The sequence below is a fragment of the Danio rerio genome, chromosome 2, assembly GCF_049306965.1.
Source record: "Danio rerio strain Tuebingen ecotype United States chromosome 2, GRCz12tu, whole genome shotgun sequence".
Classification (NCBI taxonomy): Eukaryota; Metazoa; Chordata; class Actinopteri; order Cypriniformes; family Danionidae; genus Danio; species Danio rerio.
The window spans coordinates 53,215,977-53,504,334 of NC_133177.1; the positions used below are offsets into that span (position 1 = coordinate 53,215,977).

At 35.9% G+C, this 288,358-nt stretch overlaps 8 protein-coding genes and 2 long non-coding RNA genes across 22 annotated transcripts in view; 4 read left to right on the forward strand and 6 right to left on the reverse strand.

Annotated features, from left to right (window-relative positions):
• The window catches only part of blvra (biliverdin reductase A), a 16,274-nt gene extending 3,500 nt beyond the window's left edge, over window positions 1-12,774 (reverse strand). Inside the window, 5 exon segments of the mRNA NM_001076601.1 lie at window positions 2,962-3,069; window positions 3,549-3,646; window positions 3,767-3,886; window positions 6,378-6,501; window positions 12,664-12,774. Coding sequence (NP_001070069.1) covers window positions 2,962-3,069; window positions 3,549-3,646; window positions 3,767-3,886; window positions 6,378-6,496 — 445 coding nt within the window. The 5' untranslated portion in view covers window positions 6,497-6,501; window positions 12,664-12,774.
• LOC137487488 (uncharacterized) lies at window positions 7,050-8,976 on the forward strand. The gene is made up of 4 exons (XR_011006091.2): window positions 7,050-7,145; window positions 7,821-7,878; window positions 7,994-8,048; window positions 8,162-8,976. It is a non-coding gene; the product is annotated as an uncharacterized lncRNA (long non-coding RNA).
• A 226-nt stretch (window positions 12,775-13,000) lies between the features above and the next one.
• coa1 (cytochrome C oxidase assembly factor 1) lies at window positions 13,001-18,850 on the forward strand. 3 transcript variants are annotated; one of them, XM_017352366.3, is made up of 5 exons: window positions 13,001-13,074; window positions 16,289-16,406; window positions 16,486-16,637; window positions 18,451-18,527; window positions 18,585-18,850. In XM_017352366.3, exons 2-5 carry the CDS (start codon window positions 16,313-16,315, stop codon window positions 18,625-18,627), a joined length of 366 nt encoding a protein of 121 aa, XP_017207855.1. In that variant the 5' UTR covers window positions 13,001-13,074; window positions 16,289-16,312; the 3' UTR covers window positions 18,628-18,850. The 3 variants fall into 3 exon arrangements, with proteins under 3 accessions (XP_017207855.1, XP_017207845.1, XP_017207846.1); XM_017352356.3 differs by having other exon boundaries at window positions 18,599-18,850; XM_017352357.3 differs by having other exon boundaries at window positions 18,602-18,850.
• A 13,898-nt stretch (window positions 18,851-32,748) lies between these two features.
• Window positions 32,749-130,394, reverse strand: hecw1b (HECT, C2 and WW domain containing E3 ubiquitin protein ligase 1b). 5 transcript variants are annotated; one of them, XM_021480876.2, is made up of 30 exons: window positions 130,228-130,394; window positions 109,524-109,854; window positions 106,909-107,016; window positions 99,648-99,742; window positions 98,446-98,521; window positions 95,684-95,853; window positions 88,628-88,770; window positions 88,151-88,251; window positions 83,440-83,732; window positions 80,788-81,646; window positions 77,550-77,618; window positions 73,917-74,067; window positions 71,638-71,750; window positions 68,065-68,186; window positions 66,796-66,981; window positions 66,585-66,719; window positions 64,515-64,620; window positions 62,819-62,915; window positions 62,640-62,723; window positions 60,577-60,683; window positions 58,310-58,369; window positions 57,758-57,872; window positions 55,287-55,400; window positions 49,065-49,217; window positions 48,814-48,912; window positions 45,109-45,238; window positions 43,528-43,674; window positions 43,319-43,433; window positions 40,918-41,116; window positions 32,749-36,877 (listed from the first exon to the last, which is right to left on the reverse strand). In XM_021480876.2, the coding sequence occupies exons 1-30, from the start codon at window positions 130,270-130,272 to the stop codon at window positions 36,766-36,768; spliced, it is 4,635 nt and encodes a 1,544-aa protein (XP_021336551.1). In that variant the 5' UTR covers window positions 130,273-130,394; the 3' UTR covers window positions 32,749-36,765. The 5 variants fall into 5 exon arrangements, with proteins under 5 accessions (XP_021336551.1, XP_021336549.1, XP_073775571.1 ...); XM_021480874.2 differs by having other exon boundaries at window positions 77,550-77,651; XM_073919470.1 differs by lacking the exon at window positions 58,310-58,369.
• A 3,450-nt stretch (window positions 130,395-133,844) lies between these two features.
• Window positions 133,845-137,485, reverse strand: ccr12a (chemokine (C-C motif) receptor 12a). 2 transcript variants are annotated; one of them, XM_005168425.6, is made up of 2 exons: window positions 137,429-137,485; window positions 133,845-137,345 (listed from the first exon to the last, which is right to left on the reverse strand). In XM_005168425.6, the coding sequence occupies exon 2, from the start codon at window positions 137,326-137,328 to the stop codon at window positions 136,261-136,263; it is 1,068 nt and encodes a 355-aa protein (XP_005168482.1). In that variant the 5' UTR covers window positions 137,329-137,345; window positions 137,429-137,485; the 3' UTR covers window positions 133,845-136,260. The 2 variants fall into 2 exon arrangements, with proteins under 2 accessions (XP_005168482.1, NP_001038492.1); NM_001045027.1 differs by having other exon boundaries at window positions 136,261-137,348; window positions 137,429-137,453.
• Window positions 137,486-139,189: 1,704 nt separating this feature from the next.
• Window positions 139,190-205,102, reverse strand: si:ch211-106n13.3. 2 transcript variants are annotated; one of them, XM_073919404.1, is made up of 27 exons: window positions 204,520-205,102; window positions 201,182-201,347; window positions 200,823-201,048; window positions 198,515-198,688; window positions 198,319-198,396; window positions 197,306-197,416; window positions 196,910-196,963; window positions 196,777-196,830; window positions 195,997-196,050; window positions 195,279-195,332; window positions 195,097-195,150; window positions 194,968-195,021; window positions 194,764-194,808; window positions 182,579-182,632; window positions 170,883-170,927; window positions 169,429-169,482; window positions 158,553-158,606; window positions 158,217-158,270; window positions 156,843-156,914; window positions 152,895-152,930; window positions 152,514-152,558; window positions 149,526-149,558; window positions 149,086-149,232; window positions 148,170-148,224; window positions 142,102-142,293; window positions 141,949-142,026; window positions 139,190-140,887 (listed from the first exon to the last, which is right to left on the reverse strand). In XM_073919404.1, the coding sequence occupies exons 1-27, from the start codon at window positions 205,100-205,102 to the stop codon at window positions 140,697-140,699; spliced, it is 2,817 nt and encodes a 938-aa protein (XP_073775505.1). In that variant the 3' UTR covers window positions 139,190-140,696. The 2 variants fall into 2 exon arrangements, with proteins under 2 accessions (XP_073775505.1, NP_001038479.1); NM_001045014.1 differs by lacking the exons at window positions 148,170-148,224; window positions 169,429-169,482; window positions 195,097-195,150 and having other exon boundaries at window positions 149,082-149,232; window positions 152,529-152,558; window positions 152,900-152,930; window positions 196,926-196,963.
• Window positions 179,048-181,040, forward strand: LOC141378936 (uncharacterized). The gene is made up of 3 exons (XR_012394700.1): window positions 179,048-179,568; window positions 179,756-180,705; window positions 180,765-181,040. It is a non-coding gene; the product is annotated as an uncharacterized lncRNA (long non-coding RNA).
• Window positions 205,103-214,084: 8,982 nt separating the features above from the next.
• On the forward strand, window positions 214,085-253,927 carry zcchc2 (zinc finger, CCHC domain containing 2). Of its 3 annotated transcripts, none has more exons than XM_021471308.3 (14): window positions 214,085-214,824; window positions 220,204-220,312; window positions 220,401-220,471; window positions 229,209-229,280; window positions 233,333-233,433; window positions 238,022-238,116; window positions 238,222-238,305; window positions 238,429-238,465; window positions 241,161-241,245; window positions 243,234-243,301; window positions 243,435-243,526; window positions 243,609-243,701; window positions 246,348-247,395; window positions 251,708-253,927. In XM_021471308.3, the coding sequence occupies exons 1-14, from the start codon at window positions 214,261-214,263 to the stop codon at window positions 251,757-251,759; spliced, it is 2,571 nt and encodes an 856-aa protein (XP_021326983.2). In that variant the 5' UTR covers window positions 214,085-214,260; the 3' UTR covers window positions 251,760-253,927. The 3 variants fall into 3 exon arrangements, with proteins under 3 accessions (XP_021326983.2, XP_021326982.2, XP_073786764.1); XM_021471307.3 differs by having other exon boundaries at window positions 246,348-247,391; XM_073930663.1 differs by lacking the exon at window positions 251,708-253,927 and adding an exon at window positions 247,700-248,894.
• A 3,027-nt stretch (window positions 253,928-256,954) lies between these two features.
• Window positions 256,955-278,410, reverse strand: exoc3 (exocyst complex component 3). The gene is given in 13 exon segments (NM_212715.1): window positions 256,955-257,847; window positions 258,380-258,501; window positions 260,261-260,422; window positions 260,661-260,783; window positions 260,883-261,024; window positions 263,471-263,581; window positions 265,912-266,012; window positions 266,090-266,215; window positions 267,201-267,318; window positions 270,994-271,675; window positions 273,391-273,610; window positions 274,996-275,172; window positions 278,293-278,410. Coding segments are annotated over 12 exon segments (2,247 nt in total). The 5' UTR covers window positions 275,140-275,172; window positions 278,293-278,410; the 3' UTR covers window positions 256,955-257,651.
• A 6,647-nt stretch (window positions 278,411-285,057) lies between these two features.
• Window positions 285,058-288,358, reverse strand: part of ahrrb (aryl-hydrocarbon receptor repressor b) — a 65,697-nt gene continuing 62,396 nt past the window's right edge. For 2 of the 3 annotated variants that reach the window (XM_073919561.1, XM_068224610.2), the window contains exon 9: window positions 285,058-286,610. In XM_073919561.1, coding sequence (XP_073775662.1) covers window positions 285,746-286,610 — 865 coding nt within the window. In that variant the 3' untranslated portion in view covers window positions 285,058-285,745. 3 annotated transcript variants of the gene reach the window in all.

Sequence of the window (288,358 nt, forward strand, 5' to 3'; positions counted from 1 at the left end):
GTGTTGGAAGAAATCTTCTCTCCGTTAAACAGAAATTAGGGGAAAGCATCTACAGGAGGGCTGATGAATCTGACTTCAACTGTAGCAGCCTCATCAATATTGTGACAGATATCTTAGTGAAATAGCTTCTGAAATAATTTAATGCAATTCTTCTTTATTTACAAAGCGCTTTTTACAATGTAGTTTGTGTAAAAGCAGCTTAACATAGATGTAGAAAGGGTAAAAACCAAAATATTTTAACTCGTGGGGAAAAAATCCAGCCAATTAGGCAGGGATGAGGGTAGTGTAGAATGTTGGTGTTGTTCTAGATCAATTAAAACGGCTTCAGTTTAGTTTAGTTTAGTTTATTTTAACTGTTGAAATTCAGTTCAATTTAGTTCAATTCAGCGTTAAAAAAAAAAAAAAAAACTTGACTTCCTCAATGAAAAATTGATAGAAGATAGCATCTTCGTTTCTTCAATACTGTGACAAATATCTTAGTATTAATTTTATAATAATAATAATAATAATAAAAGTTGTGCAGGGCTCAGAGATGGCAAAAGTACACACATCCTTTACTTAAGTAGAAGTACAGATACTCAGGTTTAAAACCAATCTGGTAAAAGTAAAAGTACTGACTACACTTTTGTACTTAAGTAAAAGTAAAGAAGTACGGCCTCAAAAATGTACAAAAGCAAAAAAGTAAAAAGTAGCCATTTCAACCACAGTTCCAAAGACATGCGGTATAGCTGAATAATAATTCAACTAAACTGGCAGTGTAAAAGTGTGTGTGAATGTCAGTGTGTATGGGTGTTTCCTATTTCTGGGTTGCAAAAGGGTACTCGCTGTGTAAAACATATGCTGGAATAATTATATTTTTATTCATAAAATGCCCAGTATACTTACATTTGTTGTTGAAAAATATTTGTTAATAGGCAAATTTAAAAAATCAATTAAAACTGAAAAACATCGTAATTTCTAGATTAGGATATATGAACTTATCAGAAATAAAGGAAGTAACAGCAATGCATACTTTTTTAAAAAGTATTTGATTGTTTTAGTACTAAATGTACAATCTTTAAAAAAAAAAAATAAAAAAAAAATAACACTATTTTTTTCGCTGTATTAGATTGAAAGACCAGAGAAAGCCTGTGCAGTATGATCAGAAGTGGACAAGCCAGTGGTTCTCAAACTGTGGTACCCGAGCTTCCTTTTAGTGGTACGTGGAGGAATCAAATATGTCATATGTACATGCTACATATATTGCAAAATACATAAAAATTATTTATATATAAATATGAAATATAATAATATTTATTACATGACATTAAGCCTATTTCTGAGTTCCAGGCAACATTTTCTGATGTTGATAAATTGACTACTATATATTAATACTTGACATTTAAGTACAGCACTTTTTATACTTTATAAGAATTTAAAAGCACATTTTAATTTAAATGTTGATCTTTTCTGTTTGTTTGTTTGTTTGTTTGTTTGTTTGTGTTTACATTTAGTAGTGTTAACATTCAAACTATTTAAAATGTTTAAAATGGCTGACAATAATATCTATTCTTAATAATAGGAATGAAACTGACACATTTTGAACTGTACAGAGCTTTAGCTGCTTTACTGGGCTTACTATGCTACTGTATTTCAATACTGCTCATTATAGTGGTACTTGAAGAGACCTTTTTTTTCTGAGGTGGTACTTGATGAAAAAAGTTTGAGAGCCACTGGCTTAAGCATTTAAACAGCATGCTTTTAAACTGGAATGTGTCTCTCTTGTTCACCTGTGATCTGAATGAGGAAAAGGTGTCTTATTACAATGTAAACAGGCAGCATCAGTCATGTTAGATTCGCCGTCTCCCTCTGTCACATCTGCATAGTCATGCTAGCCTTTCTCATAGTAATCTTCATAAACTAGTCCACGTACGGTGTGCAATAGCCTTGAAAAGGCCACGCAGTGCAGCACGCAGGCGCGAAATGAGGAAAAATAGACCGACTGCATCAAAACTTTGTTTATATTGTGCAATGACAAGAATTGATAATAATATAGAACGCGCCACCAAACTAAGGAAAACAAAAGTAACGAGCGTGGTTTAAAAAATGGTAGAAGTAGAAAGTACAGATATTTGTGTAAAAATGAAAGAAGTGAAAGTAAAAAGTTGTCCGAAAAATAAGTAGTGGAGTAAAGTACTGATACTAGAAAAATCTACTTAAGTACAGTAACGAAGTACAAATACTTCCCATCTCTGGCAGGGCTTGACAATCCATGAGGAATTGGTTGGTTGAATGCGGTTTGCTATTAGTGGATCTAATATGATTGAAAGGTTGATCCCACTCTTTACACCAGTAAGCACCATATGATTGCACCAGTTAGAGAGGACACGTTGTTAGTACAACTTTTATTACCAAAGGAAGGTATAAACTGCCTTCAAAACCCCAGCGGAGAGCTTGAAGAAGAACTAAACTAGACAGCATTTAAAACCCCAGTGGAAATCTTCAAATCATTCATTCATTTTCCTTCGGCTTAGTCCCTTATTTATTAGGGGTCGCCACAGTGGAATGAACCGCCAATATTCCAGCATATGTTTTACGCAGCGGTGCCCTTCCAGCTGCAACCCAGTACTGGGAAACATCCATACACTCTCACATTCACACACACACACACACACACGCGCACACATGCACACACACGCACACACAGTATGGTCTATTTTTGTTTACCCAATTCACCTATAGCGCATGTCTTTAGACTGTGGGGGAAACCAGAGCACCCGGAGGAAACCCACGTCAACACTGGGAGAACATGCATACTCCAGTCAGAAATGTCAACTGGCACAGCAGGGACTCGAACCAGTGACTTTCTTGATGTGAGACCACAGTGCTAACCGCTGAGCAACCGTGCCACCTAATGGAAATCTTTACAATAAAAATAAAAGCAAGAATGTGCTGAACTAAGCATTATTGTATTGTCATTACCGGTGAAGTGCAGCTTTCCTTCCTCCAGTGTTTTTTCAGAAATGTCTTTTTTCAGCTGTTTGAAGTCAGGAGTGAACAGCTCGATGTGTTCCTCATGAAGCACCAGACCTGAGGATTTAATACAGAAGATAAAACATTCAGTTCATAGTATTTGTTTCAGCCACATCATAATATGAATATAAATAATACATGACATGAACGCTTATGGGTGGCACGGTGGCTCAGTGGATACCACTATTGCCTCACAGCAAGAGGGTTGCTGGTTCAAGTCCCGGCTGGGCCAGTTGGCATTTCTGTGTGGAGTTTGCATGTTCTCCCCGTGTTAGCATGGGTTTCCTCCGGGTGCTCCGGTTGCCTCCACAGTCCAAAGACATGCGCTATTGGCTGTAGTGTATGTGTGTAAATGAGTGTGTATGAATGGGGTTGCAGCAGGAAAGGCAATAGCTGTGTAAAACATTTGCTGGTTATCTGGCGGTTCTTTCCGCTGTGCCAACCCCTGATGAACAAGGGGACTAAGCCGAGGGAAAAGGAATGGATTTCACTAGTTTCACTATGATTTGAAAGCTAAATGTTGATCTTTGTCTCACCCTTCTGTTGAGCCAGATTCCACAGATCCACAGCAGAGGTGTGGCTGAGGGTCATGGGATACTCCACACACACATGCTTTCCTGCCTCCAGAAACTGCCTGAGATCCAGCAGATCAGAGGAGAGACGGTCATTTCAAAGAAAGAGAGAGCGAGAGATGTTCAAACAAGCATGTGAGAGATGATTATGGATATTATGTGTGTGCGCGTGTGTGTGTCACCTGATGTTCTCTTCATGGCTGGTGTTTTCTGTGCATATAAATGCCACATGGATGTCGTCTCTGCTCAGCGCTTCAGTCATGCTGATCTGCTTCACACCCTGCTGATCTTCAAGACTCCTCCTTCAGACACATATAAATAAATGTTTAACACCAGAAAGGTTTGAAAAATATATTTCATCCATTAAAGAAACAAAAACAAACAGAAACAAAACAGGATGTCCTTAGGGGAAAAAACATAGAAAATGAATCACTTTTTGAAATCAGATATAAATTCTTAGCATTTAGTGGAACTGCACTAATCAAAAATTGTAAGTAATTTTATAATATTAATATATATATAATTTTTTCCCAATATTTTGCTTTAATTTAAACATTATATTTCTATTTTTAAAGATGTTCAGTGACAATAATATTATTTCAATAAATATATTCGTTTAATAAATCTAATTTGTTCAAATCCACCAAAATATATGACCCATATTCACTGAGAAATGGAGAAAAATATTCGTTTTTAAAACGGGGTGTCCTCATTTATACTGAGCACCGTGTGTGTGTGTGTGTGTGTGTGTGCATATATATATATGTATGTATGTATGTATGTATGTATATATATATATATATATATATATATATATATATATATATATATATGTATGTATGTATGTATGTGTATATATATATATATATATATATATATATATATATATATATATATATATATATATATATATATACACACATATATACACATATATATATATATATATAAATATATACATATATATATATATATATATATATATATATATATATATATATATATATATATATATATATATATATATATATATATATATATATGTATATATATTATTATTTTTTTTTTTTTAATAGATATTTTTTAAGATACTAGTATTCAGTTTGCAATGACATTTAAAGGCTTAACTGGGTTAAATAGGCAGGTTGGAATAATTAGGCAAGTCATTGTATAATGATGGTTTGTTCTGTAGACAATAGAGATGCGCGGATCAGCTAAAATGACACCCGAATCTGAGGCTTCAAACTAATCATCCACCCGCCTGCACTTATAGTTTTATCTGATATATGTACCCGCACCCGATCGTCACTTTAATAATTGAATTCTTTGTTTTAGGCATGATGATAGGTCACCGTGGATATTAACAGCAGATTCAGTGAGCTATAATCTGCACATCTCTGATAGTAAAATAATACATTAATAATAAACGCTTTTAAACGTTTTTTTTTTTTTTAGAAAAACAAAAGTTTGTCTTTAGATGACATTTTCTTCATTTTCAAATAGATACAGAAAGTAAAAATAAGACTTATAAAACAGAATAGCATCTGCTGTGCCAGGGTTCGGGTGATTCCGCCTCACCTCCAAAACGCAGCCAGCTGCACTGAATGAGGGTTTGCTCGCACTGCGTGTTGTACTGTAGGAATGCACAAGATTCTCCTTGCACGGCGCTGCAATCGCGGAAATAAGCGATCTTGTTTCTCCCAGAACGATAGCAGATTTTCCTCTGATGACTCCTCTAACTGAAACTTTGAACAGTAGGCTACTCTTGCACTTCATCCATTATTTTTGGCGTCTCATCTTGCCATTCTGCAAAGCCAACTCTCTGCTTTTTAGCTGGTCTACTGCCATTTCCGCTACATCCACCCGCAACCCAATTAATCATAATCTATTTTTTATTAACCAACTCGCGGATATAACCGCCATCCGCACATCACTAGTAGACAATGAACAACAACAACTATTGCTTAAGAGGGCTAATAATATTGACCTTAAAATGGTTTTACAAAAAATAAAAACTGCATTTATTCAAGCCCAAATAACTTTCTCCAGAAGAAAAAATATTATAGGAAATACTGTGAAAATGTCCTTGCTCTGTTTAACATAATTTGGGAAATATTTGAAAAAAGAAAATAAAAAAATGACAGGAGGGCGAATCATTCTGACTTCAACGGTACATATATGTTACTGCTGGATGGACATTTTTGACTTTTGGTCTTCGTCATATTTTTTTTTTTAATTGAGATAATGCACAGCAAACTGTCCCTCTCTGAAAGATAATTTAAGTAAAGTACAAAAATACACAAAAGAATAACATTAAAAAAACATGAAGAAATTATGGCTGATTTCGTCTTATAAATAAACACACTAACTGTGTAATTATTATCATTTTTTATTCTGCAAGCATGCATTCACTTGTCAAAAAGGACAGTAAAGACATTTATATTTTAAAAGATACAAATAAATGCTGCTGACTTTTATTAATAGAAAAAATTTAATTAACCAACCACAGTTAAAAAAACTATTCTCAAAATAAACAATATATTATAAAAATGTATTAATACTTTTATGTATAATTAATACAATTATAAATAATAAAATTAAATTTAAAAAATTCCTTTGAGCAAATGATAATACACGGTAAAATTATAAATCCTGAAAAATAATATTTCCATAAAATATGAAGCACGTAAGGACGTATGAAGCATTGCATGCATGAAGCAACTTAAACTGCACACACAGCTGCAGCTGTAATCTACATCATGTTCTATGGGGTCAAAGGACAAAAACACAGACCTGGACACAAAGCCCCTGATGCTGATCTGTTCTGCGGCGCTGGACGAGAGAGGAGCCATTAAATCTCTCATCCTCACAGATCCTGCAATTCCAATTCCAACAACCACTGATCCCAGCATGATTCCTGCATCAACACAACACAGACACACACAAACAGTTGAAGTCTGAATTATGAAACCCCCTGAATATATTTTTCCCCAATTTCTGTTTAATAGAGAGAGGATTTGTTCAACACATTTCTAAACATAACAGTTTTAATAACTAATTTCTAATAACTGATTTGTTTTATCTTTGCCATGATGACAGTAAATAATATATGATTAGATATTTTTCAAGACACCAGTATTCAGCTTAAAGTGACATTTAAAGGCTTAACCAGGTTAATTAGGCACACTCAAAAAAATGAATTATGGCTTTAGTTGGTCCAAAGAATGTAATTATGTTTAAATTAAACAATTTTCTTATGTTTGTGTATTAAAAATAAAAGTGTTGTGTTGGAAAAAATTAGAAAAAGTAAGTTTTCACATTTAAACAGCTTGCTTAATTAACATGAATGAAAGGGAGTTGTGTTGCTTCTGTAGTACTGCATTTTGGTCAATAGGTGGAGTAATATCTGCACATGCGCAGTTTCAAAACAACACAGGAAGTAAGAAGATTCAAACCACAACGATCACTCTCAGTTCGGCGCCATATTATGGGAATCAAAAGATGAAGATTACAGTACAAATTGAGAACGTGCACAAAGCTTTCCCCAATGTGGACACACAGGTGAGTTTTTTTTTTTACTTTTTATGTATTTATACTGAGGCTGTGACAACATTTGAATCATAAATGTACTCTCTTGTAATACTCTGTTGTGTTTGTGTATTGTATTGCTATGAAATTGCCATGTTCCCTGTGTCTTTTCCACATTATAGACAGATAAATGTAGTTTGTTTTGCATTCCTGTGAAATTTTACACTTGGTATATATTAACTCCCTCAAAATAAAGTTGCAAACGTTGGTAGTAAGGAATAATTAGTCAGTTAGAATAGTCTAAGCTTTTCACTCATCATAGCACACGTGCTGCTGATAATGTGACAATAAAAGTGATTTGATTTTTCATTTGATTTGATAGTCTTTATTTTAAATGAGTGTCAAGCAGTTTGTCGAGTTTGAATGCCAGTTTTGATAACTTACATAATATTAATTAAAATGTGGTGTTGGCACAGTGTTATTTATTATTTAATTGTATTCAAGCCTGTTAACTTAAAAAAAATCTGCAAAAAAGCATATGTGACACTTAAATAGTATGGCATCTAGCATGATGACATATTTGATGTAAGCTTATTTGTTTGGTCATCTAACACGTTTTAATTTTTAAGTTTAGTTGTTTGCTATGTATATTATTATATTTTATTATTACAAATCTTTGCTCACTCACATCTATTTTCTCCCTCACAGGTTTACAGCTCAACCTCTAAAGTCCCATATCTGGCTGAGGAGACTGTGGATCATCCAGGTACTATGCCTTTAGATGCCTATACACACATTAAAATGATGTACAGTAAAAGTTACTAGTAATTTTAACTACTAATTACTTAGTAAATTACTAATTGTCATTTCATGTCATTTAGAACATCACCAGTGGTGTGAATGCATCCTCAAAGCCCCTAAGTGAGGGAGTACATGGTAAGCTATTTTATTTTATTTTTTTAAACATTTTGTATTTTCCTCTTAAACCAATTCCTCCTTTCACCTTTGATCTGTTGGTAAATTTTTATTTTTTTACCTGACTTTTTTAGGATGCTGGGCATGATGAAGCGCAAACCTTGATGTGCAACACCACCTTATGAATCTACAGTAGTTACATTAACATTTAGCAGACTCTTTTGTCTAAAGTGACTTACAATTGAGGAGACATTCAGCAAATCAACAAGAAGAGGCGATACACCCAAGATGTGCTAATTATACAAAAAATTTTAAGAATTAAGAATGCTTCTACATGTGGTTTGTCAAGCCCACTTACGTGTGAAGCAGACTTCATGCACAATGTTTTGTTTTTTGTTTTTTAGATATAGGGAGTGGTTGTAAGAAAGTGTCTGGTGCAAATGTGCAGAAATGATGCAAGTGTCAGAGAGGTGAATGTGTGTAGCTATTGCATGTTCTGTGATGGTTGGTCTAATTTATGGTGTAGTGCTGATCGTGTTACTTTGCTTTAAAATGTTAATCTGTCTTTGAACAACTGAAGTGTTATCTGCTTTTTCAGTGTAAAAAAGGTACAGTATAGTTTACAAAAGAAGACTTAATTTTTCTAAGTATATTTTTGATAAATCATTTGAAGGCAGAATATTGTTTTTGAATGTTTTTTGTAATATATGAAAAGTATTATTTTGAAAAGTGTATTTTATGTTTTTCTAAGCATAATTTTAAAATCATTTATTGTTTTCAATTTGCTTCATACTTGTATTACTATTATTTTAATAGTATTAATATGTTAACTTATTGTAATAAGTGAAGATACAGATAAAGACAGTATTTGGATTTTGATAATCATTTTATTGCTGGAAAATGTGTAAAACTGTAAAAATGCTATTGAATAAACTCAATGAAACGGAAACTGTTTTTTTTATTTGGTTAAACATAACAATATCAATTTTACAATAATTGAACTTAAATAACTACATTGATTAAAGCTAAATTATAAATGTTACGTTGATTAAACTAAACAACAATACATTACCTTTATGTAACTAACTTAAGTTCACTAAAATTAATATTCTTTCTTAAAGGTAACTTAACTCGGTTACGTGGAACCAGTGGACAAAAAAAAGTTAATTAACGCCAACATATCATTTTTTTGAGTGCAAGTTAGAGTAATTAGGCAAGTCATTGTATAATGAGGGTTTGTTCTGTAGACAATCAAAAAACAAACATTGCTATTAGGGAGGCTAATAATAATATTGACCTTAAAATGATTTAAAAAAAAATAAAACCTGCTTTTATTTTAGCCAAAGTAAAACAAATAACTAAGACTTTCTCCAGAAGAAAAAATATTATCAGACATACTGTGAACTTTTTTTTGTTGCTCAAATTAAACAATTATTAGGGAAATATTTCAAGAAAAAATATTGAGAAAAATTCACAGGAGGTTGAATTTTGACTTCAACTGTACACATACACATGTAACCAGTGTGCTTACAGAGTTTGCCTCAAACTTATGTAAATGCTGCATGATCATTCAAATGAAGCAACGAATAAAAAGGCTAAACCTAACATGCTGTAGGTCATGTCAGGCAGAACATCTGAAGACCAGTCAATGAAAAGCCAATATCTTGACAGGGCAGCTTAACTGCTTTGAGAGGAAACAGGACGTGTGCTTGTGTCTGATAAAGACTGAAACTTGAGCACAAGTTACATTTCATTTCTAGAGAATATATATATTTTTAGAATTTTTTTTTTTTTTTTTTTTTTTAGATTTTTAGATTCTATTTTTTTTCTCTTTTAAATATTTCCCTAATAATGTTTAACAGAGCAAGGACATTTTCACAGTATGTCTGATAATATTTTTTTCTTCTGGAGAAAGTCCTCTTTGTCCTTAAAATGGTTTAAAAATTAAAAACTGCTTTTATTTTAGCATAAATAAAACAAAGTTATTAGCCCCTTTAGGCTCTTTTTGTTTTCAATAGTCTACAGAACAAACCATCATCATACAATAACTTGCCTAATTAGCCTAACCTGCCTATTTACCCTTATTAGCCCAGTTAAGCCTTTAAATGTCACTTTAAGATGAAAGTGTCTTGAAAAACATCTAGACAAATATTATTTACTGTCATCATGGCAAATATTAAATAAATCAGTTATTAGAAATGAGTTATTAAATCTATTATGATTAGAAATGTGTTGAAAAAATCTGCTCTCCATTAAACAGAAATTGGGGAAAAAATTTAAGAGGTGGGCTAATAATTCTGACTTTAATATATATGAGCAATTCCAGCGTTATGGGTGTTATATTTGCAGTAAAATCTCAAAACATAAATTCACACAGAAAGCATATGTTAACATTTTATTGAAACTTTTGTTTGTATTTTTCAGAAAAACTGACCACAGAGTTATGGGACAAAATGTGACCAAAAAAGGTCTGTGGGTAAACAACATACTTTGAAGAAATTCTGTGAATTAAACTGCACAACCCAAAAGAAACCATGCTAATCAAAATGATAAGAGTTTGGTCACTATAAAACAAAAATGATTGATTTTATTTTATTTAATATTTTCACATTTATGAGGAAAAGGTGTTGTTATAGATGTAACTCTCCATTATGAATGTGACGGATGTGAAACTGTCACTTGTGTGACTTTGTTTTTAAACTATTATATTTGATTTACCATTGACAGATGCATTTTTGAATATTTCTAAAGTATTGTAAAATACCTGCATAAACAAAAAACCCAGAAACAGAATACTTATTTATTTTCATGGCAAGGTTAACATTTGCGCGGAATTGCTCTTATAGTACAAATAAAATAAACCCCACATCATTTACAGCCCTTCTTTCAAACACAAAAGAAGATATTTGTAAGAATGTTGCAATCCGGTAACCATTAACTTCCATAGTGTTTGTTTTGATAGTATGGATGTCACTGTTTAGCAGTTTCCAGCGTTCCTCAAGATATCTTCTTCTGTGTATAACAGAAAACTAAACTTACTAAGTTTTGGAAAATGTTAATTTTTTTTATCATTTTAGCGGAAAACAAAACATGTTTAAGTTAGAAAATGGGAGACATTTTATAAGCTGTTTTTTAATCATTGTTCTTTGTTACTTGATATCTTATCCTTGTATTTTATGTTTCTTGTATTCTAGTTTATGTAAAGCACTTTGAGTTACCGTTGCGTATGAAAAGTGTGCTATATCAATAAATTTGCCTTGCCTTAATCTGATATTATAATATGAAAATGTTTGCCTGAAGCTGTTCACTGTTATTCTGCAATATGTGCGCAGGCTGGATAAAAAATATAATGAATAAATACATTTATTTAAATATTCATTCATTGATTCATTTTCTTTCTGCTTAGTCAATTTATTTATCAGGGGTCATCTCAGTAGAATGAACTGAAAACTATGCCAGCATATGCTTTACACAGCAGATGCCCTTCCAGCTGCAATCCATACACACTCATACACTACGACCAATTTAGTTTATTCAACGCCAACATAGGGAGAATGCAAACTCCACACAGAAATGCCAACTGGCCCAGCTGGCACTTGAACCACTGACCTTCTTGCTGTGAGGCAATAAATATTTATTTATACATTTAAAAATAATAATAATTTAATTATGCATTTAACAATTTGTTTATATATTTATTGTGTGTGTGTGTGTGTGTGTGTGTGTGTGTGTGTGTGTGTGTGTGTGTGTGTGTGTTTAAATAGATCGATTTTTACACCTGCATCCTGCTGAAAATAGAACATCACAAACTACTCCAAATACGTAAATACAATATAAATACACAAATATTTGTAATGTTTTGTAAATAGCAGCACATTATTTAATTTTAAGTAATTTGCCCTCTGATTGTATATTTATTTATTGATTGATTTATTATTAAAGGCATTCCGTTAAAAACAAAAAACGTGACAAACTTCTCAAAATAAATAAATATATAATGGATAAACAAATACTTTTCAACTATATTAGCTTGTTTTGCAACTAGCAGCACATAGAACAACAGGTTATTAAAATTTTAGTTATTAAATACTGCAATACTGCCAATGCATGACTGTTTCATACATTTTCCTTCGGTTTAGTCCCTTTATTCATCAGGAGTCGCCACAGCGGAATGAACCGCTAACTTATGCAGCATGTTTTACACAGCAGATGGTCTTCTAGCTGCAACCCAGTACTGAGAAACACCCATAGAATCATTCAAACAAATACACTACGGCCAATTTAACTTATTCAATTCAGCAATAACAGTTACACGCATGTGTTTGGACTGTGGGGGAAACCCACGCCAACACGGGGAGAACATGCAAACTCCACACAGAAATATTTGTTTATCCATTATGCAGTCGAACCAGCTACCTTCTTGGTGTGAGGCGACAGTGCAAAGCACTGAGCCACCGTGTTGCCCGTGTATGACTGTTGTCCATGGAAATAAATGACCGTGTTCGTGAAATCACCAAAGACGACACATTGAAGACGCGCATCTGCATCGCGCTCAGCGCTTACTAAAGCACGCGCAAATTACACAACCAATAACGCGCTCACTCTTCAACATGCAAACATGTAATACTGTGCTCACCTGTGAATGTCCCCTCACAGCCTTTGATGTGGTTTTCTTACGCAACGTCAGCGAAATGAGAACGATAATGACATTCATCAACTGTGACTCAGGAAACTACTTTCATAACTCTTTTTTCGTAACCGCGCGTGCGTCTGACGTCACGCGTCGCACGTGTTTCTGTTGTCAAAAATGCAGATCCCAAATAAACATGCGATCTTGCTAAATTAATAGTTGGTAACATTACAGAAGATTGTACTGTATCATTTACAATATGATAAATCGCTTGGGGATTTCGCACGTGTGGTGCTCTTTTTTTCTAAAGATTTGATTCATTGACGTTTGAATAAAGTTTTTCAAAGAGGAAAATGGCCGCGTCCATAATGCGCCGCTCGTAGCGTCTTTATAAAAACAATAATAATCCATGTGCGGGTGAGTAATTTTATCTTAGTCAAAAGCCATTAAAGCATGCATTAATCTGTTGAATTTCAAGGCTCAATTCTGTTGAAATTCAGGGGCATCCATTTAAAATAAAAATAATGTTTAAGACCATCGTATATCTGCTAAACACCTTTCACTAGCAAAAAAAAAATACCACAGTATTACATGAATATTAATACGGTAGTAACCATGGGTTTGTGGCGAATTCATTAAATATATACAGTATATAACCAGCTTTACCAGAAATACCATGGTGAAGCTATGGATATTGAATCAAATGCCAAATGCATTTTCAACGTATGTTTGCATGGTTTAAAATATATAAGTATTTCTGGTAAAGCTGGTTATACTGTATGTGTATATATATATATATATATATATATATATATATATATATATATATATATATATATATATATATATGTGTGTGTAACCAGCTTTACCAGAACTACCATGGTGAAGCTATGGATGCATTTCCAAGTTATGTTTGGAATATTTGTATCGTTTAAATATAACAGCCAGATATTTTATGTATTATAATTACTTATAGGAAGGCAAATTTTTTGTCAGGAACAGTTAAGATGATAGCCGATTTAACAATATTAACACTTTAGTAATAGCTTTTTTTGTATCTATGATCGTCTTTGACGTTATTTATTATTAAACAAATCTGAGCCCTATAGCTATAATGGCCATCGCTAATTTGTGTCAGAGACGTTATTATTACGTCTTTTAAACACATTTCTGAGTCCTATGACTGTAGTTTTCCAAGGTCATTATGGTATATACACACATCCACAAATCTGAATAACTAAGAAATAAACAAATATTATTAAGCGGGTGAAGAAAATAATTTCGAGGATGTTCAGGCTTTACCATCGGCCTGTTGTTGTTTATTTAAAACAGTAACACTAAACAGCAAAATGGAGTCAAATGCAAGAATTTATGCAAGAATCTAATTAGTTTTTTATTTCTGGATATTTATCAGGGTACCCGTAGGGTCTTAAAAAGTCTTAAATCTACTGAAATATTGTGTTGTTTTTTTAAGAGGTCTTAATTTTCCTTTGTTCATGTGTAGCTACCCAATCTGGCCATTAACACCAATACAGTCAACGACAATCCATCTCAATAAAACTTTTAAGCTTTTATTTAAAAATAGCATTTAATTACTTTCCTTACAGTAACATTTGCTTACACGATATTTACTGCTGTGGATACTGACCTGACCTATATATTTTATTTTATTATTATTATTATTATTGTTGACTGAAATAATTGACAGCTATGTTTTTTTCTATTCTTCATAAGGGTTATAGGGTTTGTAAATAGATATATTTGGAAGTTAATAAAGCGAAATTCTAACAAAATATTTTATTATTGTATTATTAAATGTCTTAAATTTTTATATTTTTTGTGAAAATCAAAGTGAAAATCTTTTCTAACTGGAATATTTAAAAAAAAAGTCCTGTATAAGTCTAATATTTAATTAATAATGGAACGTAGTTTAACTTGTGGACATTATTTCTGGACATTTTCGGATGTTTACACTGAAAACTGGTTCAGAAACTGCTTCAGGTTTATTAGTGTTATTCAGACACAAGTGAATTGCATACACTGATAAAAATGTTAAAAGCACGTGCTGTTTCAGCCCATTGTAGATATTTGCTAAAGACCTTTTACTAACCAAAATGTCTTTAAAACTCTTAAATTTAACTTTTCGGACATTATTTCAGGACATTTCTGGATATTTACACTAAAATATATTTAAGAAAAATGCTTCAGTTTTATTTAGTTTTATTCAGACACAAGTGAATGCATACATTCCTAATATTTTAAAGGCATATGCTGTTGAAAAAAGAAAAATCACTTTTTAGATTATTTTTACACTTTAGGGATTAATATACTACACAAACACAGACAGAGAGAACTGAAAAGAATAAGTGACCTCTTGTAAATTCTGATATTCTCTGTATTGATGATTTCTACTTATGTGTTTCAGTAAAACAGGATTAAATCGAGTGATGACATTTATTCCATTTAAAATGAAAACATTGCTATTTAGAGCATTTATTTTGCTTGAAATAACAAAAGGATGCCATGTTTCAGAATTTTTTTGGACAACACAGCATCAATGTTTTTACTTAAAATCAAGAAATCAATATTTGGTGGAACATTCCTGATTTTTATCTTAAGAAGAAATGCTCTAAATGACAATATTTCATTAAAATACTCCCATATAAAATTAGCAGAAAAAAGTCTTATCAGACTTTTATAAAAATGAAACACATATTAACATTTGACTGAAACATAACAAACAAACCCAAAACGTCCAGAGAAACTAAGAATTTCCAAGTGGTCTCTTCATATAGTTTTATATACATTACCTGACAAAAGTCTTGTTGTTGATCTCAGTTGTAAGAGCAGCAAGTAATAACTTGATTTCTAGTTGATCATTTTGAAAAAGTGGCAGAAGGTAGATTTTTCTGATGAATCATCTGTTGATCTGCATCTCAGTGATCACAAATACTGAGAGACCTATTGGAAGACACCAGATTCTCAGAGAAATTAGTCAAGTTTGGTGAAGGAAAAATCATGGTTTGGTGTTAAATTCAGTATGGGGGCATGCGAGAGATCTGCAGAGTGGATGGCAACATCAACAGCCTGAGCTATCAATAAATTTGTGCTGCCTATTACATTACAAACCACAGGAGAGGGCAAATTCTTTAGCAGAACAGCACTCCTTCTCATACTACAGCTTCCACATCAAACCAAAGAAGGTCAAGGTTCTCCAGGATTGGCCAGCCCAGTCACCAGAAATGAACATTATTGAGCATGTCTGGGGTAAGATGGAGGAGGCATTGAAGATGAATTCAAAGAATCTTGATGAAGTCTGGGAGTCATTGCAGAGATGTGTGGATGCAGTCCTCCAAGCTCATGGGAGTCAAACACAATATTAATTCTTTTATTAATTAAAAATCAAGGCATGATAATATTTTTTGGGTAAAATAAGCGTAATCTAAAGGCCTTTGCCTTTCATATAAGACACTTCTAATTCCAAATGATCAACTAGAAGTCAAGTTTTTATTTATTGTTTCTAAAACTTGGATAGGTGACAAGAGTTTTTCTCAGGTAGTGTATAATGCAGCTCAATATATATTTATCAATTTTGGTTGATTTTTTTGTCATTATTATCATTGTTTTCCAGGGTTGTCCAGCAGCTAAAGTAAGGATGAGCCGCTCAACCAGCCTCTTGCAGCAGATGACCATCTTCATGACCGTAGTGACTGGCGGTGGTTGTGCTACCATGTACTACCTCATGCAGAGTCAGTCACGCTTCAATAAACCTTATGAAATGTGATATATAAATTAGCTTGGCTTAAACCGCTGTCTTGTTTCTCTTAGAAAACTTTGCTAAATCAGAGTACTACCGTCAGGCTCTTGAGCAGCTGAACAGTAACTCCACAGCCATGGCCAGTCTGGGAGCTCCTCCTCTGAAAATACACAACATCCATCTGTCGGACCGACACAACCGCATTGACCACAGCAGCGCTCAGGTCAGCAGATCAGACTAAACTGAACTAAATAAACCAAACTAATCTAAACTGAGGGCGTCACGGTGGTGCAGTGGGTAGCACCTCACAGCAAGAAGGTCACTGGTTTGAGTCTCGGCTGGATCAGTTGGCATTTCTGTGTGGAGTTTGCATGTTCTCCCTGTGTTTGATGTCGGTTTTCATCCGGGTGCTCCGGTTTCCCCCACAGTCCAAAGACATGCGGTATAGGTGAACTGGGTGAGCTAAATTGACCGTAGTGTATGTGTGCGAATGAATGAGAGTGTATGGGTGTTTCCCAGTGATAGGTTGCAGCTGGAAGGGCATCTGCTGCATAAAACGTGCTGGATAAGTTGGTGTTCATTCTGCAGTGGCAACCCCTGATTAATAAAGGGACTAAGCCGAAAATAAAATGAATGAATGAATGTTTCATATAAGACAGATTTTACAGATGTGAAATCCAAATCAGGGCTGCTGCATGATACGGGAAGAATATGCAATGTTGTTGTTGAGTACTGCGATACCGATATTTCTTACAATATAACATTTCCCTAGAAAATTTTTATTAGCTATGTTTTTAAATCATTTATTTATTTAATGGTATTAAAATAAACAGGTAAAAGATAATTTTGAGATGTAATTAATTCTGATTCAGCATAAAAAAACTGCCTCAAGATGCGAAAAGTTAGTGTTTAAAACACTATGAATGAGTGAAAACCTGCACATATATTCTGACTCTGATTGGCTGTTGACATTTCCCATCATTAGTGTTTATTATTATTATCAGCTCTGGGTTCATCTTTGGGCCGCTCCAGCCAATAGCAGAACAGCAACTACTGAGGATAAAGATAGTAAATCCCCATCAGATTGGTCAAATTAAAAAAACAATACATTAAATAAATCAACCTTATCACATGCCTGCCATACATATACTGCATATACTATTATCGCAATAATAATAATTTTGCAGGCGGCACGGTGGCTCAGTGGTTAGCACTGTCACCTCACAGTAAGAAGGTCACTGGTTCGAGTCTCGGCTGGGTCAGTTGGCATTTCTGTGGAGTTTGAATGTTCTCCCCGTGTTCGCGTAGGTTTCCTACACAGTCTAAAGACATGCGCTATAGGTGAACTAAATAAACTAAATAGGCCATAGTGTATGAGTGTGGAGGAGTGTTTATGGATGTTTCCCAGTACTAGGTTGCAGCTGGAAGGGCCTTTACTGCGTAAAAAACATATGCTGGAATAGTAAGAGGTTCATTTCACTGTTGCAACCCCTTATAAATAAAGGACTAAGCTGAAGAAAAATTAATGAATGATAATTATGCGATATATTGCACAGCGCTTATTCAAATATAAACGTTTGTCATATATGTAATTTGCATAAATAGCCATGCATCAGATTTCTGCATTCAGTTTCCAATTGCTAAAGTTGTCAATTAAATTCACTCTTTAGTGTCCTGCCTTAATCAAGATAACTCATTCATTCATTTTCCTTCGGATTAGTCTCTTTGTTCATCCGGGGTCGCCACATCGGAATGAACCACCAACTTACCCAGCAAATATTTTACACAGTAGATGTTCTTACAGCTGCAACCCAGCACTGGGAAAAATCTAGATAACTTCCTCTTTAAAATCATCTCTGTTTGGTTTGTGAGTCTGTAACTTACACGCGCTCCACCAATAGCAAAGCACTCAGTTCTCCATTGACGAAATCGAGTCCCATCCTAGATTTGTTCTCGTCCAAGCTGTTTCACACAGATCTAGGTGAAGAAAATACATATTAAATATTGACTTTAATCACCATATAAATCCATTTCAGCTCAAGATTCCAGTCACCGGGTCCAAGACTGGAGGTTACCTTTACACAACATCCACCAGAGACTCTCTGACGAACAGGTAAAATCCTAAAACAGCTCTATAATGTTACTTATGTTAGATTATATAAAGATTCAGTCCTCTTTTGTCAGTAGATGGCACCTGCAGCAGGTCGTCCTGAAGCTCAGAAAAGGAGACACCGTTGAGATTTTCAACAACACACAATCTGAAGAGTGACTTCAGAAACAACATGATACAGGGAAAACAAATGCTAATGGACTCTTCCTGATATGTTTTTCTTTTTAGTTTTTATTGCGAATTGGGAAGAAATGTTAACAGCCCTTCATAGAATAAAAACAATATTGACATTTTGTTCAAAGACACCTAATAAATCCAGAGAGACTTATCCAGAGAGTGGTCTCTTTTTTCCCATGGCTGTATGTATGAAGACAAAATGTATAGGCCTCCTGTAAAAATGATTATTTTTGAAAGATTTCCCAAATAATATTTATTTCAACACATTATTAAACAGTATATTTCTAATAACTAATTACTTTTTGATGAAAGTATGTTATGGCTAAGAGAGAGAGAGAAAGAGAGAGAGTTTTAATTTTATTGCCATTTCAGCTTCTATGGCTATGTCATGGCAAAAAAAAAAAATCAAGGTTACCACATTTTATAAATACCACTTTACTATATTTTAAAAAAAAGTCCTAATAATTAAAAGTCATTACCAGAAATAAATAATACACAAGGTAAAATACATAAATAATAATGATAATATATTAGATAAAAATCTAAAACAGTTTTTTAAGGTTTCCATTTGATAAAAATTCTACAATTTTAGATGGATTCACATTTTTAAAAATTTCACTTAAAGTCTCTTAAGATAAAAATTGTTTGAGAACATTAAAAATGGAGCTTTCCACAAGACAATACTTTACAGTTTATGTTACGGCTAAAGTTTATTTATTTATTTTTATTGCTCTGGCTGACGACCAACATTCAAACTTGTTACCAAGTTTCATACGTTCAACTTCTTTCGAGAGTTTGAGCTTGTAGGGGTGGCCTGCCTATTGATTTGATTACTTTTGACTATGTTTATGTTTAGGGGGAAATACAAGCTTCCTGTATTTTTCTTTAATTATTTATTGGTAATTTAGTTCATTTACTTTATAGATTCTTTTGTTTGTTATTTTGGCCTGTGGCCACCCTGAAGAGATGCTCCTTTAAAATTACTACTTTTTTCCATAATAAATTTATTCAATTACTCACAACAGTGTCCGAGTTTGGTTGTCGACCGAAAGGGATCTTTTGCATTAAGTTTTGTTTTGTTTGGGAAATCCACCACCCCAGCACATTTGTTTTTCCATTTATTATGCCCATGTTGTTTTCCCCTAGACTTGGGGAGTAATATTTTTGTTGTTATTTTGCAAGATGCGAGTATTCAGATCAAAGTGCAATACATATATATTGTTGAAGTCAAAATTATTAGCCCTCACGTGACACTCGTTTTCAAATATTTCCCAAATGATGTTTAACAGTGCAAGGAATTTTTCACAGTATGTTCTATAATATTTAATCTTCTGAAAAAAAGTCCTATTTGTTTTATTTTGCCTAGAATAAAAGCAGTTTTAAAAAAATTATAATAATTTTAAGGTCAATATTATTAGCCCCCTTAAGCAATATGTTTTAATGAATAAAACTTTCTCCAAAAGAAAAACATAATAGGAAATACAGTGAAATAATTCCTTGCTCTGTTAAACATCATTTGGGAAATATTAAAAGAATTTAAATTTCTAACAATTTTACTCACAGATAAGCAATAGTATGATTAATTCAGGCAGAGTAGAATAGACCATTTCGAGGGATGTAAACAAAAACAATGGTCTCAACATATTTCCTGTTTTACATTTTTAATTTCTATTCCTTCCGAGAATACAAAAAGAGCCACATATTGATAATGTTATGATAGCTGTTTTAACATTAAGTTATGATTAAATTGTCTTTTTTGCTACATTATTAAATAGTTTGATAAGCAGGAAATGTTCATGGGCCAACGACATGACCACATTTAAATGGTCAATAACAGTGGTGTCCAAACTCAGGCCTGGACGGCCGGTGTCCTGCATATTTTAGTTCTAACCTCAATTAAACACACCTGAACTAGCTAATCAAGCTCTTTCTAGGTATACTAGAAACTTTCAGGGAGGTGTGTTGAAGGAAGTTGGAGCTAAACTATGCAGGACACCGGCCCTCCAGGACCAGGTTTGGACACCCCTGGTCTATAACATTCATTCATTCATTTCCTTTTCGGCCTAGTCCCTTTTTTAATCAGGGATCGCCACAGTGGAATGAACTGCCAATTTTCTCAGCATATGTTTTACACTGCGGATGAAATTAGAAAAAGTAGAACACTGTTTAGCGGTACTAAAATAAACAATGCTAGTCTTGGACCATGTGATTAGTGCGGTATCTTTGTAGTTACTAAACCCTACCAGCGGGTGTCAGTAAAACATTATCACTCAATAACCTCAGAAAACTGCAATCCCTTGTTTGTCATTACTAAAATAAATACAAATAATTTGTTTTTGTAAGAAATGTTAAGAGATGCGATAAAAAAAATATTTTAAAACAAGTGCATTTTCAGAGATCTTCATGAGAAAACAGATTTACAGACAGGTTTCCATGCAAAATTTGGTAACGCTTTCTTTTACAACCCGCAAAGTACCGCGTAAGTACAGTGAAATTACACTGTACTTTTCTGTACGTACTGTGTAAGTATAATGAACGTATGTGTAGGTATAAGGGAACAAACCGTAATGCTTGGGTAAAAAGGGGGTAACAACCAGATGTTCATCACGAAAATTACCGCGTAAGTACAGTGAAATAACGGTGTACTTTTCTGTACCTATAGTGTAAGTATAAATAACGTTTACGTAAGTATAAGGGAACAAACTGTAATGCTCGGGTAATAAGGGGATAACAACCAGATATTTAGCATAAAAGGTACCGCGTAAGTACAGTGAAATAAGGTTGTACTTTTCTTTAAATTGCAAAAGAACAAACCATAATGTTTGCGTAAAAGGGGAGTAACAATAAGATATCCATCACGCAAAGAAGTATATTAAGTTTACGATGTACATTTCTTCAAGTATTGTATACATATAAAGAATTATGCAAGGATGGTGACAACCTATTGCTATCTGCAAATGTACTGTATATGCACCTGCGTGAGTACATTAGTACTCTTATTCAGTGCTTGGGTTTTATATGGGGTGTTTAATGAATAAAAGGTTTACAACCTGTGAAATTATGAACCCTTATTGTATACTGTATGTATTTTAAATCTTCAATTCAATATAAAATATATTTCCATACACTACTTACCTTATGTTTACTCGTCGATCTCACCAAAGCCATCAATGTCTCCATAACTCACTATCAACAAATAACTTTGCATGACATAGGCCTACCGTCAGGGTTCAATGCAGATTAAAACAGGCTCGCATCTTTACTGCTGTTGCACAGGGGGGCTAACTGTTGCATTTCAGTAAATGTATAGCTGATGCTTTATAGAAAAATCTAGTAATTTGGTCTTCAATCAATAAAAACTGCTGCTGTAGTTTACTCTGTTCTTAGTGTTCAAGTATACACTAGTATGTTAAAGTTCAGCTTCTTCCCTCTTTGTTCCCTGTAGTTAAAGGGTAAATACAGTATTTGTTCCCTCCTTGTTCCCTGTACTTACAGGGTAAATACCACATTTGAGGGTTGTAAATTAAAGTGAAGCTTTGTTCCTCCCTTGTTACCTGTACTTACAGGGTAAATACCACATTTGAGGGTTGTAAATTAAAGTGAAGCTTTGTTCCTCTCTTGTTACCTCCTTGTTCCCTGTACTTACAGGGTAAATACCACATTTGAGGGTTGTAAATTAAAGTGAAGCTTTGTTCCTCCCTTGTTACCTGTACTTACAGGGTAAATACCACATTTGAGGGTTGTAAATTAAAGTGAAGCTTTGTTCCTCTCTTGTTACCTGTACTTACAGGGTAAATACCACATTTGAGGGTTGTAAATTAAAGTGAAGCTTTGTTCCTCCCTTGTTACCTGTACTTACAGGGTAAATACCACATTTGAGGGTTGTAAATTAAAGTGAAGCTTTGTTCCTCCCTTGTTACCTGTACTTACAGGGTAAATACCACATTTGAGGGTTGTAAATTAAAGTGAAGCTTTGTTCCTCTCTTGTTACCTCCTTGTTCCCTGTACTTACAGGGTAAATACCACATTTGAGGGTTGTAAATTAAAGTGAAGCTTTGTTCCTCTCTTGTTACCTCCTTGTTCCCTGTACTTACAGGGTAAATACCACATTTGAGGGTTGTAAATTAAAGTGAAGCTTTGTTCCTCTCTTGTTACCTGTAGTTAAAGGGTAAATACAACATTTGTTCCCCCCTTGTTCCCTTTAGTTTACAATGTAAAATCTTAAAGGCAGTGAAATAAATATACAAACACACAATATATTTCTTCTTTACTTTGTAACCTTTATTTTAATAAATAAGCATTTTAAAAGACTTCATATTAATCAAACATTGTCTTGTCTATCATTGCCTATACTCATTCATTTTCTCTTCGGCTTTGTCCTTTTGTTAATCTGGGGTCGCCACAGTGGAATAAACCACCATCTTATCCAGCATATGTTTTACGCAGTGGATGCCCTTCCAGCTGCAACCCATCTCTGGGAAACATCCATACACACTCACTCACACGCATTCACTACGGACAATTTAGTCTACCCAATTCACCTGTACCGCATGTCTTTGGACTGTGAGGGAAACCGGAGCACCCGGAGGAATCCCACGCGAACGCAGGGAGAACTCCATGCAGAAACCTTCTTGATGTGAGGAAACAGCACTACCTACTGTGCCACCGTGTTGCCACCCAGCTGCAACCCATCACTGGGTAACATCCATACATACTCATTCACACACATACACTACGGACAATTTTAGCTTACCCAATGTCACCACATATTTTTGGACTTGTGGGAGCACCCGGAGGAAACCCACGCTAACATGGGGAGAACATGCAAACTCCACACAGAAATGCCAACTGACCCAGCCGAGGCTCGAACCAGCGACCTTCTTGCTGTGAGGCGATTGTGCTACCCACTGCGCCTGCCTATACTCAAACAGCAAAATAACACATTATTTCCTTCCCCCTTTTTTTCTGGCATCTCTTGCTTGGCTTCCTCTTCTGCTCTTCTCAGCTTCCACTGAGGACTCTGATGGTGAGTGGCTGATGAAATCCCATGGGTCTTGCTGCTCTGCATTTATATAAAATATATAAACAGACAGAAAGGCTTTTAGTAAGCTATAGACATGTTTATTTTCCTGTTTAATGTGTGTGTAGTGGTTGTCCAACAATTTCACACACTAAAAATTTACAGATACCATACAGACACTATACATTACTATCAAACAAAAGTACTATCATCAGATCATATGGGAGATTGTGATCATTTATAGTAATAATAATTAAAGCGCAGAGGGGAAAAGGCTTAAATATATGTGCAGGCAGTATAGACTTTGAAGTAAAGATTATTTGCAGTTCAGTGTACATATTTAAATTCTGTGTCACTCATTAAATGGTAAGTAAATGTAACGTTTGGGTTAACTACCCCTAAGGTTAGTTTTTGATTAAAGTACATGTCTTAACCCATCATTAGTCCTAAATAAAGTGAAAGATAACATAATATGGTTGATGTACTGTTATAGACCTTTTTTACATTTCAGCACAGTGAATGGGAAAGTACAACACATTTTTTTTACAATCTTCTTTGCTCAAATAAAATGAAAACTTTACGATGGTGTTGTCTCGACAATTAGAAAAATAAAAATATAGTGTGAAACTGATAACGCCAGCAAGAAGAGAGAATAACTTCTAATTTACTCATGACCATAGACACTGTTTGAAACACCTCGCACATGTAATCATATTATATAATGCATACGTAGATACAAATAAATGTTATTTTATAAAAAATCTTATAAAAAACTCAAGGATTTTAGATCCTGATGATCGTTAAACGCGTCATAACAGTGTTGTGAAAAGGGTGTAATTGTTAAAAATAGGTACAAACATCAGATATAAACAAAAACCTAAACAAACACTTCTATGTACATAACGTCATAAAAATACTTGTTTTATTTACCTCGCGCTGCCGTCCTTGTACTGCCGTGAACAGGAACTTCTGGGAATGGAGGACGGAGAGTTGAATCGATTCGTCTTCAACAAACCGATCAGTGTGACATCAAAACATCGCGAGAACAACAGACAGCTCCGTGTGCATTTGAATCCATCTCGCGAGATTGTATCACTTCAGGTACGCGCCTACTGATTCGTTGATTCAAACGAGTTGTGAATCAAGAAGCCTCTAAAGATCCGAATCAAACTGCAGCAGCACGCCACGAGGTTTTGCTCTGACTTTTGGGACGTTTGGAATTGCTCCGTCTTGTCACCATGTAACACATGTGAGTAAATCGTTGTCAGTAAATAAGGCTATTGTTACGATTAGAAAGTGTGCATTAACCAGATTATATTTATTTTGTTTCATTTGTTTTTAGCGTAACATTAACGTTAGTTCATGGCCGAATCTAAACGGCCAGCAGCGAATATTTACCAATGTTTACTGTCGTTTAACGTTACTTTGCACATCTTAGAAATGTTGCCAAAGTTCCTATGGATTTAGTTTCTTCATGTCATTCCAGAAAGACTGGATGATGATCAGGTCAGATCTCTGTGGCTGTTGTCATACTGACTGTGCAGACGATTTTCTCCCTTTATACGTTAATTACAGCAAAGTTAATGACAAAATTAATGTTTGGAAATGTAAATTGATATTTTCTGTAGCATGCCAGTTTGATATATCAATAGCCCCCCCCCCCCCACCCAATTACTAGTAACGTTTGCCTAGGACTTTAGCACAGTAGCCTACTATTTAAGCCTTTTCCCCTCTGCGCTTTAATTATTATCACTATAAATGATCACAATCTCCCATATGATCTGATGATAGTACTTTTGTTTGATAGTAATGTATAGTGTCTGTATGGTATCTGTAAATTTTTAGTGTGTGAAATTGTTGGACAACCACTACACACACATTAAACAGGAAAATAAACATGTCTATAGCTTACTAAAAGCCTTTCTGTCTGTTTATATATTTTATATAAATGCAGAGCAGCAAGACCCATGGGATTTCATCAGCCACTCACCATCAGAGTCCTCAGTGGAAGCTGAGAAGAGCAGAAGAGGAAGCCAAGCAAGAGATGCCAGAAAAAAAGGGGGAAGGAAATAATGTGTTATTTTGCTGTTTGAGTATAGGCAGGCGCAGTGGGTAGCACAATCGCCTCACAGCAAGAAGGTCGCTGGTTCGAGCCTCGGCTGGGTCAGTTGGCATTTCTGTGTGGAGTTTGCATGTTCTCCCCATGTTAGCGTGGGTTTCCTCCGGGTGCTCCCACAAGTCCAAAAATATGTGGTGACATTGGGTAAGCTAAAATTGTCCGTAGTGTATGTGTGTGAATGAGTATGTATGGATGTTACCCAGTGATGGGTTGCAGCTGGGTGGCAACACGGTGGCACAGTAGGTAGTGCTGTTTCCTCACATCAAGAAGGTTTCTGCATGGAGTTCTCCCTGCGTTCGCGTGGGATTCCTCCGGGTGCTCCGGTTTCCCTCACAGTCCAAAGACATGCGGTACAGGTGAATTGGGTAGACCAAATTGTCCGTAGTGAATGCGTGTGAGTGAGTGTGTATGGATGTTTCCCAGAGATGGGTTGCAGCTGGAAGGGCATCCACTGCGTAAAACATATGCTGGATAAGATGGTGGTTTATTCCACTGTGGCGACCCCAGATTAACAAAAGGACAAAGCCGAAGAGAAAATGAATGAGTATAGGCAATGATAGACAAGACAATGTTTGATTAATATGAAGTCTTTTAAAATGCTTATTTATTAAAATAAAGGTTACAAAGTAAAGAAGAAATATATTGTGTGTTTGTATATTTATTTCACTGCCTTTAAGATTTTACATTGTAAACTAAAGGGAACAAGGGGGGAACAAATGTTGTATTTACCCTTTAACTACAGGTAACAAGAGAGGAACAAAGCTTCACTTTAATTTACAACCCTCAAATGTGGTATTTACCCTGTAAGTACAGGGAACAAGGAGGTAACAAGAGAGGAACAAAGCTTCACTTTAATTTACAACCCTCAAATGTGGTATTTACCCTGTAAGTACAGGGAACAAGGAGGTAACAAGAGAGGAACAAAGCTTCACTTTAATTTACAACCCTCAAATGTGGTATTTACCCTGTAAGTACAGGTAACAAGGGAGGAACAAAGCTTCACTTTAATTTACAACCCTCAAATGTGGTATTTACCCTGTAAGTACAGGGAACAAGGAGGTAACAAGAGAGGAACAAAGCTTCACTTTAATTTACAACCCTCAAATGTGGTATTTACCCTGTAAGTACAGGTAACAAGGGAGGAACAAAGCTTCACTTTAATTTACAACCCTCAAATGTGGTATTTACCCTGTAAGTACAGGGAACAAGGAGGGAACAAATACTGTATTTACCCTTTAACTACAGGGAACAAAGAGGGAAGAAGCTGAACTTTAACATACTAGTGTATACTTGAACACTAAGAACAGAGTAAACTACAGCAGCAGTTTTTATTGATTGAAGACCAAATTACTAGATTTTTCTATAAAGCATCAGCTATACATTTACTGAAATGCAACAGTTAGCCCCCCTGTGCAACAGCAGTAAAGATGCGAGCCTGTTTTAATCTGCATTGAACCCTGACGGTAGGCCTATGTCATGCAAAGTTATTTGTTGATAGTGAGTTATGGAGACATTGATGGCTTTGGTGAGATCGACGAGTAAACATAAGGTAAGTAGTGTATGGAAATATATTTTATATTGAATTGAAGATTTAAAATACATACAGTATACAATAAGGGTTCATAATTTCACAGGTTGTAAACCTTTTATTCATTAAACACCCCATATAAAACCCAAGCACTGAATAAGAGTACTAATGTACTCACGCAGGTGCATATACAGTACATTTGCAGATAGCAATAGGTTGTCACCATCCTTGCATAATTCTTTATATGTATACAATACTTGAAGAAATGTACATCGTAAACTTAATATACTTCTTTGCGTGATGGATATCTTATTGTTACTCCCCTTTTACGCAAACATTATGGTTTGTTCTTTTGCAATTTAAAGAAAAGTACAACCTTATTTCACTGTACTTACGCGGTACCTTTTATGCTAAATATCTGGTTGTTATCCCCTTATTACCCGAGCATTACAGTTTGTTCCCTTATACTTACGTAAACGTTATTTATACTTACACTATAGGTACAGAAAAGTACACCGTTATTTCACTGTACTTACGCGGTAATTTTCGTGATGAACATCTGGTTGTTACCCCCTTTTTACCCAAGCATTACGGTTTGTTCCCTTATACCTACACATACGTTCATTATACTTACACAGTACGTACAGAAAAGTACACTGTAATTTCACTGTACTTACGCGGTACTTTGCGGGTTGTAAAAGAAAGCGTTACCCAAAATTTCTGCAGATAAATCTGCATGAAGATTTTGCCTGAGGCATGATTGATTTTTCAGGCCACGTTCTGAAAGATTTCCCCAGATACCTCCGTCAGTCTAAGGCTTTTTCATTTGACAAATTTAGATCATACTCTGCTCATAACAACCATTAGATATGAACAGGAGTAAACAGACTTCGTCCACAACAGTGACCCAGTTCAGCGTCTCCAAATCTCCAAACTCCCACTGACTCCAAATGCGGAACATAGCGGAAAGATTGAGGAAAGAGAACCAAAGGAACACCAAATATAATATAAGTGATAATATTAATATAAATCATTTGTGTTTATAAATTTTGATAACACTTTGAATAGCAGTTTCCGGTATTTACTACAGGCTTATTACCAAACCATATTGGCTGATTATGAGTACTTATAAAGTATAATCTAATTCTATATGCCTAATCATTTACAATACTTAAACCCAACCATAATAACTATTAATAAGGAGCTAATAAGTTGTTTATTGAGCTAAAAGCCACATTTAATGATTAAATGTGAGAATTGTACTTTAAAATACAGTGTGAGCATAATTTTGTTTATATGTTTTGCATATTTTGCTCTACGTTTATTTAATTAATTTATTTCACCATTTCCATGCATTATTTTCATTAGAATAATAAAATGATAAGCATACTAGGTCTACTATGTATAGAGCAGTTATGAGCAGGGCCAGACGGAATCTGCGGACATTTTTTGCTATTTCTGCTCAGAATTTTAGTAAAAATCTGCGGATTTCTGCAGAATTATTTTGGGAGTATCCAGTGGAGTATCATATCTAAAACCTTAATATATTAAATAAAAAGTAATAAATTACTGAATAAATTCAGATTTACACATTTACCAATTAAATGTAAGTAAATAAACAGAATTAATAATGGGCTAAAAATTGGCAGAAATCTGCGGAATTCTGCGAAAAATCTGCGGAATTCTGCGCGCGCAGATTCCGTGTGGGCCTATGGGCAGGATACTTCTCACAAACAGTAACCGAGTTAGATCATTATAAATGTTACCAGGGAAAGTATTTATTGTGTTACTTTTTTATTATTATTTTAAAGAGCATACTCAGATAAAAACCGCTTTAGTGACCTCAATTACAGAAAAATGATATTCATCATGATTTGACAAACACTTACCGGCCACTTTATTAGGTACACCAGTCTAACTGCTCGTTAACGCAAATTTCTAATCAACCAATCACATGGCAGCAACTCAATGCATTTAGGCATGATGTGCTGCAGTTCAAACTGAGCATCAGAATGAGGAGGAAAGGTGATTTAAGTCACTTTGAACGTGGCATGGTTGTTGGTGCCCAACAGGCTAGTCTGAGTATTTCAGAAACAGCTGATTTACTGGCATTTTCACGCACAACCATCTCAAGGGATTACAGAGAATGTTCAGAAAAAGAGAAAATATCCAGCGAGCGGCAGTTCTGTGGGTGCAAATGCCTTGTTGATGCCAGAGGTCAGAGGAGAATGGCCAGACTGTATCCAGCAGATAGAAAGGCAACAGTAACTTAACCACTCGTTACAACCAAGGTATGCAGAAGAGCATCTCTGAACACACAACACATCCAACCTTGAGGCAGATGGGCTACAGCAGCAGAAGACCACACCGGGTGCCACTCCTGTCAGCTAAGAACAGGAAACTGAGGATACAACTTGCACAGGCTCACCAAAATTGGACAATAGAAGATTGGAAAAATGTTGCCTGGTTTGAATAGTCTCGATTTCTGCTGCGACATTCGGACAGTTGGGTCAGAATTTGGCCTCAACATGAAAGCATGGATCTGTCTTGCCTTTTATCAACAGTTCAGGCAGCTGGTGGTGGTGTAATGGCGTGGGGCATATTTTCTTGGCACACTTTGGGCCAATAAGTGCCAATTGAGCATCGTGTCAACGCCACAGCCTACCTGAGTATTGTTGCTGACCATGTCCATCCCTTTATGACATGTCATGACAATTGACAATGAGTTGACTGCTTTTAAATGGCCTCCACAGTCACCAGAATTCAGTCCAATAGAGCACCTTTGGGAAGTGGTGGAACAGGAGATTCGCATCATGGATGTGCAGCCGAGAAATCTAGCAACTGAGTGATGCTATCATGTCAATATGGACCAAAATCTCTGAGGAATATTTCCAGTTCCTTGTTGAATATATGCCACGAAGGATTAAGGCAGTTCTGAAGGCAAAAGGAGATCCAACCCGGTATTAGTAAGGTGTACCTAATAAAGTGGCCGGTGAGTATATAACTGCATGTTATTGTAAGTAACTGTAATGGTGTTTTTACAGGGGAAAACAGTAATAAAATTACTTGTTACTGACAAAAAAAAAAAAAAACTTAGTAAATACTTAGTAGCCATTTTTTTTTAAAGCTTAAAAATACCATTATCAGTATGGAGTATGTACTGTACAGAATGCAATTATAACAAAATGCATATTGCACAATGCAACATTAATTTGTTATTCAGAATATTGAGGAATTTTTAAATTAATGTTGCGTTCTCATATGCATGTTTAATTATGCATGTATAATATAAATAAAATGGTATGTGAGAAATTATTAGGACTGCATTCTGTGCCGTGCATTAGAAATCTGTTCTTCAGTTCTCTCTGAATTACTTTTGAATCAATTTTTTTTTTTAAACCTGCTTTCACAGCGAGTTGGGTCTTCATTTCTCAAACTTCCCTCCTCTTCCTCTCTCTCCAGTTCTTCAAAACTACCACTGTTCTCCCCCAAAACCACGTGCCCCTGCTCCAGAAATATCCATCCTCATATTCCACAGAGCTCTGGAGACCATCTGTCCTCGCCTTCATCTGCCAACACAGAAATACCTCCTCCAATCATATCTGATCTGATTTATGACAAATATATTTATATTACATCACAGGGAAGCCAACGAAATGTACAAATCCCTAAATGCCACGACGGTTTAATACATTGCTTTTATATTCATTCATTTTTTACAGATTACTGTGGTCAAAGAGCGTCTGCTGGCTGGTTACAGCACATTTCTGTTGGCTCCATACGTTTCCTTAAATATTAGGACTAAACAGATGTATGAGAAGGACTGTGAAGACAGGATTAAATGACTATATTAATTTTATATTTACTAAACACACCATATTCTTAAATTAATGTTCAGTTTGTAATATTTTTAAATATCATATGCATTCTATAAATAGGCAAAAGCCATTTAAATACATGCTTAATATCACTGTATTAGTGTTAAAGACCATTTTGAGGGATGTAAACAAAAACAAGGGTCCCAACGTATTTCCTGTTTTACATTTTTCATTTCTATAGCCTTTGCGACTCCAAAAAGAGCCACATATTGATAAAAAATGTCATGACAGCTGTTTTAACATGAAGTTATGATTGAATTGCCTCTTGTTACAATCATGAAATAGTTTGATAATAAACAGGAAATGTTCACGGGCCAATGACATGACCACATTGAAATGGTCTATAACAAATTAAAGCATGACGGATAGAAAAATAGATGGACGGATGCTAAAAAGAATGATGAACTGAAACTATGACCTCTAATAATAAAATGTTAGATATGTGGATTGAGGGATGACAAAACATGATATGAAAAGACAAACGAACGACACAATAATATCAGATTGATAGAATGAAGGACTGACAGAACAATAGAAAGAACCGGAGAAATAAATACTGAAATAAGAATAGTAAGTACTGTAATAGTAAGATGGCCAGAGCAGTACGATGGATTGATATGATTGATGGATTGAAAATGACAAAGAAGAAACCACAGAATATTAAACAAGTTAGACAGATGGAAAGAATGAATGATGGACATGAACGACCTATGTACAGACCAATGACTGTAAAAAGTACAGACTGATCAATGAAATAAAACACAACCCTGCCGAAAAAACAGCTCAAACCAGCCTAGGCTGGTTTTAGTTGGTTGACCAGCCTGGTTTTAGAGGGGTTTTGGCCATTTACAGGCTGGTTTCCAGCCATTTCCAGTCTGGTCAGGCTTTAAAATGACCAGCTAAAACCAGCTTGACCAGCCTGGTTTAAGCTGTACATACTGTGTAGCTAGTTTTGACTTGGCTCCCAAGCCTGGCTGGTCAAGCTGGTCATTTAAAACCAGCTAAGACCAGTTAAAACCAGGCTGGAAATGGCCAAAACCCCTCTAAAAGCAGGATGGTCAACCAGGTAAAACCAGCCTAGACTGGTTTAAGCTGTTTTTTGTTCTGTCTTTTCAGAAGTAACGATAGATGGAGCAATTATATGATGGATGGATGGATGACAAACTATAAAAGAGCAACGGAGCAGTAGAACAAAGGAAATGAATGAACAAATAATACAATGATGGATGAAACAGAATGAAAGGTGGATAGTACGATAAAAACAAAAAAGAATGAAGGACTATATGAAAGTAGACCATATTAGCTTGTTGCCTGCATGATTTTAACATGCTGTTAGCATAATTCTAGAATGAATTAGCATGTTGTTAGCATGTTATGGCTTTATCAAGCCGTCAAATAATGGAGCAGTAGATGGACGCATGTTAAAATTAATTTATCATAGATTTGATAAAACAACGGACAAACAGACAAATGTTTACTAAAATTGATTTCCTGCCAGTCAGTTGTGCAATAGAAAGTGATTGTTTATTGACATTCGTTAAGTGTTTATTATGTTGTAGTTACAGAGCTCAGCCTGAGAGAGGCGCTATAAGTTACCTCAGACACGATTCAAAACATTTGTACATTTGCGCTCGTCTTCTCTTCTTCCATACATATAGATTAAAGTGTAAAAAGACATAAGCAGGCCAAGGGGTTGTGTCCGAGGTGGAAGCAGGAGCCAAATATTTCTGTTTTTTGTTTTTGTTTCCATAGGGAGGCAGTGAGGCATTGCTGACTGATCCAGAACCTTCTCCTCATTTCTCTCACACATTTCCCGCCAGCTGCGAGTGCCTCCACAAATGAAGAAACAAGCTTCACAAACATCCGTCAAAGAGAAGCATTTCCTATAACTCCAACCAAATATGCATAGTAATATACACTTGAGAAACCCAACATTACGCAAATAGTAAGTATGAAGATGTGTTTCTTAAAAAAAGATGAGCTGTTGAATTGATTCATCACATTTTAAAATCTGTGTTTTACATAGACCGTTCAAGCAAATATGTACACGTTTGATATACAGACATTTTATAATTTCTTCATTGGGATAAATAATACAAATGCACTTTTTCTACATTCCTAATATCTTAAGCAGAGTGGAGGTGTGGTTCGTTTTAATGCTGCGATTATTTATTTATTTTAGGTTTACGTTTCAGACAATATGGAGGGTGAATGGTGCCAAAACGTCTTTAAACTAATTGAAAGTCGACATATCAAGCGTAACAGCCATTAAATCTTCTGTAACAGATAAAATTTGATTATGTGCATCGATGGAACATTAGGATATACATATACAAATATCAAATGACAAGTTTATTCATGAAGGATATTGTAACGGTATACTGGCACATACGTATGCACTTTATATGTTATATCCCTTTACATAAAAATGTCTACTATCAAAATGGTCAGACGGTGTATGAAAACATTGTTCAAATTTAACACACTTATTGGACAAGATCAAATTGAATGCATTTTGTTTAAAGACTTTTGGCCAATCACCTTCCATAACATTTTTTTGTGTGTGTGTGAACAATCCCTTTAGGAAAATATTTGGAGATAAAACTAAGAGTGATGGACGAGGTGTGGATTAGACACAGAAACACATGCCCCTTTGAAGGCATCATGTTAAGACAATTATGACGATTCATGTATAATAAACATTCACATCATTTTAAAAATGTAAACATGAACAATGATAAAAACTTCAGCACAGGAATATAGTCGTCAATAACCCAGCCCACACCATTAAACCACTCTGACATTAAACTTCCTCTTTTGAATAAATAAATCACTTTGAGAAGATCTGACTGCTCTTCACCTTTAAACACACAAACAGCTGAAACTCTAAAGGTCGCAACGTTTGGTGCACAAATCCTATTTGGTCATTTCTTACAGTCCTTTTAATAATTGTACTCATAAAAAGACATATAAGTAAGAGAAAAAATAAAAGCACATTTTTATAAACATTGGGAGAGCGTAGCGTGGCATCAGTGAAAGCTAGTGATGCGACAACAACGTTTATGCAAATGAGCAGCAAATATGATGCAGCAGCTGCCAAGGGGAATGCAGACGGTTATAAAAATTCTGGGCTTAAAAACGGAAATAAATAAATAACAAACGAATATGTTTTTCTGAAAAAGCAAATGCAGTTTTGTTTTAAGTCTTGACGTATACAGTTTTTACAGTAGGTCCAAGCTGCTACTCGGTTGAACGGAGAAAATATTCGTTTATGGCCACTTTTTAGTCCTACCACACATTAATGTGAATTTTATATGAAATGGTGTGCACAACAGTCTCTAGACGTGCTGCATCACAGACATCAATATTTGAACAATTTATAAAAAGTTTATCCCTTTCTGGCCATTGGATATTAGGCATGGATATATATATTGAGATTGTGATTTTCGAAACTATTAAATCGCTATGTAAATGTTTATTATTACTATTTGTTGAGTCTGATTCACACGGGACTTTAGCGTCAACACTTGAAAGAGGGCGTGTCTGAAGTTGGGGCTGACGCGATCGTCAAAGCAGCGTCAGCCAATGAAATTAGTCAGCAATCTGCTACTGTCTGAGCTGGTGTATTTGCATACAGTGTTCTGATTGGCTGACGCTTCCATCCGCGCTTGAAAAGTTAAAAAACTCCCAACTTCTGCAGCGAGCACTGCCACTGAAGCGGCGCCAATGGATCCACAATGCAGCACGGCAATGCCTGACGTCACCCATTCAAATTGAATGGGAAGCATTGATGCTGACACACAATGTGAATGGGGCGTTAACAAGCGGATATATTTCAGACTCTAGAAATTGGCACGCTAAAAAAAAATTATGCAGCAGTGCATAAATAATCTCAATGAACAATATTAATTTCCATTGGCTGTGCACTGCATTACTTATTTGCATAAAGTACACACCCACATCGCGCCATTATTTGTTCATTCAAATCGCTTAAAATCGTCGTCACAATGAATTCAACTTTACACAGTGTCTTAAGACGTTTACATTTTCAACTCATTGCTGGGAGGCTCCATCCACAGTGCAGTCTCATTGGTTCAAAATCAACCAATCACTGATGTTCCATAGTTGTTTAATAGGGAGCAACTGTCAAGTTCTGAAAGTTAAAAACTCCATTTATTTTCTCCACAAGAACTTACTGTAAAGAAACTTTTAAAGTCGGATCTCTTTTAATCTCTGAGGTTGTTAAATATTTGTATATGCTTTTTCTAAACACAACAGTTTACATTAATTACATACATAATAATCTATTTAAAAAAACTGCTTAGTAATAGTATTTGTGGAGAAAAACTACATTAACCATAATGCAGTACAGAATTTCCACCAATCAGAAAGGTGCAGCAAAACTGGTCTTTAAAAATGCTCCCTTCAAAATGCTTACTGCATACGTATTTATATTTTGCTATAAACCTGAAATATATTAGATCCAACCAACAATTAAATAAATATTTTTATATTTCTGTCTTTTCTGTTGATTTTGATTTTTTGCAGTGCTTCATGGGGTTGTAGTTCTTTCCTTCATTAAAGCCATTAAGAACAGAGTCTTGTACTTCTGTTTTTTTTTTTTGTCAAACTTTCACATATTTTGTTTTAAATCTTGCTTCAAATGAAGTTTTATGTTGCGATTCTCCTCGTAGATGGCTCAAAATGTACTAACAAAGACTTTCCTATGGAAAAAATGAATGTAAAACTGTACTTTCAGAACCAGCTTTGTGAATCCCTATAAACATTAAATATATTCTGATCGAATTTGTTCCGTTGATTAGCATTAAAGTACATTAAAGAACATATCTTACATCCTTAAGACCGTGGTATACGTCACACAAAGTTCTTTTTCGGCAAAATTAGTTTGAATTTCATTACAGACGAAACATGAAACGGCATGAAGCCTTGAACATCCATCTTTCAATGTACATTACTGATGCTTTGAATACATCCCATTATTATAACTATAATAATAATAATAACCCAAAACTATCAAAGCAAGGTTTGGACATCCATAATCCCACTTCTTTGACTCCTGCAAAATGACGTCACTTCCTGTGATGATGTGGTGTGGGGTGAGATTATGTGAACTCAGCACTAGTGCACACATGTACAGTAATCACGGCACCTTCGTTCAATATTTTCTGTGAGCGTATTTGGTTTTTCATTTTACAATTCTCATCGATGTGAAAATGTGAAGGACGCCGGCCGTGGCGGTTTTGCGTTGAAATGATGATGGTGTGTGTGAACTGAGAGCGACTCCAGCGGAGGTCGAGGCCCTGAGTGTTAAAGCAGGTTGAAGGCTTCTCTTTTTTTTGATCACTATTGTGTACCCGTTACTCACCGTCCACCTGCGCAGGCGACAGAAGCATGCAGTGGTGTCCTGAACAAACCAAAGAAACGATCCACGCTAGTAGAGAAATACATACAGTGTACAAGTGGAGCTCTCCCAGAGGACGGTGTTTCATGTGAAGCCCTCACTCAAGGCCAAAAGTGCTGGTCTCTTCCACAGCGATCAGGAGTTTCTCGTATAACATCGTGTAGGATGGATATGGTGGAAGATCCAGACGGTTAAAGCATGTGTGCGCCCTGAGAAACATGAGAGACATACATCAGCAAGACTGAACACAATTCTGTGTCCTATTTGGACTACTACAGGGTTCATAGACTTTTTTATGACTAAAATTCCTCTGAGGCAGCCTTTTTGTCATGTGGTGTTCCTCAGGGATCTATTTTAGCCCCTATTCTCTTTTCCTCATATATGCTTCTCCTGGGTTCTGTTTTTAGAAAACATAGTCTGTCTTTCCAGTGTTATGCAGATGACACTCAAATTTACCTGCCTTTAAAACCGAGTTCAAGTGGACTGGAGACTCTTATGCCTGTCGGATGTGAAAGCCTGGTTGTCTTTGAACTTTCTAGATTTTAATGAGAGTAAAATTGAAATAATTGTGTTCGGCTCATCAAATTATTCTAGGACACCACCAGCAGGTCTTGGGGAATTGGGTTTTTCTGTGAAGCGTTTTGTAAAAAATCTGGGTGTTATCTTTGACGATGGCTTAAGATTTGATAAACAGATTAGCGCAGTGGTCAAGACCTGCTTTTTTCAGCTTCGACTTTTAAAAACAGTCAAACCTATTTTATCTAGAAAAATTTTTGAAAAAATAATTCATGCTTTTATTACTTCGAGATTGGACTACTGTAATGCGCTATATTTTAGGATCAGTCAGACAACTCTATCCCGCCTACAGTTAGTTCTAAATGCTGCTGCAAGGCTTTTAACCAGTACCAAAAAATTTGACCACATTACACCAGTTTTGCGCTCTTTGCACTGGTTGCCTGTGCACTATCGTGTCACTTATAAAATTCTTCTCCTGGTTTTTAAATCTCTAAATGGCCTAGCTCCTTCCTACCTGTCAGACCTGTTGACTGAACATCAGCTTAGTCGGTTTCTTCGGTCATCTAACCAGAGACTATTTTACATTCAAAAGTCGAGGCTGAAATGCAGGGGTGACCGGTCTTTCGCAATAGCTGGTCCTACCTTGTGGAATGCTCTGCCTCTCTGTATTAGGTTTATATCATCTCTGTCTGTTTTTCAATCTAGGTTGAAAACTTACCTTTTTAATTTGGCATTTTATCAGTGAGAATTGTTTATTTTTAGCTATAATAAATATCAGTAAGATTTGTTTGTTTTTAGCTATAATAACTATTAGTGAGAATTGTTTGTTTTAGCTATAATTTTATATTTGTTCTATGTGATTTGTATTTTTCAGCACATTGGTCAACCTTTTGTTGTGTATAATAGTGCTATATAAATAAAATTGACATTGACATTGACAAAAATTTCAGTACTTTCTAGTTAACTTTTTTATGACTTAATGTGTCATGTGATGTCTACATATATGTGGTAAATAATAAGAAAAACAATGCACGTTTAAAATTATAACAGCATATCATAAAACATGCAACAATTATCTAGTTAAGTAAATTAATAAGTAAATAAGTAAATTAATGTTAGTTTTAATAGTTTTTAGATCTATTTAAAATTTATTTAGATGATGCTTAGACACACTGTAAAACCCCAAAAGTTAAGGCAACTCAAACCATTTCAGTTAAAAAAAAAACTACTCCTAATGAGTACTGTGAACTTGATCTATTTGAGTAAACAAAGCAATTTGAGCACAGTAAAATCCAATAAATGAAGAGAACTCAAACCAACTGAGTACTGTAAAACTCAATAAGTTAAGGCAACTCAAACCATTTGAGGAAAACGATTGCTACAAACCATTTGAGTTAAAAAACTAATCTATATGAGAACTGTGAACCTAATTCATTAAAGTAATGAGGTATTTAATTAACTCTTTACCTTCAACACTGAGTTCAAAACTTTTCAAATGAGTAGAGTTAACTTTCTGTCAATTTTGAGTTAACTACACTCATTTCATTTGATAAAGTTGACTGTTGGGTTTTACAGTGCAGCACTAATAATGTGAGAGCATGTGTTTGGCCAAGGACAGAAAATAAGTAAAGACAACTAACTAATATTCAAGTGTACAGATATTTGTTAATGTAATATCCAGGACTTTTCCAAAACTGTTTGGGTTTTTCCAAAACTTTTCCAGGCCTGGAAAATGCCATGTAAAAATGCCACCACTTTTTCAGGTTTTCCATGACCTTATGAACCCTGCTACCTGTATGAACCTTGCTATCAATTTTTTTATGTCAGGTTATGTGTAATATTGGTGAGAGCAGTGAAAAAATGAAAGCAAAATCAAGATTAATTTAATTCATAAGAATTTGAAAGGATTTTTAAAGTAATTTAATGATTTTCATTAATAATTACTGAAAAATGTAAAAGATTTTTATGATTGGATTTCAAATTATATCTATCAAATAATTTAATGTTAGTTTTACATCATAATATTAAATCTTGCAATTTTTAATTACTATAACTCATTACTGTTCATTTAACATTATACTGTTAAACACATAATTTGTATTATTAACTACAATAAAAATGAATTATTAGACTAAAATGTATATTGTAAACATAGAAAATGAATTTGGATTGGTTAGATCATGTATGCAGTGATACTTAACACAGAAAACTAAATTTAAATAATAAATTAAATAAATAATTACCACAGAAGAGACACTGTGGACAAATCATACAATTGACAAATAAAAAAAAAATCTAACCATTTTATTTAAAAAAAATTATATTTAATGTGGATTAAAATAAAAGGACATTAAAATGTTGATCTTTTTAAAAATGTTTAACTTTTAAAAAAAAACATCTATTATCTGTTTATTTTAGCATGAGCATAACATAAATAAATGAACTTATTTTTAAATAGCTGATAAAGCAGCTTTTTGCAAGTTATATCGTAAGAAATATCACTATCGCAATAACATTCCATATCGCATATTTTTTCCAGTATCAAATTTTCCACTAAAGTTTTTAGTCATTCGAGGGATTTTTAAGTCTAAATGTTAACCCCTTGACATAGTTTTTTTTATTTTTTATTTAATATCGTTAGTTAGATTGAAAGTTAGTTATATCGTAAGTTAGTTATATTGTAAGAAATATCACTATCGCAACAACATTCCATATCGCATATTTTCCCTGTATCTAAATTTCCTTTGAGGTTTTTAGTCATTCGAGGGATTTTAAAGTATAAATATTTGCACCTTGACATAGTTTTTTAATTTAATATTGTTAGTTAGTTAGTTAGATCGTAAGTTAGTTATATTGTAAGAAATATCACTATCCAGCCAGCGGAGAAATTAAAATGGTCGTGCCCAACTGACTCTGGTTCTCTCAAGGTTTTTTTTCTTCACTTTCCTATTGGTGAAGTTTTTTTTCCCTCTCCGCTGTCGCCACTGGCTCGCATGGTTCAGGATTGGTTGAGCTACGCATCGATGAATTTGCTCTTCAGTGTTTGAACTGTCAGTAATGATTTTAAATCACACAGAACTGAGCTAAACTGAACTGAACTTAAACACTAAAAACTGAACTACACTGTTCCAGTTACTATGACCATTTATGTGAAGATGCTTTGACACAATCTACATTGTAAAAGCGCTATACAAATAAAGCTGAATTGAATTGAACTATCGCAACAACATTCCTATCGCATATTTTTCCAGTATCAAAATTTCCACTATGGTTTTTAGTCATTCGAGAGATTTTAAAGTATAAATGTTTGCACCTCGAAATAGTTTTTTAATTTAATATCGTTAGTTAGTTAGTTAGTTAGTTAGTTAGTTAGTTAGTTAGATAGTTAGTTAGATAGTTAGTTAGTTATATCGTAAGTTATTTTTATCGTAAGAAATATCACTATTGCAACAACATTCCATATCGCATATTTTCACAGTATCAAAATTTCCACTGAGGTTTTTAGTCATTCGAGGGATTTTAAAGTATAATTCTTTGCAGCTAGACATACTTTTTTGATTTAATAACGTTAGTTAATTATTTAGTTAGATCGTAAGCTAGTTAAAATGTAAGAAATATCACTATCAAAACAATATTCCATATTGCATATTTTCCCAGTATCGTGCAGCCCTAACCTACACCTTTGAGATGATTCTCCACCTCAGCTGGATTGTGCAGGGCTGTATGACTGTACCTTGGGAGTGATGTGATCTTTCCCCATTTCTCAATGCAGAAGCGTCTCAGTCCATTGCTGCCACGTAGGGCGGTAAAGCCCTCATACGGCACGCTGGAGGTGCCCGTCACAAACTGCAGCAGACGCAGCCGCTGCTCATTATTGAAGCGCTCCACTGCTCCCCAGAACCAGCGGATCACAATGTGCCCGTCATGATAACCTGATACACAGCAGAAATACAAGATATACAAAAAAAAATCGGAAGAAATATCTCTTCCTGAAACAAATACATTACTTGTTCCTTAATATCTCTGGGGAGTTAATTACAGAATAATGGCCGTATTTTTCTTTCCAGCATTTCACACTTCTTCATCACAATATATGATGTTCATTTTAGGATTAGTATGTCTTAAAGGGCCATGAGACCCCCTCGTTTCAGCAGGGTGTTTTCACACCTCTACTTTGGAAAAAGTCTGAAAAGTGGGCGTGTCCAGCTCTGTTTAGGGGGGAGTGTCGGAGAAAGAAAAGAGGCTTGGTGTGGGAGTGTCTATTTGGGCGCGCTGACTTTCAGAGTCAAAACACACACCCACACAGGGGAGAAAGGGACTGTGTTTACATGGACATCTGTAGTCGAATTATTTGCCAAATTATTAAATAGTGGACTTTAACTGCAGTTTGGCTCTTTCATTCAGGGAATTCATTCATGTCCCTCGCGACAAACAAGATATTTGATTCGAGGAGCTGCTCTAAGAATGTATTTTTCATGCAATGTTTGATACCGCACGGCGAATGAGAGAAAAAAACCTCAGCATGTCCCGCAAACTTAGATGCACACGGCAGGTAGCGTCAGAAAGCTGCGTGTGTTATTCCGGTCACAAAATGCGGCGAAAATCCTACACGAGGTTAAAGTTTGGTTGTGGTGCTAACATGTTTACATTCGGTGCAATAGTTAACTTAGTTCGATACGAACAAACTGAATAAACAAAGAGCACTGGTCGCTCACTTACCAAATCTGTAGAGACAGGACAATCCACAGCAACTAGAGCCGCGTCTTTATTAAGAGGAGACTAAAGCGAATATGGATCTCAGCGTTTGCAGATGAGAACAGCTCTCAGGTAAACAATAATCCTCATTAGACACGTAAGTTATTGTTGTCGAGCGTCGCATACACTGTAATCCACGCGTGACTCCAGCTGCGCTCTCACAGAGAGAAAATGAAAACAAAACTTAACGGCAGCAAATTATAAAAGCAACACTTCACGGTTGTTTTGCCAACACAACGTGGCGTCTCTGTCGTCTAAAGACTATGACAGTAATGAATATTAATGAAGTTGCACAATAGAGCGCGCTGATTGGTTTGAACCAAGCCTTACTCATGCATTAATGCATCACACTGTAAGACGTAATAAGACACACTCTGGCACAGACGCCCAGTCTGCACGCTGGAATACAACGCTATTATGTCATGGCCGTGACGCAGCTTCTAAAATTAGTTTCAAACCGGAAGTACGAATTTGCTTAAAATAATGAAAAAACAACCAATTTACACTTTTTAGTGAAATATAGGTGTCCTAATAGTGTTTTTAGCAGTGGGGGACACATATACGACTGTCAACAGCTCAAAAAATGTGTTTTGGTGTTTCGTGACCCTTTAAATTATGCCTTTTTATCCTAACATGAAGCAAATCTTTTTAAAGTTCGCAAAAAAAGTAATACTCATCCAGCATGTTTTATGCAGCGGACACCCTTCCAGCCACAACCCAACACTGGGAAACAGCCACACACTCTTCGCATACACTATGGCCAATTTAGCCTCAATTTACCTACAGCGCATGTCTTTGGACTGCAAAGGAAACCCATGCGAACAAGGTGAGAACAGACAAACTCCATATAGAAATGCCAACTGACCCAGCCAGGGCTCGAACCAGCGACTTTCTTGCTTTGAAGCGATTGTGCAACCCACTGCGCCACCGTGCTGCCCCGTGTTATTATTATAAATCCTGTTATTAATTGCTCACCCTCATGTTATTCTTGTTGAAGTGTTCTTGGGGATTTGAATCATTGCAGTTGAACCACTGAAGTCACAAATGTAAGATTTTGACAATGTTTTTGGGTGCTTTTCTAGACTTTGAAAGTCTTAGGGCCGTTGCTGTGTATGGAGGGTTGAATTTCATCTAAAATATCTTCATTTGTATTCCAAACAAAGGTCACATTAAATTGAAATGACATGAGGGTGAGTAATTATTAACAGAATCTTCAATTTATTGTAAACTAACAATTTAATTGTTTGAAAAAAACCCATTAAAGAGTGTTTTAATAGCTTTTGTGATGATACAAAAGTTTGCTGATGCTCCAATCACAGTAACAGTGTATTGGTGTATTTTTTGAACGCATTTATATATATTTGTGAGTGTGCTCTGACCTCCTCTGTACTCTGTGTTGTTTCTCCAGTCGTTCAAATCGATCTCTGCTGTTCCTGCGATGACCAGCTCCAGCTCTCTGGCATCAAACACAGACACCAGACGAGAGTCCACCACCTGCACACATGCATGCACAGGTCAGAGGTTAAATGATGGCACTTGGACTTAATAGTACACAGCAGAGAGTAAATTGGATGTTAAGCATGTTTACCTCATAAAATCCTCGCACCAGAGCCTGTGTCTGCTGGACAACGCCTCGCTCCACCCTCCACTTCACCATCCGCTCAATGTACTCCTTCTTATTTTTCTCCGTCACCTGCACATTCGTCCCGCCAGACTTCAGCTCCCGCTCTGTCACCTGACATACAAACAACACAGAAAAAGAGGATTATTGTTTAATTTATAACAAAATACTTTGCCCCATGTTTTATTAAAGTAGCTGCTTCATATAAAGACATATGAAAACAGTTTTAATGAACTATAGCAGTGGTTCTTAAACTTTTTGACTTAATGATCAGTATTGAAATACAGTAGTGTAGTAGGCCTAATTAAGCAGCTACAACTCTGCACTGTTCAAAAACCAGGCAGATTAATTCCTATTATCCTAAATATGTATTATTGTCAGCCACGTTCATTCATTTATTCATTTTCTTGTCGGCTTAGTCCCTTTATTAATCCGGGGTTGCCACAGCGGAATGAACCGCCAACTTATCCAGCAAGTTTTCAAGCAGCGGATGCCCTTCCAGCCGCAACCGATCTCTGGGAAACATCCACACACACACTCCTTCACTACAGACAATTTTACCCTACCCAATTCACCTGTACCGCATGTCTCTGGACTGTAGGGGGAACCAGAGCACCCGGAGGAAAAAACCCACGTGAAAGCAAGGAGAAGATGCAAACTCCACACAAAAATGGCAACTGACCCAGCCGAGGCTTGAACCAGCGACCTTATTGCTGTGAGGCAACAGCACTCCCTACTGCGCCACTGCGTTGCCGGTCAGGCACTTTAAGCATTATAAATAGTTTAAACATTACCTGAACTTACAGACAATTTTTTTAATTAATCGTTCAAATTAGAATGTGCTTTTAAATGTTAATTAAAAATGGCAATGTTCTTAAAAAGCAAAAAGAAAACTGCTGTACTTTTAAAGTATTGATGTATATGTCATCAAAACCTGGAAATGTTGCTTGGACCGAATAAATATATGTAAATTAATATATATATATAAAAATAATAATAAAATATATATAATATAATATTATATATATACACACAATATTATATATATATATATATATATATATATATATATATATACATACACACACACACACACACACAATATATATACACACACACACACACGCGCACACAATTAATGATTAATGAGGGTGGAGCTACAAATGTCTGTATGTCAGCATAGTGGCAGATTAAAATACAAGACTATCATCTTATGCTAACAAGGGAGAGATTGTCACTAATGGGCGGGGCTTTCCTTCTTTGATGACACGTTCAAAGGGAGAATGTCAATCAAAGTGTTTCTGCAGACTGTTTTTATCAAGTGTGATCATAAAAAGTAATCTTCAGCATTAGAAGCTGGCTATATTTTTGCCACACAACTGTGTTTAAACCACTTATAAAAGTGATTTTTGCATAATAGGTCCCATAGTCCTAATTGAAGCTAAAAATTTACCCAATAAAAATAAACAAAGTTTTTAACACATAAACTGACATTTTGGAAGTATTTTCAGAATTTGAAGGCAGGATTTGCATCCATGCTTTTCCCACCTGTCCGAACACTTCCTCATTGACAGTGAAGGTGAGGTCCAGCACATCAGTGATGTCATTTTCCTTCATCCACTGCAAGCTCTGGTGAAACTCCTCATCCAGATACTCCAGATCGCTGAGATCAGTGGGTCTGCAAAGAGAGAGCGCATCACAAAACAACACAATTTATGATGGCATGTAGTATTCCGATAAATCCTAGACTAATAAATTAGTCAGACCTACTAATTAACTGACATATGAATTTATTTAGAGATTACATGGGTGCTTAAATGTGTTTGAGTCTGTAAAATGTTTTAAATACATTTTCTCAGTTTTGTGAATTGAAATAAAATAATCATGTAAAAAACAATGTATGTTACTTATTATTATATGTAAAATGTTTTAAACATCTAACAGTTTTTTAACACATTTTGTATGATTATAATATCTATTCCCATTATTGAAAATTAGGTCAGCAACAAATTTAGGTCGGTAAAAAACTTTATTTTAAGTAACAATTCACACTGTTTACTACTGGCTTTTTACCTGCCTATTATTAAGATATTAACTGTTTTTAGTATAAGATTTTAATTCTTCATACCTAATCCTACCCAATACCTAAACCCAACTACTACCTTACAAACTATTAAAGGTTCAAGACACCCTGGAGTACTTTTTTTTAGATTTTTACAGATTTGTGTTTGCTGAGCATCAGTTAAGACAATGTTAGCACCTGTTAGCTTTAATTTTGAGGAAACCTAGATAATTTTGAGCTTTTGTCAGCTAATTTCATTTTCCGGGTTTCAAATAATTTTTGGGGGTAGGATTAAAATCTGTGACATAACGCAAATCTGCTAGTGAAGTGATGACGCGTTGGTTTCTCATTAATATTCATAGCTGAGTTTTCTTATCCTATGAGAAGAGCCTGCTTCTTAATTATTCATGAGAGCACGTGCTTTCTGATGGCAAGGCAGACCTAACGATTAGGTGAGACTGCACACGGCACAGCACATGCACGGCACATGTCGTATTTGTTTGTTTCCATGATCCATGGGGTTTGTTGCATATTTTTCCCCGCCATTTTGTCAAGGCCGACACAGAAAAGCTGTTGGTTTGTACAGTAGCAAGCATATTTGTCAGGAGAGCTGTATGAGAAGTGTAGAATGGCAGACTTTGTCTTTTATCAGCAATTTTGATACCATTCAGACACATCGCCTATATCCGTGTTGCTGTGTTCACCTATGTTTAAAATCCTCCAGATTGCCGGCAGGGCTAATGGTTGAAATAGACATGGCAGGAGATCTGCTGCACTGCTATCCACTGTGTCTGCATTCAGACCAGGGGATAAGAAGGAGAAAAGTCGCCATAATTTATGGTGTTTATATAAACATGATTATCTTTCTAATGATGTAAGAAATTGTGGTAATGTTTATATGAAATTACGAATATCAAATGTAGCAGGACATTCAATTACTTACTGTTTATTTCTTTGCATTTTAACTTTGTAAACTATAAAATCATGGGTCTCCTCACGGTTTGTCTCATTTTGTGAGCTGACTGGCAACAGTTACTTCTCTCTTTTCCCCTGCTCTGTGGTAGACTTGAACTGAAAGAGGGGGGTTTCATGCCCCTTTAATAAGCATCAAAGTAGTAGATTATTCAGCTAATCGTCATAGTTAACAGTGTGAATTGTACATTAAAATAAAGTGCGATCCAAATTTCAATGCACATATTGAAGTTACAAAAATTGCAGTTAATAACATTTTAATCAAAAAGATATTTTAAGATATAATTATTTTCCCAACTGATTAAACATGACAGTAAAGACATTTATTGTTACTAAATATTCATTTATTCATTCATTTTCCTTCGGCTTAGTCTCTTATTTATCAGGGGTCGCCACAGTAGAATGAAATGCTAACTATTTCGGCAAATGTTTTACGCAATAGATGCCCATTCGAGCCAAAACCCAGCCCTGGGAAACATTCATACACTCTCACATTCACACACACTCATACACTGTGGCCAATTTAATTTTATCCAATACGCCTATAGCGCATGTCTTTGGACTGTGGGGGAAACCGGAACACCCGGAGGAAACCCACACCAACATGGGGACAGACTCCACACAGAAATGCCAACTGGCCCATCCGGGACTCAAATCAATGACCTTCTAGTTGTGAGGTGACAGTGCTAAGAATTGAGCCACTGTGCTACCTATTACTGGCGCAAACTTCTAAACAAACCATAACCTTCCAGTTACTGAAGAATCATGTGACCGTGATAACTGGATTAATGATGCTACAAATTTGCTACATTAATGATATTGTGTTTTCAACTAAGATACTTGTTTATTTGGAAATATAAATGTATATAATCTAGTTTCAAATTAACAATAATTTGCAAGTAACTGAAAAATTATATTCTTTGGTTTTTAATTATATAATTTCATTAACAGCCCAGCCATGAGAGACATTAACCTTTGTCTTTTTGACTACAGGCCGAGGCAAAGTGATGCAAATCACTTGCGATCAGATGCGAGTCGCTTTCTGTATGTTCAAAACCAAAAGCTTCAGTAAAAGCAGAATGACCGCGATGTGCGGAAGTCTTTCCATTTCTGCGCTTGCTTTCGTGACCGTCACCTAGCAACGGCTGTAAACAAAACAGCAGCTGGATGACGCAAGCGTACCGGGGTTCAGGAGGAAAAAAGACAGTATGAACACAAACCAACTGAGGAGGTGGAAGGGGGAGACAATTGAACTTGGGTACGGTCCAGGCAAATAAACCAAGTGTGAAAGCACCCTCTAACACCTATATGCAGGTTATCATGCTGACTCCAATACTGAATTTGCATGTTTTGTTTAGCCATCTCCCCTCCTCCTAAGAAGACATTATAGACAGGACAATTGTCTTAATTCCGACTTGTGATAAAACTCGCAGACTGCAGACCTCCAGTAGGCTCTGCAGACACATTGACTTCTTAAAGATGCTGTACGACTGCAGATTAACCAACATGTCTCAATAAAAGAATGTCACGGTTGCAGGTTGGTGCACCTTCCGGAGTGTCTGTTTGGTCACGTGTATTTGTTATGTTCACGTGCTATGACGATACTCAGCTGTTTTGATTAGCTCGCCAGCTGAGGATCATTATCGTGGCTATATCTGGGCGACGCTTCTATGTTTCTTTTTCTGTCACAATCAAATAAAAATTCAGAGAAGGATCCAAATGCAAGTAATGAGTTTATTTGACGCAGTCAAAATGAACCAACAGGGTAGAATGTGTGTGCAAGGACAAAAGGGGAAAACAAGGCAGGAAACAGACAGACGAACGGGGTCCAGTGGTCCCTCCTCACAGTTTTGAGTACAGACACGCATGAGCAAACACAACCAACTGACAAAGAAACATAGAAGCGTCGCCCAGATATAGGCATGATAATGAGCCTCAGCTGGCGAGCTAATCAAAACAGCTGAGCATCTCCATAGCATGTGACCATAACAAATACACGTGGACAACCAAAACAAAACAAACCCACGTGACTAAACAGACACTCTGGAAGGCGCACAAACCTGCAACTGTGACAAGAAATTCTGCTTGTTTTCAGTCTCCTGGACTGGGTTCTCTTCTCTTTCCATCATTTATTTTTACAACATTTACAACAACAACATCAAAAAATCTGTTTTTTTTTTAACCTCTACATAGAGCTAAACGATTTCTAGTCCACTTACAGTCTGAGAAGAGCTTTATAAAATGGCCGAGTGAAGAAAGCGTCCAACAAATACTGATGAATCAAAGCCAGGCCGAGAATTCGACCACTGAAGCGGAACCTGAAAGCACAAGTCAAATCATGCGGTCCGTGAATTAAGCTCAAAAACAGACATACTGGCAATAACAACACTGTTTATTTCTCTGTCAATGCCAATTTAGTCATGCCACACAGGAAGTGGAATTCACTGGGAGGAAGTGGAAAAAACCTTACCATTCCAAGTGGTTCTCCACAAAAGCAGACATGGGGCTGATCTGGACTGTGTATGTGTCGTTGGCGGAGTATTCAAACAGGCCATAGTAAGGGTTAAACAGCTCCTGAGACAGCAGGAAGAAGAACTCTCGCGATGGGCCACTGTAGTCCAGACTGGGAAAAACAAGCAGAATTCAGAAAGAACTACACAGAACCACTGCATTCACTGTGTGTTCAAGCTAACTGGAGAAATATAAAGTCCAACATTGGCATTTGAAGCTAGTAACAGATTGCATACAGTTGAAGTCAGAATTATTAGCACCCCTCTATATTTTTCCCCCCAATTTCTGTTTAACGTAGAGCAGATTTTTTTCAACACAATTCTTAACTTAATAGTTTTGATAACTCATTTCTAATAACTGATTTATTTTATCTTTGCCATGATGACATTTTCAAGACACTAGTATTCAGCTTCAAGTGACATTTAAAGGTGTAACTGCTGTAGGTTAATTAGGCAAGTCATTGTATAACGATGGTTTGTTCTGTAGACAATCGAAAACAAATATGTTTTTTTATTAAAAACTGCTAGCAGAAATAAAACAAATAAGACTTTCTCCAGAAGAAAAAAATATTATAGGAAATACTGTGAAAAAATCTTTGCTCTGTTAAACATCATTTGGGAAATATTTGAAAAAGAATAAAAAATCCCAGTAGAGCTAATCATTTTGACTTCAGCTGTACATTAGCATGGGTGGTAACCAGGCCATCTGAGAGAATGAGTTTGATAACAAGCTAATTAATACAAATATTTCCGTATCATTCAAGATGTAACATGAAGCTGAAATAATACATTGATAATTACATAATTTATTTTCCAAATTACTTTAATTTTCTGCAAGCCTGTGCCAGCTCTAGAAGCTTTACTTCTTTTCAATTGCTGTTTTTATTAGATACAGTTGAAGTCAGAATTGTTAGCCCCCCTAAATTGTTACCCCTGTTTATTTTTTCCCCAATTTCTGTTTAACAGAGAGATCATTTTTTCAACCCATTTTTAAACATAATAGTTTTAATAACTCACTTCTATTAACTTATTTCTTTAATCTTTGCTATGATGACAGTAAATAATATTTGACTAGATATTTTTCAAGACTCTTCTATACAGCTTAAAGTGACATTTAAAGGCTTAACTAGGTTAATTAGGATAACTAGGCAGGTTAGGGTAATTAGGCAAGTTATTGTATATTGATGGTTGTAAAAAAAGCTGAAAGGAGCTAAAAATATTGACCATAAATGGCTTTAAAAAAATTAAAACTGCTTTTATTCTAGCCGAAATTAAACAAATAAGAATTTTTCCAGAAGAAAAAATATTATCAGACATACTGTGAGCATTTTTTATTTATTTTTTTGCTCTGTTAAACATAATTTGGGAAATATTTTAAAAAGAAAACAAATTCAAAGGGGGGCTTAATAATTCTGACATAAATGAGTAAAATGTTGACATTCATTTTATCAGGGTTTTCCACCAAACATTGATTTTGTAACCCTTCTGAAGTTCAAATACTAGTATTGTGTTGACTACAACCGAATAAACTTATTTCTGTAAACATGCCATGTTTTGTTTTATTCAAATACATCTCTGAAAGACTTAACTTTTATTTTTAATTTAGAAAAAAAAACATCAGCAATTTACTCAAATGTGTAGCTACTAATCAATCATTTTTAAGTGCTCTTTATTTACTTTCGATACTTGTAAAATAAAAAAAAACACAGGTCATCCAAGATGTAAAGAATGAAACTAAAATGATTTTAACTGTTTGACAGTGAATTAGATGTGTCTCATTAGATGTGAATTAGATGTGTCTCATTAGATGTGAATTAGATGTGTCTCATTAGATGTGAATTAGATGTGTCTCATTAGATGTGAATTAGATGTGTCTCATTAGATGTGAATTAGATGTGTCTCATTAGATGTGAATTAGATGTGAATTAGATGTGTCTCATTAGATGTGAATTAGATGTGTCTCATTAGATGTGAATTAGATGTGTCTCATTAGACGTGAATTAGATGTGTCTCATTAGATGTGAATTAGATGTGAATTAGATGTGTCTCATTAGATGTGAATTAGATGTGTCTCATTAGATGTGAATTAGATGTGTCTCATTAGATGTGAATTAGATGTGAATTAGATGTGTCTCATTAGATGTGAATTAGATGTGTCTCATTAGATGTGAATTAGATGTGTCTTATTAGATGTGAATTAGATGTGTCTCATTAGATGTGAATTAGATGTGTCTCATTAGATGTGAATTAGATGTGTCTCATTAGATGTGAATTAGATGTGTCTCATTAGATGTGAATTAGATGTGTCTCATTAGATGTGAATTAGATGTGTCTCATTAGATGTGAATTAGATGTGTCTCATTAGATGTGAATTAGATGTGTCTCATTAGATGTGAATTAGATGTGTCTCATTAGATGTGAATTAGATGTGAATTAGATGTGTCTCATTAGAAGTGAATTAGATGTGTTGCATTAGATGTGAATTAGATGTGTCTCATTAGATGTGAATTAGATGTGTCTCATTAGATGTGAATTAGAGGTGTCTCATTAGATGTGAATTAGATGTGAATTAGATGTGTCTCATTAGATGTGAATTAGATGTTTCTCATTAGATGTGAATTAGATGTGTCTTATTAGATGTGAATTAGATGTGTCTCATTAGATGTGAATTAGATGTGTCTCATTAGATGTGAATTAGATGTGTCTCATTAGATGTGAATTAGATGTGTCTCATTAGATGTGAATTAGATGTGTCTCATTAGATGTGAATTAGATGTGAATTAGATGTGTCTCATTAGATGTGAATTAGATGTGTCTCATTAGATGTGAATTAGATGTGTCTCATTAGATGTGAATTAGATGTGAATTAGATGTGTATTATTAGATGTGAATTAGATGTGTCTCATTTGATGTGAATTAGATGTGTCTCATTAGATGTGAATTAGATGTGTCTCATTAGATGTGAATTAGATGTGAATTAGATGTGTCTCATTAGATGTGTCTCATTAGATGTGAATTAGATGTGTCTCATTAGATGTGAATTAGATGTGTCTCATTAGATGTGAATTAGATGTGAATTAGATGTGTCTCATTAGATGTGAATTAGATGTGTCTCATTAGATGTGAATTAGATGTGTCTCATTAGATGTGAATTAGATGTGTCTCATTAGATGTGAATTAGATGTGAATTAGATGTGTCTCATTAGATGTGAATTAGATGTGTCTCATTAGATGTGAATTAGATGTGTCTCATTAGATGTGAATTAGATGTGAATTAGATGTGTCTCATTAGATGTGAATTAGATGTGTCTCATTAGATGTGAATTAGATGTGAATTAGATGTGTCTCATTAGATGTGAATTAGATGTGAATTAGATGTGTCTCATTAGATGTGAATTAGATGTTTCTCATTAGATGTGAATTAGATGTGTCTCAGTGTGTCGTCAGGATTCACAGCTAGGCCCACACAGAATCTGCATGCGCAGAATTCCGCAGATTTTTAGCCCATCATCGAGTCTATGAATTAACTTGTGTAAATGTGTGTAAATTTATATTTATTCAGTTTTTAAATTAATTTCACTATTATTATTGTGATATGATAATAGTAATAATAAAATGTTCATATGATTTATTTACAATACAGATTGTAAATAATACTTTCTGTATTTTAGCAGATATATCATATGACAGACTTGCTTTGTTTACCAAATAAGTGGATATTATTAGATTTACATTGTAAACATTAAATGAAACAAAAAAAAAAAAATTCATATATTAGGCCCAATCCCAATTCTATTTTTGCACCCCTTGGCCCTTGAAACAGTATATAAAGGGGAAGGGCTTCAAAATTCACCTCTAAGAATACGGACAGCACTACAACACCTGCACACGTCATCATATGTCATCGCGATCTCATGCTTTATATGAGATTGTGACTGCTGGAGTTATTCCAGTTCTGTTATTTTTTAGTGTTTATCTTCAGGAAATCACTGAAGGCATATATTAAGTTAACATAACGGTATAATGTGGCAATAAGCTCATAACTGTACTGTGCATTTACACAGTGGCCATATTCATCTCCGTAAACACACCAAAAACAACATTAACATTATAGCAGACACTGTAAAAAGATAATTCTCAGCCACTAGACCAGGGCTATTCAATTAGTTTGTCATGGGGGCCCGTTCATGAAAAAGGATCCCAAACGAAGGGCCGGAGAGATATAACTTGCAATATGAGTGATGACACAACAGCATATAACAGCCCATATGCTGTATATTTTTGCTCCTTAAGACACCCATGTTGGCTTTTTCTACATTAAAATATTAATAGATTGTATTTTGAAACTACATAATATGAGTGCACTGTGCAATAGACGTTTTTTTTTTTTTTTTTTTTTGTATTTCAGAGCACAGCAAAAGCAGTGCATTGCTGAAGTGTTTTGAACTGCATAACAATTAGGCAGGCAACAATTATAGATTTTGGTTGTACGATTATATAGTCTGAAGAATAATCATGCTTTCACTGTTATCACGTCTAATGTAAATTCAAGCTTTATATTAGGTAAGTAGCTATTTAGATTAACTGTTGTTGCCATCTGCATTCATGCATACATAATCATTTTAATAATAATTTGTCTAACATATCTTTTGTTTACATTGCACTGAAAGGCACGCACAACTCTCACCGTGGGATGTTTTCTACTGCGTGCACCCAGAAAGACGCAAGTGCGTCGCTCCGCTGGCGCCCACATATTGTCATATATTCTTCCATTAGAAATAACAAACCTGCAAGCGGAAAAGCTGTGATATGGGAACAGCCGCTGCTGTAGTTAATCCTGTGTGCGTGCGTATTAGCCTCGGTGTACTTCAAACTTCAAACTAGCGCACAGGCAACTTGGCATTTTGCAGCGGTTTCGTTTCGTTCCGTGCAACAGAAATGCGGCTTAGAGAAGACTTTATGATTAATAAACTGTCACAAATTAAAGCGCAGTTAATAGTGAAATCGGTTAATCGTTGCATTCCTATTAACGATATTAGTGCATTGTACAAAAACCTTTACTACAAACATGTTTTGGGCTGCCCGCACCACTCGCTGATGATGACTCACACTCTGTGCAGCCTTTAACTGCAGCTTGTGTTGTTATTGAACAGACACATGTAACTTCATAATTATAGTGGCCGCTTGTCGACTGAACTAAATTTATTTTTGATGTCTTGGTCACAGTTTTTGGAGGGCTGGAACACAGTGCCTCGGGGGCCGGATTTGGCCCGCAAGCCGCCAATTGAATAGCCCTGCACTAGACATTTCTGACAGGGTATTTTAGTGTGAGAATGTTGTGGGACTGCTATACAGGAGTTTTTATTATGATTTATAGATAGCAAATTTTGCGTTTTTTATTTTATCATTTTTTTAAAAGCATGATGGTAAAACACGAACGCAGTTTTGAGTGTATTAAAACATGTGCTTGTTTGTTGTAAAATTTCGTAATAATGACAAAAAATACAAATTTGTGGATCTCATTACTTCCGTGTGCAGCCATGCTGTCGTTGTGGCTGGTGTATTCTGAGAAATTTTCTTACCCGTTAGTTTCAAGTGTGGTCCTTAAAAATCTCTGTTTCAAGGGGTATCTAGTCCTTCCTCTTAGCCCTACGCCTTCAAGCTAAAGAGAACTGGGACACACCTACCCCTTCCTGTGAATGCACAAAATGAGGGGTAGGGGTAAGGACTAAGGGACAGAACTGGGATTGGACCTAAGTTTGTAGTTGTGATACTCCTGAAATTATTCCGCATAAATCTTCAAAGATTTTACAAAGATCTCAGCAGAAATAGCAAATAATGTCTGCAGATTCTGTCTGGCCCTACCCTGGGCCATTGATTTGGACACATTTGTGTGTGTTTATTTTTAATTGAAAAAAAAAAAAACATTCCCTGCAATTTTATGAATCCCCAAGGATGAGGAGTTCAGCTCAAAATCATCTTTTTTTAATGTTCCACAGATGAAAAAAGTCAGCTACATATTAGATAACCTGAGGATGAGTAAACTAACAAAACAGTTTCAGTTTTGGGTAAACTATGCCTTTAATATACATCATCAACAAGACATCAGAGTTTTTTTCTTCGAATAATGCAATCTTCTCCTATGGCTGGTTTATATTTGAGCATTGTGTGGTCTATCTCACCCTTCCTCTCCCACAAAGGTAATGTACAGCTTGTTTCTCTGCAGCTCTTTACGTGAGTAGGCCATGACCTGGTTAAACGTTCCTTCTAAAAGATGATCTCTTCTGACGATCAATCTGAAAAAAAAAATAAATTAAATACAATCAAGCAACATAGTTTTCAACATTGACAATAACAATAAATATTCATTGAGCAGCAACACATTCCTGTTTGTGCTTCTTTGCATTATTGTCAATTAAATGCACAGGGTTTAATTTTCGCCACTAGAGGGTGAGTATTCACAACAAACAAAGGTGTAATTTGATGATGGTGTGACTGAGTGTGGAGGCAAACAGCATGTGGACCAAACATGGCCCTGATTTGGCAGAGGTGACAGTCTTTAAGGTGGCACACAATAACTGGGCCAGATATAAATTGTAGTATTTTGCCCAGATGTTAATAATTGATATTTGGCCCATTTAAGTTTGGCCCATCTTGATCCAAACTTTAAAAACCTTGTTAAAACCTTGTTATTATTTTCAAATAAAAATAAATCAATTCTTCCAATCAGGTCACTTCAAGACAAATCACGCCTATAGTGTGCCTAAAGCACAATGATTCATTGGTTTATCAACTTCAATTGCAGTTGTGACACACCGACATTTCTGGCCCAGTTCATGCTCAGTTATTGCTTATTAACTTGGCTAAGACTTGGCCCAGATATGGTCCATGTTTGGCCCTTGCCTGGAAGCCAGACTTGGTCCAGTCATGTACTGTTATTCACTGCAGCATGTGGCCCAAGCAAAAGCTGATTGTGTGGGCCAGCGATATTCTGCTATGTGGGTTACTACCTTTACACTTAATACTAGTATGAAGAAGAGTAAAGCTGAAAGCAGAAGTAAAACGAGAGAAACGCTGAAGCAATTGCTGATGAGAGACGAGTGACAGGAAAGCAGCAGAGCTTTTATTGTGCCAAAGTTCTCTCTTCCTATTCTTCTGCTCATGATCATGTGGATAAAAATAACACTGTTTATCAGACTGAATACATTTTAGGCTTCTGTCATAATGCTGCTCTGTGCAGTCTATTAACACACACAACATATTAAAGTGTTTCCCTCTTCTTTATAAAAACAAACCATAAATGGAGGGTGTGTGGCGTCGTTAGCATGAACACACAGCACACACTCCGTCTCACTAATTAAAATAGCTTATTCCTCTGGAATTTAACATTCTTAGAAACATTTAAAGTACACATGTTAGCAAAATGTCTACTACTGTTCCTCCAGGAACTGGCTTTGACACTTGTGCTGTAGATTCTACAGGAAATGGCTAACATTGGACTTGCTTCACCCTGAAGGGGTTTATTTTGCTATCAAACAACAAGCTGGATGTAAAATATTCCAAGACAATCTTCCACGATTAAATAATTAGACATTACTTTATATTAGTTTACTTTGCATTTATAGCATCAACATTTGCTAATCTAGACTCAAATCTACAAGATCCAATGTGATTTTGTGCTGGAATCTTGGCTGCTTTAGGGCTCTCAAAATATAACATCAAAACCACCAGTAGATGGCAGTATCTCCCAGTCTAAATGTGTGATTCTTCTCCTTTATAAAATCAAACCATAAATGGAAGGTGTGTGGCGTCGTTAGCATGAACACACAGCACACACTCCGTCTCACTAAGTGAAGTTTATGTATAAACAAATTTCGAGAGGATCACGTGCTTATGATTGCTAGCGGCTGGATCCGCATTATCTAATTAACTACGCTCCAATCAGATGACTCCTAAACTACTATAAATACCCTGGGGTTCATTCCACTGCTATTTTCGTTTTGAAGAGTCCCCCCTTCCTCCCCTACTCCTCCTTCTTAGACGGGTGACACGGTGGCCCAGTGCGTAGCACTGTCGCCTCACAGCAAGAATGTCTCTGGTTCCTGGCTTTACCAAACTAGCAGACATTTCTGTGTAGAGTTTGCACTTCTCCCTGTGCTCACGTGGGTTTCCCCCGGGTTCCCCGGTTTCCTCCCACCACCTAAAAACTTAAGTCAATTGAACAATCCAAATTGGCAACATAGACACGTTTCTAGTACGTAGTTAATTTCAAGAGCATTCACTTGCTACAGCAGGGGAGTTCTCTAGATCTACCTGAGCTCAAACTCCCTCCCGCCTTGCAACGGGAGGGAGCCCTGGGCTCGAGGATGTCATGAGCTCAGGGCTCTCTCCCGGGACAGCATGTCAAGCAAGCTTTTACAATTAATCATCAGCTAAGTGTGAACTCTTGAATTAAAATAGCTTATTCCTCTGGAATTTAACATTCTTAGAAACATTTAAAGTACACATGTTAGCAAAATGTATACTACTGTTCTAGTGGTTTTTAGATATTTTAATAAAAAAAAAATCCTTTAATTGATGATTGTGCCTTCAATTAATCATTAATTAATTGTTTGGATTTCTATTTTGCAAGTATAAGTCAGTGTTAACATACTTTATCTTCCCAGGCCCTTGCCCGTAGCCCTTTGCCTCAAGCTTCCTGTAGAAGTTGCGCAATTTGGCCTCAAAGTCTCTTCTGTACGGCGCTGGAGCCCGAGCCCTCTGGGTCCCTGAAGAGAAGAGAAATAACCATAAATCATCAACACGTGTGAAGTCCAGCATACTGCAAACACCAATCATCAGGGAATGACTGTTGAGGATCAGCTGACCATAAGAGCACTCCAAAGGGAAGTGAAGTTTGTTCTCCTTCAGAACAAACACGTGAATGGAGAGATGATCATTCTTCTCATTGTATAAAACAATAGGGATCTTTGATAATGCAGTTCTGTCTTTCATCAATTTAGGTTTCGTTTTTGATTGTGTCCAAACATGCACATTGGTTTTACAACATGAGAGGATACACTTCATGGACGTGTAAGGAAACGCTTTAGGCGGAGGTTTGAATGTTCACACACACACACAACAGGCTCGGGGTGTGTAAATGTCTGTCATGACACAGAAAGGGGCAGCTGGGTGGGACAGTTTTTGAGGTTTGAGAGCGGCTGACCTGGAGAGCTCTCACCAGACAGACAGCAGGCTGGAACGAGAGGAGTTCGCTCCAGAAAGCCTTTAGAGCAGATCAGAGTGTGTGTGAATGAACCATCACTGAACCTTGCTTTATGTCAGGTTCTTTACGTAAATAAAGCACTGAGACCAGTTTAAGTATAATGCACATCCAGAAGGTTTTTACATTGTTAACTGTTAATTACACAGTATTTAACTGTAATATGAACTGTATTTTACTGGAGGACAGTTATGCGGTGTTACTTTATTTTAAAGTCACATTGTGAAACTTACTGTACCATTACAGTAAAGACACACATACATTACTGTAAATGAATATACAGCAAGATAAATGGTGCTGTAAATGTAAATACAGTGTTTTTGCTGTAATTGATGTACAGTAAGTTACTGTAGATCAGGGGTGTCAAAGTCAATTCCTGGAGGGTTGGAGCCCTGCAGAGTTTAGTTCCAACCCTGCTTCAACACACCTATCTGTAGGTATCAAACAAGCCTGAAGGACTCAATTAGTTCAATCAGGTGTGTTTAATTAGGGTTGATACTAAACTGTGCAGAGCTGCGGCCCTCCAGGAACTGGCTTTGACACTTGTGCTGTAGATTCTACAGGAAATGGCTAACAGTGGACTTGCTTTTGGACTTACAAGCTAGTTGTAAAATTCCAAGACAATCTTCCACGATTAAATAATTAGACATTACTTTATATTAGTTTACTTTGCATTTATAGCATCAACATTTGCTAATCTAGACTCAAATCTACAAGATCCAATGTGATTTTGTGCTGGAATCTTGGCTGCTTTAGGGCTTTCATTGATTAACAAAGTATAACATCAAAACCACCAGTAGATGGCAGTATCTCCCAGTCTAAATGAGTGATTCTTCATTCAAATGATTCGTTCAAAATGGCCGATTCATTCAAAAACAAAATCAGTTCCTCTTTCTAAGGCTCTGTCCACACATACACAGGTATTTTTACAAATGGATTAATAGTTTTCCCCACTTTTTAAATTTATTTCCATTCACATGAAAACACATAAGAGCTGAACCAACAGGCGGCAATAAAAGCCTTTTTTTGCTGGGTTCATTTCAAACGGGGTATGAAGTATTTTCATCAATGCAAACATGAGAACAGAGCTGGATTACTGTCCTGCTGTGTGACAGAATACGCAATGTGTTTGCTGTGAATGTTTTGTATTTGCCTAATTCATGTCTTACGAGTTTGGTGTGAACCATGGCTTAATTTGTGCCGAAACACGCCAGATCCAAGTCCGGCATCTCTGAAATCTCATCCAGCACCTCATTTTACTGCAGTTTGCTGTTCACTTTCACTTTCTTCCGCGACTCCCAAACCCTCTTCACTTTCGTCTGCGACAACCCCTCGTTCTTCCCTTTCACCCGCGACACTTCTCTACCATCCAACGACAACCCCAAAACACCTCTCCATCCTCGGGTAACATGCCGGATGCATTACCCTGATCTGTTCCGGAACCTCGCAATTCACAAATTAAGCAGTGGTGTGAATGCAGGGATTTTGGCCAATCAGAAAGGAGAAAGCAGCATGCACACTGACATCATGAGACAAGAACTGCACCCAGAGTTTCTGAAAGTTTTCACCTTGGCTGGAGTTTTCAGAAAGTTTCAGTCACCTGATACTCGGCTTTTGTATGGACAAACTGCGAAACCACATAGAAGAAAAGTAGGCTTTTGAAAATACCCATGTTTGTGTGGACAGGGCCTGACAAGATAATCAACAAAACACTGCAGTGTTGTGCAGAGACGCACCAATGTTCTGCTCAAGTGTTTATATTCATTGAACAAAAAAACAGTTTGTAGAACTTTTGCACTTAAATGAATATCACATTTGTGTAAACAGCACTCTTCCTCGTGTGAAATTACTTTACTATGTTACACCATTTTAACAAAAAAGTCAGACGGATTTTTTTAACGGTAATTATAAGGTTGTTTTCACTGCATTCAAAAAGACGTGCTCACACAGTGCCTTCAGACTCTCAAGACATCTTTTTATTTGTTTGTTATTTTGCAAAGACTGATATAATTGATATTGTAAGCTCACACATTGTAGATCATAAATATTACATACACACCAGTTCCCATTACGTTCTGCATGCTGGTGACTTTGATTTAGAATGTTTACACCACATGCAAATAAGACATGAACTTGAAATTATCACATAACGTTGTCTTGAATAAAACATAAATAAAAGAGTGTCCGATTAAAGCTCTTGGTCGACTCACCTGGAGAGTTCTGGGGAGAAGAACCAGGAGAGCAGCGAGGTGAAAAGTTGAACCCGGGGTGAAATGATGCGAGAGGAACGTAAGACATGATGTCCTCCTCAAACAAACTGAAAAACAAATCAAAACACATTCAGGGAAAAAAAAACATGTAACTAATTGTTTTTAGTCACATGACCTGTGCAAATACCTGGCGGCGAAAAAAACAAACAATGAGCCAAAATGGCAGCTACACTGGGATTTCCATAGAAATGCAGCACAAACCGGTCATATTTCCATCTGTTTCAAGATATGGATTTGGATCACAAATCAACAGAACAATGTAAATTGTGAGCACTTGCGATCCATATACTGCACCAGCAGCCATTAGATATCCCTCAGCAGTTTAATCATTAGTGATGCCGTTATAGCACATAAGTGTAGTGTCGGTTTTATTTACTAATATTTGCTATTAATATTATCTATTAGTTAATTTCTGCTATTTATACTTTTAAATTTTGCATTTTAATTTAAACTTTAGTTTATAGGTGGGCATAAATTAATTTTTAAATCTAGATTAATCTCACTGTAATCTTGGAATTAATCTAGATTAAAATGGCTCATTTGAATTCTGCCGAATAGAATATGAATTCAGAATATGTGTGCTAGCCGAATAATGACTAAAAGTAAGTCTTTAAGAACGGGTTTCCCAAGCCAGGTGGCGCATTAGACCAGGGGTTCATCTCCTGTTTTCAAAATGCATCACAAACTGCTTGAGAAACTGTTCTACTATGATAATTGGGGATGAAAATAAATGATGTTCAATAAGATGTACTTGTGTTTACTAACTGCCTTTTCAGTTAATGATTGAATTAAAACATGAATTTTGAACTGTTGGCCTACATAAGCTCCAAACAGCAATTTTTGATCACCTTAATCCGACTAAAGTCATAACTGAACTAAAAATAGAAATGAAATTAAGACATGTGGAGTATGCAGATATTAGTGGCATTATTGAAGTAAACACCGCAGTCAAACTATTACCGTCATGTAGGACTTTTTACCATATTTTCCCACAAGATCCACACACGCAGCTGTCAGTAAAGAACTGCACACGCACACACATAAACATTGCGAAATGTGGAAGTTTTTTCTTTCCATTTAGCGTGCGTTAATAAATTTCATAACACTCTCACCAGTCCTTACTCCTTATTTGCGTCTAATACCCCAGTTTGTCACGGGGGCATGAATGAAATGTTCATGAGTTAAAGTGAAACTTCAGTTAAAGTCACCCAAAATTACAGGAAACTCTAACATGAAAGCACTTCACGTAAACACCTTAATTAAATTATTGTCTATTAAGACAAATAACTAGATTACAGATGTACATGTAAGCGTAGTCAGTAGTGTGTTAGAACAAAGTGAACGATCCAGAAGGGCATGCTGCTGACTTGGGCACTTTTTTAGTCATACGGCTCACCGGGCAGGTATACATCTGCGCTAAAATATCAAAGTGAAAGTCATCATAGCTTGATAGAATAGACTCAGCTCCCAACCCAACTTTGAGAATAGATTAACATCGATATTTTTTTTTTATCGCGCGATAAAAGTCTCGCGTTAACGCCAATAACGGCCCACCACTACTTTAATTGCATTTGACCTGCAAATAAGGTATAGAAACTGTATAAAAAGCACACATAAATGCACTGACAGTTATAGGTAGCATAGATTGTTATAGGTCAGTGATGCTAACATGCAGTACAAATCCATAAATTTCTCCTTTCTGGTTGTTCTTTTTCTGAAGGAAGTCTGCCAAAGCACAGCTCAGTTGTGTCTCCTTGTCGGATAGTAATGCTATATCTTATTGGACAACAATTATCAATTTTTTGGGCAAAAAAAAGATAAATTACTCAGCCTGTGACTTGGCAGTCAACTTGAAATAGTAATGTTTTGCCCGCCAGGGAGGAGTATTCCCCCAATGGTGTGACGACATGTGAAAACGATCAATAGAATATACTTTTCCCCTTCTCACCAATGCAATTTTAATACAGTGTGGTTTGTTTTTCGAGTAAATCTGGATGTTTTACCTTAACAGCATGACCAGGTCAGCATCACATGACAGCTTCTCCAGTCTCTGTGTGCCTTCGGTTCGGATGTGATGCACTTTATCCCTTAAGAAATAAACAGTGCCGAAAAATCTCAGACTTGTTTGAAGGTGCCAATGATGTATTTGATAATCGTAACAGATGAATTCGTATGGTCATACTTGAGTGAGTGATTCCTGGCAAAGCTGGGCTGACGCTCCTGTAGCACCTCGAAGATGTTTGGTTGCCGTAAAAATGCTACAATTTTATCATTGTACGCTGGAACGAAGAAAACACTCATATTAAATCAACAATCATCTGAAATCCATGAGCTTCTTTTGATGGTTATTCAGGAAATTGACAACAGCATGAATATTATGTTTTTTTAACAATTAATCAAAAAATGACAACAACATTTCAATTGTAATCCTAAAGAATAATTCAACACTTTTCAGCTGTCTCATGACTTTAGATTTTTGTATAAAGTCTGTTTAATCTTCAAAACAACAATAGATCAGCAAAGTCCTGTTTTAAACAATGTTTCTGTCAATTATTTATCACTAAAGTGACTAAATGTTTTAATAAAATGATGTTTGGTAAATATTGATATCTGTAACCTTGCATTCATGTATTAGTACTTTTATGTTAAATAATCAATGAAATATTGCATTCCAAGATTTATTGAAAACACAGATTATTAACAAGTATTTTTTTACTGTATTATACATGAAATATTTGAATTAAACCTTTAAAAGAGCAAATTAAGCATTGTTAAAAAGTGAATATTAGATACTGTATATACTACTATTAAATGTTTTAAAAGTTTTTTATGCTTATCAATTTGACCAAAAATAGTAAATACTGATATAAAAAATAAAGAGTTTTGGAAAAATATATATCTTAAAATTAATTATTTCATAATAATCAAAAATGTTTTTTATATCAATATTTACTATTTTTGTCATAATGATAAGCATAAAAATATTAAGCAAAATATGTAATATTGTTCCAAAACACTTTTTATATCAATATTTACTATTGTTGTCATTATGATAAGCATAATAGTATTAAATTAAAATATGTAATATTGTTCCAAAACACTTTTTATATCAATATTTCAATCATTATACTAGTTTTTGTCATATTGATAAGCATAAAATATTAAGCAAAATAAGTAATATTGCTCCAAAACACTTTTTAATATCAATATTTACTATTTTTGTCAAATTGATGAGCATAAAAATATTAAGCAAAATATGTAATATTGTTCCCAAACACTTTTTATATCAATATTTACTATTTTTTGTCATATTGATAAGCATAAAAATATTAAGCAAAATATGTAGTATTGCTCCAAAGCACTTTTTTATATTAATATTTACTGTTTTTGCCAAATTTACAAGCATAAAATATTAATTTATAATGTTCTATTAATCCAAAACTATTTTTATATCAATATTTACAATTATTGGTCAAATTGATGAGCATAACACGTTTAATCAAAATATGTTATATTGATCCAAAACACTTTTTATATCAATATTTATATTTTTAGTCAAATTGACGAGCAAAAAATATATTAATCAAATATGCTAAATCATTCCAAAACACTTTTTTACAGCAATATTTACCATTTTTGACAAATTTCCAAGCATAAAATATTCATCAAAATATGTTGTATTGTTCCAAAACATAAAAAAACTTTAAAATCATTTAATAGTAATATATACAGCATATTGTGTTTTATCCACTTTTTCCTTAAAAAACTTCCTGAATAAAACAATTTCTGAACAAATGCACAGCATAAACATGTTAGCTCTATTGCCCAGCTCTAAGTGCAGTCATACCAGTGAACTGTTGATTAAATGTGGTTTATACCTAATGGCACAGGCTCCTGCTGGCTTTGGTTTCGTATGGCTGCTACCAGGCTGTTTCCAGGCCTGGCTAACAAAGACACCCCTCGGGTGCGCGACACCTCAGATGCCTGAACACAAATAAATACACCAACATTGATATAATTGCAACTGACATTTATGTGCTGTTTATGTGTTGCTTGAATTTCATTCTCACTTGTTTTCATTCACTCCTTTAAGTGGACTATATTAGTCAACCCAGGCACATTATTGATTCGTACCCCTGCATACATGTCAGGACAGTGTGTAACACATCCCAGGGGCTCCGTTTTTTTGCATTTTATTTTTTCGCGAATCCATCAGAGGCCGCTGTGCACCTTTTTTGAGATCTCAAATTTCTCTTGTGAGTGCCATTCACACCTGCTCTTCTCACGTGAATCCACAAGAGGCCGCTGTCGACTGACTGACTGACTCATCGACTGACTGACCCCCCCCCCTTCTTCCCTAACCCAACCCATAGTATTTTCAAAAGCAGACCAGAAAAAAAAGCCCAAGCGGCCGCCTGATTTTTACCACGTTTTCAGATTTTACCACATTCTCACCCTGTTAATACTTGTTTATTTTATTATTTGCCTTTTGTTTTACCTGCTTTCTGGAATTGTTCTTCGCTGGACTTGAACCCAATCATCATGGTAAACTTCGTTCTACGTCTCAAGTTTGCCAACGTACGCAGCAAGCAACATAGCTAACTGTTAACAGCGGAAAAGCCATTCATACAAAAGGTAAGCAGTCAGCTAGTAACGCGAAAAGAAACGAAGCTGTGAGCGGCGTCATACCACTGTTACAATCCTGTTTGTCTTGTCTCATCTATTTTTTTTTTTTTTTTTTGTTTGTTTTGCTTAGAACACATCTAATTGGCCACTTCCAGCTTGCTTGTTGCGCCTGATTGGCCTACAGTGTTTTAAAAAGCCATGACACTACTTCCTTGGCAGCCATCTTGTTTTTGGTCACTTGCTTTGTGTTTGTTGAAACGTTTGTATGTGGTATAGTGCAGAGTTTTTGGATGTGTTAAGACTGGGAATATTGAGATTTGTGAGTACTATTTGTTTTAGTGTTTGCTTTGTTTATGATACTTTGTTCCGCTGGCTTGTTTGACCTTTGTTGCCTGCTGACATTGATTTTGGATTGTCCTTCAAATATGGTTGCCTGTTTTTGTAAATAGTTTGTAAATAGTGTATATATATTGGGATAGTAAGGAGTTTGACGCCATTTTCTTTGTAAAACCTCTGTTTTTGTGTTAGATAGTTAGGGTAGTGAATTGTACTTTCTTTTATTTTTGATCAGGTAAGTTAGAGATTTAACATGAAGGAATTTTTGTTTGTTTTTTTGGCCTTGTCAGCTCCAGAATTCAAACCCCAATAAATCTTTGACTTCATTTTTGTTGTCTTGTCTTTCATGTTGTGCACCATCCCTAGACGGTGCATAACAACACACCGCAGCATTCGTATTAAAGACGAAATGGAGCCATATGTACCTCTGGCTACATAATTCATGTTTTCCAGAAATGTATACAGGGTGCAATTTCACAATGAGCCTGTGTTGATATTAGTGGTCCAAGTAAGGAATCGCGAATGAGGATATGGTGGTCAATTTTGGATAAAGCATTTTATTTATAATGCAACACTATGGGATTTCCTGAATTTTTTCATCATGGGTGTTTGGAGTTTCCGTGAGAGAGAGCACCTTTTGGAGGATATGTACTATGCATTGCAGAGAATATATTAATTCTGAGAAAACAGCATTTAAGATTATGATTGGAATCTAAGTGTGATAAAAGAAACATTTTAAAGTGTAGTTCAGATGTTTTATTTACATTAGACTGAAAAAAACTACATTTTGTTTATTTTTAATATAAAGTAAATTATTTATGTGTAATATTTAGTTCATTTTTTCAAAGCACAAAAAAACGGTCATTGATTTTGGCGCATTGAGTGCTCAAAGTCATTCGTTGAGTTCTTTAAGTGGACTATATAAGTGGACTAAGTAGGGAATAGTGAATGAGGGTGATTTTGGATACAGCACAAGTATGTCTGACCTCTCCTGCGCTGTAGCTGCGTAATCTCTGCAGGTGCTGGCGGTGCGTCAGGTGGTTTGGTAATCTGCCGTTTTGCAAGGGGATTCTGGGATCGATGAAGGTTGTGGCACGACTGTTGTGGTCTACAAAAAATGACTGCAAAGGAAAGTGGACGTGAAATAATGGTTGAACTGATAGGAGCTCCCGTAATGAAGTGTGTCCTGTAGTCTACCTTCCCCTGCGGGTCAGTTTTGATCTCCCAGCCGCGCGGCAGCTCCAGCTGAGCGTCTGCAAACCTGTTCAGAAACGTCACCAGGTCACGATTGTGCTGGTAGCGCTCAAAATTTCGAGCATCTCGTCGAATTTTCAGGACCATGTGTTTCAGACACGAGCTGTTGGTGAACATTCGATATGCACCCTGGGGGGAAAAAAGAATATTTAAAAAAAAAAACAACTAAATAACATTAAATACTAAATAAAATAACAACTTAAACTAAAAGGGTTCGTTTTTTTGTAAACTGAGATGTAACCATCATATGAAAGCACAAGTAAATAAGCTTTCCATTGATGTATGGTTTGTTAGGATGGGAAACTACATACAACTAACCAAGATACAACTATTTGAAAATCTGCAATCTGAGATAGAAAAAATAATCATTTTGAAATGTGTCAGTCTAAATGAAGTGCTTAGCAATACATATTATTAATCAAAAATTAAATGTTAATATATTTGCAGTAGGAAATTTACAAATTGTCTTCATGAAACATTATATTTAATATTCAAATTCTTTTTGGAATAAATTAAAAATCAATAACTTTGACCTACAGTATATAAAGTGTTTCAGGCTTCTGCCTACAAGTATATCTGTGTACCATAAGACTTCATATGTGGTCACAAATTAATAGAGACTTTAAAAAATAACTGAACACATCAAATTAAAACATTATGTTAAGTTACAAATTAAAATGAAATAAAATAAAATACAAACAAACAAATACAACTACTAATAAAACTAGGGTAGCGAATCATTTTGATCCGCTTATTTGTTGCTAAAATATGTTTTTCTTAGATTTTAAAGAATATTTTTATGGAAACCATGATTTATTTTAGCAGGATTCTTTGTTGAACAGTAAGCTTCAATGTGTACTTGTAGGTAACCAGTCTATGAAAGAAATGAAAGGATTAGTTCACACAGAAATGAAGATTCTGTTAATAACTACTCACTCTCATGTTGTCCCAATCCCCTGAGACCTTCATTCTTCTTCACAACACAAATGAAGATATTTTAGAAGAATTCCAAGAGCTCTCTCATCTCAACATTGCTGTCTATGGAGGACGAGAGAGCACCAGGATTTTATCTAAATTAACTTGTGTTTCGAAGATGAACAAAGGTCTTGGGGGATTGAAACAACATGAGAGAGCGTAATTAATCACAGAATTATAATTTCTATGTGAACTAACACTTTCATAACATATAATATTCAGTGTGGTGAAACTCACATAATTAGCGTGGAGAACAGTGAAGAACTCTGGGTGAGTGATGAATTTGACCGCTGGACTCTGTAACAGTAACGTAATCTTCTGACAGTGGCCTGGAGAACATGAGGTGTCTCTCCTCAACTCTTAAAAGACAAAAAGAACATAAAAAAGGCACAGAATAAAAAATCCAGCCTATAGGCTCTTGTTAACACTTCTAAACAGCCAAACCTGCAACATTTACAATATTCACAGTTCCATCTTAACATCTTTCAGCATCTAGTGTCCTCTGTAGTACAAACAAATGTGTTTTCCACACCAGAAACACCAAACCAGATTTCAAAAGGTTAAAATCTAAAGTTACTGACTTTATCATTGCTCATTCTTCCTCAAAGAAAGTTATAAAATAGGTTTATATACGTGAAGTAATTATTTAAAAATTGTATTTGGCAGCCATAAGATTCTGTCGGTAACATGTTACTTGAAGGGGGGTTCATAAGACATCATAAGTCATCAAACCTTTATAATCATGACATGACATTTTTATAGATGCTTATGACAACTGTTATTAAGTGTCATTTGCTTAGTTGTGCCATTTTAAATGCACATATGACAATATTTGTTATGACAACTTGATATAAACAAATACATCATCTTTTATCATAACTCAACATTACTAAGACAACATAACTTGTCATAAACCTGTCATAAACATGAATGTCACTGTCACAAGAAGGGACTGGCACCAGAGATGTAAGTATAACATGACAAGTTTAAACAGAACTCAATGTAGCTGAAGTGCAGGAAGAAGATGGATGACCAGATGGATCAGGGTGACCGGAGGATAATGCTGAGAAGCCAGGAACACAGATATACGGACATGGGGATCGACGACAACCAGGGGAGGGAACAGGAGAAACCGGACTAGGAACAAGAGATGCAGACACAGGAGATCACAGGGAACGATAGAGGTACGTAAACTTGGAAATAGCCTAAATAATACCGACTGTGAGGAGAGTGTGGTCCACCGTATTAGCAACGAGGCCGGTCAGTGAGTGAGGGCAGGTGAGGGTATTTATGGTGCTGGAGTGATGAATGGGAATGAGTTGCAGGTGAGGTGCTGATTAGTACTCAGGTGACAGTGATCAGGGTGCTTGAGAATGGGGAGAACCTGGTCTGGCTGTCAGTCGCGAGGCATAGGTCTACTAAAGGAGGTCGAGCCTTCTCATTTATGGCTCCTAAACTCTGGAATAGCCTTCCTGATAATGTCTGAGGCTCAGATACACTCTTGCAGTTCAAACTAGATTAAACACCTATCTTTTGAGTAAAGCATACACTCAGTGCATCACATAACAGTATGATCCACGCAGGTGAGTGGGTTTAACAAACCACCACACTCCTCCTGTCTTAATGCACCTGACATTTTGTTAGACACACTCAAATGCTGTATATGTTTGCTTCTATGTCTGTTTATATAACTACTATTTTCATTTATGGTACTTAATTTTTGCATTTCGTGTTTAAATACACTATAAACAGCAGTGATGACTGATTAATGACGAATTGTCATCTTTATATTTCCACTTGGGGATACTCATCCCAAGACCTCTAGATATTGTGCAGAGCCACTAATGCAATCAAAGACCTGTGAAGAAATGATGCCAAGGTCTCCATAATCCTAGACCAGGCCGTATCCTGAGGAGATGCTGCGGCTGTCATGGAGGAGCGATGACCATGAGACTGATTCCTGAAGGACAGCAGTGACAGACGAGTCTCTGCATTGATCCCGTAGGCCAGTCTGAACACCCGCCGGTGCCCTACTCACACCTGCAACTTCTCCACAATGGAAGTTCAGCGTTCTCCAGCCTCCGGTGTCTAGACTGCAGCTCTCCACAGGAAGTTTGGCCAGAGGAGAAATGGTCGTTCCCAACTGAGCCTGGTCTCTTCCGAGATCGTTTTTCCTTCACTTTTGTCAATTGGTGAAGTTTGTTCCTCGTCACTGTCGCCACTGGCTTGCTTGGATTTGGGACTCGTGGATTTGCTCTTCAGTGTTTGAACTTTCTGACACAGTTTTAATTTACTAGAGCTTCTATGTTAAGCTGCTTTGACACAATCTACATTGTAAACATGCTATAATAATAAATGTAAATTAAATTAATTATAATTGTGTCAAAGTTCATGGTCACATTTTCCAACCCAGGCTCATTCTGAAAATGTAGTCCAGCGGACGTTTCTGGAGACCGCGAAATACGTCCCGGGAGGTACGTATTTGTGCAGTTTTTGTTTTTGCGAATCTGCGAGAGGCCGCTGTGTGCGCTTTTTCGTATCTCGAACGTCTCTCGCGAGTGCCGTTTGCGCCCGCGCTGTTCTCGCGTCAACCCACCAGAGGCCACTGTCTGACTGACCGAATGATTGACCGGCCAATTGGCTGACCCACCCTCCTCCTTCCCTGGACCCAACCAGTTTTACCAATTGACCCGCCCGCCCGCTCACTTCCCTAAACCCGAGCAACAATTTAGAAAAGCCGTCTAGAAGAAGAAAAACCCTCGTCTGTTTTTTTTTTTAACCACGTTTTCGGATTTCACCACGTTCTCACCCTGTTATGAACTCGTTCGCTTTATTTTTTGGATTCTGTTTTTGTCTTACCTGGTTTCTGGAACTGCTCTTCCCCGGACTTGAACCCGGACGCCTTTGTCAACTCCTCCTCTCTGCATCTGAAGTCCGCCGACGCACACGATGAGCTGACCGGACAAACTGACTGCGGCGGGAAAGCCCTCCACACGGAGGTAAGCGGTCAGCCGGCAAGCGCGAAAGGAAACAGCGTCACACCGCCTTATAGCGTTCGCTTAAAAAAATGAAATGCAGCTATACGTACCTCGGGACATATTTTGCGGGCTCCAGAAACGTCCACGGGACAACGTTTTCAGAATGAGCTTGGGTAGACATTTTCAGTGGAATAAACTCTTCTTCAAATCTCTCATTAAAAGTGTCTTTACTATGTCAATGCATTTTTAAGAGCATCATTATTATTTAATGACATTTTAATGACAAATTCAGCTTGTAGCACTGTGGTTGAGGTCAAAACAATATATTAATGATGCTGTTATAAAATTCACGACACTTTTATAACGGCTTTATGACAGATTTATGACAACTTTTGTTGTCTGTAATGTCAAGCTGTCATGACAAATACAAAAACAGATTGTGATGTATTTGTTTATGTCAAGTTGTCATAACGAACTAAGTCATCTTTGCATTTATAATGTCCTATGTGAACACCCCTTCAAGTAAAGTGTTACTATACAGTCTGTATTTGTAATACACAATCGAGCAGCGTTGACATGTGGAATCTAGATTAGGAAATTAGGATAATTCTGCAAATGGGTTTAAACATTGTAAATGGTGTTTAATGGGGCTGAGAAAATCACTCTCTAATTGGTAGCTGGAAGCATATCAAAGGACCTAGATAAGAGCGTTATGCATTGAATAAAATGCGCACACAATAAACAAAAACAAACAGGCTGCGACTGCGAATGCTTTTCACCCTTTTAACTGAACAGGACGAACGATCATTATGTGTGATGTGTGTGAAGTCACCGTTTGTTTGCAGAGGTGAGTCTGTCTCAGTATTGGCTGTTCTGTCATTACGGGGGCTTCCTGATTCCTCTTCTCTCCTCTCGGTGGCCATCGTCCTCTGGATTGTCTGATACCTGATGAGGACACAGGTTTGGCTTTTATTAGACACTTATGTCAGTACAGCTTTTTGTCAGGACTCAATTGAAATATTTATACCCAACATACAAAACTTGGTAATTTGAAGAATGCTGATTAATGGCACACATTGACTTCCATGGTCAATTTTTCCTATTATTGAAATCGATCAACCAACATTCTTCAAAATATCTCGTAAAGATTTAAAACCACATGAGGGAGAATAAATTGAGTTTATTTTTGGGTGAACTATCCCTTTAAATCTTCATCGGATGAGTCTAAGGCCGCATTTACACTGCACTGTTTAAGTGACTCAATTCCGATTTTTTTCTCCCAGGTGGGACAGATCATATATAGCCCATGTACGCAGGAATAAAACACATGTGTTCCGATTTACTCAAATCAGATTCAGGGCTGTTCATATGTGGACATTTATCTGATACGAGTCGGATCTGTGTTCTCATGTCTGCAGTGTAAGCAGGTAGATCGGATTTTCACCTGTGAATGCGAGTCACGCGTCATTAAAACCGTAGCGAATGACGTCAAGTTTGACACTATCTTTTCAGAACAGACTTCAGCAGAGTCCCAAACCTTAAATCTCACACACGAGGACTTAAACAGCTTTTATATTGTCATATAGCACAGGTATTTCAGCATGTTAACAAGAGCGAGAGAGTGCAATGTCCGCCGCGTAACCAATATAAACTAATATAAAACTAGTGCATACATCACGTGCATAAATCATGCCATGGACATTACATTAAGATGCATAAAGGTTAAAAAAAGCTGATATATCAAAATAAGATGAACAAATGAGAACCTTTCTGTCATAAACTATAGTAAATCAGCTTGCCAAAAGCTGCGAACAGATTACATACATGAATATAGGAAAGAGCACTCTTTAATTATAAGCGGTCAGTCAGCGCCAGCTCTTTTTTATTCCTGGTCATTGCACCTTTGATGTGTGCTGTGTAAATGCAGACGATCGGATAAGAGTCACTTTTAAAAAATTATTTTAGCAGGTCATCAAAAACATTAGATACAGTCACAAAATCAGAATTGACCATCAAGATCTGCTGTGTAAATGCAGCCTTATTGAGCAGATCTGTATTCCAGGTTATTTTGTGAAAATATACAAAAAAAAAAAAAAAAAGAGCAAAAATTTGTTTGATCTACAGTAATAAACCCACAAAAAAGATCATTTGAAGAATGCTGATTGATAGCACCCATTGACTTTTTTCCTATTATTGAAGTTGATCAACCACCTGTCCCGGTCACACAAAACAGACAAGGATGGTTATCTTTTACGCGTATCTATTCAAAACAATTCAGATAATCCACTTTATTAACTCAATTTAAACTTTTGGGTGAACTTGAGTTCAATTCAGTTGATCTGTATTCCAGGTTATTTTGTAAAAGTGTGCAAATAATTATAAGAGCAACAACTTGTTGGATAATAATAATAATAATAATAATAATAATAATAATAACAATAATAATAACAATAATAATATCAATAATAATAACAATATCAATAATAATAATAATAATAATAATAATAATAATAATAATAATAATAATAATAACAATAATAATAACAATAATAATATCAATAATAATAATAACAATAATAATAACAATATCAATAATAATAATAATAATAATAACAATAATAATAATAACAATAATAATAATATCAATAATAATAATAATAATATCAATAATAATAATAAAATCAATAATAATAATAATAATAATAATAATAACAACAACAATAACAATAATAATAATTATATCAATAATAATAATAATAATGCATTTAATTTATGATGTGCTTTTCTCAAAGTCAAAGCAATAAAAGCTATACAATTACAAATAAAAATTACAAGCTTGCATAAAATTCCAGTAAGAAGCCTGTAGTAATACCGCAATAATAAAACAATAAATCTAAAGTAATTAAGCAACTGATCTACAGTAATAAACACACAAAAAAAAGATTATTTGAAGAATGCTGATAGATGGCACCCATAGTAAACTTTTCCTACTATTGAAGTCAAACAACCAGCATTCTTCAAAATATCTCATAATTGAGGTAAAAAAAAAAAAAAAAAAAAAAAGTATAGAATAACAAAAAAGAGCAATGGCTGATGCCCAGTGTTGTTTACCTCCTGTTGAGCTGCTCCATCTGTTGGACGGATCCAGACCTGCGTAGGCCGTCCGGCGTGGCTGCAGATGTGGGTCTTTGCCAAGTGGTGGTCCGGTTAATGTGATCCACATAAAACACACGACCGTGACTGTCGATCCGGGCCTCCCAGTCTGAACGAGCCAAACAAAACCAAAACATTTGACGCTCAAAATTAAGCTTAGCATTTAATATACACTGCGGGTCAAAAGAAGCCCACTATGCTCATCAATGCTGCATTTATTTAATCAGAAATGATTAATAAATATCATATAAATACATAAATATTTAGCAAAAACATTAATAATATCACTGATTCCAATCATTGATGATATCAAAAAGCGGTATTGAGTCTACATTTATCTAATTAGGTCATCATTTAATGCCTTTGTACATTTGTTTTTACTTCGAAAATCCCCTCAAATGTAGGAGGTTTGATATTTGAGTCATTTTGTGGGAACATTACACAAACACATACGTATGTACACACACACACACTCCAGCAGATAAAAGAAGTGGCAGACGGCTGTGGTGTACTTTAAAGTGGTTCCTGCTGAATTGCCGTTGTTATGACGGTAATCAGAGGTGAAATCTCGGTGTGTGGGTTAGTAAGAGCCAGGCTGCACTACTACTATCTGATGTGAAAGTTGATCTTGTGTCGATTGGTTGCAGTGTGATTATAGACTGCTTTGAAATGCAACAGGAAATATGTGAAGTACACCAGGTTAAACTGATACATTTAGTAGATGGGTTTACCATTTTGATCTGCAGTGTTTATTTTTCAATCACAACCCCATATGGGTCAATCTATAAACTGCTTTAAAGGTTTCTGAAATTTGGTCATGAATTATTAGATGACACTGGACCCTGTATAATACACTCGATTTTAATAGTTTATTCATTTATTTACCTTATTTATGAGAGTTCGCAACAGTGAAATAAACCACCAACTATTCCAGTATATGTTTTATGCAGCGGCTGCCCTTCCAGCTGCAACCCAACGCTGGGAAACACCCTTACACGCTCACAGTCCCACACACACTCATACATTATGGCGAATTGTTGTTTTACCCAATTCACCTATAGCGCATGTCTTTGGACTGTGGGGGAAACCGGAGCACATGGAGAATGTTGAATAATAACTCATTTAAATAGTCAAATTAACTCAAAATAAGTGAGTTTGTTAGGGTATACAAAATACTTATTTTTAGCAACAGCAGTAGTTTTAATGGTTTGGAAAGGAGTCTCTAAGTCTGACTTTGGCTGCAATATTCCTAAATTCAAAATACACAGAATAAATATTTTTTTATTACTCAAATATCTGTGATTCGAAGCTATATTTTAGTATCACTTTTATCGTATTCAGTGTCACATGATCCTTTAGATATTGTAATAATTTGTTAATAACTGGTTTGATGACCAAGAAACTATTATTAGAATGAACAGGGTTCATACACATTTGGACTTTGCTAAGACATTCAAGTCAATTTTCATGACCTACTGTTTCATCTAATGTCTACATATACATGGTAAATCATAAGAAACGTTAACATTTATTACAAAATATCATAAAACATGCAATAGTTTCTATTTATTTTATATCTATGTAAAACAGATGATGCTTACACAGAACTAATAATGTAAGAATGTCTTTTTGGCCAAGAAAAAAAAAGAAGTAAAGACCTTTTCAAGAAAAGAAAAGAAGTAAAGGTTTTTTTTCTTCACTCCCATCAGGTGAAGTTTTTTTTCCCTCTCCGCTGTCGCCACTGCCTCGCATGTTTCAGGATTGGTAGAGCTACGCATCGATGAATTTGCTCTTCAGTGTTTGAACTCTCAGTAATGATAAATCACACTGAACTGAGCTAAACTGAACTGAACTGAACTTAAAACACTAAAACCTAAACCACACTGTTCCAGTTACTGAACCACACTGTTCCAGTTACTATGACCATTTATGTGAAGCTGCTTTGACACAATCTACATTGTAAAAGCGCTATACAAATAAAGCTGAATTGAATTGAATTGAATTGAATTGAACTCCATTCAAACCTCCTTTCAAATAGACGGACATTTTGTCACCTTGGAATCATAAGGCTCTATCTGCGTTCTGGATGATTTTTTGAGATATTGTGCTTCAACGTTTTCTGCATTCCATAGCAAACAGTATGTGTGTCTTAAAATGTAAACAACTTATAAAAAACATCCCATAATGTAAATAAGCTGTCATTTAATATGAATATGTCTATAACTCAATTTTGACAAAATGTCACATAGAACTTTATAATTCTAAGGTGACGATTTGTCCAACTAATTTGAGATAATCTTAATAGTTTGTTTAACTAGTAATAGTAGGTAAAACAACTTCTATTATAAAGCCGCGATCACACTGCACTATTCGTTCCATTGACTTCCATTTATAGGCATGCAAATGCGGCAGACCAGAAATGCAGGCACGTGCGACAAGCTTCGCATTTCACTGCTTTCGGAAGTTCAAGCTTGGTGAATTTTTACCTGCAAAATCACATTAGGTGATTGCATGAGACTAATAGAAGATCATTTAAAATAAGAAATTTAAAATATGGAGCGATTGCTTAATTTTATTAACAACTAATCATATTGTTTAAGCCCGCCTTTTTTGCAGCACCGTACGACAGAATTTTGCAAGCACAAGCTCTAGTGTGACTACAGCTTAAGTCACTTAGGACAAAAATATCTGCTAAATGACTAAATGTAAATGTAATTTCCATGACTTTTCCAAAAACCTTGTGGCTTTTTCTGTTTTACCAAAACTTTTCCAAGCCTGGAAAATGCCATGTCAAAACGTTTCCAGGTTTTCCATGACCGTATGAACCCTAAATGAACGTTGAAGACAGTTAGTTAGTTAACATCTTTTGATGAGCCAGCAAAAAACTGTATTTATTAGTAACCAAAATCTTTTGTAACATCATACATGTAGTTATCGATACTATGATGAATTGAATCAGTCTTTGATAAATAAAAACATATCACATTATTACTTATATATGCAAAAATCACTTTTATAAGGCGTTTTTATGCAGTTGTAAATATAGCCAACTTGTAATAATAAACATTTCTACATTGTATTTTTTTATAATCAGAATCAACTTGCAGAAACACATTCTCCCTTTGTACGTGTCATCAGAGGGGGAAAGCCCCACCCACTAGTGATGACCTCTCCCTAATTAGCATAGAACGTTAGTCTTGTTTTTGACTCTGCCACTATGCTGACACAAAGGCATTTGTAGCTCCGCCCTCTTTTGAAAAGAGCCCAGTCTCATTTGAATTTAAAGTGACAGTCCCCAAAACGGCACAATTAGGATCAAAAGGGTTTCAAAGAGTTATAAAACTTTATCTGTGGGGTTTTTTTGAGATTCACATAAACACTCTAGAGACTTATTTACATCTTCTAAAAAGGGGACATAATAGGTCCCCTTTATATTGTAATGCAAAAACAAAACAACTTTGATCTACTTTTTGATTTAGAATATATTACTTTGTGAACCTACAGCTCGTTCACCTGTATTCCCTACTCAAAAAGGAGCATTTTGTATGACTGTGAGTGTATTATGATGCTGTGCGAGACAGAAGCACTTACTGGGCGGCAGCGGCTCATCAATGGTGGGATAGTGGTGTGGATCGGGCCGCAGGGCAGGCAGCTGACTCACTGCAGGGTGGTTACAAGGCAAAGGACATTCTCCTAAACACACCACAAACACAAGCCAGCACATTCTTCATAGATAAATTTCTATCACAGGTCAGTGTACCCCAAATTGATAATTTTCACCCCAAAATGAACATTTGCAGTTAATGTTCTACAGTCAAATGAAAAAATTAGGACCTTTTTTTCCATATCAGTACATAAAAAAGGTAATCTGATCTATGCAAGTCCAATATTATTTGGCAAATAGCATCTGTGCAGTCTGTGTTCATGCACAAAAGTGTTTTCTTTTCTTTGTACATATACGCACAAGTACTATTTTGATGAACTATTATCTGTGTGTCCCTGCTTTTTATTGTCAATAAAAAACGTCGGTTCATTTGAGAGTTTTTACACATATATACATAATTATGCGACAGGAAGCTTGTGATATGATTGCCATGAAGGGCTGCTTGATGAGATTGTAGATTAAAAATAATAATGTTTTAAGTAATGTTAACCTTTGTGTACTGTTCAAATTGACTACCCTTTCATTATGTTGGTGGCTCTTTTTGCCCCATTGACTTCCATTATAATGACTTTAGCATGAACTCTTTCGATAGGCCTGTGCAAAAACTTTCTGGCTTTCATATGAAGTTTTATAGAGTAAAACATCAGATTATAGTGTGTGTGCATAAATACATTTATTATGTTTTACTATGTTCTGAGAGCGACGATGCAGTGGCGCAGTAGGTAGTGCTGTCGCTTCATAGCAAGAAGGTCGCTGGTTCGAGCCTCGGCTCAGTTGGCGTTTCTGTGTGGAGTTTGCATGCTCTCCCTGCGTTCACGTGGGTTTCCTCCGGGTGCTCTGGTTTCACCCAGAGTCCAAAGATACGCGGTACAGGTGAATTGGGTAAGCTAAATTGGGTAAGCTAAATTGTCCGTAGTGTAAGAGTGTGTGTATGAATGAGTGTGTGTGGATGTTTCCCAGAGACGGGTTGCGGCTGGAAGGGCATCCGCTGCGTAAAAATGTGCTGGATAAGTTGGCGGTTCATTCCGCTGTGGCGACCCCGGATTAATAAAGGGACTAAGCTGACGAGAAAATGAATGAATGTTCTGAGAGCTGAGCTGCTTATTTTGATTTTCTCAGACATATCAAGATAAGTCTCTCACATGCACACACTCACACTATACTCCATATAGAAGAGAGAAACTAAGCTGTTTTTGCACTGCAACTTACGATCAACAGTAAAACCACCAACAATCAAGTATGTATGATTATATGCTGCCATGGCTTGGCAATCAAAATATGTCAATATAATGGAAGTCAATGGGGCAAAAACAGCCACCAACATAACGAAAGGGTAGTCAATTTGCCCACAGCGTATTGTTGAATTTTTGAAAACGTTCAAAGCATTTTACCAAAATATGTGTCAAAATAAGATTTGTCCCAAAAATCAGTCCATTTGCTGAAATACAGAGAAAGTTGTGGCCAAATTAAGAGTTAAATTCAATCCAGAGTGGATGGAAACTTCCCCAACAGCACACAGGGGTTAATTTGATCATTTGATTAGACAGACTTATTTCAGTTCATAAGACCTCTGGTATTAAGTTTGCTTTGTTTTTGTATTGTTGTTTTTTTGTATGTTTTTTACTCTGTTAATAGCCACTAACGTTTATTTAATAAATTATGAAGGACCATCTACAAAAGCTTCTTTAACCTTTAAAAGTAAACATCTTAGATGGGTGTAATGATTCGCCAAATTTGGAGTTCTGTTTGATACGATACAATATCCACAGCCATATCACCCTGCAGCCCAAGACTAGTTACTCACTGAAGCTAAGTAGGGCTAGCAAACTGTGGTCTGTGTGAGTCCTAATGCCCCAGTAAAAGTGAAGGCACTATACTGCTAGTGGGCGCTCTCTTTCGGATGAGACGTTAAACCGAAGTCCTGACTTTCTGTGGTCATTAAAAATCCCATGGCACTTCTCGTAAAGAGCAGAGGTGTACCCCGGTGCCCTGGCCAAAGTCCCTTAATCAGCCCTTACAATCATGGCCTCCCAATCATCCCAATATACCAAACTGGCTCTATAAGTGTCTCTTCACTTCACCAATAGCTGGTGTGTGGTGAGGACACTGGCGCCGTTGTCCTGTGGCAGCCGTCACATCATCCAAGTGGATGCTGCACACTGGTGGTGATGCGGAGAGACCCCCCACCCTCATGACTGAAGCGCTTTGTGTTTATGGCCATACATGATAAATCATTCATTCATTTTCTTGTCGGCTTAGTCCCTTTATTAATCCGGGGTCGCCACAGCGGAATGAACCGCCAACTTATCCAGCAAGTTTTTACTCAGCGGATGCCCTTTCATCAACAACCCATCTCTGGGAAATACATGATAAATGCACTATATAATTACACATTACATTACAATAGTGTCACAGTTTAGTAACTTTTCAAAACAATAAAAAAATCAATTCCTTAAGTTTTATTAATATTTATAGTTCTATAAACTTTTTATTTATTAAAATTACGATCAAACGCATTATCTTTTCTTTACTTTGAACAGTAATGGAGATATACTTAATCTCTCTTTTGGGGTTTCTTTTTTAGCAGCATATAAAATATAAACAGCAGATTATTAGGGAAAAAATTATATATACTTTTTGCACTATATAGCACTATCTTTTTTGTTATATGGAAATCGTTGTGCTTTTACTCTGTTTTCACATTTGTCAATGACATCTGGTCTCTCTTGTTGAGTGCAGTGCACATTACACAGTTATTTTATGAAGCTTTTTATTTTTACAAATTTAAATTTTCCAAAAGACTGCAGTAAATATGTACCGTTACACCCCTACCATTTAAATCAGGGGACGTCAAACTTGTTCCTGAAGGGCCGGTGTCCTGCAGATTTTAGTTCCAACCCTAATGAAACACACCTGAACTAGCTAATCAAGGTCTTACTTGGTATACTAGAAACATCCAGGCAGGTGTGTTGAGGCACGTTGGAGCTAAACCCTGCAGGGACACCGGCCCTCCAGGGAGGAGATTGGTGACCCCTGATTTAAATGGTGAATAAATTACCAGCAAGTGTTCATTTTGGGTGAACTACCGCTTTGAAAACAACTTCTCTACAAACCTGCAACACACATGGATCTACTAAGCCTGAAAACCCATGCTAGTCTACTCACGTCTGCCGCTCGGTCCGGCCACTTCTCCATTACCCACAATGCCATGAGGGCTCTGAACGTGACTGTCCGGTGCCTCCTCCCACTGACAGCTCCCGTCGCCTGGCTCCCGACATTGAGCGCCCTGCTCTGTTTCCGTCTCTGATCCCAGAATGCCATTTGGCTGCTCCATCTCGTCCTCGTCATCCTGCGAGGAGAACACCGTACTCTCTGACCTCCGCGCACTGTCTAGGGATTGTGCCCGAATGGGACCAGAAGCTCTCGGGGACATGTGACTGCAGCACGCCACTGGGCTCAAATCAGGTGACCTCTGATTTCCGGTTTGCCCCTCAGCCCCAAGCGGATGTCCATCTCCATCCAGCATCTGAATGAGGTCAGAGAGGCGTTCGTGAGAGCGGCTGCGAGGAAGAGTCCTGCGAGGGCCATTGGGTGTTAAAGCATGATCTTCAAGAGTTACACCTTCTTCTTCTTCCTCTTCATCTTCCTCCTCTACACCCATTGGTCGGTCTGGTTCAGGCCCGGCGGAGTCTCCTGTCTGCGGTTGAGTGGCCGGCAGGCTGTGGAGCAGGTGGTGTATTCGGATGTAATGAGAGCGTGGCGTTTCAGGTTCCCCACAGGCTGAAGCAATGACCGTCTCAAGCTCAGAGACAGGTAAAGAGCAGGGACGGGGTTTCCTTCTTGGAGTGGTTCGGATCCTCAGTGAACAGTCTTCCTCTAAATCCGCATCCGGCTCTTCTGAAGCTGGCTGCGGATCTGAAATCGCTTCATCTTCCTCTCCTGCGCGAGCATCTGAAGACTCTTCTGCAAAGGCGCAATTATTCTCTGCTTCTTCTTCTTCAGCGCCATTGATGGGATCCAAGACCTGGGAAGAGATGAAGCCAATCATCCAAGACTTTAAGGACAACACATACACTTAGGTCCAAATTCTTCCCCTTAGCCCTTACCCCTACTCCTAGTTTTGTGCATTCATCTAAAGGGTTAGGGGTGTCTCATTTCTTGTTAGCTTATAGGCATAGGGCTAAGGGAAAGGGATTTTCCAGGACCACACTCGAAACCAAGGAGTACGAAAATTTCCCAGAATACACCAGGTACAACGGCAACATGGCTAAACACAGGAGTCAGGAGATGCACAAATTTGAGTATGTTTTGGCATTATTAATTTGGCATCATTAGTATTATTGGCATGTTTTATGACATTCATAATGGCATTCATGTTTTACGCTCATGTTTAAAAAATAAAAAAAAGCTAAATTTGGCTATCTATAATCCATGATATTAACTCCTATATAGTAGTCCCACAACATACCTTTACATCTGTCACTCGATGACACTGGAATACCCAGTCAGAAAAGTCTGGTGACAAGGAATTAACATTTTGCCACATTATAACATTGCCACATTATATCATTATGATAACATGATATGTTTGCCTAAAGGGATTTCCTGAAGATTAATACCCAAAAATAATGCAACTGGAATAAGTACGGCAGTCGGGATCGTCAATGTCATATGAAGTAAGAGCTCGCAATGATATTTCATGATATTTGCTGGTGTTGTAGTGCTGTCCCATTTCTTAAGGGTAAATTTGAAGCCCTTCCTCCTCACACTCTGTTTGAAGGGCCATGGGGAAGGGGTAGGGGTAGAGGTGGAAAAATAGATTTGGGACTGGGCCTTTGTTTTCTCGAATCCGCCAGAGGCAACTGTGCACGCTTTTCGAGATATTAAATTTCTCTTGCAAGTGCCATTGGAGTCTGCGCTTCTCGTGTTAATCCACTAGAGGCCGCTGTCGACTGACTGACTGACCCACCCTCTTCCTTCCCCAAACCCAACCGATAGTGTTTTCAAAAGCACAGATTGACCAATAAAATTGGGATTGGGCCTTAATACACAAATACACTTCATTGAACATGTACACATTACCTACAGTTAAAGTCTGAATTATTAGTCCCCCTGAATTATTAGCCCCCTAATAATTTTTCCCCAATTTCTGTTTAACAAAGAGAAGATTTTCTCAACATATTTCTTAGCAAAATAGTTTAAATAACTAATTTTTAATAACTGATTTGTTTTATCTTTGCCAAGATGAAAGTAAATAATATTTGACTAGATATTTTTCAAGACACTTAACTAGGCAGGTTAGGGTAGTTAGGCAAGTTATTGTGTAACAATGGTTTGTTCTGTAGACTATCGAAAAAATATATAGCTTAAAGGGGCTAGTCATTTTTTTATCCTTAAAATGGCTTTTAAAAAAATTAATAACTGCTTTTATTCTAGCCAAAATAAAACAAATATATAAATAAATAAAACAAAGACTTTGTCCAGAAGAAAAAATATTATCAGACATACTGTGAAAATTTCTTTGTTCTGTTAAACATCATTAGGGAAATTAAAAAAAAAATTCAAAGGGGGGCTAATAATTCTGACTTCAACTGTATATATTATATAACTGCAGGTTCATTATGCTTATTTAGAACAACTGTTAAAGCTATTAGTTACTAGTTAACTAGTTCAAGTTATTACTGGTAACTGATAAAGTTATTGTAACTAATAACATTAACTTTTTAATTTAATGACCTTTTGTAAAGCTGCTTAGAAACAATAATTATTGTGAAAAGCGTTATACAAATAAACTTAAACTGAATTAAATTCTTTTACTTGTGTTGTTTCTTCTGCATTGGTTTCACTTTGCTCCATTGCTGCTGCTGCTGCTGCTGCTTCTCCTTCCTGCTGTTCTTCCTCTAAACACTCTTCCTCTATGACATCTGCTTCAGCTGCACAACTCTGACCAGATTCAACATCCATGGGCATCTCGACTGAAGCCGTATCTCCATCTAAGGGCAGCTCCGGGGCTCCGAGATCTAAACTCATGGTGTCTTCAGCTTGAGGCTGAGCTTGAGCTTCTGCTGCTGCCACCGGCTGCTCTGTGCTGAGAGACATGTCTTCATCATCTGTGGGGAGAAGAAATCTGTGACCTACACATATTTGGCACGATGCATACAAGAATTACAGTCTAGATCTGATGCATAATATATCAGAATCAAAATCAGAAAGAGCTTTATTCGCCAAGCATGGGGAAAAACACGTGAGCTCAGGTTTCATACAGTCTAAATGATTCTCCCTCCTGTGAATTTCCTTTTTTAAATATTTCCCAAATTATGTTTACCAGAGCAAGAAATATTTCACAGTATTTCCTATAATATTTTTTCTTTTGGAGAAAGTCTTATTTGTTTAGTTTTTTGCCTAGAATAATATCGGTTTACATTTATTTAAAAAACATTTTAAGGTCAATATTATTAGCCCTCTAATAAATAATTTAGCCCTCTGTTTTTGATTGTCTACAGAATAAACCACTGTTGTGCAATGACTTACCCAATTACACTAGCTTCAAGTTAAGCCTTTAGTCATCAAATTTGAAACATTGCTCAAATGTTTAGGGTCAACAAATTAACTTTTATTCAGCAAAGATGCATTAAATTGATCAAAAGTGACATTTAGGGTCTACCAAATACTTATTTGGATGCCCAATAAGTTCAACCCATGCCTTTATTCCTGGAACTCAAGACAAAACATCTTCACATTGGAAAAAAAAAGGATTAGTACATATAAGAGATGTATATGTTGATAATAAACTTGGCTCATTTAGTCAGTTAAAATCTAAATATGATCTTCAATCCTCTGAGTTTTTTAGATATTTACAAATAAGGGATTTTACTAGGAAAAATTTCCCTGGTTTTAAAAATATAACCAAACACCAGACACTTGAGAATATAACAAAACACAACCCTGTAGAAAAGGTCTCCTTTTTCTATAACTCATTATTAGATAAGGTTAATTCTAACACTGACAAAACTAGGAAAGAGTGGGAGAAGGAGCTAAATACAGAGATATCTGATGAGTCATGAGAAGATTATCTTTCCAAAATTCATGATTGTTTGATCAACGCGAGACACAAACTGATTCAATTTAAAGTTATCAACAGACTTCATTATTCAAAATTAAAATTACATAAGATTTTTCCAAATGTTTTCTTATTGTGCAACACATGTAAAAACTCTGAAGGTACACTGGCTCACTCATTCTATTTATGCCATAAAATTTGTTTATTTTGGCAGAGCATTTTTAATTTTATATCTATTTATATTTAGTATACAGGATTGATCGGTCACCAAAGCCAAAATTGGGCATTTTTGGAGACAGAAATAGGAGATAAATATACAATGAAAGTCAGAATTATTAGCCCCCCCTTTGAATTTCTTTTCTTTTTTTAAATATTTCACAAATGATGATTAAAAGAGCAAGGAAATTTTCAGAGTATGTCTGATAATATTTTTTCCTACTGGAAAAAAGTCTTTTTTGTTTTATATTGGCTAGAATAAAAGCAGTTTTACAGATATATTAAAAAAACATTAAAAAAACAGTCAAAATGATTAGCTCCTTTAAGCTTTATTTGTTTTCGCTAATCTACAGAACATACCAACATTATACAATAACTAGTCTAATTACTCATACCTGCCTAGTTAACCTAATTAACCTAGTTAAGCCTTTAAATGTCTCTTTAAGCCGTATAGAAGTGTCTTGAAAAATATCTAGTCAAATATTATTTACAGTCATCATGGCAAAGATAAAATAAATCAGTTATTATGATGAGATGATATTATTGAGATGAGTTATAAAAAGTATTATGTTTAGAAATGTGTTGAAAAATAAATCTTCTCTCTATTAAACAGAAATTGAAAAAAAATGAACAAATTAATAATCTAGGGGGGCTAATAATTCTGACTTTAACGGTATATCACAGGCAGTATCTTTGTGTATGATATTAGGAAAGAAATTAATTTTACAAAATTGAAAGTCAGATTATGTGGCTGTGTTTGAAACTTGAATTAGGAGCTTAAGTTATGTGTTGCCCATGGAAGAAATGCGGATGACAAACAAACTAAACACATTTTTTTAAATCTGCAAACCAATTATGTTTTATATCAGTAATGCTGACTTGTAACTCTTTATAGTTGGGATTGGTTTGAGATAAGTAGAGTTGTGATGTTAATTTTCTGTCTCTTTTTTTCTGTTTTGTTACTGTTTATTTTCTTATGCTAAAAACAATAAAAAGATCATTTAAAAAAGTGACATTTAGAATAATAAATCTATTTCTAATAAATGTGTTTGAGCGTTTTATTTTATTCTTCTGTTCACACTGAAATATTAAGCAGCATACATGTTTTCAATAATAAGAAGAAATGTTTCTTGCAGTAAAGCACCGTATTAAAATGATTTATAAAAGATCATGTGACACTAAAACTAAGGTTCCGCTTTGCAATCACAGAAATAGATTACATTATAAAATGTGTTTAAATATAAAGAAATATGTTAATAATATTAAATTATGCAAATAATAACATTTAAATAATGATAACAACATCAAAATGTTCTGTCTCCAAACTTTTGAACAGAAGTGTATTTTTAAAAAGGGCATTGAGAAATAGGACAGGATTCAACTGGGCGAAGAATAAGGGTAGATTTGGGAAAGGACTCAAGACAGATTTGGCTGACCAATCCATTAATCTGACAATTTTGCTAGTCTTTATTCCTAAATGAGGTGAATCTAATATGCAAAAATAATTTGACAAATTTATATCAATTATTGTATCAATTATCATAAATATTAAGATAGTCGACATGGTGAAAACTGTAACACAAATCTACAAACTATTAACAGCCAGGTTCCACACCAGGTCATCACTATGTACAGATCTTTGTGTAAAGGTCTCGTAAAGTGCTTTGAAATGTGCATTTTTTCGGTCAACGCTGACGCAATCTCAACTGAAACATGAAGAGAGAGCGGGACATCAAGTAGCTTCTCCCCTTTTTTTAAAAACAGCCAATAGCGTTTTGTTTAATCACAGCTCTGCCAGTAAGATCAAGTGCATCAAATGAAAAGAAAATGAGAAGCATCTTGTTGGGGGCGGGGCATGTCAGATGCTAGAGACCAAGCGGCAACCTCCCGCTCTCCCTCAGGAAGCCAATACGGAAGTAACTGAAACTGCAATTCATCGAAATACAGCTAGTCCTGGCTCCATATGGAGCAAATTTCAATTGAGCCCACTGTTAGAATGGCCAACTTTACAACAGAAAAAAGGGTGTTTACATCCTGGTACAAAGAACGATTTTGGTGTATATAGCTAATATTACCCTTCATGACAACTGTGAGCGGGGTGAATTTATTTATAACTCATCAGTTTCCTTTATATAAGGCTATATTAAGTTTGCATAATTAAGGGCATGGCCATTTGAGTGACAGCTAGGTCTTGCTGGTTGCCGTCACGTCACCTCAGCTGACTCCGGCAGATTAGCCACTGATTTCGGCATATTTATCATATTTCTGTTGTTTTATGTGGCTTTACACAGTCAGTTGCCTTTTGGACTTATTTCCTACAATTGTCAGATGATATGGGATGCTGTGTGCACGTAATCGTGCTCACAAACCATTTACTTGGTCTCCATTTCCCATGTGAGTAAAGTTTTATACTTACATACCATGTTTACCCATGTATTTGTTTTATTTAAGATCCTTTATCAATTAAATTTATAGCTGTAATGCATTCCAGAATCTGACAGATTGATTTGCTGTAGGCTCTAGAGCAGTCATCTGAAGCATTGTCATCAATAGCCTTGCATTTACTAACACAGACTATATCTGAAGTGTTTGGAAGTAATTTGCGTTTTCCTCCTGTAGGAAAATGATATAAGAACAATGTTTAGTGGCTTAATGTATTACAGCAGTGTTTTTAAAAGTCTAAACACTTTAATGATATAGTATACAACCAAGCGCATGTGGTCAGAACACAAACGAGTTACAGGTAATAAAGTATTAAGCATTCTTCCTAAGTAAAGTCTGTATAAACCGGGTCCAAGCAAAATGTCTGAAGCTCCGCTCACTCTCCGCCTCTTTGCCCTTGTTTGGTATCCCACCGTGGTTGCGATGACGCGCGAACATAATGGCGACGGTTGGCCACGCCTACTTGTGGCTTCTTTTGCGCTTATCAGAAACCTATGGGTGAAGTCACAGATACTACGTCCATATATTTTACAGTCTATGCTAGAGAGACCAGTAGATTTGATGAGAAACTGAAGTATGAGGTGATGTAAAAAAAAAATTGTTAGATGTCAGATTTATATTTTCTAATCATTAATTTTGTCACTGTTTTGGAGCACACTAGCTTAAAGATCACCTTAAAACCTAACATACCGATACTAACATCTAAAAAATACATATTTTACTTTCATGGGACCTTTAGAGCAGCCAAATGCATATCAGAATATGTTAAGGCTATATTATATTTAGAAACATAATGAAAACTGTATTCACCTGGATGAATGGAGGAGGTGATCTCGAACCTGAACTGCAGCTGCCCGCTGACATGCTCTGTTGGAAGTCTTCGACCCAGAGTATAGCTGACCACTCGATCACTGTGACAAGAATTAGGACATTATTCTCCTCATTAGCATGAAAAGCAAAGTCACGTTTAAAAAAATACTGCTTAAATTACAAAAAAGAGGCTAGATTTAGTTTGATTATCTTTTCATTGCATTTACATTGCATTTAGTCATTTAGCAGATGCTTTTGTCCCAAAGTGGCGTACAACTAGGGCGGCAACAAAGCGACTTACAAAGGGAAATAGTGCTCAGAGAATTAAGTGCTAGAGTTTGGAGGGCAGAGTGCTTCTTTAAAAGAGAGAAAGGTGTTTCTATAGGTGGTTTGTCATGCCCACTCACCTGTGTGAGGCACACTCAGAATGAATAAAGTTTTGAGGTTGTTGTCATGTGGTGTGGTGGTAATGCGTACCCGATAGCATGCTTCTCCAGTAGTCTTTGCACTGGCATGGACAGCTTGCCCAAGAAACGCTTTATGATGGGACGGCTTTTGGCGAACTTGTCCTTCACCTCAATCTCCAACACATCCGTAGGCAGAGACACAAAATTAAAGCGCTACAGGCAGGAAACATAAAAACACAGAGGAAGAAACAGCAATCATTTCAAGCTGAATTTCATAACCTAAAATGAAAAAGGAAACATGTTGGTATCTTGCAATAAAGGATTTTATAAAGTTATATGAATGCAATGTGAGAAGTTGTTCTTCATTACTATAAAAAAATACTGTTATTAATTAATGCAAGACCAACAAAACAAAAAAATACCCAGATATTTCACTCAGAGCTTGTCTGTTTCTTACACAATGGCAACATCAATTATTATTATTACCATAATTCCTTTATTTATAACTTAAACTGAACTTCAACGCTGAAAACTGAACTGAAGTGGTTTCAATTTACTAGAACTTCTATGTTGAGCTGTTTTGGACCAATCTACATTGTTAAAACGCTATAGAAATAAAGATGAATTTAATTGAAATTTGGCAAGAAAGTCACTAGAGATATTGCTACTGTAGTTCTTCTTCCAGTGAGACCTGGACAAGACGGCAGCACATAAATATTGCACAGAAGACTCACAAAGAAAACCTTGCAATTCACACATCCACAAATCATAATCATATGGTGAAATGCAATTCCAACTGCCCTTTAAAACAGTATACAAATGATGTTTAAAAGTATTCATAGTTTGTAATGTGCAGTGTAAAAAAATAAGTCAGTACAACAACAAAAAAACAGAATCTTTATTTTCTTTCGCTTTTTCTTGTTCACTCAACTTTTGAAAGCATCAGCTGCACTGACCTAAAATTATTTGTTAGTAATACAAAAAACATTTAGTTGGGTTAACATAAGATTATCCGTTTTCTAGAGAGGTGAACTACTCTGTACCAAAACTTTTTAGGTTGTGCTAACTGAACATTTTTTGTCTGCAGAACTGGAATTACTCAAGTACTCAACTTTTTTTTATTCACCTTTAATTGATAGGACAGTAAAGACTTTAGACAGGAAAGCGTGGAAAGAGGAGAGAGGGGAAGGATTGGCTTAAAAAACTCTGTGGAAATTGGTACTAAGAAATGATAATAATAATAATAACAATAATTCCTTACATTTATATAGCGCTTTTCTGGGCACTCAAAGCGCTTTACACACAATAGGTGGGAATCCTCATCCACCACCAGTGTGCAGCATCCACTTGGATGACACGACTGCAGCCATTTTGCGCCAGACCGCACACCACACACCAGCTGATTGGTGGAGAGGAGACAGCGATGAAGCCAATTGGAATATGGGGATGGTTAGGAGACCATGATGGACAAAGCCCAGTGGGCAGATTTGGCCAGGATGCCGGGGTTAAACCCCTACTCTTTTCGAAGGACATCCTGGGATTTTTAACGACCACAGAGAGTCGGGACCTCGGTTTAACGTCTCATCCGAAAGACGGCACTCACTGAGCAGTATAGCGTCCCCGTCACTATACTGGGGCATTAGGACCCACAGAGACCGCAGGTTGGGCGCCCTCTGCTGGCCTCACTAACACCACTTCCAGCAGCAACCCAGCTTTCCCATGTGGTCTCCCATCCAGGTACTGACCGGGCGCAGCCCTGCTTAGCTTCAGTGGGCGACCATGTGAGAGTTGCAGAGAGCTAGCTGCCAGCGATGCAGCTGATACATTATCAGAACAAACAAACATAGTTCAATTGAAAAAACAGGAAGGCATGCTTCACATGTGAAGCATTACAAAGCATTTTCCCTGTTTGTCCTGCCATGTTTTGATTCTTGTCTTGTTTACCGTTATTGTTGTTTTACCCCCTGTCTTGTTTCTAATTCTGTTTCTAATAAATGTTTTGTTAACAGTTGTCTCTGTTTTAGTTTTTTATTTTCAGTTGAACTCTGTTTGTTTGTTCAGATAATGTATTATTTCTTAGTAACAATTTCCGCAGTTTTTTTGTTCACTCAACTTCGGACATTTTAGGTCAGTACAACTGATGTGTTCAAAAGTAGAGTACACGTCGGGACCAATGTTGTAGTGGTTGGTGTGTCGACACATGGCACTTAGGTGTTCACAGGGACCTGAATTCGATTCCCGCCTCGAGGTCCTATGCCAATCCTTCCTCTCTCTTCTCTCCCCAAGCTTTACTGTCTATACTGTCCTATCAGTGAATTTAAAAAAAAGTTGAGTACTCGAGACAAAACTAAAGAAAATAAGGATTATGTTTTTGTTTTGTTCACTAAACTTTAGGCATTCCAGTTCTGCAGACATAAAAATGTTCAGTTGGCACAACTTCCCCTTGCTGGAGCTCAGCTCTGCCCAAGTGGCTCTGCAGTGAGTACCACTTGCATTTTTTTAGCAACTAAAGCAAAACAGCATCACTTCAATACCGAAGTTAAACTCTCTGTCATTTATTCTCTAGATCTATTTTAATCCTCTACTGTAAGGTGATCTCTGCTACTCTTTGCTAATCTAATAAAAACACTTAACAGAAGACGATCATCTACAACATGAAGACAATGCCATTAAATTCAGACGATGTCACCAGCTCCAAAAAGATGAAATATTATTCTGTTAAATCCAACTGTTTACATGAATTCAATATAATTTTCATATTTAATAGTGGAATTTGCACCTGAATAATCTTTTTAGACTGTTATCATAGTTAAGTTATTTTGCTAGATTAGCTCCAGATTTGGCTTAGGTACTGAATCAGGGCCGGAGTGGGACTGCTTTTCAGCCCTGGAGTTTAACGCCTTAGACCAAACCACTTTAGTTCATGACTGACTATATTATCAGTACATCACAGTGAAGATTTATTTGAACAGTCAACACAGTGTAATGTTTAACAGTATCAGAATCTATTTTCTGTAAGAGTTAGTGCTCATAAATACCCTAACCTTGAATTAAAAAAAAATCAAATAAATACAAATATGATTTAAGCTATATGTATAAAATAAAGATTCAAATCAAATGTATTTAATTTTCTATTGACACTATCAAGTCTTTTTCGAGGAAACAGCTGCTTTATAACTTCAAAAGTTAGTCATAAATATGAGAACATTAAAGGGTAGCTAAATCTCCCCTTTAAAGGAGGATTTGATTGGATTTAATAATGTTAAATGATGCATTTCAGTTTTGAATGTTTTTGTTTTTAATTGTTTGCATTTGTAAACTTAGAATATTCATATGTGTTGTTCAGATGGATATTTTGTGCATTTTGCATTGAGGATATGTAGCATGTTAAAAATTGTGTGCAGGCTCTTTAAGAACTGCGTCTGTCAAATCTGACGGCAGCGTGTTCTTTAGAAGACAGCGGAGTCACACAGTTTTCATTCCCGCATCCGTGATAATTGAAATATGAGGTTATATTTTGTTTACTTTAATTTGTTTATGTATCTGTGAGTGAAGATTAAGGGCTTTATCATACACCCGGCGCAATGTGGTGCAAGGCGCGCTTGTTTAAATAGCAAATGCATTTGCGCTCATATGTGCGCCCATAGGCGTTCTAGTCTAAAAAGGGAGGTTTGTCGAGGTGCATTGCCGGCGCATTGCAATTTTGGGAAACTATAATAGATTTTTTAACAGAACAAAGCCGGTCTATTGTCCAAAGCAGAGCTCGTTAGCTGTGCGCCTCGCTTACACACTGCTTAATACACACAAGATGTAGAGCAATACGCAAATATCTTTACATATGAAAAAGAATTAAAATATTAAGGATATATATAGGATATAATAAGGATATACATTGGAAATAAATATAAACGATTAAAATATTACAAAACATTATTTTCTAGCCTACATAAATGTAAAAACTACTGCTTTCATGCCTTCTTCATCTCAAGGTTTGTTTTCAGTTTATTTGTGACAATTTGCTTTTGTTAATGTTATTATTGTTAGCAGTATTATTTATTATATGCATATTTATATTTGTTTTATTAAAAACAAGCTTAGATTTGCCCACCTGTCGGGTTTTAGACCATATGGGGCACAGCATGTGTGTTTGGATATACTCAGTTTTTTGACCACACTTTGTTATTATTGTTCATTGATTTGTTTGCTGGAAATTAACACTGAATTTAGAAATAGTGTTAAAACAAATCTTTGTGCTTAACAAACAAAATTAATTATTTATAGGTTAATGGATGTCTGTGCGTACAAGGTTTCCCTATCCATGAGAGTGAAAGTATATTATGAGGAAGGTTATCTCTCATTCTCGTGCTGTAGATGAACTGCTTAACTGTTTTCTTGCAAGTGAAATGCTCAGTTTTTACAAAGCCTTCATGTAAATAGCAAATGTGCCATGGCGCGATGCAACTGACTTTTAAAGAGAATGGGAGATGAGACTCTGATTGGTTTAATCTCAAAACACACCCATCACTCATTAAGAAAATAAGCTCAACCCTTTTAGACCATGCGCCACTGCGCAAAGTGGATTTTTCAGTCCTTACATTAGCAAAAGTGGATTCTGACATGGCCCTAATGCGTTTGCGCCCTGCGCTTTGCACTTTGTGCATGGATCGTCAAAATACAGCCCTAAAAGTCAACATCTGACAAGAAACAAACTATACTAAACTATAGATTTCTTTATTGGGCATCATTAACCTGCAGGCTACAGGCTGCATTCTGCTCATGAGGCTGCAAGAAAACAAATAAAAAGAGCAGAGCTGCGGAAAAATAATGAATAAAAAGAATGAGTCTATGGTCAAATAAATAAAGTAATTAAAATAGTGCGACTGCTGAGAGTGCAGGCAGCTAGGGACACCGGCCCTCATGGCCAAAAAAATGGACCAGCCCACCGGGAATACTCCCGGTCCTCCCGATTAGCCAATCCGGGCCAGTACTGACTAATGTACACTACCTGACAAAAATCTTGTCGTCAATCTCAGTTGTAAGAGCAACAAACAATAACTTGACTTCTAGTTGATCATTTGAAAAAGTGGCAATAGGTATATTTTTCCTATGAATCATCTGTTGAACTGCATCCCAATCAACCCAAATACTGCAGAAGACCTACTGGAACTAGGGTTGTAACGGTATGAATTTTTTACGGTATGATAATCGTCTAAAACAATACCACGGTTTGACGGTTTCGCGGTATACGGTACTGTATGTTACAAATGTTACAAAATAATAGAACAGTGAAGCAAATTTGACTTTTTCCAAATAATATATTTTCAGTTACTATAAACAACACCACTTACAATGAACAAATAAAAAAATAAGAAAATAATAAATAATGTGTCAAAGTCCAAATAAAGTCCAAATAAACATGGTGCAAATCCTCAGTAAAAAAATAGATATAAATATTTACTATACTATAAATAGTTACATAACTAAACTAGATTCAATATGGACCATCCTTAGGTTTTATGTGCCAGCATGGATATGGTTGTCTGTGGATATGGATTTGGATATGGTTGTCTGCAATGCAGACAAACAGCTGCATCTTCATTTGCGTCTTTTGAAAACAGCAAGAGCAGCAGTTCGTCTTGCTGTGTCACTGTTTTGTCATGTTTCTGTGCTGTTGTGCATGCAAAAGTACTTAGTATGAGAATTATTTCATGCAAAACTTTTTTTTTTTTGCGTTTTATTTAGCCGCGCATAAATGTATGCCTATCTCTCATTCCGTGTTGTTCAAAAAGCTCATTGTTGGTCCACAAACAAAAGCGAAACCTATGCTTATTGGTTGTGATATAGCGAGTTTGAACCAATCTGGGCATGGAGGAGGGACAATGCATCAATGTATCATGTCTGGTTTGTCTGGAGACACAGTGACGAGCGTTTCTTTGTCAAATCAGCGTTGTCAAAAAGCCTCTGAAAGTCCGCACTGGAAAGCTGAGATTCTCTTCTTTATGCCAATCTTTGAATTGTATGAATCGGATCAGCGGATCAAAAGTTATTAAACATTTAAGAGCAATACTTATTTTAGCCGCGGGCGGCTGTCTCGGTCTTTAAGGGTTAAAACCGTTGATATGCAATTGTTCATGGTATGATAATCGTGCACGTTCAAATCGTGGTAGACCGTCATACCGGTATATTGTTACAACCCTAACTGGAACCCTCATGGACCCAAGATTCTCACAGAAATCAGTCAAGTTTGGTGAAGGAAAAATCTAATATTGTAAAGCTTCCTATAGAACAGGGGTTCCCAAACTTTTCAGCCCTCAATCCCCAAAATAACAATGCCAGTGACTCGCGACCTCCAATATCCTCTGAGGTGGTTATAAATACAGAAACCTTGCATGCAATGGTGCACACACACCAATAGACCCAAGTTCAAAAGTCTTTGTTCACATTTTTTTTTATGTATGTCAGTGCTGTAAATGTGCCAGAAAGTTTAACCTGGTATTACAAAATCAATCTGCTGCATCAGATGCTATTGTCTTTAATATAATGTAATTACCTTAGGGGTCACAGTCCAATAGAACTAGTAACTATAAGCTACTATAGTAATTATATAGTACATAGTAACTATAAATGACTATTTTGTCTTTTCAGTAGGTTATGGATAAATTATGGTAATTCTTAAGGTTTAATAAAAGTTAATAGATTTTTGAAAATCACCAGGCGATCCCCCCTTTATTGTCCCGCGACTCCTCATGGGTCCCGACCCCCACTTTGAGAACCACTAATATAGAAAACATTCATTTGAGTGAGAGATTTGTGAGGGGTGTATTCATATACGCTGAGCACTGTATAAATTAAATATCCAAATTTCCAGCTCTACAAAGATGACATGCAGTTAAATCCCGTCAGTCAAACAGCGTCAGTGTTTGTGAGTCTGCAGTGACGCATCCAGTCTATTTGCAGAATGAAGGATTTACAGGACCAACTCTGTGTGGACTCTACAAAAGCACAGAAGGCCAGCGTTGGGTTAAACGACTATGAATAAATAAGACGGCGAGCGGATAGTGTTTAATGTGGATTTGTATATAAGCATGTTTAATCTGGTGCGTTTGCTCTTGTTTGTTTGCCATACCTCCCTCTGCCAAACAGGATTAATGGTATTGCAGACGATGCCGGATCTCTTCTCCTGGCCATGGTGAGGCAGCGCTGGGAAGATGCTGTGTTTGCCAGGGTGGATAGCGATCTTTAGGTAGGGGTCGGGGTTAAAAAACATGCCTTTTTTCAGTCCGGTGGCCTGGAAATCTGATCATAATGAAAAAGAATGGCAGGTGAAGTAGACAATGAAGAGAGCAAAATGAAAATAACATCAAAGAAACAGAAGAACCAGCACAGAAATGAACAATAGAAGAAAATATAAGCAGAACAAAAAAGCATATAAGAGAACAAAATAGATGTACAGAAATTTCAGACTAAAACAAAACTGCATAGAAATATTAAAATATAATGACAAAATATATCTTGACAAAACAGAAACTGCAAAAATTTGTGACGATCCAAAATAATAGTTGTTTTACATATATATATATATATATATATTTTTTTTTTTTTTTTTCTAAATGCACAGTATTATCATGAGGAATCATGTAATTGTTTTTAGGTTTTGTTTGATTAGGAAATTTAATTTGGGGAATTTGCTGTAAAAAATATCTAACAATAAAAAATAAACGCAATAAAAAAAGTTTAAATATAAAAAAATATATTTTGAGATGTATTTTTGGTCATTGAATAGATGTCAAAGCAAAACTAAGACCTGTGTAAAATGATACATAATATTTGAGTAAATTTAAGGCCTAAAGTTTAGTTTTTGAAATTTGAGACATTTTAAAACTTTTTAAGACCCAGCGGACAGCCTGAAATATAAATAAACCTTTTCTTAAATGTATGAATGCATTTGTTTATTTATATATACTTAATAAATATACATATATCTGTATATTTATTTATATATAAATGCACAAAAAACGTATATAAATATTTTAGTTTTAGATAGTTTTGTTTTTATATTACATATGATTTGTATCATATACTGTACATATAGATCTTATGTCTAAATATAAATAAACATTTTCTCACTTGTATGCTTGCATGTGTATAATTATACAGTATATATAAAGTTGAAGTCAGAACGATTAGTCCCCTGAATTATTAGCCCCCTAAAGTTATTGTATAATGATGGTTTGCTCTGTAGACTATCGAAAAAATATAGCTTAAGGGGGCTAATAATTTAGACCTTAAAATTTACAAAAAAATTTAAAACAGATTTCATTCAAGCCTAAATAAAACAAATAAGACTTTCTCTAGAAGAAAACATATCAGATATACTGTGAACATTTCCTTGCTCTGTTAAACATAATTTAAACATTAAATATTAAAAAAAGAAAAAAAAATCAAAGGGAGCTAATAATTCTGACTTCAACAATGCATAATATATATACACAGTACACACATAAAGTATGTAATGATTAAACTTTACAGAGCACTAAACAGAACAAAAAGAAAATAGAATCAAACAAAAACATTCAATTAAAACAGAAACAAATCTGGAATAAAAAAACAATAGAAAAGAACAAAAACAAATCAAAGTAAAATCTTGAAAAGCAAACAGAAAGAGCAAAATAAAAAGAAAACAGAACAGAACTAAAATATAAAAAAGAACAAAACAGTAAAGATAACAAACAAAATAGAACAAAACTGAACAGAAAAAACTAAATAATAAAACAAAAGACTAAAACAAAACAGAAAATAACAAAATTGACACACAACAATAATAAACTAAACAAACAACACAAAAGTTAAATATACAAAGTAAAATTAACAAGTTGGCAAATCTCATCAAATTAAAAAAAACAATAAAAAAGAAAAGAACAAAAACTAATTTAAATAAAAATAAAAAAAACAAGAAAACAAAGCAGAAAGAGCAAAATGAAAAGAAAACACAATAAAACTAAAATATCGAAACAAACGAACAAAAACTGTTAAGATAACAAGCAAAATTGAACAAACAAAATAATGAAACAAAAGACTAAAACAAAACAGAAAAGAGCTAATTTAACACTACAAAACAATAAACAAAACACAGATAGATAACAAAGTAAAAAAACAACAAAGAAGCAAAGTAAAATAAACAAAACGCTGCAGATCAACATAAACAACAACATAACAAAAACAGAAGAGAACTCAATTATAAAAAAATATCAAAATGGAATATCAAAATATACTGTATCACTTTATTTTGCTGGACACTTTAACGCATTTTATTGAATTTAAGTTACACTGCATCTACATGCCAACTAATTCTAATTCTCATAAGCAGACTGTTAGGTTAGGTTAAGGATTAGTGTAAGTTGACATGTACTTGCTAAGTTTCTTATAGTGAGTTAAATGTGCTGAAGGAGCAGTATAAACAGATATTAAGCAGACAGTCAACTAATACTCAAATGAGAATTAATTGCCATGTAGTTACAATGCAACTTTTAGTCAACGAAAAGTGCAATAAGGACCATTAAAATAAGGTCTTACCAAAAAATCTAAACAGAAAAGAACAGAAAAAAAATCATTATTTACTGTATTTACTGTATAAGAACAAAACAGAAAACAATACACTGAAATAGAACAGAAATTAACATTTATTAATCCTTAAATAATAAGTTTCTTGAGGAAGTGTTCTGTTGGGCAAAAAGCAGGTAATCATGCTTTTCTGATTGTTTACAGGAGCCTGTAAGCACTGGATCAATAACTAATCCCCATGGAGACACTAAATATAGAAGCCTCATAAATATTTATAAAGCTTAATGATCTGTTGTCTGGTCAGGCCAGTTTTTTTGAAACACACACCTGACAGAGAGAAGCTGATGAGTCTCCTTCTTCCCTGACTCTGAGGAACATCGTCTGTGGCCACCGGCTTAAACACCTGATGATGGAAAATTCAGTGTGAAGCGTGTTAGACTTTATTAGAAACCTTTTGCAGAACAGATTCATTATCATGAATAATTTTTTTTTCTCAGCAAAGATTCACTGTTTTATTCAAATCATATATATATAGAGCTCTAATTATAATTTGGCTCCTAAATGCAACTCTTTAGTATTTCTATAAGTTCGTTTGTAAAAGGTCTGACTCTTTGACTCATTCAGGTCAGACGTTGTTGCCTCATAAAGGTTTGCGTCACGCTGTGAATACTAATAATGCAACATGCTAGTAATTCTAATGTCAAAGGAGTTTTTTTGGCATGGTGACTTTGGATTGTGTTGAAATGCCTTTCTCACACATTCACTTCCCACATTCAAGGAGGAACAACAGAAGAAATCAAAGCAACAAAAGAACAAAAACATCGAAGTAATACAACTTGTTAGTCGTAAACGGATGGATGGATAGATAGATAGATAGATAGATAGATAGATAGATAGATAGATAGATAGATAGATAGATAGATAGATAGATAGATAGATAGATAGATAGATAGATAGATAGATAGATAGATAGATAGATAGATAGATAGATAGATAGATAGATAGATAGATAGATAGATAGATAGATAGATAGATAGATAGATAGATAGAACAATTAATAGAAAAAAGACAGAACAAAACTAGGATTTCTTGATTTTAAATTACAATGATGCCTAAACTCTCTCTCTCTCTCTCTCTCTCTCTCTCTCTCTCTATGGCAAACAGCAGCACACTTTATGTGAGCGAGAGAGTGTATGTGTGGTTTGCGGTGTTGCTATGGAGGTGCTGTATTAAGCCATGAAATGATAACCTGAGATTATCTGCGGCGTTAATCCTCTGAGAAACAGATGGCACAGACTACTCTGCTCTTCAAAAACTCTTCGTCAAATGTAAGGAAGATAAAAACTGCTGCATTTGCCTTTACATCAGCAACATCATGCTATACAATTCATCATGACAGTGAATATTTTATAACACAGGTCACATGACGGTCACAGTTTTTACTCCCACTAATCTAAAGGCAAAATGACAAGACATTTAAATCATGAAACACAATAAAAGACAGATTTGTTTTATTGTCTTTGGCTCACCGGTGCAGAGGGGTTCTTCACAGTCACGCATGGTGTTGTGGCCCGAAGCGCTCCACTAACTCCATGATAATATTTAAAACAGATCTTAGTCTCCGCTGAAACACAGAAAAACACACAAGATGTCAAATATCATTTCAGATTTGCAGAGGTTTTTATTTTGTTGGTTAATAAACTATAAATGCAGTTACTGGACTGTAAAAATGCAGGAATTAAGTTCACTTCTTAGTAGTACAAATTGAAATGGATTGAACATAAAACAATGAAGTTTTCCCCCAAAAATCTTAAGAAACAAACAGCAAACATCCTTTTTTGAGTGTGAAAAGAAACAGCAAGTAGCTGGTATAGTGTCTGTTTATGTATGATGTTCTTATACTTTATTTCAGGAAGTGTCTGGTTGTTGCTGGTTTCAGTTATGGAGCAAAAATAGAAATATGAAGTTATAGTCTATTAGTTGTATGCCTTCGACAATGGCTGACCTCAACTTCCTATTTAAACATGAAATGCATCAGAACAGGAGAGAAAACACTGTGATAGAAAGAAAATAAAAAGATGATCATTTTAATTTATTAATGAAATACATTTAGTTTAATAATTATAATTTCAATTAATGGTGTAGTTATTTGGTTGTGTTTTGATCAATTGCATTAATTCTACAGTATTTTATTCTGAATTCATGTTTTTTCAATAAAAATAAGACCTGTTTCCTTAGCACCTAAAATAATAATAATAATAATAATAATAATAATAATAATAATAACAATAATAATAACAATAATAATAATAATAATAATGATAATAATAATAATAATAATAATAATAAATGTAGAAACACACACACATGTATATAGTTTCCTTCGGCTTAGTCCCTTTATTCATCAGGGGTCGGCTCAGCGGAACGAACCGCCAACTTACACAGCTGCAACCCAGCTGCATATGTTTTACACAGTAGATACCCTTCCAGCTGCAACCCAGTACTGGGAAACACCCATATACACTCATTCACACACTACGGCCAATTTAGTTTATTTAATTCACTTATATCGCATGTCTTTGGACTGTAGGGGGAAACTGGAGCACCCAGAGGAAACCCAAACAAACACAAGGAGAACATGCAAACTCTACACAGAAATGCCAACTGACCCAGCCAGCTATATATATATATATATAGGCATTGTTGACTTGACTTTTCACCAGATGTTAGTAACAATCATATAAATCCATATATGCAAAGAAAACAAAACTAATTAATCTACAGATAAAGTGCAATGTGTAATAAAATAAAATGACGCAGCGAATGAGTATTGAACACATGAAGAAAGGGAGGTGTAGAAAGACAGTGAAAGCTCAGACAGCAGCTGAAATCTCTCAGTTGTTCTTCAGGAACCCTCTGCCCTTGTTCATTGTAAATTAATATCAGCTGCTTCAGTCCAACATCTAGATTAGCAGGATGAAGATAAAACCAGGGTGGACATTTCAGCAAGACAATTACTAAAATAGCAGATAAGAAGACTCTCAAATACTTTCAGAGAGAGAAACAAGCTGTAGAATGGCCCAACCAATCACCTGACTTGAATCCAATAGAAAATACAAATTAAATATCTGGTGAAAATTTTAAGTCAACATCAACAAATATTTTTTCTGAGAAAAATAGTGACGTGGTCAATGCATATTTCCCCTGCTGTATATATATTTCATGATTTCATGTTTAAATGGGAAGTTGAGGTCAGCCATATTTAAAGGTCAGTTTAAAAATGTAAACTATAACTTCATTTTTCCATTTCCATTATTAGATCTAATTTTTAGCAGCAGGGCATTATTAAATGTCCGGATTTAATAATAATCCGGAGTCACCACAGCGGAATGAACCGCCAACTTATCCAGCACAGTTTTACGCAGCGTATGGCCTTCCAGCCAAACCCATCTCTGGTAAACATCCACACACACTCATTCACACTCATACAATTAGGACAATTTAGCCTACCCAATTCACCTGTATGTCTTTGGACTGTGGGGGAAACCGGAGCATCCGGAGGAAACCCACGCGAATGCAGGGAGAACATGCAAACTCCACACAGAAACGCCAACTGACCCAGCCGAGGTGAGGTGACAGCACTACCTGTGCCACTGCATTTCCCTTCAGCACAAACTATAATATTTCATGTGCAAGGCTTGTGTCAATCATTTATGCCATGGTTGAAATCTTAAATAGCCCTGGAAACAACCCAATCTCTCCTCCGCCACTCCCTGTACCTTAAACATCAAGACATATATACCCACAGCATATAGACAAAAATTGACTTATCACCAAAAAAACTCACTAAATTACATAAATTGGGAAAAATATATATACACTACCTGACAAAAGTCTTGTCACTTCTCCAAGTTTTAGAAACAACAAATAATAACTTGACTTCTAGTTGATCATTTGGTATCAGAAGTGGCTTATATGAAAGGCAAAAGCCTCTAGATTATACTTATTTTAGCTAAATAAAATATGATCATGCCTTGATTTTGAATTATTTAAATAGGACAGTAAGGTCTGACTGTGCTTAGACAAAAGTCTTGTCACTTAACAGAAATAATGTCCAGTATAGAAAATAGTCATGCTGCAGTGGAAAAAGAATGAATATTGTGTATGACTCCCATGAGCTTGGAGGACTGCATCCAGACATCTCTGCAGACTCAAATCACTTAATAAAGTCATCTGGAATGGCAAAAAGAGCGTACTTCCAGGACTCTCAGAGTTCACCAAGATTCTTTGGATTCATCTTCAATGCCTCCTCCTTCATCTTACCCCAGACCTGCTCAATAATGTTCATGTCTGTGGTGACTGGGCTGGCCAATCCTGGAGCCCCTTAACCTTCTTTGCATTCAGGAACTTTGATGTGGAGGCTGAAGTATGAGAAGCGCTATCCTGCTGAAGAATTTTGCCCTCTCTTGTGATTTGTAAATATAATGGGCAGCACAAATGTCTTGATAGCTCAGGCTGTTGATGTTGCCATCCACTCTGCAGATCTCTTGCACGCCCCCATACTGAATGTAACCCCAAACCATAATTTTTCCTTCACTAAACTTGACTGATTTCTATGAGAATCTTGGGTCCATGCAGGTTACAATAGGTCTTCAGCAGTATTTGTGATGATTGGGATGCAGTTCAACAGATTGGCACAAAATCATGGGAAAAATGTACCCTCTACCACTTTTCCAAATGATCAACGAGAAGTCAAGTTATTATTTGCTGCTCTTACAACTGAGAAACTGAGATCGAAGACAAGACTTTAGCCAGGTAGAGTATCTGGTGCTTTAATGATCTTATATTATGTTTTTTGTAATTTATAAAATTCGGAAATTCTTTTATTTTTTATTTTCTTTTATTATGTTTCCAACATTTAGAAGGATTTATTGTTTTATGATTTCAATGTTCCTACATAATTTTGAAAAACAAAAATGAATGAACCTATTAACATCAAATGAACAAATATTAAAATATAAAACTGAAAATGGATTTTTAACAGCCCTACTGTAGTTTATCACTGTTTAAAAAACAAAACCCTCAACTGTATAGCGGATTTATTTAGATTTACGTAACTACCAACACAAATAAAACACCTTACACAACTCACTGTAATACTTGCACACTTCAGAACATACCTGGATAGAGCTGCATGATGAACTGAACAAAAATAAGAAAATCAAGATTTTAATTCATTAATAATCCTTCAGCTTAGTCCATTTATTCATCAGGGGTCGCCACAGAGGAATGAACTACCATCTTATCCAGCATATGTTTTACACAACGGATACCCTTCCAGCTGCGACCCAGTACTGGGAAAGATCCATACACACATACACTACGGCCAATTATGTTTACCCAATTGACCTACAGTATAGCATATGTGCTTGGGCTCTATGGGAAACCGGAGCACCCGGTGGAAACCCACACGAACACAGGGAAAGCATGCAAACTCCTCACAGAAATGACAACTGACCCAGCCAGGACTCGAACCAGCATCCTTCTTGTTGTGAGGCAACAGTGCTAACCACTGAGCCACTGTGTCACCACAAGTAAAACATCTCGTTGTAAAAAAAATGTAAAAATTAAGTAAGTTTTTCCATAAAACAAGCAAAATAATCTGCCAATGGAGTAAGCTAAATAATCGATAACCACTGATTTAACCAACTTTTGATTTTGTTTGATTTTGTCTTTCTGGTCTTTCCCCCTGTCAATGGAGCCGTCCGGCGGAATGACAAAGAAAGCTGATGCTGATTGGTCCTTGAGCCTGCATTAAAAAATGCTGATTGGCTCACATAAAGAACCTTATAGAGTCAAGCTGGAGTACAACTTTTGTTTTTTTTTAAAATAAAAGTCTTAAAATGAAAACAACTAATAAAAAACATGAAATAATTTAAATAAGTTGTCATTTAATAAGAAAGTGTCAATAACTCAATTTTGGCAAAAATGTCAGATAGAACCTTATAATTCTAAAGTGATGAAATGTCCTGTTGTTGGTGTTTACTTGCAATAAATGTAAGTTGAAAACAATGAGAATTGTTTGGGAGAATGGTGGTCTCATATTTCATGTAGAAAAAGTTGTCATTTACATTTTAGCAAGAATCCTTCAGCCCTATACAGTTGGAAGTCTGAATTATTAGCCCCCTGTTTATTTTTTTGCCCAAATTCTTTTTAACTGAGAGAAGGTTTTTGTAAAGATTTTTTTAAGAATTATTAGCCCCCCTGTATTATTAGCGCCCGTTTATTTTTTTATCCAATTTCTGTTTAATGGGGGGAAGATTGTTTCAGCAAATTTCTAATCATAATAGTTTTAATAACTCATTTCTAATAACTGATTTGTTTTATCTTTGGCAGGATGACAGTAAATAATATTTGACTAGATATTTTTCTATACAGCTTGAAGTGACATTTAAAGGCTTAACTAGGTTAATTAGGTTAACTAGGCAGGTTAGGGTAATTAGGCAAGTTATTGAATTACTGTAGAAAAAAATTAGCTTAAAGGGGCTAATAATTTTGTCCTTAAAACAGTGTTTAAAAAATTATAACTGTTTTTATTCTAGCCGAAATAAAACAAAGAAGACTTTCTCCAGAAGAAAAAAAATCTTATCAGTAAAATATTCACAGAAATGTTTCTTTTTCTGTTAAACATAATTTGGAAAATTTTTAAAGAAGCAAAAAAAAATTGGAAGGGGGCTAATAATAATGACTTCAACTGACCCCTTCACTCACTGAAAAAAAAGTTGACTCAGTTTAAAATGAAAGCAACTTGCTGCAGAGATTTTTAAGTTGACTCATAACAGCTTTACAGTGTGAATATATAACCCTAAATACAGATTAAGCATTTTGTGCATGAGTTAAAGAGAAATCCTGGTGCTTTAGTGGGCGATGAGAGTTTGAATGTGCATGTAGGCACAATTTCCCTCTAGTATCCTCAACAGTGCATGTGCCAAAAATACATTTGGAAAAAGCAACAGCATATGAGCCATATGGCCTGGAAGTGTAATACACCAGTGCTTTCAGAGCTGAAGGACGGTGTAAAACCCTCAAACAGCTGAGACCTGCGCTCTATATTATTACAAACACACCCGCATGTTTTCATTACACTCACACTGTATCGAAGTTAAATATGTTTTTTTTGTGTGTTTTTTTGTGAGTGAATTTTTTATCACAACTGAAACAACATTGAAAAATTGGTTGTTCGGCGGTGACAGTACATAATTTAAATAAATAAATAAATAAATAAAAATGTTAACTGCCAGTCAATTTCTCTTTTTTGAGACAAATACAAACACAAAACATAAAATAATTATGACAATAATAATAAAATAAAAAAAAATAATAATAATACAAATACAAAATAAATAATAATAATACAAAATAAATGAATAAACAAACAAACAAATAATAATAATAATAATAATAATGCAAATACAAAACAAACAAATAAATAAATAAACAAATACATATATAATAATTGTAATAATAATAATACAACAACAAAATAAAATGAACAAATAAATAAATAATTGAACAAACTAATAAATAATAATAATAATAATACTAATTATTATTATTATTGTTTTTGCTGTTGTAGTTATTATTATTATTATTATTATTATTTAATTTGTTTATTTATTTAATAATTTTTTATTTATTTGTTTATGTATTTCGTATTATTATGATTATTATCTTTATTGTTGTTATTATCATTATTTTTGTTTGTTTGTTTATTTTGTATTATTTTTATTATCAACATAATCTGTATTGTTATTATTATGTATTTACTTGTTTATTAATTTAATTATTTATTTTTTTATCATAATAATAATTATTATTAATACAAAATAAATAAATATAGGAATAAATAAATACATAATAATAACACAAAATAAACTAATAATAATAATAATAAAACAAAATAAATAAACAAAAACAGATAAATAATAACATAATAATAATATGAAATAAACAAATAAACAAATGAACAAACAAATGAATAAATAAATAAATAACAAAATAAAAATAATAAAAATAATAATAATAAGAAGAAGAAGAACATATATTCAAAATAAATAAATTAATAAACAAATGAATAGATTAATGAATAATAATAAAAACAATATAAATAAAAACAATAATAATAATCCAAATATAAAATAAACAAACAAATAAATTATAAATAATAAAACAAATTAATAATAAATTAATAAAACAATATAAACAAAATAAAAACACAAAAATTAATAATAATAATAATAATAATAATAATAATATTTTTAAATTGTACCTAATAATATTTTTAAATGTTTGCTCTTAGAGACTGTAAGAAAAGATTTGTGAATTCCCTTTGTAAAATGGATGTTTAAGGGAAATTGTAATATTTTCCATTTACAATATTCATACATTTAGTCATTTGTTTTGCACCTCCAAAAACATCTGTCCATTTTGCCCTTACATATTCAATCCACTTAAACTAAACTTTACTCAATGCATTTATTCTGAAGATAAAGCAAAAGAGAATGATATTTTCCATAACATAAACAGCATTCACAACATCTATCAATTCTTGCACTGTGGTGCGTTCGTAAGGGTTTCATCTTCGTGCTTGTTCCCATAGCAACCATACAAACATTTACAGCCACAAACAAACCCTAAGCAGCTCTAATGGCATCCTGTGTGTGGGAAATAATCTTACATAATAACAAGCGGCATCATTTAATAAGAGTGTTTTGTAAAAAATGCACATACGTTCCACAAAATAGGAGCTGGCCTCAATCTTCCAGATAATCTGCCCTTTGTGCGAGCCGTTCACACCCCGGTTTTTGTAGTCCAGGAAATTCTCTGACAGAACCTCATCTTGGGGAAAGAAAAGGGAGAAAAAAGCCCAGTTATCTATACATCTCTATCATTCATCATGATTCAGCATTTAAACTGAGATTTCAAGTGTTAAATGAATGCCACAACAGCTTTTAAAGGCCACCAGGTGACCTTTATAGCACCAGACACATGAGATACTCAGTTGAAGTCAGAACTTATAAGCCCTTCTGAATATTTTCCCCCAATTTCTGTTTAAAGGAAAGTAGATTTTTTTCAACACATTTCTAAACATAATAGTTTTAGTAACTTTTTTTAAATAACTGATTGCAAAATGAGTGCTTATTAACGATTATTTCTTTATTTGATATAGTTTTTCAGTGACTGTTTATAAATTTGTTTTAGTATTAGTTTTTCTAATGAAACCTATTGGACATACTCTCTCCTATACATACACACATCCATTTTGTATTTAATGTTAACAACGACACGGTTACCGTCGACTTTGTTATTGTTAACCCTGTTACCATCAACTGTTATCGTCGACTCTGTTACTGTCGGCTCTGTTACCGTCAAAACTGTTACTGTTGACTCTGATACTATCGACTGTTACTATCGACCCTGTTACTGTCGACTCTGTTACTGTCAAAACTGTTACTGTTGACTCTATTATCATCGACTCTGATACTATCGACTCTGTTCCCGTCAAAACTGTTACTGTCTACACTGTTATCGTCGACTCTGATACCGTCAAAACTATTACTGTCGACTCTGTTATCGTCGACTCTGATACCGTCAAAACTGTTACTGTCGACACTGTTATCGTCGACTCTGATACTGTCAAAACTGTTACTGTCGACACTGTTACTGTCGACTCTGATACTATCGACTGTTACTATCGACCCTGTTACTGTCGACTCTGTTACTGTCAAAACTGTTACTGTCGACTCTATTATCATCGACTCTGATACTAACGACTCTGTTCCCGTCAAAACTGTTACTGTCTACACTGTTATCGTCGACTCTGATACCGTCAAAACTATTACTGTCGACTCTGTTATCGTCGACTCTGATACCGTCAAAACTATTACTGTCGACACTGTTATCGTCGACTCTGATACCGTCAAAACTGTTACTGTTGACACTGTTATCGTCGACTCTGTTACCGTCAAAATCATTACTGTCGACTCTGTTATCGTCGACTCTGATACCGTCAAAACTATTACTGTCGACACTGTAATCGTCGACTCTGATACCGTCAAAACTGTTACTGTCTACACTGTTATCGTCTACTCTGATATCGTCAAAACTGTTACTGTCGACACTGTTATCGTCGACTCTGATACCGTCAAAACTGTTACTGTCGACACTGTTATCGTCGACTCTGATACTGTCAAAACTGTTACTGTCGACACTGTTATCGTCGACTCTGATACCGTCAAAACTGTTACTGTCGACACTGTTATCGTCGACTCTGATACCGTCAAAACTGTTACTGTCGACTCTGTGACCGTCAACTCTGTTACCGTCCACTCTGTTACTGTTGACTTTGTTATTGCTGACTCTGTTACTGTTGACTCCGTTACTGTCAACCCTGTTTTCATCAACTGTTATCGTTGACTTTGTTACAGTCGACTCTGTTACCGTCGACTCTGTTATTGTCAACACTGTTACTGTCAACTGTTATCGACAACTTTGTTACTGTCGACTGTTATCGTCGACTCTGTTACCATCGACTTTGTTATTGTCAACCCTTTTACAATCTACTGTTATCGACAACTCTGTTACTGTCGACTCTGTTATCGGCGACTGTTATCGGCAACTTTGTTATTGTCGACTCTGCTATAGTCGACCCTGTCATTGTCGACCCTGTTACTGTCGATTGTTTTCAACAACTCTGTTACTGTTGACTCTGTTAATGTTGACTCTGTTACTGTCAACTCTGTTACCGTTGACTGTTATTGTCGACTCTGTTATTGTCGACCCTGTTACTGTCGACCCTGTTACTGTCGACAACTCTGTTACTGTTGACTCTGTAAATGTTGACTCTGTTACTGTCAACTCTGTTACCGTTGACTATTATCGTCGACTTTGTTATTGTCAACTCTGTTATTGTCGACTCTGTTATTGTCGACAACTCTGTTACTGTTGACTCTGTAAATGTTGACTCTGTTAGTGTCAACTCTGTTACTGTTGACTGTTATCATCGACTCTTTTACCATCGACTTTGTTATTGATTACTCTGTTATCATCGACTACGTTATCATGGACTCTGTTACCGTCGACTCTGTTATGGTTTTAAGACTAATTTTAAGAACATTTAGTAACAGAATCAAATGCTTTCCATCAAAAAGTAAAAAAAAAAATCATTTTAACGAATCCTTGGGTCACATGCATTCTGAACTGTTGGTTATAGTCTGTCAGTACAGATCACAGATCAACCCTGATCGGTTACACCCCTAATGAAAATGTTTTCTGACCAATAGTTTTAGTCTTCATTTCCTAAAATATTCCTTTCAGCGTACAACAGCAAACAGAAAGCTGCTCACCAATGAGGTACATGCCAATCCAGTCTCCGGCGTCCACCTCCTCCTTGATGTCCCAGCTGAGGGTGATGTCCTGCGTCTGACCGATGGTGTAGCTGGAGGTGCTAACGGTGAGGGTGGAGCGGCAGTGGGATGTCAGCAGGTCAGTGTCGCTGGTAGAGCGCAGCACGGCCGCCGCCAGATCCTCCGCCACGCCGTTCTGGAAGTCCACATTAGGGAACTGCTCAGGGTTAAAACTGTGACGGATCGGGTCCTTACATCGCCTCCTGCCCTGAGATGCACGAGATGGAGAGGCCATAGCTGCAAGCCCGAGAAACCTGCTCTGGTACAAGTTCTGTAGAGAAGACCAAAGGAAAGAGTCAACACAATGCATTGTTATACACACACACACACGCATACACACACACAAATGCTCTTCTGGAGCATGTGGTGTGTAAGTCCAACCATGCAAGACACTGAAAGAGCAATCATGTCCTGAAGGGCTCAGATGCTGAGATTTCTCATGGTCAGTTTAGAAAAAAAACACTAAACCGCTGGGAAGAGGCAGGTCGGGACATGTTGGGCGCCTGACACACTAAATGTCTCCTACAGAAGAATCACAAAACCAATTTATAGTGCTAAACATCTTCACAATCTGTAAAGATGATCTGGATTTTTTTAGAAACTAAAGAAAACACAATGCATGGCACAAAAGAGCAGAGGTGGTAGTAACGAATTACATTCACTTCATTACATTTACTTGAGTAAAATTGATGGGTATCGTGTACTTTTTGAGTAAATTTAAAAATGTGTACTTTTACTCTTACTCAAGTACATTATTAGAGGAATATCATTACTCTTCGCCACATTTGGTGGCGTTCCTCCATTACTGTCAAATGATAATGAATATGATTCATATGACTTGTTTGCAAATATCGCGAGGTGCCGCACTGGCTATCTGCGGTTCTGAGAAGGACGGTCATGCTCTCTGTGTAGCAGGTTTATCAGAGAGGGTCACCCGTGGCCTCAAGTTCAGTCAGTGTTTTCACTCCAAGATGTCAACAAGAAAAGTTTGATAATGCGATCCTTGCTGTACATCAAACTGACATTGCAACATACATGAGTTGCAACTCCCTAAAAAAACATGTTTCACTGGTAAGTGTCAATATTATCCCAATTTCACCCTTATTAAAGATAACTATAGGTCAACTAAAGAAACTGCTGTATAATGGAATAACTGATTACCTGTTATACTGTTAACCATTAAAAATATAACAGTTAAACACTATTTTTATTTTTAAAAAATTTACGTTAAAGTGTTATATTTTTAATGGTTAACAGTGTGTTAATGACTTGTAAAAATACATATAAAGTCAGAATTAATAGCCCCCCTGTATATTTTCCCAAATTTCTGTTTAACAGAAAAATTCTGTTTAGAAAATGAGTTTATCAACACATTTGTATAGTTTTAATAACTAATATTTATTAACGGATTTATTTTATCTTATGCCATGATGACAGCACATAATATTTGACTAGATGTTTTTCAAGATACTCGTATGCAGCTTAAAGTAACATTAAAAAGCTTAACAAGGCTAATTCCGCAAGTGAGGGTAATTAGGCAATAGGCACCTTAAAATGGTTTTAAAAACATTAAGAATTACTTTTATTTAAGTCGATAGAAAACAAGTAAGACTTTCACCAGAAGAAAAAATATTATAGGAAATACTGTGAAAAAATTCTTGCTCCGATAAACATAATTTGGGAAATATTTGAAAAAGAAAAGAATTCACAGGAGGGCAAATTATTTTGACTTTAGCTGTAAACATATAATGAAAAGTAACTAAGTAACTATTTACATGAGTAATTTTTTCATCAAATACTTTTTTACTTTTACTCGAGTAACTTTTAAGATTGTTACTTTTACTTTTACCAGAGTAAAAATTTCCGCAAGTACTTGTACTTTTACTTGAGCATAGATTTTGGATTTTCTTCCCACCTCAGCAAAAGAGTACAGTTTGTGTTCATTATTTCAGGATGTCAGTATATACTGTAGTTTCAGTCTTAATAAGCAGGTCTCACATGTACCTAAAGGCATAGTTCACCCAAAATGTACAGATTTACTTCCTATTTACTCTTGTCAAGTGGTTCCAAATCTTCTGCTAAACACAAAGGAAGATATTTAGAAGAAGGCTGAAAACATGTAACCATAGACTTAAATAGCAGGAAAAACAAAACATGTTTAAGTCAATAGTTACCGGTTTCCAGCATTCTTCAAAATATCTTCTTATGTGTTCAACAAGGGGAAAAAACAGGTTTTGAACAAGAGAAGAGTGAGTAAATGATAATAATTAACATTTCTGATTGAACTATCCCTTGAAAAAAAAGTCTGTTTTGTCTTGAGAAGCCATGAAAAGAAAAGCATAAAGTTTTTACTTTGGTTTCTATTTCTGCAACGTCACAGCTGAACGACAAACTCTATAAAAATGTCAGTGATTTCAATAGTAAATACTGTAAAAAATATAATAAATCTGCAATCTGGTTAACAGTAAATTTCCTTAATGTTTACAGTGAATAACTGTTAATTGACTTACCCAGAATTGACTTCCCTGCATTGCACTTGAATTTTTTTAGGAATTTGCTGACATTACTATGGTTCTATAAAAAAAGTGTCCCATCAGTGACATAAGAGTTTTATGTTACATCTAATGTTTATAAATGATGTTTATTCCATTGCATTGATTTTATTTTACCACGATGGTTTTGATTAGTTGTGTGAATGACACTGAGAACCTTCTATAGAGTGTGTATGGATGTTTTCCAGTACTGGGTTGCAGCAGGAAGGGCATTTGCTGTGTAAAACATAAGCTGGATAAATTGGCGGTTCATTTCGCTGTGGCAACCCCTGATGAATAAAAAGACTAGGCCGAAGAAAAATAAATGACAGAATATCTGGTGTCAAATTGCACATTGCTGGAATCTTGTTGTGTCATCCCACATAGCAAAATATCTCTGTCCCAGCTCTGGCCCACACAATCAGCTTTTGCTTGGCCCACATGCCGCAGTGAATTACGCTACATGACTGGACCAAGTCTGGCTTCTAGACAAGAGCCTAACATGGACCATATCTGGGCCAAGTCTAAGCCAAGTTAATAACCCATAACTGAGCCTGAACTGGGCCAGAAACGTTGTGTCACAACTGCAATTGAAATTGATAATGAATCATTGTGTTTTAGGCACACTATAGACATGCTTTGTCTTGAAGTGACCTGATTGGTAGAACTGATTTATTTTTATTTGAAAATAATAACAAGGTTTTTAAAATTTGGGTCACGATAGGCCAAGCTTACATGGGCCACATATCAATTATTACCATCTGGGCCAAATACCACAATTTATATCTGGCCCATTTATTGTGTGCCACCTTAAAGATTGTGTCATCTCTGCCAAATCAGGGCCATGTTTGGTCCACATGCTGTTTAAATGCCTGCTGTGCCAGATTTATGCCAAATCTGGGCCAGAATTCTTTGCTACCAGGGATGCTTTATTAAAACACGGTGTAAAGCTAACAGTTAAACTGAAAATGTATACGCTGACCCTGAATGCTACCAATGAACGAAATAGCATGTGAAAGTGGAGGCGTATTTAACAAAAACAACAGTACATTACATCACATCATCTCAATCTATGCGTGTTTATTTCAGTGAGTGATGTCTGATGTTTATTTCTAATCAAATAAATACAAATGTAATAAAATCTCAACACTCTAATCCTCTATAGTTTGCATTATCACTCATATTTTAGCTCAAAAATGGCCTTAATTACTTTATTCAAAACATAAAGTCGTGTTTTGTCTATGCAAAGGATTTACAGACAATAGTTTCCATCCGTCTCGGTTCACTCGCTAAAATAGACTTTCTAAATACTGCATTTCCTGCATGCTTCAGCTCTGAAGAGCAAGAGGCAGTGGAGCAGCACACAGCAGACTTGATGGAACACACACACACACACACACACACACACACACACACACACACACAAGTTACATAGACCACAAAGAGCAGAGGCATACGCTTCACTGTGGCAAGCCAAAATCTGGGTTAAAAACACAAACTGGCTTCCTTGTGGTTTTCTGTGCTGTAGCAATGGGTCAGAGCGGATGACGAGTCATTTCACAACTACCTAGTGAACTGATGAGGTCTACCAGAGATTTTATCTAGATCTTGGATTTAAAATAGATAAATTTGACTTCTCTGTAAAGGTTTTAGTGGGATAACGGAAGTGAGTAAGACCATCCATACATGCTAAACTGCTTTATTATTAAAGTCAACACTTTCTACCACTGTTAATGTCATGTGAATTACTATCAAAGTCAGAATTATTATAGAATTATTGGCCCTCCTGTATATTTTTCCCTAATTTCTGTTTAACAGAGAGAAGATTTTACTTACAAATTTCTTAACTTTTAATAACTCATTTCTAATAACTGATTTATTTTATCTTTGCCATGAAGACAGCAAATAATATTTGACTAGCTATTTTTCAAGACACTACGATCTGCGCTGCAAGCTCCACGTAAACGACAAAAGACTTCCAAGAACCTCTGTTTGCACATCAGGAAAACTCAAGAGAGAGTAATGCAAGTATTTCTTTATGTGGGTTTTAAGCTGTGCCTTTTTTTAAGGTGTTTATCAATACTTGGTTCTTATTAGTCGTGTGGAGCTGAGGGAGATTTGCCATACTTAATCTAAACTCTTTATTTCCTCACTGTTCTGTGTTTCTGTGTTTTTGTGTATCGTACGTTTGTTCATTATGTGTTCATTATGTGTCATTATATAACCGTTGGATTGTCTTTGTTTTGCCTCACAGAAAGGGTCACTTTGATGGTAAAAGATCTGTTACCAGCTTTACTAAAGTTTATTAATATTCTTAAGCATTCAACTACTTCACAAGAAGTATAATTTCCTTTCTGAATAAATAAACAATTAAAAAGTCTGCTCAGAGGAGCGGGTGAAGTCAATAATATCCAGCTACAGGTCCGCAGAACCACACACGTCTCAGGCACAAACAATCCAGCACACACAATGTAGCCAAACCATATGGTTACGACGAATGTTAATGTTATTACCGTCTTCTCGGACATGGTGCGATATATATTTATATGTATATTGTTAAAAAAAATAGCGTAATAAACAATAGTGTATACTATTTCACAAATATAGCGATTGAAATGGGCAAATGGGGAACGTTGTTCCCGATCGCCATTCAATATAATAGACTAGACATTTTTCTATCAGTCATCATAGATGATCAGTCATTATTATCTGACAGAGTCAATAGCAGATACATTTGCTGGCATTGCTTAAACATTTTACAGAGATATATAAACAATCTAAATTGGACATAATTATCTTAAATATAATGGATTTATTAATGAAGGAAATAATAGTAAGTTAATATGTATAGACCATTTTAAGGGGTATCAACAAAAAACAAACAATGTATTTACTGTTTTACATTTCTATGGCTTCTGAGAATCTAAGAAGAGCCATACATTGATATATATATATATATATATATATATATATATATATATATATATATATATATATATATATATATATTATTAACAGTTGCTACACTTTAGTAAAAAGGTAAAGTAGTTTATCAGTTTATAACAATATTAATTTTAAATGATTAACTATAGTAACTATTTTAATGTAACACATTATTGTTTGTTTTTTTATATTTTACTACAAAATGATTTTACCCAAGTATGACAACATTATCGCGTGGGTTTCCTACGGGTGCTCCGGTTTCCCCCACAGTCCAAAGACATGCGGTACAGGTGAATTGGGTAGGCTAAGTTGTCCATAGTGTGTGTGTGTGTGTGTGTGTGTGAATGTGTGTGTGGATGTTTCCCAGAGATGGATTGCGGCTAGAAGGGCATCCGCTGCGTAAAAACTTGCTGGATAAGTTGGCGATTTATTCCGCTGTTGCGACCCCGGATTAATAATGGGACTAAGCCGACAAGAAAATGAATGAATGAATGACAACATTAAGATCCTGAATTAGTTTAGTACACTTAATCCGAAATCTGAAACGTGTGTGGTTCTGCGGGTCTGCAGCTGGATATATCTTAAAGAAGTCATTGTTATGCTTACTACGTTGAATTAACTATTAGGGCTGTGCAATTAATCAAAATCGATGATTTGAAACATTTGAAAGATTTGAAACATTGCGATTAGCTAAACGCAAGGGGCTGCAATATGAAATATAGATTATTTAACTTCCACCAGCCAGAACAAATATGTGACTGCTGTCTGTGTATGACAGTCTTACTAGCCAATTGAGTGAGCACACTTTCATTCTGCCCAATCAGAACTGTGCAAACAAACTATGCGGAACGGCCACAATAAAAAAACGAACCAACAGGGAAGCGTAAACTAATTAGTAGTGATGACTTCATGAATTTTTTCAGTAATAAAATAGAAGGCTTTAGACAAAAAATAGGAGATGCCAAACTTTCTGCACCGGCTTATACTCCAAATCCTGTAAATATTTCATTAAATCATAATAATAACCTACACTGCTTCAAAATCATAGAACAGGAAGAGCTAGATAAAATTATAAATAGCTCTAAACCAGCTACGTGTATGCTGGACTCAATTCCAACAAAATTACTGAAAGAGCTGCTACCTGCTATAGGAGAACCTCTTCTTAACATTATCAACTCTTCTTTATCTATAGGCCATGTTCCAAACTCTTACAAGCTAGCTGTTATTAAGCCTATTATTAAGAAACCGCAACTAGACACCAACAACTTAGCTAACTATAGGCCTATTTCAAATCTTCCATTTATGTCTAAAATACTAGAAAAAGTTGTTTCCACTCAATTATGCTCTTTTCTGCAGACGAACAATATTTTTGAAGTGTTTCAGTCAGGTTTCAGGGCTCACCACAGTACAGAAACCGCCTTAGTGAAAATAACCAACGATTTACTCTTAGCTGCTGACCGAGGGTGCGTCTCGCTATTAGTTTTACTCGATCTTAGTGCGGCATTTGATACCATTGACCACAATATCCTCATAAATCGCTTAAAGTCTACAGGTGTCCAGGGACAGGCTCTACAATGGTTTAAGTCATACTTAACTGACCGCTACCAGTTTGTGAATATTAATGGACAGCCTTCACAAATCTGCCCAGTAAAGTATGGGGTGCCTCAAGGATCAGTTTTAGGCCCTTTACTGTTTACAATTTATATGCTACCTCTGGGAGACATTATTAGAAGACATGGGATCAGCTTTCACTGCTATGCAGATGATACTCAATTATATATTTCCACTAAACCTGACGAGACGTCTGAACTTTCTAAACTAACTGAGTGTTTCAAAGACATCAAAGACTGGATGACCAACAATTTTCTTCTCTTAAACTCAGACAAAACAGAATTATTACTTATTGGGCCTAAATCTTGCACACAGCAGATCTCGCAACTCAATTTACAATTAGAAGGATACAAAGTTAGCTTTAGCTCTAATATAAAAGATCTGGGTGTCATATTTGACAGCAATCTAACTTTTAAAAACCATATATCCCATGTCACTAAAACTGCCTTCTTTCATCTGAGAAATATCGCTAAATTACGAAATATGCTATCCATCTCAGATGCAGAAAAGCTAGTCCATGCTTTTATGACTTCGAGACTGGATTACTGTAATGCTCTATTTGCTGGCTGCCCAGCATCCTCTATTAACAAACTTCAATTAGTACAAAATGCAGCAGCCAGAGTTCTGACCAGGTCTAGAAAATATGATCATATAACCCCAATTTTATCCTCCTTACACTGGCTGCCTGTTAAGTTTCGTATTGAATTTAAAATATTACTTCTCACCTATAAAGCTCTAAATAATCTAGCTCCTGTTTATCTAACCAACCTTCTGTCTCGCTACAAACCAACTCGCTCTTTAAGATCTCAAAATTCAGGGCTTCTGGTAGTACCTAGAATAGCAAAATCAAGTAAAGGAGGTCGAGCCTTCTCTTTCATGGCTCCTACACTCTGGAATAGCCTTCCTGATAACGTCCGAGGCTCAGACACACTCTCCCAGTTCAAAACTAGATTAAAGACCTATCTGTTTAGTAAAGCATACTCTCAATGCATCACCTAGCGGGTTCCACACTGGCTCCTACATCTTGCTTATATACACTATGAACAGCAGCTACGCTAATTATTTTCTTTATTCTCTATTTTCACCTGGGGATACTCATCCCGAGGTCCTCAGATTATGCGGAGTCACTGATTGGATCCAAGACCAGCGACGAGATGATCCCAAGGATTCCATATCCGGTACCAGGCCATATCCTGAGCTGCTGCTGCGCTGATGGTCGTGGGGAGTGGAGAACATGAGTCTGATTCCAGCGACGCTCCAGGGACAGACGAGTCTTCGCTGAGGCCATCTTCCAGCCTAAACCACGACGAATGAAGTTCTGCACTAGACTTTTGGCCAGCGGAGAAATTAAAATGGTCTTGCCCAACTGAGTCTGGTTCTCTCAAGGTTTTTTTTCTTCACTCCCATCAGGTGAAGTTTTTTTTCCCTCTCCGCTGTCGCCACTGCCTCGCATGGTTCAGGATTGGTAGAGCTACGCATCGATGAATTGGCTCTTCAGTGTTTGAACTCTCAGTAATGATTAAATCACACTGAACTGAGCTAAACTGAACTGAACTTAAACATTAAAAACTGAACTACACTGTTCCAGTTACTGAACCACACTGTTCCAGTTACTATGACCATTTATGTGAAGCTGCTTTGACACAATCTACATTGTAAAAGCGCTATACAAATAAAGCTGAATTGAATTGAATTGAAACGAGTGGGATGATGGCGTTTTCTTTTGGCAAAGAAAAACAGCACGTCAGTAAAATGGGAATATTTTGGTTTTAAAGTCACAGACACCAAACAAAACCAGGTCATTTGTAGGAGCTGTTGCAGAATTGTTGCCACAGCATGAGCAAATACAACAACCAGCACCTAAAAAAGCACCACAGGCGGCTATATGAGGAGTGTCTTGCTAAAAAGTCAACTAAACGTACTGCCAGTGACAGTCAATCTAGTAACAAAGTACAATTTCAGAGTTGTTTGCTAATATAAGTTGATATCTTTTCAGTTCCTAAAAACACTCACTGCATTTTAGCAGTAAGAAGCTGCAATACAGACTATTGAGCTGAAGCTTGACTACTAAATTAAATTGCAAATCAAATCGAAATTATAATATCTGTTAAAAAAATTGCAATTAGATACTTTCCCTAAATCGCACAGCCCCATTAACTATAAGTTAATTCTGAATATTCATAATTAATAATAAATTGTTATTATTGATCATAAATATTACTAAATTGAGCTAAATTCATTACATTTAGATACATTTTGCTATATAATTTGGTTAAAAAATGTGTTCACTCTAAAAATATATACAGCAAAGCAATTCACTAAGTATTTTTATGTTATTATGTTAACATCGTAATAGAGCTGCACAATTAATCGAAAAAAGATCGCAATCTCGATTCGACCCCCTAGACGATCTTAATCCAGCATTTCTACGATTTTGCCAATCATATTTCAAGTTCGGGAGAGAAGCAAAGCGCCTGCACGAGTCTTTTCATTGTTTCACACACGTTGCTCAGCGACATGGACACCTCCAAATTATGTTAAAAGAGTCACATAATGTATTTATAAAGTATAATTCACCCAAAAATGTAATTTTTGTCTTCATATAATGATGTATTCGCGGCCGGGAAATCACATGTGACGTGAGCTGCTGACTGTGAGGGCGCGCACCCTACTTAATGATGGACGCAAGCCTGTCTACTTTAGTGAACAGAACCTGCATATGCTGTGATTAACAGGTAATAAAGTTGTAAATAATATTCAGTTTGTGGCACAGAGTGATCGTTTGAAAGCCGCGCGCGAAGTATGAACAGCACTTCGCAGTGAAAATGAAACCGAAAGCGTGCACATCATTTACATAATCATATTGCATATTAGAGTTAAGATTGCGACAAGCATTTGATATGTTTTTCTTTCATAGCGAACACACAGTTGTGCATGAAAATAAATGTTTACAGTGTCAGTATAACCACTCTAGCCTATATAATGTTGATAATATTAATATTGTTGTATTACCATATGTTTGAGAAAAAACAATAATCTCATATGAAGCTTTATTTTACATCTACAGAATTGTGAGAAAATCGTGATCTCTATTTTAAGCAAAAAAAAAAAATCGTGATTCTCATTTTAGTCAGAATCGTGCAGCTCTGCATCGTAATAATACTGTATACCGTAATAAAAGCATCTACAATTAATCACAACAAAAAATGTTGATACCAAATAAGTTTCATGATTATTCAGGTTTGGTGTGATGCTTGGACTAACACACTAACATTTCCAAATACACATGTTTTTCATTATTTATATGCTATTTAACCATAGATGCAGAGTTTAAAACCTATATGAAACCTGCCTCTGATACAGAATGTGTGTTGTTGAGCAGATACTGTATAACTAAGAAACTTGATAATAATAACTGCAACATAATACACGATGCGTCGGGTTTCTTGTGTCTTTCAATGACTTTCATAGCCATCCCTTTCTCAACAGAACGCATGTGGAAAATATTTAACAATATGCGTGGGGAAAAAATCCAGGAAACCAAATTACAGTGTCTTGTGAAATATCTTGAGAAAAAAGGAGGAAACTCAAGTATAAATGAGCATATTTAGAGTTATGAAAAACACAGGCCGAGACTTCAATTCATCCTCCTCATACCAGATTGCATGAAGCCTGCAGTGCAAAAAAAGTACTTCTAAGACTAAGTAAAAGATCTACTGTAGAGAAAAATACAGCATTAAAAAATGTCCACATAAAGGATACCAAGCAAATGCAGTTTCACACACAACCGTCCGCTGTTTCTGCTTAGGCAATCTAGTAAATCTGCAGGACAGGTAATGCTGAAAATATGGCCACTGCGGAAATTCTGATTCTCATTGGCTGTTGTCATTTTCCTCTCTTTACTCCGAGCATAACTGTTTATTTTCAGATTTAAAAAAATGAAAAAAATAAATAAATGAAAAAAATAAATAGATAAATCAAAGGGGGGCTAATAATTCTCACTTCAACTGTATATTGTGCAGCCCAAATCGGCATCCTAATTTGCACTCCAGCTATTTTCTGCTAATAAAACGGAGCGAATAAATCGAAAAAAGTTCCCTATTGTGCACAACTCATTAACCTTTATGAACATCATGTGTGTCTGCACTGCTGGAGGTCGAGTGATTGCTGTTCTGAGATCAGCCAGGGACCTCCAACAAGTGACCGGCCAGCCAATTCATGCAACTTTACGTGTTTTATGTACATGCATTTGGTAGTTAACAGAGAGCAACGTTATGGATTGAAAAGCGAGCAGAAAAACAGAAGTTGTGCAGTGATTTGTAATGTATTATCTGAGTGAAACGGCTTCTTGAAAGCATGTACTGTATGGCGAGGCTTGATTTATGTCCACTGGGTATTGGATTGCTGTGGTTTGCTTTTAGTGGATCTTATTTGATTGACAGGTCGTCCCGCCCTCACACCAGTAAACATGTCCTTCCTCGGATGATGTCAGTGAAGAGTTATTTTGATTGTCAGATTATCGGGAAAAAATTCAATTGATGTAGACAGTATTACATAAAATCTAAGAATGGTTCCAGGGTCAGTTGCATAAAGCGATTGGTGTAGTCTCAAATAGATAGTATAATAGTTAGGGATGTAACAATATTGTAAATACCGTCATACTGCAATAGTAATTTTTTTCAATATTACCGTAGGCGCATGACTCAATAAAACTATATTTCTGAGAAAAGTTTGCTCAGGCGAATGAAGCGAACGGGAGGTAGCGGGAACTACAAATCCCATCAGCCTAGGCTTGGCCATCATCCTTTGCGGTCTGTTGTCACTACAGATCCAGTAATGCGTAAATGGAGTGTGCTGCTAGTAGCGGGGAAGAAAAAGAGCTGGAAATTATCGAACCTAAAGCGGGTTTTAAATCGGATGTGTGGAAGCATTTCGGTTTCTTTCTAAAAAGATACGAAAAAGGAGAAAAGGTGACAGACAAAGAAAAAAACAATATGCAGGCACTGCCAGACTGTGGTGAAATATAAGTCGGGGAATACGACTAAAAACAGTCATGGGGACTGCAGAACACAGCACACTTGTTAGATTGATGGAAACATTGACTTGTACCGCAAAGAGACCTCTATCTCACACATGGCTTGTCCTCTCAAGTGGTGGAAAGACAATGCACAGCGTTACCCACTGCGGTCAACCTTGGTTAAATCATATCTCTCTGTCCCAGAAACCTCAGTCCCAAATGAAAGGGTTTTTTCTGTTGCAGGGGACACTGTAAATGTCCAGAGATCCCAGCTTTTGCCAGATTATATTTATATGATAATTTTCCTTAAAAAAACCCATCTCTATCTAAGTGAGTGAGTGATTAAATGTTGAATGTGATGAGTTTTCAACAATACTAAATTGAAACTTTTTTTTTTTTTTACATGGTTTTATAGTTTTTTTGTTATTAAAATTGAAAAATTGAAATTCCTGTTTCAAAACTTACAGATAGATTTTCTGTAAAATCCTGTTTATTTTAGTATGATCGTTCATTTAATCATTCACTTTCTTTTCGGCTTAGTCCCTCCACCAATCCGGGGTTGCCAAAGCGGAATGAACCGCCAACTTATCCAGCAAGTTTTTATGCAACGGATGCCCTTCCAGCCGCAATCCATCTCTGGGAAACATCCACACACACTCATACACTACAGACAATTTAGCCAACCCAATTCACCTGTACCGCATGTCTTTGGACTGTGGGGGAAACCGGAGCACCCGAAGGAAACCCACGCGAACGCAGGGAGAACATACAAACTCCACACAGAAATGCCAACTGACCCAGCCGAGACTAGAACCAGCGACCTTCTTACTGTGAGGCGACAGCACTACCTACTGCACCACTGCGCCACCCCAGTAAGATAGTTGTGTAAACAAATTATTATTTCTAAGTTGCTGATAAATTAGTTAGTTATGACGTAAGAAATGTCGTTAACGCATTTCACATATTTTCCCAGTATAATTTTTCTCAGCCCTGTTTTATTAACTGAAAATAGCTGAAGTGCAAATTGAGATCAAAAATATATTGAAAAATCGTTATCCATAATAGTATAAGTAATATCCATTTTTTAATGTAATTTGCTCGGTAAAAATATCTATTACCTGTTTATTTAAGTATAATCATTACGTAAATAAATATTTTTTAAAGCGCTGATAAAATGGTTAGTTTTAATGTAAGAAATATCGGTTTGACTTTGACTTGACCCCGAAGGGAAATTCACATGTCACAGCAGAACTCTCCATCCTAAAAGTAGATAAATAAGTTACATTTACATATAAAAACATTAATAAATTTACATTTCATACTGCACACTTTAGTTCCAAAAACAACGAGTAAACACTTATCCACATCTAATATCTAATTCAGTTCAGAACAATTCATCTGGTACAACTTTGGTTATACAATCTGATCACTTGGCAAAAAAGACTTCCTCTGTAACACCGGGGTTAAATTAGTCTTGTACTAAAAGAGCTTGCACATGCTTGGACTGTTTTAAAAAGGGGATGACTATCATGGTTCATTATACTGACAAATTAGTCCAGCATTCGATCATGTGCAATCTCTTCTATGGTAGGTAGTGCACACCCCACAACAGAACCTGGCCTTTTTATAAGCTTATTTAATTAGTTTTTCTCTTTCTCCAACAGTACCCCTCCCCAGCAGGTTACAGCATACAGAATCACAGAAGACACCACAGAGTCATAAAAAGTTTTTAACAGTGTCTGACACACACCAAAGGACCTCAGTCGTCTTAATAAATTAATGCAGCTCTGACCTTTCGCATATTGCATTTTCCAGTATCACTTTTTTCAGTTTCTTCGCTCCGTTGTATTGACAGAAAATAGCTGGAGTGCAAATTGAGATGACAATTAGAGCTGGACATTATATCTAAAAATGAACATTATCACGATAATAGTAAAAGTAATATAATTGTTTTTTTATTTATTTAGCTTGGAAAAACATTTATTGCCTGTTTTAGTATGAACATTACGTAAATAAAATAATTAAAGCGCTGATAAAATGGTTAGTTTTAATGTAAGAAATATCGTAATCGCATATTGCATTTTACCAGTATCACTTTTTCCAGTCTCTTCGTTTTGTTTTATTGACAGAAACTAGCTGGAGTGCCAATTAAGATGGCGATTAGAGCTGCACAATATATCAAAAAATCATTGTTATCGCGATAATAGTATAAGTAATGTCCATGTATTTTTTTATTAGCACGGAAAAATATTTATTACCTGTTTATTTTAGTATGATTGTGATGTAAATAAACATTTTTTTAAACTGTGGATAAAATAGTTACTTATAACGTAAGTAACGAAATATATACGAAAAATTAGTATAAGTAATATAAATTTTTGAAAATTGTACTAACTCTGAGAAATATTTATTACCTGTTTATTTTAGTATAATCATTACGTAAATAAATATTTTTCAAAGCGCTGATAAAATGGTTAGTTTTAATGTGAGAAATATCGTTATCGCATATTGCATTTTACCAGTATCACTTTTTTCCAGTCTCTTCGCTCTGTTTTATTGACAGAGCTGCACAATATATCAAAAAATCATCGTTATCGCGATAATAGTATGAGTAATATCCATGTTTTTTTTATTAGCACGGAAAAATATTTATTACCTGTTTATTTTAGTATGATTGTGATCTAAATAAACATTTTTTAAACTGCTGATAAAATAGTTACTTATAAGGTAAGTAACGAAATATATACGAAAAATTAGTATAAGTAATATAAATTTTTTAAATTTTATTAGCTCTGAGAAATATTTATTACCTGTTTATTTTAGTATAATCATAACGTTAATAAATATTTTTTAAAGCGCTGATAAAATGGTTAGTTTTAATGTGAGAAATATCGTTATCGCATATTGCATTTTACCAGTATCACTTTTTTCCAGTCTCTTCGCTTCGTTTTATTGACAGAAACTAGCTGGAGTGCAGATTTACATGCCGATTAGAGCTGTACAATATATCGAAAAATCATCGTTATCGCGATAATAGTATGAGTAATATCCATGTTTTTTTATAAGCACGGAAAAATATTTATTACCTGTTTATTTTAGTATGATTGTGATGTAAATAAACATATTTTTTAAACTGCTGATAAAATAGTTACGTACGTACTGTACGTAACGTATGCGAAAAATGATCGTAATCGCGATAATAGTATAAGTAATATCAATCTTTGAAAATTTTATTAGCTCTGAGAAATATTTATTACCTGTTTATTTTAGTATGATTGTGACATAAAAAACTGCTGATAAAATAGTTACTTATAATGTCTGAAATATAGTTATTTCATATCATATTTTTTCCCAGAATCTCTTTCTGCAGTTTCTTTGCTCTGTTTTATTGACAGAAATTAGCTGAAGTGCAAATTGAGATGCCGATTGAGTTGTTGTGATGTGCTGAAACAAACCGAATCTTCCACCAGGCGTGTTTGTGTTTACAAGATGAAAGCAAGCTTTAACAATGCACCTTGCAATCACACTGACACAGATAAATTAATTATAATCATTAAGGCCCCAAGGGCAGACTCCATTAAATACCAGTGTGTGTGTGTGTGTGTGTGTGTGCATGTCGCACAGGATGAGATGCATTAGCTCCAGCAGCGTCAGGCTCGCCGTGCCAAAATGAAACCCGAGAATCTTAATGTACTTACATAACGGAGCACGGACGGAGGCCTACGGGAGCGGGATTTTTCTCCCCAGAATACAGAGATCAAGCCACATTTCTGTCTGCAAAAGGATCTGAAGTATGTAATCTCTTCTATGACGTAGAAGAGACTCAAAACAGGGCAGGAACATCTTGCAGTTTGACATTTGCTTTCAACGGCACACTATTATGCTGCTATTTTTGCACCTCATCGTTTGTTTACTGTGAGCAAACTGACATTGTTTACTATGAATGCTATTGGCTTCGTCACAGATTGCTTATGTAAGTTGCTTGGGATGTAATCATCTGCAGAATGCATAAATGCAAGTTGTGCAATTGCATGCATTATGGATGAGGGAAATGCCTGAATGACCTATAACGTTTAGAGTTCAACGGTTGTTCTGTCAGGACCATAACATAACACTTTTTTGTGTTTCTCTTTTTTATTTTTAAGTTCCTGATTATTATTAACCGGTCACTTTGCTTTCAAAATGTGCTCCTGTTAACTTTTTATATTGCCATTCATCTTTACATTTCAAATCATTTTAACCCATAGACTGATACAACCACAGATTTCAAAATAAAATAAAATTAAAAAATAAAAATAAAATAAAATTTTATTAAATTTAAAAATAAAATAAAATTTAATTAAACAAAATAAATGAATAAATAAATTATTAAAATAAAACAGAAATAGAAATAAAAAACTAATTTATAAAAATAAATCAGTAAATAAATCTAATAAAAATTAATAAATAAAAATAAAATTACATAAAAATTTTAAATAAATAAAATACAAAATAGTAAAAATAAAATAGAAATAGAAATAAATAAAAATAAATATATAAAAATAAAACAAATAAATTAATTATATGAAATAAAAAATAAAACAAAACTAAATTCTAAATAAATACATTTAATTTAATTAAAAAAATATAATAATAATAGAAAAATAAAAAATCAAATTAAAAATAAACTAAATTAAATGAAATGGAAAAAAATATTTAAAAATAAATAAATAAATAAAATGAAAAAATAAATAAATAAAAACAAAACGACAAACATAAAAAAATAAATAAAACAAATAAGTAAATAAATAAAAAAAATACAAAACACAAATAAATAAAACAAAATAATAAAATAAAAATAAAATAAAACAATATAAAATAATTATACAATAATGAAATCATGACCACAATATGAGCTAAATTATGTCAGAAAAGAGTCACTTTCCAATTGTAGATTCCATATATTGCCACAAAGCCCTGTATACATAAAATAAAAACTTTTAAAGCAAATATCAGGTTAACTGGAATAAAATATAAAATAGTCATATTTAAGTCTGGGATTAACCAGTACATTTTTACAGTAAAATTACAGTAAACAGTACATTTTACTTTTCACAATATTTATTTGTAGACATGTATAACATTTCCGCTTATTTTTTTATTAAGCATTTATGCAACACATAACAAACATTTTAAAAATTATACAATTTCTTATTTTATGTGTGAGAAAATTTGGGTAAATATTTAAAAAATAATAATAAATATTATTATTTAATATTTAATATTTTTTATGTTATTATTTTTTAGTTTTCATTTATTCATTTTCCTCCGGCTTAGTCCATTTATTCATAAGGGGTCGCCACACCCTACTTATTCAGCATATGTTTTACGCAGCAGATGCCCTTCCAGCTACAACCCAGTAATGGGAAACACTCTCACATTCACACACACACACACACACACACACGCACGCACACTACGGCCAATTTAGTTTATTCAATTCACCTACAGCGCATGTCTGTAGACTTGTGGGAGAAACCGGAGCACCCAGAAGAAACCCACGCCAACACGGGGAGAACATGCAAACTCCACACAGAAATGCCAACTGAACCAGCCGGGACTCAAACCAGCAACCTTCTTGCTGTGAGGTGACAGTGCTAACCACTAATCCACGATGCCGCCCTAATGAAAATTCAGTATGATAAAATGATACAATGCAAAAATCAGATATGGGAACTCATTTACAATAAACATTATGTATATAAATAAATATAAGAATTCATTCAATTGACTCAATGCATCTCAAGCGAAGGTCGTTCAACAGGAAACACTTGAGCATGTAAAGAAACACAAGGCCTTTTTCCCCCCATCTGAAGCTTTTCCATTTCTGGAAGCTGATTTTAGCGTGGATCAATAGCTGCTGGTCTCGAGTGAATCAATACTAATCTACCTCATCTTTGCCTAAATGATTTCAGCTCTTAATGACCCTTGAGTAATGAACACATATCCCCAATTAAACACGGGCTTATCATCCAGGCCAGACGTTAGCTTCTAGCAGCTTTATTATGCTGTTTGTGTGTTTGTTTTATGTTTGTCTGATTTGTTTTTGTCTGATGGGCTTTACTTGAATACTGTATAAAATAGGAAATTACCTTTTTTACCTCTGTACAAAATGCTGGATTTGTTGTTTTGGGACAATATGAAGGAATTAGGTTATTCATTCATTCATTTTCCTTCAGCTTAGTCCCTTTATTTATCAGGGGTTGCCAGAGCGGAATGAACCACCAACTTTTCCAGGGAATAATTTTTGTTTCAGATTTACTAAATAGCAGTGGTGAGATTTATACTTTTCAGGAACGTCTTTCTTCTTCAGGGATTGTTTTTTGCATAATGACAACAAAATTAAATCAAATTAAAATAAAATATAAAATAATCTAGAAATAAAAAAAAATTAATTAATTAAATAAAACAAAAACAAATATATAAAACTAAAATAAGTAAATAATAAAATTTAATAAAAATTAATAAATAAAAATAAAATGACAAAATATATAAATAAAATAAATAAAAATAAATATTGTTTCACATTTACTAAATAGCAGTGGTGAGATTTATACTTTTCAGGAACTTCTTCCTTCTTCAGGGATTGTTTTTTGCATAATGATTATAATTTGATTAAAATTGCATAATGATTAAAATCGGGGCTTAAATCACGCAGTCTGAACACAGCATAAGGCGTTTACTTGTATTTTATGAATCACCAAAGATGACGGTTTCAGCTAAACATCTATTGAATGTTCTAATAAAAAAGGCACTGTCTAATATGTTGTTTATAAATGTAGTTTTTGGGAGAGCTATCCATTCATGCCTAGTTCAGACTGCGTGATTTTAGCCCCGATTTTGGTTTGCCGACAGGTTTTGAGAAATCGCAGACAAATGCCTGAAATCACAGGCAAATCGCTGCTCGTGCACGTGAGTGACAATCACACAGTATGAACTATCAAAGAGGCGATCTGAGAGAATCGCCGATGAGTCGCCGAAGCCAGTGAGATATTTGGCATGCTGAATATCTGGAGCTGTCGGCAATTCAAATCATGCCGTGTGAAATGAGTTTTGACTGAAAATAACATCAGCGATCGCCTACAGCCAATGAGAGAGCAGCATTCACTTGTGTGTGTGTGTGTGTATATACCTGCTGCAGGCCAGCGGGAGGCTGGGGGAGAAGTTAAAAGCGCTCATTTTCGGTTTGTTTGGACCCACGAAATGGAGGAAAAACTAGTGGAGGTTTGACAGGACTCAGGAGCAACCGTGTCTGTTTGACGTTTCATACAGAAAGAAATTCGTTTTTTATCAACTTAAGTTGAGGAGAAATGGCTAATTCCCTTTAAACCCAGGTGAGCAAACATGTACATGTTCTACCCCATTAAAGGCTTCTTTCTTATTATGTAGTTAATAACAAAAGATATACCACGTGTTTTTGGCTGTGAGACGTAGTTTGGATGAAGTTGTCGGCGATTCTTCCTATAGTAAAGTCATGCAATGTGAATGTCCCTGTCGCCGATCCATCATGCAGTGTAAACAAAGCAGCGACGAAACGCTAGCCCAGATAGTCAAGCAGTGTGAAAACATCTGTGACACGACTACTTTGAAAATCATGCAGTCTGAACTCGGCATTAGGTGGGGTTTGCATCATTTGTGAATTACTCAATGACACAAACACTCAATGACATCTTACATTTCCTTTAATTAAAATGTGATAACAGTATGATTGATACATCACTAATATGATGTAGACCAGTTTCAACCCCAAATATTCATTGAGGTAAAGTTAGTTTTATATTCACACATTCTGACTTTTTTCCTTAATAATATGTCAGAAAAGTATTACTTGCAAATTCGAAATAGTGAAATCATATTAGCAGCCAATGACTATCAAAGTACATTCTTTAGTCAAATAAATAGTGCTAATGTTGTTAAAGGCATGCAATTTCAGACTACATAATCAAATTGGCGTGGTAAACAAACACCGTTAAAATGAACAAATGTGTGAAGATAAAACCAACTTCACCTCATTCAAGTATTAGTGTCCCTGCCAAAGCTGCTTACTTACTGTCTATAAAGGTAGAACATGTATTGATGTGGGAAATATTTATATAAATAAAGAAAGATGGAGTTGTATATACTGTAGATATACTTGTGTGTGATGTCTACATTGTTTCAGATGTTGTGTTAGCTCATCGATTTGTGTTTTAGTGGTGAGTATAGGGTTCAAGAACGAGGATGAGTGTGCTCATCTGGGCCAAATACACACGCACGTGCACGCAAACGAGAGCGCGCACCACACAAAGACGCGCGAGGCCGCGACTTATGTTCAACATAACTGAATAAGGACAAGCCAAATAAACCCAAACACCTCTTTAAAACTGCCTTTCATCGCAGGACGCTACACATCTGAAGCCCAGAGACTGCTGCCGTGCACTGCCTCTCGCTACACACACAGCATCACGCCTAGCTAGCGGAGCATTAGTGAAAAACACACACATAAACAAACGCACACGCTCACCTGGGTCAGTATCACCTGGCGGTGAATCATCACCTCCTCGTTCATAAGGCCATTCTTCGTCCCATATTTACCGCACAACAGCCGCCCTTTCCTCTCATATGCCCTGTTTGCTATGCTACTGCAGGAGATGCTACATCCTCTTTCCTGGGTACCAGGAGGCTGTAACCAATGGAAACGCTCCGTCAGATTGATTTCTGTTTTTTTTTCCCTTTGGTTATGACCGCGGTTACGTCATTCACCCCACCCGTGCACGCACAGCGCGTTTCCCGTAGACTGTCTGGACGTTGATTGGATGTCAAGATAGCAATTTGATGCTGATTGGTTTCTCCTGCGAATACTGAAAGTGATTTGACGACAGGACGGTTGGGCTTGGATGTGAGTGGATAAATGGATGGTCGGTCTTGGATGTGATTGGATGAGCTCATCTGACGCTGTAAAGTGCTTCTGGGAAACTGTGTTTTGACGGCTGAAATGTAAATAAAGCTCTAAAATGATGGCAAAATAACCGAATTTGTCATGTAGAGACTGACAGTTAGGAAGTGGTGTACTCTAGATTATTTCTAGCTTTTCAGATATGGGACATATTTATGCATGATTTTGCAACGTTTTATTTTTTATTGAGCCCGAATCACTCTTTTAAAATCATTTGAACCTATCTAAAATATGTCCTAAATATTCAATTAGCAAATACACTCACCGGCCACTTTATTAGGGACACCGGTCGAACTGTGCGTTAATCATGGCAGCAACTCAGTGCATTTAGGCATGTAGACATGGTCAAGACGTTTGCTGCAGTTCAAACTGAGCATCAGAATGGAGAGGAAATGTTCAAAGTGAACTTGAACGTGGCATGGTTGTTGGTGCCAGACGGGCTGGTCTGAGTATTTCAGAAACTGATGATCTGCTGGGATTTTTAAGCACAACCATCTCTCTAGGGCAGTGGTTCTCAAACTGTGGTACGTGTACCACTAGTGGTACGCGGGGTTCCTTCTAGTGGTACTCGGAGGAATGAAATATGTCATGTACATGCCAAATATATTTCAAAATTTATCAAAAATTATTTATATAATATGCCATACATGACATTTAGCCTATATTTCTGAGTTTATCTGCCATTTTTTTTAAACTGTGCAGAGTTGTAGCTGCTTTACTGGGCCTACTACGCTACTGTATTTCAATACTGCTCATTTTGGTGGTACTTGGAGAGAATTTTTTTCTGAGGTAGTACTTGATGAAAAAAGTTTGAGAACCACTGCTCTAGGTTTTACAGAGAATGGTCCGAAAAAGAGAAAATATACAGTGAGCGGCAGTTCTGTGGGCGCAAATGCCTTATTGATGCCAGAGGTCAGAGGAGAATGGTTAGACTGGTTCCAGCTGATAGAACGGCAATAGTAATCAAATCACTTTTATTGTCACATCATCAGCAGCACGTGTGTTATGATGAGTGAAAGCTTAGCAGTAACTCAAATAACCACTCATTACAACTGAGTTATGCAGAAGAGTATCTCTGAACGCACAACACGTCCAACCTTTAGGTGGAGGAGTTTGATGAGTCTCGATTTCTGCTGCGACATTTGGATGGTAGGGTCAGAATTTGACGTTATGTCCATCCCTTTATGACAGGGGAGTCAAACTCAATTCCTGGAAGGCCGAAGCCCTGCGCAGTTTAGTTCCAACCCTGCTCCAACACACTTACCTGTAGGTTTCAAACAAGCTTGAAGGACTCAATTAGTTTGATCAGGTGTGTTTAATTAGGGCTGGAACTAAACTGTGCAGAGCTGCGGCCCTTTTGGAACTGAGTTTGACACCTGTGCTTTATGACCACAGCGAACCCATCTTCTAATGGCTACTTCCAGCAGGATAATGCGTCATAAACCTCAAATCATCTCAGACTGGTTTCTTCAACATGACAGTGAGTTCACTGTACTCAAATGGCCTCCACAGTCACCAGCTCTCAATCCAATAGAGCGCGTTTGACATGTGGTGGAACAAGAGATTCACATCATGGATATGCAGCCGACAAATCTGCAGCAACTGAGTGATGCTATCATGTCAATATGAAGCAAGATCTCTGAGGAATATTTCCAGTACCTTCTTGCATCTACGCCACAAAGGATTAAGGCAGTTCTGAAGGCAAAAGTGGGTCCAACCCGGTACTAGTAAGGTGTACCTAATAAAGTGGCCGGTGAGTGTATGTGTAGGTGTAGCTTTAATAACGATTTAAAGGGGTAGTTCACACAAAAATGAAGATTTGCTGTTAATACACTGACCCGATTAGGCCATTCACGATGTACAGTAGATGTTTTTCCTTCAGTAGAAGATTAAAAATTACTTTTAAATGTTCGACATTTTTATGCACTTTGTGGTCTTACAGTGGTTGGTTTGGGCAAGACATGAAATATTCTTTACAACATTATTTATTACGAGTAAAAACTTGAACAAAACTCTTGCTACATGAGAGCTCAATGTATCATCGTGAGTCACAGGTATGAATTTTGTTACTGTACGTCTGTATGTTTTTTAAGCCATTGCATTTTACAAATCCTAAAAGAAGAAGTTTTGTTTAATGTTCTATTGAAGAAAAACAGCTTCAGAAAACATTACATTTGAGGAGAACTACTTCTTTCAAAACTTTATAATGATGCAAAGCGATGACTGCTCATGAATGCACACAGCAATGATCTGCTGCTTGATTACAAACCAATGAAATACCAAGAAACACTCTGTACAATTACCTGAAAATCTAAGGGATGCAGTCAAGTCATTCTTAACGAGAATTAGTAAATTTTTAAAAAGTTTGTATGATGGTGGCATGATGGCTCAGTGGTTAGCACTGTTGCCTCACAGCAAGAAGGTCACTGGTTTGAGCCCCGGCTTGGCCAGTTGGCATTTCTGTGTGGAGTTTTTGCATGTTCTCTCCTTGTTCGTGTGGGTTTCCTCCGGTTGCTCCCCCAAAGTCCAAACACATGCGCTGCTATATGAATTGAATAAACTAAATTGGCCGTACTGTACGTGTGTGAATGAGTGTGTATGGCTGCTTCCCAGTACTGGGTTGCTGCTAGAAGGGCATCCGCTGCGTAAAACATGCTGGAATAGTTGTCGGTTCATTCCGCTGTGGCACACTGCAAAAAATGCTTTTCTTACTTAGATTTTTTTGTCCTGTTTCTAGTCCAAATATCTAAAAGTTCTTAAATCAAGAAGCATTTTCTAGACAAGCAAAACATACTGTCTTGTTTTAAGAAATAATATGCCAAAATGAAGTGAGTTTTTCCTTAAATCAAGCAAAGTAATCTGCCAATGGGGTGAGCAAAATAATCTTATCACAAATCGAAAAACAAGATTATTTTGCTTACGCCATTGGCAGATTACTTTGCTTGATTTAAGGAAAAACTTTTATTTCTTAAAACAAGACGACATGTTTTGCTTGTCTAGAAAATGCTTCTTGATTTAAGAATATGTAGATGTTTGGACTAGAAACAAGACAAAAAATCTAAGTAAGAAAAACATTTTTTGAAGTGCAACCTCTGAAACAGAGACTAAGCTGAAGGAAAATGAATGAGTTGGTATGATCACTATCTGCAAGACATGAACAAACAGCACACCACAGATAAAACCTTAAAAAACAACCAAGCAGTTTATTAAGCAGTAAAATTAGACATATTACATAAGCAAAATGCAGAGTGTGAGTTTTGATCATCATAGTTTAATGTTGACAGGACGGGAAATGTACTCTTTATGAGACCTTTAAAGGGACTTTAAAAAGGTGTAGTTTCCATATTGCTCAAAAAACAGGCCACCGGATAGACTGAAGAGATATCAAGCTTCCCCTTTTACAAGAATCAGAATTCTTGACAACAGCATGATTTGACATGAAACAGAAATCTTCACACATTTTTTTTTTGTATAAAAAAAGATCATTTAAAAGAATATTTGTGAACAAATATTTACATATGTACAACAAATGACCGCAATTACATCAATGCTTTTGTTTTCTCAATGTGATGGAGCTCAGATGCACAATGCATTAAATGAGAGCTTTCAGTCAAATATGTACGTTAGATAAAAGTAAGCCCATGTGGCAGAATATACTCTACATTTAAAAGGATCGTTCACCCAAAAGTGAAAATTCATCCTTTACTGAGTCTTCCCTTGTTCCAATCCAGTTTGAGTTTTTATTTTTCTTTATTTCATTTTTATTTTTTTTAATACATGTTGTGCCAAAGTTAGCTATAAAGCTCATTTACATCTGAAGTCGATGGGCAGGAAGTTGTAACAGGTTTAACAATATAAAAAAATAGTACAATATATACCCACATTACAATACATTATAGTCAATAAAATGAAATCAAAAGAGTGGTTGCATATTTGATTAGCGATTCTGTTGTTTTGAACACAAAAGAAGATATTTTGAAGAGTGTTGGAAAACGTAACCACTTCCAAACACTATGGCGTCAGTGGCTACAGGTTTCCAACATTCACTGTAAATAAGGCACACAATTGATTGGTGTTGGGGCAACATGAAGGAATTAGGTTAGCTTAGTAGTTTTTACTTATTTAAGTGAGTAGAACAAGTGTGTAGTTTCAGCTCAATTTAATAAGTAGTTTGAACAAACAGCCAATTTAATTTGAGTTTTTTGGTGCTCCACTGGAAAAAGGTGGTTTGCCATTTCCAGTTTGGAGGAAACTCCTTACCCGTGGTGGAGGAGTTCAAGTATCTTGGGATTTTGTTCATGAGTGAGGGAAGGATGGAACGTGAGATTGACAGGCGGATCGGTGCAGCGGCTGTAGTAATGCTATGTTGTGGTAAAGAAGGAGCTGCGCCGAAAGGCAAAGCTCTCGATTTACTGGTCAATCTACATTCCTACTCTCACCTATGGTCATGAGCTTTGGGTCAGGACTGAAAGGGCAAGATCTCAATGCAAGAGTAGAGTGGCATGTTACACCCACGTGGCCTGTTTCCACTGAGTGGTATGGTATGGAACAGGTTGGTACAGGTCATCTTTATCAGACTTGCGTTTCCACTGCCAAAAGGGTACCGATGGTAGAGAAAGAGAAGCGGCTCGCGATTTGAAAGGCCTTGTGAACAACTACGAGGCACAAGGTAAATTCTGTTCTTCTTCTTAACTTTGTGGCTATTCGTCAATATGACGACAAGGTTTGTCTAAGCTCGGGTCAACCAAGGCTCGTTATTATATGTATACATCAATACGATGTAATCTCTTGGCTGGGTATTTAATAATGGCACTTCCTTTGTTTTTATTCTCCTGGCTTGTGCACGAGCTAGTGACGCTTCTCTGTCAATTTTATTGTGCTAGATATCCCTTCGAAAGGGTACCTAAAAAGTGGTACAATACAGTTCGCTTTTAGTTACCTTTTGACAGTGAAAACGGCCATAAAAGCAAACCGAACCGTACAGCACCACTCAGTGGAAACGGGCCATTATAGAAAGGGTGAGGAGCTCTGTCAACCGGGAGGAGCTCGGAGTAGAGCTACTGCTCATCGACATCGAGAGAAGCCAGCTGAGGTGGCTCGGGCATCTGTTTCGGATGCTTCCTGGACGCCTACCTAGGGAGGTGTTCTAGGCATGTCCCACCGGGAGGAGGCCTTGGTGAAGACCTAGGACATGCTGGAGGGACTATGTCTCTTGACTGGTCTAGGAATGCCTCGGGATCCCCCCAGAGGAGCTGGAGGGAGTGTCTGGGGAGAGGAAAGTCAAGGGTTCTCTCCTGAGACTGCTGCCCTCACGGCATGGCCCCGGAAAAGCGGATGAAAATCAATGAATGAATTTTTTTATTGTTCTTCTAAACATCTTATTTTAACAAAAACATCTTAACAATTTAACATCTTCAACAAATATCTTCACAACAAAACTCAAACTGGTTAGGAACAAGTAAATGATGGAGGAATGTTAATTTTCTGGTGAACTTTTAATTCAAATGAAGATTGGATTTCAGACTCTCTTGATTCTTTGTGTCCTCTCAATGACACATTTCTAAACAAATCTTTTGTTCACCTGTCCGCCACTAAAAATGCTCAAAAATCAGTATTTGGGCTCCTGAATGACGTGTTCTTACTGCTCTGTGTAGACCACATGGCATCAATCTTCAGACATGGTATACGCTTGGACAGAAGCTTCAGAAAATGACTCTGGAACTTCTTCCCCAAAAAAGTGTAGAAGACAGGACTGATGCAGCAGTAGAGATAAGCAAAGTTGCGAGTCACATACAGCGCGTAATCGAGAGCATTCGAGCAATCGTTCTGGACCTTGAAGTACGTCTTAATGGCTTTTAACAGGATGACCACATTGTAAGGCGTCCAGCAGATGAAGAAGGTGAACACAATGATAAAAATGAGCTTGACCGCCCTGCACTTCTCCATCAGTCTCGTGTACATGATTCTGATGGTGATCCGAACATAGCAGTACAAAACGATAATCAGAGGAACCATAAAGAAGAGGAAAAACTGCTGATAATAGCCGATAAGCTCCCACTTTGTGAGGAATGTCTGATTGTAACCGGTCATTTCGCAAAGCAAACCGTCTTCTGTTTTCATTACGTCGTACAGAACTATATCCTTGATGCTAGCCACAATACTGACCACCCAAACAGCGGCGGATGATCCGAATGCATATGCCATTCTCCTGCTCTGGGCTGCTGCGATGGAGTGGACCACGGCTAAATAGCGGTCAAAAGTCATGAGGGTGAGGAAAAGGATGGAGCTGTTGAAGCCGACTGAGTAACAGCTGCCGACAAACTTGCAAAGATTCTTACCGAAGATCCATTCGGATTTGTGGTAGACTGCCCAAAAGGGAAGACTGGAGGCGAAGATGAGATCTGATATCACGAGGTTGAGTAAGAAGATATTGGTGACCGTGCTGAGCTTCTCGAACTTGTAGATGATACACAGCACCAGTCCATTCCCAAGCAAGCTCAGCAAGAAGTTAATATAGTAAAACGCTGGAAGAAATGCAGCACTGAATCGAATCACATCGGCTTTCTTGCATAAAATTACCTCTGCGGTTACGATGCTGCCTTCATAGGTCTCCTCACTGTATGTCTCGTTGAAAAAACTCTCGAAATCACTCCAATTAGTGTCAACCATTTTTGGTGTCTTGCAGTCTGCTGGAATAAAATCGATATGATTAGTATGCATCTTTAAATTGAGGTTATTCTGAGATCATCATATGTTTGGCTTCACTCACCGATGGCTTGAGTAAAGGAGCGAGTGTGAAACTCTCCGCAGCTTAGAATAAACTGACGCAAGCGAGATGTAGGCTACCGAGAAAAACCCAGCAGCACACATCCTGAAACTGAAGAGTGTTTCAAATCCGACACCGTCAGCAGTACGCAAAAAACACTATTAATAGAATGACATGGAGCATTTCTTTTCATTTCCTTTAAGACAGAGAGTTGAGCCACAATGAAACAATTCAAGCAAATGTTTTTGTAATCCTAAGAGTTTCAATTGTCAGCTGCACAAATCAATCAAGTTCAAACCAGACTAAAATGCTACATGCATTAACAAAGAAAATAATAAATATTATAAATATTAATTATAAGAAAATAATAAATAGACGATAATAACTGAGGTTTGCACAGTCAACCGACAGCTACATTCTACCAGACATGTTCAAGTGATCAAACTGAAAAGTATACTCACCGGCCACTTTATTAGGTACACCTTACAACTACCGGGTTGGACCCACTTTTGCCTTCAGAACCGCCTCAATCCTTCATGGCATAGATTCAACAATGAAATATTCCTCTGAGATTTTGATCCATATTGACATGAGAGCATCACACAGTTGCTGCAGATTTGTCAGCTGCACATCCATGATGTGAATCTCCCGTTCTACCACATCCCAAAGGTGCTCTTTTGGATTGAGAGCTGGTGACTGTTGAGGCCATTTCAGTACAGTGAACTCACTGTCATGCTCAAGAAACCAGTCTGAGATGATTCACGCTTTATGACATGGGGCGTTATCCTGCTGGAAGTAGGCATCAGAAGATGGATACACTGTGGTCATAAAATGACATGGTCAGCAACAATACTCAGGTAGGCTGTGGTGTTGATACGATGCTTAATTGGTACTAATGGACCAAAAGTGTGTCAAGAAAATATTCCCCACACCATTACACTACCACTACCAGCCTGAACTGTTGATAGAAGGGATGATGGATCCATGCTTTTATATTGTTGACGCCAAATTCTGACCCTACTATCTGAATGTCGCAGCAGAAATAAAGACTCATCAGACCAGGCAATGTTTTTCCAATCTTCTATTGTCTAATATTGGTGAACCTGTGTAAATTGAAGCCTCCGTTTCCCATTCTTAGCTGACAGGAGTGGCACCCATTGTGGTCTTCTGCTGCTGTAGCCCATCCGCCTCAAGGATCGACGTGTTCAGAGATGCTCTTCTGCATATCTCGGTTGTAACGAGTGGTTATTTGAGTTACTGTTGCCTTTCTATCAGCTGGAACCAGTCTGGCCATACTCCTCTGACCTCTGGCATCTTCAAGGCATGTGCGCCAACAGAACTGCCGCTCACTGGATATTCTCTCTTTTTCAGACCATTCTCTGTGAACTCTAGAGATGGTCGTGCATGAAAATCCCAGTAGATCAGCAGTTTATGAAATACTCAGACCAGCCCGTCTGGCACCAACAACCATACCATGTTTAAAGTCACTTAAATCACCTTTCTTTCCCATTTTGATGCTCGCTTTGAACTGCAGCAGATCGTCTTGATCATGTCTACATGTCTAAATGCATCAAATTGGCTGATTAGAAGTTGGCATTAACGAGCAGCTGGACAGGTGTACCTAATAAAGTGGCCGGTGAAAACATTCTTGTTAAAAGTAGCAAATATAAAACAGCCCTTGAGTTTAAGTATTTTTAAATTTCTTTGTTTCTTTTTGACAGAACGATGCAAGTGTTACAAGCAAAAGAACTAATAATGAAACAATTCAAGTAAATGTTTTATTGTAATCCTAAGAGTTTCAAATGTCAGCTGCACAAATCAATCAAGTTCAAACCAGACTAAAATGCTACATGCATTAACAATGAATGAATAAAAAACATTAAATAATAAATAGATGATAATTACTGAGTTTTGCACAGTCAAACAAAACAGACGTGCTAAAAAAACGACAGCTAAATTCTACGAGACATGTTCAAATAGTCAAACTAAAAAGGGTAATTAAATATATATGAAGACAAATAGTAGTTAAAATGTTCCTATAAAAAGTAACAAACACAAAACAGCCCTTGGGTTTCTCAAATCTTAACATAAAGCCCATAGAAATTGCTTCACATCCCGTGCAGAGGTAGCTTGTCGGGCAGTGCAGTGGATACAGTATAGTTTTCTTATAGTTTTCTGTAAAGGAACAGTTCATCCAAAACAAAAGCTAAAACTGACAAATAAATTGGTCACAGGATGAATGAGAATCAATGATCTACGTACAATACGCAAACAATGCGCAATGTTTGAAAGCATTTTCACCAAATACTGATATACGTTTTAGTGTTTCCAGCTCAAAGCTACTGTATGGCTTCAGAAAAGTGACTATTTTTATGAAGCTAGCTGTGTCAGTTTTTTGGAGCTCCCGATAATTAAATAAATAGCCGGCAGGACATGCGTCATGATGATTTTTATATAAATGAATAAGCATCTTAAACAGCTAGGCTCAAGAAAATATGTCTATAGTGACATTTTTTGCAGAAGTTAGAGTATATTACATTTCCTTTAGTGCATTTTACAGCAGTTTAAAGGAAAATGCCTAATGAGGGGCACTAAAATGACATTTTATTCAATGTATGGCAAGGAGAGAAGATGGTTCATGCCGCTGCAATTTAGAAATCACCTATAACAAATTCTAATTATAAACTGATAGTGTTTCTAACAGTGTATTTGCTAAAGCAACTATGCTACCTTGCTACCAGACGAGCTACTGAGCCATGTTCATTAAAAACGTTGATATTAATGTGAGGCATACAATTTAGTGTTTCACTGCCCCCAGTCTTCAATTTAGCTGTAAACTGAAGAGAATTGCTACTATAGGTATGTTTTGTAAAAGGGATGGAAGACACATGTTTTTTTTACAGTTAGCGTAAGTAGAAACACATTCAACACTAGATTCTCAGAGAGGAAAACAAGTCACACGTTTAAAGTCAAGATCGTGACATCATACTTTAGAGTAGTGTTTCTCAACCATGCTCCTAGAGGACCACCAGCACTGAAGGCTTTGGATGTCTCCTTTGTCTGTCACACCCATTTTCACCTCTGCTAATGAGCTGATGATGTGAATCAGGTGTGTTTGATTAAGGAGACATGGAAAATGTGCAGAGCTGGTGGTCCTCCAGAAACGTGGTTAAGAAACGGCTTTAGAGGTTGTAAGTTCCTGAGGTCAATGCTGAGCACCAGAAATGTCCATTTGAGAAAGAAAAACAAACTGTACAGGATCATCCTGACCCTAAAAGTTGGGTCCTTTCCTGAAAGGATCGTCCCGAAAGCCATAGGCTTGATAACAAGAGGATGGGTCACAAACACCCATAGACCCTGGGGGCCCACGTTTGCCTGGGATGCCCGGAGTGCCAGATTTCCCTGGTGGACCAGAAGGCCCAGGATATCCCTCACCGTCATCCCCACGTGAACCTTGCAATCCTAAGAAAAAGATAACATTATTTTTGGACATACTTGCAAAGACAAACAAACAAATTAAGACTTATAACACTTTAGTTTAAGTACTAATTTTCTTATTTTCTGTATATAATTAAGATATTAACTGTTTATTAGTCCTAATAAAATATGATCTTTTTCTACTTCTCCAGTCCTGTTCAAAACCTAAACCCAACTACTACTTTAATAATTATTATTAAGCAGCAGTTTAGTAGATTGTTGAGCTAAAAGACTTATGCTGCGTCCCAATTCACATACTATACGTCCTAAATTGTATTTGAAAATAGAATTAGTCTGTCCCAAATCGTAGTATGTTGAAAAGAGTATGCCAAAGGTTCTGGGAGGGTTTACTATTTCCAGTAAAATATTTAAGTGTAGTAGCGTCCATACTCTAACCGCTGACACCGCCCACAGTACATTGCAAGTTGGACGAGAATTTGATTAGAACTACAAACGCGGGTGAAAAGTGTAAATAAACTTCAAACATGTGAGACCAACTCTCAAGTAGAGAGGTTTTGGTAAAGATGTTTGTATGACTGTTAATTAATATCTGGCCCACTGGAGAATATTTAAATGGCGTTTTCTGTCATATTTTATCTGCAACAACAATGTGAACTGATATAAAGACGTGTTTGGACATTAACCGCTGAATGCAGAATTATCTAAAGACCTGAGGAGATTTCTCTGCATGAAAGACTTGTGAATGGCAGATTAACCTGCTGCTGCTTCTCCAATAAGGTAGGAAATGAAATATGACAGAAATGTGGATGATTGACAGGGCTCATAACTAAGCAACGTAGCGATCTGTTAACGAGGAAGTAGTATGTCCCAAAGCTAGCATATTCTTGTTACACATTCAAAAGTAAATATTTTTCCTTCACAAAAAAGTACATACTTTTAGGGCTTAGTATGTGTATGCGAATTGGGACGCAGCATTAGTTAATGGTTTGTTATGAAGCGAGAACTGTACCTTAAAATAAAGTGACCATAATAATAATAATAAATAACTACTGTCATGCATTAGTATTTTCTATTTATTTTTTTACCTTGTTGGCCAGGTGGACCTGGCAACCCAATTTCACCCTGTCCTTTAGCACCTTTTATACCCATCGGACCAATATCACCTATAAGAAAAACATCAAATCGTTTTAGTACTTGTCTCTAATCTTCCTGTGAATTTATAATCACAGTATAATCACCTTTGACTCCCTCAGGCCCTCTGCTGCCCGGAGGTCCTGGATATCCTGGAGACCCTGCCCTGCCAGGATACCCTGGTGGTCCAGATGGGCCCGTTGGGCCTGGGGGACCTGGATCGCCTGCTGGCCCTCGTTTGGTCTCACAGTGCTGGCAGCTTCTTTGCTCCATTGCCTGCAGGAGCTGTGGCAGCTGGGCTGTTAAGGGAATATCGCTTCTTAAAGAGACAGTTCACCCAAAAGTCAAATCTGTCATCATTTACTCACCCTTCCCCTATTACCTATTTGAGTTTCTTTCTTCCATTGGACTCAAAATAAGATATTTTGAAGAATGCTGGTTGATGTTGGTACATATTGACTTGCTATGTAATATGTTTCCTACTATGGAAGTCAATGGGCGCCAGATACAAGCATACAGTACTTACAGTATCTTCTTTTGTGTTCAACAGAAGAAAAAAAACATATCAGATGATGAGGTCATTTACATTTTTGGGTGACTTATCCCTTTTTGACTGGTATCTGGCATTAGAATAGCAAACAGATTTGCTAAACGGGGCAAAATAAATAGCGAGAGACTGCAATTGTATAAAAGAGCAGATGGGTGCCAAGATCTATGAGTATTTCTGCTGACAATGTACAAATTAAAGAACTGCAACAAAGAAGCTAATTTCCATAATCATTCATTCATTTATTTTCTTGTCGGCTTATTATTAATCCGGGGTCGCCACAGGGGAATGAACCGCCAACTTATCCAGCAAGTTTTTTACGCAGCGGATGCCCTTCCAGCCGCAACCCATCTCTGGGAAACATACACACACACACACAATTTAGCCTACCCAATTCACCTGTACTGCATGTATTTGGACTGTGGGGAAACCGGAGCACCCGGAGGAAACCCACGCGAAGGCAGGGAGAACATGCAAACTCCACACAGAAACACTAACTGAGCCGAGGTTCGAACCAGCGACCTTCTTGCTGCGAGGCGACAGCACTAGCTACTGTGCCACTGCCTCGCCCATTTCAATAATAATCAACAGTTAATATCTACCAACAATAATCAGTAACACAGGCACAACATGGGCTGAGACATCCTTTAAAAAATGGAGCAAATTCCAGTAATCTGACTACTGCAAACATCAGCAAATCATGTTGCGTAATTCATTTAAATAGTTCTCTTTCATACATTTAGCATCTGAAAGGAACACTCATACATGTACAGTATATGAAATAATGTTACTATAAAGTAGCAATAAAATAAAGTAGTTTCTTAGGACAAAAGAGGGCATATGTTGGAAATCCACATAAAAATCAGCTAAAGAGAAGTAAAAAATGTACATTAAAATTATCATTTAAATAATTCAGTTTTATTTTAGTCTTCCATCAGCAGTTATAAAAAAATTGGATATCACAACAAAATTTGTAATTAAAAAAAAAGTGCATGTTTTTGATTTATATTTTGATCATTTTCCTGGTCAACAAACCAGATTTACAAATAACTGAGGTCATCACCTCACACAAAGTACAATTTTATTGAATATTTGATTCTATTTAATTCAGTTCAATTCATGTTTATTTGCATTACACAGCGCTTTTTACAATGTAGATTGTGTCACAGCAGCTTATCATAGTTCTAGTAAGATTCTAGTGAACAGCGTTGTTCTATGGTCAAGCATTTTTGTACAACAAAGTCATTTTACATCCTATTGACCACTAGTTTGTTCCTGTTTCATGTCTCTAATCCTCACAATACAACATTCAATTGTTAATTAATTCCTTTACTTAATCTGAGGATCATTTTACTTTGTCGACCTCTGATAAATCAGGGACTAAGCCAAAGGATAGTGAGTGAGTGAGTGATTGAGTGAGTATTTACCTAATCATATGCAATGAGCAAGCACAAATGTTTGAGGTGGACTTTTGATTTTGCAATAATAACCATCTGACTGTCTAACAATATGTGAAAACATCCAGCATCATTTATAATGGTGAAGATGGTGTAATATACGCCAGTATAGCAGACATATTTAAAATGTAGTTTTGTGCTGGCTCAGCACATGGATTTCACAAGCTCTTTTAACCTTTTCCTCTTTTTTTCAGAGAACTGAAAGTTGCGTCAGTGCTAACACTATATGTTTTAGCTATCTAACCACGAGGCACACATCCACACATTTAACATAAACACAGTTGCTCCTGAGTATCTCAAGTCTTTCTTCCAAAATTACTAGATGGCAAAACAAAATGCTTATTAATAAAGAAACACTTTTAAAAATACTAGTGATGCTCTGTGGAAAAGTTATTAGACAGTATTGTGAGGTTGTAGAGGGAGAGAACTAAAAAAAATCTGGGTGTGGCTTTTGATGCCAATTTTACACTTGATCCACATGTGCGAAACACAGTCAAGACGTTGTTGTTTTTTAAATCTGAGAAACATTTCCAAACTTCATTCCATGTTGCCCTTTTCTGTAGCTGAAAAATTAATTAACACCTTAACTGCTTAGTTGTTGGCTGGAGTCCCAAGAACAATACCCTAAGCAAGTTACAATTAGTACAAAATTCAGCCGCTTTAAATTCTGACTAGGACCAGTGGAAGAAAACACATAACTTCTACTTTGAAAAGAAATTGCATTGGCTTCCTGTCCGTTTTCGAATTGATTTTAAAATCCTCACGCCTGTGTACAAGTCCTTGAATGGTCTAGCATCACAATATTTATCTGAGCTTTTAAATCCATACACCCCAAGTGCTTTACATTCATCTGAAGCTAGTCTTTTAACTGCACAGTCAACGCGACTAAAATCTATGGGAGATTGAGCATTCTCTTGGCACCTAATTTGTGGAACTCTTTACCCTCTGATACTTTTACTTAAAACGTACTTTTTTAGGGTAGCTTTTAGATGATTTTTAGATATACACTACCTGACAGCCTTACCTTGTCGCCTATACAAGTTTTAGGAACAACAAATAATAAGCTTTACTTCTAGTTGATCATTTGGTATCAGAAGTGGCTTATATGAAAGGCAAAGGCCTCTAGATTACACTTATTTTACCAAAGTAAAATATGATCATGCCATGATTGTTAATGATTTAATTAGGACAGTAAGGTCTGACTTTGCTAGGACAAAAGTCTTGTCGCTTAACATAAATAATGTCCAGTATAGAAAATAAAGTCATGCTGCAGTGGAAACAGAATGAATATTGTGTTTGACTCCCATGAGCTTGGAGGACTGCATCCAGACATCTCTGCAGACTCAAATCACTTATTAATAAAGTCATCTGGAATGACAAAGAAAGCGTTTTGCAGGACTCCCAGAGTTCATCAAGATTCTTTGGATTCATCTTCAATGCCTCCTCCGTCATCTTACCCCAGATATGCTCAATAATGTTCATGTCTGGTGACTGGGATGGCCAATCCTGGAGCACCTTGACCTTCTTTGCTTTCAGGAACTTTGATGTGGAGGCTGAAGTATGAGAATTAGCGCTATCCTGCTGAGGAATTTGCCCTCTCCTGTGGTTTGTAATGTAATGGGCAGCACATATGTCTTGATACCTCAGGCTGTTGATGTTGCCATCCACTCTGCAGATCTCTTGCATGGCTCCATACTGAATGTACGTAAACCCAAGCCATGATTTTTCCTTTACCAAACTTGACTGATATCTATGAGAATCTTGGGTCCATGCAGGTTCCAATAGGTCTTCTGCAGTATTTGTGATGATTGGGATGCAGTTTGACAGATTATTCATTGGAAAAAATCGACCTTCTGTCACTTTTCCAAATGATCAACTAGAATTCAAATTATTATTTGTTGGTCTTACAACTGGGATCAACGACAAAACTTTAGATATTGTATTAATATTATTATTATTTCATGTGTTTTTAATTATTGTTATTATTCAATTTTTTTTTGCATTCATCCTTCTATGTACCTTTTACTCCTGTACAATTTATATGTCTGTAAAGTGCTATGAGATGCTACTTTTAAAGGCGCTATATAAAAGTAAAGATTCTTATTAATACTATTATTAATATTATGTTGTGGCTGTGTTGCTAAGTTGGTTTTCAGCAAATATTGGTCACTAGGTTATAAATTCTTGCATAAGCATGATTTGTTAACCAAATGTTTTGCTTATGGTTATAAATTTGATTACAGATTGAAGCAAAAGTATGATCAAAAGTAATAGAGCTGCATATTTCATTAGGCATCTTAAAGGTGTCAATCTGGATATACAGACACCTCTAACTTCTAGTGAAAGGTTGATGCGACTATTTTAAGTTTCATGTTTCTTTTTTGGACTGGACATTATATTGTTTGAGCATCAATATCGCAATGTGTGTATCTGCAGTAGTCACATCGCAGGATTGGATACATACATATATATATATATATATATATATATATATATATATATATATATATATATATATATATATATATATATATATAAATAATTTTCAAAATGATGACCATGTTATTTTACATTTGATTGTTCAATTTCTTTACATGAATACTGTTAGGCTCACCAGAAAACCATAAAGCACTGTTTATTTCTTTTATTTTTGCTAGTAATTTATTATAATTCATGCAAATCCACTGCAAAGATAAATACTTGATCATCCCAAACTTATTGAATGAAATGTTTCCAAATAGAGCTATTCAATCATCATTCACCACACTGAACTGAGCTAAACTGAACTTAAACACTAAAAACTGAACAACTCTGTTCCAATTACTATGACCATTTATGTGAAGCTGCTTTGACACTATCTACATTTTAAAAGCGCTATACAAATAAAGCTGAATTGAATTGAATTGAATCTGGTGAAATTGTATTCTTGTCACAATATATATTATGTCAAAACAAAATATGACATCAAATTATTCCAATATCGTGCAGCCCTATTCCCTTTACGGCATAGATTAAAAGTAATTGAATCAATTTATGGTGACTTTAAAGACATGGCATGAAAAACTGGAATTTAAAGCAGTGCTTCTTGTGCAGTGTGAAACCTACTTTAAACTGTATCTCAATCAGGCAGTGAGTATTATTGATTTTAAACAAACTAAAACTTATCTAAACTTATATAATACTTTCTATGTATGTGGGACTCTTATTTTGAAAATGGGACAGGTTTTAAGTTAGAATAAAGGAGTGGTTTTATGAAGCAGGCAACCGTGCATGACTGCAGAGTGCTCACAGCTCACCACAATGCAAAATGCAGGATATACAGATTATAAATATTTTTAGCATCACCCCAAAGAGGCATACGGTCTGTTTAACTGTATCTTTTGTTAGGATATGTATATGATGAAATGTGTCACATTCATTTGTAATGACGCAACAAACACATGTAAACTGCTTTATATGAGTATTTAATGTATGTTTATGCATCATGTCATACCACTCAGCTCTGACTATCATGTTTTTGGAGTGAAAGCATGCTAACTCGTAAAGGTTGATATTAATTCCTGTCTGTGTTTTCACATGTTACAACATTAAATACACAAAATACAACCTCAAATGTATCTGTCAGCCCATTTTGTCCAGTATAGTTGAAATGTAGCCTATATTTCGTCCATAACATAACTTTTTCTGGTGTCAAAAAGACACACTCCTTCTAGCTAAAATAAACCTCGCCACCACTTTAGCTGAAAAGATTTTACAAGGAATCTACTTAATTTGTTAAAAAATAATTTAACAACTGAAGCATGATTAATGTACATGTGTGTAATTCTGAGTATATCCCGCCCCTGTTTGTGTCTGTTTTTGTTTTTGAGAGTGTCAGGCACTGACATCAGGTGCTAGACCGTCAGAGCAGACCTCATTAAAATTTACAACCCTTCCAAATATGGTCAAAACCAAGCATACCATAATAGCGCCAATTCTTAGGATTGAGAATGAACCTGTAAAAACCTTTACTGGATATTGTTTGCACTTCCCCAGGCCACATACCTTCAATTTAGATATAATAAAACTATTTAACCTAATGTTACAATGCATTCTATGGCACCTTTAACGATGTCAACTTCACAATTTTATTGCAGTGAAATGGGAGTCTTACCAGTCCATTTGAACTTACTTTGAAGCACAGCAGCACAGATCTTCATCAGCTGCTCTTCTGAAGGCGGTTTTCCCTGTAACACACAGTGTGTCACATTTGAACAAGACCATCACTATCATGTACACTTTAGCCCCTTTCACACATACAGACCTTTCCGGAAAATTACCGGCAATTTTCCGGAAAGGTTGTATGTGTGAACAGGTCCTTTTTGAAAATACCGGTAAATTCGTTCTGGCTATTTTCCGGAAAGAGAAGTTGTAACATTACCGGCAATTTGCCGGAATGCTGCGCTGTGTGAACGCAGAAGGAATATTTCCGGAATAAGCGCGTGCACGTCTAGAACGTGCTGACGTAAGACTTCTGCTTTAGCCAATCAAAACAGTCAGACGCATTTACGTCCGCGCGGTTGGTAAGAATAAAAACCTTTGAATATTTTTCCAGACGCATTTAGCTGCTAGAAGTTAGTCAGATCACGTTTATATGTTCTCCTTAATGCCAACTGTGCAAATAATCATCGATAAGATGCTTATGATAAGCCGTTGTTTGTTTACCTTCAAGCTTTGCGTGTGCCCATGAAACAGCCTGTGAGCGGCAGCACACGCACATATTATGAACACCTCGACATGCAAATATGATCCTGTGAAAGTTGTTTACAATATTGATCATCAAAAGAGTTTGTAATTTAGTCAAATGTTTACAAATACAAGCGCTGCCGTTTAAAGCTCATTTGTGGTGAATGATGTCAGAATTTACCGGTATTTTGGAATGGATGTGTGAATGCTCTTTTCCGGAAAATTTCCGTAACGTCCTCGCCTGTGTGAACAGCGCTTTTTTGAACATACCGGTAAAGTCGTTCCGTAAATTTTCCGGATATTTTCCGGTATCACTGTGTGAAAGGGGCTTTTGTATAAATATTCATAAATATCACACTCACTGGTTTCCCTGGGTAACCTGGAAGTCCTGGTTGTCCTGGTAACCCATCTAGTCCTGAAAAGCCTTGAGATCCGGGAGGCCCTGGCAGACCCACGTCTCCTTTTTTCCCATCAGCGCCTCTGTTCCCAGGATCTCCAGCTACACCTGGCTGAGAGTAAGTGGAAAGGAAATCTCTATTCATTTCCAATGATGCAACAAAATGAATTCATAAATATCAGAAAGAAATACATATGTTTCTATGAATCCTTCAGCTTTTGGTCACATCTGATCATATGAGCAATGTAAAAAATTGTGATTGAGTTGCAAAAAGATCCCACAATGGTTCTAGCCTCAAAACCTTGTATCTTGTTTTAGTCTCTTGTAGGGAAGTGAGAACCCGTAAGATTGTGACTCATGAGGAACCGGCTGTGAGACTTTGACAACAGTTGTTATGTTTTGTACCTCTCCTTTGTTTCCTTTCAGGCCCGGTTCACCCTGTTGAGAAAGACAGAGGTACATTTCAGGTTTTAGGTCTAGTTCAGTTGATTTGCATATGTATATTATGACAAATGACAAATTTCATTTACACATACAGTAAATATTTTACACATTTTATAAGCATGACTTTTGAAATAAGTCAGGAACACTTTATTTTAATTTTAAGGTGATATAGTTACAGTGTACCTATTCTTTAACTACTTTTAATTAAATGGGTGGTCCAGAGTGTATTATTAAGGCTTGGTTGTATTTATAAAATGCAAAGCAATGTGAGCCCATGCTTCATTTGTAGAAAATCAGGTTATTTTTTCATATATCTTACTTTGATTTTATACTGCTACTCAGCTAACATGAAAACGACTGTCATATTTCCTTGTTCGTCTAAAGACCCGTCCTCAGGAGGCTCTGATTGATCAGCTAACATAATGTGCTGTGATTCGCAGATCAGCGCCACGTCACCAGGAAGCATCTCTGTTATAGCTTTACAGCGCCTTTGGCCACGCCCCTTCGCTGCGCGGGGTGTATGTGTGTAACCTGAAGGGTTTATGACATTATTAGCCCGGATGTATTTTTTGTAGTCCCTACACTTCGTTCGCTGTAGACTTTTCTAAGCTAACTCTGTAAAAGCCAATATCTCCCTTTGCATTGAACTTTGAACGTATAACATTTAGAGATGTTGTTTTAGTTCACACAGCTACATTACACATCAACTAAAGTTAAAATATGATATTGTAGTGGACCACCCCTTTAACTACATTTACCTATGGTTGGGGTTAGAATGTTGTTTAGGTATAGGGTTAGTTACATTTAATTATGCATAATTAATCGTTATAACAGTAAGTGCATGGAACATGGGTCACTACATCACCTTAATTTAAAGTGTTACCTAGAAGCCTGTTAAGTAAACCAATTCTGCACTCATCTAATTAAAAACACAACATAAACAGTTCAAATGGTAACATTATTCTCCAGAAATCCTTCTAAAAGGTGATTTGGTGCTCAAGAAATTGTTTCAATCATTATTACAGTGAAAACAGTTGTGCAACTTCATCTTTCTGTGGAAACGCTAACATATTTTTAGGATTCTTAGATTAATAGAAAGTTTGAATGAACAGAATTTAAAATAGAAACAACCTTGCAAACTTTAAAATGTTTTTACTGTCATTTTACCATACTAACCATATGTTTATGGTTTATGTCTTTACTAACCATAATTTTAATCATTTATTCTTTTAAAATTTTTACTGAGAGCCAACTGTTTAAGACTGTGTATAAATTTAGAAAGCTAAATTCACGTTAACTGAGTTAAACCTTTATATATATAGTCATATGTACAAGTGAAACTTGCTTGTGACAAGACTTTTTTACCACGATACTGCACTGCGGTATCATTATTTTCTTAGTTTCTTTAGTAGAAATATCTAAAAAGTTTTACATCAAGATGGAAGTAAAAAAAAAAAAAAAAATCCAAAATAACTCAAAATTATGAGTGTTTCTCCTTAAAACAAGCGAAATAATCTGCCAACGTATGAAAAAAAATTTAGTATTTGCTTTAAAATAATATTATTTCACTTACCCTATTGGCAGATTATTTTGCTTGTTTTAAGGAAAAAACTCACTTAGTTTTGACTTTTTATTCCTTAAAAACAAGACAATATGTTTTACTTGTCTAGAACAAAGTTACCCAAACCTTTTCTTATAAAGAGCCAAAACCCAAGCTTAATTAAAGGCTGTGGGCCAAAGTTGAATATACCAAATTGTATTACATTAAATTAGCCATGGATAATTTCCTAATTCATTTGCTAAGATTTTAAAATAACTAAAAAACGTTCCTTTAAAACACATTAATTAATGATGCAGTATCATTTTGAACTGTTTATAATGATCTCATTACTGTAAAAATATAAACAATCCCATTTATAACACAACAGGCCCGGATTGGCTAATCGGGAGGCCCGGGAGAATTCCCGGTGGGCCGGTCCGTTTTTTGGCCGCGAGGGCCGGTGTCCCTAGCTCCAGAATCTGTTGCTCTCAGCAGTCACACTTTTTAAATTAATTTATTTATTTACTTGACCACAGTCTTCTTATTCATTAATTTATGTATAACCAGCCTGCAGGTTAATGATGATATATATATGTTAGATGAGTCACCTCCCAATATATAACTGTTGTGGTCCAGTGGTTAGCAGTTTAGATTACGATGCTGCCGACCCGGGTTTGATCCTCGTTTGAGTATGTTATTTTTTTCATTTTTATTGTTAAGACATATAATACTGTTAGGGTTGTTGAACATTTTAATATGGTCAGTCATGAACTGAGGTGGGCCGGTCTGAGTCTTGAAACTCCAGGGCTGAAAAGGAGTCCCACTCCGGCCCTGTAACCTAATGGAGTTCAATGCTGAACACACTAGTCAAGCTGCTCCTGCCTTTGCCTTAATTTGCTCGCCGATGTCTTGTGCATCTGTCAAGTGACAGTATTTACATGTGAAAAGTCAGATGGGATGGCGAGCCAAACCAAAGTTTACCATGGGCCACCTTTAGCCTGCGGGCCCTACTTTGGACACCTCTGGTCTAGAAAATGCTTTTTGTTTAAGGAATTTTTAGAAATTTGGACTAGAAATAACACAAAAACTCAAGCATTTTTTACAGTGTGGGATGTCTATGTTATGTGTTTTAGTATTTTATAAATATTTTAGTGCTGCGCTAAGCTCTTTTGTATGCCCAATAAGTGATTATTTGCTAACCCAAGCTTAAATGGTCATTAGGTTTCTGTGAAACACTAGACTCTAGACTGAATCTAAGTCTGTGGGATATTATCATTTCCATTGCAGAAGCAATGTGGGTGTCGAATACTGCATCAAAGCTTAAGGCGTAGGTTTTACAAAGATATTCAAACTCATATCTAATAGTATGCTTGCATTACCAACATCACTAAGGAAGAATAAATACATACATGTTTTCCATTGACTCCAGGTTCTCCTTGGTTTCCTTTCTCGCCCTGAAATAAGAGTTTTAAGTGTTGTCATGCTTTAAAATATACAGTACAGTATTATAATGGGGAAAAACAAGCATGCAATAATTAGTCTTATTAAAAAAAACACAAGATCAACCAGTCTGCTTCGCTTTCTTACTACAACAGAGTGTGCAGTTCCAGAATAGGTCAGCTTTTACAAGTAAAACCAATGTAGAACAGCTGGTATGTCATAATAATTCATGTTATGGAAAACGCAACGGCAGTAACACCTTTTTTTTTTCACTTCCTCTTTTCTCTCTCAGAACATGTTTCTTTTCAACAAAGGGAAATTAAATGTCACAGATGTCGATCACACTATACCTGACTTCCTTTCGGTCCCAATGATCCGGATTCACCCTGCAAATATAAAATGATGGCATTTAACCATGCAGAAGAAAAAAAATAATAAAGTATTTTGAATAAAACTATCAAATGCAAAGATTTTGTCGAGATTGCAATAATTAACAGTAATTTGGCAAATTTTAATTTAAAATATGCACGCTCAATGCTTATTCTGAAAAAAATATTGCCCATTTTCTTTGCCTAAAGATGCTTTCTCACTAGCTATTTTCCATCCACCTATCGTTATGTGCATTTTGGTGATGCACATAAAAAAACGGCTTATGGAAACGTCAAGATGCGCATATATTTTTAAAATGTGCCTAAAACGTATGCGCATAAATGAGTAGGATAAACGTCTTATTTGCTTATTTGATAAGAAAAGATGCGCATAAACTATAATGGAAACACTTTTACTGAACAAATTCCAGTATGTGCATTAAAAAGGTGATGTGATTTTGTTTTAAGACATCATGTGATTATAAAAATTAGTGTGAATGGATAAACCAGCAGGCTGGGCACATTGTAAAACATCTGAAATGTTGTTTAGGTCATTCTGAAAAGCCTTAACCATTTTAGAATTCATGAATTTCCTCCAGAATTGTCAAGAGCATCTGTGCTCTGCGTGTCACGCCTTCAAACACTACCAAGCCTACATTGTTTGTCAGCATACTGCCTTCTGAGGTGCAAATAATTTATTAAATAAAGAAAATTCAGTTTTTACTATTGATATTTGCCACCAGTTAATCAGGATGTGATGATTTTGTTCTCTTTGACTCGTTGGATGGAAACGCTGCTTTATTCGCACAACATCCAGTTTTGCGCATTAATTTAATTTGCATCATGGATGGAAACATAGCTATTGCCAAAGGATACCATTAGAAAGGAAGTCGAAAGGAAGAATAGAGAAGAAATTATTTTTGTGGGAGGGAAAATTAGTAAAAAAATAGAATGATTTTTAACGATTTGTTTTTTTTCACATTTTAATGGTAGAAAATGGACGGAGGGGGGTCTAGAACCTGCAACATTTACTAAAACAAAATGTGTGATTTATGTGACAATCAAAAACCCTATGTATTTTGTAAATGCACATTTATAACTCTTCTAGTGAATAATTTGTTTTACTTTTTGTGTGGCGTTTTTTTATTTTTTATTTCTTTGACAGGTTTTTTAAGCTTCTTTGAAATGTTTGTTTTAATTGCTTTGATTATGTGTTGATTTGATGTGGATTTCTGTCAATTATTTGTTTACTTGTTGTCAATTGATTGTTACCACAGTCAGCTCCTGCTGATTGATTGGGGTGATGATTTAAGTCTGGCTTATCAGCTGTTTCTAATCTGTAGTTAGATGTTCTAAGATGAAGATGTATGTTTAAAGTAGGGCTGCACGATATTGGAAAAATCGAACATTTCGATATATATTTTTATTCTACGATATATATTGTGATAGGAATACAATTTCACACAATGCGTTGAATAACTATTTGGAAAGCATTGATCATTTTAGATTGTTTGGGATGATTCTGTAGCGCAGTGCAAACAATATAAGAAACAATCTACAAGCACAGATCAATTCAATAAAGAAAAATATGCTAATTATGTAAACAGCATTTTACTGTTTTTAAACTGAAATCAGGTATACAGTCGTTGAATAATTAAATGCATAGTCTTCCTTTTGTAAACAATTTAATCAAATGAATCCTTATTTATTTGTCAAAGCTACAAACAGTACAATTTCTTATGCCTGAATGCTTTTAAAACCCTCACACACTGCAAAAAGTACATTGTTGAGAAAACACAAAAAATAAGGCAACTTGATGCAGTAAGAACTTTGAGTTATCCCAACAATTGTTTTTAGTTTTTCAGCATATGTGTTACACAGCGGATGCCCTTCCAGCTGCAACCCTGTACTGGCAAACATCCATTCACACTCAGACACCTGTACCTCATGTCTTTGAAGTGTGGCGGAAACCGGAGCACCCGGAAGAAACCCACGTGAACACAGGGATGCCAACTGACCCAGCCCGGTCTCGAACTAGCAACCTTCTTGCTGTGAGGCAACTGTGCTACCAACTGCGCCACTGTGTCACCCCTCATTTAAGCAACTGATAAACAAGCTTAGTTTTTGATCGTCTTTCTATCATCGATTTTTATGTAATCAATTCTTATTCTAAATTCCTAGTATATATGACAGAAAGAGTAAAGTGTGCTGAACAAATGGTGATTTTGTTTTTTACAGTGCAGTCACAGGCCTCAAAAAACACTTGCAAAATGATCAATTATAATCCAGACTCAACATTGCAGACCCTGCGATGTGATTATTGTGAATGATCACATTGCGAAAATGATGCTGAAACTATATATTGTGCAGCCCTAGTTTAAAGCCTTTGGAAATGTTTGTATGTGATGTGTTTTTGTGCCCTGATGAAGGCTCTTAAAGCCAAAACACATTGACATTTATTTTTATTCCATCACATTGTTTAAGTGTTGCTGGAGTTCCTTATTTATTTATTTTTTTACTATTTTTTACTGTTAAAATGTAACTTCTGCATTTTTTAAATGAAAATGTCATAATCTTACAGTAAAACGAATCTCTGGTGATGCAGATGGAACTTTTCCAATCATTTGGTCAGCTTATAACCTTGGCTTCATGCAACTAAGCAGAAAACTAAGCAAGACACAAAACTAAAACGGCCCAATTTTTAATTTTAGCATTAACATCCACAATAGTCACATCACATGATGTGCAATGTAGAGTTATTATAAATTCTAACCATAATACAGTGAAAGTTTTTCATTTGCATTTGAGTTTAACCATTTAGGTACAAAAAATATGATATAGTTTATTTTATTATTTTTTATAGATCAAGTATTTAAAATATATTGAATTATTTATACAATGAAAACTATACAGTGTTATATTGCAACTGATTATTCATTTTCTTTACCTAAATACTGTCATGTTCTCCATCAAACAATAAAGTACTGATTATTTCATTTGCACTTTTGCTTTTGTTGTATTTATACAGTATTTGCTTATTATATTTTATGCAAATGAACTACCTACAAAATCATCCCAAATAATCTAAAATTCAAGACATCAGGTGAAATTGCATTTATCACTATATATATATATATATATATATATACATACAGTTGAAGTCATAATTATTAGCCCCTCTGAATTATTAGAGCGCTTGTTTAATTTTTCCCCCAATTTCTGTTTAACGGAGAGAAGATTTGTTTCAACAAATTTCTAAACATAACAGTCTTAATAACTCATTTCTAATAACTGATTTATTTTATCTTTGTCATGATGACAGTAAAAAATATTTGACTGGATATTTTTCAAGACACTTCTAGGCAGGTTAGGGTAATTAGGTAAGTTATTGTATAATGATGGTTTGTTCTGTGGACTATCGAAAAAAAAAATGCCTAAAGGGGCTAATAATTTTGTCCGTAAAAGAGTGTTTAAAAAATTAGTAACTGCTTTTAAAATAAAATAAAATAAAATAAAAAAATAAAATAAAATAAAAAAAATATTATCAGACATACTGTGAAAGTTTCCTTGCTCTGTTAAACATCATTTGGGAAATATTTAAAGAAGAAAAAAACAAAGGGGGGCTAATGATTCTGACTTCAACTGTATCGCTGAAAACAATAAATATTGCAAAATCATTTCTTTCTCCTACAATAATCTGTTCACACTCGAATAGGTCACAATAATGAAACAAATTTGTTAGATTAGACTGTGGTAGAGTATGCCATTGACTGCACACCTACAGCGATACCATCATCTCTCTTTCGATTTCATAATGCGTGAAAGCCGTGTATATAAAAGCGTATGCCATTTAGCTATTATTAATCCACCTCACAACTCTGACTTGAGCTAATTTCCGGTTAGGCCTGTCAGTACTGAAGACAGACATACCTTGTGGCCTTTAAGCCCTGGTGGACCCCTAATGCCAGGTGGACCCTGAATGCCGTGCTCTCCATCGGAACCCTGTGGACACATATAGACAGTGCTTATACTGTTCCATTGTGTAGCATCATTATATGCATTGAGTAGTGCTTTTTTTTCAATAAAAATACAGCAAACAAAACACCACTTATATAAACATTTTTAAATCAAACTATTTTAAATACAGCTACTCTATGGCTTTGGAAGAATTGTACGATACGCTTGTTTTTTTTTTTTTTTTTTTTGGAAATAAGCTAATTTTACAAGTCACCTAGAGTTAAACTGTTGAGTTTTACCACTTTTTTAACCAATTAATTCAATCTTTGGGTCTGTCAGGAGCAATTTTAGCTTAGCATAGATCATTGAATCAGTTTAGACCGTTAGCATCTCACTCACAGATTTCAAAGAAAGCACTTTGGTAATTTCCTATTTAAAGCTTGATTCTTTCTGTAGCTAAATCATGTACTTAGACCAACAGGAAATTATAAGTTGTGATTTTTTTCCAGGCCGATATGGATAGGAACTATACTCTCATTCTGGTGTAATCAAGGAACTTTGTTGTTTTGCCATGGCTGCAATGATATTAGGCAGCGCAGTTACCTATTTACCTAGATGGGGACTATTTTCAGGCACTGCATAATATCATTGAGCCTGCTGAAACCATGGTATGGCAGTAATGTTCCTTAATTATTACGCCAGAATGAGAGTATAGTTCCTATAGCTGTATCAGCCAATAAAATAGCAACTTTTATTTTCTGTTAGTTTTAGTACACTACAGTAGTAACTACAGAAGAATCAAGCTTTAAATAGAAACAATTTCAAAATGCTTCTTTGAAATTTTTAAGCAAAGTGCTAACGGTCTAATCCGATTCAATGATGTATGCTAAGCTAAGCTAAAATTGCTCTCTCTAGACCCTGAGATCGGCTGAATGTATTAAAAAATGGTAAAACTCATCTGTTTACCTCTAAGGGAGTTGTAGAGTCTATGCAGTGTTCCTTAAATGTGTAAGGTGGTGCACATGGTTAAATAAGATTGACAACAATTTCAACTATATTAAATACATTCTCTTACTTTCAATTGCAGGTCTACATTAAATGATCATAATCTCAAATCTACTTTTTTTTTTTGAATCTGTTAAATCTTGGCCCACAACCAGAACTTACAGTATGTAAAATAAATGAAAGGTTACGGAACATTATGACTTAATGAAGGCTTAATATAGCATCTGCTATTCAAAGCTATTTCCTGAAGTTGTTAGAGAAAGCGCCAGGTATGCCACTAAAGAAGGTCATATCATATTTTAGGACTTTATGTGTGGAAATCCCCCTCCCAAACTCACTCACTTTAACACCAGGTGGTCCAGGAAGGCCGTCTTGTCCGCGAGACCCAGAATTCCCCTGTCAACAAATAACAGCTTCATGACATTTGAGTAATGTGTTACTGTATATAGTGTGATCACTTGACTTATGTATGAGCTGATGTAGAAAAACACACATTCCTGTATAAATTAAGTGATATTTTGGGCTTCCTTACACAGTTTATTTGGATAAGACAGTGGAGAGAATAGGCAGGCAAGCAGAAAAGGCTATATTTATTACTGGATATATTTACTTCACTTTGGAAAATAAATGAAAAATAGAAAACTTAAAAACTACACATAATTGGTAGGAATAACTTACCTTTGCTCCAGGGGGACCTTGAATGCCAGGTGGGCCAACTGGGCCGGGTGGTCCCTAAAAGACATATGAAGACGTTTTTATTAAGAAATTCTACAATAACACAAATATTGGTCATTGGTCATAATTTTTAAGGTACAATTCTCGCTATTAATAAACTATTAACCAAGACTTTTAGCTCTATAAACTATCAATTAGCTGCTTCTTAATAGTCAGTAAGCTAGTAGTTGGGTTAAAGTATTGTGTAGGATTATGTAGAATAAAATCGCTTTTCTCTTGCTTGCCTTTTTGTGTGTTTTTTGGCTTGTGTTGTGAGTTATTATGTTAATGTGACTTTAGAGCTTGATTTTGTTCTCCTTATAGTTTTGGTCGCTGTTACTGTCTTGTACTGTATACGTGTATTTGTTCGAATTCCCCTGGGAATTGAGGAGTTTAGATGTCACGTGACATACACCTCAACACGCAGAAAACTCCACTCTCTAAACACACTAGTTTAGAAATGAGTACCACACACTGTAAGATTTCTACGTATATTTTGTTAGAAAAGTAGTATTAGATATAGCGTGCAAACCAGTGGTGTAGTCCTTGCCATATGCACGTACTGTATACTATGCTTACTTTTTTCCACAAGCTGTTTGGGTATTACCACTTTTGATGATCAATAATTGCCTAAACCCTCGGTATACTCACTTGTTTTTCTGATTAAACATCCCTAATTTACGTGTATTCACGTCCCCTTTAACTGTCTGCCAAATGTTTATTTAACTCGCATCTTAATTTGTTGCAATTGGTGCACTTTTGTTTAATTTGCGCCATTCCCCACCCCCTGACGACCACAGTAACTGTAAGAAAATTTCGTGAGAGTTTTTCGAAGACCCCGACAAGTCAACTGAAAGATGTCTTGCTGAAACGTTCAGGTAAATTTATAAAACAGAATGGGCGTGGCTTTAGCCCTTCTACCTTTCTATTCAGTACCCTTAAAAGTTTTGTGATTTAGCTCATGAACTGTACACTATATGGTCGCCATTGTAATTATATAATAAAAAGAGTATAATTCCAGCTTCAGTCCCCTTTAAATTTGATATGAAAACGGCGGCAGACTTCCGCCGCTCCGTTTTCAGCTCGTTTTTCATTTAATTAACAAACCACCATATATATATATATATATATATATATATATATATATATATATATATATATATATATATATATATATAAACAAATTTTTCTTTGTTTAATCCAAAAGGATCTAATCCTGATCTGCCCTAAAATGAAAATCTTAAAATCGTCCCTGTAAACAGTAGTTCATATTTGTCTTAATCGTGCCTACTGCTACAGGGAATGACACTATTTTTAACCCTAAAAACGATAAGGCAAAGACTATACTCTTAAATCGCGTAACAATATGTGATTTAAAAGGGTAACTACTAGTATATAATAGCGACAACAGAAGAAAGACTCCTAATAGCTTGGTTTAAAACAAGCATGCACGAATGTGACAATCAAAAATAATGGCTGATTGATGTTTAAAAGAACCTATTAAATGTAAAGTTTAAGCCAGTAAAGAAAGGAAAGTAAGTTAAAAAGCTGTCTTTCAATGTATGCACAGGCCCTATTGAGTTAACTTCAATAAAAGTTAACTAAATTGTTGTAACTATCTTGATTTACTCTTTCTTCAACATTAAAATGATTAAATAATCTACATACTGTATACATACAGCCAATCTCAGAGTCTGTTGCGGGCACTATTAGCTGTATACACTGTTAGACATTTCTGTAAATTACACAGTTATTTACTGTATTTCACCCAGTATAATACTGCAAATTCCTTTTACAGTAAATAACTGTATTTACCGTTGCATTATGGGAATTCAGTGTGACGTCGAACAACATATACAGCGATGTACTGTATTTGTAAAAATTTGTGTATTATACTGTATTTTCCACAACTGCTTCGACGCCACCTTGCGGCAATTCGACTACTCTGCACCACATTTTGCCTGAGGAACCTGGAGCAATTCTGGAGGACAATTTATTAGCGTGCCTGACGAACATGCTGGATTTAACAAACTTTACTCTGGTAAGCTGAGGCAGTGTTTCATTTTACAGAATGTTTTGTGGACGAGAATAGATCAAAGTAATGTATAAAGTTGGCTAATATTATTTTCTCTGGCTTGGAGTTATTTTGCCCATTTGAGAAATATATCATCTATTAAGATTTTTTTTCCTTCATTTAGTTTATTACATTAACACTACTATTACTTTAAATAAGACTGTTTATGACTATTAGCTAGTGTTCTCGTCATATCTTTTTATTTATTTACATAGGAACCGGTGTTGCAGCGGGTTTTGGTTTAGGAGGGAACCAGAGGTATGCAGACAGTTTTGGAGGACACTTAGCACGAGACAACGGTCCGGCAGAGAGTATTTTCCCCCAGAAGAATATGAATGAAAGACCAACAAATAATCCAGGTAAAAGCGCGTCTGTCTGTGCTGACAACACTCGACATTGATTTGAGCACCTCTATAACTTGGTTAGCATTTGTTTGCCCGGCGACATTGAATGAAGCGATCCTAAAATGGTAACGTTAGCTAAACTGGGCTAAGTTTACACCGAATTGGACTCAAACTCATTTTAACGTGCAACGTTTAACTTATATTGATTTATACTATATATATTAGCTGTTGTGAACTTATTTTTCTCTGGTTTAGAGTAACTTATATCGTTAGTTTGAGAAAATAACTTCGCGACGTAACCTTTAATAACGTTAACGTAAATCTATACAATATGCATAGAGGTAAAGTTGGTTTTATATTCGCACATTCGTTCATTTAGAAGTCTCTATACTGTTTACCATGTTACTTTAAATATTCGATCAGAATTAGCATGCCAGTATGACTTGAAATCAACATTAACATTGTTTATTTGACCTTGAGCATGTTGTACTTTGATAGTCATTGGCTGCTAATATGATTTCGCTATTTAGAGTTGCAAATAATACTTTTATGAAATTAAATTATTAAGGGGGAAGTCTGAATCTGCTAAAATAAAACCAACTTTACCTTTATACATTATGCTAATAACCACCTTTTGGCTATTTATTGTTTGCTAATTTTTTTTTTATTATTTTATCACAACTCTTGACATTTGGTTTAACATAATTGTTACCATTATATTTTTTTCTGTTTAGATATGGCACTGACACAGCAGCAGGTTTTGGCTGAAGAAGAAAACAGCATTTCGGAGGAACATCTTGATCAGCACAGCCTTATGCTTAAAAATAAGCAAGACCAGTAAGCAACCAAGGTAAACTAATAAAAAAAAAAGTTGTGTGGAGGTTGTGGATTGTAGCAAGGTATTCTTATCTGTATTTTTGGCTTTTTTATAGTTTCAATATAGAATACTGGGAACTTGCCTGTGCAAACTGGACCTCATACAACAGTAAGTACTGTACATTTATTTGTTTCTCAATATAGTAATGTTACTTTTAATACAAAATGTGTCACATGTTTAGTTGCTAGCTAAATAAAAGATTTGTTTCCCTTTTTAATAAACCATTTAGTAGGTTTTTTTTCATCTTTGTTTATAATATTTTTGAGCAGATTGAGGTCTGTCATGGGTCAGACATTTCGTAATATAATAATTATTATTGGGATACATGCATTTGTCTATGTATTAAAAGTCTTTTTCCCCATTTCATGTTGCCTAATTTTTTTTTTTGTATAAATAATTCCAGAGGATGAAACAAAATGCACAGCAACAACCAGAGTGAGCCAGAAGAAGGCAGGAGAAGTAATGAAGAGAATGACAACCATGAACAACAGTGTGTTATCCTTCTTTCACCAGCTAACTGAGAACTTGGATTAGGTGAGACACTCTCAATAGTTGTATCAGTATTCAGTCTGTTTTAGTTTATTAGGAATACATAAAACAAATTGTCTAATCTGTCCTGCAGTTAATCAACCCATCATAAATGCTACAATGTTTTTGTAAAACCTTGTTGGGGAAAAAAAATAACAGGACATTCTGGTTAGTTATCTTTTAAACATGGTAGTGAGCAGGTTTTGAGCAGGAGCCAGTTGCTCAGTACCAACTGAAAACTAGCCCAACCCAGCTGCCATGCTTCAAAATAATTAACCAGTATATGATTTATTTTTTTTTAAACAAGCTTCTTCTATGCTCATGTTAGTCTGTTTCTCCTTATCCAGAGTTCTTCATAATCCTGGACTGGGCCAAATCCTGACCAGATGCTGTGGTGGTCATGGAGGAGTGAATCCTAAAAGACACACGTGATCAATGCGTTTCCGCATTGATCCAATGGGCCAGCCTGACCACCCGCTGGTGAACTTTCAAGCCTCCGGTGCCTAGACTGCGGCCTTGCACAAGTTTGGCTAGAGGAGAACTGGTCTTGCCCAACTGAGCCTGGTTTCACTCAAGGGCTTTTATTCTACACTTTCGTCAGTTAGTGAAGTTTGTTCCATGCCACTGTCGCCACTTGTTCACTTGGCTTCGATTGGTGGATCGGTGGATTTGCTCTTCAGTGTTTGGACTTTCAGCAGTAACATTTACTGCTTCAATTCTGAAAACTGGACTGAAGCAGCTTCAATTTACAAGAACTTCTATGTTAAGCTGCTTTGACATCATTGATCTACAGTGTAAAAGTGCAATAGAACTAAAGATGAATTGCATTTGAACATGTGAATTCAGACCTTGTTGATCATTTGACACCAGAATTTGTAATATTTTAAAGTTGGGTTGTTTCTGAGTCGGCTAATAGTTACAAATATTTATTTTTCCAAAAATATGCAATTCAGACGTTTAAATTATTAATGTACATGTATGTTCTAGTGCTTTGTGTAATTTATTTATTTTTAATCTGTTGATTTTAATGCTTAATGTAATTTTCACACATTTTCCTTAAATGCTTTAAGCATTATTAATGTTTTAAAGAATGGAATATTTTGTAATTGTGTCTGGTTTAATGTCAGTAGTACATAGTACAATTGGGTTTTTTTTTCTCTCAACAATATGCAGGTCAGACACTTAAATTAGTTTTGTACATGTATGTTCATGTGCTTTGTCGTTTTCACTGTTTTTTTTTTCTTAAAATAAAATATTTTGAATGATTGAGATGTAATGTTTTTACACATTTTTCTTAAATGTTTTAAGCATCTCCAATGTTTTAAATAGTGTTTATTTTGTTAATATTTTGTAATTGTGTTTTTTTATGTCAAAAGTATTAAAATAATATTAATAAAATTATATTATAAAATATTTAAGACAAAATTAAAAAGTTTACAGTAGCTAACTGTTTACTTAGGTTTTTACAGTAGTTAACCATTTTCAGACACTACGGTAACCTGCTGTAAATGGATTTACGGTTGTATACTGTAAATCTCAAATACAGTAACTTACTGGCAACAGTGTTGCCAGTAAGTTACTGTAAAAACCCTTTGAAATGTCTAACAGTGTATAAATCATTAAATAGGATTAGACTATTAGCAAACCCCTTTAAAACGAAAAAAAAAAAAAATTCTTTTAAATGAATAGTTTTCCCAAAAAATTACAATTGTCATCATCATCATCATCATCAAAATAAATTAAAAAAAAAAAAATATATATATATATATATATATATATATTTACATTTACATTTAGTCATTTAGCAGACGCTTTTATCCAAAGCGACTTACAAATGAGGACAAGGAAGCAATTTACACAACTAAGAGCAACAATGAATAAGTACTAAAGGCAAGTTTCAGGTCTGTAAAGTCTAAGAAGGGAAGTGTTAGTAGTTTTTTTTTTTTTTTGTACAATTAGTGTGATATTCAAAGAGGCAACTGCAGATTAGGAAGTGAAGTGGAGACTAAATAGTTGAGTTTTTAGTCGTTTCTTGAAAATAGCGAGTGACTCTGCTGTTCTGATGCAGTTAGGGAGTTCATTCCACCAACTGGGCAGATTGAGCGTGAGCGTTCGCGAAAGTGATTTTTTCCCTCTTTGGGATGGAAGCACGAGGCGACGTTCATTCACAGAACGCAAGTTTCTGGAGGGCACATAGATCTGCAGAAGTGAGTGCAGATAAGAAGGTGCTAGGCCAGAAGTCACTTTGTAGGCAAACATCAGAGTTTTGAATTTGATGCGAGCAGCAACTGGCAGCCAGTGCAAACGGACTAGCAGCGGAGTGACATGTGCTCGTTTAGGTTCATTGAAGACAACCCGTGCTGCTGCATTCTGGAGCAGTTGAAGAGGCTTGATAGAGTTAGCTGGAAGCCCAGCTAGTAGAGAGTTGCAGTAATCCAGTTTGGAGAGAACAAGAGCTTGAACAAGGAGTTGAGCTGCATGTTCAGATAAGAAGGGTCGGATCTTTCTGATGTTATAGAGTGCAAATCTGCACGATCGAGCAGTTCTAGAAATGTGGTCAGAGAAGTTTAGTTGGTCATCAATCGTTACTCCAAGGCTTTTCACCATTTTGGATGCAGTAATGGTTGCCCCATCCATCTGGATTGAAAAGTTATGGTGTAGAGTCGGGTTGGCAGAAACTACAAGCATTTCCGTTTTTGCGAGGTTCAGCTGAAGATGATGATCTTTCATCCAGTGTGAAATATCCAACAGGCAGGCTGAGATACGAGCTGGAACGGAGGGATCATCAGGATGAAAAGAGAGGTATAGCTGGGTGTCATCAGCATAGCAGTGGTAGGAGAATCCATGTCTCTGGATGACTGGTCCTAGAGATGATGTGTAGATGGAGAAGAGAAGTGGCCCAAGAACAGAGCCTTGAGGTACCCCAGTGTTTAGATGCTGTAGGTTGGACACCTCTCCCTTCCAAGACACCCTGAATGACCTGTCAGAGAGGTAAGATCTGAACCATTGTATAACAGTGCCCGCAACGCCCAGTGACTCGAGCGTAGATAGCAGGATCTGGTGGTTGACAGTGTCAAAAGCAGCTGACAAGTCCAGCAAAATAAGGACTGATGATTTAGAGTCTGCTTTAGCCAGTCTGAGATCCTCCACGACCGAGAGCAGGGCAGTCTCAGTTGAGTGGCCTTTCTTAAAGCCGGATTGCTTGTTGTCCATGAGATTGTTTTGAGTAAGAAAGTCCAGGACTTGATTGAACACTACTTTCTCCAGAATCTTGGCCATGAATGGAAGCAGGGATACTGGTCTGTAGTTTTCAAGTAGCGTATGGTCCAGGTTGGGTTTCTTTAGCAGTGGGGTTACCCTAGCCTGCTTAAATGTAGTGGGGAATAAACCAGAGTCAAGAGATGTGTAAATTATGTGAGTCAGTGTTGGTATGACTGCAGGAGAGATGGCTTGCAAGAGATGAGAGGGAATGGGATCGAGTGGACAGGTGGTTGCATGGCTAGATAGCACAAGTTTGGACACCTCAGACTCAATATATATATATAGCTAATGTATCAAATAAACATTGACTTTCGTCGTTTCTTTGCCTACTTTCATTTAAAATTTAAATGAAAAATGGGTCGGGTGTTATAGTACACCACTTTTTTTTAGGACTACACCACTGGTGCAAACGCTGAAGATGTTTATTTTCTATTAGATAGTTTAGAGGGTAAATTTCAGCTAGCTTTGGGGTTTTTGTTCTATTGTTATACAGTAACTGATCTATTTTCTTTTGTGAGATTCCAACTTGTAGATAATATTTAGCTGTTTGACTTTTCACTTTTGAAAATAAATTCCTTTACTTCACTTCAAATTTTCCTCTTTAACCCCTAAAGATAAACTTTAAAGTCATAACACTAATAAACAGCAAATATCTTAATAATAAGTGGGTAATTAGCCAGTTGTTAATAGCGGCAGCTGGTACTTAAACTAAAGTGTTTAGTTAAGCATATTAAAACCCACTCAAAAAATAATCACAATTTATTTAAATGTACAATTCATGCTATAAACAAACCATTGACTAGGACTTTCAGCTCAATATATGACTAATTAGCAGCTTATTAATAATCAGTAATGTAGACTTGCACAATATGCACCACTTCTCAAAAATGATAGAGCACTACACTTTTTTTGTTGAAAATAAGCTCATTTTACAACTCGTCTAGAGTTAAACTGTTGAATTGTACCATTTTTAAAATCAATTAAATCAAAATTTTTGCTTGGCAGGAGCAATTTTAGCTTAGCTTGGCATACATCATTGAATCAGATTAGACCGTTAGCAAATTGCTCCCGTTAGACCCTTTTATTGCCTGAATATATCCAAAAATAGTAAAAATCTATGTTTTTTTAAGACATTTTTATAAACAATTCTACCAATAACACAAATATTGGTTTTATTTTAAAATACAATTCTCCCTATTAATAAACTATTACCTAAGAGGTTAGCTCAATAAACTACTAATTAACAGCTTATTAATAATTAGTAAGGTAGTAGTTGTGTTTTTGTACAGTATTGGGTAGGGTTAGTGATGTAGAATAAGATCATACTTTATCCAACACCATCATCAAATTTGCAGATGACACCACAGTGATTGGTCTAATCAGCAACAATGATGAGACGGCCTACAGGGAGGAGATACAGCATCTGGACACTTGGTGCACTGACAATAATCTGCTCCTTAACACCAACAAGACCAAGGAGCTCATTGTGGACTTCAGAAAGGGACGAACAGGCTCACATGATCCCGTCCACATCAATGGGATGGCCGTTGAGCCTGTCTCATCCTTTAAGTTCCTGGGGACCCACATCTCAAAGGACCTTTCCTGGTCCACCAACACCTCCAGCCTGATCAAGAAGGCTCACCAGCACCTATTCTTCTTAAGGCAACTGAAGAAGAACCAGCTTTCATCAGCCGTCTTGGAGAACTTCTACCGCTGCACAATAGAGAGCATCCTGACAAACTGTGTCACAGTCTGGTATGGAAGCTGCTCTATTGCTGAGCGTAAGGAACTGCAGCGGGTGGTGAAAACTGCCCAACGCATCACAGGGACCACACTGCCAGCCATAGAGGACATCCAGAAGAAACACTGTTTGCGCCGAGCACGCAGTATTCTGAAGGACACCTTTCACCCCGCTCACAGACAGTTTCCTCTTCTGCCCTCCGACAGGCGCTTCAGGCTCCCCCGGACAAAAACCAGCAGACTGAGGAACAGCTTTTCCCCCAGAGCTGTCTCCCTCCTGAACTCTGCCCCCCACTGACACTTTTGCCCCCCCAATACACCCCCCACTCTCCTCTAACTTAAACTCCTCGCAATAACTGCACTGTTTAACATTTGCACGTTTAAAATTTGCACATTCACTGCACCACATTGAACTGTTTACTTATTGAACTGTGCATACCCACTGCATATGTGCATTTGTAATTATGTACACACCCACTATACATATACACTTGTAATCATGCTTATTTATCTGCATACTACTGATTATTAATAGCAACCTGTACATATATTCATATATTGTAACATATACACTTGTAATCATGTTTATCTATCACTGTACATATATTCAGATATTGTAACATATACACTTGTAATCATGTTTATCTATCTGCACACTACTAATTATTAATAGCAACCTGCACATATATTCATATATTGTAAATCTGTTCATAGCTCATCCAACCTGTATATAATGTTCATAGTACATCCATCTGTAAATATCACCATAGTTTTCTATAACTGCACTTTATAACTTATTCCTGTATCCTGCACTTGCTGCTATTGCACTGCTGGTTAGACTTAAACTGCATTTCGTTGCATTGTACTTGTACATGTGTAATGACAATAAAGTAGAATCTAATCTAATCTAATCTAAAATAAGTGCTAATAAACAGTTAATATCTTAATAATAGGCTGGTAAAATGGTGTGAATTGATAGACTTGAACTAACGTGTACCGAAAATATAAAATATAAACAAATTCTGTGCTAAATCATTTAATTTGCCAAATCCCTTCCATCAACAACTTTATATATGAATATTTTAACATTTATCTACCTATGCCAGTACCTACACCTGTGCCTACATACCCAAGACATTCATAGGTACGTTATTCAGAAAGTTTAAACAATGTGGTACAAACCAAACTACTCTGGAGTCTGGTAACATTAACCAATGACGTGTGTTTGGGTCACATTTTACCTTTAAAAAATAAATCATGAACAACTGTTGCTGGAAACGTCGTTTCACACCACCACAGACCAAAGGTGTTCTGGGTGGTTGACAAGTTTATGCTCTGCGGTTGGTAAAGTATTACGTGTAGGTTTCTATATGTTGTTTGGACCTTCAAGGTGGTTGTAAGGTGGCTATAAAACAGCACCACCAAGTTGCTATGATACTCTGGTTCTTAGATAAGGTCTAAATTTTATTATAATACAATCTGAGGCTGGCGTCACAGTGGCGCAATGGATAGCATTATCGCCTCACAGCAAGAAGATTGTTGGTTCAAGCCCCAGCTGGGTCAGCTGGCATTTCTGTGTGGAGTTTCCCCGTGTTCACGTGGGTTTCCTCCGTGTGCTCTGGTTTCCCCCACAGTTCAAAGACATGCGCTATAGGTGAATTGAATAAGCTAAATTGGCCTTAGCCTATGTGTGTGAATGCAAGAGTGTATGGGTGTTTTCCAGTGTTGGGTTAGGGTTAGAAGGGCATCCGCTGCCTAAAACATATGCTGGATAAGTTGGCGGTTCATTCCACTGTGGCGACCCTTGATTAATAAAGGTCAAAAAAGAAAATGGATGAATGAATGAACAATCTTAAGCCGAGTAAGAGCTACATGATTTTGTTTGTAAATGATTATGATGGACATCTTGCCCAAAATGACAAGATAACTAATCCGTGATGGATTATAACATTGTAGTTTAGCACTGAGCCACAAAACCACATTAAAAAGCACACAACTGTTTAACTTTTGAGATACCTGTGGTCCTATTGGTCCAGTAAAACCTGCTGGTCCAGACAAGCCTCGCTCACCCTGTCAAAGTAAAAGTTATACATACAGTAGTCAGCAATTGAAATTAATCCAAAAATTTGTCCTAAAACAACCTAGTTTAAAAAAAAATTACCATAGTAATTTTTAGTAAATGGCTTTTGTACTATAGTAAACTATATAATATTATATTAGTTTATAATATTATAAATGTATTTGTTTAGTATACATATTTTCAACTCTTTGAATGCAATTGTAGTATAAACTATACTGAAGTGACAAACTAAAATACGGTAGTAGTTTTTACCACAGTAAACTGTGGTGTATTGCAGTATAATATGCACTATAGTTTTGGAAAACTAAAGTAGTGTGTCATTTGTTTATATTACTACAGTTGTGTTACCATAAATACTACAGAATCAGTACAACAGATCAATTCAAGTACTTGTCTGTAGTATTGCATCGTTTTACTATAAATTAGTATTGTATTTTTTACAGTGGAAAGAATAAATATTGTTCAAAACACATTTTTGTATTAGAAAGGTTTGATTAAATGCTTTAATTCACTTCAGATGTTGACTAGAGTATATAACATAGCATATAAAAGAACTAACTATATAAAAGACTCCAAATTGAAAATTCTCAATTTATCAGGATTTACTTAGTTTATTACACATGTGTCAAACTCAGTTCCTGGAGTCCATAACTCTGCACAGTTTAGTTCCGACCCTGATTAAACAAACCTGATCAAACCAATTGAATGCTTTAGACTTGTTTTCACATAGTTAGTTAGCTAGATGCTTCTGGGGAGTTAGATTTAGTTTGGGTTTTGTTCTTTTCATTTCTTTAGCGCCGCCCGCGTCCCTTCTGCCAGCTCTCTTGTTTTTCCCGTCTTTATTTGTCTCAGTGTTGTACATATTATAAATAGTATATTTTTGCCTTACTTACTTTTTCTTTATTTTTGATTAATTCGTTGTTGTTGTTCACTTTGGGATTGTAAATAAAAGCACACATTTTTTGGCATTACGTTGGTTGTCTTTCCACTCATTCACTGTTTATATAAATATATTTTAATTAAATAAATGTCAAACCCCACAACCCTCGACTAACATCAGGGCTTTGTAACAGATGCCTACAGATAATTGTGTTGAAGCAGGGCAGAAACTAAACTGTGCAGAGCTGCGGCCCTCCAGAGTTTGACACCCCTGGATTATTAGATATGGATTTGAGTAAAATGCTAATGTTTGTTTCATTCTAAATGTATAAGAGCAATTCATCCCAAATTCAATTACAAATATTATCATGTAGAAAGTTGAAAACTGATCATTTTCTGCTAGTTTTTTTAATGGTATTGCAATTAAAGACATCCTGTACATAATTATTAAGCAATATTAACAGCAATTGTATGTATACTTAATATTTTCAGTTATATTTTGGGTTCTTACTTGAGCTCCAGCAGGCCCCATCTCTCCAGGAAGCCCTCGTATACCCTAAAACCACAAACACACACTTTAAGTACAGTTTTGAATCCCATAATACTTTCCCGATTGCACAAAATAAAACGTCAAATTACCATCAAATATCAACAATGTCTTGTCAGTTTTTAACTTTTTGATCTAGTGGCAAACTTGTTAAAATTTGTACACTTTAAAACCCATAAAGTTAAGGTAACTCAAACCATTTAAGTTCAAAAATTAATCCTAATGAGTACTGTGAACTTACCCATTTGCAAAAACAAGTTGAGTACAGTAAAATCCAATGAATGAAGAGAACTCAAACCAACTGAGTACTGTAAAACCCAGTGGACCAAACTGTTTCAGGAAACCGATTGCAACAAACCATTTGAGTTAAAAAAAAAACCTTATCTATATGAGTACAGTGAACTCACTCCATTTAAGTTGAAGTAATGAGGTATTTAATTAACTCATTACCTTTAACACTGAGTTCAAAACTCTTTTCAAATGAGTAGAGTTAACTTTCAGTCAATTCTGAGTTAACTACCCTCATTTCATTTGATAAAGTTGACTGCTGGGTTTTACAGTGTACGATCTCATTTGTACATTTTAGTATGATTTGCTTATCCCTCAATGACGGTGTCACGGATGTACATGTGTGCGCACTTCTTGTGCTGTCTGTGTTGTTGTCACGCGCTTATGTTTTGCCTTCTACACGTGCGTTGTTGTGGCGTGTCAGCATTATTGCGGTTACGTGGTTTATCAGCTGTTCTGATTAGCCGCCCAGCTGTGGTTAATTACCACAGACATATCTGACCGCCAGTCCTTTGTTACATTGTCAGTTTGTTATTGTTTGTTCTTGCTCTGAATATCTGGTCTGTTTGACTAGTTATCGGCTGACCTCATGGCTCACGTTTTGCCATGTCTTGTGATCTTTTGTTTACACTGTTTTTGGACTCTATTGCTCTATCATTTTTAACCGCCACTCAATAAACACACTTGCATCTTGGATTCATCTCAGTTGTTTTGTTATTTTCGTGAGCGTGACAGATGTTTGGGTTTAGGGGTGGGGTTTGGTGCCATGCCTACTTAAAAAAAGCTTACTTTTTCATTAGACTGAACTCGTTAATTGAATTAGCCACTAAACTGACTAAACATACAAAACACTGCATCTGGATGAATCGTCGACCCAGTCTGAGGTCAAGAGCACTCTGAAGCAGGTTTTCATTCAGGATGTCTCTGTACATTGCATTCATCTTTTCCTCTATCTTAACTAGTCTTCCAGTTTCTGCTGGTGAAAAAAATCCCCACAACATAATGCCGCCACCACCATGCTTCACTGTTGGTATGCTATTAGCCTGGTGATGAACGGTGCCTTTTTTTCTCCAAACGTAATGCCTGGCATTTAGTTCAAAGAGTTCAATTTGAGTCTCATCAGACCAGAGAATAGTTTCTTTTTTTCTGAGAGTCCTTCAGATGTCTTTTGGCAAATTCCAGGCAAGGAGTGGCTTCCGTCTGGCCACTCTACCATACAGGCCTGATTGATGGATTGCTGTACAGATGGTTGTCCTCCTGTAAGGTTCTCCTCTCTCCACAGAAGAACGCTGGAGCTCAGACAGAGTGACCATCGGGTTATTGATCACCTTCCTGACTAAGGCCCCTGCTCACTCATCTTACACTGAAAAAAATGATGTCTGCAAAACTGTTGCAAACAATTTAGTTGTGTTGAATTTAAACAAACAAATTTAATTTAATTTGTTTTTTTAAATTCAGCCCTTAACGTAAAAAAATTAGTAAATCAAAGGAGTCATCTCTGAATAATTTTTTTCAGTGTAGATGGCCGGCCAGCTTTAGGAAGAGTCCTGGATGTTCAAACATCTTCAACTTACGGATGATGGAGGCCACTGTGGTCATTGGAACTTTCAGAGCAGCAGAAATGATTCTGTAACCTTCCCCAGCCTTGTGCCTTGAGACAATCCTGTCTCGTAGGTATACAGACAATTCCTTTGTCTTCATGCTTGGTTTGTGCTTTGACATGCACTGTCAACCCTGGCACCTTATATAGCAACCCGGGCTCATTGTGGAAACGTCCCGGGAGGTACGTATTCGAGCGTTTTTTTTTGTTTTCACAGATCCGCGAGAGGCCGCTGTGCGCACTTTTTCGCGTCTGGGGCGGGCGCCTCTTGGGACCGCGTGCCGTTCGCGCCCGAGCCGTTCTCGCGCGAATAGCCGCCGGATCAGAAAAAAAAAAAAGCAAAAGCCCCCGTCTTCGATTTCGACCGCGTTTTCGGATCCCGCCGCGTTCTCGCCCTTATTTTCCGGATTCCGTTTTTCGTCTTACCTGATTTCCGGAACTCGCCGTTCCCCGGACTCGATCCCGGTCCACCGCGGCCGGCTCCGGCTCGTCCTCCTCCTCCGGGGCCTCCGCTCCACCGACGCAACGCTGTGAGCTAGGCGGACGAACTGATTGCGTCGGGAAAGCCCTCCACTCGGAGGCGAGCCGTCGGCCGGCGAGCGCGAAAAGGAGGGCCGGAGCGGCGCCACACCGCCCCGCGGCGTTCGCTCGAAAAAAACCAAACGCGGCCTTTACGTACCTCTGGCCACGTAAATCGCGGTCTCCAGAAACGTTCGCGGGGCTACGTTTCCTCATCAATCATGTCCAATCAACTGAATTGACCACAGGTGAACTCCAATGAAGCTGCTGAAACATCTGAAGAATGATCAGTGGAAACTGAATGTACCTGAGTTCAATTTAGAGCTTCACAACAAAGGCTGTGAATACTGATGTACATGTGATTTTTCAGGTTTTTTATTTTTAATAATTAATCTTTTTTCACATTGTCATTATCGGGTATTGTGTGCAGAGTTTCGAGGAAATGGATGAATTTAATCCATTTTGGAATATAACTGTAACATAGAAAAATGTGGCAAAAGTGAGGCGCTATATGAATACTTTCCGGATGCACTGTAGTTACATTTCCTTGTGAGATCAGGCTGAAATACACATTAACAAAGGGTCCTCTATTAAACACTGCACATTTAACAACCTCTATTGCCTGTTTACATACCATTGGTGCCTTTCTGTACTATTGCCAAGCCACACGGTTACCATCCATTGAACTGGGAAGCGCCTATTCTTTCATTATGGTTAACACAAGTTTTACGATGAAAGATAAGAGCGAGGCATAAATCAGCACACCTACAACCATCAACAGCTGACAGCTCCCATTTCCTAACCAGAAGCTTTCAGAAATCCCAGAATGTTTTGTAAATTTTCCTTTCAAATGAGCCAGTTTCATTGGCCACAAACAGGAAGCGCAGTCTAAACAACTTGTGAAATGAAGGAGGGTAAAACTGTTCAATCAAACAGCAGACGTTTCCGCACATGTAGAGGCTGCGGTTGCAGACATGAAAGAGCGCACAGAGAAACCAGGAGAGGATTTATTGACATTAAGCAATCGGTTACTAGAAATATCTCTTTCTCCACCTGCTGTGTGTGTGTGTGCAGTTCTGCCAAACACATCGTTTTTGCGGGGAAGAAAGAGGAATGAGAACATTTGGAGGTTCACCACAACCTCAGAAAGAAGGAGTGGTGTATTAACCGTTCTATTAATCACATCAGGATAGACAGACAGACACCTAAAACTTTCCACTGCTCTCGGCATCAGGGATAATGTGCTTGCCAAAACTTTTCCCCAAAAGGGAGCACTTACTATGCTAATATATCAAACTAAGCCAAGGATATCTAAATATTTACACTGAGGCCTAAACCACATCACTTCAAGTCATTGGAGGAAATGAGAATGAAACTTGACTATGGTGGAAGCATAAACAATCTCACTTCAATTTAGCTTTGGATCAAAACCATCTACAAATACTCCACCATGCTGAAATATACACTCGCCGGCCACTTTATTAGGTACACCTTACTAGAATCGGGTTGGACCCCCTTTTGCCTTCAGAACTGCCTTAATCCTTTGTGGCATAGATTCAAGATGGTAACTGAAATATTCCTCAGAGATTTTGGTCCTTTTTGACATGATAGCATTGCGCAGTTGCTGCAGATTTGTTGGCTGCACATCTATGATGTGAGTCTCCTGTTCCATCACATCCCAAAGGTGCTCTATTGGATTGAGAGCTGGTGACTGTTAAGGCCATTTGAGTACAGTGAACTCACTGTCATGTTCAAGAAACTAGTCTGAGATGATTCAAGCTTTATGACATGGCTCATTATCCTGCTGGAAGTAGCTATCAGAAGATGGGCACACTGTGGTCATAAAGGGATGGACATGGTCAGCAACAATACTCAGGTAGGCTGTGGCGTTGACACGATGCTCAATTGCTACTAATAAACCCAAAGTGTGCCAAGAAAATATCCCCCACACCATTACACCAGCCTGAATTATTGATACAAGGCATGATGGATCCATGCTTTCATGTTCATGATGCCAAATTCTGAGCCTACCATCCGAATGTCGCAGCAGAAATCAAGACTCATCAGACCAGGCAACGTTTTTCCAATCTTCTATTGTCCAATTTTGGTGAACCTGTGTGGATTGAAGCCTCAGTTTCCTGTTTTTAGCTGACAGGAGTGGCACCCGGTGTGGTCTTCTGCTGCTGTAGCTCATCTACCTCGACATATTGTGTGTTCAGAGATGCTTTTCTGCATACCCCGGTTGTAGCAAGTGGTTTTTGAGTTACTGTTGCCTTTCTATCAGCTGAAACCAGTCTGGCCATTTTCCTCTGACCTCTGGCATCAACAAGGTATTTGCGTCAACAGAACTGCCGCTCACTGGATATTTTCTCTTTTTCTGACCATTTCTGTAAACCCTAGAGATGATTGAGCGTAAAAATCCCAGGAGATCAGCAGTTACTGACATACTCAGACCAGCCCGTCTGGCAACAACAACCATGCCACGTACCAAGTCACTTTGACTTAACATTTCTTCCCTCATTCTGACACCAAAAGAACTAATCTTGCCTTACGTATATAAAACATTTACATACATGAGTAATCATTAATTACAAACTTCACAAATTTCTACTTAAATTTTATTGGATTATATCGAACAAATAGATTATCTTATATTTTTTAAAAAGAATTCATTTCAGAAAATAAATTAGCATTACCATTTTTAAAACCCCACATGTTTGTGATTTTTTTTATTTTATTTGAATATTATTAATTTTTATAGCCAAAGTCTCACAGTGAAACATTAAACTGTTTGTTTAAGCAGTTGCACAAATGTTTTACAGGATGTTGGAGCAGGTGCTAACTTTTGCAAGTCAATTCTAACACATTTTTTTATGTATCTATAGCTCTTATCTTAATATAATGTGATGCGATTGTGAGGACTGATTACTGCTAAACGCATTTCAGTAAGCGGATGCGAGGAATTTTATTTAAATATAATACATACAACTCTTTTAATATTGTTCATGCCAAAAATTTTTAGCAATTGTCTCTCCATGTGACAGAGTTGGCAAGTGTGCCATAGGTTCTAGGGGTTTGCTACAAAAAAACCTACAAATAAACACCCAAAAGTAAATCTCACAAGCAATAATCCAGCAAAAAAAAAAAACACACATAAAAAAGCCACATGTGGCACATGAGAGGTGTCATTCCTGCTTTATTGTGCAGTTCAAGCTAACAAATTTGAATATTGCCATAGAATGCACGGATAGATTATGTTTAAATTCTGATATCTACATAAAAAGTATAGTTGAAGTCAGAATTATTAGCCCGCTTTAAATTTTCTTCTTCTTTTTAAAATATTTTCCAAATGATGTTTAACAGAGCAAGGAAATTTTCACAGTATGTCTAATAATTTTTTCGTCTAGAGAAAGTCTTATTTGTTTTAATTCAGCTAAAATTAAAGCAGTTTAAAAAAAAATTTAAATCCATTTTAAGGTCAAAACTATTAGCCCCTTTAAGCAATTTTTTTTCGATAATCAACAGAACAAAACATCATAACTTGCCTATACCATAACCTGCCTAATTAACCTAGTTAAGTCTTTAAATATGACTTTAAGCTGTATAGAAGTGTCTTGAAAAATATCTAGTAAAATATTATTTACTGTCATCATGGCAAAGATAAAATAAATCAGTTGTTAGAAATGAGCTGTTAAAACTATTGTGTTTAGAAATGTGATGAAGAAATCTGCTCTCTGTTAAACAGAAATTGGGGGGGAAATAAACAGGGGGGCTTATAGTTCGGGGGGCTAATAATTCTGACTTCAACTGTAAATAATTGTAATATCACTGAAAATGTTGTGGCCAATCAAACACTGCTGACAGTGTGTATATGTGTAGTGACAGAATCTGGGTTTTATCAGATTGGTTGGGATTTTAAACTCACAGGATTTACATGAGAATGAAGAAACAGTGGGGTTTGAGGCTGATGATATATCATTTCCACATACTGAACTCTGAACTTAACGAAATATATCCAGATTTTCATTCTATGGCACCTTTAATACTTAAGGTAAAAGCCACTAAATAAAAGTATGAGTCTAGACAATAGTGAAGCACTACATAAAAAACAGCTACTAATAAAAGTCTGAGAAATAATGCAGTCTTTCTCTAGAATTAACACCTCTGCAACCACAATCATGAAACTGCACACATCAGTGGTTTATTTCATGCTCTTCCTGCTCATCTAAAACTGAAAATAATATCTTTTTTTTTTTTCACAGCCTGATCAAATGTCACGCCAGCTGATTTAATCGATGCAGCAGATGTACATATTGTAAATAAAAAAATAAAAATCAAATAAATAAATCTAAAATGATGATGTTATAGAAGCACTGTTAACAGTGTTGTGACAAATAAAATCATCATCATCATCATCATGACATCATGATGTCGCAAAGAATGTTAGAACAGCTGTGTGCACATTCAGAAATTTTGTAAATTTCCATAACAAGACAATGGGCAGGTAACATCATTCACCCTGGCAGCAAGCTGTTCACACTTCTTCTCTCAGGCAGACGCCACATATCTTCATGCAACAAAAACACTAAGACATCAAAAAGATGCATATCCAACCCATATCCAGCTTGAATAGCTAGCACATCAGTTTCTTTTTTAGGATCATTCAAAATACAGTATTGAGTTTATGATTTCTGCAGCCTAAATTTTTTTTACTTTTTATGCAAATTCATGTTTTTATTTCTTATTTCTACCACTTTTATTTCCTTTCTATACAGCTAAAACTGTCAATATTGTACATAAATCACCTAAATGTATAGTTGAAGTCAGAATAATCTGATTTATTAGCCCCCCGTATATTTCCCCAATATTTGTTTAACAATTACAATTTTTTCAACATTTTTAAAAAACATAATAGTTTTTATTCTACAGCTAATCAATCTGTCAAATTCTGGAGTGCTTTACAGGTCTAAAGAAAAATATAAATGATAAATGATCCTAAATAAAGCAAATACATTTACAGATGTGGTATATAAGCATATAATTTCAATCACGTGGGAAATGGAGGCCCCCTGAATGGTTTGTAAGCACAATTAAGTGCATGCAGCATGCCATATCATCTGATAATTGTAAGAAATAATTCCAAAAAGCAACTGACTGTGTAAACACACATAAAACAACACAAAAATACAATGTATATGCTGAGTTCAGCAGCTAATAAGCAGGAATCAGCTGAGGTGACGAGACAGCGAGCAACGAGACCTAGCTGTCACTCAAGTGGCCACGCCCTTAATTATGAAGACTTAATATAAGTTAATATGAACAAAACAAACGAGTTTTGAATAAATTCACCCCCCTCACAGTTGTCATGAAGGGTAATATTAGCTAAATACACCAAAATTGTTCTTTGTACCAGGCTGTAAACACCTTTTTTTCTGCTGTAAATATGGCCATTCTAACAGTTGGGTCATTAGAAAATTGCTCTATTATTGAGCCAGGCCTAGTGGAACTTCAATGTATTGCAGTTTCAGGTATTACCATATTAGCTTCGCGAGAGAGAACGGGAGGTTGCCACTTGGTTACGGCATGCACTAAATTCCAGGGGTTTCATTACCACGACGTAAAATGGGCGTGGCTTGGTCGGCGTTTGGGAAACGCCCCCTTAAAGAAAAAAACAATACTGAGAGGTCACCGATCATGCGCAGTACATGTTCTTTTTTAGCGCGGTCATTTCAAACCGGATGATTATGGATAAAGAACCTACCGCGGTGGATAACGAAGGAAAAAAACAATCATACAGGTTATTTTTTTTTTGTTTTTATAATGTTATATTTTAAAGATTTCATTAGCAAAAACAGATGACCTCGTTTTACTCCGTTTTACTGTCTCTGGGCTTTTGTACTTCCATGGTAACGTAAACCAAGTAATAATGGTTGTGGTAAGATTAACCGTGTTTTTGTAGTTTAAAATATGGTATTCAGTCATGTTTAAACAAATAAATACCACATTTTTCTGTAATAAACCGTGGATAATTTTTCTTTCTCAATCTTAGTTAATTAACATAACTCATATTTATTTTCTATTTTTATTTAAAGTCATCATACACAAAACAACTGAGAGCAGGACAGGTATCTGATGTTAACTAATATAAAAGTGATCATACATGAAACACCTGGGATCAGGACAGGTATCTGATGTTAACTAATATAAAAGTGATCATACATGTAACCCCTGGGATCAGGACAGGTATCTGATGTTACTGTATATAATATAAAAGTGATCATGCATGAAACACCTGGGATCAGGACAGGTATCTGATGTTACTGTATATAATATAAAAGTGATCATGCATGAAACACCTGGGATCAGGACAGGTATCTGATGTTACTGTATATAAAAGTGATCATACATGAAACACCTGGGATCAGGAGAGGTATCTGATGTTACTGTATATAATATAAAAGTGATCATACATGAAACACCTGGGATCAGGACAGGTATCTGATGTTAATGTATATAATATAAAAGTGATCATACATGAAACACCTGGGATCAGGACAGGTATCTGATGTTAATGTATATAATATAAAAGTGATCATACATGAAACCCCTGAGATCAGGACAGGTATCTGATGTTACTGTATATAATATAAAAGTGATCATACATGAAACACCTGGGATCAGGACAGGTATCTGATGTTACTGTATATAATATAAAAGTGATCATACATGAAACACCTGGGATCAGGACAGGTATCTGATGTTAATGTATATAATATAAAAGTGATCATACATGAAACCCCTGAGATCAGGACAGGTATCTGATGTTAATGTATATAATATAAAAGTGATCATACATGAAACCCCTGAGATCAGGACAGGTATCTGATGTTACTGTATATAATATAAAAGTGATCATACATGAAACACCTGGGATCAGGACAGGTATCTGATGTTACTGTATATAATATAAAAGTGATCATACATGAAACACCTGGGATCAGGACAGGTATCTGATGTTAATGTATATAATATAAAAGTGATCATACATGAAACCCCTGAGATCAGGACAGGTATCTGATGTTAATGTATATAATATAAAAGTGATCATACATGAAACCCCTGAGATCAGGACAGGTATCTGATGTTACTGTATATAAAAGTGATCATACATGAAACCCCTGGGATCAGGACAGGTATCTGATGTTACTGTATATAATATAAAAGTGATCATACATGAAACCCCTGAGATCAGGACAGGTATCTGATGTTACTGTATATAAAAGTGATCATACATGAAACCCCTGAGATCAGGACAGGTATCTGATGTTAATGTATATAATATAAAAGTGATCATACATGAAACCCCTGAGATCAGGACAGGTATTTGATGTTAATATATATAAAAGTGATCATACATGAAACCCCTGAGATCAGGACAGGTATCTGATGTTACTGTATATAAAAGTGATCATACATGAACCCCTGAGATCAGGACAGGTATCTGATGTTAATGTATATAATATAAAAGTGATCATACATGAAACCCCTGAGATCAGGACAGGTATCTGATGTTACTGTATATAAAAGTGATCATACATGAAACCCCTGAGATCAGGACAGGTATCTGATGTTACTGTATATAATATAAAAGTGATCATACATGAAACCCCTGAGATCAGGACAGGTATCTGATGTTACTGTATATAAAAGTGATCATACATGAAACCCCTGGGATCAGGACAGGTATCTGATGTTACTGTTTATGATATATAAAGTATTTGACACAAAAGCCCTGGGATCGGGACAGGTATCTTAAGTTATAACAGTATTAATGTAATCTGAGAGGTAACTTAAGTTAATTTGTTTAATATAACATACACTGATTTCACATGAAACACCTGATCAGGACAGCTATTTTAAAGTACTGCATATAAAAGGCATTGGACACAAAACCCCTGCGAATACGTACAGGTATTTGAATCAAACGGCTGTTTTCACAATCTGCGCATGATCCGTGACCTATGCAAATTCACATATAGGCCACGCCCACCCGATGACGTAATAGCGGTTACGCTGTACTGAAACCCCTGGAAAAAAGTGCCTGCCACTTGGTTACAACACCCCCTTTTGAAAATAAACAATTTTATTAATTTCTCAGTGAATATATATATATATATATATATATATATATATATATATATATATATATATATATATATATATATATATATATATATATATATATATATATATATATATATATTATTATTATTATTTTATTTTTTTATTAGATTAGTTTCAGTTTTGACTTTGGTACTGACTAATCTAATATACACTAATATACACTAATATATTTAACTTAACAAGCATTTTTTTAATTGCATCAAGTAAACTGTCTAAAACTTCAAGTTAAATCTGTTTAACTTAAAAAAATGAATTGAAGTTAAAGTTTTTTTTACAGTGTATATGCACAAACACATTATTTTAAAGCATCCTAGAGAAAATCTGAATTAAAAGGGGTGTATTAATTTATGCTGAGCCCCATGTAGAATTTTGTTGTTAACTTTATTACTCAGATATTCAAATGTCCTTTCTGCCCTCTTGTGTTGATATGTTGTAATTTTAAAATGCTTCAAAAAAGGGGCTCATCTGTTTTTGTTTCTTTTTCTTCCTTCCTCAGTATTGCAGTCCACATGTGCATGACTGAAGATGAAGCAGGATGATTTTGAAGAGCATAGTCAACATCAATACTATTTATGCTCTAAATTGTATCATCTGCTTCTCTACATCTGAGTGATGTATTCTGGGATTAGTAAACACTGTGGCTTCATCATTTCCAAAACTAGCAGCACACCACAAGCCCATGAAAAGCATGTGACAGGGCCGCTTCCACAGCAAAAGGCATTCAATGAACATAAATATTTGGCTAAACAGTAACATCGTACAGTAACATCATGTTGATGGGTAATTTATGAAGATTTATGAAGTTTAATCAAAAGTTTTAATAACCTGAGATCCAGATTTAATGGTGAAAAAAGTTATAAAGATGACCTGACAGTGGCAAAGGTTTTTGATAGTGTACAATCTTTTGCATCAAAAAGCAGATGATATGCTTTAAAATACTAGTTTTTTATTGGATCCTGACATTCTGTAGACTTTTTTGCAGCCTAATCAGTCAAACCAACCATATTTTGAAAGCATCAACTATTTTTCAAAAAACTATAAAGACATGAAAATGATCAAACAAACTCACAGGAATTCCTGGTTGTCCATCTGATCCTGCCAATCCATCAACTCCTTTTTCACCCTGAAAGAAAACAAAATGTTCAGACGCTGTTAAAATGACAGTCATATTAAAATCAAAAGAAGCAATGCGACATCATTTTCATGACAAATTAAATGACATCCAAGCCAAAACTTTCATTACAATAATGCAAAAATATTATGTAAATTATGTTGCAAATAATTTAATTAAATCATTCACTTTATTTACTTGAAATTGGAAAAACATTTCATTTAATTAAAAAAAATATGTAAATTAATTAAAAAATAAATAAAATAAAACTAAATAAAATAAATTAATAAAATAAAATAAAATAGGTTAATTACACGGCAACAACCCCAGATGAAGCAAGGACTAAGACAAAGGTAAGTTGATTGGTAAAAAATAAAATGCAAAAATAAAATACAAAAATAAAATAAAAAATATTAAAATAATTAAATAAAATAATAAAATAAAATAAATAAAATACAACAAAATAGGTTCGATACACTGCGACAACCCCAGATGAAGCAGGGACTAAGACAAAGGAAAATTGATTGGTTAAAATAAAATAAAATAAAATAAAATTAAATTAAATTAAATTAAATTAAATTAAACAAAATTAAATTAAATTAAATTAAATAAAACAAAATAAATTGAATGAAAAAAAATAAAAATAAAAATAAATAAATAAAATTGGTTTATTACACTGCGACAACCCCAGATGAAGCAGTGACTAAGACAAAAGAAAAGTAATTGGTTTAAATAAAATTAAATTAAATTAAATTAAATTATAATAAACTTGTTCATTACACTGCGACAACCCCAGATGGAGCAGGGAAAATAGGTTATAATATAACATAATATAATATAATATAATATAATATAATGCTTTTTAGGCTATATTGGCTTTTAAGGCTTCTTTTTCTGTGACTAGTTAGCACATATTGTTTAACATCACACATATTTCTAGGAATGGGGGAAATGCGGTAAGAAAGACTGACACCGTGCCTTAAATAATCACAGTCCACTCCACTAATTGCAGATATAATTAGAGTTTTGCCGTTCCAAATTAGAGCTGCATTTTTACATGCTAATTACATAAAGAGAAATCAAGCGCTGAGAAGTTAAATATGCACACATCTTAATTGTAAAGCAAGTATGAAATGTGAGAGAGTCTGTCATTATAATCTAAACATGTTACACCCAACTGTAAAGAGAGCTTATCTAGAGACTTTTTTGCACTTTCTGAAGTCCTAAATTACAAGCCGTACACATGTGGGAATGCTGGTAAGAGATGTCCTCCTTTCCCTGTGGCTCCCCATCATATGAACTCAAAAATAGCATGTTTCTGGTTACACATGCATGCAATTTGTGCATGGTGAAACACACCTGACTGAAAATATGTAACGCACCACATTTAGCTGGCATTGGGAGTAACACCACTATACTGCCCTACTAAGGCAAACACTGATACTGCATTTTTTGCTTAAAATCTTATAGACTATGATTTATGAAGGATGTTTCTTTTGATAAACAAAAAAATATTAGCATTCAGTTGGTGAAGTTTGTTCCTCAAGACTGTCGCCACTGGCTTGCTTGGGACCTGTGGAGCTGCGCATCGATGGATTTGCTCTGGGACTTTTAGCAGTGAAAATTAAACCACGCTAAATTAACTGAACTAAACTTCAACTCTAAAAATTGGACTGACACAGTTTTAGTTTATTAGAACTTCTATGTTCAGCTGCTTTGACACAATTTACAAAAAAGCGCTATAGAAATAAATATGAATTGAATAGAATTAGTCCAAGGCACTCAAAATATAAGTGAAAGAGAAAAAAAAACTGATTAAGGAGAGACTAAGCCAAAGGAAAAGTGATTGTTTATAATAAAATCAAATAAAATAAATAATTGAATTGAAGTTTGTTTTGATAAACAAGAAATCATAAGTCCAAGGCACTCAAAAAGTGAGTAAAAATGTTAATAAGCCTTCATTAAAATGGCTTTTGTTTAAAAAAAAACAAAACAAAAAAAACAGCACTTTATAAATCATGTTTCTTTTGATAAAATAAAATAAAATAAAATAAAATAAAATAAAAAATGAACAATGTTTCTTTTGACAAACAAGAAATCAGAAATGATAAGTCCAAGGCACTCAAAAAGTGAGTGGAAATGGCCTTTATCAACATGGCTTTTGTTAAAAAATAATAATAATTATGAGTCATGTATTATTTGATAAAATAAAATAAAATTATATTTTTTTATAAAAAATAAAGCAAAATAAAATAAAATAAAGCGATCAATGTTTCTTTTGATAAACAAGAAATCATAAGTACAAGGTACTTGAGAGGTAAATGAAGAGCTTAAAAAGCTTTTATTAACATGGCTATTGTTTAAAAAAAAAACAGCACTGTTCTATTATGTTGTTTTGAAGTTGACTTTATTTTACAGATTAAACAAGAATTATTAAACATTTTCAGCAATTTTGCCTTACCAAGACCATTTATGGATATGTTTGCAGCATATTTGATTGTTCTGTGCAGTACAATAGCATTACATTTTAAACATAGCTAAATTAAATATGATTAATATAAGAATTGTTTCTTAATAAACTACTTTAATGTTGAAAATAAAATACAAGATTTTGGGTAAAATTATATCATGTTCCATTGTCATTCAGCATAACCTTAAAAATAAAATATATTAAAATATTTTTGTTTGAGTTTTACTTACTTATTTAGAAGTTGTCATTAGAAGTGAAATTGTCATGCAAGTTACGTTAGAGTTTTACTTACTTATTTTAAAAAGTTCAGCAAACTAAAGTGACGTTTTTAAAACTTATCATTTATTTGGCTGAACTTAATGGACTCAGTTTAAAAAAAAAACTTTACTTTAGTTAACTGTACTTTTATAAAATAAATAAAACTCCAGTTTTATAAATTGATCCAACAAAAAAAGCAAAGATTTATCAGTTGAGCCAACAAAAGGTTTTCTACTAATATAAATATGTAGTGTGTATTTACTTATTTATTTAAATCAAAGAATAGTGAAGGATATAGACAAAGTTTAAAGATTTAAAATGACATTACTAATTGACATTAAATTTCAGGTGTGTGAATATATATATGCAGCTAACAGGGCATTCGCTGCGTAAAACATATGCTGGATAAGTTGGCGGTTCATTCCACTGTGGCAACCCCAGATTAATAAAGGGACTAAGCCAAAAAGAAAATGAATGATTATATATATATATATATATATATATATATATATATATATATATATATATATATATATATATATATATATATATATACATACACACACACACACACACACACACACACACACACTTTTCTTTCTTCTTAATATATAAAACAAATTTTACAAATTATACAAAAAAATGCTTTAAATGACAACAAGTTCATATTAAATTTTAGTCAGTTTTTATATAAAATAAAAAAATGCTTAACTTAAACATAATTATAAATCATAAATGCAGATAAACTGAGATTTTTCAGGTGGTCCCTGCAAAAATTGAGACTTTTTAGGTGGTCTCCATTATTTCTATATCAGTTAATACATATTTTAAATGTCTTATTTCTTAATTCTCTTGCTGAATTTAACAAAGCAATGTAGCATACTGTAACTGTGTGCAATATCACAAAAAAAACTCTAAAAAAAATGTGCTGTGCAGTATATTCCATTCTAGTTTTCAAATAGTCTGTATTAGAAAATGCAGAAGAAACAGTGAATTTAAAATAGTTGGATCAAATTTGCCGTGTGAATGCAAATAAAATACATGCATGCAGCCTCCATCCTGAAACTCTGACATTTGGAAAGACCTCACACAAAGCACGCTCTCGAAACATGACAAACAATAATTGCACCTTATGCCGTCGCTCTGCAATTATATCCAGGAGAAGACCAATTAAAAGGAATTTATGGGACTCCGCATGACTTTTATCTTCTTTAACCTTTTGGTGGCAGTTTTTCAGGCATGCATTGAACATGTGATGCAGGTGAAATGCAAATAATGACCACTTTGTGTTGAATTAAACTCATAATCAACGAGTTGTTTTTGGGTTCTGGGGGGCTGGGGTTTCAGTTTTCTTTTAACAGTCCATATGCATGTATGTCTGCAGGTCATGATTAAAGGCTGTTTCCAGGGCTGGCGGCAGCGGGAAACCCACCCTTACGAGAGAGCTCTCTTTTGGCATGCCACATAAAACCAAGTTTTGGTTAACTAATCATCCCTCAGAGGTCTAAGGGAAGCCTGGTACCGCTACTTTCTGTCTCAGATCCAAAGCAGGGAACACTGACAAAATGATTCATTGGATTTACTCAATTTTTTAAGGAAAGTAGTTGCAAACTATTTATTTGGGCTGAATTTAAACAAACAAATTAAGTTGAACATTCAAACATTCATTCATTTTCTTTTTGGCTTAGTCCCTTTATAAATCCGGGGTCGCCACAGCGGAATGAACCGCCAACTTATCTAGTACATGTTTTACGCAATGCATGCCCTTCCAGCTGCAACCAATCACTGGGAAACACCCATACACTCTCATTCACACACATACACTACCAACAATTTTAGCTTATACCAATTCACCTGTACCGCATGTCTTTGGACTTGTATGGGAAACCGCAGACCGTGCTTTAGATCCTCACAATGCATACACATTCAAAAACGCGCTGCATTTTCACACAATGCAAACAAATTAATTCTTGCAACACTTGCAAAAACAATGGAACACAACAGAAATGTTTCAAGGGGGGCCAAAAACGAGACGGATGCCACTGTGCCGTGACTATCGTCTGCAAAATTGCTTAGTGAAGTTGTAGGTGATGTTTGAAAGGTGTGTTTCTTTTATTTTTTCTTTTAACATCCTGATTCCCTTGTTTTAAGTATTTTATTAGCCTAAATAACTATAACCTAAATAACTGGGTCCTTCACGTTTTAGGGTCTCCTTGAAACATTTCTGTTGTGTTCTGTGTTATTTAAAAGTGTTGTAACAAAATGAAGCACGTTTTCGTAAATTGTTTGTGTTGAAAATGCAGCACATTTTATTCATTTGTTTGCGTTGTGAGAAAATGAAACGGCTTTTCTAAAAATGTGTTTGCGTCATGAGGATTGAACGGATGAAGATGGCGTTTTTTGCAATGGCACTAATTTTCTTAAATTGCAGCATGTTACGCTTTCTCTGCCACTGTAATATGAAGTGTATAGAGTAAATAAATAAATGAACAATGATTTACAAGTACATTTTTGGATAATAGAAGACTAAAAATACAGTATATTTTACAGTAAGCATTTACAATAGTGTAAATACATGACTCAGAAAGATAAACTGTATTGTAAACATGAATACAGTATTAACGTTGTAAGTTTGATTTACAGTGAATTGCTAGCAAACTGTTGCCAGTAAGTTACTGTAAATTCTACAAAAAAATTTACTACACAGAAAACTACAAAACATGATAATAGTGCTCCTAATTTAGTTTGTACACTGTAAAATAATGATTTTCTTACTTAGATTTTTTTGTCTTGTTTTACTCCAAATATCTAAAAAATTCTTGAATCAAGAAGAATGTACTAGACAAGTAAAAATATTGTCTTGTTTTTTTTTTAAAACAAGCAAAATAATCTGCCAGTGGGTTAAATAAAATAATCGTATGTCAAAAGGAAAAGCAAGATTATTTTGCTTACCCCATTGGCAGATTATTTTGCTTGTTGTAAGGAAAAACTTAATTTTGGCATATTATTTCTGAAAACAAGACAATATGATTTGCTTGTCTAGAAAATTTTTCTTGATTTAAGAACTTTTAGAAACAGGACAAAAAATCTAAGTAAGAAAAGCATTTTTTGCAGTGTATTAAGTCATTCTCATTATATGAATACGCATATTGCATGTTACAAATAAGCATTTATGAATGCATTAGTGATTAATAATAAGTATTATTGGCTCCAAAGATCAAAATAAATTTACAAGTTTCAGTCCAGCATGTCTCCTAGAGATAGATAGGATACACAATACAACAACTGCAATACATATAATTTAATATCTAATTGGAATATGAAACCATTGCACACTTTAAAGGGTTAGTTCACCCAAAAATTTTAATTATTCTATGATTTACTCAACCTTCACTTCTAACCTGTTTGAGTTTGTTTCTTTTGATGAACACAAAGGCAGATATAATGAAGAACGTATGAAAAAAAACAGCCATTGACTTCCATTGTTGTTGTTTTTTTTTTTTTGGTGATTTATGGATGTCAATTGGGTGACGCAGTAGCGCAGTGGGTAGCACGTTCACCTCACAGCAAGAAGGTCGCTGGGTCGCTGGTTCGATCCTCGGCGTTTCTGTGTGGAGTTTGCATGTTCTCCCTGCGTTTACGTGGGTCTCCTACGGGTGCTCCGTTTTCCCCCACATTCCAAAGACATGCGGTACAGGTGAATTGGGTAGGCTAAATTGTCCGTAGTGTATGGGTGTGTGTGTGCATGTGTGGATGTTTCCCAGAGATGGGTTGCGGCTGGAAGGGCATCCGCTGCGTAAAAACTTGCTGGATAAGTTGGCGGTTCATTCCGCTGTGGCGACCCCAGATTAATAAAGGGACTAAGCCGACAAGAAAATGAATGAATGAATGAATGTCAATGGCTGCTTTTGTTTCCCAACATTATTCCGAATACCTTCTTTTCAGCTCAACAAATTAAATATGTTGAAAATGTGAAAAATACAAAACCACTTGACTGTAAGTAATTGTTGAGCACATTTCTAATTTTTTTGAACTACGCCTTTAAATAGGTTTCCCCATGCATGTATCAGGCATGAAAACCCCATTAAATGTAGTTTGAACAATAAATGTGTCTTTCAGATTGAACACTAAACTGCACAGCTCTAGTTGTTAATAATGTGCAACATGACTAGATTTGCTATGGTTATAATATTACAGAAATCAAAAAGTCACTAATTTGCACAATTAAACCATGTCTGCACATTCACCATCACTTTTTATTACAACTGAGATAACTGCAGCGAACATTATCAACAAGTTTTTTGAATGTTTTTAGTGGTTATTTTACAGCTTTGTGGAACAAAATGGAAATGTCACATCTTTGAAACAGAGCTGCATTCAAACCTGAACAAACACTGAGCTCTGCCAAGAGTCAAATCAAAGCGCTTTACTGATAAACAGACTTGATTTAATGAGCCAGTAAATGGCAGGGCGGCACTAATTTTTAGGGAGCGGGCGACACGCAGATGCCGAGACAGATGCAGCAGCCTGAAAATAGATCTGACTGACAGACTTCAAGTGCATGTCTAAAAACCTACATCTCCAAGACACAACCATTGAGAAATACACATTAACAATAAATATAAAGTATTTCTATCGACCTTATTCTGTAATAGGAAAGAGCGCTCAGTTTTGCAATTGTTTAGATCTTCTGACTCAGCTGCCCATGAAAGAAATTACTAGGAATAATAAATGAATGAAAACGGGTAAACCCAAATTTTCATGTTGGGTTGAGTGAAAAATTATGGTTTCTGATTATAGCCGGTTTTATTCAATTTGTCTTAAAGCAAAAAACATCATCCTATAGGTAAACTTAAAAACATAAGCTTTTCTTCAAAGTAATATTTTTACTTTAAACCAGCAGATTTCATGTCATGTGACCACATAAAACAGATTTAAGTAAACAGATTTTGTGCTTTCGGTTTAATTTCTTTCTAATGCCAGTTTGATTACTATCTTGATTAACATGTATAGCCATACTGGAAGCACCATTACTGAAAATAAAATAACTAGCAATAACATTATATGTATTTATAATAGTTTAGAAATAGTTTACAACTTTACTTGGATTTTGATTTTAAGTTGAACCAAAGTAATTCAATTAATTGATTTAATCATTCATTTATTTTCTTTTTGGCTTAGTCCCTTTATTAATCAGAGGTCGCCACAGCAGAATCAATCCATACAAACTCATTCACACACACATACACTACGGCCAATTTAGTTTATTCAATTCACCTATTGTGGGGAAAACCTCCCCACGCCAACACGAGAACATGCAAACTCCAAATGCCACCTGACACAGACGGGACTTAAACCAGCGACCCTCTTGCTGTGAGGCAACAGTGCTAACCACTGAGCCACTGTGTCACCCATGCAGAAATATTGTGAATAATATTAAATGGCATTTTTCACTTTCAACCAAGTAAAAACTACAATTTGACAGAATTTTTGACATTTTATTACAGTATTTTTTTTAATTGGTCAAAAGCAAAATTGGTCCAAAGTCTCTATAGTAACCAATATTTTACTTTGAGTGAATGTTATTTTGTTTATTGACCACAATAAATATTTTTTTGATTTAGGTTAAATAAAATGTTTTAGTTTGAACCAAGATAAAACGTACTTTGAGAAAAACTAAAATATTTAGCTGTGACAAATTACAGTAATTTTGGTTCAAAGTGTATTTTTTTCAGTGTACAAACAAGTGTGTTTATGACTATACATAAAAAGTTGAATTATGAAATAAGAAAATACAAGTTTGCATCATCAAGCAGCATGTCAAGCTGTTTTTAATGTCTACAAATATATGGAAGGGTATGATACCAGAAGTCTTGAGCCAAAAAAATCCAATGGCAGCACCCACTTGTACTGTACTTGAAGAATAAGGTCAATAATATTTATCCAAGCTAGTGAGATTGCAAGTGGAGAGTAAATGGAGGTTTGCATATATACTAGGTAAACTGGAGACGATTCTTCTGAGATAAAGATAACCCTAGTATCTTCTGTTTTTTTAGACTTTTAACAAAAATCTCTTAAAGTTTGTTCAGATTTTCCAAGAAAGTATAAAGTCTGCAATCAGAATTAATTGAGCTCAATTATTTTCTAATATTTTTTGTCAAATTCTTCCAAGAGCAAATGATCTGAACACACTTTCACTGATAATGTTTTATATCTATTTTTAAGATTTGTATGGAATAATATCTGAGACGAGCGACAAGGTGGCTTAGTGGTTAGCACTGTCGTCACAGCAAGAAGGTTGCTGGTTCAAGTCCTGGCTGGGCCAGTTGGCATTTCTATGAGAAGTTTGCATGTTCTCCCTGTGTTGGCGTGGGTTTCCTCTGGATGCATGTGCTATAGGTGAACTAAATAAACTAAATTGGCCATAGTGTATGTGTGAAAGCGTGTGTATGGATGTTTCCCAGTACTGGGTTGCAGCTGGAAGGGCATCCGCTTTGTAAAACATTTGCTGGATTAGTTGGTGGTTCATTCCGCTGTGGCGACCCCTGATGATTAAAGGAACTAAGTCGAAGGAAAATGAATGAATGAATATCTGAGACAAAGCTGAAGCTTAGTGCACTGAAAACAAATGTTTTGTTGGATTTATTCAATATTTTAAGGTAAATAGTGGCAAACAATTGATAAGGCCTGGATTTAAACAAACAAATTAAGTTGAACATTTCTAAACTTGATTTGTTTGTATAAATTCAGCCCGTATTAACTGTTTGCAACCACATACCTTAAAAAATATTTAGTAAACGCAATTAATCTTCTAGTGTGTAAACCTTTTAAAACCACCCTGGACTTTAAAAAGCATCTGAGGAATAAAAATCTCATTAGCGTTGGCCTACAAGACCAAAGGTGTACAATATGCTTCATACATGTTTTTAGTATCCAATAATATTGCCAATCTCAGGTTTATTTTTAAAAACAGTCAACATCCTGCTGAAAACATAACCACAAACTTCATAAAGCAACATTCACCTCTAATCTATCATAATACCAGTATTTGTATTCAATAATTCTGTCCCCTAAATGATGTTAAATGCATGCAGCACACAGTAATTTGTCTGGCATGTGACCTTATATTCATAATGAGCAGAGAGCAGCTCAAAATGCGCACTGTGTCATAGACCCATCATAATCTGGGCGTTTAAGTCCCTATATATAGACGTTGGGCAAGTCGACAGTCTCCTGCTGGCAAAAAGCTAAGAAAAATGTCAGAGAGAGACGGGTAAAAAGAATCAACGACAAGGCCACAAATATGCCCTTATGCCGAAAATAGTCCACCACTTTCACATGTGAGAGGATGTCTGATGGCATCCCTAACACATCTGAAGGCTTACACCCTGTGCTGCTTGAAATACTTTGAGATTGCGGGTGTGAAGTTGAAAGTCTGTGGGATTGTTTGTCTATGTTGAAAACCAGAAACTGGAAAGTAGCTCCATTGATTTACATCTCCAATAACAAACTATAACTAATGAATTTCTCTTCAATTCATGGTAAAGAAAGATGGGTGGGGCTTCCCTAAAAATACAGACCAAATCAAATGTGCATTTACACATTATAGTAATTTATGATGATGGCCTATGCTATGTACTGAAACAGAAAATAGATTCATTCTCATGCACAAATTTTCTAAATCATCTGAGATTATGCTTAAAACAAATATATATATAATATATATATCTTAAGGTTATTGTACACTGAATCCATAATTTTTGCACGTTAAAAAAATAATTCAACTTCATATTGTCAATCGTATTGACACACTGCATGCAAAACTTTCGTTCGTCATAAATAGATTCGTGCCAGGTTCGATTTTTTTAGTCCAAAAAAGCGTTTCAGGGTGCTTTCACATCTGTGGTTTGGTTCGTTTGGTCTGGAGCAAGGGCAATAAATGATACATTGTAGCCTTTTTCTGCCGGGTTTTCACACCACACTGATTGTTTTTGTTTGAACCAGTTGAAAAGAACCAAAATGCAGTCATGTGACAAAATCCACATTACTCATTGGCCAGATGTTATAGAACGTATTTCCTATACTGCTTTTCGATTGGTCAGAATTAACGTGCGGGAAAATGCCAATGGAACTAAACAAGTAAACAAACCGGCAGACACAAAACGTCACTTTTGACTATGGTGGGACGACTGAGCTGACTGATTGTATCCCTGCTCATAAAATACTTTATAGTTTGTATCACTTTGGACAAACTATACATTTTAAGAATGAAGCGCGGCTGCGTCTGAAAACAATGTTTTAATGCATTGCAAACGGCGAAGGCGCATCGCACATCACTTCAGGAGGTGTGAATTAATTTTGCTAAACTGTAACATGGTCATCTTCCGGAAATATTACCAATGATGCATCAGGTAATGTTTTTTCCTAAGCATGTTATGATTTTGCCAAAGATGAAGCAAGCCTGGATTAACATCTATGTTGATCCTGGAACATCATTTTTGTTCAAAGATTTTACCTATTACCTACCCCTAAACCCAACCATAACTCTACATTACTCCCAAAATCACAGGGAAATACCAGTTGGATAACAATCATGTAAAAATGCATAAATCTAACCGTAAGCTTACACTTAACATAACCGAAAAACAAATTACTTAATTCTGATTGGCTGATTGGAATGTTGTTCCAGGATCTACGTAGATGTTAATGCAGGAACATGTCCTACTTGGTGAATTCAGGTTAGTGTTGTATGTTTACAGTGGACATTTATCTGACAACAAGATAGAAATGTTTAATGGCATCTTGCTTACCTAGTAATTTTTCTTTTTTAATGAAGAATGTTTTAATATTTGTACTGAAAAAACAAGGTTAAATACACATTGAAAAAAATATGTTGCCCTGTTTCTAGTCCAAATATCTAAAAGATTTTAATTTAAGAAACCTTTTCTAGACAAGCAAGAATATTGTCTTGCTTAAAGAAATAATATGTCAAAATTTTGGAGTTTTTCCTTAAAACAAGCTAAATAATCTGCCAATAAGGCAAGCAAAATAATCTTATGTCAAAAAGAAAAACTAGTTTGCTCATTCCATTGGCAGACTATTTAGCTTTTTTAATGAAAAACTCTATTATTAGAGTTAGCTATTATTTCTTAAAACAAGACTTTTTTACTTGTCTAGAAAATGCTTCTTGTTTTAAGAATTTCAAGATATTTGAAGTCAAAGAATCAAGGCAAGCAAATAATTTTTTGCAGTGCACCAAAAAAAGCACTTTTAGAGTTTCAGAAGCTGTGTTATGCTTATAGTGTCTAGTATGACCCCATTTTTGTGACGGTCTAAATAAAAATAAATAAACAAATAATGATAGTTTAATTATATTATAGTTTAGGAGACAATTTAAATGTAAAATCAGTCTTACCTTCGGACCTTCAAGTCCAGGTAGACCAGGTGGCCCAGGTTCACCCTGAGGAAGACAGAAAATAAGTCAACATGTCTCGATTCAATTTAAATTTACCTCCATTTTCAAAAAAAAAATCAACACTGTAAATTAGAAAAAAAATCTCATGATCACTTATGCATGATATGAGCATTCAGGAGGAGATTCTAAAAGCATATTATGTACATTTGATCCGGGAATTCCGGGTGGTCCCGTTTCTCCTGGCTCCCCTGGGATTCCCTATAAGAGCACGACAGTTTTTATTAGCAATATTAATGTTAGTAATCAATTTCAGTTGATTTATTAAGACTTTACCATGCTTCCTTGAATCCCCAAGTCTTGGATCTCCAATTTGGAAAAGCCTGTGCCCTAAAGGAGATTTTAATGGAATAATTTTTTTGCTTTTTTTCATTATAAAGAGAAAATTACTGTACGTAACCTTTATTCATAATATTGAGGGAAAATGTAAATCATTTATTAAAAAGTTTGAAACTCACTTCTGGTCCTGAAGGCCCCGGTGGCCCCGGTGGCCCCGGTGGTCCCATTTCACCCTATTAAATATTAGGGGGAAAATAGAAAAATCGATATACTACTTTTGATAAACATATCACTACATACATATATAGAGTTAAAGTCAGAATTGTTAGCCCCCCTGAATTATTAGACCCGTTTTTTTTTCACAATTTCTGTTTAACAGAAGGAAGATTTTTTTCATCACATTTCTATTCATAATAGTTTTAATAACTCATTTCTAATAACTGATTTATTTTATCTTTGCCATGATGACAGTAAATAATATTTGACTAGATATTTTTCAAGACACTTCTACACAGCTAAAAGTGACATTTAAAGGCTTAACTTGGTTTATTAGGTTAACTAGGCAGGTTAGGGTAATTAGGCAAGTTATTGTATAATGATGGTTTGTTCTGTAGACTATCGAAAAAAAAATTGCTTAAAGGGGTTAATAATTTTGTCCTTAAACGGCTTTAAAAAAAATTAAAAACTGCTTTTACTCTAGCTGAAACAAAACAAATAAGACTATTTTCACAAGAAAAAATATTATCAGACATACTATGAAAATTTCCTTGCTCAGTAAAACATCATTTCAGAAATATTTAAAACAGAAAAAAAACTTAAAGGGGGGCTAATAATTCTGACTTCAGCTGTACATATATTTATTATTTTATTTGAACAAAACTCCCAAAATGCACATACCTTGGGTCCTTCCAGTCCTCGCTCCCCCTTTTGTCCTGTTTCACCTGCTTCACCCTGTGAATTAAACATTGGCACAATAAAATATTAGCATAGAGCTGAGGGTTATTAGCTAATGTTATTTCATAAATATCTACATATGTAAAAATATTATCACTCACAGTACAAATCAGTGTGTTTTTATAACATGTCTCAACATTGCATAGAGGAATGAAACATCTTTAGATGAAGTCAGAATTATTAGCCACCCTGAATTATTAGAGCGCTTGTTTATTTTTTCTCCAATTTCTGTTTAACAGAGAGAAGATTTTTTTTCAACACATTTCTAAACATAATAGTTTTAATAACTCATTTCTAATAACTGATTTGTTTTATCTTTGCCATGATGACAGTAAATAATATTTTACTAGATATTTTTCTAGACACTTCTATACAGCTTAAAGTGACATTTAAAGGCTTAACTAAGTTAATTAGGTTGACTAGGCAGGTTAGGGTAATTAGGCAAGTTATTGTATAACGATGGTTTGTTCTGTAGACTATCGAGAAAAAATATAGCTGAAAGGGGCTAATAATTTTGTCCTTAAAATGGTGTTTAAAAAATAAAAAACTGCTTTTATTCTAGCCGAAACAAAACAAATAGGACTTTCTCCAGAAGAAAAAATATTTTCAGACATACTGTGAAACTTTCCTTGCTCTCATCATTTAGAAAATATTTTAAAAAGAAAAATAATCGAAGGGGGCTAATAATTTTGACTTCAACTGTATGTATATGGTTTCACTCACTTTCTGTCCATCTCGACCAGGCTCTCCAGATGTTCCTTTCTCCCCTGCTTTACCCTGGTGGACATAGATCACGAGAGTTATAAATATATCGAAATCTCCTGACCAAATGCACTAATAATTCTGCTATACTTACAGGTTTACCATCAGGCCCCGGAGGTCCCTCTCTGCCTTTCTCCCCCCTGAAACCCTAAATTCATACAAAGGAAACGATCACAAAAATGAATATTTATTCACAATTTAAATATCCTCAAGTGATTCTAAACTTTAAACAGTGTATTTTTCCTGTTGATCACAAAAGAAGATATTTTGAAGAATGTTGCAAATTGACAAGCATAGAAAATAAATTTAAAAATCCTAAAGAAGTCGCTTTCCAATAATTTATCCAAATGTATTCTTTTTTTTAATATGACAGAATGAAAAAAGATGTATAACAAGTTTAGTCTGAATTAGTAAATGATGACAAAATGCACATTTTTGTAAGGAAAAATCCTTTAAACTGTGTTTAAAAATGCAGGTTTTGTTGTCTCACCATAGGCCCAGGTAAACCCGGCAAACCAGGTTTTCCACTAGGACAATCACAACCTTCTACAGAAGGAGAGCGATCCGAAGGACACTGAGGACACAAAACATTATATAAGACCTAAAACACAAAACATTAAAGCAATGAACACATTAAGCTAGTAACTTACCCTTTCATCATCCTGTAAAAGAAAGAGAAAGATCAATTAAAGTGGGAAGGAAATCACTCAAATATTTCCTATATAACCCAACAAAAATGAGTGTGCATGAGTGTGTGGATGTTTCCCACAGATGGGTTGTAGCCGGAGGGGCATCCGCTGTGTAAAATATGTCCCGGATAAGTTGGCGGTTCATTCTGCTGTGGCAACCCCACAATAATAAAAGGACTTAGCCGACAAGAAAATGAATGAGTAATGCATTAGCATCACGGTGGCTCAGTGGTTAGCACTGTTGCCTTACAGCAAGAAGGTTGCTGGTTCGAGTCCTGGCTGGATCAGTTGGCATTTCTGTGTGGAGTTAGCAAGTTCTCCTCCGGGTGCTCTGGTTTCCCCCACAATCTAAAGACATGCCCTATTGTATTAACTAAATTGTCCGTAGTGTATGTGTGTGAATGAGTGTGTTTGGGTATTTCCCGGTACTGGGTTGCGGCTGGAAGTGCATCCGCTATCTAAAACATATGCTGGATAAGTTGGCGGTTCCTTCCACTGTGGCGATCCCTGATGAATAAAGCGACTAAGCCGAAGGAAAATAAATGAATACTGCATTAGTTAATATAAAGGAATATTTTCTAGTTATCTTTAAATATTAAATACATTAGAAAATTACCCATGGCTACTTATATTTGGTATTTTTACCTTCAGCCCACCACCCTCAATCAAGTTTGGTGTAAGCCCTTCACAAGAAAAAGTTTGAGCATTCCTGGTTGAGACTCTTTAGATTTGTTTGATAGAAACATGTCCTTCCTGGCTAAATCATGTCAAATGGAAGGTCGCATAACTCAACAGTGAGCTAATACAGTCTTACCACAGAATAAATTTCACATGCCGTCTCTCGCTCACTCTGCTGAGGGTCACAGTACAGACGCAACTTCTGGAGTAAAATCTGGGACAAGAGAACAAACATATAAAAGAGAGAGTTTTTATGTGCTGGACCATAATATGGTGACAGGCTTTTACTTAAGTTGGTGATGAGGCAGGGGTGCCAAAAAGAGGTCACTCACAGGGACGGTTGTTTCAATGTTGACTTTCTTGGCCACCTGAGTCTTTCCGTTAATGTAGATGGGAACAACTGGATCTAGGAGCTGCTCTTCTACATATGCTCCATCCACAAAACAAGTGATGCGTCTGGGCTTCACTAGGAACTTCAGCTGGTGCCAATCCGTGTCAAAGAGCCTCTATGGAAACATAAATCATATGTTTAATAATAATAATAACAATAATAATTCCTTACATTCACTGTAAAAAAAGGCTGGCTTCCATACAATCCCTTCTTGTTTCCCCAACACAAATAGAATAAGCTAACTTAATTGTCAAAGCGGATTGAACATAAAACAAATAATTTGTCCCCAGAAAACATTAAGAATTGTGTTGTTTCAACTCATTTTTATAAGTACTTTAAATAGCGCTTTTCTGGTTATGTAAATAAAATTGTCATTACATGTGAAGTATTAACCTGAGTGTTAATAAATTGTATTAGACAAATGCAGATGTAGAATGAAATATTTTATATTTTCTCATTTTTAATTTCGGTCCCACTTTATATTAAGTGTCCCTAACTACTATGTACTTACATCAAAAAATCAATACAATGTACTTACTGTGTTTATAATGTATTTGAGAACACTTGTGGTGCCTTTGAGTTGGGATAGAGGTTGGGTTATGAACAGGTTTGGTGGCGTGGGTAGGTTTAAGGGTGGGTTAAGGTGTAAGGGATGGTCAACAGTGTATTTACAAATGTAATTACAAAAGTTAATTACAGATGTAATTACATACTGGTATTTAATCAAGCATAAGTAGACAGTAAATACATGTATTTACACAATAAGTACATTGTAACAAACTATTAATTCTTATGTAAGTACATATTAGTTAAGGTCACTATATAAAGTGGGACCTTAATTTCTGCTTTGAGATTCTTCCTTCACTGTAAACGAGACTTTTTAAAGTAGCAAATAAAGATTACTGGAGTACATTTTAAAATTGAAGAAAACATTATTTCAGTCTTTGCTTAATTCAAAATCTAACTTGATATTTAATCAGTAGTTACGTGTGGAATTTACTTGCAATTTCTGACTGCAACTGATTTTCATCGTGTATAGATATTTTAATAATAACTAGGGCTAAACAATATATTGTTCCAGCATCGATATCGCAATGTGCGCATCAGCAATAGTCAGATCACAAGATACGCAATGTTGAGTCTGAATTATAGTTGACCTTTTATTTTTTGTCTTATCTTATTTCTTCTGAAGGTGAAAATAAAACTTTTTTTTTTAACTTGAACTAAGAATTTCTAGATGTTTGGAATGAAACCGAGACAAAGCAAAGTAAGAAAAGCATTTTTTTTTTTGCGCTGTAATTCAATGTCTGTACCTGAATACTGATAGACTGCTCAAAAGTTGTGCTATTCAAACTATTTTGTGAAACTGTATTAGAATCGCAATGTTTATTGCAAAAAAATTTAAATATCGCAATATCAGATTTTTCCAATACTGCACAGGCCTAATCATAACTATATCCCATATTCCACATTACTCAAAAAGTATTTACTGTAATGTTGATGAAAAACTTTGAAAAAAAAAAAATCCACAAAATTGAGAGCCTTTATCAACACACTAGGTAATTTGGGACGCAATAAATCTAATGTTGCATATTATTTAGTACAGATACTATGTAAAATGGTAGTGGGACTTTTTTTTTAAAAGAGATTTAAAGGGATAGTTCACCCAAAAATGAAATCTCTGTCATCATTTACTCACCCTTCACCCATTAAGTGTTTGAGTTTTTTTCTTTAGTTGAACACAAAGGAAGATATTTTGAAGAATGCTAGTTGAAGTCACCCATCGAATTCCTGTTAGTATTTTTCTTCCTACTATGGAAGTGAATATATGCCACCAACCAGCATTTTTCAAGATATCTTCGATTGTGTTCAAGAGAAGAAATAAACTCATAATTGTTTGAAACCACATGAGGAACAGTAAACGGTGAGGCAAGTTTTATCCCTTTAAAGGTGACACAGAAACTCCACAGATCTAAGTAACCCATCTCATGTACTCTTCCCATCTTACGAACTTTTACCTTCTGGAAGAAGATACAGAACTTTCCGCTGGAAACGGAACAGATTTAAGAACTCTTTTATTCCAGTGTCAATCAGACTATCGAACACTGTACAATAGTGTGTGTAATTCTTTTGCATGTTGACTTATTCTTTTAAATTGTTATTGTGTTAGAACCTGCTGAAGTGCTGGGTGAGTCTACAGAAAATTTCCCCTTGAGGGGACAATAAAGTATACAAACAAACAAACAAACCTTGATCCCTCGGTCATTAAATATGACGGTCTGCTCTGTCTTCAGAGTGCTGGTGCAGGTGAAAATGACCGACTTGTCGGCTCCGTTCACAGTCACAGCGATCTGCTTCACCCCGTCCTGAGATAACACTCTTAAGAGGTCAAACTTCATCCAGTGAGCAGGATTCTTCAAGCGCAGAGTGGCAACAAACACAAAAGCTGGAGGAAGACCTTCTGGAAAGATCTCTCTGTGAGGAACACGTGCTGAAAGTCAACTCACTTCCAACCACAATTCAATCAAAATCTCATTTACATCATTTAAACACTTCATGTGCTTGAAATGCAGTTCATAGTCATGAGATGTGGTAAAACAGACATCACCTGGTTTTGTGGGTGATGTCCATGCGAGGGCTGAGTTGTGATGCTCTCTCTGATATCAAAGAGCCCTGAACTTTCTGAGCCACCTGCTCGATCTTCATCAGGCTCATTAGATCAAAACCTTTCTGATCGTTCACCGTTCCAGGGATCCGCAATGGACACACTGATTCTGTGAATGAGAGAATCCAAAACTGGGTATATTAAGAGGAAAATTCAATATGTAATATATCTGTTGTTTCTTCTAGACCAGAGGTGGGCCACTGAAGACTTGCATCCGTCCCCCGAGGTAGTTTTTAAAATGCTGCTTCTTAGTAACGGTTTGGTTTCAGAATTAGTAAATTAATGATGCAATACAAGTGAACGCCATTTGATGGCAGTATTGCACAGGGTACAGTTAGCGCAACCAGTAGAATTAGAACACACTCGACCGTTAATGACTGAAAATGAGTCAGGCAAAAAAAAATTACTCTGAATGTCGTGTGTTTAAGGAAGAATGGACAACAAAATACTTCTTCACCAATATCCGACAGAAAGCGGTAGGTCTAATATGCCAAGAAAGTATTGCTGTTTTTAAAGACTACAACCCAAGTGGCCGATCACATCGAACAAGCATTTACATTCCAAAAACATGAGGTGCACCGCACTGCCTTTATGTTGACATGGAAAAAAAGGAGGATTGTTAAAAAAAAAACAGTTATTGACTTCCTTACAATTTTTGCTATGATGAATTTCATTGGCTGCTTTTTCCGACATTTTTAACTACATTTTTTTTTGTGTTCAACAGAAGAAAGAAAACCACAAAAGAGTAGAACCACTTCAGTGTGAGGAAATGTTCCTTTTTTGTTTTAAACTTTTTAAAACACTATCTTAAAATATATAAACTTATGCGATCTGCACTCTGAATTAAAAGTACAAAGGCTGTGATGGGGTGGTTTTCCCCAAGGGTTTCAAAGTGGACATTTGTTAATATGGAATTTTTAGACACATTGCATACTATTTTAAGGTACCAGCTTTAGTTCAATTTGTGTATGATAATAGACATGCACAGCATTCGACTGTTTTTTTTTTTAAAGAAAGAACAATTTATGCTGACTTCCACCACCGCTGACTTATGCCTTGCATCACTCCACCACCCCGACACCTCACCTCTTAAGCATTACATACCCGGGGGGAGCGTTCTGGGGCCGGGCAAGATACTTTGCTCGAATCTCAACTTCTCTCTGTTGCCTGATAAGGGGAATAACACGCGTTGGGGTGTCTTCCCCGAGCTCAGAGCCCTCTCACCGGACAAGCACGCCAACTACGCTTTTTCTTAAACATCTGTAGGTGTGAACTCGTGAAAATGGTAATTTGATGCTTCACAAAACGTTGCAGACACCTTTACTGATATCAAAACGCTGTTTTGATGCAAAACAGCTATTCCTTCAGCCGATTAAGAAGCTTAAAGAACATCTAATCTACAGTAAATGTAAAACTAAATAAATCACTAAATCCTCTCGACACATGAAAGTGTAAAGCCTGCAGCCCACAACAAAGGTGGAAAGTTATTGCATACCATACTTAATAAACTGTTTACTTTTGCGCACATGGATAATTGAATATTAATCAGATGATGTCATTACGCTGCGGTGCCGTCTGCCAATCGTTGCATTGCTGATCATGATTTCGAGGATTGATAGATCAGTACTTCACAACACACGCAGAGATCTTAGATCAGTTCATCCAGACATTCTAATCTGATTTGTGAGCTTGTTTGAAGAATCAAATTAGCCAGAGATCAGTTATTAAGATTAAAAGATCCAGGATCTGTCAAATCATCATAGATCAACTAAGCGAGGTACAAAGAACAGACGTGTCAGAACAACAACAACTTTCCGATGAGTTTTGAAGAATGAAATGATCCTGGATCGTGTCAAATCGTCAACAACCAAATCCAGCTAATTGAGTAATCCATGTATGAAGAACAGACCCCAGCTGAATGTAAGTGTAATTGAAAGAGAGAATTGTAAGACAAAGTGTATTATTGAAAGTTAACAACAGTTAAATCTCCATTAAGCCTCTGCAGCTGATTTTTTTTTTTATTAAAACATTATGCAAATCAGCTTTGAAGGGATATTCATTCATTCACTTTCTTAACGGCTTAGTCCCTTTTTTAATCAGGGGTCGCCACAGCGGAATGAACCGCCAACTTATCCAGAATATGTTTTATGCAGCAGATGTCCTTCCAACTGCAACCCATATCTGGGAAACATCCATTTACACTCGTTCACACTCATCCACTACGGACATTTTAGCCTGCTCAGTTCACCTGTACCGCATGTCTTTGGACTGTGGGGGAAACTGCAGCACCCAGAGGAAACCCACGCAAACTCAGGGAAAACATGCAAACCCCACACAGAAACGCCAACTGACCCAACCGAGGCATGAACCAGCGACCTTCTTGCAGTGAGGTGACGGCAGTACCTACTGAGCCACTGCGTCACTCGCTTTGAAGGGACATTTCACTTAAAAATTTAAATTACTAATCATTTACTCTCATGTAGTTTTAAACATTTATGAGTTTCTTTTTCTGTTGAACACAAAAGCACATATTTTAAAGAATCTTAATTGCTAGGACCCTTTGACTTCCGTGGTAGGAAAAATATACCATTGAAGTCCCAGGTACCAGCATTTTTCTTAATATCTGCTTTCTGAGTTCAACAAAAGAAAGAAACAAAATAGATTTAAAAAAAAGTGTCAACATTTTGGGAGGACTATCCCTTTAACAATAATCCAAGCAAAGAATCTGCATAACCATGCAACACTAAACAGTCACCAGTTAAAAAATAGCTTGGCTTGGAGGCAGGCATCATGACTTTGCAGACGATGACCAAAAGTCTCTACTCAGGATCAAACATGTTTAGGCCCCCAGTTTATTCATCATTCATTTTCCGATCAACTTAGTCCCTTATTTATCAGGGGTCGCCACAGCGGAATGAACCGCCAACTTATCTAGCATATTTATGCAGCAGATGTCCTTTCAGCTGCAACCCAGTACTGGAAAACACCCATACATTCACACACACTCAGACACTATGGCCAATTTAGCTTATTCAATTCATCTATAGCGCATGTCTTTGAACTGTGGGGGAAACTGGAGCACCCAGAGGAAACCCACACCAACACAGGGAGAACATGCAAACTCCAAATGCCAACTGGCACAGCCATGACTCAAACCAGCAACCTTCTTGCTTTGAGGCGACAGTGCAAACCACTGTTTGACCCAAGTTTACACCCCTATAAATGTCACTAGTGTCAATGGTTATAGCAAAAAATGTGTTCCAAAGTCAAGCAGGACTCACCCTCGCACAGTTTCTGCTCCATCAGGTCCCATATGCTAGCAATGGAGTTGTAATCCTCCACATGCAGCACGTAAGTAGACGCTGGCTTATTAGCCATAGACACCAGCTCAGAATTAGTGATTTCATTTCCCACACCGACTGCAAACAGAACAATATTCTGCGCCCTGGCCTCCATAGCGGCGTCCTCTACGTCATCCTGTGAACGGCCATCTGTGAGAACCACAGCGATGCGGTTTCTGGGAGACTGGGAGGTGTGGTTGGGCATCCCGAAGACATGGTCTGTGGCAAACTTGATGGCGCGTCCAGTCCGCGTGTTTCCCCCCAGGTATGAGACGGAGCCGACCGCCTCGACAAGTTCTTGGCTGTTCTGATGCTTTCCCAGAGGAATCTCCAGTCGAGGGGTGTCACTGTACTGGACAACCGCTACCTGAGTGTGTCTGCTGCTCACGTCAAAGCCTTTGGTGATGTTGATGAGCCAACGCTTGGCTGTTTCGAAGTTAGGGACACCCAAGCTTGAGGAGCCATCGATGATGAATGCGAGGTCATTGGGTGTTGTGCTGCAACCTGCAAAATATTTGCCCATATGATCCACATGTTACAATTCTTGAGCATATATAGTGTCAGGTTTGTTCAGAGTTTACCTGAATTACAACATTAAAGGGGACCTATTATTTAAAAATCACTTACATAAGGGGTTTAAACAATTGTGTAGCAACAGTCTGTGAATATAGCCATCTTATAATAGTAAAAATGTATACATATATTTTTTTTATAATCACACTTGATAAAAAAACAGTCTACAGGAACACTTTGATTGACATTCTTCCTTTGTATGTGTCATCAGAGAGGAAAAGCCCCGCCCATTAGTGAGGATCTCTCCCTCACTAGCATGGGACATTAGTCTTGTTTTGGAATCTGCCACTATGCTGACACTTTTGTAGCTCCGCCCTCTTTTGAAAAGAGCTGGGACTACAATCTCAATTAAATGTTAAGAGACAGTCACCAAAATGGCACAATTGACATTAAAATCTAAATGGAGCAGTTTTAAAGAGTTATAAAAGACTATTTGTGGGGTATTTTGAGCTGAAACTTCTTGTACACACTCTAGGAATATCAGAGACTTATTTTACATTTGGGCACAATAGGGTCCCTTTTAACACAGAATAGAGAAAGAAAAATTACTGAAGATATTTTCATAATTGTTGACATAAAATGTACATTCAAGTTTATGGATCTGACAGATCTACATTGCATTCAGTTTATACCAGGGCTTTGCAATATGACAATATCTATTGTATAGACAAAATAAAAAGTCTGTTGTTTTATGGTGTGCTGCTGAGCTTTATTTTCTAGTGATGTTGCAAAATACATTGTTTACAGCAGGGGTCACCAACATGGTGCCCGCGAGGATCACATGAGTTGCCTGTGGCCCTGTTAAAAAATTAGCTTACCATGGCACCACATACCAGTAAGCTGCATATAATATTTTTTTAGCTATTCTTTTTAAATCACACTTGCATTGGTTGATATTTATCTTTCCAATCATTGCTAACAACTATTGTGAGAAATCATTAACATGATCAGTGTCTTCACATTGATGAATATCATTAAATATTAACAACATATAATTAAAAGTAAATTGAGCAAATTTGTTATTAGGAAGTGTGTATCAAACTGGTAGCCCTTCACATTAAACGATACCCAAGAAGTAGCTCCCAGTTTCCAAAAGGTTTGTGACTCCTGGTTTACAGCAATGTTTTTTTTTCATAATTTGGATTCATAGTAGTCTTACACACCACCACTAGGATGCTGACAGAAAAGTGAATAAGAGTATGGTGAGAAAGCTACAACCTTGAAAGAACAATGTTTACATTTATCATGTTCTTTAGTGATATTTAACAATAGGACTGGGATTATTAATATTTTTAGAAAAGTGTTTTAAATTTCATTAATATTTATTTATATTTGTACATTTTGAATTAAATATTTGCTAGATTATATAAAAAGTAAGAAAAATAGTTACATATGAATGACTATATTTTTGAGCATATTCTTTAAAATGTAAAAAATTAATAGTCTTTTCTATGTGGTCATATAAAATTATGGTAATATTGCGCAGCCCTTGCAACTGAATCCATGTCTAACTGGTTGAGCTACAGGAATTCATCAATAGTGTCATTTAAATGCAGCTTTGTATTGGTAATATTAATCATTTACAACAAACCAATAATATATTGAATAATAACAAACCGGCTTGAGTGTCCTCTTGTTGTAATCCACTGGTGTGCAGCAACAAAACACAAACAATCAGTGAACCAAACATCCATGGCTTCATGGTATGGAAGCAAAAAGCCAAGCAGCAGGTAGAAAATCCTGAGGAGAAAAAAAACGAAACATTTTAAAATTTCTTTAATTTTTCAAAAAAAAAATATTTTTATACATAGTTTTAATAACTAATTTTTAAGTATGTTTTGTCTTTGCCATGATAACAGTAATACATACTGTAATATCTTACTAGATAGATAGTTTACAATATACTACTATTTAATAATAATAATAATAATAATAATAATAATAATAATTCGTTACATTTATCTAGCACTTTTCAAGACACTCAAAGCACTTTACACAATGGGGTGAATATCCTCATCCACCACCAGAGTGCAGCATCCACCTGGATAATGCGGCAGCAGCCTTATTGCGCCAGACCACACACCAGCTGATTGGTGGAGAGGAGAACAATCAATGAAGACAATTAGGATATTGGGATGGTTAGAAAGCCATGATGGACAGAGGCCAGTGGGCAAACTTTAGATGCCGGGCTAAACCCCCACTCTTTTTCAAAAAGAGTCCCATGCTGGGATTTTTCACAACCACAGAGAGTCGGGACCTCAGTTTAACATCTCATCCGAAAGATGGCACTCACTGGGAAGTATAGCGTTCTTTTCACTATAATGGGGCGTTAGGACCCACACAGACCGCAGGTTGAGTGCCCCCTGCTGGCCTCACTAACACCACTTCCGGCAGCAACCTAGCCTTTTGGATGGTCTCCTGCATCCAGGCACTGACCAGGCGCAGCCCTGCTTACCTTCAGTTGGCGACCATGTGAGAGTTGCAGAGAGCTAGCTGCCAGCAATTTACCCTAAATTGCGATTTAAAGGCTAACTAAGTTAATCTGGTTAGATTTATTAGACAAATTATTGTGGTTTGTTCTTCAGAAAATTCGAAAAAAGCAATTCTAAAGAGGGTTGAAAATATTGACCGCACACATTTCCACACTTCCACACTGTTTACTTGTACTTGTACTTTACTCGTTACTTAGAAAAGTTATATTGTTATGTAACTCGTGTTTCTTGTAATGCATTCATTCATTCATTTTCTTGTCGCCTTAGTCCCTTTATTAATCCAGGGTCGCCACAGCGGAATGAACCGCCAATTTATCCAGCAAGTTTTTACGCAGCGGATGCCCTTCCAGCTGCAACCCATCTCTGGGAAACATCCACACACACATTCACACACACATACACAACGGACAATTTAGCCTACCCAATTCACCTGTTCACCTTTGGACTGTGTGGGTAACCAGAGCACCCGGAGGAAACCCACGCTAAGGCAGGGAGAACATGCAAACTCCACACAGAAACGCCAACTGAGCCGAGGTTCGAACCAGCAACCCAGCGACCTTCTTGCTGTGAGGCGACAGCACTACCTACTTCGCCACTGCCTCGCCCACTTGTAATGCGTTACTTTTAAAAATACAGTAAGTATTTACTCCTTTACTTACGCAAGAAGTTACTTTTTTGAAAATGTAATGTGAGTTACTTTTTAATTGTATTAATTAGCTTTTTAAAAATACTTTTCTTAATTCAAATTGAAGTAGTCACAATGAATCCGGCAGTCAATGAGAGAATGTGTTTATTATTTTGATTGCATTGAAGAAAAGGAAAAGGGTATCGCCTCAATGAACAGTGATTTTACTTAAGACAAATAGTACAAAAGTAGCAAACACATTACTTTAAACTTTCAACAATTTAGATATACGGCATGTAGGGCTGGACCTAAAATCTAAATCTCGATTAATTAAACTTTTTAACCTGATTACGATTAATGAATGATTGTTTTATTTATCTATTTTTCCCTCATAGCTCACTGACAGGTTTTATATAATAAATAGCTCACATGTTACAAGTGAGAGATTTTTGAATGAAGGGTGCGTTACTTGATTTGAAAATAATTGAAGAAAACACACACTATCTACTGTCTATGATTATTTATTGAACAGCAACGTTGAACAACTGAAATTAAAACACACATTGCCTAAAACCAAGTCATTTTTTTCTTATAAAAAGAGAAAATAAATCCTGTTTGACCAGAGATCAGATGTGTCTGCAAAGTGGCTGGAGAAGTATAAATCAGCCTTTAACAGAGCAGGGTCACGTGACTCCACATGTGATAGGGAAAGTAATCGAAAAAAAAAATAGATTGGTTATAAGTTCTAAATGTCAATTTTGATTACTTTTCATTTAAATGCTTAGCCTTAATGTATATGTATAGCTCTGGACTTATTTTTTATGTGTTTCTTAAAGGTAAACGAAGGTATGCTTATACAGTGTGTTGTTAATTGCAATTGTTAACTCCTCTATTAAAAAAAGAAAGAAAAGAAAAAACAAGTTCTGAAAGAGATCAAGCCTCAGCCTGGTTATAAAAAGTAACACAAAAGTAACTCAAAAGTAATGTAATGCATTACTTACTTAAAAAGTAACGCTACTAGTTACTTTTTTGGGAAACTCAATTTTTTAATGCATTACTTTTGAAGGTAACTTTCCCCAACACTACTTGGGACAAGAGCAGCACAGTGGCGCAGTGGGTAGCACAATCGTCTCACCTATGGTTCGAGCCCCGGCTGGGTCAGTCAGCATTTCTGTGTGGAGTTTGCATGTTCTTGCTGTGTTGGCGTGGGTTTCCTCCGGGTGCTCCGGTTTCCCCCACCAGACCAAAAACGTGATATAGGTGAATTGGATAAGCTAAAATTGTCCTAAGTGTATGTGTGTGAATGAGTGTGTGTGGATGTTTCCTAGTGATGGGAAAGGCATCTGCTGGGTAAAACATATGCTGGATAAGTTGGCAGTTCATTCCACTATGGTGACCCCAGATTAATAAAGGGATTAAGCCGAAAATAAAAATAAATGAATGAATAAATGCTTGGGATAAGAAAACTTTAACAGGAGAGCTTCAACAATTTATAAATTACAATTTTATTTGTTATTTAAAATGTAAATAAATGTGCAATATCTAACTACTTAATGTACATTCATTAATTTTCTTTTTGGCTTAGTCCTTTTATTAATCTGGGGTCGCCACAGCGGAATGAACCGCCACAACTTAATATGCGTTTAATTAAATTTATATCTAGCATAATTTAATTCACGTTCACGCAAAAACACTAGTTTTTTTTTTTAAATCATAAAATTACTGTGAAAATTTTCCAATCCAATGATCAGACAGTAATAATTTGATATCCAAAAACTGTGGCATTAATATGAATTTCCACTTAAAATTTTCTACAAACTCACTACAGGGTTCATGCACATTTTTACTACTAAAATTCAATGACTTCCAGGTAGGCATGGGACGATAACCTTTTTCAAGGTATACCACTGTTTGGAAAAGTAAAGGTTTTGAAATCGCCAAAATTTTCTAAAAATAAAGTTTCCAAGGTATGCGTAAGATTTTTTATTTACTTTTTTATTTACAGCAGTATCTCCAGCAGAAAATATATCCAAAAAATGCCATTTTAAATTGTAAAAGAAATCTAATGAAGACAACAGAAGTCAATGATTCATTTTCATTATTTAGCCTGACATGTTTACTGCTCCAATATATCTTAAATCTTTCAAAAAATTAAATATAGTATGTACAAAGGGGAAAAAGTTGTTGTTTTTTATCCAGACATTTAAAAAGAACATATTTTAGAGCACTAATCACAATACCGTGAAACCGTGATATTTTTATCCAAGGTTATCATACCGTCAGAATCTTATACCGGCCCATGCCTACTCCGGACTTTCAAGTAAATTTTCATGACCTAATGTTTCATGTAATGTCTATGTGTACATGGTAACTAACAAGAAAAACAATGCATGTTCAAAGTTATTAAAGAATTTCATAAAACATGCAACAATCTATTTAGTTTGAATAAATATTTATATATATAAAAACTGAAAACAAATATTCAAAGATGATTCCTTGGATTTACTCAATTTTTTTACGTTAAGTGGTTGTAAACTATTTATTTGGGCTGAATTTAAACAAATAAATTAAGTTGAACATTATTAAACTTAATTTGTTTGTTTAAATTTAACACAAATAATTTGAAACACTTCTGCATGCAACACTTTTTTCAGTGTATATATATATATATATATATATATATATATATATATATATATATATATATATATATATATATATACGTACATTTTATTTAGATAATGCTCACGAAGCATTAACAATGTGAGAGCATGTGTTCGGCCATGGACAGAAATAAAGTAAAGACAACTAAACCATATTTAAGTATACAAATATTTGTTAAACTAATTTCCATGACTTTTCCAAAACTTTTCCAGGCCTGGAAAATGCCATGTCAAATTTCCATGACTTTTCCAGGATTTTCATGACCGTATGAACCCTGTCACTAGTAAAACAGTTAGAACATCCAATATTTCAACCAACAAGTAAAAGAAAGAAAAGTAAAAAGAAGTAATTCTCTCACCAAAAATGTCCTGGATATCCACAAGTTGAAACAGCCAGTCGCCACCAACACACTACAAGACAACAGCTAAAAACGCTCTCATCACTGACATGAATTACAGTGCAGTGCTGCAGGAACAGTGTGCAGATGGCAAGGTACAGCCACAGACTATTTTATATCTGCACCCACAGTGACGTACTGCCTTTCCTGGGCAGAATGAAAGAGCGACAGGCATCAGAGAGAGGGAGGAGTATGGGCTTAACCCTCCACAAAACCATCTTCAAAGAAAGTCAAGCCAAATGGCTCCAAGCCTCCAATCCTTAGGCCCGATCCGCAAATAGCGCAGTCCAAAAAAGCTCTTTATTTTTTTCTGCTGTCATGCATTGAGTTATTTAGAAGAGTCCACTGACATTACATTAACATCATGTCTGTGCGATGTCTTTTGTGTTAGGACTCTTATCCTTCCAGTAGCACATAGCTTGTTTCCATCAGCTTAGGCCAGATACTTAAACACAGATGTTGGCGCCTTGCTTTGACTCCTATTACTGGGAAATAACTCTTTGGGGACCACCGTCGTTCTCCATCGGCCTGTTTATGAATAAAAAAAGATGTTTAGAAGGAAAGGAGCACATCCAACCACATTAGTACCTGAGGAAGGAGTATGTACCTGTGAGCTGTTTTGCTAAACGTCCCTGTGTATATATTTGTACACCACAGACTTGCACACAGATCCGCTGTTCAAACACATTTATGTATTAGCAGAGCTATTTTGGATCAGAGGTGGGCTCCTCCGGGTACCAGAGGAATCACATTAGACAAAAATAGAGGAGACATAAACAACTGAACTGAAGCATAGGTGTTTGGTTCAATGGTGTGCAGTGTTTATAATATGATGTAATGAAGTACAATGCATTTGTTGTGTGGAGGATCTACGGTGGAAGAGCGTTGGAAATAAATGTGGGATTCACCTAAAGAATGGGAAATGGAAATGTTTCTGCTTTTCTTCATATATTGAGAGGAGGATGGTCATGATATTTGCTGAATGCGAACTCTAGATGTTCATGATAAATATTAAGCAGTGTTGAAATAATCGCTTTATGGCTATACAATGTCTCCCTCTAGTGGACTTAATGAGTACAACCAGGGTACAACTTGCATACATCAATCAGTCTATGGGAACATCTAGTGGTCAGAACAGGAGCTGCACGGGGTTTTAAAATAAAAACAAATATAAATGTGTTGTTTGTAAGATTCATCGTTTAAAAAAATCTACCAAAAGGTTTTTAAATATAAGAAAAAACGTACGTGAGATTAAATACCTGCGACGACGTCATCGTCTCTGTGATAACTCAAAAGTTATCGAAGTCCTTATTATTTCTTGAAGTTAATAATAATAATAATAAAAGGTTATTTAACGTTAAAGTCCTTTAACGTTAAATGTATTCTATACTCTTGGGGTTATGGATTTATGACTTTTTAAAGCTCATATTTTACATTATATATGTATATAGCCTAATTTACATGATATACATTTATATTATCTATGTTATTATATTGACGCCATATCAAGGGGATTTTAAAGCCACCGGGGTTTTTTTTTTACAGAACTATAATGGTTTCAGATTCGTCGTCAATCAATAACGTAAACCTTGTGGTATTTTAATCCTTATTTAACAAGTTCGTATGTAGGCTGTTTGCATTTATGCGTGTAAAAATCAACATAAATTCGTTATTACACAAATACAAGTAAGAATCCAATCAAAACCAACACGGCCGCCATGCAGAAAAAAAAACAGGTCCGGTTTTAGCTGGTAGACCAGTGTGGTTCCAGGCTGATGTTCAGCCATTTCCAGCCTGGTCTTAGCTGGTCAGGCTGGAAATGACTAGCTAAAACCAGCTTGACCAGCCTGGTTTAAGCTGGATATAGCTGGTTTTGGCGGGGCTCCCAGCGTGGCTAGGCTGGTTTCAGCTGGCCATCTCCCAGCCTGACCAGCTAAGACCAGCTCCTATCGGAAGTCGATGGCAAGGATGGTTGTTGATTCATAACTTAATATAGTTCATATTGTACATAATATAGGTACATAATGTACATTATATGATACATAATATTATATTGACGCCATGTCAAGCCACATTTTTAAGCCACTATGTTTTTACAGAACTATAATGGTTGTCAGATTCATCGTCAAACAATACCGTTGTGGTATTTTAATCCTTACTTAACAGGTTCGTATGTAATAATTTGCATTTATACATGTAAAAATCAACACAAATTTGTTAATACCACGGATACAAGCAAGACTCCAATCAAAACCAACATTAAAAACACTTGGACGAATTCGAGACATTCTAGAAAGAGTGGAAAGAAAGTAGTTCTCCCGGCATGTGTCGTTTGAATTATGTATCGATGAGCGAACACTGTTCTGGAACTATTTGATTTAGCGGAAGAATTTATTCACTTTGATTACAAAGTTTAACCAACAACATGTATGTCTTTTATTATATTTATTTTTACGTAGTTTTTTTAAAAGGTCACTCACAATTCTATATTATCTATAACTTAAAATATGAGTTATAATATTTAATCACGTGTTGCTACATTAATAACTAATAAACTTAATAATATAATGAAATATTTTGTTAAAGTCAAATCACTCCATAAAAATGAATTAAATTCTACATTAATTTAATTCTACGTTCTTACATCAATTCTATTCGGGAAAAAGAGCGAAGGGGTGAGTTTAGGACCCTGGGACTCATAAACCGAGTGGGCGGAGTCACAGATGATTGACAGGATATTCTGGAGGCACGGCAGGCGAGTAATCTCTGGCAAACTGACCACAGCCACACCGTCAGACTACCGACAGCGATTTTTAAAAACGAAAATCCGTCCCAAAACGGGGATTTCATCGAGTTTTGATGCCGAGATATTGGCCGGTAAGCACCATCCATGGACTTCCATCTCTGACGATTGTGTTTGAGAGCTGATAATGATGAAGATGAAGCTGCGAGCGGCGGGAGGAGAAAATTACCGATGCGACTTGAATTCCGTTAACGGAGCGGATCGGGAGAGCGGCATCGGGGCGGCTCAGCTCGATAAGGAGGCGGTTTTTGAGTGGTTCGGGCTACAGTTGAACCCGGCCGGACGCGTGGAGTTGCTTTGCGGGCTTCTGCATATGTGTCAGCCGTTAGAGCTGCGTTTCCTCGGCGCCTGTCTAGAGGATCTGGCCCGGAGAGATTTCACCGTCCTGCGGGACTTCGAGATCCGGGCCAACAGCCCCGCCGATTTGGAAGGGCTGGTAGACGTAAGCGATCCCGTTGTGTTGTCTAAACTACTCGTGTATTTGTCTCTGCTCGGCTCCAAGAGCAGGGAATGCGCCTGTATTCTCTTCAGGACGTTGAGTCGGATGGACGTGGGTATGTACGGGGCTCTACCGGAGCCGGAGACGGTGGATCAGCTGCGGCTGCTCTTCACCATGGGCTCGCTACACCCGGCGTTCAGTTTCTATCAGCGGGAAGAGCTGCGAGCCCAGTTGGACAGACTCCAAAGATGGGTGTGTAGCAATATTTACCTCAAAATCACTGACATTAATAAAATTTGCTAAAATTGTAATTAAGTTATATGGTTTGAACTAGTACTCGAAATAAACAATCTTTATAACGTTAACGTTATATCATAACGACATCAAATGGTACAACCAGGGTATTTACATGGAACTCCAGAGTATTTTACCAACTTACTATTGTATCATGTCCATAAACATGATGGAATGGTACTTTTTCATGTATTGGTTAAATAACTATTAAACATATCTGTATGTAAGTTTAAGAAACTAGAACTATGCTAACAGTGTCAGTGTTTATATATAACAGTCAAATAATATAAATACCATGGTCTTATGAATATCATGTTGCGAAAAAAGCAAGACATTAGTACCATGGTATTTTTAGGAGTACCACCCTAACAGAAAAGTAAGTACCATGGTACACTGATGATATCAAACGATTAAACTTTAGTTTCTTTATTATACACCAAAATATTTAAATGCATGTATTATGGTATTTACATATCACTCCAGGAAATACTATGGTTCTACTAGGGTATTATGTCCAAAAACATGGTAGTTATTATTAATTTTTTGTGTTAAAGTCACTCATACTATGGCTTTTATTAAAAACATGGAGTAATGTATGAACACCATGACTAGAACTATGCTAATGTCGTCAGTATATAGTACAGAAACATAATATAAAACCATAGTCTTCTGAATATCATATTGCTACATAAACATGACATTAGTACCATGGTATTTTTAGGAGTACCACCCTAACAGAAAAGTAAGTACCATGGTATACTAATAATATAATATGATAAACATTTGGCTCTTTATTATACACCAAAATATTTAAATGCATTTATTATGGTATTTACATGGCACTCCAGGAAATACTATGGTATGTCTAAAACATGGTATTTTTTATTGATTTGCGTAAAGTCACTCATACTTTGGCTTTCATTGAAAAATCATGGAGAAACGTATAAATACCATCATTTTGAGAACATTAAATATACTATATTTGTTAGAGTACAATATTTACAGCCTTACCAAGGTATTAAAATGCATTATTATGGTACATGTCCCCAAAAAATCATGATTTATGCATTGGAAAAAGTCACTAATAAAATGTCCAAAGACAACATATTAATGTATGTCATGATATTCTTATAAAAACTATGCCATGGTAAATGTACAGAATAAGTAGAAGCCATGTAGGGTTTCAAAATCATGAATCAACAAAACTACATTATTTCTCACACTAATACCATGCTATATTTTAAAATACCAAGGTATTACATTGGGAGACCATCAGTATTTCCTAGTTCCACCACTTAAACAGACATTAAGTGGTGCATGAACAGGAATAGCCTCCAGTTAAACAGGAATGCATGCTGGATCTGTTGGAATTTCTTGCATACTTTTCAATCAGTATCCCGGTTGGAATATAAGATCCACTTAAATAAACTAAAATCCATCTTTGATTCTTATTTGATCTAATGACATATTTTATGATATTATTTTAGGGCATGACATTTACAGGTCTAACAAATGTCATGTTATTGGTTAAAGGAATTACAAAAGCTACAGGAGTTTTTTTTCCAGTTTTAGTTCAGTAAAACAGGATTCATTAAAAAATTAATAATGTATTGATTTATCATTAATCACCCAGATACGTGTAGGATACATGTACTTACTTGCGTTAAAGATTGGCAGTTGTCAATAAGTTCAGTCAGGTTAAAGCTTAGCCTTGAAGACAGGGTAAAAACTGTGGTCAAATATATTCAACATTTATTTTGGAAAAAAATATTCCACTAACATTAAATGTACAAAAAAGTGATTAAAGTTACTTTAGTTATCAAATGTAAACTATAGCCAGATGTCAACAAACCACTTAATATAAATATCCCATATCAGACATCCAAACTCCAGTACAACCAGATGATTGAACATGACATTTGGTTTGTAAATTCATCTGTGTCTTGCAGGAATTTTGGGTCATGCTACTGTATGTGTGTCCAAATGCCATTCTCCCTGATCTCCTTTGATATTTTTCTTTGTGAAGGACTTTATTATGGGTTTTGCATTTTGTAAATGAGGTCATGTGTGCTATTTTGCATCACATGGGACGTCCGCACTCATTAGACTGAATCAGGTCTCCGAAATGACATTCTCTGTCTGTTTGTGGATGTTTGTTGTTTGTTGCTGATGTCAAGTTGAGAGTAATGGTTTAAATGATGGTGATGAGTCATGGTCATGTAAGCTGCTGAGGCATTATGCTCAATTGCTTTAAAACAAGAGGAAATGGGTGGGGGGGGGGGTCGTTTGGATTAATCAAATTAATTGACACACTGACTGATTGGGAATGGTTTGATTTGGTTTGCCTAGTTCCTTGATCGTACATCCCAAAATCTGGAAACCTGTCTGGGTACAATTCACATGCTTAAATTCTACATACGTTTTTCTTCCTTATTTAAAAAAAAAAACAAAAACTTTTGTGTGCAATAAAGAAATTATTGATCTAGGCAGTCCAGAGAATTGTAGAACAATCGTTTCAATGCGATTGAGCTAAAAACCAGGGGCTAGTTCGCAAAAAAAAGTTGATTTTTCACATATTGAGCATTATTAAATGAATGGTTTGAGTGACAGCAGTGGTTTTTGTGTCAAAGTTTGAGCAGGCCTATCATACATGTATTTTGTGTACCTGTGTGAAATGTTGTTTTTATGGCGATTTCAGTTTACACTTAACAAAAATGACAAAAAAAACATTGCATTAGGGCGTAATGATAAATCAACATAAAATCACATTTACGATTTAGCAAAAGCTGTGATTTTTCTCGCATATCATAAGCAGAAAGTATGATCAGCTGTAATTTTCCTCTGAAAACCAGTGGGTGCTCTCGTGAGTCGCGCAGAACAACCAAATATGCCTCAAAGAAAACCAGGAATTACCAGTCTGTAGCTGCGTCCCAAATGGCACACTATACACTCATGCACTATGTACTTGTGCACTTACACACTCAACAGCAGAGTATATGTAGTGTCGTCCCAAATGGAACACTAATGTTTTTTTACCCAGCGGAAATTCAAACCCATTCTCTGATGATGTTTGTCAGTGGCCAAATTAGTGAAATAAATGACTAAAGTTCCAAATAATACCTGCCATGAGTAAAACTGCATTCACCATCAGGAGGCGCTATAATCACTCTTGTAGGAGAACTTTGCTTTCACAATCCAAAATAAATCAAGTTATCCAACATCAGCGCCCGATAGTTCCGCCCCTTCTGCTTCATGAGCAAAGCTGCGGTCGTTGTGTGCGCGAAGTATTCATCATTCCACATTTCATTTTATCGGTTCAACGAGTGCATCATCCGGGTAATTAAAGTGCACTTATTATTCTTACATTTTACATTTACATTTAGTCATTTAGCAGGCGCTTTTATCCAAAGCGACTTACTTATTTTTAGAGTTTTCAGTGTGAACGCACTACTTACATTATTTATACTACAAAATGTCATTGAATAGTGCATAAGTATGTAGTATGTACTATGTAGTATGCTAAAAACAGTATGCGTGTTGAGTAGTATAGCTGCGTCCCAAATGGCACACTATACACTATGCACTCAAGCACTATGTACTTGTGCACTTACACACTCAACAGGATAGTATATGTATGTAGTGTTGTCCCAAATGGCACACTAATGTTTTTTTACTAAGCGGAAATTCAAACCGTTTCCCTGATGACGTTTGACGGTCGCCAAATCAGTGAAATAAACGACCGAATGATCAAATACCTGCCGTGAGTGTTGCCGCATTCACCATCGGGAGGCGCTGTAATCACTCTCGTAGGAAAATTTTGCTCTCACCATCCAAAATAAATAAAGTTATTCAACATGTGCGTCCGATAGCTCCGCCCCTTCCGCTACGTAAGCAAACCTGCGGTTGTTGAGTGCGTGAAGTGTCCATCATTACACACTTCATTTTAGCGGCTGAATGAGTGCATCATCCGGGTAATTAAAGTGCACTTAATGTTTTTAGAGTTTTCAGTGTGAACACACTACTTACACTATTTATACTACAAAATGGCGTAGAATAGTGCATAAGTATGCGATTTGGGACGCAGCTTATGTCTGAAGTTTTTAGAATTCGAATAATAGTATGCGAGAAGTACCCGTATGACCTACTACTTCCGGCAAGATTCTAAATTGTGCGTCCGATGGACGATGCGCTATTCCATGATGCACCGAGAGAAAAATTCATGAATGGGAGTGAATCTGTGCAGCTGACATGGGTGAAAGGTCATGTTATCATGACAAAATGGCGGATGTAGTACATCCGAGTTCCATTCGTACTGCTCACATTCATACTGTATAGAGCATACTTTTCTAACGGCCGAGTAGTACATTTAAATTTAAATGCAGTACATGCCGACTACTAGGCGATTTTGGACGCAGCCTATGTTAAATCCTTGTAGGATAAACCGAAGATTAAACTGCTTTTATTTGATTCAACGGATTAATAAACACATGACCATGACAACATGGGATGTATTTTAGTTTATATTATTATAAATTCTTTAATTATAAAGAATGTATTGATGCTAGTTTGTCACTGCTTATTTGAATGCTATTATGAAATCTATTGTGTGATATGTATGATATATAAAACATGATATTCTGTGTAAGAAGACATAAATTTACAGAAGTATTTAGTTTAAAGTAGGGCTGCAACTAACAATAATTTTGATAATCAATATATTTGCCGATTTCTTTTTTTTCTTCGATTAATCGGATAAAAACTAAATGTTTTTAGATTCCATTTGACGTTTTCCTTATAACTATATAAAACCATAAATCAGGGTATTATTTATATATAAGAGTATAATTAAAAAAAGTTCAAAAGCAACATATTAAGTTTAATCATCTTTAATTTTGACATTTTAAACCTTAAAATGAAAAAAACTAAGTTTGTTTTAAACAGTAAAGCTTCTCTAAATATCTTTTATATTATATTATAAATATCTTTTATATTATATCTCTAACATCTCTAAATGATCTAAAAAAAACAAAACTTTTTTTGACAGTTTTGACTGGTTTAGGGAAGGTCTGATTAAGAAATGTTACACACTACGATAGCATTTTTTAAGTGAATAAATGTGAGACTTTTGGAGCTTTAAGTGTTGCCGCCTTTTCATATACATTTGCATTTGTTGTGTTTGGCTGAGCACCCAGTTGAGATTGATGTGCATTCTTTTGTTAAATAATTTTTGATGATTTTAGTTGATATTCATAATAATAAACCTAAAGTTTGTCTAGTTAAAAATGTATATTTACACTCACCTTTTTAATAACTTATTTTTTTCCCTCACTGTCACAGAGCCAGTTTTCCAGACCGGGGTTTCTCTGTCCTCACCGCGAGGATGATGGAGACTGGACTCTTTGCAGCAATGCAAACCCACACCTCAGCAGCACATCACAGCGTGAAGGTATCACACCTCTGTATTTCAGCACAAAGACACACTGATACAAAAACTGTTGCAGAATTATAATGATGGTGTCCTTTTGATGTTGCAGTGGTGCACATTGAGAAGATCATTTTGAAGGAGATTTCTGTGGGAGGAGATGGCAGGCATTACAGTTTCGAGGTAAGTTTAAAACCCCTCAGAGACAGTTTCAACACTGACGGTTTATAAAAGAAGCTTAGAGAGCTTCAGGATTGTGGACTTTATTTAGATTGATGTGTACCTGTATTTGTTTGGCTTGCCAGTTAGGGAGTCTTTTCAGGAAGCATGGGAAGTTGGGCTGTAATACAAAACCAAACTCTCCACTATTATTACTTATTACTACACTATTATTGTTATTGTCTTTCCAGAATTTAGCAGACTAAAATGATTGATTATGTGGTGAATTTTTATGTTTAAATACTGTTTTTGAATCTAAATCTATGGGGATGGCACTCTGTGGTACGGCGTGAACTTGTACCGTGTCTCATCTGTCTGATATATGCAGGAAATTTGCATCAATTAAAAAAATGTGAACACAACATTTGCTTGATTTTGTATTAAAAAGCCTCTATTATGGGTTTTGAGAATGACCTTCCATGTAGTGTGTAAGACCGCTCTAAGTGAAGTGAAATATCCAGCTAAGTCCTAAATCTTAAAGTGCACCGTTTAAAACTTTTGATTCATTTATAAAAAAGTCGACTCGGTGTTTCAAATGAATTGTCTTGATAATGAGTCTTTAGCTGTTTCAGCGTGACGCGGATGCAAAACTTAAGCCCCGCCCAATTGTTGTTTGAGCAAACCCAGGAAAATTGAAACCTGCAACCTCCCCCAACTAGCACAGTAGCAAAGAAAAAGAGAAAGACAAACACTGTAGCAGATCCCGGTTGAATCAAGTCATGAAGACTCTGTGCTCAGCCGGATATTATTGGAAGTGTGTGGGAAAATAAGTGTTATTTTCTCTACCGAAAGATGAAATTGTGAGAGTCAGTGGTTGAGGTTTATTTTTGCAAAAATACCTCCGCATTATTATGTATGTGTGGATTAATACTGAATGTGTATCACTGTTTTACTTATGGTTAAGAATAGAGAAATATGCTGGTGTTAAACTGCATTCGGTCTCACACATACCTGCCAACATCTGTCCCTGAAAATCCGGGAGACCGGTTGGGTTAGATTCAGGGTGGGAGATGTCTGAATAACACGGTTGAGAACCGTATACTGTGGACTTTGGTGTTAGTAACTACTATGAAGCGTGTTTTGGGTGGCGGCTGCGATCGGATCCTATACCAATGCTTGCGACCCAGGGGTTTCACAGACCATACCAAAATGAAACAGGAGTGTTGGCAGGTATGCTCACACATACACTATGCACTCTGACTACTTGAATATTGTTGATAAGTCATGCTGGACATTTCACTCTCTCTCGCGCTGAACGCTGTCAGTATCGACCAATTGAAACAGGCTGTCATCCGTCCAATCAGCGCAGATTAGCTTCGCGCTAAGGAGGGGTTTGGGAACAAATGAATCGCTAAAAGAATCATATGGAAGTCGCTGGGTATTTAGGTAAAAATAAATGCATACTATAAGACAATGAAAGTGTTTTTTGACCTTGCATGCATATCAGCCTGTTGTTGGAGACTCTTAAAATCTAAATATGATCCTTTTTAATATATAATAGGGGCTCTTTAAATTCAGTAATCATGGAATTCGCAAAATGGAAAGTTTGATTATTAACTTAGCTGTTGGTAGATTTCAGAATCTGTGTTAACAGATGTGCACTAATGAATTAAAATGTGGTAATTTTGGTCATGGGTAAATTCTGTTTTGCTATTTGACACAGCTGTCAATAAGTGTGCAGTATTTTCAGATATTAAGTATCATTTAATTTGGTTAAATTATTCTCCATATAATTATTGCTTTGTATTGTGTTTTTTTATCATAGAATGAAAATATTTATTAGCTGATGTAGAAAAGGTTGTAGCTTAAACCACTATGGAAGTTATTAAATTTAACATCATATTAAAAATATTATATATTAGGGCTGGGCAGTATGATGGTATATTGTTTCTGCAGAATAAATTGTCAACATTAATATACTTTTGTTTAATCATGTATACCTTGACATATAAATGAGTGTGTGACTAGCTTGCATATATGTGCAAGAGCTACATCAGTATGGGCTCTATGCACAGCTCGTGTTTTTCCACCAATGATGAACTTCCCGTAAAAGCTTTATGTGACTATTTTAAATTTCTTTTACAGCATTGATTTGATGTTGTAATGTACAAATATAATCAGTTAAATAGACTTAAGCATTAATTTGGTTGTTAAAGTGTAAAAATTGACGAAAGTCTGTTTAAACGTAGGCACCGTCATTAGCAGCAGGCTAGCGCAGAAATTCCATTGAAACTGGGGTAAAATTGATTTCCAAATTTTAAAGATATGGGCTTAATATAAAGGTGCCCCTTTTTACAAGATGTAAAAGCAGTCTCTTGTGTCTTTCGAGTCAAGCTTCAGCTCATAATACCACACAAATAATGCTTTATAACTCTTTGAAACTGCCCTTTCAATCCTAATTGTGCTATTTTGGTGAGTGACCCTTTAAATTCAAATAAGATTGAGCTTTTTTCGACAGAGGACGGAGCTGCAAAATGCCTGTGTGTCAGCATAGTGGCAGATTCAAAAATTGAGAAATCAAAAAACTGGGCTGCTGTGTTACACTAATTAAAATGAAAGAAAAAAGTGTTAGTTCTATATAGCTACAAAGCATCAATTGGGGTCGTAAAATTACAAGTCTGATTTGAGTTTATTGTGAGAAGATAACACTTAAGGGGAATTAAAATCTCAGTCCTAAGTTAAACTGTATAATAATTTCTTAAACGCACAAACAGAAAAGGTCGGCATCACCTCAGCCAAAAACAGTTTGAAAATATGGTCAAAAATCCAATATTGAAGATCCCTACTATATTTTAAATATATTCTTTTTAATATATTTTTAAGTTCAATTAAAAAAAATATATGTTCTGAGGTGTTTACGTTTATTTATTATAATTTTTTTTGTTTACTTTATGGAAAACCTATATATTTAAATAAACTACATCCTGAAATAAACAGTTATCATAAAATTCAATTACGCATCACGTACCGTAAAACAGAATTTTGGTCATTCCACCCACCCCTAATATTCTCCTTGGTGTTGTTGAGCATGTTATTCCAACGAGGAACCCGGCTGGCTCCATTATGGGATGTTAACACCCACGTTTCACAATTCAGTCAGTTCCCAATAGATAAAATCAAATCCTGCGCTACTTTCTTTCTCACTGAACATCACATTTCACGCAGCGAAAAGTTTGACTTTGATAAAACGCTTTGTTTTATTTGTGCTCACGTGGTAAAGGACATTTAATGTTGTGTAGGCCCGGCGTGAATCGATTCACAGTTAATCACAGTTAATGTCTCGGTTGAAGCTGTTGTTTTAGATTCGCTTGCATGCTTTGCATTATTCATGGTGTTAAAAAGGCTTTAAAAAGAACGTGCCTTCAGCCTCTACGGCACCAAACCTCATCATGAAGGCTGAGCTACACTCTCAGTGCTGTACATGAGATTGTGTCTCTCCGGGACAAGTGAGGAAACATGCAAAGCCTGAGCTGTAAACATCCGGTTGTTGATACAGAGTTGACAGCCTCACCAAAGAGGCTTTGGCTGGACTCGCAGTGAGAGTATGGACTAGTGCCAAAACAGTCGAGGAGAGAGTGAGAGTGGCCTGGCCGAGAGAAGTGCTTTTCTTTTCTGTTGCCTAATGTATCGTGTAATTTTGAGGGGTGAAAATTGCTTGGGAATTTTGCAATTCGGCTTTATCACAAAATATGGGTCACGGTCTGATGAATAAGCTTTTTAAAATGGATTGCTGTGTACCAAGGAAAATCTGAAGCAACACTAAAAAAAAATGCTGGCTTCCACACAATTTCTTCATGTTGTCCCAACACAAACCGATTAAGCTCTCTTTACAAATTGAAGTTGATTGAACGTAAAACAATCAAGTTATCCCCCCAAAAAGAACCTGAAACATAAAATAAAACAATAATGATTCAGCTTGTTTTAAATAAGTTGTTTGAACAAGCTGCAAAAAATCTCTCTTTTGATTGATGATGATGATGATCTTGCAGTGTTTTGCAAATGACATGTTTTGTTTAGACTGTACTGCAATAGTCGGATGTCTTCGATTATGTTTATGTTTCAAGTACAATACAGTTTGTAAAGTAATATTTTATTATTATTTTTATCATTATTATTAATTTTTGAGACTTACATTATTTGCCAAACAAGTGGTTCTATAAAGATTGCTTGTAAACCACATTGCAGTGGGCCTTAAAACGGGAGGGATTTGGATCCTATTTTAACATCAGGAAATTAATTAAGACACTTATTGGCCTTTATATCACCCCAATATGTCAGTGGACACACTATGGCCCAATCCCAGTTCTACTCCTTAGCTCTTACCCCTACCCCTCATTTTGCGTGTTCACATGAAGGGGTAGGGGTGTCCCAATTCTCTTTAGTTTGAAGACATAGGGCTAAGGAGGAGGGCTAGATAGAGATTTTTTTAGGACCATACTTGAAATCAAGGGGTACAAAAATTTCCCAAAATACACAAGCCTCAACGACAGCATGGCTGCACACCGCAGTAAGGAGATGCACAAATCAGTATTTTTTTTTTTTACATTATTATGAATTTTTACAACAAAAGCATTTATTTTAATACAATCATAACAGCGTTCGTGTTTTACCGTCACGCTTAACAGAAAAACAGCAAAAAATAAATAAATAAATAATAACTACTGTATAGCAGTCCCACAACATTCTGTGACTCGATGACACTTGAATACCCTGTCAGAAAAGTCTAGTGGCTGAGAATGAGCTTTTTACAGTGTCTGCTATAATGTTCATGTTGTTTTCTTGTGTTTACATAATGAATATGGCCACAGTGTAAATGCCACATTATATCGTTATGATAACATATGTTTTTAGTGATTTCCTAAAAATTAATACCAAAAAATAACACAACTGGAATAACTACAGCAGTCATGCTCGTCAAACTGGTATGAAGTAAGAGCTCGCGATGACATATGATGACCTGTGAGGGTGTTGTAGTGCTGTACCATTTCATAGGGGTAAATTTTGAAGCCCTTCCCCTTCACACAGGGGTACACAAATAGAATTGGGATTGGGCCTATACCTACACACAGTTCTGTCCAAACAGCTTACCAAAAATTATTTTCCTCATAGGTGCCCTTTAAGAACTTTTCTTTGCCTAATACAAAATCTAAGAATAACAAAAAGCAGTTTAATTCAACCTCTCCAGCCGTTGGTTGGAGAGGCGGATTTAACCACATTTACATTCACACTGTTAGAGCAATCAAATGGAATGCATTTTCACCGACCTCAGAAGTATTCAAAAGTTCAAAACTTCTACTTAATGTTGTCCACTTGTAATCATATTGTCAAAAATGTATCTTAAAGTGGACCTATTATGGCCCTTACAAGATGTAAAATAAGTCTCTGATGTCTCTAGAGTGTGAATGTGTTGTTACAGCTTAAATCACCACACAAATAATTGTTTATAACTCTTTGAAATGGCCCCTTTTAGGATTTGTGCCGTTTTGGTGACTGTTGCTTTAAATTTATATGAGCTTGTGCTCCCAGTCCTTGTTTTGAAATCATCTATGGACTGATAGTCCATAGTCAAAATTATTTGAGACTATGGGTGGTCGTGCTTTTTCATACAGTGCCCCCAAGTTATGGAATGGCCTACCCATCAGCCCTTTTTACCGTTGCTTTTAACTTAGATTATTTTTGTTAATTTTATCATCCATATGTATTGAATCCTTCATATTGTTTTATTGTGATATATATATATATATATATATATATATATATATATATATATATATATATATTTTTTTTTTTTTATTATTATTATTATTTTTTTTTTTTTTACTGTTTTTATTGTTGTGCTTTGTTTGCCTTGTATGCCTGTTAGTGCTTTGGGTCTGAGAAAAGCGCACTATAAATAAAATGTATTATTATTATTATCTTCAGCAGAAATGGTGCTAAAACTCTAATGGCAGACGGCTGCTTCTTACTCAGGGCTGTTTATGCTAATAAGGGAGAGATCGTCACTAATGGGCGGGGCTTTCCAATGACACGTACAAAGGGAGAATGTCAATCAATGTGTTTCTGCAGACTATTTTTTTATGAGTGTGATTATAAAAAAAGTAGAATTAGTTAATGTTTACCATTAGATTCTGGGTTTATTCACACAACTGTGCTTAAACCCTTTATAAAAGTGATTTTTGCATGATACCAAGTGCGAACAGAGCCTAAAACACTGATTTGTGCACCATCAGGCCTGTTGGGTATATGGTTTTATTTTGCCAAGTGTTGATTGATTGAAAGAAGGAACGAAGAATAAGGAAAGCATAATGTGTTCTAGCCTAAAATTGAGCTGCTACCTTCTCTCATCCGTCCTGAAGTCTTTCTAGCGTCTTAATGCGAGTTGCATTCCAATCAGAAATCCCCATGTATCACTGGAAGACCAATTCTCCACCCTTTCCCAGGCTTAGCACTGAACCTTGACCACCTGTGTCTCGCCAAACCCTACGATTAAGACATCAGTATTCACTGGAGAAGCAGACGAAACAGCATGCCAGCCCTTGTTAAGGCTAAAATATTTACTCTGCTCGATAGGCTACCAGGGTGTTGAAAGAGGCGGATTGGAGTTTCCAGATAAACGCTCCAACATTTCTCTGTTGTCTGTGATGAATTTATTTCTGCAATTACAGACGTCATCTTACAGGGTCTTTTTTTATCTGCCAAAATGTTCTCTATGGCTGTAATTTATTTGGATATGTATTCCGTAATACTAACAATTTACTAAAGTGAATTTTTTTTTTGTAAATTCACAAACATGAAAATGGGTTAAGACATTATTTTTGCTGTATTTTTTTCTGTTTTTCTGTTGTTAATTCACTTTGTTTTTTAACATAGTTGGTTAGGGCTGTGCAATTAATCGAAAATCTGATTTCGATTTCGATTCTCCTTCTAACGATTATGAAAAACCATTAATCGAGATAAACGATTATAGCATTAAATACCAAAAGCGCGAAAGACTGCGTGCTTATGTGTGTCATTCGCACACTGAGACGAGCAGAGTAGCGCAGACATCTGTAATCTTAACATGAGTGCTTTAATGGTCAAATAGGTGTCAAAACGCGGTGATTAGTGATTATTCATATTAACCCTCATTTGCATAATAAACAAACGAGTTGAGAATCAAAAGACACGTGAAAGAGAAACCATTAAAGTGACAGTGCGAAATGCTGCCGCCTGTTTTATCATTAATCAAACGACGAGAACATCCCTTACTGCTCCTGACTGAAGGATTTTTGTAGCTAAAGTGTTTTTCTTAGGGTGAAGATGCCCAAATCACAGTTTGTTTTATATTTTTATTCTATTGTATTTATTTCTCTTTCCTTTGCAGGGTGGAAAATAACTGTATATATACAGTTGAAGTCAGAATTATTAGCCCTCCAGAATATTTTAATTTCTGTTCAAATTGATTGATTAATTGATAATAATCATGCTACTTAATAGAAATCAATTAATAAATCCATCTCTGATTAATCAACATCCTCATTGATTACTGTTTAAACACCCATATGTATGACTTATGAAGTATTAAAAATTTTAAACACTTTAACATTTTTTTAACTTTTTTTAATGTAATATAACCTGCAAAAACCCTGCTATTAGTGTTGTCAACGTTAATTATTATAATATTTGTATTTTTTAAGTTGCTATTTTTAAATATTAAATATTTTTGTCCAGGTTTTTTGAATAGATCGTTCAAAATAACAGCATTTAGTTGAAATAGAAACCTTCTGTAACACTATAAATATCTTTACTGTCATTTTTTTATTATTTAATTACATCCCCAGTTAGTAAAAGTATATATAGAGAATGTATTTTACTCTGTACTGATTTTAATAATATGCTAGTTATCATGTTTAAATGCTTTTTTTTTTTACTTTAGCGCTGAGACTTTTTATTTGTGTGAGCTGAAGTTGTGGTGAGTTCATTTAAAGGGGCAGTTCACCAAAAACTGAACATTCTGTCATCGCTTACTCACCATTCACTTGTTCTAAAGCTGTTTGACTTCCTTTCTTCTGTTCAACACAAAACGATATTTTGAAGAAAGCTGGAATCCATCGACTTCCATGGTAAGAAAAATGCTATGGGTGTCAATGGCTACAGATTTTAAGCTTTTTCTTTTTAAATATCATCTTTTGTGTTCAACAAAATAAAGCAAATCATAAAAGTTTGGTAAATTGTCACTTTTGGGTGAACAATCCCTTTAAAGCAAGTGAACTTTAATGGTTAAAATACTAAAGCATAAGAAATAGTGCAATGACCCAGATTGGCTTAGAACAGTTTCTGGGCATAGGCCCCATGCTGATGTCATTGTCTTCATTTGGGCCGCTTTTAAATATTTCAGGCATGTTCCGATTTTTAAGGAAAATTCCACAGATATATTTTATTTACTTAACACATTTTATACTTCAAAAATGAGCTAATAGAACTGCATGTTTGTCTCTTGCTGTAATGTCATTTCTGGAATCTACAGAATTGGAATATTTGACCGAGGGCAACGTGAAGAAATCCATGTTAAGGCATTTGTGGCAAGGGGACAAGCGCAGTTAGTCATGTCAGAGGGAAATATGATCAGCTCTGGGGAATCTAATTAAAAGATGCATTATGTCGAGTCAGATGAGAGCAATTCCGGCATGTTCTCACCAAGTTTTTTCTCTTATTTTTGCAGGTGAAATGGTCAGACTCTTCATCATCTGCTGTCACTAAAAGTCATCGCGAGTTGGAGGATTTTCTGTTAAAGGTGAGCTGGGAAATGTGGGTCTTTTGCTGTGTTTTGTGGTTGTTTAGTTCTGTTGCACAATTGCCGGTGTGCCCACCAGTTGGGCAACATGCCACCTGGCAAGACCAGCAAAGGACATTATCCATCTGTTTCAGTTTCCATTTCCCTCTCTGGCTGTGCTCAGAATGGAGCACTAGAGTTCTGCATACAAGTTGCTTTACGTGTAATCTTATATGTTAAAAATGCCTATTTGGCTTGTTATTATGCCTATTTTAGTCATCTTAGTATCTTAGGTAACGTTTATTTCAGTTAGTTGCATAGGCAAATTTTCACATTTGTCTTTTCCACGTGTTTTATTTTTTCATTCATTCATTTTCTTTTCGGCTTAGTCCCTTTATTAATCAGAGGTCACCACAGCAGAATGGATCGCCAACTTATCCAGCATATGTTTTACTTAGTGGATGCCCTTCCAGCTGCAACCCAACACTGAGAAACACCCATACACACTCTTTCACACACGTACACTACACGTATGTCTTTGGACTGTGGTGGAAACCGGAGCACCCGGAGGAAACCCACGCCAACACGGGGAGAACATGCAAACTCCACACAGAAATGCCATCTGACCCAGCCAGGGCTTGAACCAGCAACCTTCTTGCCATGAGTTGATCGTGCTACCTACTGCGCCACCATGACGCCCCACGTGTTTTATTTTATTTATTAAATGTTATTTTTTAATACAGATACTGATTTTAAAAATATGCTAGTTGTCATGTTTAAATGCTTTTCTTTTTACTTTGGCGCTGAGACTTTTTTTATGAGCTGAAGTTGTGGTGAATTAATTTAAAGGTACAGTTTACACAAAACGCTACATTCTGTTATTGTTTTCTCACCATTCACTTGTTCCAAATCTTTCTTCTGTTCAACACAAAACAAGATGTTTTGAAGAAAGCTAGAAACCATCGACCTCCAAAGCATTTGTTTTTACTACTATGGATGCACTGGGTTAAAGTAACACATTAAAATACTCAAATTCCTGTAATTGAGTAGTTTTTCTCAGGAATTCTCATTTACTAAGTAGGTTTAAAAATGTGTACTTTTACTTTCCCTTGAGTACATTTTAGTGCAGTATCGGTACTTTTACTCTACTTTTTTTTCTTTAACCTGCAGTCACTACTTTTTCTAGTTTATGGGGATTAGAAAAATCAGTCCTGGGATTTCTGTCCAATCAAATCAAATATAGAAGGTATATCACATCATAATGAACTACCTCAAGACATGGGCGATTTATACTTGCAGCAAACTATTTGGAAGCATTAAGTGTACAAATAAGATGTTTAAAATCTTTACACACATTGATTGAGAGACTGTTTAGATGCATGTCACTGATGAGAAGATGACTGATGTTTACTGTATGATGATTAAAATGGCCTTAAACACCCAGCAGGCACAAGACATCAACATGACTTCAGACTATTGTTGTACCCCAATGTTGTGGGGATGTTGCATTCTGTTTGGAAATGAAAATTGGGTTGACATCAGAACTCAACATCAGTTTGACGTCAGTGTCCAACATCCAACCTACAATTAACCAAATATCAACGTCTAGTGACGTTATAGTTTGACGTTGTGTGGACGTTACTACTATAACGTCTGTCAGATGTTGGTTTTTAGTTGCCATACCTGATGAATAAATGTCAGACGTCAATATGACATTGGTTTTTAAGATGTTGGCTCGACGTAGGATTTTGGTCACTTTCTAACAACGTCAAGTCAACCAAATATCTACGTCGTTTTTGGAAATCAAAAAAACGTTGTCCTTAGTTGCTGGCCTGACATTGAATTTTGGTCAACTGACATCACAACCTCAATCTAACCTAATATTAACGTCTTGTGATGTTGTGTGCCTGCTGCTGGGCAATAACTGAGTGCATTACAATGCAATGTTTGCACACATCCACAAATTACATGTAAACGTGTCCGCTTTTTACAGCGTAATACTCACTACTCTTGAGTACTTTTGAAAGGTCTTTACTCATACTTTGAGTAATATTTACAGATACTTTTACTCTACTTGCACTACATTTTAAGCAAATAATGATACTTTTACTTATGATTTTTCAGTACTCTTTCCACCACTGTATGGATGTCAGTAGTTCCAGGTTTTCAGCTCTTTTTTCAAAATATCATCTTTTGTGTTCAACCATTTAAAGGAAATCATAAATAAATTATTATTTTTTTTTTTTTGCTTTATTCCAGTTACTGGAAAAAAAAATTATTTTATATATATATATATATATATATATATATATATATATATATATATATATATATATATATATATATATATATATATATATATATATATATATATTTGTATTTGTTAACAGCAACACAGTGCTTCCCACACTAGACTTTACTTATGTGGACCACTCAGGTACATTAAAGGCCACCTAAGTATATTTGGTGACTTTTGTTTTTTTACTATTATTATCATCTTTATTTTTTTGTATTCTTCCATAAACCAAATTCCCGCGATTGATTAACCAGTGGAAATTCTTCTCTTGTTTACCGTTTGCTACTACTGGTTCTATGTGTGCAAGAACTGTCAACACTCCCACAGACAGTCTCTCGTAGTATTAAAATTACTTTTGGAATCTCCTAAAATGTTAATATATTACAATATTTTATACATATCTAAAATGTTTTGGCCATACTATACAAAATTACTATATTATTACTATACTATGCAACTATATAGCAGATTTAACCTGTCAGTGAGTGCACATGGCTCCTTAGCATAAAAGTTTTATTTTTATTTTTTTTCCAACAGTCTGTTTTCAAAACTTTAACCCAGTGTCATAATAAATAAAAATATAGTTAAAAATTACATTGTTTTTTGTTTGCCGCATGTAGTTGATCATTTGTGTGCTGTGGGTAAAAGGTGTGTTTTAATTCGGTACCACCCCAAGTATGTTCCGAACCTCTGGGAGACACTGGCAACACTGATGTACTGTGCGTTAACTTGAAAAATTGTGTGCAAACATAAGTAAGTGTTTTGCAAATATATTTTCCAAGGGGTTATTACATGGCCCATGACCTTAAAGGTATAGTTCATGCAAAAATGAACATATGCATTCGAACATAACATATGCGTTTCTTTCTTCTGTTGAACATAAAAAAAGGTTATTCTGAAGCAAGCTGAGAAACCTGTAACTATTGGCCTCCTTAGTAGAAAAAACTAATCCAATGAAAGTCAAATCGTTACAGGTTTCCATCGCTTTACATGCGCTTTTTTTTATTTATTTTTTTTTTTATTTATTGATTTTAGTGTAGGGTTATTTATTCAAGTTTGGCTTGGTAGCACTGACGAGTGTGGGCGGGACCGAAAGCCACGCTAACTTGTTGGATCGAGTGTTTACATGTGTTGAGTCCTGTGAAGGAGGTCAAGATGGAAAGTTTTGTTTTGTGTTTACCTTATGATTAAAAATTGTTGCACGTCCACCTGTTTCCGCCTCCAAATAAGCGAGTTTGATCTACTTCTAGATTAAGGTAGCATTCAGAAAAAGGAAAACCCAGCGAAGAAACTCGACACAGAGGAATATAAAAACCTACTGCCAGCCAGAATTTTGGAAGTGCTATTGCAGAGCAACATAAACAGCGCCTGAAGTATAAATGTACGACAATGAGCAAGGCATGCGCCATGGGCTACATCGATTACTCGACGCAGAAGTATAAACCAGGCTTAAGCCGAAGGAAAATTAATAGCATTTAAAATTAAAAACTCAATTTAGACATATTTAAAAATGTATATTTATTTGTTCATTTAAATGTTTATTTATTAACTTACTGTAAATTTTTATGCTTCAATTATTAAAGCAATAATCTGATTCTTCATTTTATTTCTAACCGGCTCTCATGGTCTTCCATAAGTTTGATCATATGGGTATTTCCATACATACAGCATTCATATTGCTTATTGGCGTTTTTATTGCCACAGCATGTGCAACTTAGCTCAGCTGTATTAAAGTGTAAAATTGTTCCTAAACAAAGCCTCTGTTTCTGTCCTGTAGCTTCCTAAGGAGCAGAGTCCTGGTGGCTTTGAGAAGGGCATCGTCAAATTACTCAGTCGTGGCGATCAATGTGAATCCAGAGACCTGGAGAGAAACCTCAGGTGGGTCTCATGTTACTTTGTTAATAGTAATGTTACATTGTGTTGAATCCTTACTTTTGCATTGCTTTTCCACAGCTTCAAATCACTAACTGGCAACACTTAATGGTCCATTAGTTAATGTATTCACTAACATGAACAAAAAAATTAGAAATACATTTATTGCAGTATTTATTTATCTGTTATTGTTAGCCAACATTATTTAAGCAAAACGACATTAGTTCATGTTAACTCTCTGTGCATTACCTAGGGCTACGTTCACACTGCAAGGCTTAGTGCTCAAATCTGATATTTTTCTCAGATCTGATATTTTTTTGCATAGTTGTTCACATTGTTGTTATAAATGTCGCCAATATCAGATTTTCTGTGTAAACAGATCATGGTCCTAAACTGACCCGCATGCGCAAAAGTACATTATGGAGAGCAAAAAATGTCTAATTATGCACACAATGCGTATACGGTATGAAGTAAGCATATTGTCAGATTATGCTTAATATGATCATTGACTTTTTTACAGATAACCGTGGTGTGTTTCATGAACTGTAAAAGGGTGTTCTGCTACTACTAAGATGTATTTCGTCATTTGAAGCCTAAAATAAGTCTCTTGTGATTGAAAACACTGATAATTTCTGTTTTTTGACAACCGGGGTGCGTGGCGCTCTGAACTCATCAAGGGTTATTGAGCAGCCGTAGACTGAACTGTGAAGGTGGAGTTGGTTTATCTCTGTTTACAGAGTTATTTCAGTTTACTTCGTTATAAGCAACAGGCATGTGCAGAAGGGGGATTGGGTGCTTGAGCACCTGCCCTTTTTTTTTCTCTCGGAGAGAAAGTTTATCCTTATAATGAAAGTGCACCCTTCTTTGCGTACAGATCCCCTATCCGCAACACCCCCAGCGCTCTTCAGCTTCAGATTGGTTAACAAGCAGCAGTTTTGCCTTCAACTTTTTTTTCAAAATGAATAACCAAATTTCTGTGGTAAAGTATTTGCCCTGTGTGCCGTTCTACTATGCTGCTTAGGAGTAGACGATGTTTGCAGCAAAGAATGATGACACATGTTGCTCAAAGATTATGTAAAACTTGTATGAAATCCGACATAATCCGACATCCGACATAACTGTTAACACTGCGGTCGCTTGGCAAAACATCACATCTGTGTCTGATTTAATACTACATATGAAAGTGGCACCAATCTGAATTAAAGATCAGATTCCATGTGGTTTGGGCTGTTCACACTGTCAAGACAAAAACTGATCTGAGTCACATGTGGGTAAAGCAAAATCAGATTCGGGCCACATTTGCCTGCAGTGTGAATGTAGCCTATCAACAGGCACAACTTTAGATTTTATAAACGCATTAGTGACAGATTATTTATACTTAATATTAGTAAATACATGAAATAACTTTTACTAACGGACCATTATTCTAAAGTGTTACCAGGTAACTTAAGTATTTAACATAGATATATACACAAGATATCGCATAGGGACCCTGAGCATGCGTTAATAGCGCCGCCACATTGGTACAGTGCTCCCAGGACAAATGTAATTCAACCGCACTAGTCAAGACAGTGTTATTACGTGAAGATGCGGGACCTTAGCGCTGTCTACAGGTGTAGGAACGAGCAAACAAAGAAAACAAAGCACAAAGGCAGAACATTTCATAGGTCAGATTAAGTTTTTTACGTTTTTGTATGTTCTGAACTTTTGTGCTAAACAGGTAACGTTATTGATGATAATACAGTCACTTACCGCATTCACCATAAGGCAAAATAGCTCCAACTCACACTAAATAGTCGGCTTATGCTAGTTTTGTTTAATAAAATCAGCAAACAATGCAAAAGAAATATGACCAAGAGATGCTGCGGTGCCAGAAACATATTGTCTGCTAGTGAAGGAGTTGTTCATAACGGAGATTAATTCACAAACGAATCGCTCCCTCCGTCAGTATGAGAAGTGAAAGCAGGAGAGGAGGAGTGTTTCAAGACACGGATTAGATCAAATTTAACAGGGAGGGTGGATAGTACATTTCTGTGCACACAAACACAAGCTTGTCAGGAATGCCAGTGCGATCACTGATCCATCAATGTAGAAAAGTGATGTAAAATTATAATTTTCGTAATTAAAAAAATAATTTGCATACTAACATCCAGGAAAACTCCCGATCATAGATATATGTGTATGTGTGTATATCTCTGGCTTTGGATGGCCACAGTCCTCCACTGTACCTTGGTCTCGCATTAATTTTAAAGGAGCGCTACCCTGTTCCAAAATGGCAGCTCTATTGACGCGTTCCTTCCAATAGACAACAACAGGGTATGCGACATCTAATGTATTTATCTATGAGTGTTTAAGTTTCTTTTTTTCTAAGTGATCTTTCTTTCCAGAAAGAATGTCCTATATCCCTGGTTATTACGTGTGTAAGTTCGATTTGAAGCACCATTAACTGCAATATAGGGCTGTGCAAAAATATCGATATATCTAACTATCGTGATAATTTCTTTCACGATAGTGTATCGACAGTCCAACCTGGAGTATTGATTCAAGTTGGGCCAAACAACCTCCTCCTCTCCTCTAGTAGATGTCGCTAACTCGCTATCAACAAAATGCTAAGTAGTATGGTATCAGAAGTAAGCAAGAGTGAGGATGGTGGGAAATATAAATGCGCCTCCAGCGTTTAGAACTGATGTGTGGCTGCACTTTTGTTTTAACACTTTACCAAAGTACTGAATTAGACAAAAAATGCCATTTGCAAGCTTTGCAAATCCATCTTAAAATAATAAGGAAACACAACGAACTTGCGTTATCACTTACCAAGACACCACGCAGATGAATTCGCGGCACTGGGACCCCAACCGAAACCTCTTGATTCAAGGCAAACTCATCATTAACAAGCTTCCGTCTACCTCAACTAACATTGCAGAGTTACTGAAAACTGCATTGGAGGAATGGGACATAAAATGGAAGGACCTGTCGTTAAAACAGACAACGCATCAAACATGCCGGCCAGCTGTGCTGCTACGGTCATGTTGCATGTAAAATGTTTTGCGCATGCCATCAATTTACCTATGTGCGACCAGTTTTTACAGCAAAATGTTCACGATGTTGTCAGTCGCACTGTCAGTTTTTAATAGTTTACTGCATATTAGAGCACTGTGTTCCAGTTTTATGTTTACTTGAAGCATTTAATTTTTTTTTACTTGCTTTTGTTTAATAGATTGTTTAATTTAAATGTGACTATAGTGGCATATACATTTTAGTTAAGTGTTTAATAACAAAATGCATTCAATACATTTCAGTAAGTTCTCTGTTCAATCACACTGTGCAGTTCTAATAAATTGAAATGGACAGAAAATAAATTGGAATTGGAATTTTAATTCGTCTCGAATTAATGTGTAGTTAACTGGTGATCTGGAACCTTTAGCCAGGACCGATTACTGTGAATATTTTAGATACATGATGATAATTATTTTTTAAAGGTCAATTTATTTCTTTATTTTTTAAAGAAATGTTTTGTTTAATAAAAAGTATAGTGCACAGCTATATTTTGCTTGTTTTGAGACATTTGAATTTTGGGACATTTGAATTTTTTATGTTTGGGGAGATAAATTTTTTTCACTTTTTTTTTTTTTTTTTTCATTTCTTTCATTTTGAGCTTTGAAAAGTCATGTGAAATAACTAATTGTAATAGGACGCTATGAAACCATGACCCATTTGCTCATGCTCATACACATCACACAAAAAGTGAAGTGAAGGAGGAGGCATGTGGACATAACACACAATCTAAATCAAGTCATTTTAGCTTGTCAAAGTCAAATTTATGCATGTAAAATTTATTTTCCCAACAACAAAATTAGTGAAAATGCAGAGTGGCTAGTAATGTTGTAAAACTACTAGCCACAGTGGCTGGTGATCAAAAAAAGTTAATGTCAAACCCTGCTAATACCCCAACTCAAACCTGGCCTGACCATAGTCCAGATCACAAATGGTCAAATTTTCCATAGTGTAATAGTGTATATTGTCTTTAATTCTTCAGGGGTTAAAAGATTTGTATCAAATCAGTGAGCGGATTGTCAAAGAGAATCAGTGTTCAGTATTTGTTTTTTTGCACATGAAACAAAGTGTCCTTTTCAAGTCCTACAACACATGGCTGTATTTAGGTCAGTAACACTGATGTCAGGACCAGAGGGGATTCTACTTCCTGTAGCATAGTTTAGATGCAAGCAAAGATTTTGGTTGCTGATACCAGTAAAATAAATTGTCTATGTATGTGTATATTAGGGCTGTCAAATAATTAATCGCATCCAAAATAAAACTTATGTGTGTAAATATTGTGTATGTATATAAATAAAACATATAAAATACAAAGAAATACAAAACCTAATTATTTACATATATATTTATATATAATTTGTATTAGATTATAAATATTTAATGTCTAAATATAAGCTTTTTTCAAACTTATACATGTACAGTACACACTTATATTTTATGTAAATGCGAGCTTATATTTTGAATGTTTAATCTTTTAATAGATAGATTGTAAGTGACTGTATGTTTTAATACCTTTACCTTTTTTCTTTCTCATGTGCAGGGAGAAATTCCTGTCTTTATCACAGGATGTCCTTAGGAGATGTGACATTTCCAGGTTCTTCCTGTCTGATGCGTCTGTACTGCCCTGTAGCCACTGTGAGGAACCTTCCCAAATCAGAAAACATTAAGCTTGTAATCATTAAACATCAGCTTGGCAAGATCTATGTGTAATGCTACTTGTCGAACCGCTCATGTCTGTAGGTACCAGTGCGCCCGTAGCCAGAATCCATCAGCCTGAACGAGGTTTTTCTGAGGACTGCTCTGAGACTTCCAGCCTGGAGGAGGGTGAGAGAGAGAGATGCAGACCTGTCAGATCTGCCCTAGAAACACACGCCAACACACATGCAAGTGCTAATGCTGTTCTGACTGCTACAATCTCATCTGCGTCTCTCTTCTTTCTTTTCACAGATGTGGAGGCATACAACATCAGAGCTGCAGGATTAAGGTAGAGCAGCAAATAAACAGATTAATGCTTCTTATCAGAAATCAAATTAGTGACTGAAGGAATTTACATTGCTACAAAAAAGTCTTTAGAAGAAAAATATATAAATATAAAGGATTAAAAAAAGGATTTCATTCAACAAGCTGGAAAGCAGTCTGATCAAAAAGTGACAGTGAAGACGTTTATGATGTTACAAAAGATTTATAATACAAATAGATGCTGTTTAAAAATTTGTTCATTATAGAGTCCTGAAAAAAATCACCTTTTCCACAAATATTAAGCAGCGCAGTTGCAACCCTTTCTTACAATCACTCTGTTACATCCCCTCCGTTACTTTTAATGGTCGAGGGAGAACGAAAAGGAAAACATTAGTTTCCTCTTGGATTTTTTCCAGCTGTGGCGGCAGGTCTTTCACACAAATCTACCAACTACCTGGGGCGTTACTTCAATGAAAAATGGAGAAATGTCGTGAGTGCAGTATAAGTTAAGATCTCTTTTATGTAATATGAGCGTGCAAATCTCTTTGCTTGCAAGCCGATTTCCTCTGTTCATGCACAAAACTTTTTGCACGCCCTAAAATATACGCTGCTCAAGCGCAGATCTTCTTGTGCGCTCTCAAATAAACACTGCTGAAGTGTGATTTGGTACTTCCTGAAGCAAAGTGAAACGGCAATAAACTCCAGCAAGATAAAGTCATTGTATGCAGAACCACAGATCTTTATCTATAAATAAAGTATAATAATGGAAACTGTGTTCATCATAACTGAAAGCTATGTCGTGTTTGCAGGCTCATGCATCACGCACCTGTCAGTCAGTCTATCAGCACGTCACCTTAAAGGGTTAAACAAATATCGCACAGCACTACTACGGTTACAGAAAAATTTGCGCTGTTATAATTTACTTAAGTTTAAATGTGTTTTGGTGCGATTTATAACCCGCTATTAAAAAACAACAACGACAGAATGTTTTAAATGAGAAGCTGTAATGTAGCCATGGCGGGATGAATTTTGGTGTGGTGCCACGCCATGGCAGAATGAATGTAAACCATGTTGTTGTAATTATTCCTGCCATTTTATAATAGATGAGGAACAACAAGACACAAAAGTACTATTTAAGTGAACTTGTTTATTATAAACAATCTTTGGATGTTTAAATGCTTAAAGAAAAATTAAGTTTCACAAAAAAGTATATAAGAAATAACAATTTCACAAAAACTTTTTTAACCAAGTTTAACAAGCATAAGGAGGAAACGAGACTGAGCCAAACAAAAGAAAAGAATAAAACAAAAATCTACTAACTAACCCATTAAACTTTTCCCCTAGAACTACAAAATCATTAATTTTCTGGTCGGCATAGTCCGGGGTCGCCACAGTGGAATGAACCGCCAACTTATCCAGCAAGTTTTTACGCAGCGGATGCCCTTCTAGCCGCAACCCATCTCTGGGAAACATCCATACACACATTCACACACTCATACGCTATGGACAATTTAGCCTACCCAATTCACCTGTACCGCATGTCTTTGGACTGTGGGGGAAACCGGAGCACCCGAAGGAAACCCACGCGAACGCAGGGAGAACATGCAAACTCCACACTGAAACGCCAACTGAGCTGAGGCTCGAACCAGCGACCTTCTTGCTGTGAGGCGACAGCAATACCTACTGCGCCACTGCTTCGCCCTTAACTACAAATTAAACAAAAGTAAACCTTAAATGTCCGAGACTCTCTCCTTCCAAAGCAAAACTTACAAGTGTGGCACAAATCCGTAACCTAGTGTGAATAAATAAAAGAATGCTTTGTGTGCCCCATGTACAGTTAAAGTCATAATTATTAGCCCCCCTTTGATTTTTTTTTTTTTTCTTTATTAAATATTTCCCAAATGATGTTTAATAGAGCAAGGAAATTTTCACAGTATGGCTGATAATGTTTTTTTCTTCTTGAGAGTCTTATTAGTTTTATTTTGGGAAGAATAAAAGCAGTTTTTTAAAAATTTGTAAAAACATTTTAAGGACAAAACTATTAGCCCCTTTAAGCTAATTTTTTTTCAATAGTCTACAGAACAAACCATCATTATACAATAACTTGCCTAATTACCCTAACCTGCTTAGTTAACCTAATTAACCTAGTTGAGCCTTTAAAAGTTAATTTAAGCTGTATAGAAGTGTGTTTAAAAACATCTAGTCAAATATTATTTACATTCATCATGGCAAAGATAAAATAAATCAGTTATTAGAAATGAGTTATTAAAGGGTCATGACACCCCCCACTTTTGGTTCAGGTCTACCTCAGAATTTTTTCAGTAGTTTCAATTTTTTAGGTCCGTTGGGTTCCATCAATTTGTACTTGGAAACTATATTAAATCCATTTCTTTTAAATGATAAGATTGTTTCTCAGAACTGTAAAGATAAAAAAAAATCATGTTTCAAAAACATTAAACTTAATTAATCTTACTGTCTAAACTGTAGCATACATTCATTTTTTATGTGATTTTTATGGTTTAAGCTATCTTTCTTTAAAATATCTGAAATGTTTAATAATTTGTTATCTGATGTTATGACATCCATATATTAAGTGTGACTGGAGTGTGCAAATATTACTACTGGGACCACTGTATGTGATTAATAACAGGTCGGTCCTGTAGAGTAACCTGTGTTTACTGGCTTCTCCTGTCATGTAATGGCTCTTCCTCTCAATACAGTAATCAGCGCTCTGAATGCCAGAGAAGAGGAAACTGTGAGCAGAATGGAGAGAGAGTTTGGAAGAAAGAGAATGAATTGGAACAGGTGAGACTGTGAAACTTTCACCCTTTATATTGTTGAAACAGCATATTACTGGCAGTATGGATACAGTGCACACAGTGAACGGTTTCTAATGCATATCATCTACTCCAGACTATTGATGCTGCATCCAACAGTTTAATTGTCTGAGGCTCTGACTAATTAGTCGTTCTGAATCAGTTAATAATATCAAAATGTATATGTTTTGAGTTAGCTATTTTCTATTTTCATTCAGTGTGTTTGCAGATACTTAAAAAGCTTAAATTCCATAATATAAACCCTTAAATCTTGTCTTAAATCTGCATTTCAAAGGTCTTAAAATGCTATTGAACAGACCACGCAAAGATGATTTTGTTTTCGTTTATGACATCTACTTAAAAACTTTGTCCATTTGTCACCCAGAATGAAATATGCCAGTGGTCCTCAACCACCGGGCTGCTTTTTCAAAATAAAAGAATTTTCAAATTAAAAGGTTGTTCACGGACCGATAACGGTCCGTGAACAACCTTTTAATTTGAAAATTCTTTTATTTTGAAAAATTACCATTCTCTCGGTTACATCTTGATCACTTGGGCGCCCAAATTTAACCCATAAGCAGCAAAATAAGTAAGAAACAGACATCTTTGGAAAGTTCCAATGTTAAAGGGGAAAAGGCCCAGTGAAGGACCTGCGACCTGCCAAGTAATGGATCCGCAACCCTTGTCAACAAATCAGGTGAATCCAGCATGACTGTGCAAGAAGATTGCACCGATCCTTTCTAGAGTTTGCACAAGTTTGTTGTTTCCAAAGGAGGTGCGCAGCACGCCCTCACCTTCCAGACGCACACAGTTAAATGACTCCCTCGAGTCGCGTGACAAAAATTGAACGATGTATGGACAGCTTGTATGGAATATACACATTTCGGTAAGACTAATTATCCCAGATAAACACTGAACACCAAAACACTGTTGTGCTTTGTAATTTTCTCCATAAATAAAACTTGTCAACTGTTGACCGGTCCGCTGTGATAAAAAGGTTGAGGACCACTGAAATGGGTGAAACTCAATAAAATGCACGCTCACAGGGATTTCGCTTATGTCAAGGGTTGACCGGTGATTCTGTTGCTCACCCAATTATTATTGTTATTATTATTACAATTATTGTTGTCGTTGTTATTATTATTATTATTATTATAAGTTCTTGGAAGTCAGTTGAAAGACTGTTTGGAGTTTTTTTTTTTACTCTTTCTATATATAATAAAGTGTTAAGAATGTTAATTAATTAGGTGTATTTATTTTAATTTTTTTTTGCAAATTCTGTACTATACTATTCTTATACTATAAAATTGGTCTCAATTGCATTCTGTGTGGTATTACAATGGTCTTAAAAAGTCTTAATTATAACTCTTAGAAACCTGCAGATACACTGTCAGTTAATTTGTCTATGGGGAAATGACTAGGAGTAGTAAATGGCAATAAATGGTCAAACTGCTTGGCTTAGCAAACAACTGTGTTAATGACAATACATAAAGATAAAAATAATAGGAAAAAACAAGTTTGCAACATTTAGTATAACAAGATGTTTTTACAGCTAAAAGTCAACGGAGGTCAATAAGATCGTCCTAACCAATCAGGTTCCAATGGCTGTACCCACTTGTGCATGAAAGAATAAAGCCAGTAAGGCTGCAATTTAAATACCATTAAAAATCATTATCCCAAAATTATAATGACGAGTATCAACAAAAGAGAAACTTTAAGGCTTGACAGTTTTATGTCATAATAAGTGACTTTTCTATTGAAAGTGAATTGAAGAAAGTGAAAGTAAATATCATTTAGTTTTTCTACTACTAGTTATATTTATTATTAGTTTCCATTATAAACAATTATGCATTAAACCAAAACTGTACAGCAAAATAAGCACCGCAAATCTGCATCACAAATTTAAATACATTAGACAAATAATAATTTAAATGATGAGGCACGTTGAACTTACAAATTCATTCTGTTTTTCTGCAGAACTGCACCAATGACAGAAGAATCTTCACAGCTGGACAGAAGAACAAAGGACGATCTGCTGGAAAACGGTACCCAAACACATACCGGCACTGACTTTCCATTAATATGAGATGACGCATGCAAAAACAGATTTCAGGCAGTTGCTGTGTGCTCTGTGCTTATGTACTCACGGCTGCAGTACTGCTGTGCTGTTTTTTTCAGAGACAGAGTCCGGCGAGTGACCGCTGTCAAGACTTCTAATGGGATCCAGAAACCTTCTGCCGCACTGATGATCAACCAGGCAGCTTGCAAAGGTTTTCATGTCATAATTAAAAAAATATTTTGTGTGCATATCCAAATACATGTAACTATCAGGCTGTTTGCTCTGATTTGTAGATGCAGGAAGGGACCGGTATGGGGACACGTCATCAGAGAGCTCAAACTCTGTGCCATCCAGCCCTGTTCACCAGAAGAGCCTGGAGGACCAAGGTTGCATTTGAGCTCATTTATATTTTAGCCAAAGTGACTTACAAAAGAGAAACTAAAGTAATGGCAAAAAGTTAGCCTAGAAAAATGAGCAAATTCTGGGTTATTAGCAAACTAGATTAGGAAGCAAATCAATTTTCAAAGAGATTTAAACAAAAATTCTGTCATTTTCTCGCCCTCATGATGGACCAGAACTTAAAAGGCTTTCTCTTTTCATCTGAAACAAACTATTTTAGCAGTTTAGCAAACACAGTTACATTTGACTTTCACAAACACAGTCACATCTGAGACTGGTTTCATTAACATGGCAATAAGTTCACTGTACTCAGATGGCCTCTACAGTCACCAGATTTCAATCCAATAGAGCACCTTTGGGATGTGATGGAATGGGAGATTGGCATCATGGATGTGCAGCCAATATGGACCAAAATCTCTAGAAAACTAGATTAGGAAGCAAATTAATTTTTTAAGAGATTCATACATAAATTCAGTCATTCACTCGCCCTCATGATGGACCAGAACTTGTCCAATCTGAAACACAAAAGATTTGAGCAGTTTGGCAAACACGGTCACATTTGACTAACGCTATAGGCCTATTTTAAGAAATATTTGCATGATTTTTGTATCCTATTAATAGTTTTCTATTTAAATATTTTTATTTACTTTTAATGTATCCTTCGTTTTAGTTTTCCTACCTTTAGTACGTCAACAGCTGTATTTAATTATTATTTTATTTAATATATTTATAGTTTTAGGAAATAGCAGTGCCGAACTACACACATTTGATGGCTTCAAGTAAAATGCAATAATTCCTCTTATTACTTTTATTTATATTACTTTAAATGGATAGTTCAGTGAAAAATGAACCATTTATTCACTCTCCTGTGGTTCCAAACTTTTACGCGTTTCCTTTTACTGTCAAATGCAAAAGAAAATTATTTGAAGAAAGCTGCAACCACTGACCGCCATAGTATGAAAAACAAAAACTGTGGAAGTCAATGGTAACCGGTGTTTCCCAGCTTTCTTTAAAATATTTCCTTTGTGTACAACAGTAGAAAAAAAACTCAAATAGTTTTGGAACTAGTGAAGTGAAGGTGAGTAAATTATGACAGAATTTTCAGTTTTGGGTGAACTATCCCTTTATATTATAAAAAGCTGGATATGTGCTTCCAACTTTTACAAATGTCCTTTTTCAGTTAAACACAAAATAATTTTTTTTGAAAAATGTTAGACACCTATAATATTTGTTACTAGTTTCTAACATTCTTCCAAATATCATCTTTTGTGTTCAACCGAAAAAGGAAATGCTTAAAGGTTTGGAAGCACTTAAAGGCTAAAAAAAAAGACCTTTTTCTTTTTTGGCTGAAATATCTCTATAAATGGATCAGAAATCTCACAGTTCAGATCACACTGTGGTTTTTGAGTCATGCATCGGACCATTTTTTGGATCAACAAAAAAATGGAGGAGACATATGTCATTTGCTTTCCATTCATACAAAAATAATACTGCAATAACCACTTGTTTCAACAAACTTAACTTAGAACCTGTAATTTTATTAGAATTTATTTTCCTTAACTTTATATATTTTTTTGCAAAACTTAACAGTCAGTGACAGCAGTTATATAATAATAATAATAAAAAAAACAAGTAACACTACCAGTAAATAAAAACAATCATTTACAAATTTCAAAGGAAACAGCTGGGAATACTGTCCTGTTGCCATGTTCAGATACATAGTAACAGGTGCCAATCTTCATTTAAAAATATCCAATTTCAATTGAAGTTGAGCAGTCATATATTCTATTGTATATATTGATTCAAGTTTTTCCATCCACTGTGCCATTGTTGGAAGGTGTGGCCTCATCCAATTTATTGTTATAGTATTTCTTGCACTTAGTAAAAGTATATGTCGTAAAGAACCGGTAATTTTAATAAAATTAAAAATTAGGAAAAGAACCAGCTGAAAAAAAGAAAATATTCAGTACGAAAAATTTGATTTGTTTCTGTTGCTGATAATGCTAAATATAGAAATCTAACATATTTTACAAGATATTATATTTATCTTTAATTAATGGTTTGACAATTCACTCATAAAACTTCATGTTTCATTATAGGTGGATCATTTTTGAAAACCTAGTCAGTGACATAATTTTGATGGTTGTTTGTTGCCATCCATTGGTTACACAGTGCAATTGCTACAACCATTCACCAGCGTCAAGTTCCATCTAACAGTGATTTTAATCTTTACCATTAACATTGGTGTTTATATCTGAACTATATCTGAATCTCTCTCAATTAAACACAGATTTGAATGTAGTGCTTTGAAGGATTAAAAAACAAAATCATTATAATTTATCATTCATGTTGCGCAAGTTTAAATTGAGATCTTTTTTTATATTTCATTGTACAGCTTTAAACCAAATGCATTAATGCAGTGACCGAAAACACCTTTAATTAATAACCTAAGAAAGCATTTAAGGAGATCTCACCACAACCTTTCCCGTCATCATTATATTTTACAGGAAAGCCAAATGCTTCCATACATGTGACTTGAATAACGCCCCAACCTTTAAGAAATGATTGACATTTTAAATGACTTTAGTTATCTCATAAAACCTGATAACATCTTTTACTCCGTGTTTCTTCAGATACTGAGAGTCAGTCTGATAACTCGGCCCAGGAGCCAACTGAAAAGACTCAACCCACCAAAGGCGTTGGCGGCAAAGCAGTTGCCATGGTGAATCCACTAGTTGCCGAACCCCAGAATGTCCCGCAGACGCCTTCAGTGGTAGAACTGGCACTGACCGCATGCCTCCCCTACTCCCTTCAGTACAACACCACCCAGAGGGATGCTGGCCAGGGTCAGATAACCATCACTATCCCGTTGGCCCAAAACCCAGGAACATCATCATCCGGCACTCAGCCACAGCAGCAGCCACCGCTTGGGGCGTTCAGTGTCCTCTCCGCTGGTCAGTGTCCTCTGCAGCCTGCCAACACCACCACGGCCAATAGTGCCATCAAAACAAACCCAAAGGCCTCCATTACTGCCAGTGGCCCCTCCAGCTCATGCAGTGGTCAAGTACCCATAGCTTGTCCTACAAGTGTACCCACACACACCCCAGGCCCAGCGCCCATGCCTGCTCCTGCGGTCACACACAGCACTGCTCCGAGCGATTCTTTGTCCTACATCAACAGCTCCAGCTTACCAGTAACACCATTGGCTAGTGGGACGCAACAAGCAGGAGGATGCAACACCTGCGGCTGCCGGGGCACCTGTGGAGGCAATGGTGCCCATCAAACACACAGCTACTTCCTGCCACCCCAACCTGCCCGACAGATGTTTGGGCCGCCGCCGCCGCCTTTCTTCCACCTCCCTCCATCTCTATGCAATAGTTTCGCAGCTCAGGGTCACCAAAATAACGGGACGCCTCTGCCCTTCTATGCCCACTCGGGTCCTCCTGCTGCATTCCTGCACGCTCACTCTGATCACTTGCTGGCATCGCAGGCAGGATACAGTCTGCCTCAGATGACCCCCTTCCATCGCTTCTACCCACCTGTGTTTCCACCGGTCGGCCTGATGTCAGGAGGAAACAACCTGAAGAAGACCAACAACGTGTCCTGCTATAACTGCGGCATGAGTGGACATTATGCTCAAGACTGCAAGCAACCATCCATTGATGCCGGGCTGACAGGCAAGTATGCAAACAGATACTAAACCTTTTTTTTTTTTTTTTTAAACATGCAGGTCGAAACAAAGAAAGATTTTTAATTTTGAGCATCAAAACAGTTGACATTTGTAAAATGTCTTTTTGTCGTCTCAGCAATAATATAATGACTGCTATAAAATATGTACTTTGATTTAACGTAGACTAACCATTTTCCGTAAACAACGATGTTCTATACAGTTTACCTTTTAACGCCAATCTCTGAATAAAAACTTAGGGTGGTAGACACCCAATATATCTATCTAATCTTTATTTCTCACTCTTTCACCTATGAGCACAAAAGAGACCCTCCTACCATGTTTCAGAGAAAATTGACCAAGTTTGCTACGTCCACCTAATGTGCTTGAAAACAGACATTGGGCAGGGTAAAGGGGTGAGTGTCCCTTGGGAGGGGAGATATTTAGAGCAATGACAATATGCATTTGCATTTAACACAGTATTACAGTCTTTAAGAAATAAATATGTTATTATAAATTGTTTAAAAACATTATCTTTTGTTGAATAAATGCTTTGAAATGGGGATATTTAAACCCCAGCTGTAGGTGATGACCTAATGGTGCAACCCTCCGCCAGAGAGAGCCTGATAGATGGCTGCAAACGCTGTTTGGATAATCTTTGTTCAGTGATGTTTATACTGAAAAAGGTCAATTAAGTTAACGTTAATTTGCATGAAGTTAATCTTTTTATATCTTAAATTGTCATGCAGTAATAAAATAATTATAATTAAAAAAATGATTGTAAAGTTATTTCATTTAAAACTTTCATTAAAGGTTATTAAATATAACATTAACTTTAAGTTAAACACAACAAAAGTATATTGTGACATTGGTTTTTAATAAGACTTAAAACAGTGTTCATTTTTGGCAGTGAATTGAAGTTATGCGCCCTATACGGAACCCCGGTAACACCTATCATCTTCTGTACACGCGTAGGTGGTACTTTTCCCATCTTTTCTTAATAAATACTGATCCAAAAGACATCAATCAAAATTTGGATTGTGCAATAGGTATAAGCTTGTTCGTGTCGTATTGAATACTCTTTCCGGGTCCAAGCCGCTACTAATTTGAATTGAGAAAATATTCGCTTATGGCCACTTTTTAGTCATATCACACTTTAAGGTGAATTTTATATAGAATCATAGTGTACACATCGGTCTTGGACTTGATGCATCACAAATACCAAAATTTTAATAATTTATAATAAAAATCATCTATTAGGCATGGATATACATTGCGATTGTGATTTTATTGAAAGTATTACATCGCTTTGTAAACGTTAATTATTACTATTTGATGAGCTTCCCCTCACAATGCCGGAGGAGTGGTCGTTTGAGTGCGCTGAATAGCAAAAATTGTACAGAACATGGTTAGTCTACGTTACAGAAGACACCCTCTAAAGTGTAATTGAGTGTACCAATTATTTATATACCAAAATAATCTACATGAGTATGCAAACACAGATGTTTTTTAATTTCTCAAAAAACAAAAAAATACTTGCAGGTTAAAGACAAAAAGTGATTTAATTTTAAGTTTAATACATCTTTCTTTTTCATTTCATACATTAAAATATGCCATTTGTTTTCTTTTACTTCCCCACTTTCCTTCAAACCACTAGGTTTTATTCATTGATCAGCTGGAAGTTTTTAACAATTTTTACATTAGATCAATACCATTGTCTTGCACTGAACGACAGTAAAACATTATTTTACTATTTTGAGTTCATTAAAACATCGACTTGTCTTGCATTTAACATGCTTTCCATGTATATAAAATCGGTTTTGCAAACTTAATTTGATGTAGAAATTTGGTAACTAGCTCTTCTTTCCCCCACAGTCCAAAGACATGCAGTACAGGTGAATTGGGTAGGCTAAATTGTCCGAAGTATGTGTATGTATGTGTGTGTATGTCTGCGTGTGTGTGAATGAGCATGTGTGGATGTTTCCCAGAGATGAGTTGCGGCTGAAAGGGCATTCGCTGCGTAAAAACGTGCTGGATAATTTGCCGGTTCATTCCGCTGTGGCGACCCCAGATTAATAAAGGGACTAAGCTGAAAACAAAATGAATGAATGAATTTGGTAACTAGTGCTGATGTTAATTTCAGTGTGTAACACGAGACCGCTCTGCAGTAGCAATAAGAAAGTAGTACGTTCATTAAAAAAAGATCAAACAAACAAACCGTGGTGTAAGTTATTGACCTTTTGCAATGAGTATGTAAGCTCTGATGGCTGTGTCCGCTTGTAACGTTAAGTGAAAGAATAAGGTCAATAAAGCAATCACAAATGTAACATTATTATATTTATAAAAGTAAATATCTTGCTTATTACTCACCGTTATGACACTTTAAACCCAACAGACTTTCGTCCCTGATGTTTGAGGGACGTACGGTAATGGACGACCTGTAAAAAAATAAATGTAAAGTACCAAAGTCTCACACACATGCACACAGGTTTGTTATTGTGAATTGTGGGGACATTATAATGACCATTTTGAGAGATGTAAACAATAACAATGGTCCCAATGTTTTTGCTGTTTTACATTTTTCATTTCCATAGCTTTAGAGAATCCAAAAAGAGCCACATATTGATACATAATGTTATGATAGCTGTTTTAACATTGTTATGATTTGCCTTTTTTACAGTTATGAAATAGTTTGATAACAAGCAGGAAATGTCCGTGAGCCAATGACATGACCACATCGAAATGGTCTATGGGTTTCTAATATTTTTATACTGCACAAACTGTATTTTGTATTGCACTGAACAAAACCCTTACGGGAAATTGCGTACAGTTGGCAATGTCCTCATATTTCTCCACTTTCTTGTAATACCTGTCTGTCATACCTATGTCATTATTAGGGATGCACCGATCCCGATACTTGGATCAGATATCGGTTCAGTACTGCATATTTTTGCTGGATCGGGTATCGGCCAGCTGGTACCGATCTAAATCCGATCTTTCTGTGTTTATAAGCCAACTAAGCCATGAAGGTAGCCTATTATAAGACACTAGAAAGTTGTCATAGGCCTACTATATCCCGAATGTTCTGAAGCCATTCTACAGTTTAATGTAAAGCACAGATGAATATTCACATAGTTAAGTTAATGTTCACTTCAGTGCGTTCCTCTGCGGCGCCTGTCAATCATTTTTAATTCATTCACTAATCAAACTGCGTGTCGCATTCACGATAACACGAAAAACTTTCTCCAAGACTATTTGTTTCTGTTAGTTTAAAAATTAGTGGGAAAATGGATTTAGTTTTGTATTAAATGGGTTCATTTCGATTTCTAAGTTATGTTGCGCTGTGTGTTAGATCAGCATATCGCATTCACTACACCGGAGTAGAGATGCATGGTTACTACTTTTTCAGTGTTACTAACGGCGAGATTTGGGGAGGGATTATTAAGTAAAACTGGCCTTGGAAAGTTTAGTTTAGCCTGAGTCAAACCTTTGGGAAAATATTCTGCCTTTCTAAAGGTTTGATTATTTTACCCCTGATTAGTGTCAATAATGGTAGTCTATTACTGGTTTTAAAGAAAAAAAAGACCAATCTTAATATTAAAAAAGGAAACACAAGCTGGACCACAACAGATTAATGTCATAACAACTACTCAAATAATGTAGCCTAGTTTACCGCAAGCATCATGTCTGTCATGTATAGTAGGCCTTTAGTTCTGTTATTTTTACTAAAGATGATATATTATTTGAGTTTAGCACCAGAGCTATATTATGCTTAGAAAATAACTGAATCTGAATCGATCGATACTCCGAATTTTGGTATGGAGATTTGATCAGTTAAAAAAATGGCATCGGTGCATCCCTGTTCATTATTGTGTACTGATAAAACACACATAAGCACATACACACACTTACTTGCACATTAATCCAAGTTGTTTTAAGTCAAATATTTTGTGAAGAAATTCTCGTCGTTTTCCTTCAAACCATTTCTTTTAATTCCCTTTAACGTAAGATTGTAGTAACAGTTAACGTACCTTCATTTTGAACTTCGCGCGCTTTGACGGCCGTTTGTTTCGCTTTACTTTGCTTTCGGTTTTGTCGTTACCGATAATTAAATGTAAAACGTGAACAAGATTGGATTATTTTTCCTAAAACTACTTTGCGAGATGTGCTTGGCATTTTTACACCCTTAAATGCGCTCGTGTGGCGCTGTGACAGAAACCCGCCTCAAGATGGCGGTAGTGTAACATTCAAATATCCTGTTTACGTACATGTTTCCAGTCTCGATGCTTTTAATACTCACACTGACGTTTATTCTGTATGTTTCAGGTGGTTACCGGCTGAAGTATGTTGCCCCAAACTCCTCAGAAGCACTAGATAAAAATGATTGACATCAAGAAGGGGACCAAAGGCCTGTCAGTCAGCGATTCCAGAGACCCTTCAGACTTTGTCCAAGCATCCTCGTCCAGAGAGGTTTGCTTTAAAAAGAAGCAATGCCAACTACACCGTTGCTAACTTAATGGCTTTTCTCTTAGGATTTAAATTATCTTAATGTTATAGTTTAAAGAAATAGGATGGGTTTGTTTTTGTTTTAGGCTCAAAATAACTAGTTTATTGTTGTCAGAAGGAATTTTTATATATAAGCTGACGTTCTCATTAGCGGAGTTGATGAGAAAATTAAGAAACTTGAGTCCTTCAGTGCAGTATTTTTGGTTTCTGACACGGGTGAATCTTTATAGGCTTTTTATACAAGAGAAAAACAACAAGGAGAAAAAAAATACTATCAATGATTATTTTGGAAGTTCTCGTTTTGTTATTATGCAGTTCTCTGAAGCGTATAATGATGCTCTTGCGACATTATACACAGTTGGTTTGTCATTTTCTGAACGTGATGCACTACAAATGTTGATCTCTGATTAAAATGTGAGTCGTGTTTATTTGAAATGCACTGAAACCCCAAGAATCTACAGTACTGCCTCTCATTGACATGCTCTGATCATATAGGGCACCTGCAGAATCAGCCCTAAATTCATGTAGGAGAATCTACATTAGTTCATCCCCTCAAAAAAAAAATATTAATCAAAATTTGTGGTCAATTTAAACAACCTCAGGGCATTTAAGATGTAGGTGAATCTTTGGTTTTGATTTCAGAAGAGCGTTAAAGAAAATTTGTAGCTGCAAAAAAAATCTATATTATCACCACAGACTGATTCATTTGTCAACTATTGTCAGAAGCCACAGTTGTTAAATGGATATTTTACCCAGAAATGATAATTATTTACCATTTACTCACTCTTAAGCAGTTATAAACATGTTTATTCTGTTAAAGAAGCATGCTGGAAACCTATAACCATTTTATAATATAGAACTCAATGGTTACTTTCTTCAAAATATCTTCTTTTGTGAACAACAAAATCAGGTTTGTGACTACTGAAGAGTGAGTAAATGATCACAGAATCTTCAGTTTTGAGTGAACTATCCCTTATTCTGTGTTTTGATCCACTTTTTAATGTTTACTTGCATTTTTTGAATCCTCGAGCAACATTGTTTGAGGAAAAAAATCTTATTTAATTCCTACAACAACAAATAAAACGTGACCTACATCTTGAATGACCTGAGAATGAATAAACTAACAGCAAATTTTCTTCTTTTGTCATCGTCGTCGTTGTTGTTGTTAATCGGTCCCTTTAAGTGTTCTGAATCTTTCAAAAATCCTTGATGAATATCCTAAAGCACTGTTCGAGCAAATGTGGTTTTGACATTTGAAATTCTAGCCAAAAGGAGTAAATAAAAAAAAAGATTTCGTTAACATAGGACAACTCTTTGAGCATCCTTGATATCTGCTTGTGTGTTGAAAATCATATTTCTCAGTCAAAAGTACCAGAAGGCGAACGTTTGTGCCTATATTGCCATGCAAGCAGCTAGACGTGCGTTGAAAAGTCTTAATTCTTCTGTGTTTAAAGTACATATTTAACATTTCTGAGATCTTATTGCAATTTTGCCAAAGCAGCCCTAAAGTTTTCTTTTTATATATCTATATATATATGGAGATTTGGCATGTTTGTATTGAGAAAATAATACATGAAAGGATTTTATTTTGATATTTTCAAGAGATTTTTGACGAAGGGCTTTCTTTCGAGCTTTTCGTGCTTGTCCAGGTGTTTTTAAGCACATTTCCGGTTCGTAACATGCGATTTGAGTGTATAACCGATTTCCACAAGCGCAGTGTGTTGCAGGTTTCTAAACGTGCATTCGTTCGGTTTGGTAAATCGTTACTAATCTGTAAATAGATTCTAAAGGGAGTGAACTACTCGAGGTTGGAGTCTGTCGACTGTATTCGTTACACTTTTTTTATTTTATAGATTTATGAAGCTGTACTGTATGAGCGAGGTTTGGTATCTGCCTCTGAGTTTACGTTTACTGTATTTCATATGCAAATGTTGATTAATCTGTACTGAGAGGTCAAATTAATCTGGTTACATTTGCATTTTTGGGGTGCAGATTTGATCGTTTATGTCAAGATATTAGCAATAAACGGAAAAAAACTCATTTTGTTGGGTTTCTTTTGATGGGATTGGATGTACACACACACACACACACACACACACACACAAGATTCAGATGCTGTATTATTTTGATAAAATGAACTTCTTTTCCTAACATCATTTGATCTTACTAGGGCTGGGCAATTTGGCCTAAAATCAAAATCTCGATTAATTGAACATTTTTAACTCTCGATAAATAAACGATTATTTTATGTTTTTGTATAAGATTTACTAAGTTTTGTATAGTAAATCTCACATATTACAAGTGAGAAGTGTAGGGTGCATTGTTTGATTTTAAATTAATTGAAGTAAACACTATTTACTATCTATGATTAGTTATTGAACATTAACGCTGAACAACTAATAAAACACATTAAAACAGAAAAAATAAATAAATAAAACAGACATTGACTAAAACGTGACTGCTCCGCCCACTCTCATCACCACTACCAAACTGACCAATCACAAAGCTTTGTGACGTGTAGGTAAATTTTTTTGAGAGGTGCGCGTGTGTGTGCGAAGGCTGCGCCGGGCCGAATGCGTTCGCATGGCATAAGTATATTAGAATAATATAATAAATATAAATCATCATATTATAATAGTATAAATTAGCCTTAACAGAGCAGGGTCACGTCACTCCACAAATGGTAGGGAAAGTAATTTAAAAAAATTGACCTGGAGAAATTAGATCGATTGTAGGATCTCAATGTCGATTTCAATTACTTTTCGATTAACTGCCCAGCTCTAGTTTTTACTGAAATTTTCACATGAATTTGATTTGACTTTTTTAAAGCAATACCAACCCTGATTGTGATTAATATTATTAATCTGCATTAGTTAACATCAATGAATAATATTTTCACAACAATTAATAATATTAATCTCAGATTATAGCAATAATACCACTATTGCATTTATAAACATCGCTGTCAAATATAAACATACTGAGGTCACCATCAAGGAGATTTCAATTAACCCTTATAGGCTGTTGGGGATGTTTTCATCCGCTCTGGGGTGATTTTTGAGTCTTAATTTGGCCATAACTTTCTCTGTTTCGGCTAGCGAAACGATTTTTGGTCTTATCAAATCTTATTTTGACACATATTTTGAGAAAATGCTTTTGAAATTTTTAAAGAACTCAACAATCTTGGCAAATTTACTTCTATTTTTTATGTTTGGATGAAAACATCCACTGAATTAACTGCTGTAAAAATGCTTTAGATAAATATTTATATCTCCGTCCAGATCAAAACTGCTTAATTGTTTAGAAAACTACAGGATTTACTCTTTAACTGCCAGATTCATAAGTGATATTTCTGATTTGGTGAAAAAACACACAAAATGACATATTTTCAATATATAAATTAACTGTGGACTGGTTTTTAATCCTTTTATCACAGTCTTTGAAGCAACATTGCCTTTGCACTGTTTTTGATAGATTTAATTTTTTTCCTCAATTTGCTGTTGGTGGCTGTTTTTGCCCCATTGATTTCCTTTATAATCACATTTTTATTGTAAAACCATGACACCATATTATCATGGTTTTCCATGTTAGAAAGAAGTAAAATAAATAATTTTCACTGTTGATCATCAGTTGGCGCCATCAACCCTTTAGATAGGCCTGTGCAAAAAAAAGCTTAGTTTCTGGATTTTATATGGTGTATAAATTAATGTGTGTGTGTGTGTGTGTGTGTGTGTGAGACCTTTAGCACTTACCTTGATGTGTCTGAGAAAATCCAAGTATGCATCTCAGAACTACATGGAGTAACTAAAGCAAAGACTGTGTTTATGCACAAATGTGCTTATAATGGAAGACAATGGGGCTAAAACAGCCATCAACAGTCAATTAGGGAAAAATTGAAAATCTAACAATGCATCAAAGCCAATGTTTTATAGTGTTTGTGTCCAAGACTTTGATCAAAGTTGGATTTCTCTTATTTTTTCAGTTTAAAAAGTTTGAAGTCTTTGATAGTCTTAGACTTTTGCACATCTAACGGGTTAATGGTGCCAACTAATGATCAAGAGTAAAAATGACAAATTTTCACCCCTTTCCAACAGGAAAAACCACCAACAATCAAAACTGCATGATTATATGGTGTCATGGTTTTGCAATCAAATAAATGTGGTTATAATGGACGAGAATGGGGCAAAAACAGCCACCAACAGTAAATTAGGGAGAAAAAAAGAAAATCATTTAAAAACAATGCATCAAAGTCAATGTTGTTTCACATGTCCAAAACTTTGATAAAACCTAAAGAAAAATCCAGTCCACAATTATTTTTCATATTTAAAATACGTCATTTTGTGTGTGTGTTTTCACAAAATCAGTGACATAATTTATGAATTTGGCAATTAAAGAGTGAAAATCCTGTAATTTTCAAAGCAATTTAGTAGTTTATGCAAAAAAATATTTATCTGATGCATTTTCACAGCAGTTTAATTTACTGGATGTTTTCATCCGGAACATAACAAAAGGGTAGTAAATTTGAACAAAGCACAAGGGTTAAAATAAACATCACATGAAATCAAATAAAAATAAACTTGTTTTACTTTATATTTATTTTAGGTCTTTGTTTGTTTTTAATTAAATAAGAGGAAAAAAATCTTAAGAGATAATCAGACATCTAAAAATAAGTGTGATTAAAGTAATTAAATTGAAGCACTATATATAAAATCTACCATAGACTAATCTTAGAATTACATGTGAAGTCGCGTGATAGAGTAACCGTTTAAAATGTTTAGTTCTTAAAATATTATAATTATAAAGCATAGCAATAATCCAGTCTAAACACAACCACCATCACCATAATAATAATAATACAGCATGAGCGGCACGTCTGTCTTTTCTCACACAGAAAACCCCCCAAAGCCCCTCCCCCTTTCTATTCTTGCATGACCAATCAGAAGAGTGAATGGATTAAATATTTGAATAGTCACGCAAGCTGTCTGCGCTGATCCAGGGCGTGTGTGTGTGCAAACAGAGATGACCTACAGTTTAATCCAACACCATAAATCAGTGTGTGTGGGTCACTTAGTGTTAATCTGGATTTTATTGAAATGAAAACTGACAGTTCAGTGGTTCATTGCAGTTCATGAAAGCGTCCAGCAGGAGGCTTATTATAATAGTGTCAAACTCTAGTCGTGTGAAAAGCTAATTCACCGGTGACTGATGGGAAAGAAGTAACTGAAAGCAAATGACGCCTCTTAAAGGGACAGTTCACCCAAAAATGAAAACATACTTATGATTTCCTCACCCTCAATTCGCTCTAAACATTTGAGTTTTGTTAATACAACTGGCAACCATTGACATCCATAATAGGATAAAGACATACTACGGAAGTCAATGGTAACCAGTTTTCAACATTCTTCTAAATATCTTCTTTTGTGTTCATCAGTAGAAAGAAACTCAAACTGGTTTGTAACTAATGGAGGATGAGTAAATGATGGTGCACTGTCCACTAGGCTATCAGCACCATCGACTGAACTTGTATATGTTTTTAGGTGAACTATTCCTTTGTTTCATCTTTAAGTAGAACAAGCTAAAAGAAAAAAAAAACATGTTTCTGTACATCAAGTGATCATAAATCATCAGTAACTGTAACCTCAATAAGAGCTCCTGCCACTCATGTTTCCACTGTGCTGGCAGCAAACGCATTTCCAAAGTGCATTGAGGGAAGGAGTCAACACTCGGTTCTGTGACCTGTTAGTAGCTCAGCAAAGGCTCCAGGTTATTTCAGCAGTTTGGGCACAGCCATTGAGGTCATGGAGGTCATGCTGATGGTTGGCACAATGATGTCTCTGAAGACGGGCTGAAAGTTGGAGGAGGTGGACGGTTTGTTCTGGTTCAGAGTCTCTATGATGGTCTGTCTCATTTCTCGACTGGCATCTCCTCGGATGGCTAACAGCGCCAGGATGTGCTCCTCTCTATTAGAGGATGGAGAAAGAGATGGAAGAGTTATTGACAAATATCTTAATATGTCTGTGGAAATAAAAATGTACATAATCTGGTTTCATATAAACGATAATATATATAACTGAGGGGCGTCACGGTGGCACAGTGTGTAGCATGATCGCCTCACGGCATGTAGATTGCTGGTTCGAGGACCGGCTGGGTCAGTTGGTGTCTGTGTATAGTTTGCATGTTCTCCCTGAGCCCAGGGTTCTCCGGATTCCCCCACAAGTCCAAAGACATGTAGTACAGGTGAATTGAATAAACTAAACGGGTCGTAGTGTATGATCGTGAATGCAAGAGTGTATGGGCGTTTCCCAGCATTGGGTTGCAGCTGGAAGGGCATCTGCTGTGTAAAACATATGCTAGATAAGTTGGCGGTTCATTCCGCCGTGGCAATCCTTGATTAATAAGAGACTAAGCCGAAAATAAATCAATAAACTCGGATATCTCTACATAAAAAGGAAAGTGACACTTTTTTTATTCTCTACCACCACCGAGTCTGACCTGATGTCAGGATATTTGGAGACCAGGGTGGACACCTCCAGGTACAGTAGAGCAGGATCGGTCAGTTTGAAGACCTCAGCAATGGCATTGATGGAGTCACACAGCCGGTCTGTGTCTTCTCCCTGCGCACATACAAACACAGCAAACCTGACATTAACCTGATACAAAAAAATAAAACACTAGAACGCTTCCCTATGATTAGGGCATTTGCTAATCACAAATACTAATGTCTTGCTTTACTATTATTTTGCTCTTAAAAAAAGTAAATGATTAATTATTTGCTACTTTATTAAGTACACCTGTCCAACTGCTCGTTAACAGGAATTTCTAATCAGCCAATCACATTGCAGCAACTCAAGGCAACTAGACATGGGCTGTTTCTCAATATGCGTTCTTCAGCGGTCTTGCGTCCTTGTGTAACGTCATCATCAGCTGCCAAAGTTCGGTTCCAATACTTAAGACCGCAAGTACGGAGGACGTGTGAAACTTCCTGGATGTGTTCTTGATATCGAGGATGCACCGATGCAGACTTGAGCACCGATCTCGCTCTAGAAGTCCTTTAAGTCATTGCGACTGGATGTGGGAAGCGCAGAATTTTATTTAGATTTATTATTAAAGTTCAGAGATATAATTTATTTACCTCAGGAGTTTTCTCTAAATGAGATGGTGAATATAAACATCACTATGGACATCTTAATAAAGGAATAAACATTAAGGGTGTTTGTTTGCTGAAACTCGTATTAAAATCTGTTTTATTTATATTGCGCAACGTATATTTATAATGTTTTTATGCGTAGTATATATTTTGAAAAGGGCAAAAACAATAAATAGCTGTATGAATGCTGTAATGTTTCCATTAAAAACACAGGAAGGTTACGTTAACATCAGGAAGAACGCAGCATCTCATATCTCACAGGACGCGTTCTCTGTTCTTGTGGTCTCTCGAGTTCTTTCTTCCGAGGACACCTGGCAAGACCGGTCTCCACTACAATGCAAGTCCGTTCTCTGCTTTCTTGGAATTGAGAAACAGGCCTGGTCAAGTTCAAACCGAGCATCAGAATGGGGAAGAAAGGTGATTTAAGTGACTTTGAATGGTTCAGGCTGGTGGTGGTGGTGGTGTAATGGTCTAGGGCAGGGGTGGGCAATCTCGGTCCTGGAGGGACGGTGTGCTGCACAGTTTAGCTCCAACCCTAATCAAACACACCTGCTTATAGATTTCTTGTGATCTTAAAGACACTAGTTAGTTTGTTCAGGTGTGTTTGACTAGTGTTTAAACAGAACTCTGCAGGGACACCGGCCCTCGAGGATCAAGTTTGCCCATCCCTGGTCTAGGGGATATTTTCTTGGCACACTTTGGGACTATTAGTACCAATTGAGCATCATGTCAATGCCACAGCCAACCAGAGAATTGTTGCTGACCATGTCTATCACTCTATGACTACAGTGTACTCATCTTCTGATGGCTACTTCCAGCAGGATAACACGCCATGTCATAAAGCGTGAATCATTTCAGACTAATTTCTTGAACATGATAGTGAGTTCACTGTACTTAAATGGCCTCCAGTCACCAGACCTCATTCCAATAGAGCTCCTTTGGGATGTGGTGGAATGGGAGATCTCTGAGGAGTATTTCCACTATCTTGATAAATCTATGCCACAAAGGATTAAGGCAGTACTAAAGACAAGAGTGGGTCCAACCCGCTACAAGTAAGGTGTACCTAATAAAGTGGCCAGTGAGTGAATAATTTGCTTTTGCAGTACATTTGGAGTATAACCCATGGCACATTGGCTCTGATTATATCTCTAAAAGCACAGTGTATATCTAACCTGATCATTTAAAATAAACATATAAAACAACAAATGCTGACGTCACAGACTCACAGCAGAAAGTTTCCTGAAGAGGAACTTAAACTGTTCTGCTTCCTTCATCATGCGATCTGCTCCCTCTTTCCTCTCGTCTGCATTCTTAAAGGAGATGCGCTTATACATGATGGCTTTAAGATACTCAAACACCACCCGCCGATGAGCCACGCTTGTCATTTCCTGCTCAATACACACACAGACACAACATTAATCACTAACCTCTGTGTTTCTTTAATATTGTATAGTGACTAGGAATGTTACTTTTACATTAGATTACCGTTTTTACTAGTCAAATAAATGCAGTCTACGTAAGCATGACTAAATAAATGTGGTCACAACATTAATAACAAACAAGACAACACTATACAACTATATTACAGTGCACTTGTACTTGTTCTGGTTCATTTATTGTGCAAACCTGATTATAAGGCTTTTTAATTTTGGCAAAGTCATTAAAGTAGTCCTCCACGGTCACACAGATGGTGTCAACAGCATGTGTGCCCGTCAGCCACTTCCGGGTCAGCAGTTCATTAAGATGATGCTGTGTAGAGACACACACAGAAAATGAGTCATAGTTAAACATGCTTATCCTAGAGACCAAACCCCTGACAGCACATCATAACAACAGGAGCATCCTCACCTCCAAATCCAGAAAGACTTCATCCAGCAGGAACTGACAGCCCTCTTTAGCCACGTCATTCAGGAGCTTGTCTATGGTGGCGTCGTCCTGCGTGGGTTCATGAGACTGAGAGTACTTCCTTTTCAGGCTGTTTATAGACTCTCTAAAAGCAAACATTTTCTGATTAATTCATTAGTTTGATTTACACTAGCAATCATTAACTGTTGGTAAACACATAGAATAATGCTGAAATTCTATTTAAAGAGACAGTTCACCCGAAAACCTTCATCATTTACTTATCATTGGGTGGTTTCAAACCAGTAGTTTCTTAACACAAAAGAATAGATTTTGAATAATTCTGGAAACTGGTATCCACTAGCATCTATATTATAAAAAAAATACAGTATGGAAGCCAACATTCTTCAAAATATCTTCTTTTGTGTTTTAACAGAAGAATGAAAATGAAACTTGGAAATGTTTGGAACCACTTGAGGCTGAGTAAGTTTAATAAAATTTAAGTCTAAATGTATTTTTTTTTAGAGAGATCTATAGCTTTTCTACAATCTTACAACATTGTACATATTATAATATAAACGACATACAGATTCTTCAATTGAAACTGTTGTGAAATTATGCAATACAGCAAATTTTTATTTTAAAATAAATCACAGCTAACATGATGATGACACTAGGCTGTATCGCTACTCCAGTTGATATGTTCAACCGGGTCACAAATCAACATTTTTCAAAATATCTGCTTTTGTGTTCCAAAGGAAAAGGTTGAGCACTGAGATGCTAAGCTCAATCATGTCGTCAATATCATTTTTGGGTGGACTATCCCTATTGACTTTATACTTTTAATATGACTTTTTATTTATATATACAGTGCATCCAGAAAGTTTTCATAGCGCTTCACTTTTTCCAATTTTTTATGCTACAGCCTTATTCTAAAATGGATTAAATTAATTGATTTCCTTAACATTCTACACACAATACCCCATAATGGCAATATGAAATATTTTTCAAAATTGTTGCAAATTTATTAAAAATAAAAAATAAAAACCTGAGAAAAAAAAAAAAAAAAAAATCACAGGTACAGAAGTGTTCACAGCCTTTGCTATGAAGCTCTAAATTGTGCTCAGGTACATTCTGTTTTTTAGAAATGTTCTAGAAATTCTAGAAATGTTTCAGCAGCTTATTTGGAATTCTCCTGTGGTAAATTCAGTTGACTGGACATGATTTGACAAGGCATACACCTGTCTATAGGGTGCCAGGGTTGACAGTGCATGTCAAAGCACAAACCAAGCATGAAGACAAAGGAATTGTCTGTATACCAACGAGACAAGATTGTCTTGAGGCACAAGGCTGGGGAAGGTTACAGAAACATTTCTGCTGCTCTGAAAGTTCCAATGAGCACAGTGGCCTCCATCATCAGTAAGTTGAAGATGTTTGGAACCACCAGGACTCTTCCTAGAGCTGGCCAGCAATCTAAGCTGAGGGATCAGGGGAGAAGGGCCTTAGTCAGGGAGGTGATCAATAACCCAATGGTCGTTCTGTCTGAGCTCCAGCGTTCATCTGTGGAGAGAGGAGAACCTTACAGAGGGACAACCATCTGTGCAGCAATCCACCAATCAGGCCTGTATGGTAGAGTGGCCAGACAGAAGCCACGCCCTGCCTGAAATTTACCAAAAGGCATCTGAAGAACTCTCAGACCACAAGAAGCCAAATTCTCTGGTCTAATGAGACTAAAATTGAACTCTTTGAACTGAATGCCAGGCTCCGCTCATCACCAGGCTAATAGCATCCCTACAGTGAAGCATGGTGGTGGCAGCATCATGCTGTGGGGATGTTTTTCAGCAGCAGGAACTGGAAGACTAGTCAGGATAGAGGGAAAGATGAAAGCAGCAATGTACAGAAACATACTGAATGAAAACCTGCTGCAGAGTGCTCTTGACCTCAGACAGGAGCAACGGTTCATCTTCTAGCAGGACAATGACTCAAAGCACACTGCCAAAATATCAGTGAAGTGGCTACACAACAACTCGGTGAATGTCCTTGAGTGGCCCAGCCAGAGCCCAGACCTAAATCCTATTGAACATCTTTAGAGAGATCTGAAAATGGCTGTACACCGTCGCTTCCCATCCAACCTGTTAGAGCTCGAGGGGTTCTGCACAGAGGAATGGGCAAAAATTCCCAAAGACAGGTGTGCCAAGCTTGTGGCATCATATTCAAAAAGTCTTGTAACTGCTGCCGAAGGTGCATCAACAAAGTATTGAGCAAAGGCTGTAAATACTTCTGTACATGTGATTTTTTTTTTTAAATGAATTTTCCAACAATATAAAAAACTCTTTTTTCACATTGTCATTATGGGGTATTGTGTGTAGAATGTTGAGGAAATAAATTAATTTAATCCATTTTGGAATGAGGTTGTAACATAAAAATGTGAAGCGCTGTGAATCCTTTCCGGATGCACACAGAGACAGACACAGAGACAGAAAGACAGACGCACGCACGCACGCAGGCAGGCACGATATATGACCCAGAATTCCGCATTAATGTAATGTTCGACTTCAAAATTAATAAATCAAAAACTGATAAGAGAAACTCACTTGAAGGTCTGGCAGTTGTTGATGATGGCGATCATATACTGAACGTAGCACTGCGGGAGCTGACGATCTTTCAGGTGTTCCTCCTTATAGACGATCGCCTCCTCTCGGTACCTTCATACACATGCAGGAGAACTGAAAATGTGCTTGGTACAGAGCAGACATCACAATGAAATCAAAATGGACAACGCATATTATTTAATTGGAGCATTGACATATACATTATTAATGATTTATATGCGCAGATCATTCGTCCTTACATCAAAAGCGCATCCTTGCAATCTTTAATAAAAATAATCTTCCCTCCCTCTTTTATCTCATCTCTACTCTAATAGCATGTTTACCAGAAAGAGGGAGGGATTGAACTGTCACCACAAACATCCAGGCAATTCTACTTTTCTCTTGTAAAATAATGCATTTCACCCAGACGTACTATACTTCACAATAGAGAACAATACTGCAATCTGTTTGTTTGTTTTAAAAATGTATACTTCAGATTTAGATTATATTAAGACTTAATTTTTTTTGCTAAACACTCTAAACCTGTATTTAGATTAACAGTAGGGCTGCATGATAGTGGGAAATGATGCAATATTGTTGTTGAGAGTTACGATAATCATATTTAATAGGATATAACTAAAGGCCGGCTCACACTGTGCAATTTTTTTTTTTTATAATCCTAAACGATTGTACCATGTCAGATTGCACGAACACGGCTCCCATGTCACACTGTAAGATCTCAGCTGTCATAAAGTCAGACTAAACGACAATGAAGACCTGCCAAACACGAAAGAAAACGCCCCTGGAGTTTGACGTCATCCACACTTTCACTATGTCGTATTCTAAAATGATTGCACACAGCAAAGGTAAACAATCTGAAGTGGCAATTTTGCACACGGCGTGTCTCAATAATAAAACCAGGAAGAAAAAACGGTTTTGACATTTCACCACAGTCATTTGAATTGCCGCATGGATTGCATCATCAGTTGGTTGGTATTAGTTATTGGTCTGACGCTCATCGCAGCTGTTGTCACACTGCAGGAAAGTGTCTGAAATCTTCTGACACTGACAGAACTTCATTGGAGGAAAAATCTGATCACAACGGCCACAGATTTTAGCCCAGGATTTCAGGAATCTTTTAAGATTTCCCAAATTTGTCTCAGACGACAAAATCGTGGCTGAAACCTCACAGTGCGAGCAGGGCTTAACTTGCAAAATGCTTTTTTATTCCATTAAAAATATATTTTTATTAATGTGACCATCATACTAAAATAAACTGGTAATAGATAATTTTTTTCTGAGGTAAGTAAATGTAATATCCAGATGCTTACATTTAGACTTTAAAACACCATGAATGACAAAAAGCATTGATGGAAATCCTGATTCTTATTGGCACATTTTCCTCTCCTGTCTCCCAGCATTAGTATTTATTTTCATCTCTAAATTCATCAGCACCAACTGGAGAGGTGTTTATAAAGATAGTAGAGGTCCCATCTGATTGGTCAGATTTGGATAAACAACCTATGCATTCAGCACACAAATGACTGGCATATGAATATTGCATATTTTATTATAACATTACCATTCACCATTATCGTACTGCGTATCGTACTGTGCAATCTAATCTAATCTAATAGAATATCCTTGATAGCTAAAGTGCTTCTACAAAGCTAACATGTGGGAGGATATTCTCCAAAGTATTAAAAACTTGTGTCTAGGCATGGGACGATAACAGGTTTCAAGGTTTACCGTGGTTTGGAAAGGTCAAGGTTTTATAACTGCTAAAAACTTCTGTTATACGGTTCCAACAGCGCATGTAAGATTTATTTTTTGGCGTTTGTTATGACTCTCAACAACAACAATATCTCCAGCAGAAAAAGACCCTCCACATTAAAAGCTACCGTTCAGGGCACGATTAAGGAAACAAATCACTTTTCCAACAATATCCATGCATGCTCTGGTCCTGAACTATATAGTCACTTACTTAATATCCAGTGAAATGAAAGCTATCCAAAGCCTTTTCAGGATATAAAGAAATCTATGTTTTTGAAATGAATAAAGACAGCAGATGTCAGCTTCTTTTTAGCCTGACATGTTTATTGCTCTAAAATACTGTAAATGTTTCTTAAAATATTTTGCGTTTAATGGGGAAAGAAAGTTGCTGTTTTTCACCCAGACATTTAAAAAAGGACATATTTTAGAACAGTAATCACAATACCATGAAACCGTGATATTTTTAGCCAAGGTCAGATTCCAGGCTGACTCTACAGTTGGTAAAAAAGATCTAATCCAGTCCCATTAGTTGGAAAATTAATAAAGGTTTCTTCTACCAACATTGGAGCTCATTTTATGAAGTTTGCTTTTTGTATGTGGACGCAATTTCCTTTTCAGGCTCATTACCGTGGGAAAAAACAACACAAGTGGCCAGGATGAGATCACAGTACCTTTTTAGGAATGAATTCATCTGCTTCAAACAGACGCCCAGCACCTTCTCTCTGAAGATCTCATTAATCTGAGCGGCGACCTGAAGATTCTGCTCGAACATCTGAAGAGGAGGATCTCATGTTGAACTCGTATAAGTAGGGGGATTAAAGCATGAAGTCGGTCAGTAAGTTGTTGTACCTGGAAGACAATAGCTGGTAATGTGGTCTGGTAGTAGCCATCCTGATCGGCCTCAGGCTCCGTCTCTTTCTGCCAGTCTTTCTTATCTGTTTCCAGAGCTTTACGCAGCCAGCCTGTGATGTTTGACTGAAGACAGATGGGAAACAAAGACTAGCTGAATTGACAATGAACATTAAAATTAAAGGGATAGTTCACCCAAAAATGAACATTTATAAACACTGAAGCATTTTCAAACTTTTATAAGTTTCCTTATTCTGAGCAAAAAAAGAAGACAGCTGAAATCTGGTCACCATTAACCTCCATAGTATTTTTTCCCTACTATGAAAGTCAATGGTTACAGGTCTTCAACTCTCATTAAATTTCTTCCTTTGTGTTCAACAGAAGAAAAACAATCAGTGAGTAAATAAAGAAAAAAATGGTCACTTTTGGGTGAACTAACCCTTTAAATTTAGAAATATCTGGTGTATCCAGAATGTGTCTGTGAAGATTCTGCTAAAATACCATATTGACCATTAATAAACCATTCAAATTAAGCAAAGACATGCTGTTTTATGTGAGGCTATTTAAATGCAAATTAGCTGCTGCTCCCCCCCTCTTTTCATACAAGGGCCTTTAGAGCCTAAATTACAGCAGCAGCAACAAACAAAACTCCTGCATGTTTTTTCTTTATTCTTGTCAGTCTAAACTCCTGATATACTAGATTTTATGAGCTCACAGACATAAAAGCATGAGAACAAAGTCAGCTGTTAAAAAAATACAAAAAAATGAACACAAAAAATTTATATGTAGCATGTATACATTTGGGATATTTTGAGTTGTACATTCTCAAGACACCTGAGAAGTTAAGAGTTTCTTCAGAAAATGTGATTACTGATAAAGCAAATAACTGCTTTTGGGATGAATTTGTGTTTTGTAAAGTTGTACATGTTTTTCTTGCTCAGAAAGCAACGTTAGACACTAAACGAAGCTGAGAGAGAAAAAGCATAATAGGAGTTCTTTTAAGGCTGTGAACGCCGTGAAGAAGGACTTTTATATTTTATATTATATTATATATTATATAATATATATTACATTATTATATTATATATTTATATTATTTTGGGTGACTCACATTGAAGGTCGTGAGGTATTTGCCAAGCAAATCGTTGACCACCTTTTCGGGTAATAGAGGCTCCAGCTGCTTGACCTCACATTCAGGCTGTAGATCAGGATGACCCATCATATCCACACTGCCAGAGACACAACACACACACACACATTAATACACAAGAATTCCATCTGTTTCTTATCCACATTAATGTCAGTGAAATGCCTCAACTCAGAGTTAGAGTTCTGATGATAGATTGATTACAGCATGATCCAATCACTGCTATTTTCTTACACTAGTAGACTGTCTATTTCAATGGCTAATATCAGGAGAATTTCTAATAACCAATGCTGTTGTTGTACTGTAATCCACACGAGTCCAGCTGCGCTCTCATAGCGGGAAAATGAAAACAAAACCTTAGTTGCAGCACATTTAAAAATGCAACACTGACAACCCTTATCTCCAAACAATTCTTTTCCCACTTGTTTTGGCAACACTGTACAAGTATAAACAGTCTTCGAAGTTATCATGCATATTAATGAAGTTGCACCGTATTCACAATAGAGCACGCTGATTGGTGTGAACTAAGTCTTACTCATGAATGAATGCAGCACACTCAGAGACATCACGAAGTACTCCAAGGTATAGACAGCCAGTCTACACTATCAAACACATGCAAGTTTTTAATCGGCATGATGCAGCAAAAATTCATTTCAAACCGGAAGAACGAAATTTGCTCGAAAATCGCAAAAACAACCAATTTTAAATTTTTTGTGTTATACATGTCCTAATAGTGTTTTAAGCAGCATGTGTTTTTGTGTTTCGTGACCCTTTAAAGATCCAACCCAGTAAAAATGCAATGCCTATAGTTCACAGGGCATCAACACAAGTAGTTCAAGCAAAACAGCACAGAAGGCAGAAGTGCAGATCTGCAGGCTGCTCTCATCTCTTTGTTTAGATCTACTACACATAAGTGCATTAATTTTCCAGGCTCAATCCTGTGAGTGCACGCGATCTGATGCTCTGTTTTGAATTCATCAGTCAGATTAAACACACAGAGCTGCGCTGCTGTTTTACATGCTGAGCTAATTGCTGAACTTTGACAGACTGATCTGCCACTGAAGAATGCAGAGCTGACCTACAGTAGTTTACACCGTTTTTTTTTTTTTTTTTACAAGTGAAATGACTGCTTCTACATTTATTAGTCACATAAATAGCTGGAAGTTATTAGCTATAAACACTTTTCGCTTGCAAATAATGGTATGTTATGCAATTCATATACTTTTGGGAAGTATTAATAGTGTAAGAATGGCTATATCTCTCTCCACAATAATAAACCCTTAGAATTGTTATGGAACTCCACACGAGACAAATCCACGAGAATGGTCAGGCACTAAAACAATAAACTTTCTACTCTGCGAAGAAGATCAGCTAAGAAAGCAGTTGTTCAGGTTGTCTCGATCAAGCATCCCTGAGCCCCCCTCTTTGCCATGGACTTTACCTTCTACACCAGAGCAGCTCCACACAGAATGTCTAAGTTTTTAATATGGTGTATCTTGTGGCTCTATATTCCTTGTTTGGTGTCATTTTAAATGTCTCAGTGTGATTGGTAATGTTATCCTAATTTCACAGTAATGATTTACAATCTCCTTTATATCAGTTAATTTGGGTTTTGACTTTGATAAGATCTTAGCCAGATGCTCCACTCCAGGGAAAATGGTCTTCACATCAACTCATGATCAAGCAAGAGTCTTGGTGAAGCTTTTCTTGTCTTGAATTTATGGTGATTTGAGAATTTAAGGGAAATGTGGAGAAGTGTCTGTGGGATCCTATAGCCAGGATACCCCGTTGCAGTGTATAAGTCTCTGAGCTCTGCATTAGGACTTATATGCTGCATTGTATTTCTACATGATCGGGTGTTAATCTCTAACTATTAAATGTATCTGTGAATAACTGATGTTGTGCAATCTGAATTGTCTTATTTTGTTTAATTATGTGAATGGGAATGGAAAATCTTTGCCTGACAGACAAATGTAAAATACTTGTTTAACTCTAATATCTGCTGATATCGCTTAAATCTAGTAGATTGTTTAGGCTGATGTTTCCGCAGCTTATGACCAGGATTGGTCATACATTCAGGCTCAATGGATGGAGCATGGGCACAGCATTTGAGACCTGTTGATTTCTGACAATCGCTGACTTAGTATGAAATAATCTAGGGGTGTAAATCAAACTTTATGTATGAGCAAGCATGGGGCGGCCTAATATTACTTAAAGGTCAGCATACTGACTCTAAAGCGACTTCGGGTAAACGATGAACCATTAACTGAAAATAAAGATTTATTAGGTTAATCGATCTAAATTAGACCAAATCACAACCTATAAGGTGATCAGCTTGAATTGGATGAAACTACATTTAAATTATTATAAATTGGAGTCAGATTAAATTCGAAGTTGGAAACAAATGAAAATAAATTAACAAGTAAAAATATTTCTTTTCACATGTGCTGAAAAGGCTTACACGCATTTAACCTTCACCCATACTGTTAGTTCCGTCACCCTTACAATAACAATAGTGTTACTATTAATCTTATTATACACTGAAAACAGTGCCAATCAGTTATTCAAATTTTAATTAAGTGCTTGTCTAATGTTGTGGCTATTTATTCTGTTTATTTTGACACACTCTACATTTTAAAAAGTGCTATAGTTATTAGGATGAGTTGAAAGGACTAAAAGAACAGGGTTTTAATATTGAAGCCCACCCGAGCACCTCTGGTAAACTGTTATGCCAATATAAAATCATCACTTTTAAAATTTTCACTGCCTGATGGAAACGCAATGTAAAGTGGGTTTCAAACCAGACAAAAAAGCACTGCATTAAGTGAAGTTTTATGAACTAATTTCGAGAAAAGCACGTGATATGATTGAGCACGACTGGCCGCTCAATCGTAATCAGTATTATTCCAATCAGAGTGATCCTAGTTTGCTATAAATGGATCATTTTCTTGCTACTGCTCTATTTTCATTTAGAAGAATCCCCCTTCCACCCCATCTCATCCTTTTCCCCTCTTTTCTAAAAGGTGGAGCTATCAAGACCTACCTGATTTCGGATCCCCCAATATTCTTATTGACCGGGCGGGAGGCCTGGGCTCAAATATTTCCGAGCTCAGGGTTCTCTCCCGGGACAGCATGACAAACCTGCTTTAAATGCTAAGCATATCTAAGTGGGAACTCTTGAAATACAATTATTCCTTACCGTGCATTTAAAATATTCAGATTTATTTGACCACAATATTTTCAATGGGGTTACAGCGCACAGCTGTTGCTTCTGCATTTGCCTCATTTTACGCTTGAACAACTAAACAAATGCTTTTTAAAAGGTTAATTACTATGTTTTGATTAAATTACATTAATGATGCTGTAAAAGAAACCGTGTAAAACTAAAGATTAAAAGGATAGTTCACCCAAAACTGAAAATTCTGTCATCATTTTCTCTCCCTTCACTTGTTTCAACATTGTTTGAGATTCTTTCTTCCGTTGAACACAAAATAAGACATTTTAAAGAAAGCTGAAAACCTGTAACCACTGACTTACCTAGTAATTGTTTTTCCTACTATGGTAGTAAATGGTTACAGGTTTTCAGAATTCTTTAAAATATATTTTATGTGTTCAACAGAAATCTTAAAGAATTGAAACTACTTGAGGAAAACTACATTGTTAATAAATTTTCATTTTTGGATGAACAATCACTTTATCATTCCACCTGAAGTTTGTCAGTGGCTGAAAAAATGATTGAATTGAACCTGTATCTTACCTTTTATAGGTGTTGAGGACCCACGTGAGCATAGAGACGATCTCATTGGCCTCCAGCTCCTCTGCTGCGAGCTCCTGCACTCGAGCAGACACCGCTTTATGATAGAGGGTGAAGAACACCTGGAAAGTGTTGTAGTGTGGAGGAAAACACTGCACCATCAGGTTCTTCACCACGGTCAAGTCGTCCAGAACGTACTTCCTCATGATCTCCAGCAGCCTCACCAGCCACATTTTATCCGACTCACGGGTTTCTGACTGCGTGCTCTCGATGCGGCCGCTCACCGTGCCCTCCAGGACTTCATTCATGCGGTTCTTCCAGCACTTGGGTCTGCCGGGCGGGATGAAGCCGGTCTGCTTTTTACGGTCCAGCATCCTTCGGTCAATCTTCTCCTCGCGCTCGATGATTCGGACCACAGACACCAGCATGGTGGGGTCGCGTCGGACGGTGACCATGGCGCGCTGGAGGACCATCCAGAGCTGTTTGGAGAGCTCCTCGGACAGACCCTGCACCTGGCCGAAGTAGCCGCGGATGAGGTTCATGTCGTGAACGTTCTTGCTGTCCATGCGGTACTGCTCATACATGAGGTCATCCCGAGAGCATTCCAGGTCCATCAGCTTGCGGTGCGCTTGAAGCAGCTCGCCCTGCTCGATCAGGTCATGGGTCTCTCGGACAATCTCAGGGACTGCAAAATGTGCGTGCAGTGTCAATGAGCGTACATAAAACATTTAAAAAATGCATTAAAGGAGACCTATTATGCAAAAATTACTTTTTATAAGGGGTTTAAACATGCTGTGTGGCAGAAGTGTGTGGATATAATCAGCTTCTAATGGTAGAAATATATGAATTATATTCTTTTATACTTAAACTTCATGAAAACAGTCTGCGGAAACATTTTGATTGACATTGTCTCCTTTGTACTTGTCATGAACGTTGTTTTTGAATCTGCCACTATAAGCGGACACCAATGACTGTAAAAAATATGGACGACGCGACAGCCCCTTTTCCCATTAAACGCCTTGAGGGCAAAACGCCTGCTTGACGGGCACAAACTGTCGCAAAAGACTGCTGAAATTGGAGCCTTGACATGCGCAGAAGGATTGTCTGATGGAGCCAGAGGAGGAGCCGCGAAAATGAGCGGAGTCGAGCTTCCAACCAAACGCTTTATGTAAAATCAACCACGCCCCCCGAACTTCTCAGCATGCGTTTGCTGTCATATCAACACAGATGGATGTAATAACGTTAACAAATATGAGGGTTTTATATTTTCAATCGCGCCAGCTCCGGGCCGCAGCGCATAACCTACTTGCGGCGTCGCGGGCTGATTCCGCCTCGCATGCGGCAGCGCCGGCTCGCTCGGCCGCCGCATCTGGCTCGATTGACTCGGGCTGGAATCGGGCAGTGAGTCCAGGCATCCGGAGTAGGTCCAGCAGAGGTAGTCAGTCTGAGCTCTGAGGGGTAAGTCTCCGGCAGGCGAGAATCTAGCCGAACTGGTCCGAGTGTATTTTGTCATCTGGGTGGCTAGGCGTGTATCAGCAAACTAATAAAGCCCGAAAAAAGTCCTGACCTCAGCGAATAAACAGTGTTCCACCAGGATCATGTATGTCAGAAACTATAGTTTACTGCTGAACTCATTTTGTCATGGTAAAATTTCTTTTGAAAAGGGCATAATCTAATTTGAATTTAAAGCAACAGTCACCAAAATGGCACCATTAGGATCAAAGCCTAAAAGCGGCAGACACCCACATACATAACTATTGTATTTTTGTATAAAAACAACTCATAATAAATGATACTAATGATTTTTTTAATCATTTAAATATTTAAAAAGCTACCTTTAAAAAAACAAAAACACTAACAAAATACGTAAATTAAAAAAAACAACACATCAATCCATCTTTTAATTACTAACCAAATGAACACAAAAGAACCAAAAGCGAACAACTATTTAATTTACCAATTAATCAACACACAAAGTAACCAACTACCTTGCCAACCGACAACTAACAACAAAATTAGAAAAACTCATTAACCAAACAGCCGACTTGTATGTCTAACTAACAAATAAAAGGTCTAAAAAATTATCTACCTATGCAAATAACTAACCAATGTCTGCCAACATCTCAAAATGTTTCATTACCCTTTAAGAAGCTTTTACTTTTTAATTTGTTTTTTTACAATTGAGCCATAAACAAATCCATAAACAAATCTAATTTCAAATTTAATTCAAGGACTTTCAAGGACGTATGCTTGCTTTCAAATACTTTCCAGGCCTTGAATCCATATTGTCCAAAATTTAAGTACTTTCAACATGTTTGAAAACCCTCTGAAATGAACAGAAAAGCTGATCCAAGCTCAACAGAAGGATCTCTGCAAACTGACAAAGAGCTTCAGCCTCACCTGAGAAAATGTTCTTGAGGTTCTCGACAGCTGACGCCAGCTGACTGTGCTGAACCACAGCGTCCTTCACGTCCTTAAGGTTCTCAATGGTGTTGATGCTCTGCCTCCAGTCCTTACTGACATCTGCCAGAGAGTTCTGGATGTCTTTCACATCACACAGAGCATTGTGGAGCTGCGTGAGGCCTGTTCGTACCCCGTCTAACTGAGACTGAATAGCAGCCTAGAAAGAGATTAAGACAATGCTTTGATCGACTCTGAAAGAGTTAAGTCATCATGTGTAATTTAGGGTTGTAACAATATACCGGTATGACGGTCTACCACGATTTGAACGTGCACGATTATCATACCATGAACAATTGCATATCAACGGTTTTAACCCTTAAACACCGAGACAGCCGCCCGCGGCTAAAAATAAGTATTGCTCTTAAATGTTTAATAACTTTTGATCTGCTGATCCGATTCATACAATTCAAAGATTGGCATAAAGAAGAGAATCAGCTTTCCAGTGCTGTGTCACATAACATTCGCGGACTTTCAGAGGCTCCGGAATCAGTGCGGTTACGTCATCAAAATTTGAAAACGCTGATTTGACAAAGAAACACTCGTCACTGTGTCTCCGGACAAACCAGACATGATACATTGATGCATTGATGCATTGTCCCTCCTCCATGCCCAGATTGGTTCAAACTCGCTATATCACAACCAAAAAGCATAGGTTTCGCTTTTGTTTGTGGACCAACAACGAGCTTTTTGAACAACACGGAATGAGGGCTAAATAAAACGCAAAAAAAAAAGTTTTGCATGAAATAATTCTCATACTAAGTACTTTTGCATGCACAGCAGCACAGAAACATGACAAAACAGTGACAGCAAAGACGAACTGCTGCTCTTGCTGTTTTCAAAAGACGCAAATGAAGGTGCAGCTGTTTGTCTGCATTGCAGACAACCATATCCATATCCACAGACAACCATATCCATGCTGGCACATAAAACCTAAGGATGGTCCATATTGAATCTAGTTTCGTTATGTAACTATTTATAGTATAGTAAATATTTATATCTATTTTTTTACTGAGGATTTGCACCATGTTTATTTGGACTTTATTTGGACTTTGACACATTATTTATTATTTTCTTATTTTTTTATTTGTTCATTGTAAGTGGTGTTGTTTATAGTAACTGAAAATATATTATTTGGAAAAAGTCAAATTTGCTTCACTGTTCTATTATTTTGTAACATTTGTAACATACCGTATACTGCGAAACCGTCAAACCGTGGTATTGTTTTAGACGATTTTCATACCGTAAAAAATTCATACCGTTACAACCCTAGTGTAATTCAACAGAAATAGTATCACCTTTAATATAGCTCCCAGGTTAGAAAACATTATTTGTGTGGTATTTTGAAACTTCACATACACACTTTAGAGACGTCAGAAACTTATTTTACATCTGATAAAATGGGGCAGAATAGGTCCCGTTACCAAAAACAAAAAAATAGTTGTGAATTTTTAGCAACAATTCAGGAAACAAAAGTCAGAATTGTGAGGTATAGACAGAGAAAACATTCTGTTGGGTTTATTAGTAATAATATAATAGCTTCACCTTTAATCTAGCTTCAACAGATGCTTTCTTGCGTGCTTCTCTCCTTCTGTACTGCTCCACTTTATCCAGCTGGTCCGAGCGCTGAAGCATCCCAGCAACCCTCTGCACTGCCGTGGCCACAGCCTCTCGGTTTGTCTCCTCCATAGTAAACACTCCCAGATGGCAGGGATGAAGGTACTGAAATAACAACAATGACAGTTAAAAGTTCTGAAAATAAACCAATATAGAATATACAATGACCCAATAGTGCTGAATGACTCAGTCTAATTCTATGTGTTACATGTATTGAAATGACTAAAATAGCATCAAACAGTAAAAAGTAAAGGTAATAAAATGACCCTGAAACTGCAAAGCTTAAATCCATGGCTAACACTTTACTTTTAGGTTCCTTTAGTTTATGCTAGTTAATGTATTTACTAACATGAACAAACAATGAACAGCATGTTTATGGCTGCATTTTTTAACATTGTTAACGTTAGCTACTGGAAATAAAGTTGTTTGTTGGTAGTTCTTATTAACTCAGAGTGCTATAACTAATGTTAACAACATAACTTTAGATTTTAATATAACATTAGTAAATGCTGAACTATGATTGATATATGCTGTCCTAAGCTTTGGACAAAAGCATCTGCTAAATGACTAAATGTAAAATACTAGTACTGTACATTCCTAGTTCATATTATACAGAGTGCACATTAACTTACAAACCCTTATTGTAAAGTGTGATCAACGAAATACAATGTTGTTGCAATTATCATTTTAATCATTTGACTATGTCTTTTTCTTCCAAAATTAAATTTAGTTCCTTGAGTATTTAAAAACTTTTTTTGTAGTTGAACGTTTTAGTAATTTAGTTTTTTCTACTTGGTTTTTATTAAATATTTAATGCCAGTTAACAAACAAACCAAAACATTGCATTAGGGCCACACAATATATTGTTTTAGCATTGATAATGCAATGTGATAATTTGCATTAGTCACATTGCAGGGTATGCAATGTTGAGTTTGTATTATAATTTATCATTTTCATGTGTTTTTGATGCCTGTGATTGTATAATGATTTTAGAAAGCATTCAGGTATAAAAATTGTACCATTTGTGACATTAACTATAATTCAGTTAATTTACTTGAATACAGTTAGACTCAGAAAATGATAAAACACTGTATTTTAATTTTAGCTTTTTCTTAATTGTATTTACAGATTGTTCTGCATGAAAATACTCAAATTACATGAAAAAAATCAAAATGCACAGCAAATTGCACACACCAAAACAGAAAATTGTCGAGGAACATCACAAAGCTTATAGATAAGTTATTAGATTTTTATAGAAATGCATTCCCATTGCAGAATCATCCCAATAGATCTAACATTATAAATTCTTTCCATATATATATATATATATATATATATATATATATATATATATATATATATATATATATATATATATATATATATATATATATATATATATATATATACATAGCAAAATAAAAAATATATATTGCAATGTTAAAGTTTTCCAATATCATGCAGCCCTATGTTGCATGTATCGAAATGGGCATAAATAGTACAAAATAAGTTATACATAACATTCATTTTTTTTCGTCTCAGGTATTTCAGTATATCAAGTTAAAATAAAAGACAAAGTAATGAATTTTGTAGGGTGTTTTACTTTTTTGATTTATTTGGTAACTATAAGCCTGATAAAATGATAAAAATAACACAAACTGGGAAACATTTTACAGCATAAACAGCAAAGGTGCTTTTAGTATATTTATTAACAATTTGCACATTCAGACATTCTCATTTATAATATAATTTCAGAAAAGTATTCTTTGCAAACTGTAAATAGTGAAATAATTTTAGCAGGCAAATGACTATCAAAGTACAACAGTGTTAGTGATTAACAGTTTTATTGATTCCCAGGCAGATTTCAGAACGGAGCACAGAATACAACTCTGTAAAGAATCAACATTTTACCCTATTAACAAACCCAACCCAAACTAATCCCAAACTACTACTTTAAGGTCCCGGCTTGGCTATCACTAGGCCCACACAGAACCTGCGCACGCAGAATTGCGCAGATTTTCAACCCATCATTAATTCTGTTTATTTACTTGAGTAAATCAAAGTTTATTTCGTTTTTAATTAATTACAGTAATATTATTGACTTATCTGAAAATGTTCATCTGATTTATGTACAGTGCAGTTTGTACAGCAATATTTTCTGTCTTTTAGTAAATAATATATTACATGAGAGACTTGTTTTGTTTACCAAATCAAGTGAATCTAATTGGATTTGCATTTTAAACATTAAATAAAAGTTAAAAAGATATTATTTTTTATTTGACATATTAATGTTTTAGTCATGATACTACCAAAACAATTCAGCAGAAATTTGCAGATTTTCACCAAAATTCTCCACAGAAATAGCAATAAATGTCCACAGATTCCGTCTGGCCCTAGATATCACTACAGTTAAAGCCTCCATCTTTATATCAAATTTAAATAAAACACAATAAAAAATGAATAGATAAATTTAGTCAGAAACATATCACATTTACACTGTCACAAACAGTATATCCCACACACATTTATTACTGTTCCATTTCCAAACACGTAAAGTACTTGGACCATTTTTATAATATAGATTTGTCTTTTCCACTTGCTTATAAGACATTTTTTCAAATGCGACCACTTTAGCGAGTATTACTGACCATACTTGAAGGGAAGGGGCATCTTCTGATTTCCAGCTCCTAAGAATTAATTATCTGCCATTCAGTTATCTGGTTTGGACCCAGGACTATTTTTAATTTTTGTCTGTCCAACCACCTAATATAAGCAGTCTAGGACATAGTGAAATATGTACAGTTACTAGTGCTAATGTTGTTTTTAAATCATACACGCGATTTCAGACCGAATATTCAGAGTAGCGTGGTAAACATTATAGGGAGCATGTCGAATGTGCAAAACCAAAACCAACTTTACCTCAATCCTGTATTCACATAGGAACCTGTGTATTTATAACTGCATTTGTGTTTGTTTGCAGCTGGTTAGACATGCAGAACCAAACTAACACAAACAGTCAGTTATACTAGACACAGTCAAAATAGGAACGGGTTAAGAAAAAGCCCAAATAAAGCCGCAATTTGTTTTGTTTGCAGATATAATTGTTTTGTGCTGAAGGCCCATAGTGACAACTGCTAACGTTGCCTTGCTAAGCACATTAGCATTCATAGCACCGCGTTTTACATAATTAACGTTAAATATTTAAGGTCATGAGAAAGTACTCACCCAGACGAGATGTTCGTTCTCTGAGTTGCGTGTTGTTACAAGCTGTTCATTAATTTTGTGTTTTCATGTGTGTTTATTCTGTTCGTTTACTGTCATAACAGCGGCGTCTTCCTGGTTTCGCCCTCCACTTACCAGTCAGATGACGGCGCTGTGCGCATGCGCCAACAGTATCAACTGCGCGCACACTTTACGCAGATTCACAGATTACAGCGAGGTCAACGAAATGAATAATTAAAAAAAAAAAAAAAAAAAAAAAACGAAATGAATAATAATAATAATAATAATAATGCTAAAATAATTGCAGTGTTGGATGCTAAACAGCTGAACGGTAAATAGAAGATCATAAACAACATTCTTAATAGTGGATAACGCAGCATAACTGCGAAAACATTATAATCTCATATGCATACTTGCCAGATAAATCAAAAGGACTTGAAAAATGACAAATATGATTATTTATACATTCATTCACACATTAAGCAATTAAACAATAGATAAATACGATTTTATTTTCAGTTGAATACTCACCAGCCACTGGACAGGTACACCTGTCCAGTAAACGGTTTGTTAACACAAATTTCTAATCAGCCAATCACATGGCAGCAACTCAATGCAGTTATAGGCATGTAGTAGACATGGTCAAGACAATCTGCTGCAATTCGAACCGAGCATCAGAATGGGGAGAAAAGGAGTCACTTTTAAGTCTTTTTGTAAGTCACTTTTAACGTGGCATGGTTGGTGCCAAACCGGCTGGTCTGAGTATTTCAGAAACTGCTGATCTACTGGGATTTTCACGCACAACCATCTCTAGGGTTTACAGAGAATGGTTCAAAAAAAGACAAAATATCCAGTGAGCAGCAGTTCTGTGAGAGCAACCGGCTTGTTGATGTCAGAGGTCAGAGAATGGCTTCAACTGATAGAAAGGCAACAGTAACTCGAATAACCACTCGTTACAACCGAGATATGCAGAAGAGCATCTCTGAACACGTCAAACCTCGAGGCAGATGGGCTACAGCAGCAGAAGACCACACCGGGTGCCACTCCTGTCAGCTAATAACAGGAAACTGAGGCTACAATCCACACAGGCTCATCAAATTTGGACAATAAAAGATTGGAAAAACGTTGCCTGGTCTGATGAATCTTGATTTTTGTTGTGACAGAACGATTCAGGCTGGTGGTGTAATGGTGTGGGGGATGCCAGCCTACCTGAGTATTGCTGCTAATCATGTCCATCCCATTATGACCACAGTGTATTCATTTTCTAATGGATACTTCCAGCAGGATGACGCGTCATGTCATAAAGAGCGAATCTTAGACTGGTTTCTTGAACATGACACTGAGTTCACTATAATTAAATGGCCTCCACAGTCACCTGACCTCAGTTCAATAGAGCACCTTTGGGATGTGCTGGAACTGGAGACTTGCATCGTAGATATGCAGCCGACAAATACGCAGCAGCGGTGTGATGCTGTCATGTCAATATGAACCAAAATCTCTGAGGAATATTTCTAGTACCTTGTTGAATCTATATGCCACGAAGGAATAAGGCAATTCTGAAGGCAAAAGAGGGTCCAACCCAGTATAGTAAGGTGTACCTAATAAAGTGGCTAGAGAGTGTGGATTATGTGCAGATGAGAAATCATTTAGAATATACAGTATAAATGTATATTTGAGCAATAAAAAAATACTAACAAACACAAAATAGAAGATTTCCAAAGGGCAAAAGAGATTTATTTTTCACGTTCATCCAAAATCTGTACCTAAAAGTAATAAAATACAAATCATCTTCTCAAAAATATCTATGAAAACAACCTGAGTTTTTGCACATGATTAAACAGTCTAGAATTGTCGAAAGCTTATTATATGTATATATTTATTTATATATCCTGAAGGAAGTCCATTTCTGAATCGGATTTAAAAACAAAAAAAGTAATTGTGACTTTTGTTTTGCAATAATTCATGGAACAAAAGTCAGATTTGTGAGGTACAGACTGAGCATATTGTCGGATTTACTAATAAAAATTATGAATTTTGAGTATTATGAAATATTTAGGGCCAGAACGGTAGCGCAGTGGGTAGCACAAAGACCTCACAGCAGGAAGGTCACTGGTTCGAGCCCCGGCTGGGTCAGTTGGTGTTTCTGTGTGGAGTTTGCATGTTCTCCCCGTGTTTCCACCGGGTGCTCCGGTTTCCCCCACAAGTCCAAAAACGTGGTATATGTGAATTGAATAAGCTAAATTGACTGTAGTGTATGTGTGTAAATGAGTGTGTGTGGATGTTTCCAAGTGATGGGTTGCCGCTGAAAGGGCATGCGCTGCATAAAACATATGCTGGATAAGTTGGCGGTTCATTCCGCTGTGGTGACCCTTGATTAATAAAGGAACAAATTAAATATTTATCTTGTAATTCTGAGTTAACATCCCTGACCTAAATAAATCAAATAAAACTTGGATTTTATTTCCTGGAACAATGAGTTTATAGACTCTCACACAATTCTGACTGTATATCTGACCTATATAGGATATCTTGCAGTCCTAACATTAACTTTCCATAACTTACATATTTCAGTTTTACTACTAAAAACATATTGAACTCATATCTTGCAGTTTTGACTTCATATCCGGCCCAGAAATATAATATATAAACCTAAAATTATACTCAAAGACAAATCATATAGGTGTCAAACTCTGCAGCTCTGCACAGTTTAGTCCCAACTATAATTAAACACACCTGATCAAACTAATTGAGTGCTTTGGGCTTGTTTGTTGGTTTGATACACAAGAGTTTGAAAATGCAAAATTATGTCGTGCGGCGCTGCGAAAAGGGGCGGAATTAAACAAGATAACATTAATAAAAGCGAGCGATTGCTCCATGTGTTTAAATTTCTGTCCAGAGAGGTCATATTTATCATATATTTGCAAAACTTGACGCATGACCCTGCGTTTCCGGTCTGACGCATTCGCGTGCGTATGAATAGAAGGCAATGGGGAGAAAAGTCCAGTGTGACCACAGCTTAAGTGTGCTACTAAACTTAGCAGAGCTGCAGCCCTCCAGGAACTGAGTTTGACATCCTTAATGTAAACCATATATACTTTTTTTTTGTTTGCATCGCAGCAATCTTCCATAAACAAAGTTTTAAAGGGACATTTCACCCAAAAATGAACGATCTGTCATCATTTACTCACCCTTTAATCTTTCTAAACCTGTTTTCCAAACCTTCATATCTTTCTTCTGTTAAACACAAAAGAAGATATTTTAAAGAATGTTGGTAATCGGTAGCCACTGACTCCAATAGTACTTATTTTTTCCTATATGAATGTTCATTTGTGTTAGCTTACACAATTCTTCAAAACAGTTGTTGTTTTTGTTCAACAGAAGAAGGAAACTCATAAAAGTTTATAATCAGTTGAGAGTCATAGATATTTACACTAGATATCGCATACGGTCAATAGCGCCGCCACATTTGTACAGTGCTCCCAGGACAAAAGCCATTCAACCGCACTAGTCAAGACTAAAGCCAATGTGAAGATGCTGGACTTTAGCCCTACGTACAGGTGTAGTGATGAGCAAACAAAGAAAACAATTCATAGGTAAGATTTTGTTTTTTATGTTTTTGTATGTGACGAACTTTTGTGTTAAACAAGTAACGTTATTAATGATAATACAGTCACCTACTGCACTGACCATAAGGCAAAGTAGCACCAACTCGCACTAAATGCTAGGCCTATGCTAGTTTTGTTGAATAAAACCAGCAAACAATGTAAATGAAATATGATGACAAGACGCTGCGGTGCCAGAAACTTGTATTATTGTCGTCTAAGTGAAGTAACAGCTAGTGTTTGAACTTATAAGGTACCTTATAACAAAAAAGAGCCTGCACCTCAATGTGCATACTGTCCACCTTAAATTATTGAATATTACAGATACTGCATATAATTTAGATCAGAAAGGTCGATATGCACATTGAGACGAAGGTATATAACGATGGTTCACACGAGTCGTTCTTAATAGAGATTCATTCACAAGCGAATCGCTCCCTCCGTTAGAATTAGAAGGGAAAGCAGGAGAGGAGTTGTGTTTCAGCACATGGATTAGATTAAATTTAATAGGGAGGGAGGATAATACAACTCCTTCCATGTACACAAACAAACGCTTTTTGTTGCTATAATTTTCATAATTAAAAAAAAAAATTGCATACTGAACCCTGGGAAAACTCCCGATCATACATATATGCGTATATCTATGGCTTTGGATGGCCAGACCTTTACTGCGCCTTGGTCCCACATTCATTTCAAAGGACAGCTATATACCCTGTACTAAAATGGCGGCTCTATTGATGCTTCCAATAGACAACAACTGCGTAGGTGGACACCCATGACGTGTGGAGTCCCACAAGGCTCGATTCTGGCACCTCTCCTGTTCAACCTTTACATGCTCCCTCTGAGTCAAATAATGAGAAAGAACCAAATCTCCTACCACAGCTATGCTGATGACACTCAGATCTACCTAGCCTTACTGCCTAATGACTACAGCCCCATTGACACCCTCTGCCAATGCATTGATGAAATGAGCAATTGGATGTGCCAAAACTTTCTTCAGTTAAACAAAGAGAAAACTGAAATGATTGTGTTTGGGAACAGAGATGAGGTTCTCAAGGTAAATGCATACCTTGGCACTAAAGGTCAAACGACAAAAAATAAGGTCAAGAATCTTGGTGTGACTCTTGAGTCAGATCTGAGTTTTAACAGTCATGTCAAAACAGTCAGTAAATCAGCATACTATCATCTCAAAAACATAGCAAGAATCAGATGCTTTGTTTCTAGTGAAGATTTAGAAAAACTTGTTCATGCTTTTATCAGCAGCAGGGTGGATTACTGTAATGGACTCCTCACTGGTCTGCCTAAAAAGACAGTCAGACAGTTGCAGCTCATCCAGAACGCTGCAGTCAGAATTCTGACCAGAACCAGAAAATCAGAGCACATCACACCTGTCCTCAGGTCTTTACACTGGCTGCCAGTTACATTCAGAATAGATTTTAAAGTATTATTACTGGTCTATAAATCACTAAATGGCCTAGGACCTAAATACATCACAGATATGCTCACTGAATAAAAACCTAACAGATCACTCAGATCATTAGGATCATATAAACTAGAAGTTCCAAGAGTTCAGTCAAAGCAGGGTGAATCGGCTTTTAGCCACTATGCTCCTCGCTGCTGGAATCAGCTTCCAGAAATGATCAGATGTGCTCCAACATTAGGCACATTCAAATCAAGACTGAAAACACATCTGTTTAGCTGTGCCTTTACTGAATGAGCACTGTGCTGCGTCCGACAGATTGCACTATCATGTTTTTCTCTTCTTCTTCATTCTTTCATATCACATTTGACCTGTTTTTATGTTTTGTTTTGTTTTGTTTTTACGCATTTTAATTATTTGTTTTTATTTTTATTTTACTTGTTTCTTTTATTCTTGTTTATGTAAAGCACTTTGAAGTGCCATTGTGTATGAAATGTGCTATATAAATAAACTTGCCTTGCCCTGCCTTGCCTAGGTGACATCTAATGTAAATATCTATGGTTGAAAGTAAGTAAATTGCCTGTAACTCTTAATTTTGGTGTGAACTAACCCTTTAACTATATTTTGGTTAAAGATTTAGTTTTAATATGTATTTCTTTAGAGCTACTATATAATTTGGTGTTGCTCTGACACCTGATCTGGTAATTTAGCAAACAAATATGACAATGACATCACTGCGGATAGGTTTAAAACACACATCATGATTTTGCCAAGTACGAAATCAGGCTGGTGGTTTTAAACATTCCATCAGTTGTAAATATTTTTAAGTTTTTCAGTTTTTGTGGGAAAGTTAGTACATTATTCAGCTTGAGCTAAATAGATCCTTTTCACATTTCCGGGTTTTCTCAGCAGCGAAAAACACCATAGTTGGGTAAAACCATGAGAGCATGAATGGGAGAGTAACACAAATATATATTTTTTGCAATCTAATTTGCTTAAAAAAAAAGAAGAAGAAAATCTCTACAATAGTGTTTTCACAACTTAAAATAAATAAATAACATTTGTGAAAATGATAACGACAATCAGAAGAGAGAAAAACAATGCATAATTGTATATAAGTGTGTGTGTGTGTATCAATATTAAATTTGATGCAAAGATGATATAATACTAAGTATGGCTTTATAAATGTACATATGCTTTAAAAAAATCTACCCATTAAAATCTTGAGGATTTAAAGAGGTAGTACACCCAAAAATGATGACCCAAAAAAAATTATATATATATCAATGGTTACAGGTTTTCAGCATTCTTGAAAATATCTTCTTGTGTGTTTAATAGTACAAAGAAAGTCCAAAAGGTTTGAAAGAAGTAAAGGGTGAGTAAAGGATGGCAGAATTTTATGTTTTTGGTGAACTATCCCTTTATATTGTAAATAACAAGCTATTTTTAGTAGCTGCATCATCTGCGGTCAATATTAAGCTTTTGTGACCTGACGACATTTTAAAGGAATAGCTATTTACTCACCTCCCCAAACCTTTTACCTTTTCAGTCTCTTTTTTCTGTTGAACACTATCTATCTATCTATCTATCTATCTATCTATCTATCTATCTATCTATCTATCTATCTATCTATCTATCTATCTATCTATCTATCTATCTATCTATCTATCTATCTATCTATCTATCTATCTATCTATCTATCTATCTATCTATCTATCTATCTATCTATCTATCTATCTATCTATCTATCTATCTATCTATCTATCTATCTATCTACTTATTATTATTTTTATTTTTAATTTTTAAAGAAGAAGCAGCTGAAAACCTGTAACCACTGACTTTTATAGCAGGAAAAACACATTATAAGTCAATAGTCACACATTTTCACCATCCTTCAAAATATCTTTTTGTGTGTTTAGAAGTACAAAGAAAGTTCAAAAGGTTTGAAAGAAGTAAAGCGTGAGTAAATGATGGCAGACTTTTATGTTTTCGGTGAACTATCCCTTTATACTGTAAATAACAAGTCATTTTAAGCATTTTCTGCGATCAATGAGAGTTTGCGACCTGACAACTTACTTTAAAGATATAATTCACCCTAAAATGAATATTTGCACATCCTCAAAACCTTCTTAGTTATTTTTTCGATGACCACAAAAAAAAATATATATATTTTAAAGAGAGCTGAAAACCTGTAACGACTGACTTCCACAGAAGAAAAAAGCTAATACTATTGATGTCAATGGTTACAGGTTTCCAGCATCCTTCAAAAAACCTTTTCAACAGATAGTCAAAAAGGTTTGGAACAAGTAAAGGATGAGTAAATGATGACAGAAGTTTCATTTTTATGTGATCCCAGCGTCGTCATCACCGTCTTGTAAAAAGGGTGTATTAAAACAGAAAATCAACTATTGCAAGCAACAGTCAGTCAATATGGTCATTGCATGTGAACATATGGGTTTCCTTTGAGCACAACGTTGCTCACAGTGCAATTTGCAGGGATATTGTGTTGCACGTGTCCTTGAATAACCTCAGGACACCAAACGGGAGAATCATCAGGTTCTTGTTTGATTATGTGCACCCGGTTATGACCTCTAAACTCATAAGCCAGCCGCTGCATGTTGTTTTTATGCTCATTAGTGAACATATATCCGTCTTGATTCCCGATCGGCACATCCGAGTGATTCAGGTCTTTATACAGGACACACTTTCGGGGTCTGCTCACTCCTGCACACAGATACTTGTGGTGTCCATTGGTGTAAGGACTGACGGTGGTTTTACCTTTTTGATAGAAGCTGCAGTAGTCATAATACTCAGGCTCGGTTTTCACCTGCGTGTAATCAGGGCGCCAGAGCATCCCGTATGCATTACACCCATTTTCAGAGTCAGAATCTTGTTCGGTTTTGATGGCGGCTTCGGGGAGTGTGTTAAAAGCTTCATTTTGCATCATATATCTTTTCTCATCATCCACTTCATACTTCTGTAAATGTGAGTTGCAACCAATTCGTAATTTAACAGAGTAGTTGTGTTTTTGGAAGCTTCCCGGTTGGTAGTTTTCGTTGGAGTCTGTGCGCAAGGCAACAGGACAGCGGGCATCCCATGATGCATCATCCGTCTGCAGTTTAGAGGACACTGAAGTGGAAACATGCGAGTTGAGAGGCTCGTCTTGAGTTTTGCAGGCGTCTCCTCTGTATTTTCTGCTGTATGCCCATGAAGCGTCCTGAGAAAAAGTGCTCATCCAGTTATAACGCAGCTCGTCTTCACTGTCATATGACCCTCGGGGAGCTCGCTGCCTTTTCTCACTGAAGATGGCACAAGTTGGATGGGTTAAAAGATTATTTATACTCACAAATTGTACTTCACATACTGTAAAGCATGCATTTTTTGTGCATTATTATGATTGGGTATTGTGTAAATAACACAGTATATTGGTATATTAATGAAGCAGTTTTGTTATGCAGTAATGTTAAAAGGTTTGGGGTCGGTACACTTTTAAAAGTCTAATATTTAGGTCTTTATTCAAACTAAGGTTGCATTTAAATGAAATAATTGAAAGCATTCTTGTCTGTGTGGTTTTTTTTGTCTGTAATGTTTAATATTTTATTTTATTAATGAAGATGTTATTAGTAATGTTTAAAGGTTTGGGATCAGTAACCTTTTAAAATATATTTTTACATTTTTCTAATATTTAAGTCCTTATTCTCACCAAGGCTGCATTTACATGAAAAAAATTGTTAACATTGTGCTGTTTTTTTACAATAATAAATGTTTAATATTGTATTTTTATTAATGAAGATGTTTTGTTATTAATATTTAAAATGTTGGGATCTTTTAAGCTTTTAAAATATACAGTACATGAAGAGTTTAAATGCAAAAACCATCTGAAACAGACTAAGTGCCGTCTGAAATTTCCATTGAAAATTAGCATTTATCTCAGACCCCTGTTTATGTTGAGTTATTTCATTTTAAAGGCCTTTAAAAGTGTGTATTCTTTGCCATAAACTTGAAATTACTGAACTTACATACAGGAGCCTGATAAAAACGCTCACTTTTGAAGGACATTTCAAATGGCTTTTAGAGGTTTTTGCGTCGGAACTCTTCATATTTTTTAATATTTAAGTCTAATATTTAAGTCTTTATTCTCACCAAGGCTACATTTAAATGAAATAAATAGTAATATTGTGATTTTCTACAACATTGAATACCTGTTTTTCTGTTGGAAATGTTTAATATTTAATTTCTATAATTTATTATATTTTAACACTCTGAATCTTTCATTTATGATTATTATTTCATCATTCTAACATGAGCATTTGCTGCTTTAGAAAGATTTATTATTAAAAATGCTGCACTTTTAAATTTTTTAGGGTTCTATGATTAATACAATAGAAATGAATTACAGTGATTTGAAAGCTATTTTGTAACATTGTAAGTTAGGGATGCAACGGTTCTTGGTAAAAAAAAAACGTATCGCCCTGTTATCCTCCCACGGTTCGGTGCGCCCTGTGCTCCGCGGTTCAGAATATGCATTATAAATAATGGTTTGGTGATACAAACAACTGCAACAAAGCAAAAAAGTTCCATCTTTGTACGATTCTGATTGCCTTTCACATGTCTGTGACCCGTCCAATCACCTCTTATTATGTAAATCTGTTGTTGACATCACGTTTCCTCACGTGTCGGTGTGTATGTAGATTTTCTAAGAGTTCAGCTAGGCAAGTGAAGGAGATAAAGCGCAGGTAAGACCAAAACAGCAACAGACATTCTGAAATTTAGATAGACAAATGCCAATTTTTTTGTTGTTGTTGCAAAGATGGCCTAGATCAATGGTGTCTAACAGGCAGATCGAGGTCCGTGTCCAGACCCAGAAGTGTCCTATACGGACCCGGACATACAGTCCAAAGAGGTCACGCAGGTCTATTACTGCAGTCCTGCTCCTGCTGGGTGTTCTTCCCCACCCGATCGCTCCCACTATTTATTCATTCTGTTTACTCACTATCTGTTAAGAACGATTTTTTTCTGTTCCCACAGAATCAAGAGAGAAGAGCCA

What these genes read in the sequence shown, in the direction of transcription:
- coa1 (XM_017352356.3), top strand. Translation starts at nt 16,313, where the DNA reads ATGAGCCGCTCAACCAGCCTCTTGCAGCAGATGACCATCTTCATGACC. An exon ending in CATGTACTACCTCATGCAGA is followed by an intron (nt 16,407 to 16,485) that starts GTCAGTCACGCT and finishes TGTTTCTCTTAG; the next exon opens with AAAACTTTGCTAAATCAGAG. An exon ending in TTGACCACAGCAGCGCTCAG is followed by an intron (nt 16,638 to 18,450) that starts GTCAGCAGATCA and finishes AATCCATTTCAG; the next exon opens with CTCAAGATTCCAGTCACCGG.
- si:ch211-106n13.3 (XM_073919404.1), bottom strand. Translation starts at nt 205,102, where the DNA reads ATGGGCAAATATTTTGCAGGTTGCAGCACAACACCCAATGACCTCGCA. An exon ending in CAGGGCTTAAAGGCCACAAG is followed by an intron (nt 152,931 to 156,842) that starts GTATGTCTGTCT and finishes TTATATTTGCAG; the next exon opens with GGTGAATCCGGATCATTGGG. An exon ending in TGAAAGGAAACAAAGGAGAG is followed by an intron (nt 149,233 to 149,525) that starts GTACAAAACATA and finishes ACTTACTCTCAG; the next exon opens with CCAGGTGTAGCTGGAGATCC.
- ccr12a (XM_005168425.6), bottom strand. Translation starts at nt 137,328, where the DNA reads ATGGTTGACACTAATTGGAGTGATTTCGAGAGTTTTTTCAACGAGACA.
- zcchc2 (XM_021471307.3), top strand. Translation starts at nt 214,261, where the DNA reads ATGATGAAGATGAAGCTGCGAGCGGCGGGAGGAGAAAATTACCGATGC. An exon ending in GCAGGCATTACAGTTTCGAG is followed by an intron (nt 220,472 to 229,208) that starts GTAAGTTTAAAA and finishes TTATTTTTGCAG; the next exon opens with GTGAAATGGTCAGACTCTTC. An exon ending in GGACGATCTGCTGGAAAACG is followed by an intron (nt 243,302 to 243,434) that starts GTACCCAAACAC and finishes TGTTTTTTTCAG; the next exon opens with AGACAGAGTCCGGCGAGTGA.
- hecw1b (XM_021480874.2), bottom strand. Translation starts at nt 130,272, where the DNA reads ATGAACGAGGAGGTGATGATTCACCGCCAGGTGATACTGACCCAG. An exon ending in GATTGGCATGTACCTCATTG is followed by an intron (nt 107,017 to 109,523) that starts GTGAGCAGCTTT and finishes TCTTTCCCCAAG; the next exon opens with ATGAGGTTCTGTCAGAGAAT. An exon ending in TATAAAGCTCTTCTCAGACT is followed by an intron (nt 45,239 to 48,813) that starts GTAAGTGGACTA and finishes CTCTCTTTGCAG; the next exon opens with ACCCACTGATCTCAGCGATC.